Source organism: Lipophrys pholis, assembly GCF_963383615.2.
Source record: "Lipophrys pholis genome assembly, chromosome: 2".
Taxonomy (NCBI): domain Eukaryota; kingdom Metazoa; phylum Chordata; class Actinopteri; order Blenniiformes; family Blenniidae; genus Lipophrys; species Lipophrys pholis.
In genome coordinates, this window is record NC_137636.1 from 39099699 (window position 1) to 39362198 (window position 262500).

At 46.9% G+C, this 262500-nt stretch overlaps 5 protein-coding genes across 8 annotated transcripts; 2 read left to right on the forward strand and 3 right to left on the reverse strand.

Annotated features, from left to right (window-relative positions):
* Positions 1–10215: 10215 nt before the first annotated feature.
* Positions 10216–19725, reverse strand: LOC308106743 (dynein regulatory complex subunit 4-like; the record flags this gene model as incomplete). Its single annotated transcript, XM_080458653.1, has 9 exons — positions 10216–10296; positions 10397–10738; positions 16209–16490; positions 16570–16725; positions 17648–17841; positions 17926–17980; positions 18068–18268; positions 18949–19146; positions 19711–19725. 9 exons carry the CDS (start codon positions 19723–19725, stop codon positions 10216–10218), a joined length of 1524 nt encoding a protein of 507 aa, XP_080314779.1.
* A 21959-nt stretch (positions 19726–41684) lies between these two features.
* cops2 (COP9 signalosome subunit 2) lies at positions 41685–49017 on the forward strand. Of its 2 annotated transcripts, none has more exons than XM_080492064.1 (13): positions 41685–41866; positions 42317–42430; positions 42517–42594; positions 42698–42823; positions 43381–43470; positions 43566–43643; positions 43887–44061; positions 44141–44319; positions 44407–44459; positions 45268–45365; positions 45446–45528; positions 47231–47289; positions 48566–49017. In XM_080492064.1, exons 1-13 carry the CDS (start codon positions 41813–41815, stop codon positions 48708–48710), a joined length of 1332 nt encoding a protein of 443 aa, XP_080348190.1. In that variant the 5' UTR covers positions 41685–41812; the 3' UTR covers positions 48711–49017. The 2 variants fall into 2 exon arrangements, with proteins under 2 accessions (XP_080348190.1, XP_080348189.1); XM_080492063.1 differs by having other exon boundaries at positions 41709–41866; positions 42698–42838.
* A 3321-nt stretch (positions 49018–52338) lies between these two features.
* Positions 52339–71672, forward strand: secisbp2l (SECIS binding protein 2-like). Of its 3 annotated transcripts, XR_013935157.1 has the most exons (19): positions 52339–52600; positions 58115–58302; positions 59214–59535; positions 59642–59771; positions 60271–60491; positions 60731–60755; positions 60894–61009; positions 61738–61845; positions 61917–62027; positions 62405–62572; positions 62673–62814; positions 63165–63331; positions 63484–63616; positions 63728–63890; positions 64826–65046; positions 65287–65441; positions 67886–68105; positions 68949–69729; positions 70031–71672. XR_013935157.1 is itself a non-coding variant. In XM_080458404.1 (18 exons), exons 1-18 carry the CDS (start codon positions 52580–52582, stop codon positions 69587–69589), a joined length of 3252 nt encoding a protein of 1083 aa, XP_080314530.1. In that variant the 5' UTR covers positions 52339–52579; the 3' UTR covers positions 69590–71672. The 3 variants fall into 3 exon arrangements, 2 of the variants coding, with proteins under 2 accessions (XP_080314530.1, XP_080314531.1); XM_080458404.1 differs by having other exon boundaries at positions 68949–71672; XM_080458405.1 differs by lacking the exon at positions 52339–52600 and adding an exon at positions 53205–53329 and having other exon boundaries at positions 68949–71672.
* Positions 71673–80189: 8517 nt separating this feature from the next.
* On the reverse strand, positions 80190–196266 carry otog (otogelin; the record flags this gene model as incomplete). Its single annotated transcript, XM_080458654.1, has 58 exons — positions 80190–81695; positions 83802–83881; positions 85314–85385; positions 85736–85781; positions 86425–86544; positions 87175–87279; positions 87986–88164; positions 95363–95438; positions 97519–97559; positions 99672–99770; positions 100722–100823; positions 101011–101115; positions 101591–101695; positions 101783–101992; positions 103058–103252; positions 104654–104792; positions 106201–106421; positions 106608–106794; positions 106873–106962; positions 107447–107598; positions 111784–111961; positions 112671–113335; positions 113948–114049; positions 114141–114414; positions 114555–114898; positions 129190–129269; positions 129534–129651; positions 132535–132813; positions 138871–139047; positions 139307–139333; positions 139502–139658; positions 139808–139924; positions 140436–140555; positions 142855–143001; positions 143146–143280; positions 146290–146428; positions 147309–147416; positions 162121–162286; positions 162458–162501; positions 163527–163601; positions 165513–165678; positions 166220–166432; positions 167029–167153; positions 173261–173438; positions 174642–174774; positions 176665–176810; positions 177832–177878; positions 178101–178209; positions 178344–178469; positions 179771–179880; positions 181781–181887; positions 181987–182117; positions 182979–183187; positions 187654–187775; positions 188500–188657; positions 190295–190396; positions 191078–191211; positions 196229–196266. 58 exons carry the CDS (start codon positions 196264–196266, stop codon positions 81495–81497), a joined length of 8331 nt encoding a protein of 2776 aa, XP_080314780.1. The 3' UTR covers positions 80190–81494.
* A 32862-nt stretch (positions 196267–229128) lies between these two features.
* aph1b (APH1B gamma secretase subunit) lies at positions 229129–241465 on the reverse strand. The gene is made up of 6 exons (XM_080490479.1): positions 241166–241465; positions 239655–239825; positions 236783–236856; positions 235849–235971; positions 235563–235690; positions 229129–230923 (listed from the first exon to the last, which is right to left on the reverse strand). The coding sequence occupies exons 1-6, from the start codon at positions 241276–241278 to the stop codon at positions 230756–230758; spliced, it is 777 nt and encodes a 258-aa protein (XP_080346605.1). The 5' UTR covers positions 241279–241465; the 3' UTR covers positions 229129–230755.
* Positions 241466–262500: the final 21035 nt, after the last annotated feature.

Here is a 262500-nt window from a genome sequence, read left to right on the forward strand (position 1 = left end):
CTCCACCAGTCTGTCATGGTTCTTGTCATGCTCTCCACCAGGCTGTCATGGTTCTTGTCATGCTCTCCACCAGGCTGTCATGTTCTTGTCATGCTCTCCACCAGTCTGTCATGGTTCTTGTCATGCTCTCCACCAGGCTGTCGTGGTTCTTGTCATGCTCTCCACCAGTCTGTCATGGTTCTTGTCATGCTCTCCACCAGTCTGTCATGGTTCTTGTCATGCTCTCCACCAGTCTGTCATGTTCTTGTCATGCTCTCCACCAGTCTGTCATGGTTCTTGTCATGCTCTCCACCAGGCTGTCATGGTTCTTGTCATGCTCTCCACCAGTCTGTCATGGTTCTTGTCATGCTCTCCACCAGTCTGTCATGTTCTTGTCATGCTCTCCACCAGTCTGTCATGGTTCTTGTCATGCTCTCCACCAGTCTGTCATGGTTCTTGTCATGCTCTCCACCAGTCTGTCATGTTCTTGTCATGCTCTCCACCAGTCTGTCATGGTTCTTGTCATGCTCTCCACCAGTCTGTCATGTTCTTGTCATGCTCTCCACCAGTCTGTCATGGTTCTTGTCATGCTCTCCACCAGGCTGTCATGGTTCTTGTCATGCTCTCCACCAGTCTGTCATGTTCTTGTCATGCTCTCCACCAGTCTGTCATGGTTCTTGTCATGCTCTCCACCAGCTGTCATGTTCTTGTCATGCTCTCCACCAGTCTGTCATGGTTCTTGTCATGCTCTCCACCAGTCTGTCATGGTTCTTGTCATGCTCTCCACCAGCTGTCATGTTCTTGTCATGCTCTCCACCAGTCTGTCATGGTTCTTGTCATGCTCTCCACCAGTCTGTCATGGTTCTTGTCATGCTCTCCACCAGCTGTCATGTTCTTGTCATGCTCTCCACCAGTCTGTCATGGTTCTTGTCATGCTCTCCATCAGCTGTCATGTTCTTGTCATGCTCTCCACCAGTCTGTCATGTTCTTGTCATGCTCTCCACCAGGCTGTCATGGTTCTTGTCATGCTCTCCACCAGTCTGTCATGTTCTTGACATGCTCTCCACCAGTCTGTCATGTTCTTGTCATGCTCTCCACCAGTCTGTCATGTTCTTGACATGCTCTCCACCAGTCTGTCATGGTTCTTGTCATGCTCTCCACCAGGCTGTCATGGTTCTTGTCATGCTCTCCACCAGGCTGTCATGTTCTTGTCATGCTCTCCACCAGTCTGTCATGGTTCTTGTCATGCTCTCCACCAGGCTGTCATGGTTCTTGTCATGCTCTCCACCAGTCTGTCATGTTCTTGTCATGCTCTCCACCAGTCTGTCATGGTTCTTGTCATGCTCTCCACCAGTCTGTCATGGTTCTTGTCATGCTCTCCACCAGTCTGTCATGTTCTTGTCATGCTCTCCACCAGTCTGTCATGGTTCTTGTCATGCTCTCCACCAGGCTGTCATGGTTCTTGTCATGCTCTCCACCAGTCTGTCATGGTTCTTGTCATGCTCTCCACCAGTCTGTCATGTTCTTGTCATGCTCTCCACCAGTCTGTCATGGTTCTTGTCATGCTCTCCACCAGTCTGTCATGGTTCTTGTCATGCTCTCCACCAGTCTGTCATGTTCTTGTCATGCTCTCCACCAGTCTGTCATGGTTCTTGTCATGCTCTCCACCAGTCTGTCATGGTTCTTGTCATGCTCTCCACCAGGCTGTCATGGTTCTTGTCATGCTCTCCACCAGTCTGTCATGTTCTTGTCATGCTCTCCACCAGTCTGTCATGGTTCTTGTCATGCTCTCCACCAGTCTGTCATGGTTCTTGTCATGCTCTCCACCAGTCTGTCATGGTTCTTGTCATGCTCTCCACCAGCTGTCATGTTCTTGTCATGCTCTCCACCAGTCTGTCATGGTTCTTGTCATGCTCTCCATCAGCTGTCATGTTCTTGTCATGCTCTCCACCAGTCTGTCATGGTTCTTGTCATGCTCTCCACCAGTCTGTCATGGTTCTTGTCATGCTCTCCACCAGCTGTCATGTTCTTGTCATGCTCTCCACCAGTCTGTCATGGTTCTTGTCATGCTCTCCACCAGCTGTCATGTTCTTGTTATGCTCTCCACCAGTCTGTCATGGTTCTTGTCATGCTCTCCACCAGTCTGTCATGTTCTTGTCATGCTCTCCACCAGTCTGTCATGGTTCTTGTCATGCTCTCCACCAGTCTGTCATGGTTCTTGTCATGCTCTCCACCAGGCTGTCATGGTTCTTGTCATGCTCTCCACCAGTCTGTCATGTTCTTGTCATGCTCTCCACCAGTCTGTCATGGTTCTTGTCATGCTCTCCACCAGTCTGTCATGGTTCTTGTCATGCTCTCCACCAGTCTGTCATGTTCTTGTCATGCTCTCCACCAGTCTGTCATGGTTCTTGTCATGCTCTCCATCAGCTGTCATGTTCTTGTCATGCTCTCCACCAGGCTGTCATGGTTCTTGTCATGCTCTCCACCAGTCTGTCATGTTCTTGTCATGCTCTCCACCAGTCTGTCATGGTTCTTGTCATGCTCTCCACCAGTCTGTCATGTTCTTGTCATGCTCTCCACCAGGCTGTCATGGTTCTTGTCATGCTCTCCACCAGGCTGTCATGTTCTTGTCATGCTCTCCACCAGTCTGTCATGTTCTTGTCATGCTCTCCACCAGGCTGTCATGGTTCTTGTCATGCTCTCCACCAGTCTGTCATGTTCTTGTCATGCTCTCCACCAGGCTGTCATGTTCTTGTCATGCTCTCCACCAGTCTGTCATGGTTCTTGTCATGCTCTCCACCAGCTGTCATGGTTCTTGTCATGCTCTCCACCAGTCTGTCATGGTTCTTGTCATGCTCTCCACCAGGCTGTCATGGTTCTTGTCATGCTCTCCACCAGCTGTCATGTTCTTGTCATGCTCTCCACCAGTCTGTCATGTTCTTGTCATGCTCTCCACCAGTCTGTCATGTTCTTGACATGCTCTCCACCAGTCTGTCATGGTTCTTGTCATGCTCTCCACCAGTCTGTCATGGTTCTTGAGGGACTTTATTCCACTGCTGGTACAAGAATCCCAGTAGCTCAGCTTGTCTGATGGCTTGTGACCCTCCATCTTCCTCTTCATCACATTGTTTCTCACGTGGCCTTTCTCTCTTTCCCTGCTTGGTTTGTTGTTGTTGTTGTTGTTGTTGTTGTTGTTGTTGTTCCCACATGTCAGAAATGTCTCTGTCTGTCTGTCTCTCTGTCTCTCTCTCTCTCTCTCTCTCTCTCTCTCTCTCTCTCTCTCTCTCTCTCTCTCTCTCTCTCTCTCTCTCCCTCACTTTCTCTCTCTCGCTCCTTCTCTCTCTCTCTCCCTCCATAACATTTTAGAGCATCTTCCTCAAACAGCAGCAGCACAACAATCAGTTCTTTCCTCCACGACTGGTGAAGCAGCGACGGGGCTGTGATCAGACTGACTCTTCCAGATCAGCCCCACTGTGTGATGATGACTCGTCAAAACAAAGAGGTCAGGGGTCCCTGCAGGACGAAGGTGAGGAAGAGCAGGATTATGGGTAATAATCTCCTGCTGTGAAGCCGTGGGATCATGGGAGATTTAGTGAGGGGGGAACATGGTCTAAGTGGTGTCATTATGCAATGTTTAATGCTTCACCGTGACGACGACCACGTGAAGACAGAGCCGCTCTATTGATTTAAGAAACAACAAACAGTTCAAGTACAAAGTCTTGTGGAGGAAAACAATGTGAGAAATAAAGAAGGAACCTTTCTAAAGAACATGCTGGGAGCATCAACAAAGTAAAACATCCCAATCAAAGTGCAAGAGGAAGAATACAAAACAACACAGCAACAAAACCAGGAGCAGACGTGAAGCTGCTCAATGTACACAGAAGAAAACAGCAAATATAAATCCCTTCATAATATCATATAATAGCATTTAGCTGTATTTTTCCTCCTAGGAAGTAGCAGCTACTGCTTCTTCCCACACCGATTAAAGATTCTACTACAGCTACTAGAAAATAAGAAGGACACTTTAGTATTTATGCTGATCAACGATTCTTCTTACCAATTTAGTTTCACATTTTTAAATTCTTTTGAATTTTAAAATTATTTTCTCACATTAAATAATTCATGTTCCTGAAAATAAAAATCCCAGTGTCTTGTATTATGAACAAATGTTTTGCATTTCAACACCACATAAATGTGTGTAAAGATACTAACTTGAATTTCCGCGGTTGATTTCACAGATGTTTTGTTGTATGAACCTTTGAGTTACTTTGAACTGACTGAGTGACAGAACGTGTTTTAGTCATGAGGATAAGCTCCCATCTGAGAACAATGGAGCATTTTATGAAGAAAGCATGAAAATGACTGTACGCCCACACCATGAGGTTTATTTTGAGATGTGGAGGGAAGCTGGATTTGCCCTCTGATGACTGTGAGAGGTCATTGACCTCAAAATGCCAAAATACTGAAGTTCTGAGATTTGGGGTGCAAAACCATATTCACTGTGTACAGCCATCATTTATTTCTATGTATGTTTTAATTCAAACAAACCTGGCAACATTATCTTGCATTGTACAGTGTCTAAAATATGCAGCGCCACCTGGTGAGTGTTGTTAGAACTTCTATTGTCCATACAGACATGAATAAGGCAAGGCAAGGCAAAGCAAGGCAAGGCAAGGCAAGGCAAGGCAAGGCAAGGCAAGGCAAGGCAAGGCAAGGCAAGGCAAGGTAAATGTATTTATAGAGCACCATCCTAACACAAGGAAATTCACAGAGCTTTACAAAGAAATTAAAGAAATAGAGAATAAAGAAATACATTCAAGCTTTAGAAGAAATGAAAGAAATAGATTAAAACAAATAATGAAGAAAAGTAGAATAAATTAGATAAGAGATTTATTAAGATTAGTTTACTAAGTAAGTGAAATCTATTGTTTATTCTACATCCTGTGTATCTAGGAATGTTTTAAGTCCTGATTTAAAAGAAGTGAGTGTGTCAGCAGTCTTCAGGTGTTCAGGAACTTTGTTCCACAGGTGAGGAGGTAGGAACTAAAAGCTGCTTCACCTTGTTTCTTCTGACTGTAGGAACAGTGAGTCAACCTCTTCCTGATGACCTCAGAGGTCTGGAGCTTTGATCTTCTACAAGAGCCAAGTGAGAGCCACGTCATGTCGTCACTCCAAAAGGTGATACGTCACTGATTTCACCAATATGAATCAAAAGCTTCAACATGGAGGAATGGAGGTGTAGAATGATAGAACGCTGCTCTACAGCCGTTTCCATGGTAACCTAGGTAACCACTCTGATTAAAGTTCTCTTTCACATGAAGCAGTTAAAAGGCTCATTTTAGCTCTAAAAACTCCAACTTTCATTTCCAGTAGTTTGTAGTTTGTTTAGTAGTTCCTGAGGAACCAGAAGTCTGGCTTCATTAGAAAGAAGTTCTGTAGAGCGTCTCATAGCAGAGCGCCCCCTGCTGCCTCATGCAGACCTCAGCCTGCGGTCAGAACGCCAGACAAGACCTGGAGGTGGACTTAGTTACAATGATGTCACCATGAAAAGCCTGAAAAGAACTGGTTCTAGGTTCTAGAGCCACCAGCTGACTGACAGGAGGAGCTCTGTAGCTCTAGAACCACGGCTCCGCGATCACGGATTAAATAATCTCGTTCCCTCGTATTATTAACTTCAGGGAACGACTTATTATATCGTTCCCAAGCGTTATCTTTATTTTTTCTCTATAACCGCTCTGGGGCTCCGTGTTTCCTGTAGATTTCAGAAAGCTGGTTCAGCCTCGCTTCCACCTTGTAGGGAGCGATAACTCCGCCCCCACCTGATGACCTGTCAGACCCCACTCTGGCTCCGCTCTGGCCCCACTCTGTCCCCGCCCTGGTCCTCTCTGGCTCTGCTCTGGCTCCATGAAGCACCGAGAAGGCACACTCAATGTGGCTTCGTCTCCAAAACTAGAAAAATACTTTCACTTCTTCCCTCTGGCTGTCATTTGCCACAGTTTTCACTCTGCCCCCTGCTGGCAAATATAACTAACTGCACAAACAGAAAATGAACACCTGATGTCGAATGAAATATCAACTAAAAAGAAAAGCATTATAAACCAACGTGGTCTTTCAGGTGCCAACATGATGTTAAAAGAAAGAAGGGAGCTGTTGTCTTGCTGATTCTGTCCCTTTGCACTCCCATCCTACCTACTGAGGCATGATGGGATATGCTGTAGTCTTGTGAGGATTGCATTTGTAAACAGTGACGGCAGGAGCAGCAATTAATGGTGACAGAGATTCCATTAAGAATGGCTTTTATTTAAAGCAACACAGAACATAATAGCGGAGAGGCTGTTCTTAGATTCACAGGTCAGCAGAGAATCCTGTCGAGTCTGCAAGAGAAACATTTACATCAGTTGAATATTAACATGAAGACAAAATGAAACCTCCGAGGACCTGGCGTCCACATATGTGGACTTCACATTTTCAGGTGTCTAGACCACAATACTACATTTTGATGTACAAGGGCCTGGTGTCCACTTACGAGGACATCATACTACCACTCAGTGGTGGAAGAAGAGTATAACACATTACAGGTTGGATTCAAGATGGCTGACGATACACCCAGAAGTTTCTTCGGCCACTTCCGATCCAAACGTCGACCAGGTAAAGAATTCAATCAGATTCCATGGCTGATTTTTGTTCAGAGATATATATACAGTATATATAGATATATATTTAGATATATAGATATAGATATATATAGATAGATAAGTGTTATTGAAGTCAAATGTCACAAAAGTTAGTAACTGTAAGGACTTACTGTAAGGACTTACCATGCTGTTATACATGATGTACACGTATGTGTACAGAAGGACTTAGTCCTAATAGTTTTGTTGAACATGTCCACAAATGTGGACAGAGGGAATTCATTTTGAAATTGTATTTTGGGATGATTTTGGTAGAAAGAAATAGTTTAATACAGTACAAGTAGATATGGCATGTTTTATAAATAAATCTACATAGGTTTTTATTAGATTTTTGCAATGATGTTTTTTTCCAGAGTATTATCCTGCCTCACAGGTACTGGAGTTGCTTGGGTGGAGACAAGTCAGAGAATATCAAGGATATCGTTCAGATCGGGACAATGACAGATCACGCCCTCCCAGGCGTCGCTCTCGGGCACAGCAAGATGAGGATGACGTCTCAAGCAATGTCCCAGAAGAGACAACACCAGGACCAAGCCCTCAAGAACGTTTCCATTGATGAGCAGATGACTCCATTCACAGGAGCTTGTCCGTGGTGACGATATCTGCCAATGAAGCCAAACCCAGTTGGCATTAAAAACTTTGTGCAACAGCAGATGGTATTGTGCTGGACTTTGACATTTACCAAGGTGCACATGCACTCCAACCTCTGGTTCTTCTGGTTGAAGAACCAGAGGATCTGGGTTTGGGGGGCTTGGTGATAGATTGTCAGTCTCAAACCGTGCGTCCGAATACAAAAGTGTCTTGTGATCGGTGTTTCACATCCATTCGAGGTGTGGAACACATGATGAAGAAACAGGTCCATCTAACTGGTCCAGTTATGAAGAATCGGGTCGCTGCAGCAGTGCAGAAGCTACCCACTGAAAAAGAAATGAAAGCAGACGGAAGAGGTACCTCAGCCCAAGTTACCACTGAGGATGAGTCGTATGACAATAAACTGGTATTGACGATGTCAAGAATGAGATGGGACAAGAGACTGAAAAGATATGTGACCATCTCACGACCAAGTATTATCTGTGAAAACAACTCCAAGATGTGTGGGGTTGACCTTGATAGAATGATGAGTTCCTATCGCATGAATGGCCGTACAAAGAAATGGACACTGCTGATGCTGAGGCACTTTACCGACCTGGCTTTAGCCAACAGCTGGTTACTGTACCCTAAAGACCTCAGTGGGTTTGGCACTTCAAAGAAGAACGTCATGCAGTTCCTTGAATTTCGTATGGAAGCGGCCATGACCTTCTTGGGTCACATGACAATGACAACTCTGACTTGTCAGAGCAGGAAGATGGCCCAGATGTTTCGGTCCAAGGGAAACGGTGTCCAGTGGAGGCAGTGCCCCATGTCTCAGTCCGCAGGACGGCTAATGCACATCGTCCAGAGGTGGTAAACATGAAAAAATGCAGCCCGGTACAGAGCAAAAGGCTGCTCAGGGAAAACTCCAGTGCATTGTGTTCCATGCAAGGTGTTCCTCTGCTTACAGGCACATCGTAAATGTTCCACAGCCTTTCACACAGACAGTAGGTGTGAAGCTGTTCAAATGGGAAAGTTTGAAGGAGCAGTTTTGGAAAGCAAGTTAAGTGTTTCATGTTTCATGCCATGTTCAAAAATTGGCGTTAATAGTTTAGAATAGTAACAAAACATTTAGAATGTGTTTTTACTTTATTACAGTCATATGTTTTCCTGCAGCTGTTAGCAGCACTACAAGTTAACTTTACTGATCAAAAAGGAAAACTTGTTTCTCATTTTGGTTTTGCACTGAGGAGAAATCATGTTTCTCAGAAACTACATCATGTTGTAAGGGTCTGTGTCTTTGTGTGTGTTCGTCAAGTCCGCGTCTCACACTCTATGTTCACTTCCTGCTTTATTGTGTAATCCTCAGTCTGTCACTTGCTCTTCCTGTAATAATATAATTCTCTGTTTTTACAGTCATCAGGTCCCAATTTGTCAGGTCTCTAACCCCCTGTGTGTCACCTCATGTTTCTAACTAACCAATGGCCTTCTCCCTCTTTGTGCTCCCATTGTTGTGTACCACCTGTGTCCACCCCTTCCCAGTGTATTTAAACCTAAAGTTACGTACGTAACTACGGTTCTATGAATCCCGGATGACCGCCAGGGGTAGTGCTTTAGCACTGGATGAGCAATGTCAACAGTGTCATGAGGAATCCCGATACCCACCTCACACACTGGATGCTGATAGAGTGACGCCCAAGACCGCTCCCAGAGGAGGAGGCGTAGCCACGTTTACTCTGTAGAATCTGGTAAATGTGCTGGGTGAGGTCCACGAGGCGGCAGCACAGACCGCCTCAATGGGTACCCCCTTCAGGGCAGCTCATGAAGTAGACACACTCCTCGTTGAGTGACATCTCACCCTGGATGGTGGTGGGGGGAGCACTGGCCATGTAGGCATGCGTAATGACGTCCACCACCCAGTGGGATAGCCTCTGTTTCGACAAGGCCCTGCCCTGCCTAGGGCCACCGTAGCAAACAAACAGCTGCTCGCATCGGCGTATGCGTGATGTAGCGTTAATGTGAGTCTCCAGGGCCCGAACTGGCCATAGCAGTTCCGAACTTGTTCTCATATTGAGTTTGGGTGGAAGGTGCCAACGCGTTCAGGATGGTGGCTCTTACCGCATCGTTACAGTCCTTCAACAGCAGGTCGGCCCCTGCAATGGCCAGGCCCACAGCTGGAGATGCCCAGGATCCGGGTGCCAGATCTGATCCACCACTTGAGAGAGGAGATCTCTCTCCTCCTCTCCATGGCTGACGGTGACAGAGCCTGCACAGCAGGGCAAACCAGTTCCTCCCCGGCCACCGAGGAGCCACCAGCAGCAGGCTGTGGCCCTGCTCGAAGACCCTGTGTAGTGTTGGCATGATCAAGGGCAGAGGGGGAACGCGTAGAGCAGCCCTCGTGGCCAGTTGTGTGCGATGGCGTCTTGCCCGAGGGGGCTGGAGGTTTCCGTCCAGGAGAACCAGAGGGGGCAGTGGGCTGACTCCTCCAAGGCGAAGAGGCCTACCTCTGCCTTTCCGAAAAGTTCCCGGAGGTTTTCCACCACCTCGGGGTGAAGCCTCCATTCGCTGGGCAGGGGTCCCAGTCGAGAGAGGAAATCCAACACTTGGTTCTGTTCCCCCGGTACATACATTGCTCTCAGGCTGGCCAGCCGGGGAACCGCCCAGCCTAGGAGACCCTCTGTCACCCGCAGTAGCTTCAGTGACCTGGTGCCCCCCTGGTGGTTTATTTGTGCCACCGCCGCCATGTTGTCCGACCGGACAAGGACGTGCCTTTCTTTTATGAAGGGCATAAAGTGTTCCAGCACGTTTATGTGCCTGGTGCTGTCCCTGGCCGACCACAGGGCCCGCACAGTCCGCTTCTGCCATACGGCGTCCCAACTTGCCGGGCAAGCGTCCACCGTCATCGTCTCTCTGCAAGATGGAATGGCGCCCAGGGCGACCCCCCTCGCCAGAAATGACCTCTCTCCCCACGGGGTTAGAGATCAGGCACACCTCCAGGTAACCTTGACCCTCCGAGGCCTCCACCTGCATGCAGGTGGAGGCTGTTGATCCATATCTGGAAAGGCCGAAGAGCCAACAGGCCCAGTAACCCGTGATGCCGCTGTCAGTTTGCCTGCAAGGCTCAGGAACTGAATGTGAGGCAATGTCCTGCCTACCCTGAAATGGGACCGGGAGGAAAGGATGTCGTCCACCCGTCCGGCTACTAAGCTTGCCGTCATGCTGACGGCATTCAGGTTGATCCCCGGATATGTAACCCACTGGGAGGGATCCAGACAGCTCTTCTTCATGTTCACCCGTAGCCCCAGGCGGGCCACATGGGTCAAAAGCCGGGCTGTTTCTTTGGCTGCCACAGACCAGTGAAGACCCGGGGAGAAAGGGACAGTCCGAAGGGCAGTACCCTCAACTGATAGTGACAGCTCGGTGTTTGACAGCTTGGGAACTTTTTTGATATTGCTACCAAGACGAGTTCTGACAACCCGGAGTGGCTCGCTTTTAGCCTGGATCCGGGTGTCAGCGGTGAAGACAGCAATAGGCTCCCAAGGAAAGCACCGTCGATGGAGGGAGTTGAGGAGATAAAACAGGCTCTCAACTTCATCACAGAGGAACTTTCTGCTGTTAGGAAACAGCAGAAGAGCATCATGGATCTGCCAAGAACTGGAGCTGAAAACTTTTGAGTACACCGATTACAACATTCTGGACTTGGAACAGGATCTAGACCCGAACAATAACTCTTTCTCCACCATCAACAATACCTGCTGCAGAAGATCAATACAACCAGGAGGTCAAATCTATGGGTAAATTATCAATTATTCATTTTAACAGTAGAAGCTTATATGCAAATTTCTAAAAAATTAAGGATTATCGGAATACTTTTTCACAACCTGTCAATATCATTGCAATATCAGAAACATGGATGAATATTGAAAGAGGAATAAACTTTGAAATGGAGGATTATGAACTCACATATAAAAACAGAGGAAACAAAGGTGGTGGAGGAGTGGCTTTATATATAGATAAAACATTAGATTTTAAGGTTCTAGAGGGAATGACCACTGTGGTGGATAATGTTCTGGAATGCTTGTCAATTGAAATTTTTATATATTTATGATATGTATAAGGTTTCTAAGCTACTACATTTTGTACTGTTTGCTGATGACACTAATATTTTTCACTCAGGGGATAATATAGTACAATTACAGGAGGAAATAACTACAGAAATGAACAAATTAAAAAAATGGTTTGACAGCAACAGATTCTCATTAAATTTAGGAAAGACAAAAATATTGCTATTTGGCAATTATAAAATGAGCAGAGGCAAAAATAAAAGTAGAGGGGGTAGAAATTGAGAGAGTTCACGAAATTAAATTTCTGGGGGTAATTATAGACGACAAAATGAGCTGGAAACCACATATCAAACATATACAGAGTAAAGTCTCAAGAAACATCGCAGTACTGAATAAAGCAAAGAACTCCATACTCTATACTACTCACTCGTTCCCCTTATTTGCAGTACTGTGCTGAAGTTTGGAGCAACAACTACAAAACCACATTATCTTCAATAAATACCCTTCAGAAAAGAGCAATAGGATCCTTCACAAAGCCGGTTATCAGGAACACACAAACACAGTATTACTCAAGCTTACTGACAGTGTGCAGTACCAAACAGCACAAACACAGTATTACTCAAGCTTACTGACAGTGTGCAGTACCAAACAGCACAAACACAGTATTACTCAAGCTTACTGACATTGTGCAGTACCAAACAGCACAAACACAGTATTACTCAAGCTTACTGACATTGTGCAGTACCAAACAGCACAAACACAGTATTACTCAAGCTTACTGACATTGTGCAGTACCAAACAGCACAAACAATGTTCAAAGCAAAACATCATCTACTACCAGAGAATACTCAACAATTGTTCAAAAATGATGAAGAGTCACAATCTAAGGAGGAAATGTAACTTTAAAGATTTCGTAGGACCAGAAAAGGGTTTTGTCTCTCAGTCTGCGGGGTGAGAGTACTGAACAGGTTTACTGTGGAACTGAAGTAATGTCCAAATATGAGACAGTTTAAAATGCTGTATAAAAATATGATTTTCAAAAGGTATGAGGATGAAGAAGGTGTGGCCAGTCACTGGGTATTTTAGGGGCAAATGTCTCGTTTATTTTGGATATTTCTATTGTTCGTTTCTTTCCTTGCATTCATTAGTTTTGCTCGTCTCGCTTGTAGTGTTTGTGTGTATTGTTTGTGTGTATTGTTTGTGTGTATTGTGCTTGTATGGTACATTGAGATTTATATGTGGGACTGTACTTGTGCAAAGGGATGAAGGTATTAGACGATGTGTATATGTTTATATATAGTTCTTCTGGACCTTAGTACTGCATTTGATACTGTCCATCATAATATACTCTTAAGGAGATTAGAAGATGCCGTCGGCATTAAAAACTTAGCCTTAAACTGGTTTAAATCATATTTATCTGACCGCTTTCAATTTGTTCATGTAAATAACAAATCTTCAATACATGAAGGGGTCCTGTGTGGAGTACCACAAGGCTCCGTCCTCGGACCCATATTGTTTAATCTCTAGATGTTACCACTCGGAAATATTATTAGGAAACACAGCATTAACTTTCATTGTTATGCAGATGATACTCAGCTCTATTTATCAGTTAAAGCCAATCAGGCCGACCAACTTGTTAAACTAGAGTCCTGCCTCAGGGACGTTAAGTCCTGGATGTCTATCAACTTCTTAATGCTCAACACATCCAAGACTGAGGTTCTAATCCTAGGTCCTAAAAAGCTCAGGGATTACTTTTCAGATAGTCTGATTACCTTAGATAATATTACCTTAACCTCTAACAGTGATATTAGGAACCTGGGTGTTATTTCTGATCAGGATCTGTCCTTTATGTCCCATGTTAAACATGTCTCCAGGACAGCCTTCTTCCATCTAAGGAATATTGCAAAAATGAGAAACTTCTTGTCCTTCAAAGATGCAGAACAAATGCTTCCTGCCTTTGTGACTTGAAGATGAGATGATTGTAACTCCCTAATGTCAGGATGTCCAAACTCCTCTGTTAGGATCTTCCAGCTAGAGCAGAACGCTGCTGCAGGTTTACTAACCAGAACTGGAAGAAGAGAGCACATCTCCCCAGTCTTAGCATCCTTACACTGGCTTCACATCAAATCTAGAATAGAATTCAACATCCTTCTGATCACATCTAAAACTCTTCATCACCAGGCTCCGTCCTATATGGAGAAACTTCTAGAAGGGTCTCACCCTCCACGAGCCCTTGGCTCTGAGGATGCAGGACTGTTGGTAATCCCTAAAGTCCTTCAAAGTAAAAGAGGAGGCAGGAGTTTCAGCCATATGGCTCCTTTACTCTGGAATCAACTAGCAGCCTCGGTCCGAAGGGCCCACACCATTAGTTTATTTAAGAGGAGACTAAAAAGCTTCCTCTTTGATAGAGCTTCTCATTAGGAATAAAATAGGAGCACTAAGTTGAGCTGCTCTAGGCCTAGACTGCTGAGGGGATTTCCTCTCTCCCGTTAAAGGGAGGAACTCTACATTTGGAGCTTCTGTTTCTTGTCTTTCTTTCTTTCTCTCTGTGTAACAACATTACTGGAGCCACCAGATCCTGACAGGAGGGGAGCAGGATCCAGGGGATCAGACCCAAGACTCCCAGAGTGGAGTTACCACGGTCCTACTACCCGACCCCCCCACAGCACCGGGACCCCCCCACAGCACCGGGACCCCCCCACAGCACCGGGACCCACAGCACCGGGACCCCCCCACAGCACCGGGACCCCCCCACAGCACCGGGACCCCCCCACAGCACCGGGACCCCACCACAACGGAACGGCCCTTAAACTCCAGACTGAGATTGGTTCATCATCAGACCAACGCTCATCATAGACTTTTCTTAGTATTTGTACTTCTCTGGCCTGTCTGCCTCTCTCTCTCTCTCTCTCTCTCTCTCTCTCTCTCTCTCTCCCTCTTCTATTCCTCTCTCTCTCTCTTCTATTCCTCTCTCTCTCCCTCTTCTATTCCTCTCTCTCTCTCTCTCTCTCTCTCTCTCTCTCTCTCTCTCTCCCTCTTCTATTCCTCTCTCTCTCTCTTCTATTCCTCTCTCTCTCCCTCTTCTATTCTTCTCTCTCTCTCTCTCCCTCTCTCTCTCCTTCTTCTATTCCTCTCTCTCTCCCTCTTCTATTCTTCTCTCTCTCTCTCTCCCTCTCTCTCTCCCTCTTCTATTCCTCTCTCTCTCCTTCTTCTATTCCTCTCTCTCTCCCTCTTCTATTCCTCTCTCTCTCCCTCTTCTATTCCTCTCTCTCTCCCTCTTCTATTCCTCTCTCTCTCTCTCTTCTATTCCTCTCTCTCTCTCTCTTCTATTCCTCTCTCTCTCTCTCTTCTATTCCTCTCTCTCTCTCTCTCTTCTATTCCTCTCTCTCCCTCTTCTATTCCTCTCTCTCTCCCTCTACTATTCCTCTCTCTCTCCCATTCCTCTCTCTCTCTCTCTTCTATTCCTCTCTCTCTCCCTCTTCTATTCCTCTCTCTCTCTCTCTCTCTCTTCTATTCCTCTCTCTCTCCCTCTTCTATTCCTCCCTCTCTCTCTCTTATATTCCTCTCTCTCTCCCTCTTCTATTCCTCTCTCTCTCCCTCTTCTATTCCTCTCTCTCTCCCTCTTCTATTCCTCTCTCTCTCCCTCTTCTATTCCTCCTCCCTGTCCTATCCCATGTACTTCTCCCCCCAACCGGTCAAGGCGGATGCCCCCCCCCCCCCCCCTTCCAGAGTCTAGGCTCCGCCCCCTTTCTTCCTGAAGAGGGACTTCTTATGAACTGTTCTTCCTGAGAGGGAGTTCTTCCTGGTTTCCTCTGTTGCTTGTTCCATCTGCTGCTCTGGAAGGTTTAGTTGGGTTCTGTTGTTCTCTATCATTGTAAGAGGTTCTGGAAGGTTTAGTTGGGTTCTGTTGTTCTCTATCATTGTAAGAGGCTCTGGAAGGTTTAGTTGGGTTCTGTTGTTCTCTATCATTGTAAGAGGTTCTGGAAGGTTTAGTTGGGTTCTGTTGTTCTCTATCATTGTAAGAGGTTCTGGAAGGTTTAGTTGGGTTCTGTTGTTCTCTATCATTGTAAGAGGTTCTGGAAGGTTTAGTTGGGTTCTGTTGTTCTCTATCATTGTAAGAGGTTCTGGAAGGTTTAGTTGGGTTCTGTTGTTCTCTATCATTGTAAGAGGTTCTGGAAGGTTTAGTTGGGTTCTGTTGTTCTTTTCTTTGGAGGCAACTGTGGCCTTCTATTTGTAGTCCCCGTGGTCTTCTGTCGGGAGGCCCCCATGCCCCCCCTTGTCTTTGGGCCGTCAGGTGCCGGCCCTTGAAGGGGGGGGGTGTGTCTTGCCTCATGTTTCCAATTAACCAATGGCCTTCTCCCGCTGTGTGCTCCCATCATGGTGTTCCACCTGTGTCCCCCCCTCCCAGTGTATTTAAACCTCTCTCCCTCTATTGTCCTGGTCGGCTCGTCTTGTCTCCATGTCGCTCTTGTGTCCCCTGCGGTTCCTCCTGTTCCCTGGACGTCTGTGCAATAAACCTGATTTTATGGAACTCTGAGTCTGTGCTGGGGTCCCTCCTGCAATTCCCTGAGACTATTAGCCCAAATAGAAAAGAGAAATTAACATCGCATGCCTTTTAAGAGTTCGGGTGTTAGGAGGTTAAAGTAACTGCATGTTTTCATCTGGGGAATAAACCGTCACGTTCATACAGAAATATATGTTCAGGAAATACCAAACCACAAACCTTTTCTGTTTTTGACGGCAGTATTTGAAGAGTCAAAACTCTCCTACAAAAGAAAAACACACATTTCTTGGTTATGAATGAAACGTGGGCCTCAGGAAGTCTTAGAACGATGTGAATTCCATGGAGAGTCCGTGGTTAGAGGACAGTATATATGAGTGAGGAGAAAGTGTGAAGCAGTACCGGAGCTTGGCCAGTGATCCGTCTGAGAGCAGGGGGGTCCAGGTTGGAAGCTGAAAGCGTTGAGCTGAGCTGAGCCTGCGTCTCCTCCACACTGAGGGCCGGCGCCTGCACCTCCTCCTCCAGCCTCAAGCTCTCCACATCGGCCTTCTGCTGCATCCTCTCAAGAAGTGTCCTCTGGATTTCTTCCTTCTCCAGCTGAAGCTTGTTGAACTTCTCTAGAAGTGCCTCCTCCTCTCGTCTCATAGCCGTCAGCTTCTTGATCTTGGCCTTGTCGAAGGTGTCCTATCAAAAGTACATAAACTGTATGGAACAAGGCTCATGCTGCACAGCAGAAATTACAAAGGCACATAATGACACTGACCGTTTTCTCAGAGTAGTATTTCATTTTCTTCTGAACACCAGATTGTTTGTTTTCCTCTTCTGTGACCAACTCTTCAAGATGTTTGTTTTCCTGCAGGAGAGTGCTCAGCTCCTTTTCCTTACGTTCCTGCACCTTCTTCTTTTCGCTGATGCTTTTCTAGAAAATGTCAAAAAAAGACAGAAAAACATGCACGGCATGTAAGAAAAGACAAAAGCGAGACCTGATCCACATCAATGTCAAACATGATCACAGTCGATGATGTCTTATCATCACATGAGTAAGAAATATTTATCTTTTCTTTTATTATCCAGTCTCAGATTTGGCTTTTTCTTTGCCACTCTGCCCTGAAGGCCGGCATCCCGGAGTGGCCTCTTCACTGGAGAGGTTGACTCTGGCGTTTAGCCGGTACTATTTAATGAAGCTGCCAGTTGAGGACCTGTGAGGCGTCTATTTCTCAAACTAGAGACTCTAATGTACTTCTCTTCTTGCTCCCACTTCTCTTCCTGCTCTGGTTAGAGCCTGTTTGTGCTGTTCTCTGGAGGGAGGAGGACACACCGCTGGAGGATATCTTCACTTTCCTGGTGATGGAATAGCCTTCAGTTCTAAGAACCAGAACAGACTGTCGAGTTTCACATGAGAGTTCTTTTTCTGGTCATTTGGAGCCTGACTCCACCCACACATGTGATGCTCCAGATCCTCCAGCTGCTCAGAGGAAGCTCAGTTTTATAGCTTCTCTCAGCAGCTAAACTGTTTTCAGCTGTGCTAACATGATTGCTCAAGGGTTTTCTAATCGTCCATCAGCCTTCTGACACAACGAGCAACACATTGGAGCATTAGAACACTGGAGGGACAGGCCTCTATACACCTCTGTAGGTATTGAACCAACAACCAGACATTTGCTGCTAGAATAGTTATTTACTACATTAACAATGTATAGAGTGTATTTCTGATTACTTTAAAGTATCTTCATTGAAAGAAACTGCTTCTCTTTCAAAAATAAGGACATTTCTAAGTGAGCCCAAACTGCTGAACGGTAGTGTACGTTTTGGGCATCAGGAAGTTAATTCTGTGTTCGTACCATCAACTTCATGACCTGCATCTCCTTGTCCCTGATGTCCTCGGGCCCAATCTGGAAGGTTTGGTCCGTTTCTTCTTGCAGAGCAGCGATGTGGCTGTTCCACGCGTGCTCCCTTTCGCTGATCGCCGTCTCCCTCAGGTGTTCCTGCTCTTGTTGCATCAGCAGGAACTCTTTCGTAGACTTCTCTGCAAGTTCTGCTCAAAACGTGGGACAAGCATCAGTTTTGTGATTTACTCTCACAGCACGAGATGCTGAGTCTGAACTCTAAAACCATTTACCTGCCAAAGCGTCTTCCCACTTCTTCTTTGTGGCAGCCATCTTTTCATGGTGTTTCTGTTCAAATCAAGCGGTGGTTGGCGTTCAGATGATCATTTAGTTCATACGTCTTGGGGAACATTAAGAGAAACAAAGCATACAAACCATTTTCAGTTCCTCAACAAGGGTTTCATACTGGAGGCTCTGAGTATCCACCATGAACTCCCAGGTTTCCTGGTGAAGCTCCTTCTCCACTCTGTCTTGCTCTGTGCGCTCCACCTCGCCAGAGACGACAGCATCTGCTTCCAGCTCACAGATTGTGTTCTGGTGCTCGAACAGCAGGTGTTTCATCTTCTGTTTGTTCACCTGGGAGGAGACACAAACCCCGACCAGCCATACAATGAATTCAACATGGAACACTGCCCTCTCCTGGCAAACTCGTCCTTTCACTCAAGTATTGAGGATTGAGAAAGGAATTGTCAGCAAAGCCAAGAGCACAACCTCAAACTACACCAATGATGTTTAAAGCAATAAACAACCAACTTCCTACAAATATCCAGAGCTTGTTTTGGAACAGAGGTGGAGGTTAGAGGTGGAGGGGATTTAAAGTTAAAACACGGCAGATTTGCCACAACGAGAAAGTCCTTCAGTCTTGGGATTGGTGGAGTGTGGCTGTGAAACAGATTGGAGGCGGAGCTCAGGCAGCGTCCAATCACGAGCCAGTTCAACAAACAGCACAACAGCTGGTTTTCCCAAAGTACTGGGAGGACGAGCTGGAGACACTGGTGTAAAGATGATTGATGACTGATTGGCTAGTTTTCTGGTTAATTTGGATGGATCCATATGTTTAGTAACCAGTGGGGTGTAGAATGACTGATGGAGAAGGGTGGAGAAGGGGGAGGAGGAGATAAACCGAAGCTTCGTCCTGCTCCTTTTGGGATCTGCTATTATTGATCTATTTACTTATTTTGTTGGTTTTGCTTTGCTCTGTTTATTGGTTTTGTTCATGTATTTTGGTTGTTAAGTTATTTTCTGTTGGTCTTTACCTTGACCTCTGCCTGCTGATGAGCCTCATCCTCTTCCATTTCCTTCTCCAGGTTTTGCAGCTCTGCCTTGACCTCTGCCAGCTTTCTCTCTTGGACTTGGCTGAAGCTCTGGTTCATGTCTCGCTCCAGCTGGAAGTAGTTCCTCTCTTCTCGCTCTCGGTCCAGATCTTCTCGGAGGCGCACAATGAACTCCTCCAGCTGAAATACAGAGAGCGGCGGTACTGCAGGCTTAGCACAGCGACAACATGCTGACGTGCTTATTTAGATTCCTTATTGAACAACTAAGTGCTTTTATTGTTCATCAGAAGCAAAAAGCTTCATCCGGTGGAGTTTACCGTAGTTTACCTGCCTCGTTTTGCTTCATGAAAATGACCAAGTCTTTAGGACATTTTAGACAGAGATTAACAGAAGAACAAATTATGATGGAAGATTTGCATTCTATCGTTTTCATTATGAAGGAAGGCAGACAGTTTTTTGATTACATTTTTTCTAGATTAATTATAAAACCATCAAGTTAAAACAAATTACTTGATGATACTTAAAACTATAGCTCATCAACTTAAACTTTGACCCCAAGCCACACAGAAATATAGCTATTAATCCTTTGGCTTATAACTTTCTCTTTAAGGCAGTTCATATCAGCTGATTTCTTTAAACCATTTAAATTACATCATCACAAAGTATCAAATACACACTACTTAAAATGACCTGTTTTGATAGTACACAGTACAAGTCCAGAAAACACATGTCCAAGGCTCTGACCTGCTCCATGGACATTTCGTCCTTGGTCAGTCCATTTAACAGTGTCGGTGTCTTTTCCTGGGCGGGCTTTTTGCTGGAGCCTCTCTTTTTGGGTGGCTGCAGAGAGAGGGACAACATCTCATATTACACTCATTTAATACACATTTCAATGAAATACCATTTGGCTATGAGCAATAGGGTTTCAAGAAAATGGCCAGTGTCTTGCCTGTTGGGCAGGCACAAGAACAAAACACACAAAAACCTGAATGTTGAATCAAAATGAAGCTTGGCATTGACCGGAAGTGAACCTGTCATAACAGCTATGACGCTTTACTTTAAAGAAATTCTTTTAAACTACACTTGGTTTACCATCTTATATTCTACAAAACGAGCCTCAGAGACAGTCAATGTCCGTCCCGCCAGGAAAAGACCAGAGACTAGATGATCTGTGATTAAAACCCGGGGCTCCTCCGGCTGCTGCAGTCAAACACATGTTACCATGGCGACAGGCGAGTACACACCACCAGGGGGCGCGCGCACTAAAAACACATGACGGCCATGAACTACATGACAGGGACACTTGTGGTTCTCATCAGGACATAAGAAACTAGTCAAAAGAATCCCATGAAGACGTTACTGTCATGGCTTCACAATCTGCTCACATCACGTGACTGCAGCCCAATTGTTTTATGTAAGCAGGGCTTGACATGAAGGATTTTGACATTACACATTAACAGAATCATTTCAGTTACCTTAGAATAGTTGAAAACAACTGTCTGTATTATATACAAGTACTGCATTAATAATTTAGAGGGAAGAATTAAATTCTTGACTAGTTTTAGACAAATCAATTGTATTATAGTACATTAAATGATATTATTCAGTGACTAGAGTACACCAATAAAGACACAAACCTGATGCAGTAATGTAGAACACAATCTCACAAAATCTGTATCCAGTTTGTCGCTAAAATATTTTGATGATCCATGTTTTTTTACTTTTGATCTGATCCTGATACCCAAATTTGTTTCTGCTGATATTATCCTGATAGCAGAGCTGTTTGCTTTTATATTATTATTATTATTATTATTGATTTTATATGAGGCTGTAATAAACGCCTCTCTACAGTAAAGTATGAAATGTACTAATGTATACATGTACTCTCTCTAAAGACAACTTGAGGTTAGTATCAGGTCAGAAAAGAAGCAGTACAAAGTATTTTAGTTCCATGTGGACAATGTGGGGGTCTGCGTGACGTCATCATCTCATAATAAACTAGTTCTATCTTTAGAACCTCAGAATGACTTTATTAATCCCTGGGGAAACTCTTGAGCAAGGCAGCAGCAACACAATGTTTCCAGCTCTAACGCAGCTCCAACCATTGGGACTATTTTCAGGGAGTTTAGCGTGGAGTAGGACGCAGCTTCACGGAGGTGTGAATCTCCTGCTGACAGCCTGGAGGAGCTGCTGCTCATTGTTCTGATGTCAGAGCTGTTCTCCTCCCAGAGCTGGAGGCTGAAAACACTGAGGTCTGGCTGCAGAGCGCCGCCCTGCTGGACTACAGCTTTGCTAACACCCACGTTGCTGCGTTGCTTTGCTAACATCCACATTGCTGCATTGCTGTGTTGCTTTGCTAACATCCACATTGCTGTGTTGCTTTGCTAACATCCACGTTGCTGCGTTGCTTTGCTAACTTCCACGTTGCTGCGTTGCTTTGCTAACATCCACATTGCTGCGTTGCTTTGCTAACATCCACGTTGCTGCGTTGCTTTGCTAACATCCATGTTGCTACGTTGCTTTGCTAACATCCATGTTGCTACATTGCTTTGCTAACATCCACGTTGCTGTGTTGCTTTGCTAACATCCACATTGCTGCATTGCTGTGTTGCTTTGCTAACATCCACGTTGCTGTGTTGCTTTGCTAACATCCACATTGCTGCGTTGCTTTGCTAACATCCACGTTGCTGCGTTGCTTTGCTAACATCCATGTTGCTACGTTGCTTTGCTAACATCCATGTTGCTACATTGCTTTGCTAACATCCACGTTGCTGTGTTGCTTTGCTAACATCCACGTTGCTGCGTTGCTGTGTTGCTGTGTTGCTTTGCTAAAATCCACATTGCTGCATTGCTTTGCTAACATCCACGTTGCTGTGTTGCTTTGCTAACATCCATGTTGCTACGTTGCTTTGCTAACATCCACATTGCTACGTTGCTTTGCTAACATCCACGTTGCTGTGTTGCTTTGCTAACATCCACGTTGCTACGTTGCTTTGCTAACATCCATGTTGCTACGTTGCTGCGTTGCTTTGCTAACATCCACGTTGCTGTGTTGCTTTGCTAACATCCACGTTGCTGCGTTGCTTTGCTAACATCCATGTTGCTACGTTGCTTTGCTAACATCCACGTTGCTAACATTCATGTTGCTACGTTGCTTTGCTAACATCCACGTTGCTAACATCCACGTTGCTGCGTTGCTGTGTTGCTGTGTTGCTTTGCTAACATCCACGTTGCTACGTTGCTTAGCTAACATCCACATTGCTGTGTTGCTTTGCTAACATCCACGTTGCTGCGTTGCTTTGCTAACATCCACGTTGCTACGTTGCTTTGCTAACATCCACATTGCTGTGTTGCTTTGCTAACATCCACGTTGCTGCGTTGCTTTGCTAACATCCACGTTGCTACGTTGCTTTGCTAACATCCAGGTTGCTGCGTTGCTTTGCTAACATCCACGTTGCTGTGTTGCTTTGTGGTGTTTTGAGTGTAAAATCCCTCCAAACAGCAACATGTTGCCATGAAAAGTTGGATAGCACAGTGCTACTTCCCTAGCCTGCTCGCTGGCTGCAAACTGTGGACTGGATTTCCTGCCTCATTCCTCCTGGTCTCATTGAGACCCGCCTCCCTTCAGGAAATCCAGTCCACAGTTTGCAGCCAGCGAGCAGAGCAGCAGCAGGGAAACACTGGGGATCATTTCAGCACCATGAAGCAGACCAGGATCATGGAGCAGACCAGGATCATGGAGCAGACCAGGATCATGGAGCAGACCAGCATCATGAAGCAGACCAGAATCATGAAGCAGACCAGGATCATGGAGCAGACCAGGATCATGGATCAGAAACCTCTACAGGTTGGAGCGGAAATTACTGATCCATGAATTACGTTGATATCAGAACCCGATCCCGGATCGGATCGGCTCCGTCCCTAAAAACCACTCGCCCGTTCGGGCAGATGAGTCACTTGCCCGAGCAAAGCTTTTACCAGCCCCGGACGGTGGGACAGTCCTTAATGTGGAGCCCTGCTGAGACCCAAGGTACAAAAACACACGTAAAACTAGAACCCACTGCTGTGTGAGTGTGATTTATGTCCCACTGAATAAGGAAGATGTCTCCTCACTGTCTCCTCTCCTGTCCTGCCTTGAGGACATTAAAACCTGGATGGTTTTCAACTTTTTAAGTTTTAATGACAACAAAACTGAGGTGATGGTGTTCGGGCCCAGTGGCTCCTGTGAACCCCCTCTTTTTGACCTGGGTCCCCTGGGTCCACATGTGAAGCCAGTGGTTCTGAACCTGGGTTTTAGAATGGACAGTGATTTTAAACTGGACTCTCAGATCAGGGCAGTGGTTCAGTCCAGCTTCTTCCACCTCAGAAGGTAAAGGTAAAGACCATTCTGGCTCAGCAGCACTTTGAAACAGTAATCCAGCTTTTATTCCGTCCCGGCTGGATTACTGTAACGCAGTACTTTATGTTGGAGTCGGCCAGTCGTCCCTCGCTCGTCTCCAGTTAGTCCAGAACGCTGCAGGACACCTTCTACCTGGAGCAGGTAAGACGGAGCACAGAACCCCGTTCTGGTGTCTCTCCACTGGCTGCCTGTGCAGTTTAGAATTCGTTTTAAGATTCTTTTATTTGTTTTTAAATCTCTGAATGGTCTTGCCCCGCCCTCCCTCTCTGAGCTGCTCCACCCCTACACCCCTGCTCGGTGCCTCCGGTCAGCTGATCAACTTCTTCTGGAGGTACCGAGGTCCAAACCAAAGCTCAGAGGGGACAGGGCCTTTTCTGTTGCAGCCCCTCTGTTGTGGAATGAGCTCCACTGCCCGTCAGACAGTCCCCCCCCCCCCCCCCCCCCCCCCCACCACCACACCCCCTCACTGTCCACTTTTAAAACTAATCTTAAAACCCACTTCTATTCCTTGGCTTTTAACCATGTTTGAGACTCTGTCCCAGGTTTTGTTGTTTGTTTATTGTATTCATTGATATCCATAGTGATATCAGTGACACAGGAGAGGTGACTGAAAGCATACAGCCGCTGGCTCCTCTTTGTGGCGGATTGATACGATTATGTCAGGTGTGTGATCGTGTGGTGGGTTCAAGGACCACTGAAAACTCGGAATTTAAAAACCTAACACTGTTCACTATGGTTTTAACAAGTCAGCGGAGTTTCTTCCGAGTTTTGGGTTGTTTTGAACACATCCTAGACTGAAAACAACATATATAAAAAATAAAATACTACATTTGGGGGCGGAAGTTAACCTCTCATTAGAGCGCTGGCCAGTGTGTGTGTGTGTGTGTGTGTGTGTGTGTGTGTGTGTGTGTGTGTGTGTGTGTGTCCTGCAGGGCTGAAGTGTCACTCCAGTGACGTGCGGTGAGGTTCATGGCTGGTGAGGCACTGACTTCATCACAGTCAGATTTACAAACATATGAACCCTAAAGAGGATCTTATTCACCATTTGATTGGCAGCAGTTAACGGGTTCTGTTTAAAAGCTCATACCAGCATTCTTTACACATACAAACTGGAGCACACAAAAAAGCACATTTAATAAAAAAAAACGTTATTATGGTCTTACCTTTACTTACAAATGAAGTCCATGCGCCGCTCCTTCTGAACAAAAGCATTGATAACTTGTTTATAGAAGTCTTCCTTATCTTTCTTCAGTTTTAAAAGTCTCTCTGTCTCGATGGAGATCACTGCCAGGGAAGAAAGTCGTCCTTGATCGGTCCTGTTCCGACTGTATGTTTTGATTGTTTTCAGTGCTGAGAATGAGCGCTCCACCGATGCTGTAGTAGCTGGAACAGTGTGCACTAGCTGGAGTAACTTTGTCGCCTCAGGAACAGTTTGGATGAGGTCCTTCTGGGCCAAAAAGCTGAGAAGCTGTCCAGGAGATTTACATTCATCCCTCACCGTTTGTGAGCTATACAGTCCAACAAGGTCCGCCTTTAGTTGCACAAAGTCAAAGAATCTGGCATATTTTGACAGATTTTCAAAACACATTTTTTTAAACTTCTCATGGACATCTAAGTCAGTGAGCTTGGCTTGGATTTGATCCTGGTTACTCAGAGTGTGAGACAATAGCTCTTTCGCTGTGGCGGTCCGCTCTTCCATCTCCACGACGCACTGTGCTGCCTCCTCGGCTCCGTCTTTAGTTTCTTTCCTGTCGGCCATGATTGTGTTCAGCTTTCCACTGACGTCCTCTCTGAGGCTCACAATCTAACCTGTGCATTAACAACATTTTGGCACTTTTCAAAACACAGCTTCCGCGTGACTCCTACCATGAGTAGTCAGAGACACTGCGTCCTCGGAGCAGAGACTCCTACCATGAGTAGTCAGAGACACTGCGTCCTCGGAGCAGAGACTCCTACCATGAGTAGTCAGAGACACTGCGTCCTCGGAGCAGAGACTCCTACCATGAGTAGTCAGAGACACTGCGTCCTCGGAGCAGAGACTCCTACCATGAGTAGTCAGAGACACTGCGTCCTCGGAGCAGAGACTCCTACCATGAGTAGTCAGAGACACTGCGTCCTCGGAGCAGAGACTCCTTGGGAACCACATGACCCAGCCCTGCAGACTGTGGTCGCTGGTCTCCTATGCCTCTCCACAGAGGAGAGAAGAAACCTCCACAGCTACAGCTCAGAGACCTGTGAAGCAAAGATCAGGCAGCTGTTAAGCTCTGTGAGGAACCCGGTTGGTCAGGTAGAGCTCACCACTCCGGATGTGTTAGGCCACATTGCACTGCTCTACCAGCGCCAGGCCGAGCTGCAAGCTCTTGAAACCCAGGAGCAGCTCTCCCAGCTGCAACTTTACAGTTCGCAGCTGAGGATTAACAATGCCCAGCTGAAGCTGGAGAACTCCCGCCTGAGACAGGAGGTCCAGGCCAGGGACGATCAGGCTCCGTACACGGAACCTACTGGGTCACAAACCCAAACTTCTGAGAAAGATGTTCAAACAGACACATCATCTGATGGTTCATCAGAAGATGAGTGAGGTTATGGCTCTCAGCACATTGAGCCAAACCACACTGGGGTAAAACCTGGTGCAGCTCTCAGCAGAGACGCTGTACATCTCAGCAGTCTGGAAAATGTCCAGTCAGATGGACAAATTACCCCAGATATGCGCTTTCTTGGAGCTGTCCAGTCAGGTGGACAGCCTCCTCCAGGTCTATACAGTCCTGAGGTGGTCCAGTCAGGTGGACTGCCCACCACAGGTGAGTACACACTTGAAGCTGTCCCGTCAGGGGGACAGACAGCATCAAGCTTCCCCGCAGCCATGGCGAGGGGGGGGCTTGACACACAGCCAGGGGGGCGGGGCACGAGACACCTGCCCAGTGTTGTGGGAATTGACTGCATCCCACTGAACCGACACCCAGTCCCTCCAGCTTTTCACTTTGAGGACCACAGGGTCCCGGGGTGCTATGACACACATCCATCGGTGCTCAGCCTCACCACAATGCACTCTCACAGCTCTTTCACTCCTTTTCAGGAGAAAGTAAAGAGTTATTTTCCAGCACCTCCCAGTGCTATCTGCTTTGGTCCTCCACTCACTGGAGACCCTCATGGTCATCGCGACCCCCACTCTCTCCGCCGGAGAGAACCAGGGGTTCTCTGAGTCATCAGCTCAGATGACTCGGACCAGTCCGGTCCCCCAAGGGAACCCAGTCTTTGGACCCGCTAACTTGAGTCCCTTGCAGAGGACATAGAGCGGTTTAACCCAAACAACCCAGAGGTCAGTATAGAGGACTACCTCCGGGAGGTTGAACGCTGCCTCCTCGACCTGCCTCATCCTTCGTCACGGGAGAAGCTGAAGCTTCTCTGGAAGACGACATCCAGGAGCGTCCATGTTTACATGGAGTCCCTCCCACCTGCCATCAGAGACCATTACTCGGCCCTCTGTCATGCACTGAGGGAAGAGTATTCTCTGTACACTGATCCTGCCTCTGCAACTTTTGGTGCATTTGCAATCACTCAGAAGGGGGCGGAGCCTCCCAGAGAGTATTACAGGCGCCTAAGGGCCGCCTACTTCCAAGGCCGCAATGCACCGGGGTTGGACGAAGACCAGACTTTCAAGTCCCTCTTCATTAAAAACCTCCATGACAGTGTGCGGTTCGATGTCGCCCTGTTCTGCAGGACCACAAACCCCACCGTGAAAGACCTCCGCAAACACGCGCAGATGGTGTGGGAGCTTCGCCACCGTTCAGGTGAAAACCATGATGGTGACGCCGGGATCCTGAGAACGCAGGCGACTAGAAACACGAACCCGGCACCTGTAGGTCACGAGGTTTCCTCCCCCGCACCTGCTGCAGATTGGGGCCCCGTTAGACGTCCACAACCTCGACCACGAGGTGGACAACCGCACAGAGGTAAGAGATCAGGTAGGCCAAGACCTCACCACTCCCAACGGAGAGGTAAGTCTAACAACCGAGACCGAGGTCAGACCAAAATCCACCGGGACGCAGACGTCCCACAGTGGATTAAAACCTGCATCAAAGTGGTGGTGCAGGACCTGAACCCGCCTGGTCAGAAGGGACCCGGCTCCCCCGAGGAACCGGACTCCCAGCCCCTGACCGCATGACGAGGCCGGATGCCCCTCCCCTCCGCACACAAAGTCCACTTTGTAAGGAGGAGGGGGAGGAGATCCAGGAAGACAAAGAGGCCCCCTTTGACATTCTTGGGTAATCTTGTGCGCGATGGCTATGCCAACCGCTTATACACCTCAGTAGTGGTAGGGGGTGTCGACACCCTCGCCCTGCTTGATTCTGGGTCAGGAATCACCCTCATGTGTTCAGCCACCTTCACACAAGTTGCTAGAACCATGCGGGACCTAGGAAAGCCACTTCAGGTGGAAGAGTGTAGCATGAACATCAGAAGCTTCACTCAGGACGAGTCACCCATCACTAAACATGTCTGGGTCGACGTCGCTTTCCAGGACATGTCAGTGACGCATCCCATCTACGTCACTTCTCTGAACACAGAGGAACTGCTTATTGGTCAGGACCTCCTGAACCGACTGGCTGTGCTGATTGACTGCCACCAACGGCGCCTTTGGTCCCAAGTCACCAGTCCGACTCCCTTTGGCCCAGAACCGGGCCACTCAGCTTCCAACAGCAGAGCCGCTGCCATCCAGTCCAGAGGTTCCCTACCAATACTTGGGTCTCTTCCAAAGTCCGACCCGCGCCAATCCAGTTCCAAGCTCCCTGACAGCCAGCAACCGCTGCAGGTGACGAGCCAAGACCCGTTTCAAGCACACCACTCTCTACTCGTTTCACTGAAGGACGTGAGTTCTTCTTTGTACATGAGTACTTCTCTGCACGCTCACCACATCGTGGGGGGTGCACACATGAATGGAACCACGGTTCCTGAGGCACCTTTGGCGCCCTGGTCAGAGAAATCTGTCACCAACGCCGACCTGCTCAAAGTTATGAGCCACCGCTCACTTTCAGCAGAGTCACTTCAGACCTTAACCAAGGTCCCTGGTTCACGCGCCTCCTCGCCTCATAGTCCAGATCTCGACCAGATGATCCGTGACACATCTCTTCTTGAGCTGAACAATCGTTCAGCCAACCCGCGGGTCCAAAATCTGACACACGGTCAGATTAAAGTGATCGCATTTCCACCTTTAGAGATGTTAACCGACAGTTCATTTCACAACCTTGAACTGATGGTGCCTGTCATTGACAACCTGCCGTCGTCCCTCACCAGTGATGACATGCATGACACCGCTCTCCTCATTTTCACAACCAAAACCCTCACCAGCGCTCGCCATGTTAACCTCGAACAGGTTCTCAATGGTACAAACCCGAGCACCGAAGGTGACGTGGTTGTGTACGCTCCGATGACTCAACCAGAGAATACAGACACTTCAGGTAAACAAACCACGTCTGGACCAGAAGCACCTTATGTAGGTTTCGAGTACAAGACCGAGCCACATTCTGCTAAAGCTAACGCGTTAACACCGCAGAAACGAGGATATGCATTCATTGAGGTCTTCCGCGATTATCAAACGATCTTCTCGTGGGACTCGCATGAAAGGGGGGTCACAGACTTCCCCCCGGTGCGCGTCCCCATCGACCCAAAGGCAGCGCCATCCTTTGTACACCAGTACCGATCTTTTCTAGCTGCATACGTGGTGACGCGGTTCTGGACCACGAAGGTGGACCCCGCTAACCAGTACCAGCTAGCTTCTTCCTTTGGCAACCGCCAGTCCGCCTGGAACCGGTGCCAGTTCGGCTACTTAGACCCACCATCAGTGTCCACCATCCTTCTCCACACAACGATGAGCAACACTGCCGCTCACGGCAATCTCATCTATGTGGACGACTTCCTCATGCGTCACTGCACCTTTGAGGAACGTTTAGCCGAAACACGACACGTCCTTTATCAACTCCTGGTAGCTGGAACCAAACTTGCCTTCAGCAAAGGGCAGGGGTGCCGCACCAGAGTTGAACACATCGGGCTCATAGGTGGCGCTGATGGGATTGAACCCTGAGCAGGGAGAGTTCACGCCATTCAAAACCTCAGAACCCCGACTAACGTGTCAGGACTTAGGAGCCTCCATGTGGTCTGCAGCCACTCCTCACAGTCCACCAGGGACTGTGCAGTGAGTGCTGGACCCCCCAGAGAACTCCTTAGTGAAGACAAGCCCTTCGCCACGACTCAGACCGTTCCATCCAGTCATCATGATCATGATGAAAATGTCTGTCAGGGCCCGCTTAACATTTATGTCGACGACTTCCAGCTCCACCCTGACACAGCCACCACGGCTGCTGTCCTCCTTCTGAACCAAGCATTCAGCTGCTGGAGCCTCCCACCTTCCGTCGACTCAGACAGAGACACACATGTCACCCCCAGTGTCATGGCTGCTCTGTACGACATTTTGGTAATGGAGACCAACCTCCATTCACCAAACAACTCCCAGTCATCTTCTCAGGTTGACCAAGTCAACCACAGCACCACCCACATACTCAGGTATGGCAACAGCAGTGGTACAGATGAAGAGGTGAACCTCCAACAGGTGCTGGTGACCATTCGGTCCACCGTGCACCACTCCACAGGGTTCACTCCCATCAAAAGAATGACTGGTAGAGAAACGACCTTTCACTGCACCTTCTGGACCAACCAGAAGAGGGCAGTGTTGTCACGGCCTGCACAGTAGAGCCACTCAATCCATTTACTCCCTCGGAGTAAGGTTATCTCCTCCCGTAGTGAGGGGGGAGAACCTCCACCCCAGGAGCAGAGGAGATTCTTTATCAGTAGGGTTTAGTGACAGCATGCTCAGATCCCATCAGGTGCATGTACTAACCCTGCCACCATCAGAAATCTAACTCCGCCTCCTCAGACAACCTGAGCAGTTACAAAGCTTGAGTTGAACCGTTCAGGGAATAGAGTTACTGTAAAGTCATCTCCAGCTCTATTAACACCACTTAGCATGCCTTAGACTCTGTCGAGTATTGTTTAGGAGAAATAACCCCTGTGTGCAGTCAGAGATCTCACAGGAGATTGTAGGGAGATGAGCTCCTCCGTTAGCAGCTTCAGTACAGGTAGAACCACCTTACTTAGCGCCACTAACCCGGGTTGAGCAATTTCTCAGGACTAACACCACCACGGTTATAAACCTTCACAGATACATCTGACATAGTCTGTGCAGTGCTATTTTAACCTCTGTGGACCCACAGAGCCAAGAGCCAAGAGCCAAGCCAACCCCCCAGATGGCTGGTGGCTCTTGGACGCCTACTCACTGGTGAACCACCGCCGATGGCGTTGCACATGCCAGGTGCAACCACCTCCAAATGTTACAGATCAGACTCGATTTCCTGCATCCGGTACCTCCGCTTTTGTAAACTGGTCCACAAACATGTCGCGAGCTAATCCCTATCCTCCGGGAGGTGTGGGAGGAGCCTACTAACTATTTTCGAACCACCTGTCCCAGTTTCCTTTCTTCAACTCTGGTACTTCATTTTCATTCATGTTTGGCAAACTGTACGAAATGAGTCTTGTGGTTGTAGGTAGTTAGAAAACAAGTTAAAAGTCTGCCCAGACGGGTCTCTCTGTCTGCCCAGACATTAGTCTTGCACATGAACTGTATGAACTGTATGAACTGTTGGACTGTTGGACTGTTGTGGACATGATGTTTTCCAGGACATTCGGACGTTCACATGGACTCCACGATCATATGGACGATATGGCCCAGGTTTGTTCCAAAGACTGTGATTAGCATCCCACTCTTCAGAACAAAGGGGGGATGTTGGGGCCGCAGACTCAGTGATATGTTTCTCCTAGTTTCTCCCCCGAAAGGAAAACACCAGCCCCAATGGATAGGCCATAAAACAGCAGGGGAGTGAGCCAGACCCCGGAAGTGGCCAATGAGGATGCTTGAATCCGACCCGAACACACCACAGGGGTCCAAACCCAAGTTGGTGAGACTCACAATCTACCAACACTCTCGGCTGTTCAATCCGACCATCGAGGGAGAAACATCTTTCCCTCATCAGGATGGTATTAGAGAGCACCAAGCAGAAACAAAGAGACAGAACCAACACCAGCCCGCTGGACGAGCAGGACCCAGTTTGGACTACATCTTCTGTTTTCCGCTATTTTTCCTGTTTTGGGGGGATTCTGGAGACCAGAGCCAGCGTCTCCTATTCTCCAAAATCATCCTCTCAGCTGTCTACTGCTGCAGCTGGAGCCAGGCCTCTGAATTCAGGACGCTGGATTAAGACCCGGTAACAACCAGTTACCACCGCCTCCCAGAACCAACAGCACCACGGACGGTGCTGTCCAGAACCAGAGGGTGAGAGCTTTTGTCTGGGCAGAGAATAGTTAGAATGATGTTCTGTTGAAAATGCAATGTGTTTCCATGTGCCGCTCAGAAGGCCGCACCAACCAAGTCCAGGACTCTGGTTTCCCACCTCAGAACCAGAGGTCCGAGTGAGCTCCAGGCCCACTGGGAGCTCTGTGTGGAGGAACCACGGTTCAGAACCGAGCCTCACAGAATTCTCTGTCTTTCTCTTGTCTTCATCCTCTCTCATCTCTCCCCCTCCTTCACTAACCCACATATATGCGCCCCCCTTTCTCCATTCACTGCATGTAACACCTACATGATAGCTGCTGCAGGGCAGATCTGCCGTGATCACAAGAGCCCTAACTGCAGGACCCGACCTCCACTTAGGACTCAGAACCGGGCCAACGGAACCGCCCGTTCGTTACGCCCTCGGTAGACTAACTCGCTCCGAGACCGCCCTCGCGCACGTGCGCGCTCGACAGACGTCTTGTTTATCTGGCCGCTAAGCAACCGCCGCGTCCCCAGAAAGAGCGAGTCAAACACCTCTAGTGGTCGCGTGGGTCATCGCAATCCCTCTTGACATCCACCTGGTGGACACATCAAGTCATTGCGCTCTCCGTCTGCGCGCCGCCGCACGCCCCTAGTGGTCGTCACAGTCACCGCAGTGACCCGCCGACGTCTGCCTCCACCTGGTGGACGTCCGAGGTCATTACACCCCCTCACATTGACCCGAGGACGTCTGCCTCCACCTGGTGGACAATCGAGGTCATCACACCCCCTCGTCACGCACGCACGCACGCACGCACGCACACATGCACGCACACACACACACACACACACACACACACACACACACACACACACACACACACACACACACACACACACACACACACACACACACACACACACACTTTTTGTACATAGTGTTGCTGTTTAATAGATTAGATCTCCGTGTTAGATGTCGTTTGCTATTTGAATGTGTTGATTTATGAGATGATTCCAGAATTATTTATGAATTAATACATTTTTATTAATAAATACCTGTTAGCTGAATTGAACGCTTCTTGGTGATTATTGTGTATTTATTGTTGACAATTCACTGGTTTGTAACAGTCTGTGCTCGGATCTCACACCTTCCATTCTATTTAACATTGTTATATTTTTACACAGAAATATTAACTAACTTAAATAAACTTTTTACAAACGAGACTGATATTTTGGTATTAGCTATTTCCAGTTTATCTGGTGGTGCCCCGATTTATTATTAATACATAAATAAGAAATTTATGCAAATTAATAATATTTTTATTAAAAAAAAATTGATAATTTTTTATTTTTTTTGTTTTTAAAGTAATTATTCAATTACTTGAGGAGTTGTTAATGAGTAAATGACCGTTTACTTCCATTAATAATTTCAATTTTTCATAAATTACTTCCAGTGATTTATTACTTTTAGTAATCTATTACTTACAGTAATTATATGCTAATAACCAACCATAAACCCCAACACAGACTATAAAATATTCACCTTAATAATTGTTGAGAGGATAGAGAATATGATCCCAGATGTGAAGGACACTGACCAAACAGGCTTTGTTAAAATCCAGACCATGTGAGGCGAGCAGCACATCTTCTGGACGTGATGAGCAGGAGGAAGACCAGATCTTTAGCCACGAGCTTTGAAGCAGTGACGGCGCTTTTCTCAGTGCGGTGGGACTTTTTATACTACAACGTTTCTGCTTTTATGATGCAATTATATGATGTCTTAAATCCATATACCGTTCACCAGTGGACCTCATTAAAATACCGTTAGGCAGGGCTGCCCACTGTGTCCATCTTATTTACATTATTATAGAACCACTTGCTCAAAAAATTGGAGAAGACCTAAAAATGAGAGGAATCTTATTTAAGGGAAGAGAATATAAAACATGTCTGTACGCAGACGACACCCTGGTGTCCTTGTCTGTCCCTGATCTCAGTCTGCCTGCGCTCATGTCCTGTCTCAATGAATTTTATTTTTTACTCGGGATACAAATTGAATATAGAAAAAACTCAGACACTCTCTTTTAACTATTTACCACGAGAAGACATTGTTGACGAGAAGACGCAAATTGTTTAGATATAATTGGAAAACTAAAATTATGAAATACTTGGGTATTAATATTCCAAAGACTCTAAAAGAAATATACGATGCAAACCATCACAAAGAAGATTAAAAATGAGCTGGACAGATGGGCTCCCTGACACTGGACCTGATCAACAGGATAGAAAGTATAGAGATGATTGTTCTACCTCCACTCTCGGTATCTATGGCAGAACAAGACACCAAGGGTACGTTCTAGAACCTTCCACTTACCAGGAGATCAAGGAGGGATGCCACTGCCCTGCCTGGAGAGCTGCGACAGAGCAGCACAATCTCAGTCTACTGGTGTGATGACAGGAACCAAGAACTAGAACTCAGCCAACTTCAAACCTGCACAGCTTGAGTTTCCGTTTAAAGGTAATACTTCATATTGTGTGAGTTCATCTGATTCTGGGTTGGACAGTTTCCAACACCTGCAGGAAAAACACAATTAAAACAACCTTTCTCCAGAAACCTACAGCTCAGACACCATTGTCACAAGAACATTAAAACACCTGAGAATTGCACCAGAGACCTCATCAGCATTATCACCAGTGCTTATAAAGGTAGAAGCTACAGGAGGGAGGTCTCTGGACTTTACTCAGGCCTGTGATCCTTCAAACACATTTCAACAGTTTGTACTAAACGTAGTTGGGAGAAGGAAACAACTAAAACACTGGAACATCACGAGTGGTTAAATATATATCAGATTAATTCCTCCTCCACCGGTTCAGGGCAGCAGAGGAATATTATCAGGTATTTACAACCTCGAAAAGAAAGTACCAACAGAGTGGCAGAACAGAATTGCTGGAGACAATGTCCTCCTGGGATGGCTGACCATTATCACATCTTCTGGGGTTACCCTGGAATCCAACTGTACTGGTCCAAAGTAATCAAAGAAATAAAAGCATTTCTTGGTTGTGACATTGAGTACAACTTATAAAACGTATATTTATGTAACCTACCATCCCACTTAAATTCCCAGGATAAGTACCTTCTGAAAATATTGCTGACAGCCAGCAATAAATCTATAACAAGGAAATGGCTAAACAGGAAGCCACCTACGATGGGAGAATGGACCGCCACAGTAAAAGAACTATACAAAATGGAAAGATTGACATTCTCCCTAAGACAATAAAGCTGAGAAATACTGGTTGAAAAGGCTATTATATTTAACCATAATCTGCTGACTATAGTGGGACTGATGGACGGACTCATATTAGAGGAATTCCCAGCCAGGGGGGGTGAACCTCTGCCGACACACCGGCCTCCCGCTCCTCTCATCCCTCCTATGGATTACCGTAATCCCAGGCAACACAGAAATATTGCTGTTTGTTTGTATTTCTCTGATAAACCACAATGTATCTCACCTGATTGTTCTGCTCGACACTGTTCTGTTTTATTAATGTTTGATATGATTTGTTCTCGATATAAAATCCAACAATTGGATCTAAAATTGCGCCGGTACGGTGCAGTGGCTTTAGAAGTGTGATCACACACTTTTCCCTCCAGATGTTGACTTCTTCTCACTCCTCCTGCATTCCTGCAGCCTTTATGTTTTTCCGGAGGAGCATTGCTGGTCGAAGGTGTAATATCTAAATTTGTCAAATTTGTCTGCTCGTCCGGTATCTTGTTATTGAGCGACTGTACCTCAACCAATGAGATGAGCGGGATTCTGTATTGTCATACTCGTGTGTGAGTATGCTGTCAGCTCATTGGTCACAGAGCAGGAGAGGCGGTGGAATAACTTTACAGTAAGTTCTGATATAAGGCGCCCGGCTGGTCATAAATTCCATTGACATTTTACAGACTATTTTTGATTCTCAGGGTCATAAAAGACAAAGTGGCTCTCAAAACACCTTTAGGCTCAATACGGGACGATTCCGTTTTTCAAGGGGCGGTTGGCAACCTTACCCACACCTAACCAACACACCCCCCGACCTAACCAACACACCCCCCGACCTAACCAACACATCCCCACACCTCACCAACACACCCCCACACCTAACCAACACACCCCCACACCTAACCAACACATCCCCACACCTCACCAACACACCCCCACACCTAACCAACACATCCCCACACCTAACCAACACACCCCCCGACCTAACCAACACACCCCCCGACCTAACTAACACATCCCCACACCTCACCAACACACCCCCACACCTAACCAACACACCCCCCGACCTAACCAACACATCCCCACACCTAACCAACACACCCCCACACCTCACCAACACACCCCCACACCTAACCAACACATCCCCACACCTAACCAACACATCCCCACACCTAACCAACACACCCCCCGACCTAACCAACACATCCCCACACCTAACCAACACACCCCCACACCTAACCAACACATCCCCACACCTAACCAACACATCCCCACACCTCACCAACACACCCCCACACCTAACCAACACATCCCCACACCTCACCAACACACCCCCACACCTAACCAACACATCCCCACACCTAACCAACACACCCCCACACCTAACCAACACATCCCCACACCTCACCAACACACCCCCACACCTAACCAACACATCCCCACACCTAACCAACACACCCCCCGACCTAACCAACACATCCCCACACCTCACCAACACACCCCCACACCTAACTAACACATCCCCACACCTCACCAACACACCCCCACACCTAACCAACACATCCCCACACCTAACCAACACACCCCCCGACCTAACCAACACATCCCCACACCTCACCAACACACCCCCACACCTAACCAACACATCCCCACACCTCACCAACACACCCCCACACCTCACCAACACACCCCCACACGCCACCAACACACCCTCATACGCCACCAACCCCCCACACGTCACCGACACCCACCACCCCCACATGTCACCAACACACCACCACACCTCACCATCACACCCCCACACCTAACCAACACACCCCCACACCTCACCAACACACCCCCACACCTCACCATCACACCCCCACACCTAACCAACACACCCCCTACACCTAACCAACACCCCCCCACACCTCACCATCACACCCCTACACCTCACCATCACACCCCCACACCTAACCAACACATCCCCACACGTCACCAACACACCCCCACACCTCACCATCACACCCCCACACCTAACCAACACCCCCCACACCTCACCATCACACCCCTACACCTAACAACACACCCCCACACCTAACCAACACATCCCCACACCTCACCAACACACCCCCACACCTAACCAACACATCCCCACACCTAACCAACACACCCCCCGACCTAACCAACACATCCCCACACCTCACCAACACACCCCCACACCTAACCAACACATCCCCACACCTCACCGACACCCACCACCCCCACATGTCACCAACACACTCCCACACGCCACCAACACACCCCCACATGTCACCAACACACCACCACACCTCACCATCACACCCCCACACCTAACCAACACACCCCCACACCTCACCAACACACCCCCACACCTCACCATCACACCCACACACCTCACCAACACACCCCCACACCTCACCCTCACACCCCCTACACCTAACCAACACCCCCCCACACCTCACCATCACACCCCTACACCTCACCAACACACCCCCACACACCACCAACCCACCCTCACACGTCACCAACACACCGCCACACATCACCAACACACCACCAATCGCCACCAACACACCCTCATACGCCACCACCCCCCCACACGTCACCGACACCCACCACCCCCACATGTCACCAACACACTCCCACACGCCACCACACACCCCCACACCTCACCATCACACCCCTACACCTAACCAACACACCCCCACACGTCACTAACACACCCCCACACCTCACCAACACACCCCCACACCTAACCAACACACCCCCACACCTCACCATCACACCCCCACACCTAACCAACACATCCCCACACGTCACCAACACACCCCCACACCCCACCATCACACCCCCACACCTAACCAACACCCCCACACCTCACCATCACACCCCTACACCTAACAACACACCCACACACCTCACCAACACACCCCCACACACCACCAACACACCCTCACACCTCACCAACACACCCCCACACCTCACCATCACACCCCCACACCTCACCAACACACCCCCACACCTCACCCTCACACCCCCTACACTTAACCAACACCCCCCCACACCTCACCATCACACCCCTACACCTAACAACACCCCCACACACCTCACCAACACACCCCCACACCTCACCAACACACCCCCACACACCACCAACACACCCTCACACGTCACCAACACACCCTCACACGTCACCAACACACCCCCACACCTCACCAACACACCCCCACACACCACCAACACACCCTCACACGTCACCAACACACCCCCACACCTCACCAACACACCACCAATCGCCAGCACCCCCCCCCACACGTCATCGACACCCACCACCCCCACATGTCACCAACACACACCCACACCTCACCAACACACCCACACACCTCACCAACACACCCCCACACCTCACCAACACACCACCAATCGCCACCAACACACCCCCACACGTCACTAACACACCCCCACACCTCACCATCACACCCCCACACCTCACCAACACACCCCCACACCTCACCCTCACACCCCCTACACTTAACCAACACCCCCCCACACCTCACCATCTCACCCCTACACCTAACAACACACCCACACACCTCACCAACACACCCCCACACCTCACCAACACACCCCCACACACCACCAACACACCCTCACACCTCACCAACACACCACCAATCGCCAGCACCCCCCCCCCCCCAACACGTCATCGACACCCACCACCCCCACATGTCACCAACACACACCCACACCTCACCAACACACCCACACACCTCACCAACACACCCCCACACCTCACTAACACACCCCCACACCTCACCAACACACCCCCACACCTCACCAACACACCCCCACACCTAACCAACACACCCCCACACCTCACCATCACACCCCAACACCAAACCAACACATCCCCACACGTCACCAACACACCCCCACACCTCACCATCACATCCCCACACGTCACCAACACACCCCCACACGTCACCAACACCCCCTCACACCTCACCAACACACCCCAACAGGTCACCAACACACCTACTCCATTCTGCTTGAGAGAACCTCCCTCCAGGTGCACACCACAAATGGCATATATATATATATATATATATATATATATATATATATAACACAGACATACACATACACATACACATACACACATACACATACACATACACATACACATACATATACATTTATATGACTTTTATTATTATAATTCTAATTTATAATAAATCATATAATTTAGAATAACTTTATAAAAAATGAAAACTAGAATTCCATCAAATGAATCCTCCACCATTATCTGGAAGGACAATTGCTGTTTTAAGGTGTTTATTAGGCTTAATACGTCACTTTTGGATTTCTGAAAAAAGGAAATAGGATTACATGGCAAAGTTAAATGTGATGAACATGTGTTTATCACACCATACCCCTGACTCAGTCGTATAAATACAAGTGTTTGTTTGGTGCCCGATGTGCAGAATCGACTGAGCTGTGGTTCCTTTGCACTCCAGAATCTATGCTATAAGAGCTCCAGCGCTGTGTTTCAGCATGTTGAGAGATCAGTCAGTCTGCTTCAATAACTGTGTATTTCATGCATGTGAAGCAGCCTAATTCCACAATATTTAAAAAGGTTGTGATGACAACTCAGGATGAGTCAGTATTCATGTGTCCTGCAGCCTTTCTGGGTTGTAGTTTCCATGTTTCCATGTGTTGATGCATCATCGCTGCTCAAATCATGCATGCAAACAAATGGGTGTGTACAGACTCAGTCACATCAACACACACACACACACACACACACACACACACACACACACACACACACACACACACACACACACACACACACACACACACACACACACACACACACACACACACACACACACACACACACACACACACACACACACACACACACACACACACACACAGGTCAGCTGCTCACAGGACTTTGGTTTCGTCGACAGGCCCAGCATGCCACCATATGAACAATGCACTAACTCTGTCAGTGTGAACATGAAGGACTATATGGCTGAAGAAAGTTCTCCGCTTGTGACACATTTGCTCACACACACACTCTCAAAAGTGATTTGACGCTGGCTGTTCTTACTTCTCTCCAAGTTATTAATCAGCCTGTGAGTCCACTCTTCTCTGCTGTATTAGTGTTTGTGACTCACGTCTGGATTTTGTAAATATTATGGCCGAACTGACTGCGTTTGGATGAATCAATTTTTAAAAAATAAATGTATGACACATACCTGGATGACTCACAGGTGGATGGGGTGAGTTTTGGGAGCAGGACCTGAATCTGTGCAGTAATAGAAGCTCTCACGTGGCTGACGGTGGACTGACCTCTGGAGAGAGGAGGGAGGCTGGAGAGCCATGCCATGCTGCCAATGTTCTCTCTGTGTGAGTCACCAAATCCCCCCGACATACACCTGACTCACAGGCCTGACTGGAATCTCCCTTCAACAACCGCAGCTTTGCTCATAGTTACATACATTTACACTGGTGGAGAGGAAGAAAGTACAATGTAAAGAAAAGGATTCAAACTTTTACATCCATCTCCTGAGCCCCTTTATCCAGCTGAGGGTGGAACGGATGGCAGCCGAGGTTCATCCTGCTCAGCTCCAGTCCATCACAGACTCACATTAATTACAAAAAGAGAGGCGTTTCCAGTCACTCGTTTACCACAAGCCTGTTTTTGGACTGTAAAGGGAAATCAGAGTAGCTGGAGGAAGCTCATGCTCTCAACCATACTGGGAATATTCTCACCATGTGCCACCAAACCTTAACTACTGTAGAAATGTTTTTCTCCACCAGATATAATCATAAATAAACATATAATTGTCATAAGATAGCTTCAGTTATATAGCGACATCCAGCTACTTTCATGTGTTACCCATCAATTATAATACTTCAGTCCAATGTTGTTCAGTACTTGTGGTGGTTTGTCTCTATGTGACGGACTGATGACTTGTCCAGGGTGCATCCTGCCCTCGCTCATGGTAAACTGAGATCCAGCACAGGATAAAGCAGTTTAGAAGATCAATGGATGACATCAATTCAATTTTGTAACCCAAGTCACTTTCAGTAAGAGAAAAATATCTAGTGTTGAAATTAATCACTTCAGACACTTTGGTTTGGTGTTTCTTTATTTCAAAGTTTCTTTGTTTTTCACAAAAAATACAATAATAAAATTAATGCATGTACTAATGATAATGAGAAGGAATGATATATATATATATATATATATATATATATATATATATACAACATTTTATTTTCATGATTATTTATTAAAAAAATTTTTTTTATAAATAATACCTGTGTTTTCCTGTCTTGTATTGGTTTTTACATTGTTTTTAACTTTTTTGTGGTGACCTTGAGTGTTGTGAAAGAAAATTAAAATGTATTACGTGTGTGTGTGTGTGTGTGTGTGTGTGTGTGTGTGTGTGTGTGTGTGTGTGTGTGTGTGTGTGTGTGTGTGTGCGTGTGTTAATCATAACAATAATAATATCAGTCCTTAATCATCAATAATAATATTTGCTTCATCGTCCACATATTTACCATGAAATGAGAAAAGTAAAAGAAGTGTTGGTGGTGCTGGTGGATGAGAAGCCTGCAGTCTGAGGAGGTTCCATCATGTAGATTACTGCAGTGAAACGTTATGAGAGGCACCAGACGCGATCCAACAGCGCCATCTATGGGCGGAGGCGCGTCGCTGCTTCTGACCGCCCGGAGTCACCGCCTCACCGCAGCACAACACGGCACAGGCCGGGCTGCGCTCTCTCTCCTCCGAACTGCTCCACCAAGATGTCTGACATGGAGGACGACTTCATGTGCGACGACGAGGAAGATTACGACCTGGTATTTGCTCTCGAAGCGGCGCCGTTTGTGTGTGAAAACCGGCCTTCGGTCTGCGGCGCGGCGCGGCCGCGGTCCGGGTAGCCGCCGCGAGCCGCCGGAGCTAACCCGCTGGCTAACGGCGGCTGAATCACGTTGGCCTGCTCACGCGCTTTAGCTCCAGCGGCTCCGCAGCAGACTGGCGCTAATTATCCGTTAAACTGCGTCGCGGAGCGGCGGTCTTGCTTTGTTTGGGCTCGTGAGAGCAGGTAGCGGCTCCGAGCTAACTGCTGCTAACGTGTTAGGAGTACTCACACTACACTGGAGTACTCACACTACACTGGAGTACTAATGAGCGGGAGGCGGCTGCTCGCTTCCTGGAGCGCTCAGCTCCTCGCTGCCTCACTTCACTCAAACCACCTCTGTGTTCGTATTGTGGAACTTTCTGCACATTTGTTTATTTTTTCGACTCAGGAATATTCCGAGGACAGCAATTCAGAGCCGAACGTGGACCTGGAGAACCAGTACTACAACTCCAAAGCGTTGAAGGAGGATGATCCCAAAGCAGCACTCAGCAGCTTCCAGAAGGTGGCGCCCTCCTCCTCCTGCTCCTGCTCCTCCTCCTGCTGCTCCTCACAACATTCACCAGCATGTCTTGGTATTGTTTTGCACAGGTGCTGGAACTGGAAGGAGAGAAAGGCGAATGGGGATTCAAAGCACTTAAACAGATGATTAAAATCAACTTTAAGCTGGTAAGTAGTGACACAGGCGTGTGCACCATTCAGATGAGAGGTGATTAGTGCTCACTGTTTTGTTTTGTGGGGGGGGGGGGGTGCCAACGTCTGGACCTTGCAGACCAACTTCCCAGAGATGATGAACCGGTACAAGCAGCTCCTCACGTACATCAGAAGTGCAGTCACCAGGAACTACTCTGAGAAGTCCATCAACTCCATCTTGGACTATATCTCTACGTCCAAACAGGTGTGGATGGAAATTGTGAGAAACTTTTCTTAAAATGGTTGATGTCTTTGTCATTATGATGTCATATGTGTTGATGTTTCAGCCAGTTGGTGACCTGTGGAGGATATGAGATTATTCTTATTAGAGTGAGAATGTGTTGAGCCTGCAGTGCTTCATATCAATGCCTAACAGAATAAACAAAAACAAACAGTGATGCTCATTGTTCAGAGAACAGTCTCATCATGTCTTAAAGAATGATGTCAAAACATTGGCGCTGCAGCCTGGTCAACATTTATTATGATTTTTTAATGAACGTCTGAATTTACTGAAAATGTTTTGTATTTATGTGTGAAAATGTGTTTTTTAATGTGAAATCTATTTCAGAGTAAACTGAGATGTTTTTTTCCACCGTGAGACAAAGAAAAAACTGTAATTTTAACTTTCATTAAATTAAGATTGAAATAATTATTCATATTTAAAACAATGTTGAAATCATTCACATCCTGAGATTAACTTTAACCCTGCGTTTGCGACACAACACTTCTAAATGTTGTTGTTGTTGTTGTTGTTGTTCCCAGATGGACTTGTTACAGGAGTTCTATGAAACCACTCTGGAGGCTTTGAAGGATGCAAAGAATGACCGACTTTGGTTTAAAACGAACACAAAGGTTTGTTAAATGTACATTTCCAATGTCTGAATATGATGAATAGAAGAAGAAGAACGTGGCAGGAGGTCATGTGGTTTCTGTAAATTGTTCTGCAGTTGGGGAAACTCTACTTGGAGAGAGAGGAGTATGGAAAACTCCAGAAGATCCTCAGGCAGCTTCACCAGTCATGTCAGGTATTTAACATCCATTTATCAGAATCTGGATTCATTTGTGAAGCTGGTTTGATAAAACCTGAAGTTTCTACATGGCAGAGTTTATGTTTTATGGCTTCTTCTTCTTCTTTTTAAACAACTGCCCGTCTCATTGTGCCGACTCTCTCTCTCTCTATGGACATACTGCTTTAATTAAACGACAGAGATATATGTGATGCGTGTCATTTATGAAGCCGTTATTCTGCCTCTTGTGATTGACTGCAGACAGATGATGGAGAAGATGACCTGAAGAAAGGCACACAGCTGTTGGAGATCTACGCTCTGGAAATCCAGATGTACACAGCACAAAAAAACAACAAGAAATTAAAAGCCTTGTACGAGCAGTCGCTTCATATTAAGTCAGCCATTCCTCACCCGCTCATAATGGGAGTCATCAGAGGTATGGGGGTCCGGCTCCTCCGTCTGAGTGTTTCAATCGTTTGAAATGAGTCATGAGAACTGTGTGTCTGCTCTAACAGAGTGTGGCGGGAAGATGCATCTGAGAGAGGGGGAGTTTGAAAAGGCTCACACAGATTTCTTTGAGGCCTTCAAGAACTACGACGAGTCTGGAAGCCCGAGAAGGACGACATGCCTGAAGTATCTGGTCCTCGCAAACATGCTGATGAAGTCAGGAATAAACCCGTTTGACTCTCAAGAGGTACGGAACAAACCAAACATTCTGCCTTTCCTGGGCAAGTTGGCCGTTTCAAAGGTTAAAGCTTCTCTCTCTTTATTCTTTTCAAAGGCCAAACCGTACAAGAACGACCCAGAGATCCTGGCAATGACCAACCTAGTAAGGTATGTGAGTGTTCATGTTAACATGTTGGCGTGGTTCTGGTCCGGTTACACACTGCCATGTGTCACAGCGAGCCGCACTACGGCTTGAATCTGATGAACTTTGACATTTGCAGTGAGTTTGTTGCTCAGTGATGACAAACTGAATGGCAGTACCATTTACATGACTCCAAGAATAAAACGCCGTAAGCGTCTATTCTGTGAAAAGAAACAAGCCAAACATGAACGGCGCCCTCGCCTGGTGGCATTTCTGTGTTGGGAAGGAAATCCCAAAGAAGTTTCTATTTCCGTCTCACATCCTTCTTTCTGAGGCGTCTGTTTGGGTTCAGTGCCGCTACGTCAGCTCTTGTTGGCTGGTTGGTTTGCTTCAGGTCGCAGCAGCTTCACAATCACAAGCTTCTGACACTCAGAATTTTATCACAGCTTGTCTTTGACCATTTCTATCAGTTTTCATCATCGTGAGTTGAACAAACACTTCCTGGTTCTAGGATCCACGTCCATAAATCCTCAGGAGGGACTGTTGTTTTCTCCAAAGTTTTCCTTGTTTGCTCTTTTTGTTCCCATATTTACAAAAAATAACTCAAATTACTCCTGTTGATTGCATACATTTAGATTTTGATCCTAGAAACAAGCCACGAGGAATACACACCGTGTCTGTGGTGAGAATGGTGTTTGCCTGGATGTGGAGTGTGTTGTGGAAAGTTTGACAGCAATCAGGAAGAATGAGGAAGAATGAGGAAGAGAGTTTTCTGCTGCGCTGGGAGACACAATGGACACGTTTATAACTGCACTGACTGTTTTCTCCTCCCAGCGCCTACCAGAACAATGACATCACTGAATTTGAGAAGATCTTGAAAACAAATCACAGTAACATAATGGACGACCCCTTCATCAGAGAGCACATAGAGGGTGAGTGCTGAGCGTGGCTTCGCTTCCCGTGTTGCATTAATACAATGCTTCTCCGCTCATTGTGTCTCACTGCGTTTCAGAGCTCCTGCGCAACATTAGAACTCAAGTACTTATCAAACTCATCAAACCATACACAAGAATACACATCCCGTTCATTTCTAAGGTAAGTGCTTGTGATTTAAAAATGTTTATTTTATTTTTTTTATCTTATTGCCTGATATGATCATTTTCCCCGAAGAATCCACGAAGAAGAACTCTAAATACATCCATGAAGAAGAACTCTAAATACATCCATGAAGAAGAACTCTAAATAGATCCATGAAGAACTCTAAATAGATCCATGAAGAAGAACTCTAAATAGATCCATGAAGAAGAACTCTAAATAGATCCATGAAGAACTCTAAATAGATCCATGAAGAACTCTAAATAGATCCATGAAGAACTCTAAATAGATCCATGAAGAAGAACTCTAAATAGATCCATGAAGAAGAACTCTAAATAGATCCATGAAGAACTCTAAATAGATCCATGAAGAAGAACTCTAAATAGATCCATGAAGAAGAACTCTTAATAGATCCATGAAGAAGAACTCTAAATAGATCCATGAAGAAGAACTCTAAATAGATCCATGAAGAACTCTAGATCCATGAAGAAGAACTCTAAATACATCCATGAAGAAGAACTCTAAATAGATCCATGAAGAAGAACTCTTAATAGATCCATGAAGAAGAACTCTAAATACATCCATGAAGAAGAACTCTAAATAGATCCATGAAGAAGAACTCTAAATAGATCCACAAAGAAGAACTCTAAATAGATCCACGAAGAAGAACTCTAAATACATCCACGAAGAACTCTAAATACATCCATGAAGAACTCTAAATAGATCCACGAAGAAGAACTAAATAGATCCACGAAGAACTCTAAATACATCCATGAAGAACTCCTCTAAATAGATCCATGAAGAAGAACTCTAAATACATCCATGAAGAACTCTAAATAGATCCATGAAGAAGAACTCTAAATACATCCATGAAGAACTCTAAATAGATCCATGAAGAAGAACTCTAAATACATCCATGAAGAACTCTGAATAGATCCATGAAGAAGAACTCTAAATACATCCATGAAGAACTCTAAATACATCCATGAAGAAGAACTCTGAATAGACTGCCAGCACAAGAATCAATGTACACAAGAAGAAACTTCCACCGGTACTGAAAGAGTCTTCATCTGTTGTAATCAGGACACGAGAACCCGTTTCAGTATTGTATTCCCAGAAGGTACTGTGCTGCACAGGTCCAAGATTAGATAAAAACTCTTGTGCAAATATTTAGAAATATAAAATATAAAATCTGCAGTGTATTAATAAATCCTTTGTTTGTTTCTAACTTATGTATATTGTTTCCCTGTTTGTATATCGATGGCTTTCATATTCTACGTGATTGATTTGTTAGGTTAAACATGGCGATTCAGTTAAACTGATTGATGTGGTTTACTTGGTTATATAAAGGAAATGTGCCTGAGCAATGCAACCTCCTGCAAGTTTTCAAATATATGTCCAATGCTGGTAACAAATTGTAATTTTGTAAATAATTTGTTATATATTAGAGCATTGGGGATCAATAACATGAAGCAAAGGATTTCTAGAGGTCCAGTGAGGATTACACTAGAAATAGCTTTTTGGTCACTGCTTGTCAACATATTTGATCATTTCCCTTTTAAGGGATGCATGTTTTTATTTCCACCTTAAAGAATTGGAATGTGTTCTGATGAGACTCGATTCCATGAATGTCCTGAAAACTGTTGATGCTCAATCACAGTACCTGACAAAAGTTTCACTCTCGTGTTTTTATGTATTTCAGGAGCTCAACATTGACGTGTGTGACGTGGAGAGTTTGTTGGTGCAGTGCATATTGGATAAGTAAGTTTGTCTCTCACACACACACACACACACACACACACACACACACACACACACACACACACACACACACACACACACACACACACACACACACACACACACACACACACACACACACACACACACCTCCTCCTTCCTGTAAAACGTTAGTTTCCTCATAGTTTCAGTCAGTGTTGAGAATGATTACTGACCAGATGAAAGTCATCTGCTCCCGTCTGCACGTGGTTCCCCAGTTCTACTGGTTCAGTCACATAAATAAGGTGGTGGGAGCTGAAGAAAGCACAAGACTGCACCTTGTTCTTCACTTGTTATTGTCCTTGTCCTGGGCTGAAAGGTTCATTATTCTAAAGAAGGTTTTCTATTGACAAAAGAAAAAGAAGTCAAATAATGACGGGTTCTTCTCTGAGATCTTGGGTTATGTAACTGTGATTAAGGTTCAGCTGCTGCAGTACCAGTACTTGTGAGTATTGCTGTGTGAGAGAGTCTAATGTGAAATTGAAAAGACTTGTTTTGAACCAAATGTGTCATTACCCTATTGGTTCTCACATGATACAACCCTGTCAGAACATAACCACGATTTCACAATTTGCATTTCTGGAAATAAGTTTTGGAGACCAAATAATGTTTTTTTCTTTATGAAGATGTATATATTATAATAATGTATGGAATTAACCTGCTGTTACTGTTGTTTTTAAATACATCACAGATGGTCCCTCATTACATATAGAATCATATACAGTCTGGTTGTTAAGGTCATCGTACAAACATAAAACCGACGCGGTACGAAGATATAAACTACAATAGGAATGTGCCATCTTGACCGTCGTTGGAGCGTCCAACACTTCAGGCGCTGTTCAAGCCACAATGGAAACCAGTAGAAATGCTAAACTTCCGTTGAGTTTTGTGGTCGTTGCCACTGAAAATGCACCTTTTTGAAAAGGGATCCCAAGGTGGAACTTTGAGAAAAGACCCAGGCTAGGCCTCGGTGTGATGGTGCGATTAATTGATTTATTATCACCTTTTAGTGGCCAAGCACTTCTAATAAAAGAATGTATATTAACTAATTTCACCATTACTGCAATCAGAGTATTTTTTATGTATCTATATCTATATATCTATATATATCTCCAGGTCTTTAACTTTCAGGCTAAAATAAATCTCACTTTTCATAACCATTTCCAGGGAAGAAATATCTAATCGTCTAAGGTGGTATTCTTAACGTTCTGTCTCTGTCCCTGTCTCTCTGTCCTTGTCTCTCTGTCTCTCATAACAGCACGATTCATGGACGAATCGACCAGGTCAACCAGCTACTAGAACTTGACTACCAGAAGCGAGGCGGAGCCCGCTACACAGCTTTAGACAAATGGACAAATCAGCTGAACTCCTTGAACCAAGCCATTGTGAGCAAGCTGACATGATGACATGTAACGTCGAGAGACGAGGGAAGTGGCATGTTTGAATACATTCATAAAGTATGCTACTGTGCTTCTTCAAGTATATCCTCTGAGACAAGATGCACAGCACAGCTTTTGAGAATGCATCAATTTCAAGGAGACTCCGAGAACCCGAGGTGTTCAGGGTGTGTTGTTTTGTCCCGGTGAGAGGAAATCACTTAACACTTATTTTTGTTATTCATGTTCCTGATTGGCGGACTCTTCCATGTGCTACACACAAATGCTTCAGTTGTTTAAAAAAAAAAAAAAAAAGTCAATGTGTATAAAAGCGTGTACACAGTATTTTAATGTATACTGTTGCCTGTTGGTAATAAACTGATTTCTCTCAGCACTGAAAGGGTTGAACTGCCTTTTGACTAGACTCAGTTTAAACTGTATGAGGGGCCTCGTGTAATGGAGAGAACCTGTACCCAATGTGTTTTGGCCTTTCTTTTTTCTTTTGTTTGTCAAAAACTGATCAAACCAACAAATAAAGGATCTTTTAAGTCATCAGACGACTTCAGATCTCAAAATGGGATTTGTCTTTGTTCCTGATTTATGATAGAAACGGAGGTATCTAATGAGGAACTTTATCAAAATGTTTATGCATATTTAAATATTGAGAAATTTATCACGACTTTATCAAACCAGTGTGAACTGAATAGATCTTCCTAGTTAATAAGTGCTTTTCAGAAATTATACAACTTAACTCAGTATCTTAAAACATCTTGAAAGTATTGAATAAATAGAATAATGAAGTTGTATCTGATGACAAAACTAACTCACCCTCTGTGGTGCTCTCTTTGTCATATTCTTTAAATTAGGTAAATCGAATGGATTCTTTTCACTTTCTTTTTTTTTTTTAGAAGTCATACAATACACAAACTTTTTGTCATCCTATAGAATACTGACTACTACTGTCCACAACAGGGGTCTTCAACCTTTATGACCAAAAGAGCCATTTTCGCAATTTTCCACCAAATGAAATTTGTCCGGAGCTGCAAAACATGTAAATGTTCTGAAATGAAGAAAAAGCATCTTTGAAAAAAAACCTGCTAAACAAACACAAAGGTTTCGTTCATAAAGTGTTTCAGGTAAAGTTTTTACGTTTTATTCCATTTTTAGCTCTTGTAGCCATTTTTAGAGGTTATTCCTTTTTGAATGGATTTTCCTGTTTTAGCTCTTTAACTGATTAACTCCGCCTCTTTAACTGATTAACTCCGCCTCTTTAACTGATTAACTCCGCCTCTTTAACGGATTAACTCCGCCTCTAACTGATTAACTCCGCCTCTAACTGATTAACTCCGCCTCTAACTGATTAAGTCCGCCCATCTGGCTTTTCTGGTTTCAGAAGTTTTCATTTTTCTTTTTCCACTTTTTTCCTTCTATTTTTTCCCACTTTCCATTTCCTGTTTTCCTTTCTTTTCTTGATTTAAAATAAAACAAAAACCAAACTACTCATTTTAATCATATTGTTTTTACCTTTTCTACAAATTTTTGAATTAATGCAGTTTTAAATATTTTTTCTAAAAACAATTGGCAATTCCGTTTGTTTTCGCAGTTTCACTTTATTCAGGCGTCTTTAGCCTGGAGGTTAGACCAGGAGCATTGGGGAAGAACATCAGTGTGGTATTCAAATAAAATAAGAATGTAAGCTAAATGTTTATAAATAATTTTCTCAAAATGTCCTGAGTTAGGGTTACAATATGAGAACTTTCTGAGTACCTTACCCAGTAGAGAGATGACTTGATAATGCAGATGTATTTATCTGATATATAATGGACATCTTGTCTTGTGCACCTAAATGTATTGTTATGAATCTGGTCACATCTTTAAATTAGAAGCATAAATCAAGGCCATTTGATGGCCTAATGAGAGTTATCAAATATCCTCAAGAACAACCACCTAAATCAATACCAATACTGTCGGTGCTAAAATGAGGAGCAAATCTTAGTACTGAGTACTCTGTCAACAGTTCTATTATCCTTTAATACTCTGCAAAGATTGAACTCTGCACTAAATACCCAGTGTCATTTCCGGGGGTATCGCCTGGCAAAACAGCATTCCTACAGTGAGGCATGGTGGTGGCAGCATCATGCTTTGAGGAAGTTTTGCAACTGCTGCAAAGTACAGAGACATCTTTGACAACTTCTCCGGGACACTCAGAAACTCAGACTCGGATGAAGGCTGATCTCCAAACAGAAAGAGTCAGAGAGAACTGAGGAGTTGCTTTACGACGACAGAATGTCCTCGTGTGTCGTGGCTGCAGCCCAGCCGAGAACCTGCTGGACGATCTGTGGAACCTGCTGGACCCGGCTGCAGCCCAGCCGAGAACCTGCTGGACGATCTGTGGAACCTGCTGGACCTGGAGATCTTCTGCCAAGAAGAATCAGGAAATGTTTGTACAGCGCTTGGTTTAGCATTTAGCTGCACTGGTTTCAATGAGTGCTAAATAAATGTTTCATTTCATTGTTTACGTCTTGCAGTGCTGTCCACAGGTCAGTGGGGGTCAAAAGACCAATAATGCCTTTTAAAGATTATTTAAAATAGACCCCCCCTCCACCCAAACTACACTGGAACTTGTAGACTAAAGAGTGTGAGGTGGTTGTGTGTCCTGTGATGGACTGGCAGCCTGGCTGGTGTACCTGTCGTCACCTGTCCAGGTGTATTCTGCCCTCACCCATAGTTACCTGGAATTGGCTCGAGTTCCCCACAAACAAGCAGTCTGGATAGAAGATAGATGAGGAATGGCAAAAACAATTAAATCTAGAGCTACACTCGGTAGAGCGCAGACCTTCACCAACACCACATTTGTTAGCTGAACCAAGTTAGCATCGATAGCATGATAGCCGTTAGCTCATATCAATGCTAACTAGCCTGTCAGGTAGCTCCGTCACTGTGAAACACTGAGCAGGGAGCGTCTCCATGGCAACAGACGCTGCTCTCCTTTGATCTCCATGAGGAGCCTCTCATCCTCTTTGTATGGGACAGTTTTCACTGTTTTCTGGGATTTATTCTGAAAGGGTTAAACGTTAACGTCCCAACATCTAATGGATGCTTGATGATTTCATGTCATTCAGCCGAGTAGCTTTTGTGAAAAGTTGCTAAAATACATGCATACATACATACAAACCATAAATAAATACACGCAGACAAAACAAAACCTTCTCGGCCAACTTCTTTTTTTGCCCAACTTGGCGAAGTTAATAAAAATGCTTTCAAAACATAACCTACCAATTTATGTTGGCGAAAGTAATAACCAATCAAATTTTTTGGGCAATGGAAAACTACTTAAATGTCAAACATTCTAACAAAATGTTGTTTTTGTATGCATAGTAAAACTGGCTGCCTTGTTTCATTTAAAAAATATATGTTTTGAGGGTCATGACAAATTTAATTTGTTAGAAAATGTTTCTTTTAATTTTTTTAAAAAAGCTCTTTTCGTCATGAAGGCAGCAGAATCCTGGGTCAGGTCGTTTATTCTTGAATTAACGTTTCAAATTAACAGATATGGATTATTTACTGTAGTTTTGCGTCTTGCTCTTTTTCTAGCCTCGTGGTCCTTCGCGGCTTCCGTTCCAAGTGACTCCCATTAGCAGTGATCTGACGCAGCGCAGTGATCTGACGCAGCGCAGTGAGGGAGCGGGTCCGGGCAGCGTGAGGGGCGCAGCCGCGAGCTGACGCAGCAGCGTCCATCCTGAGTTGACGGGAGCCGCGGAGCTGGAGCTCCAGCGGGGTGTGAGAGTCACTGCGAGTCGTTTCTGCTCTTTATCCACGATGAACAAGTTAAAACGGCCTCCGTCCTGACGTCCACCCGGGGCCAATGACGGTGTGTAGCGGCGGCGCTGACTGACATGGACGCCAGTGACATGAAGGTACCGCTACTCCGCCTTGTTGTTGTTTTGTTGTTGGGGCTTGCTAACGCTTTAGCCGGCTGCAGACGGGGTTTCACGGCGCCTCGCGGCTTCAGGCCCCCGGAGGCTTTAGGTTCGTCGCCGCGGGAAGCAGAAGCAGCGATACTTGTTGAAATAAACGAGCTGTTTGTGTCTTTAATCGTTTCCTGACGCCTTTTGTTGTTTTTCTCCGTCCAGCCGAGCAGCTAGCAGGTTAGCCCGGCCAGCTAACGGTCACAATCTGATTATAGCGCCTTGCTGCTCTGCTCGTCTCAATCCCGTCATTACCGTCATTTAACCACGTGTTTCCCGTTAATTCCGGTGTTTCTGGTCATTTAACGACGTGTTTCCCGTTACTTCCGGTGTTTCTGGTCATTTAACGACATTACTTGGTGTACCGGAGCCCCGGAGGAACCAGCCAGCTGCCCCCAGCTGTCATCCCACTTCTCGGTTCTCATCTCCGGCTCGGTGTTGGATGTGTTTTTCCTCCTAATCGGACGAGATAGAAGACAGGCTCCAGGCAGGAACGTGTGTCTGGGTGTTGTTGTCTGTCGTCAGGTTCTTCTGGTTCTGCTGCATTTATTTCATTCCTGTGACACTGAGACATGCAGAAAGTCCACTTTGCTTTGGTATCCGGAGGCGCTCTCTTCACTTCACCTCTCCTCCTTCGCACCGATTGTTGTTTTTCCGTGATGTTCTCACTCATCATATGTAAGTTTCAGCCGTAATCCTCCTCATTTATGTCTTTATTTTCCTGAAACTTCTTAACGGTCGTTGTGTCTGTCGCTACACAAGTGCTGTATGAAGATTTTCTATATTGTGCTTCTTTTCCTGGTGTGGATTTGATTTATTTTAGCCTCCAATTTGCTTTATGAAGGTTGAAATAGGTTAATATGTTGTTGTTGTTTTTCCCTCTATTTCCAAGTTCTTGTGAAGCACTATGAATTGTTTCCTGGATGAATAATGCTGTTTAAATAGCCTTGCCATGCCTTCTTTTGTGAATGGCGCAGGGAAGGTCTGGGTATGCAAACGTAACAGTGCTTATTTTGCCCCAGTAGTAGGAAGCATGACACCCTTGTTTTCAGTTTCTTTTCTTTTTTTTTTTAAATGCAAATCAAATAAACACCCACTTTTCATTTAGACTTAAACCAGTGACGAGCACTTCCTCATCAAATATCTGTAATACAAACATCTGTAAGACTGTGAGAAAACCTTGAACCACTTCATGCTGAATATGTTCTTCCTCAACCAATCAGATGGGAATTCTTTAATGGTTTAATTCGACAACTCGTCTTGTAATCATCATTACAGAGAACGTGTGTGAAGGCAACTGGTGTGGGAATGAATTCCTGGACAAACGGAGGCTTGTGACATCAGTATCTGGTCTAATCTCACCCCCAGTGGATCCACATCTGTGTCTGACCTCATTGTCTTTTTCCACAATCACAGCTATTCTCACTCAGTCTCACACAAATGCTCAGAAAGACAAAGCCACACGTTTTTGTTTTTTTTTAATCTATATATGAATCCTGACCAGCTCTTTTCAAGCACATCTTTTAGCAACTGGATTTCATGCTTTGTGATTATATACGGTGAATTTCATCAACTGAAGGTCTTTTCATATTGTGAGAAGATTGCAGGATCACTAAAGATGCTTTTCCAAAAGATTTCCGGCTTTTGTAAAAGAAGCCGTCATGTATGTGACAAAAGAATGCAGCAGTTGGCCAAGTTTTGAAAATGACATTGTTTTTTGTGATACAGTGCTAAAAACAAGGGAATTGTCAGAAGTGAAGAAAAGGCCTCCATGTTGCAGCTTATCCTGTAGTACTGTCCCTACTTCATCCTCTCAAACGTAATCCGAGAACAACCCCTATCACTGCACTGTACCTTTGTACAGGTTCTGGCTGCTGTTGCTCTGGCAGCTTTCAATCTGCATTGCTGGGATTTGGTGCTGCTCATTGAACCAGCAGAGCGGAAACTGTTTGGATAGGATGTGAGCTATAGATCACCTCAGGAGAAGTGAGAACCTCCCAGTGGCAGTGGGAGACAATAGCTGACTGTTTGATATCCAGCGGCTGCACTGATGCTCTATTCATGCATCCTGCACCACAGTTCAGAGAAGTGAGGGACATCTTTGTACTCTGAACCCTGTGACCTCTGCTCATCCTCAGCAGGGGAGACGATGGAGCGAGACGATGTCAAATAAGGATACCTGCTGAAAGATTAAACCCATTTAAGACCAATATTGTTAAAAGAAGAGTTGAAGAAGGAGCTTTGAATTACTAACCTTATGTCACCATAGCATGAGTAGCATCATTTTGACTCAGGTATAGTATTGCTGCACTGTTTGAGTGTTGTTTTTTTTAATATTTATTAATGTTAATGCTTTTTAAATTAAAAGCATGTGGGAAGTGTGGTGAAAGTTAATTGGTTTGGCACTAACCACCAAATATAATGACATCGTGACTCCATAAAAGACTAAAAAGCAAATAAGGATTATAGTCAAATGAAAATATCTATTATACTGCATATAGTAAGCATGTTAATCACTAAGGAGATCTTCTACTTATATAGCTCTATGCCAGGGGTGTCCAGACTCGGTCCTGGAGGACCCCTGTCCTGCATGTTTTAGTTCTCCCTGCTTCAGCGTACCTGAATCGAATGATGATGTCATCACCAAGGCTGTGAAAAAGCCCAATAACGAGCCCCTCATTACAACCAGGTCTTCTGCAACTGGGAGGAGCTAAACCCTGCAGGACGCCGGCCCTCCAGGTCCGAGCTTAGACACCCCTGCTCTATGTCTTTAGAGAACATTTGTTCTTGAATGGCTTAATAACTTTATTCTTGTAGTCCAAAGCCTGTGAATGCACACAAATCTTATCTCCAGCCTTTCTTTGCTCTCTTCTTTCATCCCTGCACCGCAGTAAACCGTCTATTGACTAGTTGTGTTTGTGCCACAAATGCTTTGACCCGTGAAACCACTTTAATCAGTGTGGTTTCAGGTAGAGCATAAAGGGCGAGGAGAGGCTATTGTTGTGTCACGCTTTTCATTTTGACTGGATTCATTTAAAAAAGAATCAAAATCTTTGGATTGTCCAAAAATATGTTTATACTTGTTGTTTGTACAAATGTTTTTGTTGATATTTGGTTGCAGTAAAGAAAGAGATTTCACATCGCAGCGACTTAAATCAGTGATATCTTTCCCCCCCCCCCCTATTGGCAAACGCTCAGCTGAATGGCTGCCGGTCTAAACTAACCACCTAACTAACGTTCTCCCACCATCATCCAGCTTTTTTGTTGTCTCACTTCTTCTGTGGGAGTAGAAATCTGCTCCCAAAACAAATCTTTAAATGATCAAACCAGAATAAACCATGTATCTTAAAATAAATGCTGCTGCTAATGTTTGCACCGAAGTGCTTTGTGCATCTTCGAGGGAATTAAACCAGAGTATCTTGTAAGCTTTGAACCGGAGCCTTGTTTCACCTTATCAAGTTACTGCATGAACGCCTCCAAGAGACTCATCGTAGCTCGAGGTACAGATGTTCCTCGGTGTACAAGGTATCACCAGGAAGCTGCTAGTTTTCGGTCTTTGTCTGTTTATTAATGATATACCCATACCAGGATCACTGCAAGGCGCCGGAGGCCAGTGAGGAGCACAGCCTGCTCAAGGCTGTTCTACCGAACGCACCCTCTCCCCGGCGGCCCACCACTCCTAAATGAATGTAGAGGAAACTCTGTGGTTTCTGACAAAGTTTTATTGAAAGCACTTTGGTTAAATGTTACTTCTTAGTTTATGAAAAAGTGTTAACCCTTCCTGCTCCGGTCTCCAGACCGTGGTCAGAGGACTCAAGGGAGACCAACTTGAACTGTCCTCAGCTTCAGGGTGAACTCCCTCACCTCACAGCTGGAGGACAGCAGGACATGGAACTCAGTTTCTGGAGGACAGCAGGACATGGAACTCAGTTTCTGGAGGACAGCAGGACATGGAACTCAGTTTCTGGAGGACAGCAGGACATGGAACTCAGTTTCTGGTGGACAGCAGGACATAGAACTCAGTTTCTGGAGGACAGCAGGACATAGAACTCAGTTTCTGGAGGACAGCAGGACATAGAACTCAGTTTCTGGAGGACAGCAGGACATAGAACTCAGTTTCTGGAGGACAGCAGGACATAGAACTCAGTTTCTGAGATCAACACTTGTATTTATTGGCCTCTTACTTTTATGTACTGCTTCTTGATAGATCTGCTCAGTATAGCGCCCTCTCTCTCACTCAGGCACACTGGTCAAGCAAGCAGTACGCCTGTTAAAGGGGCCACACACACACACACACACACACACACACACACACACACACACACACTCGGATAACAAAGTGTTATTGAAAGGTTTTCTTACAGTAAATGTGGCAGGACCATAAAAGAACTAATTTTGAATGTCAGTCCATCATAATGTAGGAATGTTGTTCAAATAACATCTATGGAAAAAAATAAAAAAAATGTGTATTGGCCTAAGTACTCGGTATCAGTGAGTACTCAAATTCAAGTACTCATACACTGCTCATTTTGGAAAAAAAGTGGTATTGGTGCATCCCTGTTATTTATTTAATGTACTTTGTTTTTTCATCATATTTGAACTCGAAAATGTTTTGTTTTTAAGGGCTGATGTCTCTTTAGTTGATCGTTCTTCAGAGTAAAGTCTATAAATCTTCCACAATAAGGTTACACAATACTCAGGTATTTAAAATCTGTTCTCGGGTTCAAAACTTAATGTGTGATTTTGGCCATCTGAGACAGAAGACAAGCTCCAGATACTAACAACGAATAGAAATGGAGCACAACATGACCACATGATCAAACAATAGTTAGAAAATTCCCACGGAGGTAAAAGGCTGGACCTCATCCAGTGTTTCCTCTGAACATTAATGCTGGTAGAACAACAGCATGATTCTTTGTTAGCTCTGTCTCATATATTTCCTGAGGCCCTGGCAGCTTAATTTGATGACCTGCAGAAGGACTTTATTACTGCACATTAGAGTATGTTGTAGCAGCTTCCACCTCCACTTCAGTGACGAGGGACATTGTACCTTCAGACTTGCTGTTAAGTTTAAATAATCTGTGTTGCAAAGTAAAGCAGTAATAATCTTATACAGCTTTAACAGACCTGGGAGCCATTAATCTGTTACAGTTACTAACTAGTGAGATGGTGCATCACAAAGTCTAAGAGTGGAACTGTTGTTTTTATTTCCACTTTATCACTCTCTGGTTTGATTGGATTGGGGGGCAATAACAATAAAACCTGATCTGGTGTGTCAAAGGTATGTAAAAGGTGAACAGTGAGCTCAGTTGGAGCTGAGACGTTGATTCTGACGGCAGTGTGTTGAACATATCTGCGTTGTTGGGGGCCGACCCCCCGTCCCTCCAGTGGGTCATCTACCCACAATCTGACAGCCGTTACTCACAGCGTGACGGGAATGTTTGTTTTCTCGTCTCTGCCCAGGATGTGAAGCTTTCACCTGAAGTGGAGCCGTTCATCCCACAGAAGAGAGGTCTTGAAGGATCCCTTGTCAGCATGAGTCTTTCTGGCGACGCCGCTGGAGGCGGCGGCGGTGGAGGGGTGGAGACCACCCCTATACCCAGCTACCTCATCACCTGCTACCCTTTCGTTCAAGAGAACCAACCTAACAGGTACTGTCACTGTGTCGCAGTGACTATTGAGAAAAGGTGGAAACTCTTCAAACCAGCAGCTGCAAACCGATTTAACCTCAAGCACTGAGAAAGAAATCCACTCTCCTCTGAACTATTGACTGCTGCTTCTATTCTCAGATCACTTATATCTACTGATCTCTTCATCTAACAATCATTGTGATTATAATGAGGGAACATTTTACCCCACGTTTGATTTCACTGAATAACATTAGCTCTTCTAAACGGAGCAATGTCCGGACCTTTGTGTTTCCTCTGTGCCGTGAGGCCGCTCAATTATGAATGGAAACCTCCCCGCTTGTTGAGAGTTTACATGAAACCACCGTCTGTGTTTCCAGTGGCTCTTTCATTGTCCAGAGTGATCTTCTGTATCCTGCACACATCCGTTCCTCTGTTTCCTTCCCCACTATTTGAATGCAAGGAAATGCCCGCTGTAGTAGAGAAGCTGTGGAAATGTCATCTGGATCCTTATCAGCGTTTGTCCATACTACAGCCACAGCCCGTGACAAACCGGCCATCACTGCACCATCACAGATGTTGTCCTCCCTGGAGGTCATCTCCTGCTAAGAGAATCAAAGTCTTTATTATTATATTTTTGGACAGTAGTAAACAGTCTGGCAAACACTGCTGTTTTAACTTGGGAGCCCAGAGTTAACAGTTTTGCTTGATTAATTTCTGTGTTTAACACGCTGTGATAACCATCTTTTTCTGCTCTCATTAAAAAAATAAAAAAAAAACTTGTGTGATTTCCTCCAAGAAATTTTGCGTTGATCTGTTGTGGCAGGAAGTTTTGGACTGAACTTTGAGAGCCAACCCTCCACAAATACTATTGGCTTTTCTTTGTGCAAAAAGCAGAACTGTAGGGATGACTCCACCTCTGTGCTGCTTCACAGGCAACATCCCATGTACAATGGAGGGGAACTGCGCTGGCAGCAGCCAAACCCCAGCCCCGGGGGTCCGTACCTGGCCTACCCCATCCTGTCCTCCCCTCAACCTCCTGTCTCCAACGACTACGCCTACTACCAGATCATGCCTGCCCCGTGCCCGCCCGTAATGGGCTTCTATCAGCCTTTCCCTGGCACATATGCAGGCCCAGTACAAGCTGGAATGGTCAACCCTGTTTCAGCAGATGTGGGCGAAAGGCCTGTGGGGCCGGCCTATGGCCTGGCCAGTCAGAGGGGGAGAGGCATGGTCCGGTCTAACGTTCTCCCAAAGGTATGGAGGATTCATGGCTTCATCGTGGATTGGTTACACTCCTGTTGTCTTCTTCACATCTTCCTGGCTCAGTCTGTTTTTTGACCCTTTTTTCTTTCACCTGTAGCAACATTTAGGTGTGTGCCAGCCTCCCCGGGGTCGCAGGCCTCCGACCAGGAATGTAGCTGTGCAGAAGGAGGTGTGTGCGCTGGGGCCTGCCAAGACGGTCATGTTAGTGGATGCAGCACAGCAGACCGGTAAGAAAACGACAGCATATCTTCCTGTCATGTAAGCTGTGCACAAACACACATGCTAAAAAAAATCCAGGTAATCATTGAGTCATGTGTTTGAAATGAGAATGAAGATCAACACATTCCAGACTTTATTGTAATTGGCTGCTTCACTGAGAATGAGGCTGTCATGTCTGTGAGGAAGTGGGACACGCTGCTGGTAAAAGCCGTGCTTGATCTTTCGGGTTGATGGTGAGGATTCCTGCTCTCAGCCTTAGAGAGCAGTGGAATGCTGAGTTTCCAGTTAGAAGGCCTGACATGTGCAGTCATGACGTCAGTTATAATATCTTTGTGTCTCAATTGCCAAGTTTTTTATTCCAGCATGCATTCGAGCGTCAGACACGCTGAGCGAGTGTGGAATCATTTATCTGAAGAGTTTATTACTTCTTTCTGGTAACGGCAGCAGTTTATTAGGATTTTCTTAATGACTTGCTATTTCAGGTCTAACTCAGTTGTTCCTCGTCAGATTTCCCGGGAGAGATGTCGGGGCGGTGTGCTGCTGAGCGGGTTAGTCCCCTGCTGTGGAAGAACCGAACAAAGAGACGGCGGGCCTCCCACCCGGCGGAGAACTACGAGCAAGGCGCCAGTGAGGCAGATATCGATAGTGACAGCGGCTACTGCAGCCCGAAACACAACCAGGCAACTGGGGTCACACAACGGACAACGGAGAATTCAGCAACACCTGTGGTAGGCCGGAGTCCTGCACTTACTGATCAAACACTCGTGCCATAAGATGCGTTTGAAGTTCATAATAAGAGCAAACATTAGAAATAAGCTGTACGGATTAATGTGATGTATGTGTGAGTGACTCGGGTTCAGTGAGGGGAGGGACTGAAATGAGTGGGAGCAGCAGAGTTCTGGTGTTTTTTCCTCTCAGGGCCTGTCGCACACACATTTCAACTCTTGTCTGTCTGTTTGCTTTATAGGGAGTAGAAGCTGGAGTCATGAAAGGTACCTTCAATTCAACGTCAATAAATGAAGCTTTTCCTGTTGCTTATCTTCATAATAAGTTTCTGTAGCTGCTATTAAACCTTTATTCAATCTCTTCACCAATCCTCAAGCGTTTTCCTCTTTTTCTTCATTCCTCAGGAGGTTCCTGGGTAAATGTAGCCTCTCAGGTAACCCCGAAGTCCTGGGGGGACAGAAATGGCCAATATCACAGGGCAGACCAGAGGAAGAATCCTGAACAGAGAAACTTCTCGCAGGTGAAGTGGAGCTCTCTGCAGGTGGCATGTAGTAAGAAACTGCTTTAAGCCTGGAGGTAAAAATGTCATTATTAAAGATATATGTAGGTTACGCATTTGCAACAAACCAAAGACCAGGATCAACAAGTAAGCATGAAAACAAACTTTAAGAAAGATAAGAATCTTTCCTGTTCCTGTCATTAATCTGATAGCCTTACAGTTTTAGAAAATAACGTCTAACTTATTTTGTGTATCAAGATACCAACAGTAGTTGGTTTGGCCTCCATTCCAACTATTATCCCCCCGTTTGACAGTTTGTGGACTGATAAAGATAAAAAATATGAATTTGCATTGAAGAAAATCTCAGACCAAGAATATATTTTGATTTTTAATATTTAGTATTTCATTTTGTGTCAGCCAAAATATACTATTACACATAATATAAAACTCAACATCCTGAATATCAAGACAATCTGTTTCCTCTCATTTCTCAACTCATAACAGTAATCAACATCCACTGATAGTGATGGCCTCCAAGTTGAAGCAACAAGCTTGGAGGAGACTTGGAAGTTGTTCAATGTCTTTAACGCCCAACTCAGGTTGTCAGGAAGGGCCGGCGGCCTAAAGTCTGTGCCAAACCAAACTGAACCATAAATAATCTGTTGTGTTGAACCCAGGAGCCAAAACGCATGGTTGTCGAGAAGTAAAGCAGTATCCAGTCTGACTGCTGTGTTCACTTTGCTTTTCAGGATTTCCACAGCAGTTATCCAGGACGTGTGCCTCCAAGCCAGCCGGAGCGCCTGCAGCCTGCAGCCGTCACCGTCACCAATCTCACTCCAGAGCCCCTCTACTTTGAGGTTAGACACCATGGCCACTCTTGATTCATTCTCAATGTGATACTGTTGTGCTGAGATGCTTTCTATCTTAGGATGAGGATGAGTTTCCAGAGCTCCCCACAGGAGGAGCAGCTCAACGCAACAATAAGCCTGACTCTGCCCAGACTCCAGCTCAGACGCAGCCCAAGCTTCCCACAAACCTGGTAAAGGAATACTCTGTCTTTACATAATGAGTTCAGAGGCTCCCTTTACCGTTAAGTAATACACAAGGGATGTAGGGCTTTTTACACAGAAAAATCAAGACACACCTTGTTGTCGTTCAATCACATCATTCCCCTGTCGGTATGACAAAGTGCCCTTGAGCAAGAGAGCAAACTGCAGATCTCTTCCAATGAAATGGCAGCCATTGTCAATGATGTCAATTTGGTGGGAAATTCAAACTGTGATTGGGAAACGATGATAACAAAAGATCAGATGCACCCGCACCAAAACAAGTGAATTGCCAGATGAAAGAAGCTTCATGTGTCGTTTGTATGTTGTTTTTCCAAATTTCATCTTCATGTCTTGACTTGCAACACAGCTGGACAACCTCCCAGAAAACTCCCCCATCAACATCGTGAAGACTCCGATCCCCATCACCACCTCTGTCCCCAAGAGAGCCAAAAGCCAGAGGAAGAAGGCCCTGGCTGCTGCGCTGGCCACTGCTCAGGAGTACTCTGAAATCAGCATGGAGCAGAAGAAATTGCAGGTCTTAAACACTTCAGCCCGACTCATTATTACCTCTGTGATTGTTTTACTTGCCTGTTTTACTGGTGTGACCTTTTTTGCCTCTCCCCTCGGCCTGACAGGAAGCATTCACCAAAGCTGCAGGCAAAAAGAGTAAGACGTCAGTGGAGCTGGACCTGGGAGACATGCTGGCAGCTCTGGAGAAGCAGCAACAGGCCATGAAGGCCAGGCAGCTCACCAACACCAAGCCTTTGTCTTTCACAGGTATTCCTCAGCTTCAATTGGACGTTTGTTGAAAACACATTTAGCTTTTGTGCTGTCAACTTAAAGAGTGTGAGAGGCCAGCAGGAAGGGCTGAAATATATAAACGGAACATTTTAAAAATGAATCTTATTAGTTCAGTTTCAATAGCAATCCCTCTCTCCTGTTTTTGTGTTCTGGGTTTTTTTTAGTTCAGATCGGTTTAATAATCTTAATTGTATTTGATCTTAAATCCATTTCAATATTTTTTTAGGGAACAATTTCAATAGTTCTTAAACTGTTGTCAGTTTGATGTGGAGTTTTTCTTCCTTGAATTCAAATATCACAAACTTTTGTGTTGTTTTCCTCTCCAGTGGGAACAACCACTCCGTTCCACAGCTCGGCCTCCACCAGCATCATGAAGGGTCATCAGCAGCAATACTCGGCCCCACATAACACCCTGGACTCCACGGCGCCTCGGATGAAGAGGGGGAAGGAGAGAGAGATCCCCAAAGTCAAACGACCAACAGCCCTCAAGAAGGTTTGGGAATTAAAGTTGATAGTTTTGCTGAACTTTGCAGGGAGAAATGATTGTGTCTCTAAGAGAACGTCCCATAATGACTTGGTGTATTCCAGCTTCTTTGAAAATGTAATTGTCTGTTTTGTTTTGTTTTTTAAATTCTGTTTGAAAAGATTATTTTAAAGGAACGCGAAGGAAAAAAAGGGAAACCAAGCGTAGAACAAGAAACATCAGGCCATGAAGAGCACGGGGACGAGTGCCTGCACTTTACTGACGAGCTTTCCCGAGAGCCCGTCTCCCAAGAAGGTGAGGGGAGCTCATCTTTACAAGAGAAAACATTGCACTTGTTTCACTTGTGTCTTTCCGTCCACAGTGCAGTTTGTAATTCTCATTGGTGGCGTGTTGTTTGTGTGACAGAGAACGGACTGAGCATGCCCAGTGATGCCTCTCTGTCCCCGGCCAGTCAGGCGTCTCCGTACAGCATCACCCCGGTGTCCCAGGGTTCACCGGCCAGCTCTGGCATCGGGAGCCCCATGGCTTCCAACGCCATCACCAAGATCCACAGCCGGCGTTTCAGAGAGTGAGTGCACCCGCTAACTCCTCAGTGACAAACAGAATGCTGAGCGGAGCAGGAATGTCTGAAAAATGTACAACGTGGCGACCGAGACAATGGTTAGTATAGCAGATGCTCGTCCCACTCCTCCATCACAGTGCCTCTGCTGTGACAAGCCCCTCTGGAAGTAAGGCTGGAACTGTACAATAAAGAATTGTAAAGTATGGCACAGATGTCAAGCGCTTTGTCCATTCTCAGCAGAAATGGTTGCCAGTTGTGACAAGCGCAGCTTTGTTCTCTGCTGTGGGCCGATTGTCCAGCCCACCCTCCTCTAACACGTTTAGCATTTGAAGCTTCCAGAAGGCCTCTGGGGCCAAGCTCCTCTCAACTCGCACACTTCTTCTTCACACCATCTGATATTCCCCAATTATTGCAAGAACGCGCTGTGCCAGCAGAGTTTCAGGTGTGTGATGACACCAGAGTGTAAAAGCACAAGGACAGGTTGGCATGAACTGTTGTAGAACTTGTGAATGACAAACACTAAAGTCTGTGCAGCACCACGCAATCATTTTCAGACTACTGTAAATCTTTTTTTTATTATTAAAAGCTCTATAAATTACCCTCACCTTTCCCAAGATTATGCACACGTGGTAAACTGCTGGTTAACCTCAGCAGCAGCCCTGTGAATCGAGGCCTCTGCTGAAGGTCAATCTGAGGACTACATTTTTATTTTCTGGCTGTACAATTGGAAATGTGTAATGTGTGAGTACTTTCAATACATGCCATATATTATTATCACTGTGTTTTTTGAGATTGACACATTTCCTCTTATCAATGGAAAAAATGTCACATTCTACAGAGAAAAAAGTTTTAAAATATATTTTCGTTGAAAAAGAAATATTTACATGACATAAAAACAAAAGTGAACGTCTGGTCCGTGTTGTGACGGTCTCTGTTTGTAGGTACTGTAACCAGGTGCTGAGTAAGGAGATCGACGAGAGCGTGACTCTGCTGCTGCAGGAGCTGGTTCGCTTCCAGGAGCGGGTCTACCAGAAGGATCCCTCCAAGGCCAAGTCCAAACGGCGGCTGGTCATGGGCCTGAGGGAGGTCACCAAACACATGAAGCTGCAAAAGATCAAGTGTGTCATCATTTCTCCCAACTGTGAGAAGATCCAGGCCAAAGGTAAACCTGTTATCAGAGCCAGGAGATCAGAGCAGCTCAGTGATGAGACTGATAAGAGGTTTAAACCAGAATTGATTTAACTTGAACTGTGGCTCTAATTAACTGATTACATTTCAAAACTCAATGTACACATTGTTGGAATAGGGACTTTTCCACTTTGGTGTGATTTTCAGATCTTGTTTGGTGAATTGTTTTCTTAAAGCTGAAAGGACACGTGAGTCTATTGTTTCTTGGTTGCAGGCGGATTGGATGAAGCTTTATACAACGTCATCGCCATGGCTCGGGAGCAGGAGATCCCCTTCGTCTTCTCCTTGGGCAGAAAAGCTCTGGGACGCTGTGTCAACAAGCTGGTGCCCGTTAGTGTCGTGGGGATTTTCAACTACTCAGGCGCTGAGGTGGGCCCTCATCTGACTGGTTTTATTACACCGCTGTTTTCACCCCATCATATCAAGATCTGAAACGTGTCGTTAACTCAGAGACTGAAAAGCAGTAAAGCTCTGCTCGGCGTGCCCTCCTCTGGAATGGGTCACCATTTGTAGTTTGAGCCTCTCAGTGCTTCACCGTCTGTCACAACAGCAAAAACTGGCAAAAGTAATCTGAGAAACATTTAGACAGAATTAGGTCTCCTTTGCTGTTGAGGGCTGTGACTGCAGATAGAATCAATGATTTTTTGTATATTGTTTTTCTTGCACATTTTACTGCCATGAAATCCAAATAAATCCTAGTCCCCAACGGCTACTTCAACTTCAGTCCATATTCCTGCTTTTTATGTGTCTGAATTGTTTAAAACTAATCTTTTTTTTAACTCAAGTTTTTATTGGATTTTTTTCCGTTTTTACAGTGAGTGTCAGGGAAAACAGAAATACAGAATCTATCCATCTTTCATCAACCGATGTCTCTATTGTCCTGTGGTGGTGGTGTCTTCTTCTGTCCTCCTGAAATCAGTCCATTTGTCCTTTTGTAAGGAATCCTAGGTTTCTTCTCTCCCCATATGAACCTTGATGTCCACTGATCCCAATCCATCAACGGTTTTTGTGGGATTATCACTGGCAAAGATTGAAATAGATACAGAAGTCTTGGTGAAATGTTAATCTTGATTATCTCTATTCCTGATCTGAAATCCAAACAAAGAGCCGAGCGTCCATCCAGAGCAGGTCCCTCCTGATATCATGGTTCACTTTTATGGAATCAGCTTCATATAGTTTGTCTGTTCTGTTGGTCATGTTGACACCCAGGTATGTTATTATTTTAGCATCCCATTCCAGCTTGTATACGTCCTTTAGTATACAAGGGTGGGTGAGTAACTTACCGTCAAAACCTGAGTTTTTTTACATTAATTCTGAATCCTGAATATCCACCATAACATTCCAATAGTCTCATTGCTTCTGGAAAACTTTTGACAGGATGCTTTAAAAAAAACAATCTATCGTCAGAAAACAATCCTATTTTCTGCTCTTGCCCTCTCATTTTCCCCTTCGACCCCCCCGCCCCCCCCTGCCGGACCGTCTGGGCCAAGAGAGTCAGAGAGAGACTCCCTCCTGTCTGTCCCCGTCTCTAATCTTAATGGTTTTGTCAGGCTGTCTTTTATTTCGTTCCTTGCTTTGGCCTCCTGATATAGTGATTTAATACAATTGACTGATTGCTCATTGAATCCAGATTTTCCCAGTCCCGTATATAACAAATCCCAATCTACACTATGGAAAGCCTTTTCGGCATCAATGCTGAGCAGAATTGTGCTTTCCCCCTTTCTTTGGACATCTTCCACAAAGAGCAGCCGTCTGCTGATATTATCTTGTTTGCCTTTCTTTGATAAACCACATTGTTGTAATCGCAGCATATGATTTGGGTTTCATCACCTCAGTAGGATAATCGCGGTCAAAAATACGCGCCTCTCGTCGATTCCAATTTTCATTTTCCATGCTTTGGCCAGAATATCATATTTCAGGAAGTTGACCACTGTAGACCTGGGAGACGCTCCCGACGGCGTCTTCCTGCCCGTTGAATCTGCAGCTGGGAACCCTCCGGTCACTGGAGCTCCCGGTGGAGAAGCTGGGGCACGGAGTCGCCGTCCTGTTCGGTCACATTATAGATCCTCAAGTTGCAGCGTCTTCCGTGTCCCTCCACCTCCGCCAACTTCTCCCGTGCTTTCGTTTGTTGTACTAAAGTGAGAATAGCGTATTTCACCTCCACATTCCACTCCTCCAACTCAGTCACCCGCTCCTGTGTCTCGGCAATGTCCTTCCGCTGCGGTTTGATTTCTTCAGCGTTTCCTTCGTTTTTTCTATTAATTTCCTCTTTGAATTCTCATCTGACCTCTACTTTGATGTCATCTCTGAATTTCATAAGATCCTCCATCTCTTCCTTGGGGTCTCGCATTTCCGCCATAATGTCTGTTAGCTCAACCCCCGACTCGTGTTCTTCTGGGTCAACGGACATCGTTTTCCTTCTTGAACCTTTCTTTCCTCGCCCCCCGCTCATTTCGTGTCCATCAAATATTCCTGTTTTTCAGGGTTTTTTTCAAACTTTAGACGGATGATTTGACTAATTGACTGAGGTGCTATGCTCTATGCTGCCATCTTGGTATACAAATACAAATAAATACTTTAAAATCATACAATGTGATCTCCTGAATATCTTTTTTAATTCTGTCTCACAGTGGAAATGCAGCTACGATGTAAATTTCAGAGCCCTCCATAGTTTCTGATTGGGAGAACTCGCACAATCACAGGGTGTTTAAATACTTATGTTCCTCACTGTGTATATAAATATTACAGTGTACATATAGTACTCTATGTTCTGTTTCAGTTTATGAAGTGATGAATCCATCTTTCTACTGCAGGGACTCTTCAATCGGTTGGTGTCGCTGACGGAGGAGGCGAGGAAGGCCTACAAGGACATGGTGTCTGCTCTGGAGCAGGAGCAGGCTGAGGAGGCCGTGAAGAACGACAAGAAGGTCCCACATCACATGGGACACTCCCGGAACCCGTCCGCTGCCTCCGCCATCTCCTTCTGCTCCATCTTCTCTGAGCCCATCTCCGAGGTCAACGAGAAGGAGTATGGTGAGCGCTCTGCTCTTTATTTACAGGCTGGATTCTTTTATTTAAAGACATTTGATTCCCCATAAATCTCATGACTTGATCTTTTCATTTTGACAGGTTTGAATAAACCTACAACAAAGAATAGATATATAAAATACATGTCTGTATAAAACTTCAATGCTGGTTTGGTCGATAGGAAGAAAATGTGTTTTTGTCTTTTTTTAATTTCTCTCCATCGTAAGGGATTTGTTTATATATTTATATTGTTTAATGTACATATTGTGCCAACCAGTGTTACACAAACTGATCCAATTATGCATATAAACACATACAGTCACAATCGTAAGGGGTTTTTAGTCGGGCTGTACGGTATTTGATATGTGGCTATTTTTAAATCACAATCCACCTTCTGATGCAGTATTTAAAAACAACAACATTAAATCACCAATAAATTCTGCTTTTGTGAACCTGGCGATGGGACTGCTGCTCCCAGACCAAAATAAAAGAAGACTAATGCAACTTACATATAAAGCACATTGAAGTTTTGAAGACTGTAAACTCTTTTTCTAATATTCTCCTCACATAAAGACTTTCTGGTCTGGTGCTCACAGCATGCTCGCTCTGGTTTCCAAATAGCTGACCAAATAGGTATCAAATATTTTCATTTCAATAACTTTCTGATGTCTTTTGTTGCGCAAATCGTTTGAAACGTATTTTGAAGAAGACATTTCAAACACGTTTGTTCTGTTGCAGCTTCACAATATTTCAGATAGAAAAACCAAACAACAGCAAACCGTTGGTGACAAATGATTCAATAAAATGCGTTGGAAGAATAATAATGTTGTAATGTTGTTTTTCCTTCAGAGACTAATTGGAGAAGCATGATGGATAATTCTGACGCCCTGGAGCCAGTAGAGGCTGAACCCAGCCGCCCTGCTCCTCCTGCAGCCGCTCACAGAGACTCGGAGCCGCCGCCCTCCACCACGGCCCCGCCCTCCACCACGGCCCCGCCCACCTCCGGCGCCCCCCAGCCCAGAGCCGGACCCCCGGGACCAGGCGAGAGGGAGGAGGTGCGAGTGGACGACAAGCTGGAGCTGGCCTCCCAGCAGAGCACCGAGACGGCCTCGCTGGACGGCAGCTGCCGGGGGCCGCTCAACTCCTCCATCACCTCCACCACCTCCACCCTGGTGCCCGGGATGCTGGAGGAGGCAGAGGAGGAAGACGAGGAGGACGAGGACTACACTCCCGAGCCCATTTCTGTGGAGGTGCGCACCCTCAACAGCCGCATTGAATCATGGGTGACCAAGACCTTGGAAAACCTGCAGCTGGGAAAGAGCCAAGAAAGTACAGAGGAGGAGGAGGAGGAGGAGGAAGAGGAAGAGGAGGATGACGAGGAAGAGGAGAGAGGACAGAGTGAGGAGGAAGATGACCTGGACTCAGCAGATGCTACAGAGACGGGGTCAGAAGTTCCAGAACAAGCGGCGGCGAAGAAGATGGCTGGGTGAAGCCTCTTCTGCTCTTCTTCTCTTCTCTTCTTCTGTTCGTCTGTTCTTTCATTTTGTCTCTCCCTCACTTTGTCTTCGCCGCCACCGGCAGCCTCTCGTCTCTAATGGCCGCCACCCGCCACCGGCACCCACCACCGGCAGCCTCTCTTCTCTAATGGCCGCCACCCGCCACCGGCACCCACCACCGGCAGCCTCTCGTCTCTAATGGCCGCCACCCGCCACCGGCACCCACCACCGGCAGCCTCTCGTCTCTAATGGCCGCCACCCGCCACCGGCACCCACCACCGGCAGCCTCTCGTCTCTAATGGCCGCCACCCACCACCGGCACCCACCACCGGCAGCCTCTCTTCTCTAATGGCCGCCACCCGCCACCGGCACCCACCACCGGCAGCCTCTCTTCTCTAATGGCCGCCACCCGCCACCGGCACCCACCACCGGCAGCCTCTCGTCTCTAATGGCCGCCACCCGCCACCGGCACCCACCACCGGCAGCCTCTCTTCTCTAATGGCCGCCACCCGCCACCGGCACCCACCACCGGCAGCCTCTCGTCTCTAATGGCCGCCACCGGCACCCACCACCGGCAGCCTCTCTTCTCTAATGGCCGCCACCCGCCACCGGCACCCACCACCGGCAGCCTCTCGTCTCTAATGGCCGCCACCCGCCACCATCAGCCCCTCAACTCTAATGGCCGCCGGCCGCCACCGGCAGCCGCTACCGGCAGCCGTGTCGTCTCTAATGGCCGCCACCGGCAGCCGCAGCCTCTGGTCTCATCACAGCAGCACACATAAAGACATGATCTCAGGTATCCACCAACTGACCAACCACAGGCCAGAGGAAGGAGCAGCTACTAACAGGAAGTAACAGCAGCAGTCCAGAACCTTCCCTGCTTCAGAAAGACGCCTGACACACACTTGAATCCAGAGAGAAACAACATTTCTTTCTTCCTCCCGACCCAAACTCTTTGAGGTTTTGTGGGAGTGAGGGATGAGCACTGCGAAGAAGAGTAAAGAAGGAGGAGTGGCTGTGAATGGAGGACGGTCCCATCTTCTCCTCCTTCATTCACAGCTCTGCAGTTTTTACAGGAACATGGTTTGCATTTATTTAGCTGTTTGTTGGCTTTATCGCTGTAAATAACGTGTCTTCAGATCATGCATAATTCATCCAGTATTCAGTGACGTGAGTCACGAGGGGTTTTGTGGGCGTGGCCTTGTCTCGATGGTTCTACTTCACGTTGTAAAGCTTCGCCGTATTGATCTCTCCTGCTGTCAGACTCAGTTGTTCAGTTTTCCTCTGAACCGACTCGTCCTGAGCGTCAGAAACCTGTTCTGTCTGGACTCCACAGCGCCCCCTGCTGCCTCCCGCCTCCACTGCACCATCCAGCTCTGTGTCGTTGGTAAACCAGCAGAACTTAGCAGTGAAGCAGGCAGACTTGTGTTTCCTCACTATGAAACAAGACGTGTTCTGGTGTTGGAGTTGAGCGACGCCTGGAGAACTCAGTCTTGTTTAAAATGGCTGCGGGTCCGAGGCAGACGAAGCAGCTCTGCAGCTGACATGCTGCCGCCGTGGGGCCGAGCCATCACAGTCATGCACATACCCGTGTGAATACAAGTGTACAAAAGAGATTTTTCATTGTAATAAAATAATCCTATTGTCCCTTCCTGGAAGCCTGGTGATCCCTGGTGATCCCTGGTGAGAGTTCAGCCCAGCACCTGCCGGGGTCAGAAGGGTTCCTGCTTTGGTAGAAGGTACGCCGTGTTGATACAACTTCCATCAGTGTTTGCAGTTTGTTCATTGACAGCAAGTGTGTTTAGGTTTTGTTTGCACTATGTAAATACAGTACTGGTAAAGGTCTTGTAACTAATGTGAACTAAAGAAAAGACAAACAAAAAAACCAACGGTTCAATGAAGTACTTTTTATCAACGTGTTCTTTGTCTTTATATGGATATTTAAGAGCGTCTCCTTTAGATCGTACGTCACCAGAACATTAGAGGCTGTTTCTCATAATCCTGTTCTCACTCTTAACCTGTATGAACTGATGATTAACGTCATTAAAATGTTGTTTAATTAAACTGATGACTCGTCCTCTACGTGTGAACGGAGCTTCATGTAGTATCAGGCTTTCAGCTCATGTTTGGACCCAGTGAATTATTGATGGTCTGCCTAAATTTAAACTCCTCCTCCTCGTTCTCCTCCTGTTCTCCTCCTCCTCTTGTTCTCCTCCTGTTCCTCCTGTTCTCCTCCTCCTCTTGTTCTCCTCCTGTTCCTCCTGTTCTCCTCCTCCTCCTGTTCTCTTCCTCCTCCTGTTCTTCCTGTTCTCCTCCTCCTCCTGTTCACCTCCTCCTGTTCTCCTCCTCCTGTTCTCCTCCTCCTCCTCCTCCTGTTCTCCTCCTGTTCTCCTCCTCCTCCTCCTCCTGTTCTCCTCCTGTTCTCCTCCTCCTCCTCCTCCTGTTCTCCTCCTCCTGTTCTCCTCCTGTTCTCCTCCTCCTCCTCCTCCTGTTCTCCTCCTCCTCCTCCTCCTGTTCTCCTCCTCCTGTTCTCCTCCTGTTCTCCTCCTCCTCCTCCTCCTGTTCTCCTCCTGTTCTCCTCCTGTTCTCCTCCTCCTCCTCCTCCTGTTCACCTCCTCCTGTTCTCCTCCTCCTGTTCTCCTCCTGTTCTCCTCCTCCTCCTCCTCCTGTTCACCTCCTCCTGTTCTCCTGTTTGCGCGTGCACACACACACACACACACACACACACACAGGTCCTGAGTGACTCACCTGTTGCAGGTCTCTCGGCTACAGAAGAGTTTTAGTGCCGCTGAAGAAAAAAAAACTTCACGCTCTTCAGAGAAAGTCGAAAGTCAAAGTCGAGATTTTTGTTTTTCAAGGTGGAAAAAAGAGTCGGTCGGTCCCCCTGCCAGCGGTGAGACTGCTCCTCCTGATGCATCAGGCCGTTTAATGGAGGGATGAAAAGATGCTTCAGGACAGAATGGAGCTCATAAACAGTCAGTTATCATCAGTATCAGGACCAGAGGAGACAGAGCAGCTGCTGCCTGGTTCTGTAGAGCAACACAGTTATCATCAGTATGAGGACCAGAGGAGACAGAGCAGCTGCTGCCTGGTTCTGTAGAGGAACACAGTTATCATCAGTATCAGGACCAGAAGAGACAGAGCAGCTGCTGCCTGGTTCTGTCCTGGAGGTTCGTCCAGTACGAAGGACAAAGACACGGATCCCGGCTGCTTATTTAAATCTTCTTATTAATCAAGGAAATCCTGTGTAAAATCACGTCCATCAGCAGGAAGCAACCTGATATAGTCACAATTAAGTGATTTAATGTGAATTCACATCTACGGTCAGACGATGAGGGACGGACAGACGATGAGGGACGGACAGACGATGAGGGACGGACAGACGATGAGGGATGGACAGACGATGAGGGACGGACAGACGATGAGGGACGGACAGACGATGAGGGACGGTCAGACGATGAGGGACGGACAGACGATGAGGGATGGACAGACGATGAGGGACGGACAGACGATGAGGGACGGTCAGACGATGAGGGATGGACAGACGATGAGGGACGGACAGACGATGAGGGACGGACAGACGATGAGGGATGGACAGAAAGTCTTTCCGTGACAAAAAAAATCTCGACTTTGATTTTCGACTTTTTCTGAAGGTTGTTTTTTTTTTGCCTCCGGATTTATTTATTTTCTTCAGTGGCCTTAATACTCTTCCATACTCTTCCATACCCTTCCATACTCTTCCATACTCTTCCATACTCTTCCATACCCTTCCATACTCTTCCGTACTCTTCCATACTCTTCCATACCCTTCCATACTCTTCCATACCCTTCCATACTCTTCCGTACTCTTCCATACTCTTCCATACCCTTCCATACTCTTCCGTACTCTTCCGTACTCTTCCATACTCTTCCAGGGTCTGAGATCAGGGCTGAACGGGGTCTGAGATCAGGGCTGAACGGGGTCTGAGATCAGCGCTGAACAGGGTCTGAGGTGAGGGCTGAACGAGGTCTGAGGTGAGGGCTGAACGGGGTCTGAGGTGAGGGCTGATTGGGGGCTGAGGTGAGGGCTAAACAGGGTCTGAGGTGAGGGTCAGGGCTGAACAGGGTCTGAGGTGAGGGCTGAACGGGGTCTGAGGTGAGGGTCAGGGCTGAACGGGGTCTGAGGTCAGGGCTGAACAGGGTCTGAGATCAGGGCCGAACAGGGTCTGAGGTGAGGGCTGAACAGGGTCTGAGGTGAGGGTCAGGGCTGAACGGGGTCTGAGGTGAGGGCTGAACAGGGTCTGAGGTGAGGGTCAGGGCTGAACGGGGTCTGAGGTGAGGGCTGAACGGGGTCTGAGGTGAGGGTCAGGGCTGAACAGGGTCTGAGGTGAGGGCTGAACGGGGTCTGAGGTGAGGGTCAGGGCTGAACGGGGGCTGAGGTGAGGGCTAAACAGGGTCTGAGGTGAGGGTCAGGGCTGAACAGGGTCTGAGGTGAGGGCTGAACGGGGTCTGAGGTGAGGGTCAGGGCTGAACGGGGTCTGAGGTCAGGGCTGAACAGGGTCTGAGATCAGGGCCGAACAGGGTCTGAGGTGAGGGCTGAACAGGGTCTGAGGTGAGGGTCAGGGCTGAACGGGGTCTGAGGTGAGGGCTGAACAGGGTCTGAGGTGAGGGTCAGGGCTGAACGGGGTCTGAGGTGAGGGCTGAACGGGGTCTGAGGTGAGGGTCAGGGCTGAACAGGGTCTGAGGTGAGGGTTGAACGGGGTCTGAGGTGAGGGTCAGGGCTGAACGGGGGCTGAGGTGAGGGCTAAACAGGGTCTGAGGTGAGGGTCAGGGCTGAACAGGGTCTGAGGTGAGGGCTGAACGGGGTCTGAGGTGAGGGTCAGGGCTGAACGGGGTCTGAGGTCAGGGCTGAACAGGGTCTGAGATCAGGGCCGAACAGGGTCTGAGGTGAGGGCTGAACAGGGTCTGAGGTGAGGGTCAGGGCTGAACGGGGTCTGAGGTGAGGGCTGAACCGGGTCTGAGGTGAGGGTCAGGGCTGAACAGGGTCTGAGGTGAGGGTCAGGGCTGAACGGGGTCTGAGGTGAGGGCTGAACGGGGTCTGAGGTGAGGGCTGAACCGGGTCTGAGGTGAGGGTCAGGGCTGAACAGGGTCTGAGGTGAGGGCTGAACCGGGTCTGAGGTGAGGGTCAGGGCTGAACAGGGTCTGAGGTGAGGGTCAGGGCTGAACGGGGTCTGAGGTGAGGGCTGAACGGGGTCTGAGGTGAGGGCTGAACCGGGTCTGAGGTGAGGGTCAGGGCTGAACAGGGTCTGAGGTGAGGGTCAGGGCTGAACGGGGTCTGAGGTGAGGGCTGAACGGGGTCTGAGGTGAGGGCTGAACCGGGTCTGAGGTGAGGGTCAGGGCTGAACAGGGTCTGAGGTGAGGGTCAGGGCTGAACGGGGTCTGAGGTGAGGGCTGAACAGGGTCTAAGGTGAGGGTCAGGGCTGAACGGGGTCTGAGGTGAGGGTCAGGGCTGAACAGGGTCTGAGGTGAGGGTCAGGGCTGAACGGGGTCCGAGGTGAGGGCTGAACGGGGTCTGAGGTGAGGGCTGAACCGGGTCTGAGGTGAGGGTCAGGGCTGAACAGGGTCTGAGGTGAGGGTCAGGGCTGAACGGGGTTTGAGGTGAGGGCTGAACCGGGTCTGAGGTGAGGGTCAGGGCTGAACGGGGTTTGAGGTGAGGGCTGAACCGGGTCTGAGGTGAGGGTCAGGGCTGAACAGGGTCTGAGGTGAGGGTCAGGGCTGAACGGGGTCTGAGGTGAGGGCTGAACGGGGTCTGAGGTGAGGGTCAGGGCTGAACGGGGTCTGAGGTGAGGGTCAGGGCTGAACAGGGTCTGTCTTTACTTGAGAGCCATGATGAAGATGTGATCCAGGCTGGAAGCTGGTTCCACGGCAGGTCAGGTCCTTTCCTCACTGTGGCCGAACGGGACTCTGGTCCTGGTCGCAGGTTAGAACGGCAGCGTCCCTCCTCACCTGCAGCGGGGATTACCTGGCCGGGATGTCCTCAGTGGGATGGAGCGAGGCGCAGTGCGCCCCCTGCTGCTGGTGGAGCCACATGGACAGGTAGAGCTGCAGTCCACAGGGAGAACCACCGCTGCCTTTCAAACTACCAATCTCACAGGAACGCAAAGTTCAGCATTTTATTATCAAGGAGCCGAGTCCTGTGGACCGTTGGGAGGTGATCTGGTCTGTGTTCATTCTTCTACATTACTTTGTGTTGAGATTACTTCCTCTTTGATGTTCGCAGCATGATGAATACTTTCTGATCCTCCAGCCCCCGTCTCTGTCACTCAGCCTGGATTTGTTGACGATGCCACCGACACAGGGACTTTTTCTCAACTATGACTGACGCCAGACAGAACTCACTCTGTCACTCCTGATCACTCCTCATGAGTTGTAATTGTGCATGCTGACTCTTGAAATACTCTTAATTTTTGCTTTCTATCAGATGCAATCCGACATTACACAGTTAAACACAGGTGCATGTCATACAAATCCTATGAAGAAGTAGGTTGTTTATTTCTTTGCCATCATTTCTGTTAAACAGTCCAGCTTCCGTTTCTATCGGGTTTATAATAAACCTATTTAAAAGGTTTCGGTTTGAACCCTAATGATTGATCATGAAGTTCACAGAATCTGGACCGTGAGAATATTCCATGTTTTTCCTTCTTTTTTAATGTAAAATTAAAATTCCAATATTTTAAAAATGCCTGAAACTTTCAGTAAATGTATGTTTTAGGTGTAGAAGTGGTGAATCTTCCCTGTGAGCTCAGAGTCACTCCAGTGTGACGGAGCACGTCGCCATGTTCGCTTGCCAAAGCCAGGATGAAACCGACGCCCCTGTAGGGGGCGGGGTTTGAGGACCGAACCCGTTGTCATGGTGATTCTGACCTCGTCCTGACGACTGATTAAAGAGGTGAAACGGTGAACGTTGCGACTCGTGTTTAAGATTTAATGTTAAATGTTTTTAATGGCTGCTAATGTTAGCAGCTAGCTGTTAGCAGCTAGCATTAGCATCTTGTTTACGCGTCAGGACACTTTTCACCTGCAGCTGATCATTTTGTCCTGCTGAGACCGTCTGAATGGACGGACAGTCCTGGTTACCACAGTGAACCCTGGATATGACTGCTTGTTTCCATGGTGACAGGCGGTCAGGGATGTTTGTATTTTTTGTTTTTGCCCGTTCAATTCATCTGCGGACTTAACTTACCTGGGGGACATGTCTTCCTTACAGGGGGCGGAGCCTGAGGCTGCTGGTGTGGGCTGGTCCATTTCCCTGGTGGAGGTCAGAGGTTCCCATGGTGGCCCCAGGAGTGGATGAGATCTGCCCGGAGCTGCTGAAGGTTCTGTCCTGGTTGACACGTCTCTACAGTATCGCATGGACCTCAGGGACAGTACCAACCAACTGGCAGACCAGGAGGTGGCCCACGGATCCACATCTTCAAAATGGGGGACCGGAGAGTTTGTGCCAACACTCGGGGCATCACACTTCTCAGCCTGCCTGGGAACGTCTATGCGGGGACACTGGAAAGGAGACTCCGACCAATCAGGTTCCTCCTGGAACCTCAGATCCAGGAGGAACAATGTGGATTCTGTCCCGGCCGTGGAACCACGGACCAGCTCTTCAGACTCTCACAGATTATCGAGGGGTCATGGGAGTTTGGCAATCCAGTCTACATGTCTTTTGTGGACTTGGAGCAGGCTTATGACCGTGTCCCTCTAGATGTCTTATGGGAGGAGCTTAGAGAGTGTGGGAGGAGCTAAGGGAGTAGGGAGCACTGGAACCGCTGCTGCAGGCGATCTGGTCTTTGTCCTCCCAGTGTGAGAGCTGCGTCCACATACTGGGCGCTGAGACAGACTTGGTCATTATGGGTGCAGGGCTCCACCAGGGCGGCGCCTCCTCACCCCGTTTGTCCTGATCTTCATGGACAGGGTGTTGAGGTGCAGCCGGGGGCAGGAGGGCATCATGTGGGGGGCAGGATGGCATCAGGGCATCATATGGGGGGTAGGAGGCCATCAGGGCATCATATGGGGGGTAGGAGGGCATCAGGGCATCATATGGGGGGGTAGAAGGGCATCAGGGCATCATGTGGGGGGTAGGAGGCCATCAGGGCATCATATGGGGGTAGGAGGGCCTCAGGGCATCATATGGGGGGTAGGAGGGCATCAGGGCATCATGTGGGGGGTAGGAGGCCATCAGGGCATCATATGGGGGTAGGAGGGCCTCAGGGCATCATGTGGGGGCAGGATGGCATCAGGGCATCATATGGGGGGTAGGAGGGCATCAGGGCATCATATGGGGGGTAGGAGGGCATCAGGGCATCATGTGGGGGGTAGGAGGCCATCAGGGCATCATATGGGGGTAGGAGGCCATCAGGGCATCATATGGGGGGTAGGAGGGCATCAGGGCATCATATGGGGGGGTAGAAGGGCATCAGGGCATCATGTGGGGGGTAGGAGGCCATCAGGGCATCATATGGGGGTAGGAGGGCCTCAGGGCATCATATGGGGGGTAGGAGGGCATCAGGGCATCATGTGGGGGGTAGGAGGCCATCAGGGCATCATATGGGGGTAGGAGGGCCTCAGGGCATCATGTGGGGGCAGGATGGCATCAGGGCATCATATGGGGGGTAGGAGGGCATCAGGGCATCATATGGGGGGTAGGAGGGCATCAGGGCATCATGTGGGGGGTAGGAGGCCATCAGGGCATCATATGGGGGTAGGAGGGCCTCAGGGCATCATATGGGGGGTAGGAGGCCATCAGGGCATCATATGGGGGGTAGGAGGCCATCAGGGCATCATGTGGGGGGTAGGAGGGTAACTTCTCTGCTCTTTGTGGATGATGTTGTCCTTCTGGCGGCATCACATGACCTCCATCACTGGAACGGTTCTGAGTGTGAAGTGTTGGGATGCGGATCAGCACCTCTAAATCTGCGTCATGGTCCTCTCCAGGTAGGGGGCGGAGCTTCCCCAGGTGGAGGAGTTAAAGTATCTCAGGGTCTTCTTATACAGGAGTGATGGTGACAGAGTGATGATGGAGTGACAGAGTGATGGATGGAGTGACAGAGTGATGGAGTGACGGAGTTAAGAATGGAGTGACAGTGATGAGGGAAAGAGTGATGATGGAGTGATGGAGTGACAGAGTGATGGATGGAGTGACAGTGACGGAATGAGAGTGATGGAGTGACAGTGACGGAATGACAGAGTGATGGAGTGACAATGATGGAGTGACAGAGTGATGGATGGAGTGACAGAGGGAAAGAGTGACAGAATGATGGAGTGACAGAGTGATGGAGTGACAATGATGGAGTGACAGAGTGATGGATGGAGTGACAGTGACGGAATGACAGAGTGATGGAGTGACAGTGATGGAGTGACAGAGTGACAATGATGGAGTGACAGAGGGAAAGAGTGACAGAATGATGGAGTGACATTGACAGAGTGATGGATGGAGTGACAGTGATGGAATGACAGAGTGACAGTGATGGACTGACAGAGTGACAGTGATGGAGTGACGGAGGGAAAGAGTGACAGAAAGATGGAGTGACAGTGACGGAGTGACAATGATGGAGTGACGGAGGGAATGAGTGACAGAGTGATGGAGTGACAGAGTGATGGATGGAGTGACAGAGTGACAATTATGGAGTGAAACAGGGAGAGTGACAGAAAGATGGAGTGACAAAGTGGGAAAGAGTGACAGAGTGATGGAATGACAATGATGGCTCGACAGAGTGACATAATGATGGAGTGACAGAGGGAGAGTGACAGAAAGATGGAGTGACAGTGACGGAGTGACAATGATGGAGTGACAAAGTGGGAAAGAGTGACAGAGTGATGGAATGACAATGATGGCTCGACAGAGTGACATAATGATGGAGTGACAGTGACGGGGTGACAGAGTGATGGATGGAGTGACAGTGATGGAATGACAGTGACGGAGTGACAGAGTGATGGAGGGAAAGAGTGATTGAGTGACAGTGACAGAGGGAGAGTTACAGAGGGAAAGAGTGACAGAGTGACGGAGCGACAGAGTGAGTTCAGCCATCAGGAGACTCAAAGTCGAGCAGCTCCTCCACATTGAGAGGAACCAGGTGAGGAGGTTCATCTGATTAGGACGCCCCCTGGTGGCCTCCTTTAGACGTTTACCAGGCAGTTCATCTGGGAGGAGGACCAGGTCCAGGACTCTGGAGAGATCAGATCTCTGGTTTGGTCTGGGAGGAGGACCAGGTCCAGGACTCTGGAGAGATCAGATCTCTGGTTTGGTCCAGGAGCGTCTCGGGGTTCTAACCCCAGAAGAGCTGGAGGAAGATGCTTGGACTTCTGTGCTCTCTTATGTATATTTATAAATACCTCCTCCTCCTATATATATATATATATATATATATATATATATATATATATATATGTATGTATGTATGTATGTATGTATGTATGTATGTATGTATGTATGTATGTATGTATGTATGTATGTATGTATGTATGTATGTATATATAAGCCTGAAATGTTGCAATTTTCTTGTGACATTAAAGAACCATCACTACTACTACTAACTACTAATAAAACTGTTGACCAGTATTTCATGGTAGTTCTATATGTGTACTTTAATAAGAAACTGCACCCATTAAGAACAAAAGTCTACAGCAAAACCCTCAACATGTCCTAACAAAGTGGTCTTTCTATAAGGGGACTCGGTGCTTTCCAATGGATCCGGTCCTGCAGGTTCTCATGTACGTTACAAAACCAGAGAAAAGAAAAGTGAAATGAAAAGAACCCAGAATCAAAGTGGTGCCGAGCCGTCCTGATGTGGGTCACTGGTGTCTGGGTCGTTAAGGAGGACCTGGTCCAGTGGGTGGGGGGGCTACCAGCCTGGCCTCCCACATCCCAGGGAGGGGTTCAGCAGCTGGGGGGGGGTCCTCCCTGGATCCCTCTGGATCAGATGCTCTGCTGGGCTCTGCCAGCAGCATTACAGAGCTCAGAGTCCTCCATAGTTTCTCTCTCCAGGAACGGACCTGATGCAGTCATAACGAACAATAAAGGACATTTATCCAATTCTGGCTCCTTCTAGGTCATTTGTTGATTTATTTCTCGGGATTCCCCCTGAACTCTCTAGATTCATCAGACTTTCCAACCATTTCAAAGGTTCTAGCTCCAGTATGTTCCTTTGTTTCTTTGTTCTCTCTAGCACCTCTCTGACCGGAGCTCACCAACTATTCAAGAACTAAAGCTCCTATTTGTCAACTTGAACTTAAAGATAATACGACTTTTGAAAGATGGTGTGGTTTGCAAATAAGACGGTGATAAGGAGAGGTTCTGGAAGCTGCAGGGTTCTGTCCTCTGGTTCTAGTGTAAAGCTGGTGAATGTGATTATTCTGTAGAACCAACCTTCACTTCAGAAGGAGATTAAAAACCTCCCAGATCAGGACAGATGATCACAGTAAGCTCTGACTGCTGTGAAGACAAAGAGAATCCTACATTTAATATGGTCAGAACTAAAAATAGATTATTTTAAATAATAATAGTACAGAGACAAAGACCACCCGGGTGTTTGTCTGACACACTCTTTGTCTTTCTCATGCTTTTGGGGAAAATTGACCTTTGGCCTCCTTCCGGTGTTTCTCACCTTCGCGCTGAGGAAAACCTCACCAGGGTCATCTGCAGTACCACCCGCCCGCCAGCAGGGACACCAAAACAACCTCTTTAATGATCATTTCCCGCCAGTTCTCTGACACTCCTGCCAATCACAGCTCAGGAATTCTCTGTCCCCATATCCTAAAACTCTAAAGCAACGTAGCTGAGGTCAATTCTTCTTCTTCCTTCACGACTTGCGATTTCAATCCTTGCAGATCCAAACGCTGGGTCTGTTCTAGCAAGCGGGCGTTCTGGAGTTTAGGACCACTGGCAGGAGCAGTCGGTGGGCTCCTGGATGCTGTAGCTGACCCAGGTGGCGTTGCTGCTGCAGTAGAGCTGCACGGCGCGCCGCTGCAGCCCCGTCTCCCTGCAGCACTTGCAGAAACGTGCGTACGTGTTGATGTTGTAGTTGTAGATGCTGGCAGAGGGACACTTCCCATCACAGGACACAATGTTCACCTGGAGACACCACAGAGGACAGAAGGTCAGAGGGACCTGGACAACACTGCAGATCAAACAGGACGGAACATCCACTACCTCGAGGTTCTCCAGCAGTACTACTCGTCCCCATACCTGGACTGACGTCCCAGAAGTGAAGACAGTCTGTCCTCTCTGTCCCTGGCTTGTTCCAGGTTATAAAAAGTGTGTTGCTCCAAGCAGCCAATCAGAGATCAAACCCTATATAGTGTCATCGGGGGTTTAGCCAATCCCAATCAAGGTAGGCCCTCCCTTTGACTCCTCCCACAATTAGGCAGCTCTGCTCTGGCACATGGCACCACCAGAGGAAGTACTTCATCCTCTTCCCAAGATGGGCATGTGTGGGCGGAGCCAGTCCAGCTCACACAGACACAGCAGATTCTGAATGTAGCTCCTATGATCCAATATTCAAATGAGGAAAATCAAGGCGGAGCTAGAAACTTAGAATACTGAAGGTTTCTGGACCGACCAGACCAGGAGGAGGAGGAGAACAGGAGGAGGAGGAGGAGGAGGAGGAGGAGGAGAACAGGAGGAGGAGGAGGAGGAGGAGGAGGAGGAGGAGAACAGGAGGAGGAGGTGAACAGGAGGAGGAGGTGAACAGGAGGAGGAGGTGAACAGGAGGAGGAGGTGAAGAGGAGGAGGAGGTGAACAGGAGGAGGAGGTGGAGAGGAGGAGGAGGAGGAGAACAGGAGGAGGAGGAAAACAGGAGGAGGAGGTGAACAGGAGGAGGAGGAAAACAGGAGGAACAGGAGGAGGTGAAGAGGAGGAGGAGGAAAACAGGAGGAACAGGAGGAGGTGAAGAGGAGGAGGAGGTGAACAGGAGCAGGAGGAGAACAGGAGGAGGAGGTAAACAGGAGGAGGAGGAGAACAGGAGGAAGAGGAGGACAGGAGGACGAGGAGGAGGAGGTGAACAGGAGGAGGAGACCAGGAGGAGGAGGTGGAGAGGAGGAGGAGGAGAACAGGAGGAGGACGTGAAGAGGAGGAGCAGGTGAACAGGAGGAGGAGGAGGAGAACAGGAGGAAGAGGAGGAGGAGGACAGGAGGAGGAGGAGGAGGAGGACAGGAGGAGGAGAAGAACAGGAGGAGGAAAAGTAAAAAAAAAAAATCAGATCTCAGCTTTAAAGATCAGAACTGAGCATCAGGATGTTCAGAATGTTTTATGATTATAGATTAAAGATTATAGATAGATTATTACCACACGACCTTCCAGAAGGTCGTGTGGTAATAATCACACGATTAACTTCAAACTCCAGGTTGATTTTAATTTAAGGACGTGGAACAGAACTAATCCGGACCTGCTGACAGCAGGAGGAACTAATCCGGACCTGCTGACAGCAGGAGGAACTAATCCACTAATCTGGACCTGCTGACAGCAGGAGGAACTAATCTGGACCTGCTGGCAGCAGGAGGAACTAATCCGGACCTGCTGACAGCAGGAAGAACTAATCTGGACCTGCTGACAGCAGGAAGAACTAATCTGGACCTGCTGACAGCAGGAAGAACTAATCTGGACCTGCTGACAGCAGGAGGAACTAATCTGGACCTGCTGACAGCAGGAAGAACTAATCTGGACCTGCTGACAGCAGGAGGAACTAATCCGGACCTGCTGACAGCAGGAAGAACTAATCTGGACCTGCTGACAGCAGGAGGAACTAATCTGGACCTGCTGACAGCAGGAAGAACTAATCTGGACCTGCTGACAGCAGGAGGAACTAATCCGGACCTGCTGACAGCAGGAAGAACTAATCTGGACCTGCTGACAGCAGGAAGAACTAATCTGGACCTGCTGACAGCAGGAGGAACTAATCCGGACCTGCTGACAGCAGGAGGAACTAATCTGGACCTGGACCTGCTGACAGCAGGAGGAACTAATCTGGACCTGGACCTGCTGACAGCAGGAGGAACTAATCTGGACCTGGACCTGCTGACAGCAGGAGGAACTAATCTGGACCTGGACCTGCTGACAGCAGGAGGAACTAATCTGGACCTGGACCTGCTGACAGCAGGAGGAACTAATCTGGACCTGGACCTGCTGACAGCAGGAGGAACTAATCTGGACCTGGACCTGCTGACAGCAGGAGGAACGTACCGGCCTGTTGCTGCGGCAGTCGTTCTTCCTGATGGTCATTCTGACCGTCACCTTCTGACAGGACTTCCCGTCTTCTTTACCTGTTCCAAACACAAATAACAGCAAAGCAATCATCACAATAAACAAGCACCTTCACATCCGACCACACAAAGTCCTCATAGAGGACGAGACCGCAGGGACAGGAAGGACTGAAACTGTCAGATGCTTTTGTTTGGGTTAATAAAGTTAAAGAGACTTTCAGTTGGAGTGTAGAAAGCAGAAAGAAACGACAAACAGGAAACACAGAAATCATGGAGTTGGATTATTCATGCCTTTATAGGTGATTACGGTTTGGATTTGAAAATAATCAAGAAAACAATAAAAAGCCAAAAATGTTCCTTTAACACACGTTGAGAAAACTGAGAGAGGCGACCGGAGACACTTGTTCTTTCATATCTAAAGAGAATCCTGTCACCATGCAGTGGATCCTATCTGAGAGGTAGAACGGTCAGTATCCAGATTAATAGTTGAGTGGACCTTAAATCAGCAGATTTATATCAACTTGATCCAGGAGACTAGCTGGCAGCCAGCCAGGAGACCTACAAACTATAGGAAGTTGCATTATGGGAAGTTTAGGATCCAGCCTTGATGAAAACTGATCCACAGTCTGGCCGTCCATTCCTGATCTGGTTTGTATCTCCAGCCACTGGAGAGCGGCGCCACCTGCAGGCCACTGCCTGCACTACATCATGGTTTTAGGAAAAGGATGTAATAATTCACAATTCTCATAAACCCACTGATTCCCAAACACTGACCATGTGGCAGAGGTTTAGAGTAAAATAAGATTTGACCATTTTATGAAAAATATCAAGACATCAGGTGGCAGAAACACATTGTTAACCCCTCGTGGGGCAGGATCTGCTCACTTCCATCTGTTGTTTCTTTAAAAGTGAATAGTTACAGGATTATTCACTCTTCTGCTGCAGGACACGAGTGAAATGTGGTGACAGCAGAATGAGGTGGTGAAAAAGATCCAATGCCTCAGGCCCCCTTCTCCGTTTCCTCCACAGGTCTTCTCCAGGTTGGAAGGCGACTCCCCACACCAGCTGCTACATCATGCAGACGTCTAAAGCCCGACGGGGCCACTACCAACAGTACATTGTTGGTAATCAACAATGCACTGCCCAGACAGCGCTGAATGTGGAGACAGGTTCTCTGCTGTGTGTGATCCGGGGGGGGACCAGGGAAATAGGACGTCTGTCCTCTCAAGTGTGCCGTCCTTCCATCGGCCTGAATACGTCTGGTGAGCAGTGGAGCGTTGCAGGAATATAGACCCTACCACCAGAGGTCTGGGTTGGTTTTCAGCAGGACCTGGAAGGAGACATCAGCCGAGAGGACCATTCTGCACAGCGGGCAGATTACAGTCACACTCTCAATGTGTTTTTAACCTTTTTTCTTTGGAGGGAGTACATTGTTGAATATCAACAATGGCACTGACAAGCCTTGTTGTTGTTGTTGTTGTTGTTGTGGTACCTCTTTCACAGTTTGTGTTAACTGTGGGAGTCAAGGGGCTAACGGGGAAAGGGAACAGAGGGAATCCAGTACCTGGTGGGATCGGTACATGAAGGTAAGCTGCAGTACACAAACCACAAACCCAATTAAATATCAGCAGATGCTTCTCAGTGAAGGTTTCATCAAAGTTCTGGATTGTTTGAAGATCATGACTGTGTTCACTGAAAAGCACCCTGAAGGATCTGTCTAATAAAAACAGCAGATGAACACGAGCAGAACAACATCTGGGATCCAGGCTGGAGGTGGACAAGGTGTCTGACACTGAAGGGCAAACATGTTGGAAACATGTTGAGCAGGAGGGGGCGCTCTTCAGTGTCAGCGGCAGCCTACAGCGCTACGCTAAGCTACAGGACTGCGGCCAGACGCTCAGATCAGATACTCACACGTCCTGCAGCATCCGTCCATGTAACTTACGACCGTTCCACCGACCTGAGAGCAGACCGGAGTCACAGCATTACAGCAAATATAAACAACAAATAAACATAAAGTCACAGCATTACAGCAAATATAAACAATACAAACAAGAAATAAACATAAAGTCACAGCATTACAGCAAATATAAACAATACAAACAACAAATAAACATAAAGTCACAGCATTACAGCAAATATAAACAATACAAACAACAAATAAAAACGTTGGTTTTTACAGGAAAATTGAGTTAAAAAAGGGAGATTTGTACATTAACACAAGCACTGTGTGGCCATATATGTTTTAATTGTTACGTGTCTGAAATAAATTTCTAATATCATTTATATTTTTCTTTTTGAGAATCTAACTTTAAAAACTCAGAGCAGGTGAACCTTAAGTCCCCCTTAACTATTGTTTTTCATTATTCTGTTATACATTTCTTATAATGAATTAGGAGTTTCTGTACTTCAGATCTCCGGCTCAGGATTTGGACTGGGGCCACATTCTGTGTCTCCAGTAGCTCTACGGCCACCGCTTGGCCAGGCGGTCAGCGTGTGCTTCGTCACAAAGCAGAATAAAGTAGAATTCTACTGCGTTTCTCACAGAGTCAATACTAATTAAAGTCCCGTGTGTCTTGGTGTGAACGCCGCTGCACTCTGACCTTCATGCACTCGGTCTCGTTGAAGGGGGGGCAGCTGAAGGAGTAGGAGACGAGTGTCGGTCCAGACGGCGTGTCGGTGCAGTCGAACTTCATGCAGCTCAACACCCACGACTTTCCAGGCTGCAGACACACGACAGGGATTAAATACCAAGACCAGAACTCATTCACCACACAGGGATTAAATACCAAGACCAGAACTCATTCACCACACAGGGATTAAATACCAAGACCAGAACTCATTCACCACACAGGGATTAAATACCAAGAATCAACAACACAAAGTCAACTTTAATTCATCATCCATAGGAGAGGAGAGGAGAGGAGAGGAGAGGAGAGGAGGAAAGGAAAGGGAGAGGAGAGAGAGGAGGAAAGGAAAGGGAGAGGAGAGGAGAGGAGAGGAGAGGAGAGGAGAGGAGAGGAGAGGAAAGGAGGAAAAGAGAGGAGAGGAGAGGAGAGGAGAGGAGAGGAGAGGAGAGGAGAGGAGAGGAGAGGAGAGGAGAGGAGAGGAAAGGAGGAAAAGAGAGGAGAGGAGAGGAGAGGAGAGGAGAGGAGAGGAGAGACTTCAAAATGGCACAAAAGTCACTTTTTCAAAATTGACTCAGAATCCCTCATCAAGTAACCACTGCAATTTAAAAAAAATGTAACTAGTAACTGTAACTAGTAACTTCTAAGTTACTGTGGCATCATTTTGATGTGAATGAATCAAAGTGGTATTCTTATGGTTGCTGGGAGGCTGGAGGAACGTCTCACCTTGTAGAGGCTGATCGTTCTGTTCTCGTGCTCATAGAGGCAGGAAATGTTCTTACAGACTCCGCAGCACGTCGACTGGTCTTTAGGAGGAACGTACATCTGGTTCTGAAACACATGAGAGCATTAAAGAATAGACCTGACAGCCCCGGCTGGCCCCGGCTGGCCCCGGCTGGCCCTACTGGCCCCGGCTGGCCCCGGCTGGCCCTACTAGCCCCAGCTGGCCCTACTGGCCCCGGCTGGCCCTACTAGCCCCGGCTGGCCCTACTAGCCCCGGTTGGCCCCGGCTGGCCCTACTAGCCCTGGCTGGCCCTACTGGCCCCGGCTGGCCCTACTAGCCCTGGCTGGCCCTACTAGCCCCGGCTGGCCCTACTAGCCCCGGCTGGCCCTACTGGCCCCGGTTGGCCCTACTGGCCCCAGCTGGCCCTACTAGCCCCGGTTGGCCCCGGCTGGCCCTACTAGCCCTGGCTGGTCCTACTGGCCCCGGCTGGCCCTACTGGCCCCGGCTGGTCCTACTAGCCCTGGCTGGCCCCGGCTGGCCCTACTAGCCCCGGCTGGCCCTACTGGCCCCAGCTGGCCCTACTAGCCCCGGTTGGCCCCGGCTGGCCCTACTAGCCCTGGCTGGTCCTACTGGCCCCGGCTGGCCCTACTGGCCCCGGCTGGTCCTACTAGCCCTGACTGGCCCTGGCTGGCCCCGGCTGGCCCTACTGGCCCCGGCTGGCCCTACTAGCCCCGGCTGGCCCTACTGGCCCCAGCTGGCCCTACTAGCCCTGGCTGGCCCTACTGGCCCCGGCGGGTAGGGCGGCGGTCGTACCGGCTGGCAGTGGGCGGAGCAGTTGGTGCTGCTGGTCCGCAGCAGGTGGAAGCCGCTGGCCGGGTCCAGGCTGCGGCTGCACTGCCTGCTGTGACAGAGCCCGTCGTCTCCCTGTTCCACCAGGGTCTGGCCTGGACGCAGCACGCCGCGCTCACCAAACACACACACGGCCTCGCGCACTGAACACACACACACACACACACACACACACACACACACACACACACACACACACACACACACACACACACACACACACACACACACACACACACACACACACACACACACACACACACACACAGAGGTCAAAGGTCACAAGACTGATGAAAAGAAATTAAGTTTTATTTTGGTTATTCACATTTAACAATTGTATATTCCCTTCAAGAACACAACCAAGAGAACAATTCAATTCAACTTTATTTATATAGCACCAAATACAACACAGTCATTTCGAGGTTTAACAGAGAAAAACCCAACTAATCCTCATGAGCAGCAGATTTATTTGTGACTGTGGAAAGAAAAACTCCTCTAACAGGAAGAACCCAGAGTCAGAGGGGGGGGGGGGGGGGGGGGGGGGTATGATAGACAGAGATATATGGGGGAGGTATAAACCTTGGTTTGGGTGTTTGAAAGTGTGTTGAAGCAGTCCTCACTGTAGCTTCAGTAAATAGAAAAGTCTTTAGTAGAACCTTAACAGTAGAACCTGTTTCAGCCTCCCTAACTGAAACTGGGATCTGGTTCCACATCAGAGGAACCTGAAAGCTGAAAGTTCTGCCTCCATTCTACTTTTAGAAAAGCTAGGAACCTCCAGTAAGCAGCACTCTGAGAACCAAATGTTCTTCTGGGGAGATCTGGGACCAGCAGTTCTTTAAGATCTGATGGAACCTGGTTGTTCAGAGCGTTCTAAGTTAGAAGGAGGATTATAAATTCTCTTCTAGATTGAACAGGGAGCCAATGAAGCAAGGTTAGTATTGGAGTGAGCTGATCTCTGGTGCTGGTTCTGGTCACGACTCTGGCTGCAGCAATTTGAACCAGCAGTTATTGGTTCACCCTGATAATAGGGAGTTACAATAGTTACTCTGGAAGTAACTAATGATGGATTACTTTTTCAGCATCACTCTGAGTCAGCATGTTTCTAATGTTGGAAATATTACGGAGGTGAAAAAAGGCAGTCCTGCAGATTGTTTAATGGTTCCCAGGTTCCTCACAGTGGTACTGGAGGACAAAGTAATACCATCTAGAGGTACTAGATCTTTAGATCATTTCTCTCTCATGTTTTGGACCAAATATAATAATTTCAGTTTTATCAGAGTTCAGGAGCAGGAAATTACAGCTCATCCAACCTTTATGTCTTCAAGACGGCTTCTAGTTTAGAACGTTGGTTATGATCCTCTGGTTCCATAGATCAATAGATTTGTGTGTCATCTGCATAACAATGGAAGTTAATGGAGTATTTTTTAATAATATTCCCTACAGGAAGCGTGTATAAAGTAAAAAGTAAAGGACCTAAGACAGAACCCTGTGGAACTCCATGTTTAACTTCAGTCTGGACTGAAGAGTTATCGTGAACATGAACGAAGTGGAACCTGACTGATTAATATGATCAGAACCAATTTAGTGCTGTACCTTTAAGCCCAATGATGTGTTCTAGTCTCTGTAGCAGGATGTTCTGATCAATAGTACCAATGTTCTGATCAATAGTATCAATGCAGCACTGAGATCTAACAGGACCAGAACAGAGACCAGTTCTTTATCTGAGGTCAAGAGAAGATGATCAATAACTCTGATCAGAGAGTCTCCGTGCAATAAAGGAAGGTAGAATATTGATACTCAGTGACTGAAACTACTTCCTGTAGGATTTTAGAAATAAAGGAAGGTTGGATATTGATACTCAGTGACTGAAACTACTTCCTGTAGGATTTTAGAAATAAAGGTAGGTTTGATATTTGTCTGTAACTTACTAACACACCTGGTCAAGGTTGGGTTTTTTAAGAAGAGGTTTAACAACAGGAACCTTAAAGGCTTGTGGTACATAACCTGTTATTACAGATATGTTGATCTGATCTAGTATTGATGTACTAGTCACGGTGAAAATATCTTTAAACAGTTTAGTGGGGATTGGGTCTCGCAGGCAAGTTGTTGGTTTAGATGAAGCCATGGTTGAGGAGAACTCAAGGACTTCTCTAGGGTGGAAGCTGGATAACTAGAAATCAGGCTCCACTAACTAGTCTGAAGATGTGGTTGATCGATCTGAGACTGCATTGGACAGTGAGTCTTTAATTTGATCCCTAATAGTTAGAATTTTGTCATTAAAGAAGTTTACAAAGTCATTACTGCTCAAAGTTAAAGGGACATGAGGTTCTACAGAGCTGTGACTTTTTGTCAGCCTGGCTATAGTACTGAAGAGAAATCTAGGATTGTTCTTCTTTTCTTCTATTAAGGAGGAATAGGAGGTATTTCGGGTTTGGCGAAGGGATTTTTTTTCATAGATTAACAAACTATCTCTCCAGGCTGTTGGAAATACTTCTGAGTTAAGTACCATTTCTTCTCTAATTTTCCTGCTGATTTCTTTAAAGTTCTCATGATCAGTATACCATGGAACTATCCTCCTCTGAGTTGTTGCTTTTGTCTTCAAGGGAGCAATGGAATCAAGTGTGGAGTGAAGTAAGGCTGCTGTTCCATCTACAACCAAGTCAGCCTGAGTAGGGCTAATGCTAATGCTAATGCTAATGGTGTGACAGCTGTTTACTGCTGGATCCAGTAAAGAGCTAAATGCAATGTTAAGGCTCATTGTCAACTTCTACATGAATGTTAAAGGCTCCCACTATAAGGACTTTATCTGAGCTCAGTACTAAAGTAGAGAGACAGTCTGAGGATTCAGACAGACATTCAGAGTATGGTCCAGGAGGACGGGAGACTGGGACAAGTAGAACTGCTGCTGGGTTTTCTGGTCAGAGTCATGAGATTCAGAATGAGACTTTCAAAGGATTTCTGGTTAGTTTTAGTTCTGGGATCAATAAGAAGACTAGAGTTCTAGATAGATGCTCCTCCTCCTCCTCGTCCAGTTCCTCCAGGGACATGATGGTTAACATGAGTGGTGGGAGCTGCTTCATTTAGGCTGAGACATTCATCTCTTTTTAACCAGGTCTCAGTGAGGGGACAGACATCACATTAGTCATCTATTATCAAATCACTTACAAGTAAAGATGTAGACCAGAGAGAAGGAATATTTAACAGTCCACTTCTGATCGTTGTGGGATTTTGTTTACCTCTGGAGGTAGTTTACATGTTTATCAGATTCCTATGATTAACTCCTCTCCTGTGGGATTCATCTGGTCTTAGATAAAATGGTGGTGGGACAGACAGTCTCCACAGGAAGGGTTTGGTTGTTAGAGGGTGAGGGGGCAGCAGGAAGGTTTTGGTTGTTAGAGGGTGAGGGGGCAGCAGGAAGGTTTTGGTTGTTAGAGGGTGAGGGGGCAGCAGGAAGGGTTTGGTTGTTAGAGGGTGAGGGGGCAGTAGGAAGAAGGTTTGGTTGTTAGAGGGTGAGGGGGCAGCAGGAAGGGTTTGGTTATTAGAGGGTGAGGGGGGGCAGCAGAAAGAAGGTTTGGTTGTTAGAGGTTGAGGGGGCAGCAGGAAGAAAGTTTTGTTTTGAGAACACAGAAGAGGATGTAGTTGACAGAAAAGGACAGTAGGGGGTGCTGGTGTTGCTAACAGCAGCCTGAGGAGTCCACAAGGAAGGACACTCGGGGGCGTGTCCACGGAATGTAAACAGTCAGTCTGAGGGGACGAATGTACCGTTTGTAGCATATTAGCAGCTAATCTGTGACTCCCCAGCATGCTGGGATGAAGTCCGTCAGGAGGAAGAAGGAGGGACGGTTCCAGAACAAGTTCAAGTTATCAACTAAACCTAGATTGTGGTTCTGCAGGCGGAAGTCAGGAACGTGTTCAGGATTAACATTCTGCTGAAGCCAGCTGAGCCTCGACCCAGTGTGGGAATGGGCCCGGAGATAAAAAAGACAGTTAGTTCAAAACTTAAAAAGCTCCTTAAAGTCCTTCTTAGTCACTTCGGATTGCCGGCGGGTCGTATCATTAGTACCTACATGGACTAGAACTCGGTGGATGGAGGGGGGAAGAGAGCGTCAGAGCTCCGGGGGTTTACCGAGGATCAGCGGGACCGTGGCTCCGGGGAGACGGTGTGTGATGGTGTTAAAGAAGAGGATGTTTCTGGTGATGGAGTCTCCTGTTATTAATGTTGTTGGACAGAAGAGAGGACGAGGAGACGGCCGGGCAGCTGGTTCTGTGGTGAGGCTGTGACGGTGACAGGAGCGGAGTGAGGCAGACTGCAGGAGTGTCTCATCACGGCTTCCTGCAGGAGTGTCTCATCACGTCTTCCTGCAGGAGTGTCTCATCACGTCTTCCTGCAGGAGTGTCTCATCACGTCTTCCTGCAGGAGTGTCTCATCACGGCTTCCTGCAGGAGTGTCTCATCACGTCTTCCTGCAGGAGTGTCTCATCACGGCTTCCTGCAGGAGTGTCTCATCACGTCTTCCTGCCGGAGTGTCTCATCACATCTTCCTGCAGGAGTGTCTCATCACATCTTCCTGCAGGAGTGTCTCATCACGTCTTCCTGCCGGAGTGTCTCATCACATCTTCCTGCAGGAGTGTCTCATCATGTCTTCCTGCCGGAGTGTCTCATCACATCTTCCTGCAGGAGTGTCTCATCATGTCTTCCTGCAGGAGTGTCTCATCACGGCTTCCTGCAGGAGTCTGCGGTGAGAAGCGGAGGTCTTCTGACGGGAAGGGGGTCGCTGGTCTGGCTGTCCAGAGGAGAGGGAGGTCGCTCCAGCGCTGTTACCCTCCGGCGATTCAGAAGATTCTTCTGTTGGGGGCGCAGGAGGAGGGAGACCCAGGTGAGGAGCTACAGGAGGAGATCCAGGTGAGGAGCTACAGGAGGAGGGAGACCCAGGTGAGGAGCTACAGGAGGAGATCCAGGTGAGGAGCTGCAGGAGGAGGGAGATCCAGGTGAGGAGCTACAGGAGGAGATCCAGGAGGAGATCCGGAAGGAGATCCAGGTGAGGAGCTACAAGAGGAGGGAGATCCAGGTGAGGAGCTACAGGAGGAGGGAGATCCAGGTGAGGAGCTACAGAAGGAAGGAGATCCAGGTGAGGAGCTACAGGAGGAGATCCAGGTGAGGAGCTACAGGAGGAGGGAGATCCAGGTGAGGAGCTACAGAAGGAAGGAGATCCAGGTGAGGAGCTCCGGGGCTGCAGGAGCAGGAGCAGGACCATCAGCTGGGTGGACGGGGACACCATCAGCCAGTGGAGCGTAATAGTAGGACAGGCTGAGTCCAGGAGGTGAGGCCTGAGCGTCCCCTATGACCACGGATTACCACCTCCCACCATGGCGGCTGAAGGCTGGGGGTGGAGCAGGGGGGGGAGCGAGGACAGGTGGCAGGATCCCACCAACTGTGTCCTGAAGGTCCTGAACGGTGGCGTTGAAGGAGGACAGCTGATTGGACTGGTCCACGGCTCCCTCCATGAAGCTGGACAACATGGCGTCCTCCTTCTCCAGCTCTCTGGAGAGACGTCGAAGATCATCTTTAAGGTCAGTGATCGTCTGATTGGCTGTTTGGAGTAACATATCATCCTCAGAGGACAGGCTTCATTAGGGTGGTGCTGATAGAAGGAAAAAGTAAAAAAGGTGGTGGTGGGGGGGTACAGAGCTGAAGGTGAGGGGGCCTGTTCGGGCTTGTAACCTCACCTTCTGCCGCATGGGGCACCGGCTCTGCCCCCCGAGTCTGGTCCCAGGAGTCCAGAACAATTGCTCTAGTCTGATTCTAAGATAAACTTTAAAACGGGAGTGAGAGAAACATAAAAGGTTCTTCTGTCAGCAAGATCAACGCAAACCAAACCGCATTTGTTTGCTTCTCCGCTGTTCTCAAGCAAGAGAACCCAACCAAGAGAACACAACTAAAAGAACCCAACCAAGAGAACCCAACTAAAAGAACACAACTAAAAGAACCCAACCAAGAGAACCCAACCAAGAGAACCCAACTAAAAGAACCCAACCAAGAGAACCCAACTAAGAGAACACAACTAAAAGAACACAACCAAGAGAACACAACCAGGAGAACACAACCAAGAGAACCCAACCAGGAGAACACAACCAAGAGAACACAATCAAGAGAACACAACTAAAAGAACACAACCAAGAGAACACAACCAAGAGAACACAACTAAAAGAACCCAACCAAGAGAACCCAACCAAGAGAACACAACTAAAAGAACCCAACCAAGAGAACACAACCAAGAGACCCCAACCAAGAGAACCCAACTAAAAGAACCCAGCCAAGAGAACCCAACCAAGAGAACACAACCAAGAGAACACAACTAAAAGAACACAACCAAGAGAACCCAACCAAGAGAACCCAACCAGCAACCAAGAGAACACAACTAAAAGAACCCAACCAAGAGAACCCAACCAAGAGAACACAACTAAAAGAACCCAACCAAGAGAACACAACCAAGAGAACCCAACCAAGAGAACCCAACCAGCAACCAAGAGAACCCAACCAGGAGAACCCAACCAGCAACCAGGAGAACCCAACCAGGAGAACCCAACCAGCAACCAGGAGAACCCAACCAAAACAGGGTTTGGGCAGAAGCAATACTGTTCTTTCAGCTCACCCTGTACGTCACATCAACTCACCAGTAAAACAAACAAAGTTTTGCCACTGAGCTCACCTTCATCTAGAACCTTCTGTAAAGGTTCTTTTTTCAATGAAGGAAATGTTCTGCACTGACTGCTCACATACTGATATGTATTAATCACATTTTAGAGATTTATTGAATTTTAAGAGATTCAAGTTTCCAGACAAAAACACAAAGTAATGCAGAAGTAATAATGAAACAAAAAGCTTTAATAATTCCATAGAGATTTAATAATAAATGGAGTTCAGCTTCTATCTTTATATGAGCTGCAGAACCTCACACGGAACACATTCAGCTGCAGAACCTCACACAGGAAGGAAACAAAGCTTGAACATCACAACATGAGGATATTAGGAGCCGATGCAAGATGGAGGAGATCAAAACAGAACGTGTGGCTTCATGTGGATGAATGAAAGAACTCACTATCAATTCAAGGTGTTCTTCGTGAACATGGAACGTCAGGACAGTTTTCCAGATCGTGCAAAATACTGGGAGGAGCGACAACTCACAATGTCGTTAATATATCTGCTGCTCAGGACGGCTCGGCTTCAATACATTTGAAGGTAAAAATAAAACAAGGTGAGTCACTGAAAGTGAGGAAATAAACTTTGTTCTGAAGAGTCCAGAGCAGCAGAACACAACGGTTCTACACCAGCAACACTCACCACACTTATATCTCCTACAGGAACACTGGTTCAGTGGGTCGGACAGAAAAGCTCGGTCCAGCTGGGCGGCTTCGCCCTGCACACGGGAAAACACAGGACAATGCTTATTTAGATAGCATTCTATTCTACTTTATTTAGATACAATTCTGTTCTACTTTATTTAGATAGCATTCTATTCTACTTTATTTAGATACAATTCTGTTCTACTTTATGTAGATAGCATTCTATTCTACTTTATTTAGATAAAAGTATATTCTACTTTATTTAGATAGCATTCTATTCTACTTTATTTAGATAGCATTCTATTCTACTTTATTTAGATACAATTCTGTTCTACTTTATGTAGATAGCATTCTATTCTACTTTATTTAGATAGCATTCTATTCTACTTTATGTAGATAAAAGTATATTCTACTTTATTTAGATAAAAGTATATTCTACTTTATTTAGATAGCATTCTATTCTACTTTATGTAGATAGCATTCTATTCTACTTTATTTAGATAAAAGTATATTCTACTTTATTTAGATAGCATTCTATTCTACTTTATTTAGATAAAAGTATATTCTACTTTATTTAGATAGCATTCTATTCTACTTTATTTAGATAAAAGTATATTCTACTTTATTTAGATAAAAGTATATTCTACTTTATGTAGATAGCATTCTATTCTACTTTATTTAGATAGCATTCTATTCTACTTTATTTAGATAGCATTCTGTTCTACTTTATTTAGATAAAAGTATATTCTACTTTATTTAGATAAAAGTATATTCTACTTTATGTAGATAGCATTCTATTCTACTTTATTTAGATAGCATTCTATTCTACTTTATTTAGATAGCATTCTATTCTACTTTATTTAGATAGCACCACATACAACACAAAGGAGGTTCTAAAGGAAGAACCAGGCTCAGAGGAGGAGAAACCTGCAGAACCAGACTCAGAGGAAGACAAACTTGAAGAACCAGGCTCAGAGGAGGAGAAACCTGCAGAACCAGACTCAGAGGAAGACAAACTTGAAGAACCAGACTCAGAGGAGGAGAAACATGAAGAACCACGCTTAAAGGAGGAGAAACCTGCAGAATCAGGCTCAGAGTAGGAGAGACCTGATGAACCAGGCTCAGAGGTGGAGAAACCTGAAGAACCAGGCTCAGATGAGGACAAACCTGAAGAACCAGACTCAGAGGAGGAGTAACCTGCAGAACCAGACTCAGGAGGATAAACTTGAAGAACCAGACTCAGAGGAGGAAAAACCTGCAGAACCAGGCTAAGAGAAGGAGAAGCCTAAAGAACCAGACTCAGAAGAAGACAACCCTGAAGAACCAGGTTCAGAGGAGGAGAAACTTGAAGAACCAGACTCAGAGGAGGGGAAACCTGAATAACCAGGCCAAGAGGAGGAGAAACCTGTAGAACCAGACTCAGAGGAGGAGAAGCCTGAGGAACCAGACTCGGAGGAAGACAAACCTGAAGAACCAGGCTCAGAGGAGGAGAAACCCAAAGAACCAGACTCAGAGCAGGAGAAACCTGCAGAACAAGACTCAGAGGAGGAGAAACCTGAAGAACCAGACTCAGAGGAGAAGGAACCTGCAGAACCAGACTCAGAGGAAGAGAAACATGAAGGACCAGAAACAGAGAAAGATACACCTGCAGAACCAGACTCAGAGGAAAAGGAACATGTAGAACCAGACTCAGAGGAGGAGAAACTTGAAGAACCAGGCTCAGAGGAGGAGAAACCTGCAGATCCAGACTCAGAGGAGTAGGAACATGCAGAACCAGACTCAGGAGAAGGAACCTGCAGAACCAGATACTGAGGAGGAGAAACTTGAAGAACCAGGCTCAGAGGAGGAGGAACATGAAGAACCAGACTCAGGAGAAGGAACCTGCAGAACCAGACCCTGAGGAGGTGAAACCTGCAGGACCAGACTCTTTCTGGCTGGTTAAGGTGAGAGGATGGCTCGAAGAAAAGACAGTCAAAACACAGGTTCAGGGGTTCAGATAATTAACCACGTTACAATCAGAACCATAAGAGCTGAAATAGTTTGGTTGGGTTCTGATCCAGTTCTGTTCTGGGTCGTGTTTTGGTAGATTAACAACATGAGTCTCATAAAGGATTTGCTTCAAACAGGAAAAGGAAAATCAATGTAAGTACATACCAGAGCACATTTTGGAGAGGAGATCTTTTCACAGGAACACTCTGAAAACAGAAACCATGTGATCGTCATCTTTTTCCACCTGCTGCAATAAACAGAAGCGTGTTCATGTCAAACACAACTTTCTTTCTTTCACCTTATTTATGAAATATTATTTCCCTGAAATACGACTGATATCTTGCAAGAAAAGGTTGAACTAAGATGTTTTCAACAAATTGAGCCTTTATCTTTTATTGTTTTGGGACAATAAAACATTTTTATACGGTGTTATTTTTAAGAGAAACTAAATGAAGACATGAAACAGTTTTCATTAAATCTTACTCTTGTCACTCTTGTAGAAAAGGAAAAAAGGAAGATTAATTTGATTGACCAGTTGAAACCAACATCATTTAATGATTTTAGGACACTGTATACATACCACTGTATGTACCACTGTATGTACCACTGTATACATACCACTGTATGTACCACTGTATGTACCACTGTATACATACCACTGTATGTACCACTGTATGTACCACTGTATACATACCACTGTATGTACCACTGTATGTACCACTGTATACATACCACTGTATGTACCACTGTATGTACCACTGTATACATACCACTGTATGTACCACTGTATGTACCACTGTATACATACCACTGTATGTACCACTGTATGTACCACTGTATACATACCACTGTATACATACCACTGTATACATACCACTGTATGTACCACTGTATACATACCACTGTATGTACCACTGTATACATACCACTGTATACATACCACTGTATGTACCACTGTATACATACCACTGTATGTACCACTGTATGTACCACTGTATACATACCACTGTATACATACCACTGTATACATACCACTGTATGTACCACTGTATACATACCACTGTATGTACCACTGTATACATACCACTGTATACATACCACTGTATGTACCACTGTATGTACCACTGTATACATACCACTGTATGTACCACTGTATACATACCACTGTATGTACCACTGTATACATACCACTGTATACATACCACTGTATGTACCACTGTATACATACCACTGTATGTACCACTGTATACATACCACTGTATGTACCACTGTATACATACCACTGTATACATACCACTGTATGTACCACTGTATACATACCACTGTATGTACCACTGTATACATACCACTGTATACATACCACTGTATGTACCACTGTATGTACCACTGTATGTACTTTAGGCTTAATTTGCATGTTTTGAGGGAAATCTGACTCTTGTCTTGCGAGCAACCACTGTTTGAGTCCAAAGGGGTGAAGAATTGAACGGTATTTTCTGTTTTTGTGTCTATAACCAAAGTTGACATTGAGCTCAACATACAATCTGGAGTATAACATTTTGCTGTCTAAATGAATCAAGAATATTCAAATATAAACACTTTTTTTATTGTAACCACATATAAAACTACATTTTGACCAGAGATAAAAACATGCTGAAAGGACACAATATGTGTTTATTGTAGATTAACATGTTGAAATTTGAATTACCTTCGCCAACAAAACTTGGGGCAGAAGGTTATTTTTTTGTCTGTGTTTGTTTATTCGTTTATTTTTATTTGTTTATTTATTTGGTTATGATATTTACTGGTTTATATGCATGTATTTTACCAACTATTTTACCAAAACAGTGAAAACTGTCCCATACAAAGAGGATGAGAGGCTCCTCATGGAGATCAAAGGAGAGCAGCGTCTGTTGCCATGGAGACGCTCCCTGCTCAGTGATTCACAGTGATGGAGCTACCTGACAGGCTAGTTAGCATTGATATGAGCTAACAGCTACCATGCTATCGATGCTAACTTGGTTCTGCTAACAAATGTGGCTTTGGTGAAGCTCTGTGCTCTACCGAGTGTAGCTCTAGTTTAATGGGCGCTCCACCGAGTCGAGCTCTAGTTTAACGGGCGCTCTACCGAGTGTAGCTCTAGTTTAATGGGCGCTCTACCGAGTCGAGCTCTAGTTTAATGGGCACTCTACCGAGTCGAGCTCTAGTTTAATGGGCGCTCTACCGAGTGCAGCTCTAGTTTAAGATGAGATGTCATTTTTCTATGTGGTGCTTTGATCTTAATATCACATTGTGGTAGAACAAGCAGAGACCAGTCGTACCACATGTTTGGTTCGGACAGCAGCTGCTGGGACTGGAAACGGACGCCACCGACATCCCCATGGGACAACTGAGCTGAGGACACCTGTAAGGCTCACACACTGTACAACACACACACACACACACACACACACACACACACACACACACACACACACACACACACACACACACACACACACACACACACACACACACACACACACACACACACACACACACACACACACACACACACACACACACACAGATAAGCCTGTTGTGATGTTGTTTTTTTTCTTAATTGTAGTGTTTGAAAATGTATTTTGTATTATATTTTACATGTATTGTGTGTTTTTTTCCTCTCTCTCTTTCTTTTCTTTTTGTTTTTACTCTTACTTCTTACTTTTAAATGTAATTGTATTGTCTTTTTTACCTCCTGGCCAGGGGACTACACATGAACACCAGCCTTCTGGCTCATTCTGGATTTCTAAACCATGTGTAATCATGTGTTTTATGAAATTGCACTGTCCCTTTAAATATACTAATACTAATACACACTGTAGCCCAACCCTAATCTAGCTTTAATATGTGTTTTGATAAAAAAAACAAAGGCTTTTTGTCATGGAAACCTGCTTGTTGTGTAAAAAGATTTAGTTTTCTTAGACAGTATTAAACACAAACATCCAATGAGCTGATTCCATCTGAGGCTTTGCTGTCCACTTATCAGCTGACGCCTCAACGGACACGTGTCCCTCACCCACATCCTAACTGAAGCCCTCCATATCACACCACACAGAAAACATTTGATAAGTGTGTTCCTTCATCCCTCTTCATTTAGTCAAATCTTCTTTTCATTTGATTCACTTGATTCTGAAATACAGAATGTGTAATCTAATGAGCTGCACAAGTAGAATATTGTCTGAGACCATCAACACGTTAATGCTGGGAGGTTTGTCGTGTGTGTGTGTGTGTGTGTGTGTGTGTGTGTGTGTGTGTGTGTGTGTGTGTGTGTGTGTGTGTGTGTGTGTGTGTGTGTGTGTGTGTGTGTGTGTGTGTGTGTGTGTGTTTACCACACTGGTAAGCTGGGCAGCAGCGGTCCGTCGTGTTTCCGTCGACAGTCAGAACTTCACCGTCCTGGCAGACGGGAGGCGTCTCCATACAGGAATTACACACTGCAGGGGAGACACACACACACACACACACACACACACACACACACACACACACACACACACACACACACACACACACACACACACACACACACACACACACACACACACACACGGGTTCAGATCAGCCAGTGGATGAGTGAGTGGCGTCCAGACGTGCCACACATGGATGTGGGTTCAGACTGACTGCAGATGTGGGCCAGGCAGCAGCTGCCCTCGGCTCTGGAGGCGATCAGAGTCTGGTCGTCTCTGCAGGAGGGAACGTCGGACTCACAGAGATCAGGGTCGCACTCTGCAGCATCCAGACAGAAAGAGGAAGGTCAGAGCTCGCACGCTGATTGATGCAGTATAACAGGTTACCCAGGTATAACAGGTTACCCAGGTATAACAGGTTACCCAGGTAAAACAGGTTACCCGGGTAAAACAGGTTACCCAGGTAAAACAGGTTACCCAGGTATAACAGGTTACCCAGGTAAAACAGGTTACCCAGGTATAACAGGTTACCCGGGTAAAACAGGTTACCCAGGTATAACAGGTTACCCAGGTATAACAGGTTACCCAGGTAAAACAGGTTACCCAGGTAAAACAGGTTACCCGGGTATAACAGGTTACCCAGGTAAAACAGGTTACCCAGGTATAACAGGTTACCCAGGTATAACAGGTTACCCAGGTATAACAGGTTACCCAGGTATAACACATTCCTGCACCGCACACTGGGCCCAGTAGTATTTACATTTCATCAGAGTACAGAAACCATGAAAGCACACCACAAACGTAGTCTGGACAGCAGGAGTCCTGTCTGTAGTACGACACCAGCTTTTCCCCGTATATGCAGTCTGGAGGCATGAGGTCACACAGGGTCTGGTTGCACACTGCAGGGTCAGAGGTCAACACGCCGTCACCTCTCAGGTCAGAATGGTTGACTCATGCATGGTGTGGAGGAATCCTCCGGGCCTCACCGCAGACTTTACGAGGACAGCAGCTGCTGTCGTCCGCCAGGCTGATGACCACCTCCCCTCCTCGGATGCACACCGGCGCCGCCCTGCTGGAGCAGTTGTACTCCACAGGAACGATGGTGTCGTTATCGCAGCGGTACATGCAGCAGGCGGCTTTAGAGGCCTTCCAGATCTCGCCGGTCGATCGGGGGACGCCTGAGCTGTCAGTGCAGGCTGCAAACATTTTTTATTTTATTTTATTTCATTTCATTTCATTTTTTTATTTCATTCAAAAGTAATATTGAAAGCACTGCCGGCAACCACACTTCCAATCTGACACAGCCTTGAACAGGAGCAGAAGAGAAGCTCAATCTTATGATATCTGCTCCACCTTACTATCACTTTACGTCTCAAACACAAGACTGACCGGTACCACTGAGGCCATGGTTACACGTTCCTGGGCTTTTACAAAAACTAATATTTCCTCCTCTAAGGTCACAAAAAATAAAAAAATTCATTTACACGAAACCCACAAATCCACCTGGTTCAGAGCTGCTATGAGCAGCCAGACCTGTAGGGGGCAGTGTAACAAGACGCATGAAGCCATGATAGCCAATCAGAATCCTGTAAAAAACACAAAATCAGTAATTGTGCCGTAAATATCCGCTTCCCCTTTTTAGATGCAAAACGACTTTTTCTAAATCTCCATTGTGGCCGGAGTTTTCAGGAATCCTCGTTAGTGGAGACTCGTAGCTGGTTTATGTGCAAAAGTAAAAAACACAGTGAAATATCACAGTTTTGTAAATACCCTGGTACACGTGAATGTAAACGTGGCCTTATTTATTTTTAATTACTATATACACACACACACACACACACACACACACACACACACATATATATATATATATATATATATATTTTACTGGTACCGTTACTGTTGTAATATAACTTTTCAAGCAACTTACTGAATATTGTTTACCTAAAAATTTTAAGTGTGTGAGTTTTAATATAACAAATCGTTACTATATTTTTATATATAAATTCAATAAAATGTTATTTCCATAGTGCTAACACGGCAGTCATTTCATGATTCAAGGCACCTTTAAAGATAAAAACCCAACAACTGCACGTACGTGTGTGTGTGTGTGTGTGTGTGTGTGTGTGTGTGTGTGTGTGTGTGTGTGTGTGTGTGTGTGTGTGTGTGTGTGTGTGTGTGTGTGTGAGGGTTGAGTAAACAGCCTCATGCCATCAGTCACAGCCAGAAAGCTCCAGAAAAATTGTAAGCTGGCGTCGTACCACATTTGTCAGGTGGGATGCAGAGGGCGGAGTAGGGCCGGTGGAGGAGGGTTCCCTCAGGACACACGCAGCCTTCGGTCAGGCCTGAACACTGGCCCGGGTCCGGGTCGGAGTGGAAGTCGTGGTTGGGACAGGACTGGGACGTGCAGGCCGGGAGGCAGGCCTGGTACCGCAGGGTGTCGGGACACACGAAGGCTGCGGAAAGAAACACAAACCATCAAATAATCCAACATGGCTGGATTATGGTTGTTACTGGACCGTCCAATAACAACCCAATTTTAATGAGGATATCCGGGCTCAGTCGAGGCTGCGATGACTGACCCAAAGAACACAACGGGCGGTGGATGGATGGAAAATACACAACATTGTGTCATGAATGGAACCACAGCGTCTCACAGCAAATTCCTACGTAACAGGTCACACAGTTTCTTGACCGGTAGCGCCATCTTGAGGTCCATCTTGCATCAACGGCTCAGAGTTTGTTCCAAAAGGACTGAGTGGAGAATTAGAGGGTTGTCTGTTGCAGTTTTTAAAAAAAATCCCATTTCTTCAGTAAATCTATTGACGTGGCCTCAAATATCTCTATCTTTTGGATGTTAAGCTATGAAGGGGGCATCATCAAACATCTGGATTAGCAGCAGACTAGTCCAGATTAAAGGTGGTGCGTTTCAGTCCTCCTCCATCATCATTCAGGGTTAAACTGTCCAATCTGAGCCATGGAGTCTCGTTGTTGACTCGACTTCTTTTTACACAATTAAACGATCTCAGTGAGGAACATATCTAACTTTTCTAACTGTAACTTGTGTCATTATTAAAATATAATCTTTTTATATCACCCGATTTAAAGCACCCTAAATACACCGAGATAGTGTGTTGAGTTCTATCAATCCATCCATCCATCCATCCATCCATCCATCCATCCACCCACCCACCCATCCATCCATCCATCCATCCATCCATCCATCCATCCATCCACCCACCCACCCACCCACCCATCCACCCACCCATCCATCCATCCATCCATCCATCCACCCACCCACCCACCCATCCATCCATCCATCCATCCATCCATCCATCCATCCATCCACCCACCCATCCATCCATCCATCCATCTCCCCCCTCTTATCTGTTTCCAGGTGATGGTGGTGTCAGTCTGAGCACCGTCACCCAGATCACATTGACCCATTAAGAACCTTCTTGCAGGTGGAGAGCCCACAGGAAGGTGGAGAGCTCACAGGAAGGTGGAGAGCCCACAGGAAGGTGGAGAGCTCACAGGAAGGTGGAGAGCCCACAGGAAGGTGGAGAGCTCACAGGAAGGTGGAGAGCCCACAGGAAGGTGGAGAGCCCACAGGAAGGTGGAGAGCCCACAGGAAGGTGGAGAGCCCACAGGAAGGTGGAGAGCTCACAGGAAGGTGAAGAGCCCACAGGAAGGTGGAGAGCCCACAGGAAGGTGGAGAGCCCACAGGAAGTATTGAGTTCTATGTATTTTCTAAACTAAGTCACTAAAACAGTGTAATCGAACATGACCTGAATACTAAACAATTCTAAAAACCAAACGGCTGTGAGGGCATGTTGTGTTGGTGAACGGAGACTTACGGCAGTAATCAGGACGCCTCCACTCAAGGCAGATATTGAATTTGTGGCATAAAGCAACATAAGCAGCCAGCGCCACACACTGGTTGTTGACATACTCTGCATCTCGGACCCAAACCTCACAGAAGGTGCTGGGTGGGACCTGCCAACAACCAAACAATCATTTCTATAAACCGGTAGATGATGGTTTAAAAGCAGAATACATAGACAAAGTAATACAATAATAATACAAGACAAGTAATATCTTATAGTTTCTCCAAGACATTTTCTTAGCTTGGCTGCTTTGGGTTTGAAACTGTAGACTGAACTTCTGTGTTTACGCTCCACACGTCTATCGTCACCATTAGAGGTCGTCCAGTCCATGTAAAGACATTCACTGGCTTTCGGACGGAATTGTGAAAGACAGCATTCACTATAATGCTTCATCTACTGTATGTGTTTATTAGAATGCTAAATGTTGTGGGAGGACCAGGTTCAAATTTACACTATGTTAAAAAAAACCTGCTGATTTAGAGCCACAGGGTGAAAATACCCTCTGGTGGGCTTTGGGCCTTTCTGTTGGGAAATGACATCTCTTCTCTCCTCATACGTGAGCATCTTCATCTTCATCTTCCTCCAATTCAACAATATGCTTGATTATAAGGACTGATGTGCCTCTGGTGTCTGGTGATGAATGGATGATGGATGGATGGATGAATGGATGGATGGATGGATGATGAATGGATGGATGGATGATGAATGGATGGATGGATGGATGGATGGATGGATGGATGGATGGATGGATGATGAATGGATGGGTGGATGATGGATAGCTGGATGGATGGATGGATGATGAATGGATGGATGGGTGGATGATGAATGGATGGATGGATGGATGATGAATGGATGGGTGGATGATGGATAGATGGATTGATGGATGGATGGATGAATGATGAATGGATGGATGGATGATAAATGGGTGGGTGGATGGCTGGATGGATGGATGGATGATGGATGGATGGATAGATGAATGGATGGATGGATGGAGGATGGATGGGTGGATGATGGATGGATGGATGGATGGATAGATGAATGGATAGATGAATGGATGGATGATGGATGGATGATGGATGGATGATGGATGGATGATGGATGGATGATGGATGTACACCAGCTGAATGTGTTCATTGCTTGGTCCATACTGTCGTTCCAAGCAGCTCCTGAGGTGTTGAACTTTTACCTAAAAGTAAATGTTGTGATAAACGTGCTCATAGAGAAGGAAGTGTGATTTTCTCTGTCCCCAGGACGACCAGCGGTACTACTGTTCCTGTCCTTCGGAGGATCTTTGAAAAGCTGCTCTCTAACTTGACTGTTAGACAAACTGCTAAACATCTGCTGGGGTTCTACTGTGACATTTGTCTCTTCTGGCAAGAATCAACTAGTGAAATTCTCTTAAACGTTTCAGAAGTTTTCAGAAGTTTTCAGCGGGATTCAGCCTCAGGAGGTTTTCCTCAGGAAGTCTCCAGACAGTCACCAACCAATCAAGTTGGTTGAGTGGGTGGAGGACGTACGAAGGCGTGGCAGGGCGTGAAGTTGTGATCCTGCAGCATGGCCAGGCAGCTGGAGCAGTCGCTGGTGGAGCAGTTGAGCTCCCGACGGCGGCTGTGGCTGACGTAGCTGGTGGTGTTGGGAAGCTGCCAGCTATCGATGAACAGAGCCGGGTCCTGGCCTCCTCCCAGCGCGGTGCCATTGGCCATCGTCAGGTCGTTGGTTGGGTCTCCATCACAGAAGCCTGTGGCAGGGATAGATTAACTACATGTATATTCAGGAAGTAGAAGTCATGAGTGCAGTAAAGGTTCTAGTCCTCTATTGTTCTGGGCCTTCCGGGTTGGGTGTGTTCCTCAGGGACAGAGGAAGTCTCTGCTCCGCCCCCTGCACTGCTTCAGGGGATTCAGAGACATGCTCCGTCTGCTCTCACCACAGAGGCCCATGGTGCGAAGCTTGTTGGTGGAGCTGTCGGTGTCGATCACCATCATGCCCGTGCTGTGGTACCACTGCAGCTTGAGGCCGGACGGGCTGCGGATCAGGTACATGTTGCCCGTGTCGTAGATTTCAAAGCCGTACTTTTTGAATCGAGGTTTGGCGTAGCGGGCGTTGATGTAGAGCTGAAAGAGAAAGGTGGAGTTCATCAGTTTGATCCACTGCATTCCAGCCTGAGTCAGCTGAGTGCGCTGGACTCTCACCCTCCTCTGCAGGCGCTCGATGACGATGTGGTTGGATTTGTGGGTGATGTTGAGCGCCACCAGACACAGGTTGGTGAAATTCCAGAGGAACTTTAAAGGAAAAAAAGAAAATGAAAGTAAAATCTCACACGTCTGTGACGTATTTTAACCCTTTATTTGTCCTACAGTCTGCACTTCTGGATCAACAAACTCTACCTTCATTGTCAAACCTGAACCCCGACCCACTGACTGTCGCAAACTGAATTTAATGAATTGATTTATTGATTTTTTTTTAGTTCAATTGATTGTCAAAAATATTCAGAAGGAGGAATACTGTGACAATGGGATCTGATTATCTGTTATAGAAATAAAGTAAGAAATATATTTCATTTACATAAATTTGTAATGGATCACCCACGTCATATGTAGGAGTTCAGACAATTTTACATGAAAAAACAAAAAAGAATCTCATGTGATTGACCGATATTCATAGATATTAGTCCTCCATAACACTGTAATGACATTGACTTTATTGAAAGGATTAAATGAACCATAAAAAGGGTTGAAAGGAATCTGATAGAGTATTTTTACTTACAGGCGACTGTGAGTCAGCAGGACACTCCTGAACCAGAACACTGACGGTCTCATTGGGCAGCTGGGTCACGATGTAAGAAGCTGCCTTGTAAACTGCGACGCTGTTTCCATCGAATGTGATAACGTTCAGGTCCGGGAACAGCGAACATCGACCTGCGACAAACCGTAGAGAGGATTCATTCCAGCAATCTGCTAATGATCGGGTAGAGACAAACCGAGGAAGTTATTTAAAGATTCATATTACGCTAAAATCACCTTCTTTCTTTCTTTTTATTAATTTCAATCATGTTATTTTCATTTTCTCAGATTTCCTCGAGGTTCTCCAGCAGTACTACTCGTCCCCATACCTGGACTGACGTCCCAGAAGTGAAGACAGTCTGTCCTCTCTGTCCCTGGCTTGTTCCAGGTTTTAAAAAGTGTGTTGCTCCAAGCAGCCAATCAGAGATCAAACCCTATATAGTGTCATCGGGGGTTTAGCCAATCACAATCAAGGTAGGCCCTCCCTTTGACTCCTCCCACAATTAGGCAGCTCTGCTCTGGCACATGGCACCACCAAAGGAAGTACTTCCTCCTCTTCCCAAGATGGGCATGTGTGGGTGGAGCCAGTCCAGCTCACACAGACACAGCAGATTCTGAATGTAGCTCCTATGATCCAATATTCAAATGAGGAAAATCAAGGAGGAGCTAGAAACTTTGAATACAAGAGGTACGTCCCAATTGTCCCTCCTGTCTCCTTATCGATCCACTCCTCCGTCACCCCAGAAGTGCTGTGTGTGGCGGCCATGATAAGGACCATCTGAATTCTCAATAAGCAAAGGAAAGGAGGCTCGTTTAGCCTAGGAACCACTGATGCTTCCTTTAGAACCTCCTTTAGCCGAGGAAACTACTAAAATGTGTTTTATTGTAGTGAGGGAGGGAGGGAGGGAGGGAGGGAGGGAGGGAGGGAATGTGTTTTATTGTAGTGAAGGAGGGAGGGAGGGAGGGAGGGAGGAAGGGAGGGAGGGAGGAAGGGAGGGAGGGAGGGAGGGAGGGCGGGAATGTGTTTTATTGTAGTGAAGGAGTGAATGAGGGAAGGAACGAAGGAGAGAGGGAGGGAATGTGTCCTAACCCAGGGAGGGAGGGAGGGAGGGAGGGAGGGAGTGAGTGAGGGAGTGAATGTGTTTTATTGTAGTGAAGGAGGGAGGGAGGGAGGGAGGGAGTGAGGGAGTGAGGGAGTGAATGTGTTTTATTGTAGTGAAGGAGTGAATGAGGGAAGGAACGAAGGAGAGAGGGAGGGAATGTGTCCTAACCCAGGGAGGGAGGGAGGGAGGGAGGGAGTGAATGTGTTTTATTGTAGTGAAGGAGGGAGGGAGGGAGGGAGGGAGGGAATGTGTTTTATTGTAGTGAAGGAGGGAGGGAGGGAGGGAGGGAGGGAATGTGTTTTATTGTAGTGAAGGAGGGAGGGAGGGAGGGAGGGAGGGAATGTGTTTTATTGTAGTGAAGGAGGGAGGGAGGGAGGGAGGGAGGGAATGTGTTTTATTGTAGTGAAGGAGTGAATGAGGGAAGGAACGAAGGAGAGAGGGAGGGAATGTGTCCTAACCCAGGGAGGGAGGGAGGGAGGGAGGGAGGGAGTGAGTGAGGGAGTGAATGTGTTTTATTGTAGTGAAGGAGGGAGGGAGGGAGGGAGGGAGTGAGGGAGTGAGGGAGTGAATGTGTTTTATTGTAGTGAAGGAGTGAATGAGGGAAGGAACGAAGGAGAGAGGGAGGGAATGTGTCCTAACCCAGGGAGGGAGGGAGGGAGGGAGGGAGTGAATGTGTTTTATTGTAGTGAAGGAGGGAGGGAGGGAGGGAGGGAGGGAATGTGTTTTATTGTAGTGAAGGAGGGAGGGAGGGAGGGAGGGAATGTGTTTTATTGTAGTGAAGGAGGGAGGGAGGGAGGGAGGGAGGGAATGTGTTTTATGATAACATGTAATTGTGAATCAGATATTTACTTTGTGTATTCTGTGTATTTCTGCTTGTCTAATGTATCTTGGTGTTGTATGTACTGTTGTTTCCTCTTTTACCCTCTGAAAAGTTCTTCCAGGGACCAGAGTTGCAAATTAGTGTTGAGCTACATACTCTATGTGCAACACATCATATTTTCTATGTATATTGTACTGTCCCTGATAGATAAATACATTGAAATTGAAATTGAAACACTGATGTTTCCTTTAGAACCTCCTTTAGCCTGGGAACCACTGATGTTTCCTTTAGAACCTCCTTTAGCCTGGGAACCACTGATACTTCCTTTAGAACCTCCTTTAGCCTAGGAACCACTGATACTTCCTTTAGAACCTCCTTTAGCTCAGGAACCACTGATACTTCCTTCAGAACCTCCTTTAGCCTGGGAACCACTGATGCTTCCTTTAGAACCTCCTTTAGCTTAGGAACCACTGATACTTCCTTTAGAACCTCCTTTAGCTCAGGAACCACTGATACTTCCTTTAGAACCTCCTTTAGCTTAGGAACCACTGATGCTTCCTTTAGAACCTCCTTTAGCTTAGGAACCACTGATACTTCCTTTAGAACCTCCTTTAGCTCAGGAACCACTGATACTTCCTTTAGAACCTCCTTTAGCTTAGGAACCACTGATGCTTCCTTTAGAACCTCCTTTAGCCTAGGAACCACTGATGCTTCCTTTAGAACCTCCTTTAGCCTAGGAACCACTGATGGTTCCTTTACCAAAGGAGACCAGCTCATGTTCCCCCACAATTCCTTGCGGCGACAACATTTAAAGGAACCCGCTCATCGGAGCGTTCAGGGAAACTCAGGATGACTGAAAAAGGAGCAGATCATGTAAGTTACCAAAGTAATAATCTGCCTAGAACCACTTGAAATCATCTAGAACCCAGAGGAACTTTTTGTAGTTCATTTTCAGAAACTTGTAGTTCTTTCCCCACCATGGCAGACGTCACTAACTAGAGCCGCCGTCGCTTTATTATGACGTCACTAAGTCAAAGTCTGACTGCCTCACCACCGTGATCTCCTTTACTAACTCCTTTAGGAAGCCTCCTAACACCTTTCACTAACTCCTTTAGGAAGCCTCCTAACAGCTTTCCTTAACACCTTTAGGAAGCCTCCTAACACCTTTCCTTAACTCCTTTAGGAAGCCTCCTAACACCTTTCCTTAACACCTTTAGGAAGTGTCCTAACACCTTTCCTTAACTCCTTTAGGAAGCCTCCTAACACCTTTCACTAACTCCTTTAGGAAGCCTCCTAACACCTTTCCTTAACTCCTTTAGGAAGCCTCCTAACACCTTTCCTTAACACCTTTAGGAAGTGTCCTAACACCTTTCCTTAACTCCTTTAGGAAGCCTCCTAACACCTTTCACTAACTCCTTTAGGAAGCCTCCAAACACCTTTCCTTCACTCCTTTAGGAAGCCTCCAAACACCTTTCCTTCACTCCTTTAGGAAGCCTCCTAACACCTTTCCTTAACTCCTTTAGGAAGCCTCCTAACACCTTTCCTTAACACCTTTAGGAAGCCTCCTAACACCTTTCCTTAACTCCTTTAGGAAGCCTCCTAACACCTTAACTAACTCCTTTAGGAAGCCTCCTAACACCTTTCACTCACTCCTTTAGGAAGCCTCCTAACACCTTTCACTAACTCCTTTAGGAAGCCTCCTAACACCTTTCACTAACTCCTTTAGGAAGCTTCCTAACACCTTTCCTGAACTCCTTTAGGAAGCCTCCTAACACCTTTCACTCACTCCTTTAGGAAGCCTCCTAACACCTTTCCTTAACTCCTTTAGGAAGCCTCCTAACACCTTTCACTAACTCCTTTAGGAAGCCTCCTAACACCTTTCACTAACTCCTTTAGGAAGCCTCCTAACACCTTTCACTAACTCCTTTAGGAAGCCTCCTAACACCTTTCACTAACTCCTTTAGGAAGCCTCCTAACTCCTTTCCTTGTTGACGTCATCCAGGGGTTGAGGTAAAGTCGATAGCTGAGGACAGTCAGACGTACTTAAGGTTTCTGGACCAACCAGACCAAGAGGAGGAGATGAACGGCTGGAGAAAATGAGAACTTTAAGGAATGAATTCAAGCTGAAGATCAGAATGTCGGTTGTAGTTGGGCGACTGTTTGGTGGAATGATTATTATATCAGCAATTGTTTGTTTGATTTAGTTGTTTCTGAAAAATAACATGATGATCAATATTCACAGCCACAAATCATTTTATAAGAAACATACAAATGATTTGTATGTTTGGATGTAACACTGTACTGATAACTCACACGCACGCATATAAATAACTTCTAATAATCCTTGGTAAAACAGCTTTCTAAATGAACATGAGTATAGAATGTGTGTTTCCTCACATGGACAGTCCCACTGAGGGCAGCACTTGTCTCCGTTGACCAGGACGGCGAAGCCGAGCAGGCCGCAGTTGGGAGGGTCGGCGGCAAAGGGGCAGCTCAGGGATTTGTTGAACAGGATCAGCTGGTTGTTGACGCATATGTACTTTGTGCATTCATCAACAATCTCTGCGTACGGAGGCTGGAGGCAGAAGCAGAAGAAAAACATAAAGATCCAGGATTCACACAGCAAAAACAAAATGAGCGCTGTGACTCCAATAAACCAGCAAGAAGACAATTCTCGCTGCGACCCAAAAGCATAATCTCAAAACGTATATAAATTCTATATTATCAAATTATTTGAGTGGGAAAACTTCGTTCAGCATTCAGCAGAAAAATACTTATAAAAACACAAAATCTGAAAATACAGCAGTAACAGCAACAGTAGTATGTAATTAATAAAGAACTGCAGGACTGAGGAGAATGTGAGTCGGGGCTGAACTCACAGTGCAGAGCCTGGAAGGTACCACAGTCAGCCTCGGTTCTTCAGCTGCTGCTCTGGTTGTTGCTGGAGGTGTTGTTGCACCCAGACTAATGCGATCCTCTGTCGTTGAGACCAAGGTGGACAATGGGAGTGACGTAGCCTGAGGGTATATTTCAGGCTCCTGGGTGGCGCTCAGCACTGTGGAGGGAAGGGATGCTGGTGGTGTCACAGATGGTGACACATCGGCTCCTTCAGTCATCTCAGATGAGCTGGAGTCCTGGGCGGTTGTGGTTGGGATGTGTGTAGATGCAGTGTGGGTTGTTGCCGTGGAAACAGGTGGTGCTGGAGTGGATGTAGTGGTCAGGTGGGGACCTGCAGTGGTTGTATCAGGGTGTTGGACTGTAGTGGCTGTAGTAATTGGCTCTACAGGTGTAGCAGACGTCGGTCCTGACATGGTGGTCGTGCTGTGTCTGAGTGTAACTGTTGAGGGACCAGCAGGGGTGGATCTCGTGGCCACTGCTGCTGAGGGCCTGGTTGTCACGGTAACCCTCGCAGTACCTGGCCTCACGGACGACCTCTCAGTTGACGTGGCTCTGGGTGTCACCCTTGTTGTGACGGGAACTCTGGGTGTCGTCCGGGGCGGAGATGAGCGTGTGACAGTCACGGTTGATACGTCGTGTGTAGGTCTTGAGGTGGACGCCAGCCGCGTGGTGACTCTGTCAGAGACCGGCGGCGGCCGGGGAGCGGCTGCAGAGGTTGTCCTGCGGGGAAGCGACCACGATGAAGGTGACGTGGTCGTGGCCCTGGTGGAGGCCTGCACTCTGCCCGTCACCGGACGCGTCGTCTCTGTAACGGGCTGCATAACCACAGGCCTGAGTGTGGTGCCGACGACAGCAGGGGGCGCTCTTGCATGAGTGGTAGTGAGGCGGGTCTCAGGAGTCCCGGACTGAGGTTGAAGTGGGGCTGTAGCTGGTTGTACTGTGGTGGTGGTGGTGGTGGGGACAAGTCCCACAGTGGAGACTTCAGGAGGAGTCGTAGTTTGCGTGGTGGAGGATGAGGAGGCTGATGATGATGCAGAAGAGGTGGAAGTGACTGAAACATGAGGGAGGAGTGTAGTTTCAGAAGTGACCACATGCATGACAGCCTCAGACGTGACCTTAGGGGTGGTCTTCACTGTGTGTCTGTACACGGCAGTGGACGAGGTCTCCCGGTGGGGGGGACGCCACGGCTCAGAGGTACGCTCAGTAGAAACCAGATGGACTGAACTCCATGATGTTGGTCTGACTGGAGTTTGTGTTTGAGGAACTGGGGGGGTTTCTTCCTTCGTCACTGGAGGAGCTGTGGGTAAGGTGGAGGTGTCTCCAGCGTCTGGAGGTGCTGTGGTGGTGGTTCTCTCTGACACTGCTGCAGACCAGGAGGTTCTCTCGCTATAGGCGGAGGAGGTGGACACCACAGAGGTTGTATCTGTAATCTTTGGTTTAGGAGGTGCAGCTGTTGTTGTGGCAGCCACAGGTATTCTAGATGCTGTGAATTCAGTGGTGGTCACTTTCTTGGTCGTGGTTCTTGGTTGTTGGTCTGTGGCAGCCGAGGTCAGGAGAGATGGTGCAGCAGACGTTGGGGCAACATGGGAAAGAGTTGTTGGAGACTCAGGGACTCTCGCTGAGGAAGTGGTCATATCAGTAGAGAAGGGATGCAAAGGCCCACCTGTGGCACCGGGCGCTGATGTTTCTGGACTCATGTGAGGTTTGGTCTTACTGGTGGTCAAAGCTGCAGTGAGGGACTGGGTCAGTCTCTGGGGAGTCACTGCTGGCAGGGAAACAGTCCCAGGTTCATCTGAAGGCGGGGTTTGGGGAGGAGGAGCTGTGCTGGAGGCTGCGCTCAGTGAACCAGGAGGTACCGGTGCTGCTGTCGCTGGTGCTCCCTCCAGCGTGGCTGCCTTTGTTGTGGTGCCTGGAGATGAAGCCGGAGCAGGAGAAGTCTCTGGGGCTGGAGCAGTTACAAGTGGAGGAACCACTGAGGTTGGGCTCGTGGTCTCCTCTGACGGGTGCACCAGAGAAGGAGTCCTGAGAGTGGTCGGCCCCCGAGGAGCAGCAGTTGTCCTGACGGGGGCGCTGGTGGGCTGGAGGGTTGCAGCAGAGGTGGTGGGGAGCGTCTGGACAGACTCTGTGACTCTGGTGGAGGTGAGCCAGAACAGAGCCGTGATGGCGAAAGGAGCAGTGCCCCTTCCCGAGGTGGTGACATCAAATGGACTGATAGAGCTGAGCATTGTTGAATCAGTCATGATTGTGGGCAGAGCTTCTGTCACTCTGACAGTAGGCGGAGGCTCCACCACCTCTGGTCTCAAAGGAGGGGGCGCTACCGGAGGCGACGGTGGCCTGGCTGTGCTGGAAAGTGTGAAAGCGGTAGAGTCGGTTGCGGCTGGCCAGCTTGGCTCGGCGGGCGCTGGCGGCACCGCGGAGGAGCCGGTTGGAACACTCAGACCTGGAGCAGGGGGGGTTTTAGCAGTGGGGGACATGGGTGGAGGCGTAGAGGTTGCGGTGAGGGAACTGCTGGTGTTGGAAGGCACAGAGAAGGCAGTGGTGCTGGAGGTGGTGGCTGAAGTAGAAGCTGCAAGCATCGGCGTCACAGGAAGTACAACAACTGGAGCCTTAATACCTGAAAGCAGCGCAGAAAGAGTCCGTTAGAGGAGGAAGACACTTCAAAGGACAAAGAAAGGATGCAGGTGGTGTTCTTTGGATCTTGGTGGCAATAAATCTCTCTTTTGTGGACAAACAATTCAGTTGATCGTCCTACATTGCTCATTTTAAAAGTACAATATTGTTTAAAGTTTAAAGTTAGTGGTTTTAATGAATTAGTTTTGTGTGCGAGTTTGAAGTACATCTCCAGGCTGGTCTGGTTATTTCTACCGTGGTCAAAGTTTATCAACAGACCTTACAAAATACTGACTTTATTTAAGATGTGAATTAATGTCAAACAAAGCTCCAGTTTGGGAACAGAACCGGTAACGGTACGTTTACACTATGTTCCCTGCAGCCCCCTTTCAGACCACCGTGAACAAAACGGGACGGACGTGAGACAACGCAGGGGGACGGGATGGACGTGAGACAACGCAGGGGGACGGGATGGATGTGAGACAACGCAGGGGGACGGGATGGATGTGAGACAATGCAGGGGGACGGGATGGACGTGAGACAACGCAGGGGGACGGGATGGATGTGAGACAATGCAGGGGGACGGGATGGACGTGAGACAATGCAGGGGGACGGGATGGATGTGAGACAACGCAGGGGGACGGGATGGATGTGAGACAATGCAGGGGGACGGGATGGATGTGAGACAATGCAGGGGGACGGGATGGACGTGAGACAACACAGGGGGACGGGATGGACGTGAGACAACGCAGGGGGACAGGATGGACAAACGCAACAGGTCGTGTTTGCCGTGGGCGCCGTGCCACATTTTTAAACTGTCAAATAATTTGCCACGGCGACCGCGGCGTGGATGAGGAACTTAGTAGCCCGTGGCAAAATGGGATGAATGTCATTGGCAGCACGTAACGGGTCGTAACAGAACTTGGAGGGTGGGGGGGGCAAGATGGTGGCGCTGTGAACGGTATACCGCAGAACTTGCTCTGTCTTAAAACTCTTTAAAAAGCAGCAAAACAAACTCCAGTGAGTATAATTCAGGCTGTATGTGATGGCAAATAACCTGGGCTCAATTAACCATAACTCTTCTGACTCCTACTTCCTCCCCATCAAAACCTTCTGGGAAGAAAAGAGTAATGGAACCTCACACCGCGGAAAACATCATTACTACGCTCAAGATGGCTCCCGAAGAGCAAGGAGCCAACATTGGGAAGAGCATTAGTGACCTGCAGGTTACTATTAACTTTATCTCTGAAGATCTCAAGCAGCTCAAAGGAAAGGTGACTCATACCGTAGTGAGCGTGGCTAAAGCAGAAGAGAAACTCCTAACATTAGAAAACAAGGTGTTGGAGTTCTGTCGATATAAACGAAGATGGAATGTGCGACTTCACAGACTCCCGGAAGAAGACAGAGAAAACTTATGCAGAAAGGTCATTGCAATATCATTGAAAAGGTCATTCAAATATCATTGAAAAAGTCATTGAAATATGCCAAAACATGGATCCTGACCACCAAGAAAGGTTCCTGGAGACACTCCATTCTGTCCACAGGGTTGGACAACGACGTGAGTCTTCTTCAGCACCACTGCTCAGCAATTTACTATGAGACACTTTCATCTGGAAAGCGGCGAAGCGATCCAACTACCTGAAGAAAAGGAAACTGCACTTCAAGGAAGATGTCTCTCCTGAGGACCGAGAGAGACGCAACCAGCCGTGGTCACGGGTGGAGGAAGCATGAAGGGAGGAGAAGATTGCTTACTTCGTCAGAGCCCGTGTGTTCGTGAACAGAAAAGAGATTCTCTGAAGGGCCTGTCAGTCCAGGACGCTGATATGTCTCAAGGTCTCTTCTCCTTCATGTTTTAGAAATATACAGTCGTTTATGACGCAGTATTTTAGACTGAGTACTTCTGTTCTCTCTGAAGTTTCCACAACCTTTCTCAGGGTGAAAAGTTCATTACATTTCAAAATGTCATCTTTATCTTTAATTCTTTTAATGCTCGAGGATCAAGGGACAATACCAAAAGGAAAGCACTATTATTATATGCTAAAAGCCTGAATACTGACTTTAGTCTTATAGAAGAATCCCACTCTGAACCGAAGGATGCTGGCTTCAGGAAATCCCAATGGGGGGGTGAAGGTTCCTAGATGTCTCATGGCACAAACCGTTCAGCAGGAACTCTCATTTTCAAACGTAAGTTTAATGTATGTCTGCTAGTAATCAGTCTAAAAGAGTCAACTCATATTGGAAATGAAATAATTCTCTTCTAATGAATGATTCTTTGGTAAAGGAGATTACAATAAAAATAGATGAGTATTGGAATAAGGCATGTGTTGAAAATGCATTTAGTAAAAATTGGGAGTTCATGAAATTTGAATTAAGGTTTCTTATAATGAAAAGAGGAGCTGAAATAGAAAAAAAGAAGAGTCAGACATAATCTCTGATATTATTGTTTATCACGCTCTCCTGATAGTTTATCAGAAGATAACAGGAACAGACTTCAAATTCTGCAATTAAAATGAGATCATTTCTATATTTACAAGGCTAAAGGTGCTTTTGTGCTCCAAGGAGACGGCTTGAAGAGGGAGAACAAAACTCCAGTTATTTCTTCAAATTGCAGAAACGTCACAATAAATGTGGCAGCATGACTAAAGTTAGTTCAGATGGGGTCTTCACACAAGACCCCAAAGTGATTTCCAAGACTTGTGAATTAGTTTATAAAAACCTATACAAGTCTAATTTGTCTAGAGAGGCCATGGAAACATTCTATAATTCCTTAGGTAATATTAAAACCATTAGCAGTACTAATAAAACTACGTGTGATGCCCCATCACAATACTGGATATTGAAGACGCTATTAAAAAAATGAAACTTAATAAAAGTCCAGGGAATGATGGCTTGACTTCTGAATTTTACAAATTATTTTCCAAGGACTTCTAAAGCTTTTCTTAGCATTACTAATGAAAAGCTCCGTCCTTCTTTGACTCGGGGACTAATCCCTTTGATTCCTAAACCTCAGAAAGACGTCCTTTTGATAGACATTTGGAGACCTAGTTCACTGCTGAATAATGATTCTAATGTTTGGCTAAACAAATCAAATATACACTTAATGATATCAGTGATGAAACGCAGTTTGGTTTTACGACTGGCAGACATACAACAAAGAACATAAGACTGGTCATTGATATTTTGGATCATTCAGAATTAATTACGGAGAACAGTTTCATTCTATTTTGGGATTTTTATAGAGCTTTCGATTCCATTGATCATGAATTCATGTTTAGAGCACTTGATAGTTTTGGTTTTGGAAATATGTTTAAAAAAATCCAATAAAACTTTATATGCAGAAGCAAATAGTTCAATCAAACTCCCATACGGCCCAACTAACAGATTTGATATGAACCGTCAAGGGTCTTTTCCTTCTTCCTACGCAGTTACTTTCTATTCATTTTAAAAACAGTAATGTCGTCGGTCTTTCTATTGTTGGCAGAACATTGTCTATTACTCAACTAGCGAATGGCGCAAAACTTTTTTTAAAGGATAAATCTCAAGTTGGTGAATCAGTCAAAGTCATTAATACTTTCTCAATGTCCTCTGGACTCAAACTCAACATTCCAAAATGTGAACGTCTCCCTGATAAATTCTGCACAGATACTATTAGTTCAGGATTCCCTGTTAAGCATCAGGTTAAATATCTTGGGCTTATCATTCAAAAAGAGCAAGGCACTAGATTATCTGAAACTTTCGACCCTCTCATAACTTCAGTACAACAGAGATTTGAACCTTTGACTTCAAAGAGATTTGTCCATTACTGCAGATCCTTGGTCGCCACAGCTGAAGGCCTTTCCAGACGTATTGATGCTGCCATGGCACTGGATGTTTCAAAAGAATTATGCACAAAAATGTATAAAACATTATTTAATTTCATTTGGATAAAGAGAATATATTAAAAAAAAAAAAAAGTCATGATAAATAAGTTATGTTCTGGTGGCTTAAATTCTTTAGATTTTACCTCCCTAAACTCTTCTTTTGAAATCAAATGGATCAAACTTTTCTTAAAAAATCCCAATTCAATCTGGAACTTTATGTCTTTAACTCACTTGGAGGAATGTATTTTCTACCAAGATGCAATCACAAGATCTCTAAACGACTCTTATCATCTTGGTTAATGCTTCACTCACACAACATGAAGATTTCATCTGGAACTATCAGGATATTCCATTTATGAACAAATCTTTATTTATTCAGAAATGGGCTGATAAAAACATTTAGCTTGTTAGTCAATGTCTGAATGACAAAGGTCAATTATTGTCTTATGAAGTGTTTCTGTGTATTTATGATTTCCCTGTCACTCCAAAAGAGTATACTGTGGTATTTGATGCAGTACCAGATGGGGTGAGAAGGTTACTGGTGTCTGCTCCTAAAGGTAGAAGTGGGATTATTCCAGAATTAAATCCTGCCAGCATATACACAGGTAACATCTCTCCTCTCCTTTATTGAGTTATAAAGCCACTAATCAATGTATTAGACAAATTATTCAAAGAGATATTGTTTGCAAACCTGCAGCTGTATGTTATTGGAATATTATTTACAATGACATCGACTGGAAAAACACTTGGATTCTGACCAAGACATTTAGTATTACTAATAAGGTAAGAGAGGTTACTTTTAAATTGATCCATAGATGTTATCCAGTAAGAACATATCTGGTTAAATATAAGAAACATATTGATCCCCTTTGTTCTTTTTGCAGCAACGCAGAGGAAACTATTTATTTTGGGATTGCACTCACACACATATGTTTTGATTTGATCTAAATAATTTTCTAATCACCAAAATTGATCCTTCGTATAAATTGAATTTTCAACATATTCTATTTGGCCTTTCACAAACAGATAAAATAAATCCAGAAAAAGATATATTATCAATCTTTAAATTATTTTTGCCAAGTTTCACATACATTGTACCAAATTTAAACACCAGCGTCTAAACTTAAGTGCTTTTAAAGCCGTGTTCTCCAATTATCTAGACAATCTAAAGAACAGCATCAATTCCAAAGCAAGTAAAATCCAAGAGCTGTGTCGGATGTACAGTCTTGCTAGATTTATAGGATCTTTATTTATACCTCGAGCAGCCTTTTCTTTCTTCGTTTTCTTTTTCTAATGTATCTCTGTTTTGTTTACTTGCTTGTGTTTGAGATGTAAACATTATTGTGAGTTGTGTGGAAGCTGTGAAAGAGGAGACGGACAGAGTTGTCGAGTCCTTTTTCTATATTGTTTCACACGGCAGGACAGTTGACCTGTCAAACATTTCACCCGTTACATCACTGCACTTCCTCCTTTAACAACTCCCGCTCATAACCCCCCCCCCCCCCCCCCCCCCCCCCCCCCCATGCGTGCCCCCTCAGCTGACGTGGTTGACGAGAGAGGGATGACCTCTGGCCACTAGTTGTCCTGTCCACCATGGTGAGGACGTGAGTAAAGTCTTGGGAGGAGGGGAGCAGACCCACCAAGTCCAGATGCACAAAGTCGAACCTTTTCTCAGGAATCAAAAATGGCTCCAATGGTGGGTTAGGGTTAGGGTTAGGGTTAGGGTGGCGATGTACTTTGGCCCGCTGACATGCCACACAGGAGGCTGCCCAACTCCTGATGTCCTTTCTAAGCCCTGGCCAGATGAACTTTGTCCCCACTAGTTTGACTGATGCCCTCACCCCTGGATGTGAAAGAGTGTGTACTGCATCAAAAACCTGGCATCGCCGGCCGGCAGGTACCATGGGGCGGGGCTGGCCAGGCGAGACGTCACAGAGGAGCGTGGCCCCGCTGTCATGGAAGACCACATCCTCTGGCCGTAACACCGTAGCAGCTGTCTGTGTCTGTGGTAAACTCTGAAATGGCAGAGAGGTGGCGCTGCTGCCTTGCAGACCACGGCTCTGAGGTCCTGGCCATAGCCAAGGTGAGGGGTTTGTGGTCCACAAAAACGGTGAACTCCCGGCCCTCCAGCAAAAACCTAAAGTGACGTATGTTGAGGAAAAGAGCCAAGAGTTCTCTGTGAAACGTGCTGTACTTCCCTCATTGTCACGCAGCTGCCTGCTGAAAGACGCCAGAGGCTGCCAGGCTCCACCCACTGTTCACATACTGCCCCACTGCGTAGTCCGAGGCATCAGTGGTGAGTCCCACCGGTGCCGTTGGAGATGGGTGCGCCATCATGGCAATGTTGGAGAGCACAACCTTGGCCTTCTCGAATGCCAGGCTTCTCTCTGCAGACCAGTCCACATCCTGTTTGGCCTTTCTGCCCCTCAGTGCTTCATACAGGGGGCGCATCAGATGAGCTGCAGGTTGTAAAAGTTCACCATTCTGAGAAATTCCTGCAGTGCCTTGATGGTTTGAGGACGTGGAAAGGCAGCAATCGCTTCCACCTTAACTGGTGAGGGGACCACTCCACCCAAAGAGACATTGTGGCCCAGAAAGTCAATCTCTGACAGCCCAAACCGACATTTACCCAGGTTCACGATCAGCCCATGCTCATGAAGTCTCTTGAAGAGCTGTCGCAGGTGTAGCAGGTGCTCCTCAGGTGAGGCGCTGGTCACCAGGATGTCATCCAGATAGACAAACAGGAAAGGCACCTTTAAGCCCGAATGGCATCCTGAGAAACTCAAAAAGTCCAAATGGTGTGAAGACAGCAGTCTTGGGCACATGCTGAGCATGAACAGGTACCTTGTGGTCGCCTCTCACCAAATCCCTCAATCCATCCATCCATCCATCCATCCATCCATCTCCTCCCTCTTATCTGTTTCCGGGTGGTGGGGGTGTCAGTCTGAGCACCGTCACCCAGATCACATTGCACCATTAAGAACCTTCCTGCAGGTGGTGAGCCCACAGGAAGGTGGAGAGCCCACAGGAGGGTGGCGCCCGGCGTGGGGCATGAACCCTCTACCTTGAGATTGAGAGTCTCATGCTCTACCTACTGAGCTGGACGGGGGTCCTCACCAAGTCCACCTTGGAAAAAATAACTTTCCCTGCAAGGTGGACAGAGAAGTCCTGGATGTGTGGGATTGGATACTGGTCATGCGTTGTGGTATTGTTGATGCACCAAAAATCCCCACAAGGCCTCCAACTACCATCCGCTTTAGGGACCGTATGCAAAGGTGAAGCCCACTGGCTGTCAGAGCGCCGCACAATCCCAAGCCGTTCCATAGTGGCAAACTCCCCCTTAGCAATCGCCAGCTTAGCAGCATCCAGCCGGCGAGGACGTGCAAAAACTGTCGAGCCAGTCGTGGAGATATAATGTTCCACACCGTGTTTAACTATGGAGGTTGAGAAGGTAGGGACTGTCAGTTCAGGACACTCAGCCAGAAGCTGCTGGTACACATCTCCAGTAGCTAAGATATTGACGAGGGACACCGCCCCCCCTCCCCAACGTGCAGGACTAAGAGGTGAATGAGACTGCGTCCACAAGTCGGTGGTTTGCAATGTCCACTAATAGTCCATGAGCACATAGGAAATCATCTCCCAGGATGGACACGGACACAGCAGCCATGACAAAATCCCATCTGAACTGACGGCCATCAAAACACACAGACAGGAACCTGGTGCCAAAGGTGCGGATGGGAGTCCCGTTAGCGCCATCCAGAGGCGGCCCCTTTCCGCCGCTCGCGACGTCAGTAGAGGAGACGGAGATGATGCTCCGCTGTGCGCCGGTATCCACGAGGAAACGCCTCCTGGATAAAGTGTCTTTAATGAACAGCAGCTTCCCCGTGTTCCCAGCAGCCACAGCTGCTATGGAGCGCCGGGTCTGGCGTTTCCCTGCTGAGAAGGAGCAGGGCGGCGTGCAGCGCTTGGCTCTGCTCCCGAAACGCCGGTGGAAGAAACATCTCTGGCTGTCCTCTTTGCACCGCTCTCTCGCAGTAGGGATGGCCACTAGTGTGTCCTCCTGTGGCTGGGGTTGAGGCTCCGCTGGCCACCCGGCATGTACTCCGTACGGGCGTGCTGCGAGCAGAATCCGATCAGCTTCCTACGCCAACCCCCGATAGTCCTTAGCCTGCACCAGAGGCAAAGTGGCCAGAGCCGTGCGCACCTCGGCGGGGGCTGACGTAGAATCAGCTGGGTGGAGAGGAACGAGGAGTCACCTGATCCCAGCAGCGCCAGCATATTGTCCTTCAGCTCCATGGGTTTACTGTCCCCCAAACCGCTGAGTGACAGCAGGCGCTCCACTCGTTCTGCACCGGACAGCTGGAACAGATGGAGGAGCTGATTCTTGAGAGCGGTGAATCTGCTTTGCTCCAGCGGGTCTCGCAGCAACCCCATCACTCGGCGGGTGGTGGATTAATCCAATGCCGCGACGACGTGGTAGTATTTTGTGTCGTCCGCCGTGATGCCTCGGAGCTGGAACTGGGCTTGGACATGCTGAAACCACGGTTCCGGGTCATGTTGCCAAAACTCAGGTAATTTGACGGTAGCGGCAAACATCGCGGGCCCCCCGGCTTGTGTGTCCTCAATAGACATGTCCAAATGTCAGGGTCACCAATGTGGAAGCCGCGGAAGAGGAGACGGACAGAGGTGTCCAGTCGGTTTTCTTTCTCTTTCTTCCTTCCACACAGAATGACAGTCGTCAAACATTTCACCCGTGACATCACCGCACTTCCTCCTTTAACACTTCCCGCAAGACCGACCCCCCCCCCGTCACCAACACACCCACTCCACTCTGAATGAGAGAACCTCCCTCAAGGTGCACCAGAGTTGTAAGTTTTATTCATCCTTTTTGTTGTAACTACATTATTTTGTATATATATTGTTCAAATAAAAAACAATTTAAAAAGCGGTCCGTAGTGGGACGGGAGGCTTACATGAAGTGACGTAGTGTGCGTTCTATCGCGGTTGTTTCATGGTTGCTTCACGTTTTATCATGTCGCGCCGTGCTTCGTCACGGTTCTCATGGGGCCGATTCATCACGTTCAATCACGGCGCAACACGGTCTGGGAGGAAGCCGACTCCGAGCCCGGAGGAGAGTTTCATTGGAGTCTGAGCGATGAACGACAGAGCAGCTTCTACAAGCTCTGCCACTGAACAAGAAATCCAGAGGAATGTCTGCACCCAGCTAAAGTGTCAGGAGACAACGATTGCTTCACTTTTGGTCTTTTGGTGACTCTTTGGGGCATAAAGTGGTTCACAATGGTCCAACGTCCACATTTCATCCATAGAAAGTCTTGACAGAACGTGAAAAACGTGACACGCCTTCCTCAGAATTCCCCAAAATCCCACGGCGCACTACGTTTCAGCCAAACGGGGCTGCCGGGAACATAGTGTAAACGTACCTTAAAGTCAGGAACTAATACATGATCTGCACTGGAGATCCACAACACAGAGACTTTGTTCCATCATTCTGGATCAATACAGTTTGTCACAAAATGTCTAATCCAATATCAGCATTGCTGCTACGGATCCAATAAACTGTTCATGTCACAGTGCTGAACTATCCATGGAATTTCATGTACCACTAGTAGTGTCTGGATGAGCTGATGTTCACAAACAAGAATCATGTGTTGAAGGTGTTCAGTTATAAAAAAGCAGCAGGATTTACTGGAAATCCACAGAAACCAAACGTGTCAACCTCTCACAGAAATCCCTAAAGTATGAAACCTTTCCAAAAAAGACAGATATAAAAGTGAAATTTCTTTACTGTTTTTTACTTTATATATTGCACAAGGTGATAATCATCCATTGCTTTACTTACTAACATTTAAAAAAAAAAAAAAAAAGAGTGATTCACTCTGGTTTTGTTGTGTGATGATCTCTGTTCAGTGGTAGATTAACACCATTCCTTTAGAGCTGCAGTGATGTTCTTGATAATTGTTCTGTTGTTAAACACGTTGATGAGCCACTACAGCTGTAATCATGTTGCTTTGGAGGAGAACGTCTCAGGAGGTTTGGGATTGTACATGTGTACTCATGACGGGTGTTTTCCAATAACTGCCTACTTTTACCAACAAATACATGTCAAAGCTCACTGACGTACAACAGCAGAAACTCACAGTCTTCCTTTTTTTTTTTTTTTTTCTTTCCCCCTTGTCCTGTTCGGCAGCTTGGGCCAACAATATGATGTGATCTAGAACCTTCGGAGTCAGAACAGTTTTTGGTCTTGCAACAGGGAGAGACCTGGAGTCTCCTCCTGTTGCCTTCTCCGTCAGAAGTTGGCATGGCTGCCGTACACGACCGGGGGGGAACGCACAAAGAGAGAGAGAAGAGAAAAGAGAGAAGAAAGTCGAGGGGGGAGGGGGGAGGGGGGAGGGGGGAAGGGGATAACATACAATGTCCTTGTTGTGCTACATATATTATTTGCAATAATCACACTCATCCAAATACTTTCCAACTGTTATTAGATTAACCAGCCTGAGCAGCTCTATCTAGACAGTAAGATGATTTTCTAGATTAACCAGCCTGAGCAGCTCTATCTAGACAGTAAGATGATTTCCTAGATTTAACCAGCCTGAGCAGCTCTATCTAGACAGTAAGATGATTTCCTAGATTTAACCAGCCTGAGCAGCTCTATCTAGACAGTAAGATGATTTTCTAGATTAACCAGCCTGAGCAGCTCTATCGAGACAGTAAGATGATTTCCTAGATTTAACCAGCCTGAGCAGCTCCCCCTTGAACTGCCACCTTATCGCGGTGGGGGAGTTTGAGTACCCGAATGATCCTAGGAGCTATGTTGTCGGGGGGCTTGCCCCCCAGTAGGGTCTCCCAAGGCAAACTGGTCCTAGGTGACGAGTCAGACCAAAAGCAGTTCAACAAGCCCCCTATGAAAATACAACGAAAGAGGAAAGTGACGTCGCCCGGCGAGGCGCAGCCGGGGCCTCACCCTGGAGCCAGGCCCGGGGTTGGGGCTCGCATGCGAGCGCCTGGTGGCCGGGCCTTTGCCCGCGGGGCCCGGCCGGGCCCAGCCCGAAGGGATGACGCGGGTCCCTCCTCTTCCTCCTGTGAGCTCACCACCCACAGAGGCAACCGTAGGGGTTGGGTGCAATGTGGATTGGGTGGCAGTCGACGGCAGGGGCCTCGACGACCTGATCCCCGGACACGGAACCTAGCTTTTGGGACATGGAACGTCACCTCGCTGGGGGGGAAGGAGCCTGAGCTTGTGCGGGAGGTAGAGAGATACCGGCTAGATATAGTCGGGCTCACCTCCACCCACAGCTTGGACTCTGGAACCCAGCTCCTTGACAGGGGCTGGACACTCCACTTCTCTGGAGTTGCCCGCGGTGAGAGGCGGCGGGCTGGCGTGGGCTTGCTTATTGCCCCACAGCTCAGCCGCCATGTGTTGGAGTTCACCCCGGTGAGCGAGAGGGTTGCGTCCCTACGCCTTCGGGTAGGGGACAGGTCTCTGACTGTTGTCTCGGCCTACGGACCGAACAGCAGTACAGAGTACCCGACCTTCTTGGAGTCCCTGGGAGGGGTGCTGGATAGTGCTCCAACTGGGGACTCCATTGTTCTATTGGGGGACTTCAATGCCCACGTGGGCAACGACAGTGTGACCTGGAAAGGGGTGATTGGGAGGAACGGCCTCCCTCATCTGAACCCGAGCGGTGTTCTGTTATTGGACTTCTGTGCTAGTCACAGTTTGGCCATAACGAACACCATGTTTGAGCACAGGGGTGTCCATAAGTGCACTTGGCACCAGGACACCCTAGGCTGGAGGTCAATGATAGACTTTGTGGTCGTGTCATCTGACCTCCGGCCACGTGTCTTGGACACTCGGGTAAAGAGAGGGGCAGAGCTGTCAACTGATCACCACCTGGTGGTGAGTTGGATGCGCTGGACGGGGAGAAGGCCGGACAGACTCGGCAGGCCCAAACGTGTCACGAGGGTCTGTTGGGAACGCCTGGCCGAGCCCTCTGTCCGCGCAGTCTTCAACTCCCGCCTCCGGGAGAGCTTCTCACGGATTCCGGGGGAGGTTGGAGACATTGAGTCCGAGTGGACTATGTTCTCCACCTCCATTGTTGAAGCTGCTACTTGGAGCTGTGGTCGCAGGGTCTCTGGTGCCTGTCGTGGCGGCAACCCCCGAACCCGGTGGTGGACACCGGAAGTAAGGGATGTCGTCAAGCTGAAGAAGGAGTCCTATCGGGCGCTGTTAGCTCATAGGACTCCTGAGGCAGCTGACGGGTACCGGCAGGCCAGGCGGGCCGCAGCCCGGGCCGTGGTGGAGGCAAAAACTCGGGCCTGGGAGGAGTTCGGGGAGGCCATGGAGGAGGACTATCGGTCGGCCCCGAGGAAATTCTGGCAAACCGTCCGGCGCCTCAGGAGGGGGAAGCAGTTTTTCACCAACACCGTTTACAGTGGAGGTGGGGAGCTGTTGACCTCAACTGGAGATGTCGTCGGGCGGTGGAAGGAATACTTCGAGGACCTCCTCAATCCCACCATCACGTCTTCCGCTGAGGAAGCAGAGGCTGGGTTCTCAGAGGTAGACTCGTCCATTACCCGGGCTGAAGTCACCGAGGTAGTTGCTAAGCTCCTCGGTGGCAAGGCACCGGGAGTGGATGAGATTCGCCCTGAGTTCCTTAAGTCTCTGGATGTGCAGGGACTGTCGTGGCTGACACGTCTCTGCAACATTGCGTGGCGGTCGGGGACAGTGCCTCTGGAGTGGCAGACCGGGGTGGTGGTCCCTCTTTTTAAGAAGGGGGATCGGAGGGTGTGTTCCAACTACAGGGGGATCACACTCCTCAGCCTCCCTGGGAAAGTTTATTCCAGGGTACTGGAGAGGAGGATCCGGCCGTTAGTCGAACCTCGGATCCAAGAGGAACAATGCGGTTTTCGTCCAGGTCGTGGAACACTGGACCAGCTCTATACCCTCCACCGGCTACTCGAGGGTTCATGGGAGTTCGCCCAATCAGTCCACATGTGTTTTGTGGACCTGGAGAAGGCGTTCGACTGTGTCCCTCGGGACGTCCTGTGGGGGGTGCTCCGGGAGTATGGAGTCCGGGACCCTTTGCTAAGGGCTGCCCGGTCCCTGTACGCCCGGAGCAGGAGTTTGGTTCGCATTGCCGGCAGTAAGTCGGACCTGTTCCCAGTGCACGTTGGCCTCCGGCAGGGCTGTCCTTTGTCACCGGTTCTGTTCATAACTTTTATGGACAGAATTTCTAGGCACAGCCAGGGACCGGAGGGGGTCTGGTTTGGGGACCACAGGATCTCGTCTCTGCTTTTTGCAGACGATGTGGTCCTGGTGGCTTCATCAAACCTGGACCTTCAGCGTGCACTGGCGCGGTTCGCAGCCGAGTGTGACGCAACTGGGATGAGGATCAGCACCTCTAAATCCGAGGCCATGGTTCTCGACCGGAAAAAGGTGGCTTGCCCCCTTCAGGTCGGTGGAGAGCCCTTGTCCCAAGTGGAGGAGTTCAAGTATCTCGGGGTCTTGTTCACGAGTGGGGGGAAGATGGAGCGTGAGATCGACAGGCGGATCGGTGCAGCGTCTGCAGTTATGCGGTCGCTGTATCGGTCCGTCGTGGTGAAGAAGGAGCTAAGCCAAAAGGCGAGGCTCTCGATTTACCAGTCGATCTTCGTTCCTACCCTCACCTATGGTCATGAGCTTTGGGTCATGACCGAAAGAACGAGATCCCGGATACAAGCGGCTGAAATGAGTTTCCTCCGTAGGGTGGCTGGGCGCACCCTTAGAAATAGGGTGAGGAGCTCAGTCACCAGGGAGGAGCTCGGAGTAGAGCCGCTGCTCCTCCGCATCGAGAGGAGCCAGCTGAGGTGGCTCGGGCATCTGTTTCGGATGCCCCATGGACGCCTCCCTCGGGAGGTGTTCCGGGCATGTCCCTCCGGTAGGAGGCCTCGGGGCAGACCTAGGACACGCTGGAGAGACTATGTCTTTCGGCTGGCCTGGGAACGCCTCGGGGTCCCACCGGAAGAGCTGGAGGACGTGTCTGGGGCGAGGGAAGTCTGGGCTTCCTTGCTTAGACTGCTGCCCCCGCGACCCGGCCCCGGATAAGCGGAAGAAAATGGATGGATGGATGGATGGAGCAGCTCTATCTAGACAGTAACATGAAGCAGGAACATGAAATAACAAAGAGGCAACAACAAAAGAGGAACATGATTTTTAAAGTTTGAACAAATGATGACAGAGAACAAGCAACTTCAGAAGCACCTTTCGTGAGGAGTGAAAGTGTGTGTGTGTGTGTGTGTGTGTGTGTGTGTGTGCGAGTGTGTGTGGCTTGTCCACTGGGTGTGGCCGGAACTGTTGTGGGGGGACCCGTGGTGACACCAACACCAACAAATACATGTCAAAGCTCACTGACGTACAACAGCAGAAACTCACAGTCTTCCAGGTAAACACATCGGCGTGTGACTTGGTCCAGGACGGTGTGGGGGGGGCAGACGGGGAGGCAGCCCTCCACCCTGAACAGACCACAACACACAGCAGCTCTGAGACGGAATCTCTTCCCTCCATGGCTCCACATCACAACAAGCTCATCAACAAATGATTCAGAAGAAAGAAAAAGACTTTTCCAGATGAAATACATTTTAGAGGAGTTAAGCAATATTGTAAAATGCATGAATCTAAACGACCTGTAAACCAATCCAGTACTTCAAACAGCTGATTCATGCAACGTCTGATTTCTGGCAAACCAACCTTAGATTGTAAAAGCTTAAAGTTCTTACTGCGGGATGGTTCCGCAGGCCTCAGCAGAGGGGTCGCTGCAGGTCCTGAAGCAGGGGTGAATGCAGGAGTCGTACCTCCACTGACAGCGAGGAGCCGGGGGAGTGTCGGGCCCTGGGCCTGATGGGAGACACAACAGCCACGGGGAGTGTGAACGCTCTTCTGAAGAGACGGCGCCGTGGACAACTCATTAAACTCACCAGATAAGATTCAAACATGAAGAACCAACAGTTCTGGACTGCTTGTAGTTTTGTTGTAGTTGGTATTGAAAATGTAGAGTCAGATCAGATTGTGTTGCTCAGTGGTCGTCCTTCAATCAGAAGGTTTCTATATGCAGACCCCCTCTGATAGTCTGCAGTCTGTCATGGTGCTCTGAGGTTCATCACCAATTTTAAATGTCTGACACATTATTGTCTGCTGTAGACTCCTGCAGAATAGTCTTTATAGACTCCTGTTGGATAGTTTTTATAGACTCCTGTTGGATAGTTTTTATAGACTCCTGTTGGATGGTTTTTATAGACTCCTGTTGGATGGTCTTTATAGACTCCTGTTGGATGGTCTTTATAGACTCCTGTTGGATGGTTTTTATAGACTCCTGTTGGATGGTCTTTATAGACTCCTGTTGGATGGTTTTTATAGACTCCTGTTGGATGGTCTTTATAGACTCCTGTTGGATGGTTTTTATAGACTCCTGTTGGATGGTTTTTATAGACTCCTGTTGGATGGTCTTTATAGACTCCTGTTGGATGGTTTTTATAGACTCCTGTTGGATGGTCTTTATAGACTCCTGTTGGATGGTCTTTATAGACTCCTGTTGGATAGTTTTTATAGACTCCTGTTGGATGGTCTTTATAGACTCCTGTTGGATGGTCTTTATAGACTCCTGTTGGATAGTTTTTATAGACTCCTGTTGGGTGGTCTTTATAGACTCCTGTTGGATAGTTTTTATAGACTCCTGTTGGATGGTCTTTATAGACTCCTGTTGGATGGTCTTTATAGACTCCTGTTGAATGGTCTTTATAGACTCCTGTTGGATAGTTTTTATAGACTCCTGTTGGATGGTTTTTATAGACTCCTGTTGGATGGTCTTTATAGACTCCTGTTGAATGGTCTTTATAGACTCCTGTTGGATAGTTTTTATAGACTCCTGTTGGATGGTTTTTATAGACTCCTGTTGGATGGTCTGTATAGGATCATGGACTTCATACACTTATGTTGGATAGTCTTTATAGACTCATGTTTGATGGTCTTTATAGACTCCTGTTGGATAGTTTTTATAGACTCCTGTTGGATGGTCTTTATAGACTCCTGTTGGATGGTCTTTATAGACTCCTGTTGGATAGTTTTTATAGACTCCTGTTGGATGGTTTTTATAGACTCCTGTTGGATGGTTTTTATAGACTCCTGTTGGATGGTCTTTATAGACTCCTGTTGGATAGTTTTTATAGACTCCTGTTGGATGGTCTTTATAGACTCCTGTTGGATGGTCTTTATAGACTCCTGTTGAATGGTCTTTATAGACTCCTGTTGGATAGTTTTTATAGACTCCTGTTGGATGGTTTTTATAGACTCCTGTTGGATGGTCTTTATAGACTCCTGTTGGATAGTTTTTATAGACTCCTGTTGGATGGTTTTTATAGACTCCTGTTGGATAGTTTTTATAGACTCCTGTTGGATGGTCTGTATAGGATCATGGACTTCATACACTTATGTTGGATAGTCTTTATAGACTCATGTTTGATGGTCTTTATAGACTCATGGTCTTTATAGACTTATGTGGGATGGTCTATATAGACTTATGTTTGATGGTCTTTATAGACTCGTGTGGGATGGTCTGCGGCCACCCTACCTTTAGACCTACGTCAGTCCCACACAGGACTGAAACTACAAAAAAACCTGAAACTCAAAAAACTGGTTTGCATGGACTCTTTTAAAAAGTTGCTTCGTGACTTGGAGACCATCTGTCTGCAGATGTTTTGAATAATAGACTTTATTTTAATTTGTGGGCAATTCTTTTTAGAAAATGTGCATGTTTTCTAATGTCTTGATTTTTTTCTTAGACGTTTTATGAGCCTGTCTGGAACATTCATGTACTGCTGCCTGTCTTGGCCAGGACACTCTTGAAAACAAGATTTTTAATCTCAACCAGGTTTTTCTGGTATAATAAGGGTAAAATAAAAAATAAAATAAAATAAAGAAAAGGTTGCAGGTTTGATTCCCCATCCCCCTGTCCAAACCAGACTAAAACCATCGTTTTTTTCTTCCCGTCTCTCTTAAAACGTTTCCCGTCCACATGGGAAACGTCTGTGGCCACGACACCATGAAAACTACTCCAAATAATGTAGTTCATATGTCAGGCCTATAGGTGGCGCTGTAACACTGCCACAGAAATACACCAAAATCAGAATAAAATGCAAAAATGGAGAAATCGACAAATGCAACACCTGGCCTTATTAAACTACCGAGCATCAGCAGCTTCAGCGGCTCCACCTGCAGCAGCTCGTCCGCCATGTTGTTGTGAAGGGACGTCGTGGATCGACAGGTGGGGCGACGACATCATCGTTGTCAGTCTTGTCCGTCCACGACTCAAAGCTGATTCGGCGTTTTAAAATTTCTCCACTCTGGAACTCGGTTAAAAAAAACCCAAACAGCTCCTAAAACGCTGCGTGGTGATCGGACAGAAATGATGCAGTTTCAGGAAACAGCGTTGAGGTGTGGGCGGAGCCTGAGTGTCCTGAACCCCACGCTGCTTCCTTTGGATGGATAGTGCACCTTACATTACCTTCCTCATGATATCGAGAGACCTGAAGTATTTACATGAAGGATTCCTCTACAGTACTGTTCAATTACTTCGAAACTCCAGTTAGTAATTTTTACTTTTTGAACCTTTTCCTTGTTTAGATTCCATGTTTAGGGTGACAGGCACCTCCGTGTGTGTGTGTGTGTGTGTGTGTGTGTGTGTGTGTGTGTGTGTGTGTGTGTGTGTGTGTGAGAGCTGCTGACCTGTCAGTCTGAACAGTGTGGCCTTGCGGAAGCTGACGGTGTGTCTGTACTTGAGCAGGTGGAGGCGAGGCGGAGCGGCGTGCAGGAAGAAGCCGGGCTTAGCGAGGGACTCCAGCGAGTCGTAGCCGGGGATCCAGGTGTTCCTGTGGAGGACGAACGTGGCTCCGTCCCAGAATGCATCACTGTCCTCCCACTTGGCCAACCTCACCTGGCCGCCGCCGCTCGCAAACAAGAAGTAGTTGGGCCTGTCGGCGGCCTCCAGGGAAACCCGCCACGCGTCTGTGGAGAGGAAACAGGAACAAACACAACGACTGACATGTTTTAGGAAAAAGAAAAGTAAAGGCTGCGTAGTATTAGTTTTATAACGCTGTGTGTGATACTGTTGAATATTGCAGTAATATGATTTGAAGACTGTTTGTTCCAGTATATTTACTGTGAGCTTCTTTCTCCTCGAGGCCACAAGACAAACTAATCACAGCTGATTTAATCAAAGTAACAGACTTTTTAAAAGAACGACTGTTCTAGTCTGATGACTGATTGTTATGTTCAGCTTCATTCACATCGTTCAGTGGGAGGAAGATGCTCTAAAGCAGGACAGGGTCACTTTCTTCTTGAGTGGGCAAAATAGTTAAAGTAAAATAGTACCATAATAAGCTTTAAAATTTAAACTCTATGGAAACTTCTACATTTTCACAAAACCAAAGACTCATGATAGAAAATGTGTCCAGAGCTTCTCCTCCTGATCATTTTAAAGGAACCCGCTGGTCCAGGGACACGTCCAACAGCCTTCTCTGGAGCAGCTGGAATATGTGGTTGTTTAACTGCCCCTGGCCACAGGGCCTGGAGGCAGATTTAACTGCCCCTGGCCACACGGCCTGGAGGCAGATTTAACTGCCCCTGGCCACACGGCCTGGAGGCTGATTTAACTGCCCCTGGCCACACGGCCTGGAGGCAGATTTAACTGCCCCTGGCCACACGGCCTGGAGGCAGATTTAACTGCCCCTGGCCACACGGCCTGGAGGCTGATTTAACTGCCCCTGGCCACACGGCCTGGAGGCTGATTTAACTGCCCCTGGCCACAGGGTCTGGAGGCTGATTTAACTGCCCCTGGCCACACGGCCTGGAGGCAGATTTAACTGCCCCTGGCCACACGGCCTGGAGGCTGATTTAACTGCCCCTGGCCACACGGCCTGGAGGCAGATTTAACTGCCCCTGGCCACAGGGCCTGGAGGCTGATTTAACTGCCCCTGGCCACACGGCCTGGAGGCAGATTTAACTGCCCCTGGCCACACGGCCTGGAGGCAGATTTAACTGCCCCTGGCCACAGGGCCTGGAGGCAGATTTAACTGCCCCTGGCCACACGGCCTGGAGGCTGATTTAACTGCCCCTGGCCACAGGGTCTGGAGGCTGATTTAACTGCCCCTGGCCACACGGCCTGGAGGCAGATTTAACTGCCCCTGGCCACACGGCCTGGAGGCTGATTTAACTGCCCCTGGCCACACGGCCTGGAGGCAGATTTAACTGCCCCTGGCCACAGGGCCTGGAGGCTGATTTAACTGCCCCTGGCCACACGGCCTGGAGGCTGATTTAACTGCCCCTGGCCACAGGGTCTGGAGGCTGATTTAACTGCCCCTGGCCACACGGCCTGGAGGCAGATTTAACTGCCCCTGGCCACACGGCCTGGAGGCAGATTTAACTGCCCCTGGCCACACGGCCTGGAGGCAGATTTAACTGCCCCTGGCCACAGGGCCTGGAGGCTGATTTAACTGCCCCTGGCCACACGGCCTGGAGGCAGATTTAACTGCCCCTGGCCACAGGGTCTGGAGGCTGATTTAACTGCCCCTGGCCACAGGGCCTGGAGGCAGATTTAACTGCCCCTGGCCACAGGGCCTGGAGGCTGATTTAACTGCCCCTGGCCACACGGCCTGGAGGCAGATTTAACTGCCCCTGGCCACAGGGCCTGGAGGCAGATTTAACTGCCCCTGGCCACAGGGCCTGGAGGCAGATTTAACTGCCCCTGGCCACACGGCCTGGAGGCTGATTTAACTGCCCCTGGCCACAGGGTCTGGAGGCTGATTTAACTGCCCCTGGCCACACGGCCTGGAGGCAGATTTAACTGCCCCTGGCCACACGGCCTGGAGGCTGATTTAACTGCCCCTGGCCACACGGCCTGGAGGCAGATTTAACTGCCCCTGGCCACAGGGCCTGGAGGCTGATTTAACTGCCCCTGGCCACAGGGCCTGGAGGCTGATTTAACTGCCCCTCTGCTCTAAAGTCTGGACGTTAGTGTCTCTTTGTACAATAGCAACCAAAGTACCAAGATAAAGGAGTAACATGTAGAAGACACACGTTCTGCAGCTGAGCATTATTACTGTGAATAAAGGCTGAAGTTAATGCTACTTCGTCACACATCCTGTACTGCAGTACTTTACTGCAGTACTTTACTGCAGTAGTAACACAGCTGCTTTGAAATGTGGATTCTGAATATCTCTGGTGACCAGACACCCTATGTAATACTACTAACTGCAGGTCAGTTACACGTGATGGTCGTCAGTTGAAAAGTAATTCTTGATAAACGCAGTAGTAAAGTGACATGTTAAAGTATAAAGCAATACAGGAATTCATATTTTCATTCGAGTGTCTTCCTATAAATCTCTGACATCCATCATAGGTTGGATTTCTCATTGCCAGCCTGCAGCACATTATACAAACAGAAGAGATGCAGTAGTTTGTACTTCTATCAGGAGTACGTCTGCGAGTCCTGAAGAGTTTAACCTCTCAGAAAGAGAGAGAATACGTTCCTGAAGAGTCGCTTATCGGTTGTGTCTCCTTTCATCAGGATTTTCCTCTGGAGCGTCCTGCCGTCCCTTCATGCTCTGATGACACTTTGTCCTGCTTCAGGAATGACGACGCAGCATTTTTACCTCAGCGACATGAAATAAACTATAAAGCCTCTAAGCTGACCACTCACTCTCTTTTTTCTTTTAATTTATTTCAGGCAAGTGGCACAAATGAATTCTTCAAACATAACAACAAAATTATATAAAAACACAAACAAATAAACACAACAAGCCAAAATTAAGTAGTTCAATAAATAATACCAACCAGAACTGGAAAGGAGTAAAACCAAGCCTGAGCTTGTTTACTACTACCCCTAATCCACCTCAACAATGAAACATTTTATACACACATACACATACATATATATATATATATATATATATACATACCTACACTCATACCTATGTATACAAAATAAAGAAAAATAGTAAATACATAATGTATGAATAATATGAGTAAATATATCTGATCTCCAGCAGTGCCACCGGCCTCCTGAGTGAAAACCATTGTTTGGTATTGTTGTTTACTGGGTTGTGATTGGACGCTGCCTGAGCTGCTCCTCCAATCACCCCACAGCCTCACTCCTCATACTGAAAGACAGAATGAAGTGAGAGTTGTGTGAAGTCTCCTGTGTTTGAGCTTTAAACGCCCTCTTCAGTTATAACCCCCGTCGCTGCTAAAAAACAAGTGCAGAGTATTTGTGGGAAGTTGATTGTTTTTTAGTACTTTTTACATCATTTGTGCAGTTTTATATTATACCAGGTCAGTGAATTTTAGTACTTTTGATTTGAAGAAGAGTGAATTTGTGTGATCTCTATCGCCAGTTTCATGAATGATTCTCATCGCTCTTTTTGTAAGATTGATAGTGGCTGTAGTTTCCCCCGACCTCAGCACAGTAAGTTAGATATGGTAACACCAGTGAGTAACACCAGTGAGTAACACCAGTGAGTAACACCAGTGAGTAACACCAGTAAGTAACACCAGTAAGTAACACCAGTGAGTAGCACCAGTGAGTAACACCAGTGAGTAACACCAGTGAGTAACACCAGTAAGTAACACCAGTAAGTAACACCAGTGAGTAGCACCAGTGAGTAACACCAGTGAGTAACACCAGTGAGTAACACCAGTGAGTAGCACCAGTGAGTAACACCAGTGAGTAACACCAGTAAGTAACACCAGTGAGTAACACCAGTGAGTAACACCAGTAAGTAACACCAGTGAGTAGCACCAGTAAGTAACACCAGTAAGTAACACCAGTAAGTAGCACCAGTGAGTAACACCAGTGAGTAACACCAGTGAGTAACACCAGTGAGAAGCACCAGTGAGTAACACCAGTAAGTAGCACCAGTGAGTAACACCAGTGAGTAACACCAGTGAGTAACACCAGTGAGTAGCACCAGTGAGTAACACCAGTAAGTAACACCAGTGAGTAACACCAGTGAGTAACACCAGTAAGTAACACCAGTGAGTAACACCAGTAAGTAACACCAGTGAGTAGCACCAGTGAGGAGCACCAGTGAGTAGCACCAGTGAGTAACACCAGTGAGTAGCACCAGTGAGTAACACCAGTGAGTAGCACCAGTGAGTAACACCAGTGAGTAACACCAGTGAGTAACACCAGTGAGTAGCACCAGTGAGTAACACCAGTAAGTAACACCAGTGAGTAACACCAGTGATTAACACCAATAAGTAACACCAGTGAGTAACACCAGTAAGTAACACCAGTAAGTAACACCAGTGAGTAACACCAGTGAGTAGCACCAGTGAGTAACACCAGTGAGTAACACCAGTAAGTAACACCAGTAAGTAACACCAGTGAGTAACACCAGTGATTAACACCAATAAGTAACACCAGTGAGTAACACCAGTAAGTAACACCAGTAAGTAACACCAGTAAGTAACACCAGTGAGTAACACCAGTGAGTAGCACCAGTGAGTAACACCAGTGAGTAACACCAGTAAGTAACACCAGTAAGTAACACCAGTGAGTAACACCAGTGAGTAACACCAGTAAGGAACACCAGTAAGTAACACCAGTAAGTAGCACCAGTGAGGAGCACCAGTGAGTAACACCAGTAAGTAGCACCAGTGAGTAACACCAGTGAGTAGCACCAGTGAGTAACACCAGTGAGTAACACCAGTGAGTAGCACCAGTGAGTAACACCAGTAAGTAACACCAGTGAGTAACACCAGTGAGTAACACCAGTGAGTAGCACCAGTGAGTAACACCAGTGAGTAACACCAGTGAGTAACACCAGTGAGTAGCACCAGTGAGTAACACCAGTGAGTAACACCAGTGAGTAACACCAGTAAGTAACACCAGTGAGTAACACCAGTGAGTAACACCAGTGAGTAACACCAGTGAGCAGGTTAATATGTGGAGGGATTTGTGGTCCAGGATGTGTCTTACTTTATTGATTCTTCTTGATATTTAGTTTTGAATATGTTTTATGTGAGATTTCCAACTTTCACAATCTGGGACCATTTTCATCATCCATTAGGGATCTGGTCTGATCCATTAGGGATCTGGTCTGATCCTCAGTGGTAAAGAGTGAAATCTGTTATTGGACAAGATGGAAAACTGAGGATGTTATTAGTGGCTTCTGGAGAAGTACAAAGTTATTGACAGAGTATTATGATTGTGACACGACTGCAACAAGCAAAGACTTTAAACTCATGACGTCAGGGACTTTGTGCTTCTCAATAAGAGAGCTTGTGCTCTTCCTGGATCCAATTTTGATCACAAGCTCTTTGTTTTTCTTTGTCTGTTGATGGCGTCCACGTCTGCAGCATTTCACAACTAATCAGTTCCAGTCTTTGTAAAAAAGAATCACTTTTCCTTGCTTCCGACTTCCTGCCTGTTGTCATCATATAAAGTTAAGATGAGGAAGTGCAGTGTCACCCCAGTGGAGTGAAGCAGCTTTCCTTCTGCTTTTCCTAATATGTTGTCATGCACAGCTTGAAAACACCATATTTTGCGTGCCTCAGTCTCTGTGATACATAATCATAATGCGATAATGATGAATGTGCTATCGTGCAGCCTTAATCTTTTCTAGGGCAGTCATCAATATGGTTTTTTTTTACAATAGAATGAACATGACTTCAAGGGGATAAAGAACGTTTTTTGACTTGATTTGCTAGAATTTTTTATATCGAAAAACCATAGAAATACAGCCATTTCGTTGAATTTATTTATTATGAAATCTGTACAAGTGTAAACCTGATCAAAATAGCACATATTTACACATATATAAAAACGTGTATTGCCATTTCTTCATTGGATTAGAAAGCACATGACAATAAACTTGAAACTAAATATTCTCCATTGTCTGTTATCATATATTGTGTTCATGTGTCCACATTTGCTAAATGTGGGACTTTGGCTGCCAAAAACATCAAATAAATGAATTAAGAAATAAAAATAATCCAGCTGGGATTAGCAGAGTATTTGGGTTGTGAAGTATCTTTCAGAGAACAGAGGAGATATGGGCTCACCGTGCGGTCGAGCTCTGCTGAGGCCAGGCGTCATCATGAAGTGCGACAGGAAGTGTGAGGTTGTGTTGGAGCTGAAGTTCCCTGGCTGCAGGAAGACGGAGCCGCTGGGCCTTTCCGCCCCCAGCAGGGTGGTCCGCTCTCTGAAGGTGAAGAGCCTGAAGGGGCCCTTACCCAGAACTGCAGAGGAGTTCCCACGTTAGTGCAGCACAGCTTCACTCATTACCAATCATCACTTCGTTTCTACTGCTGGTAGAAATATTCAGAAATATTTTGTACAAAAGGAAGTGTGGCCTGTAGAAACCAGCTTGAACATTAAACGTATAACACCTGCACAGGACAGAAGTGTAAGTCCATGTATAACCACAGAAAGACATGAAAACAAAGTGTCCGTCTCTGTGAGTGACTTTGTGTCGCAGAAATCAACCAGTTGTTTTACCTTTGTTGTAGAATTCACAATCATAAGCTGCAGAGGGAAGAACAAAAACACATCAATGGTCTTATCATGAACAATAAAACCTTTTTAACCACATAGATAATATGAGCTGTTCTTCAGTAGTACTTTATACTTTTAAACAAATCGGTCCTCAATACTAAAGTTGCTGGTGGAAGTAGAGGCGGAGCTGTGACTCACGACACAGGGAGGGCGAGCGCCAGTCCACCGGGACTCCCTGGTGGCAGCAGCGCTGAGCGTACGCCGCCACGCTGCTGCAGAAACACTCACAGTCGCCTCCACGACTGCAGCCACACGTGTCGGCCAGGCAGTTCATGTAGAACCAGGTGACGTCCACCTGTTTAGAACAAACTAGAGTTTATATATGAAGGATCAGACTGAGTGAAGGACAGACCGATCAGCTGAAACATCAGGAAAACTACCACAGTATTTCATGTAAGAATTGTTTTCTTCTAGAATCCCTCCCAGTGTAGTACTGTCGCTCACCACAGGGTGGCAGGCCTGAAAGACCTCGCTGAGCAGGACTGAACACTGGCGCTTTGCAAAAGGTTCCCTGAGCGGAGCGAGGCTGCAGGGGTGTCTGATGTCTGGACTGTTCACACACTGCGGAGGAAAAACAACCAAACAGTCTTAGTCAGCACACCTCACACATGTAACACACACACTGGGACATTGGAGTGTCAGTCAGTCAGTCAGTCAGTCAGTCAGTCTGTCAGTCTGTCAGTCTGTCAGTCAGTCAGCCTGTCAGTCAGTCAGTCAGTCAGCCTGTCAGTCTGTCAGTCTGTCAGTCAGTCAGCCTGTCAGTCAGTCAGTCAGTCAGTCAGTAAGTCAGCCTGTCAGTCAGTCAGTCAGTCAGTCAGCCTGTCAGTCAGTCAGTCAGTCAGTCATTCAGTCAGTCAGTCAGTAAGTCAGCCTGTCAGTCAGTCAGTCAGTCAGTCAGTCAGTCAGTCAGTAAGTCAGCCTGTCAGTCAGTCAGTCAGTCAGTCAGTCAGTCAGTCAGTCAGTCATTCAGTCAGTCAGTAAGTCAGCCTGTCAGTCAGTCATTCAGTCAGTCAGTAAGTCAGCCTGTCAGTCAGTCAGTAAGTCAGCCTGTCAGCCCCCCCTCGACCCCCACCTCTGTTGCAGTCCAGCTGTTTCCAAACTCTTGTGGTGTTGGCGAGTCGATGTTGTCAGGGGTCCGCATCTCGTTCACCGTCTTCAGGTCAAAGTTTCCACACAGACCGCTTAACTTCCCCTAAACACATCAGGAACATCTCCGTTTAGCCACATGGTTCTCAATATCCTCATCACCTTCGACTAGGTTGAGGTGAAGGTGATGTTTTTGTCTGCGTGTATTTATTTCTTGGTTTGTATGTATAGGTACATCCCAAAAAATTTGAATATCATGAAAATGTTCAATATTTGTTGTCACTCATTTCAGAAAGTCAAACCCAGATATGATGGAGGCTCATGACAGTGAAATATTGATGATTCTGGCTCACAGAGAGAGAAAACCCAAAATGAGAATCTTACATAAGATGAAGAAAAAAAGAATATTTGAACCAAACTGTAGGTCTTGTGAAAAGTCTGTTCATCTCTCTGCACTCAATACTTGGCTGCTCCTTTACCATGAAGTACTGCGTCTTAGGGGCGTGGCCTGGAGGCCATCAACCTGTGGTACTGCTCAGGTGGAATGAAGCCCAGGAAGCTTTGATAGCAGCCTTCAGGTCATCTGGTGTCTCTCACCGTCCTCTGGACAATAGCCAGAGATTGTCTCTGGGGTTCTGCTGGCCAGTCCAGCACAGTACCACCAGGGTCATTGAAGCAGCTTCTGGTACCTTTGGTACCTTTGGTACCTTTGGTAGTGTGGGCAGGTACCAAGTCCTGCTGGAACATGAACCCAGCATCTCCATAAAGCTCGTCAGCAGAAGGAAGCATGAAGAGCTCTAAAGGTTCCTGCTGGACGCTGCCTGGACTGTGGACTTCAGAAGACCCAGTGGAGGGACAGCAGCAGAGGACATGGCAGCACAAATCATCACAGACTGAGGACACTTCACTCTGGACCTCAAGCAAGGTGGATTCTGAGCCTCTCCACTCTTCCTCCACCCTCTGGGACCTGGAGTCCACTCTTCCTCCACCCTCTGGGACCTGGAGTCCACTCTTCCTCCACCCTCTGGGACCTGGAGTTCACTCTTCCTCCACCCTCTGGGACCTGGAGTTCACTCTTCCTCCACCCTCTGGGACCTGGAGTTCCAAATGAGATCAAAATGTTCTTTCCTGTGACAAAAGGACTTTGGACCACCGAGCAACAGTCCAGTTCTTGTCCTCCACAGTCCAGGTGAGACTCTTCGGACCTGGTCTCTTGTTCAGGAGTGTCTTGACCCCAGGAAGACACATGAGGATCCCATGTCTAGGATTGGTCAGTGCCTCGTGGATCTTGATGCGCTGACTCCAGCCTCAGTCCGTCCTTGTCCAGCATTTTGCTGGACAGTCCTGTCCAGGCTGCACTGACTCCAGCCTCAGTCCGTCCTTGTCCAGTATTTTGCTGGACAGTCCTGTCCAGGCTGCACTCCTCCCTTTTGCTGCTGCACCTTTTCCTCCCACTCCACCTTCTCTGGACATGATGGACCCAGCACTCTGTGAACAAGCAGCTTCTTCAGCAAAGACCTTCAGTGGACGGTGTCAATGACTGTCCTCTGGACATCTGTCCAGTCAGCAGTCTCCCCCATGATTGTGTCCCCTCCTGACCCAGACTGAGACATTTAAAGGCTCAGGGAACCTTTGCAGGGGTTTGGACTTCATTAGCTGATGAGGGTGAGACACCAGGACTTTTACACAAGTTCTCATTTTCTGAGACTCTGAATTTTGGGTTTTCACTCTGTAAGTCATCATCATCAACATTTCAAGAAATAAAGGCTTGAACTAGTTCACTGTGTCCTGAGCCTAGATCATATCTGGGTTTGACTTTCTGAAAAGAGTGACAACAAATAGTGAACATTTTCATGATATTCTCATTTTTTGAGATGGAGCTACATTTTACTGATGGTTCGCAAAAAATGATTCACCAAAATTGAATGAAATCTTTAGAGATGATTTATCTTCATCAATCTGATGGATTTTGGGACGTTAACAACTGTTTCTGATTAAATCCCAACAAACCACAAAAACTGTTGCATACAAAGAGGATGAGAGGCTCCTCATGGAGGAGATCAAAGGAGATCAGTGTCTGTTGCCATGGAGACGCTCCCTGCTCAGTGTTTCACAGTGATGTAGCTACCTGACAGGCTAGTTAGCATCGATAAAAGCTAATGGATAACGTGCTAGCGATCATGGTTCTGTAAACAGATGTGGCGTTGGTAAAAGACTGCGCTCTACCGAGTGTAGCTCTAGTTTAAGATGTGATGTAATTTTTCTTTATGGTGCTGTTGATCTTAAAATCACATTGTCTCATGTTTTTTCTTAATGCCATGATCTGCCAGAGGTTTTGACCCAGATAATCAGTGACAGCAGCTGAGGACGTCAGCAGCTCATCATGGAGCACCAGAAGGTCGTACCTGCCAGCGTGGGCCGACCTGGATGTGGACCGTAGTTTTACGATCCCAGAGCACAGTCACTTCCTCCTTTGGGAAATGAATAACTGTGAAGTATCCCACCGACCAGATGAGCATCCTCTGCTTCCTGTCGATCACACTGGACGGATTCTACACCGGGAGAGAGAGAAGTTTGTATGGACGAGACCAGATAAGGTCACCTGATCACTGTCAATACTGAAGATAAGAGCTGTGAGCAGAGCAGAGGGAGGCAGCAGCTCTGCAGGCCTTCAGCACTTTGCAGGAGACTCTTACCGGCTTCCCGCTGTCGTCATCCAAAGCTATGAAGGATCTTCCCATGTTGATCAGCAATGATTTCCTGCAGATGACTCCGCTGTCGAAACAGTCGACATTCTCGGCTGAAACACTGAGCATCACATCGGCGCTGCTCTGCGGAGACGAAGCCCAGACACTGAGGTGAAGAGCTGCTGCCACATTCTCAACCACTGCTTTAATAGAGGTTATTACATACTATCTCCTAGTGATCCATACTTTCATGGTTGAAATCTACAAATTAAAACTTATATTTAAATGTACATGCTTTCCTTACAGTCAACCAGTTTCTCATTTTACAGACAACCCGAGCATCACCACAGTAACAACCAGGTCACTTCAAGAAATAGTTTGAAGAATCTTTATGTAGTTCAATCATCTGAGGAGAATACAGAAAACAAAACAAACATAAAAATCTAAATAAAAAAAAAAAGTTTAAAATGAAGGAACTTTTTAAAAAAAATATTAGTTTTTTAGTGGTCAGAGGGTGAATATAGTGAGAGAGGGAGTGGTTGGTGGTGGTCAGAGGGTGAATATAGTGAGAGAGGGAGTGGTTGGTGGTGGTCGGAGGGTGAATATAGTGAGAGAGGGAGTGGTTGGTGGTGGTCAGAGGGTGAATATAGTGAGAGAGGGAGTGGTTGGTGGTGGTCAGAGGGTGAATATAGTGAGAGAGTGGGTGGTTGGTGGTGGTCAGAGGGTGAATATAGTGAGAGAGGGAGTGGTTGGTGGTGGTCAGAGGGTGAATATAGTGAGAGAGGGAGTGGTTGGTGGTGGTCAGAGGGTGAATATAGTGAGAGAGTGGGTGGTTGGTGGTGGTCGGAGAGTGAATATAGTGAGAGAGGGAGTGGTTGGTGGTGGTCGGAGGGTGAATATAGTGAGAGAGGGAGTGGTTGGTGGTGGTCGGAGGGTGAATATAGTGAGAGAGGGAGTGGTTGGTGGTGGTCGGAGGGTGAATATAGTGAGAGAGGGAGTGGTTGGTGGTGGTCAGAGGGTGAATATAGTGAGAGAGGGAGTGGTTGGTGGTGGTCGGAGGGTGAATATAGTGAGAGAGGGAGTGGTTGGTGGTGGTCAGAGGGTGAATATAGTGAGAGAGGGAGTGGTTGGTGGTGGTCAGAGGGTGAATATAGTGAGAGAGTGGGTGGTTGGTGGTGGTCAGAGGGTGAATATAGTGAGAGAGGGAGTGGTTGGTGGTGGTCGGAGGGTGAATATAGTGAGAGAGGGAGTGGTTGGTGGTGGTCAGAGGGTGAATATAGTGAGAGAGTGGGTGGTTGGTGGTGGTCGGAGAGTGAATATAGTGAGAGAGGGAGTGGTTGGTGGTGGTCGGAGGGTGAATATAGTGAGAGAGGGAGTGGTTGGTGGTGGTCGGAGGGTGAATATAGTGAGAGAGGGAGTGGTTGGTGGTGGTCGGAGGGTGAATATAGTGAGAGAGGGAGTGGTTGGTGGTGGTCGGAGGGTGAATATAGTGAGAGAGGGAGTGGTTGGTGGTGGTCGGAGGGTGAATATAGTGAGAGAGGGAGTGGTTGGTGGTGGTCGGAGGGTGAATATAGTGAGAGAGGGAGTGGTTGGTGGTGGTCGGAGGGTGAATATAGTGAGAGAGGGAGTGGTTGGTGGTGGTCGGAGGGTGAATATAGTGAGAGAGGGAGTGGTTGGTGGTGGTCGGAGGGTGAATATAGTGAGAGAGTGAGTGGTTGGTGGTGGTCGGCGGGTGAATATAGTGAGAGAGGGAGTGGTTGGTGGTGGTCAGAGGGTGAATATAGTGAGAGAGGGAGTGGTTGGTGGTGGTCGGAGGGTGAATATAGTGAGAGAGGGAGTGGTTGGTGGTGGTCGGAGGGTGAATATAGTGAGAGAGGGAGTGGTTGGTGGTGGTCGGAGGGTGAATATAGTGAGAGAGGGAGTGGTTGGTGGTGGTCAGAGGGTGAATATAGTGAGAGAGGGAGTGGTTGGTGGTGGTCAGAGGGTGAATATAGTGAGAGAGGGGGTGGTTGGTGGTGGTCAGAGGGTGAATATAGTGAGAGAGGGAGTGGTTGGTGGTGGTCAGAGGGTGAATATAGTGAGAGAGGGAGTGGTTGGTGGTGGTCGGAGGGTGAATATAGTGAGAGAGTGGGTGGTTGGTGGTGGTCGGAGGGTGAATATAGTGAGAGAGGGAGTGGTTGGTGGTGGTCGGAGGGTGAATATAGTGAGAGAGGGAGTGGTTGGTGGTGGTCGGAGGGTGAATATAGTGAGAGAGGGAGTGGTTGGTGGTGGTCGGAGGGTGAATATAGTGAGAGAGGGAGTGGTTGGTGGTGGTCGGAGGGTGAATATAGTGAGAGAGGGAGTGGTTGGTGGTGGTCGGAGGGTGAATATAGTGAGAGAGGGAGTGGTTGGTGGTGGTCGGAGGGTGAATATAGTGAGAGAGTGAGTGGTTGGTGGTGGTCGGAGGGTGAATATAGTGAGAGAGGGAGTGGTTGGTGGTGGTCGGAGGGTGAATATAGTGAGAGAGGGAGTGGTTGGTGGTGGTCGGAGGGTGAATATAGTGAGAGAGGGAGTGGTTGGTGGTGGTCGGAGGGTGAATATAGTGAGAGAGGGAGTGGTTGGTGGTGGTCGGAGGGTGAATATAGTGAGAGAGTGAGTGGTTGGTGGTGGTCGGAGGGTGAATATAGTGAGAGAGGGAGTGGTTGGTGGTGGTCGGAGGGTGAATATAGTGAGAGAGGGAGTGGTTGGTGGTGGTCGGAGGTTGAATGAAATTAACCCTTTAATTTTCTAATTCTTTTTTTTCTTCCCCTTGTCCTGTTGGGCAGCTTGGACAAACAACATGATGTGATCTAGAACCTTCTGGAGTCAGAACAGTTTTTGTTCTTGAACAGGAAGAGACCTGGAGTCTCCCCCAACCCACCCCCTCTCCAGGGGATAACATACAATACCCTTGTTTGAATTTATAATTGAACAACATGAATTGTTAGTTATTAAAAAGAGTCATTGAGTTATTTTAACTGTCTTGTTATTAATGTTTTGCCTTTATGACCAGGTGGTCTTTCTGCGGTGACCCTGCATACAGCATTCAAAACCAGACAACTGTGAGGTGTTCAGTTGATTGGGTAAAATACTCAGAAACACTTTATTTTCACTTCATACAAACATGTTTGGTACCTTTACAAGATAGACTTTGCATGCGCCGACGTAGTCGAACAGCAGTCCGTCAAACGTCCTGTAGTGGCGGTCGCCATACGCCGTGCACATGGACGGACACGGGCGAAAGACGCACTGAAACGTCCCGTGTTGGCAAACGCTGCAACGACAGCAGAGCTTGAGTGTGGCAGAGAGGTGATTAAACCCTGATAGGAATCAGGTGGGCTGCCTCACCTCTCTGCCCCGAAAGGAGAGCTGCCAGAGACTCAGGCTGGCAGGAGGGAGAGGACACACACATTCACAGGAGAGAGCCTGAAAGGGGCAGTGGTGTCTGGTGTGGGGGTTTTGAGTTTGGTTTGTGGTTTTTCATTTAAAAAGAGAATAGACTTTGGACCATCAGACTCTCTGTGGGGGAACCCGGCGGTGGCATGCTCTACGGCCACATTCAGTAATTCAGCTCCAACTTGTTCCCACTTAGTGTGAGGAGGGTTTTATTCCAGGTGGAGTGGCCTCCTTTTGTGTGCAGAGCCTGAGATTTACAGCAGGAAAGTGGCCAGAGAATTGTTGAAGGCTGAATCTCCGCTCATGGAGCGATTAGGCTGTCATCTACATCTTCTCCAAGAAGAAATGGAAGGATGGGAGAAGGACTGACATCACTGGGAGAGTGTGTTCTTTCACACAGTCTCAAGCAGAGGGAATCAGAGTCATACAAGGCCTGCTCTGTTTCTGTCTGTGATAACAGGGAATTATAGATATCAGGTGGCCACTTTGGATGGTCTGACAACCACGGGACTCTTCTAGGCTCAAGTTCACTTTGAAAAAGTGGCGATGCTGTTGGAGATTTGTCTCAATTCAATTAGAGATTGGTGGCACATCTTTGGAGGGGGCAATGCAAATGTGTATGTGATGGTAAAGTGGGTGAAGCCCCCGTAGAGAAACTTAGGAAAATAAGATGTCACTTCAACGTCAATGTCGCAGGTGTACAGTAAACAAAGCTGAAGAGCAGTTTGATTTAGTGACCAGGAGCAGGGTGGACGTACCACTGGTGACATGGGGAGGAGACGCGGTCACCAGGAAAATACTCCTTTCCTTTCCAGAGGCAGGGGCAGGCTGCATGTTCAAAGCACTCGTTCCCATGTTTCAGGAGGCTGCAGGAAAACAAAAGACTCATGAAGGAACAAGCTTTTCCAAGCACTAAACTCACTGCAAATAAAGTGTGAATGCTGAGAATTTGGATTATGAAGATCCTTAAACTTAAGATACTATTTGACTTTAAAGTACGTTTACACGATGTTCCCCCCGAAATCTAGTGCGCCGTGGGATTTTGGGGAATTCTGAGGAAGGTCTGGAACGTTTTTCACGTTCTGTCAAGACTTTCTATGGATGAAATGTGGACGTTGGACCATTGTGAACCACTTTATGCCCCAAAGAGTCACCAAAAGTGAAGCAATCGTTGTCTCCTGACACTTTAGCCGGGTGCAGACATTCCTCTGGATTCCTTGTTCAGTAGCAGAGCTTGTAGAAGCTGCTCTGTCATTGATTGCTCAGACTCCAATGAAACTCTCCTCCGGCCCGGCTTCCTCCCAGACCGTGGGACGCCGTGGCAGACCGGAGGACAACGCGTCGGGTCCACAAACAATCACACGCCGGGACAAGCCGCGAATGAACGTGATGAAACGGCTAGCATACACCGTAACTACACCGTGAGTACCGTGACGAAGCGCGGCGCGACGTGATAAAATGCGAAGCAAGAGTGAAACAACGGTGATAGAACGTGCACTACATCACTTCCTGTAAGCCTCCCGTCCCACTACGGACCGCCTCCAAGTTCTGTTACGACCCGTTACGTGCTGCCAATGACGTTCATCCCGTTTCTCTTCATGCTACCAAGTTTCTCATCCACGCCGCGGTCGCTGTGGCAAATCTTTTGACAGTTTAAAAATGTGGCACGGCGCCCACGGCAAACACGACCTGTTACGTTTGTCCATCCCGTCCCCCTGCGTTGTCTCACGTCCATCCTGTTTTGTTCACGGTGGCCTGAAACGGGGCTGCAGGGAACATAGTGTAAACGTAGCTTAAACAGCAGGGAACGAGATCCACAGTAAACCTGTCTTATATTTGACATTGAAAATACATATGTGCCAAGTAACATAACAGGAGAGCTCAAAAGTTCATATTTACTGTCTTAGAAAATGAAAAAAATTCCTAAACTACCCACAGTAAATGTTTGTTAAATTATAACAGGCCTACATTGAGCTGTTGGAAAGGCTTCAAAACTGCTGCTAAATATAGCATGAAATTCATTCTGGAAATAGTCTGTGTCCAACAGTCTAATTAATGACTGACGTAAAATGTCTTAGTCAGCAAAATCTGTTGGGGGAGTGATGCAGTTGTCAGGCTGCGATCCTGCAGAGGCAGCATCTTCAAATTGTTCCTTTTGACTGAAATAGTCAAAAATCCAAAAAGACAAAGGCAAAAATTTTAACGCAACAAGCTGAGATGAGAAATGTCTACTTGATATTTACCTTCAACAGCTATATACATTTTCCAAAGCCTTTTTGTTCTCTGAAATCGTGATGAATCACGTTGGACCCAGTCAGACCAGCACCAGCAACAGTTTCTCTCTAAAGCCAATCATCCACTCACTTTCTCCAAACTACTAAAACTAATGTAGTTTTCAGGATCTCAGTCAGCCGACTGACCAAACTGCTCCTAAATCGAATGAAATCATGTCCTTAATAATAATCGGCCCAGACGGCGGCTTCACTGATCAATAAACTTGCTGCTTTCGTGGGCTGGAGGAGAATATGGGCTGCACATTGGAGTCCCCATCTGTTTGGAGTCTGCACCTTCTCCCTGAGCCTTCCACTCCTGCCAACATCCCAAAAACTGTTTGGGTGAAATCAGCTGGAGGTCCGCCTGCCGGGGCTCAGACGGTTGAGACGGCTGCACTCTAATGCTGTGATGTGTGGTTTGACCTCACCCAGTGACGGTGCTCAGTCCACTGGACTCCCGATAGAGTGCAGGGAGCAGCCACCGTCAGTGTGGATTGTACCCTGGTGAAGTGGTGACCCTCCAAGATGTGTGAGCCGACGGTAAATTGATTTCTTCTAAAGCTCTTATAGAGTGGTGAAGTAATGAAAAAAACACTATATTATATATACTATACATTCATTCACACTTTGGGAGAAGACCTGTGTTCATCAACTGACTCCCAGTGGACTTTACGTTGGCGCCTCCATTGGCGTGGGATTGTTGTTGTTAGGGTGTGTGTGAATGTGTGAAAAGGAACAACAGCGTAAAGCTTCTCAATGCAGTGAAAACAATGTAAAGTGGAATTCAAGGTGCACCTTTTTCACAATGTCGTCAAAAGAAATGGCAGTCAGGCTGAAAAGAGGTGAACCGGTCAAAAAAAAACAAAAAAACGTGGAGTACGGAGAGAGTTCCCTCCATGGAAAATGGCTTCATGGAAGAAATGGAGCAAATTAAAGCTGAATGGTGAAAAAGTGGCACGACAGTTAAACTTCAAGCAGTTGACTGAAGCCCTGAGACGGAGTGTGAACCCTGAGATACTCTAAAGAACCTGCATTTCACACTCAGCGTGTCCTGAGGTTCCTTCTAATGGTGGGTAGGGTTGGGAAGCTCCATACAAACCCTGAAGGCTTTGACAGACGGACAAACTGAAGGGTTTGAGCTGTGAAGCCAACCAGAGTCCCAAAGCGCCTCCATGACTTGTTTATCGCTGCTGATTCAAAGCGCCGCTGCTTATTATTCCACCACTGCAGGCTCACAGACGCTATCCTGTTATACAGAACCATCATTCAGAGCTCCGGTGTTCTCCTCCAACACACACACCAGCGCCGTCCTTCGCCGAGGGAACCACACAGGTGGAGCTGAAGCAGGGTTCAGGGGTGGGCGGCTGAGGATGGAAAGTTGTAAGACTCATTGCTACATGAGAAAAGCAGACAATGAGGATTCTCAGAGATAGAGAGAGAAACAGCCTTTGTCCTCTGCAGGACGAAGCTGATAAGTATCTTGTAATATGCGGGGTTGAGCTACATCGCCCGGCTCGGCCGCGGACAATGAAGCGACGCACTGAAAGGTTCCTCCACAAACCTCCAGCTCCATCTGAGTAGAGTTACACGCAGATTAAACAGCGTTAACAGCTTCTTTTATCCAGCCGCCAAGCTGCCGTATCAATTACTCCCATCAAAGATTGAAAATCATTTCTTCGCCAGACACATTCTGGACACACTGTTTCACCACAATCTGGCTGGTTGGGCCTTTTATCCCTGCATCTCCCTTTTTATTTCACCAATCTCATCTAATTTTCCTCTACAATGAGAAGGAAAAGTTTTTGGTGACGACTCATTGGTTCCAGTTAGGAGCTACTCTTTTCAGAAGATGCAAAGTTACTTTACATAAAGTAACTCCTTCAGTGTGAGGGTAACTGTTCCCTGAGCTTTAATGCTCTTCCTCAGTGAGGCTCATCTTCATTACTGGACATCTTCTCCAGGAGGAGCACCAGTCTAAACCTCTCTGGTCTTCCAGAACCTCCCCCGGCAGCATGTTTGCACTGGAACCAGAACCAGTTCCAGTAAAGCAGCAAGCTTCAGTTTTGCACCTGAAAGTTCAGGTTCATGTGAGTTCAGCTCGTCTAATTGGTGAAGGAGGAACGAAGGAAGGAAGGAAGGAAGGAATGGATGAATGGATGAATGGATGAATGAATGAATGAATGGATGAATGAATGAAGGAATGGATGAATGGATGAATGGATGAATGGATGAATGAATGAATGAATGGATGAATGAATGAAGGAATGGATGAATGGATGAATGAATGAAGGAATGGATGAACGAATGAATGAACGAACGAACGGACGGATGGACGGACGGATGGATGGATGAATGAATGAATGAATGGATGAATGGATGACGGAATGGATGAATGAATGGATGAATGAATGAAGGAATGGATGAACGAATGGATGAATGAATGAATAAATGAATGAATGGATGGATGAAGGCATGAATGAATGAATGAATGAATGAATGAATGAATGATCCACGTTTTGATCATAAACAAAGTGTCCCCTTGTGAATAAAAACACAATGGCCTCTTGTGTTGCTAATTAGAGGTTGTTAGAAGAAGGAGTTCTCTCTGCTTTTCTAATTTGTTCTCTTAAAGACCTGGAGGAGCAAAGAGGAGGCAGCTTAGGCTGTTGATCACCTGCCGTCTGTTTGAGGAGAGAAAAGAGAAACGCAGAAGGAACCACGAGGCAGACTGATGGTTCATTAACAGGAAAATGTTCCTCCTGTTCTCCTCCTCCTGTTCTCCTCCTCCTGTTCTCCTCCTCCTGTTCTCATCATCCTCCTGTTCTCCTCCTCCTCCTGTTCTCCTCCTCCTCCTGTTCCTCCTCCTCCTGTTCCTCCTGTTCTCCTCCTCCTCCTCCTCTTCTCCTCCTCCTCATGTTCACCTCCTCCTCCTGTTTACCTCCTCCTCCTGTTCACCTCCTCCTCATGTTCCTCCTGTTCAACTCCTCCTCCTGTTCTCCTCCTCCTCATGTTCCTCCTGTTCACCTCCTCCTCCTGTTCTCCTCCTCCTCCTGTTCCTCCTGTTCTCCTCCTCCTCCTCCTCCTCCTGTTCACCTCCTCCTGTTCTCCTCCTCCTCCCGTTCCTCCTGTTCTCCTCCTCCTCCTGTTCCTCCTGTTCTCCTCCTCCTCATGTTCACCTCCTCCTCCTGTTATCCTCCTCCTCATGTTCCTCCTGTTCAACTCCTCCTCCTGTTCTCCTCCTCCTCATGTTCCTCCTGTTCAACTCCTCCTGTTCTCCTCCTCCTCATGCTCCTCCTGTTCACCTCCTCCCCCTGTTCTCCTCCTCCTCCTGTTCTCCTCCTATTCTCCTCCTCCTCCTCCTGTTCTCCTCCTGTTCTCCTCCTCCTCCTCCTGTTCTCCTCCTCTTCCTGTTCCTCTATCTTCCTCCTCCTCCTCCTCCTGTCCTCCTCCTCCTCCTGTCCTCCTCGTCCTCCTGTTCTCCTCCATCTCCTGTTCCTCCTGTTCACCTCCTGCTCCTGTTCACCTCCTGCTCCTGTTCACCCCCTTCTCCTGTTCCTCCTGTCCTCCTCCTCCTGGTCTCCTCCTCTTCCTGTTCCTCCTGTCCTCTCCTGTTCTCCTCCTCCTCTCCTCCTCCTTCTCTTCCTGTTCTCCTCCTCCTTCTCCTCCTCCTGTTCTCCTCCCCCTCCTGTTCACCTCCTCCCTCCTGTTCTCCTCCTCCTCCTGTTCTCCTCCTCCTCCTGTCACCTCCTCCTCCCTGTTCTCCTCCTCCTCCTCCTCCTCCTGTTCTCCTCCTCCTCCTGTTCTCCTCCTCCTCCTACTGTTCTCCTCCTCCTCCTCTTCCCCTTCTCCTCCTCCTCCTCCTGTTCCTCCTGTTCTCCTCCTCCTGTTCTCCTCCTCCTCCTCCTTTTCACCTCCTCCTCCTCCTGTTCTCCTCCTCCTCCTCCTGTTCTCCTCCTCCTGTTCACCTCCTCCTCCTCCTCCTGTTCTCCTCCTCCTCCTCCTTTTCACCTCCTCCTCCTCCTGTTCTCCTCCTCCTCCTCCTGTTCTCCTCCTCCTGTTCTCCTCCCTCCTCCTCTCCTGTTCTCCTCCTCCTCCTGTTCTCCTCCTGCTCCTGTTCTCCTCCTCCTCCTCCTTCTCCTCCTCCTGTTCTCCTCCTCCTCCTCCTGTTCTCCTCCTCCTCCTCCTCCTGTTGTCCTCCTGCTCCTGTTCTCCTCCTCCTCCTTCTCCTCCTCCTCCTCCTGTTCTCCTCCTCCTCCTGTTCTCCTCCTCCTCCTGCTCTCTCCTCCTCATGTTCACTCCTCCTCCTGTTTACCTCCTCCTCCTGTTCACCTCCTCCTCATGTTCCTCCTGTTCAACTCCTCCTCCTGTTCTCCTCCTCCTCATGTTCCTCCTGTTCACCTCCTCTCCTGTTCTCCTCCTCCTCCTGTTCCTCCTGTTCTCCTCCTCCTCCTGTTCACCTCCTCCTGTTCTCCTCCTCCTCCTGTTCCTCCTGTTCTCCTCCTCCTCATGTTCACCTCCTCCTCCTGTTTACCTCCTCCTCCTGTTATCCTCCTCCCTCCTCATGTTCCTCCTGTTCAACTCCTCCTGTTCTCCTCCTCCTCATGCTCCTCCTGTTCACCTCCTCCCCTGTTCTCCTCCTCCTCCTGTTCTCCTCCTATTCTCCTCCTCCTCCTCCTGTTCTCCTCCTGTTCTCCTCCCTCCTCCTCCTGTTCTCCTCCTCTTCTGTTCCTCCTATCTTCCTCCTCCTCCTCCTCCTGTCCTCCTCGTCCTCCTGTTCTCCTCCATCTCCTGTTCCTCCTGTTCACCTCCTGCTCCTGTTCACCCCCCTCCTCTGTTCCTCCTGTCCTCCTCCTCCTGGTCTCCTCCTCTTCTGTTCCTCCTGTCCTCCTCCTGTTCTCCTCCTTCTCTTCCTGTTCTCCTCCTCCTCCTCCTCCTCCTGTTCACCTCCTCCTCCTGTTCTCCTCCTCCTTCTGTTCTCCTCCTCCTCCTGTCCACCTCCTCCTCCTGTTCTCCTCCTCCTCCTCCTGTTCTCCTCCTCCTCCTCCTGTTCTCCTCCTCCTCCTCCTCCTCCTCCTGTTCTCCTCCTCCTCCTCCTCCTGTTCTCCTCCTCCTCCTCTTCCCCCTTCTCCTCCTCCTCCTGTTCCTCCTGTTCTCCTCCTCCTCCTTTGTTCTCCTTCTCCTCCTCCTTTTCACCTCCTCCTCCTCCTGTTCTCCTCCTCCTCCTCCTGTTTCTCCACCTCCTGTTCACCTCTCCTCCTCCTCCTCCTCCTCCTCCTCCTCCTCCTGTTCTCCTCCTCCTACTGTTCTCCTCCTCCTCCTCATGGTCACCTCCTCCTCCTGTTCTCCTCCTCCTGTTCTCCTCCTCCTCCTCCTGTTCTCCTCCTCTTCCTGTTCCTCCTATCTTCCTCCTCCTCCTCCTCCTGTCCTCCTCGTCCTCCTGTTCTCCTCCATCTCCTGTTCCTCCTGTTCACCTCCTGCTCCTGTTCACCTCCTGCTCCTGTTCACCCCCTCCTCCTGTTCCTCCTGTCCTCCTCCTCTTCCTGTTCCTCCTGTCCTCCTCCTGTTCTCCTCCTCCTCCTCCTTCTCTTCCTGTTCTCCTCCTCCTCCTCCTCCTGTTCACCTCCTCCTCCTGTTCTCCTCCTCCTCCTGTTCTCCTCCTCCTCCTGTCCACCTCCTCCTCCTGTTCTCCTCTCCTCCTCCTGTTCTCCTCCTCCTCCTCCTCCTCCTGTTCTCCTCCTCCTCCTCCTCCTGTTCTCGTCCTCCTCCTACTGTTCTCCTCCTCCTGTTCTCCTCCTCCTCCTCTTCCCCTTCTCCTCCTCCTCCTGTTCCTCCTGTTCTCCTCCTCCTGTTCTCCTCCTCCTCCTCCTTTTCACCTCCTCCTCCTCCTGTTCTCCTCCTCCTCCTCCTGTTCTCCTCCTCCTGTTCACCTCCTCCTGTTCTCCTCCTCCTACTGTTCTCCTCCTCCTCCTCATGGTCACCTCCTCCTCCTGTTCTCCTCCTCCTCCTCCTCCTGTTCTCCTCCTCCTGTTCTCCTCCTCCTCCTGTTCTCCTCCTCCTCCTGTTCTCCTCCTCCTCCTGTTCTCCTCCTCCTCCTCCTGTTCTCCTCTCCTCCTCCTCCTCTGTTCTCCTCCTGTTCTCCTCCTCCTCCTGTTCTCCTCCTCCTCCTCCTGTTCTCCTCCTCTGTCTCTCCTCCTCCTCCTGTTCTCCTCCTCCTCCTGGTCTCCTCCTCCTCCTGTTCTCCTCCTCCTCCTCCTCCTCCTCCTCCTGTTCTCCTCCTCCTCCTGTTCCTCCTGTTCTCCTCCTCCTCCTGTTCACCTCCTCCTGTTCTCCTCCTCCTCCTGTTCTCCTGTTCTCCTCCTCCTCATGTTCACCTCCTCCTCCTGTTTACCTCCTCCTCCTGTTATCCTCCTCCTCCTCATGTTCCTCCTGTTCACTCCTCCTGTTCTCCTCCTCCTCATGCTCCTCCCTGTTCACCTCCTCCCCTGTTCTCCCTCCTCCTCCTGTTCTCCTCCTATTCTCCTCCTCCTCCTCCTGTTCTCCTCCTGTTCTCCTCCTCCTCCTCCTGTTCTCCTCCTCTTCCTGTTCCTCCTATCTTCCTCCTCCTCCTCCTCCTGTCCTCCTCGTCCTCCTGTTCTCCTCCATCTCCTGTTCTCCTGTTCACCTCCTGCTCCTGTCACCCCCCCTCCTCCTGTTCCTCCTGTCCTCCTCCTCCTGGTCTCCTCCTCTTCCTGTTCCTCCTGTCCTCCTCCTGTTCTCCTCCTTCTCTTCCTGTTCTCCTCCTCCTCCTCCTCCTCCTGTTCACCTCCTCCTCCTGTTCTCCTCCTCCTTCTGTTCTCCTCCTCCTCCTGTCCACCTCCTCCTCCTGTTCTCCTCCTCCTCCTCCTGTGTTCTCCTCCTCCTCCTCCTGTTCTCCTCCTCCTCCTCCTCCTCCTCCTGTTCTCCTCCTCCTCCTCCTCCTGTTCTCCTCCTCCTCCTCTTCCCCTTCTCCTCCTCCTCCTGTTCCTCCTGTTCTCCTCCTCCTGTTCCTCCTTCTCCTCCTCCTTTTCACCTCCTCCTCCTCCTGTTCTCCTCCTCCTCCTCCTGTTCTCCTCCTCCTGTTCACCCTCCTCCTCCTCCTCCTCCTCCTCCTCCTCCTCCTGTTCTCCTCCTCCTACTGTTCTCCTCCTCCTCCTCATGGTCACCTCCTCCTCCTGTTCTCCCTCCTCCCTGTTCTCCTCTCCTCCTCTGTTCTCCTCCTCTTCCTGTTCCTCCTATCTTCCTCCTCCTCCTCCTCCTGTCCTCCTCGTCCCTCCTGTTCTCCTCCATCTCCTGTTCCTCCTGTTCACCTCCTGCTCCTGTTCACCTCCTGCTCCTGTTCACCCCCTCCTCCTGTTCCTCCTGTCCCTCCTCCTCTTCCTGTTCCTCCTGTCCTCCTCCTGTTCTCCTCCTCCTCCTCCTTCTCTTCCTGTTCTCCTCCTCCTCCTCCTCCTGTTCACCTCCTCCTCCTGTTCTCCTCCTCCTCCTGTTCTCCTCCTCCTCCTGTCCACCTCCTCCTCCTGTTCTCCTCCTCCTCCTCCTGTTCTCCTCCTCCTCCTCCTCCTCCTGTTCTCCTCCTCCTCCTCCTCCTGTTCTCGGTCCTCCTCCTACTGTTCTCCTCCTCCTGTTCTCCTCCTCCTCCTCTTCCCCTTCTCCTCCTCCTCCTGTTCCTCCTGTTCTCCTCCTCCTGTTCTCCTCCTCCTCCTCCTTTTCACCTCCCTCCTCCTCCTGTTCTCCTCCTCCTCTCTCCTGTTCTCCTCCTCCTGTTCACCTCCTCCTGTTCTCTCCTCCTACTGTTCTCCTCCTCCTCCTCATGGTCACCTCCTCCTCCTGTTCTCCTCCTCCTCCCTCCTCCTGTTCTCCTCCTCCTGTTCTCCTCCTCCTCCTGTTCTCCTCCTCCTCCTGTTCTCCTCCTCCTCCTGTTTCTCCTCCTCCTCCTCCTGTTCTCCTCCTCCTCCTCCTCCTGTTCTCCTCCTGTTCTCCTCCTCCTCCTGTTCTCCTCCTCCTCCTCCTGTTCTCCTCCTCCTGTTCTCCTCCTCCTCCTGTTCTCCTCCTCCTCCTGGTCTCCTCCTCCTCCTGTTCTCCTCCTCCTCCTCTCCTCCTCCTCCTCCTGTTCTCCTCCTCCTAGTCTGGTCGGTCCAGACACCTTCAGTATTCTAAGTTTCTAGCTCCTCCTTGATTTTCCTCATTTGAATATTGGATCATAGGAGCTACATTCAGAATCTGCTGTGTCTGGGTGAGCTGGACTGGCTCCGCCCCTCCGATTGGCTAAACCCCGATGACACTATATAGGGTTTGATCTCTGATTGGCTGCTTGGAGCAACACACTTTTTATAACCTGAAACAAGCAGGGACAGAGAGGACAGACTGTCTTCACTTCTGGGACCGTCAGTCCAGGTATGGGGACGAGTAGTACTGCTGGAGAACCTCTAGGGAGTGGAGTCTGTAGATTATGATCCTTTAAAACCAAAACCCAAAATATACACAAGGAAATCTCAAGATTAAAGATTTATAATAAGTCATTGTATAAATAGTTAATACATAGTATTTCTGATATAAGTGTTTTGTTGCCTCAATGCTTTTAAATACCTGTTTTTTTTAATCATAGACTCTTAATAAAGACTCTTTGTGAGGCACAAGCATTTGTGGGATGACCTGCAGAGAAGAACTTTGCCAACAGCTCATTCTGGTGTTTCTAACAGCTGATTGGACGATTGAAGCCTGCAGAAATCCGACATATTGGTAAGTTATTAATTGATTCAATAATCAAACCACAGAAAAGCACAGAGGTCTGGGATCTGCTGACCAACATGCTGAGACACAAACAGTCTGACAGCTTCACCACAGACTGGGTCACTAATCATGGAAACCAAGCAGGCCTTCTGGAAGTTACTCAGCTGTACTCAGCTGTTACTCAGCTGTTACTCAGCTGTTACTCATCTGTTACTCAGCTGTTACTCAGCTGTTACTCATCTGTTACTCAGCTGTTACTCATCTGCTACTCATCTGTTACTCAGCTGTTACTCAGCTGTTACTCAGCTGTTACTCAGCTGTTACTCATCTGTTACTCATCTGTTACTCATCTGTTACTCATCTGTTACTCAGCTGTTACTCATCTGTTACTCATCTGTTACTCATCTGCTACTCATCTGTTACTCAGCTGTTACTCATCTGTTACTCAGCTGTTACTCATCTGCTACTCATCTGTTTACTCATCTGGTTACTCAGCTGTTACTCATCTGCTACTCATCTGTTACTCATCTGTTACTCATCTGTTACTCATCTGCTACTCATCTGTTACTCATCTGTTACTCAGCTGTTACTCATCTGTTACTCATCTGTTACTCAGCTGTTACTCAGCTGTTACTCATCTGCTACTCATCTGTTACTCAGCTGTTACTCATCTGTTACTCAGCTGTTACTCAGCTGTTACTCATCTGTTACTCATCTGTTACTCAGCTGTTACTCATCTGCTACTCATCTGTTACTCATCTGTTACTCATCTGTTACTCAGCTGTTACTCAGCTGTTACTCATCTGCTACTCAGCTGTTACTCAGCTGTTACTCATCTGTTACTCATCTGTTACTCAGCTGTTACTCATCTGTTACTCAGCTGTTACTCAGCTGTTACTCATCTGTTACTCAGCTGTTACTCAGCTGTTACTCATCTGTTACTCAGCTGTTACTCAGCTGTTACTCATCTGTTACTCATCTGTTACTCAGCTGTTCCCAGCCATGACAGTCTGCTCCTTTAATAACACAAAGCTCTTAAAAGTCATCCTCAGAAATCTTGAAGGTGGCCTCCAATCACTATCATGGCGAGTCCCGGCTCAATGAGATCTCTTTCTTTACCACAAAATGAGTCATTAAGTCATTAAACACTGGCGGCACGGCGGCGCGGCGGCACGGCGGCACGGCGGCACGGCGGCGCGGCGGCGCGGCGGCGCGGCGGCACGGCGGCACGGCGGTCTCAGTCTGAGGAGTCAAACAGTGAAACAGGAATCCGAGCGGCCAGGTGAGCAGAGACCAACACAGGGAATCACTCAGCACATTGTACCAAATGGAGTCAGGCAGAAAGTCACAGATCTTTATGTAGAAGAAGAGACATCAGGACGGAGAAGGTTTAGTGAAGAGAGATTAAAGAGTTTTACTATCAACTGCTTCAAACGTGTCCCTGTCCTTCCTCAGGTCCTTGTGGGAGTGGAACCATGAAGCATCACTGAACACCTTTATGCTCTAAAGCCTGGGAACTACTCCGATACAAGTGTAAAAGTAGTGGTACTTCATTATACTGCATTATTCCTTCACTTTGTCCTCCACATCATCATCATCATCATCATCATCATCATCATCATCATTCAGCCGCCTGCTTTTGGTTTCTACAGTAGAAACGTGCAGCTTAATGTTAATTCATCATCGAAGCATTAATATCAGAAGTGATCAGCTCTGGCTTCTTCTGTGTGTGTGTGTGTGTGTGTGTGTGTGTGTGTGTGTGTGTGTGTGTGTGTGTGTGTGTGTGTGTGTGTGTGTGTGTGTGTGTGTGTGTGTGTGTGTGTGTGTGTGTGTGTGTGTGTGTGACCTGACAGACTCTGAGTCGACTTGTTGGTTTTCTGGCCCTGATGAAGGAAACGAGTACAAACTACAAAGTATAAACTAGGAATATGACATAATGAGCAAACGGAGGGTTTTTCTTCCTGTTTCATCAGAGCAGCGTCTCTGAGTCGTGAACATAGAGCAGCCCAGTCTGCTGTCCCGGTTCAGGGGATCACATCCAGATGACTAGGGATGACTGGTCACACTATCGGTCTGGACTAGTGATGAAGTGGTGTTTCAGGCGTCATCATGCTGAAACTGGCCTCTGTGTGCACATTGTCATCAGGATGACTCTTGGTTGATGATGTCACATAATGGACATCATTCATCCAGTGAGGACGAGAGGGATCAGAGGACTGTCCTCCTCATGTCCCTCAGATCATCTGGACTATCACCACATCACACTTTCAATGGGCTCTTCACTCTGAACTACTTTTTAAAGTTTAGGATCCTTAAACTTCAATCCCGGTGTACATTTATTCATTTAATTAGTGCAAACCTTTTATATTGAAGTGAAGATTGTTTTTACCACATTAGTCACTCATTCATATCATCATTAGTTAATTGCCATGTGCAGTGTGTGTCCTGCATTTTCATTTATTAGTTGAGTTAATTGGTTCCAACCTGCCGACAGGCGGGAGTGGTGAGGAAGAGCGCCCCCACCAGGTGAAGGAGGAGACGATGCCAAGGAATTGCAGCTTCTCGTATTAATTTGAACAGAAATAACCAACTAGTGCAGCCGGCATATTAATCCCAGCCTGACAGAACTGCAGAACACCAAGCGCCAAGAAAAGAGGCTTCTGGTTCAATTCCACTTTAGTCTCCCGGGTGAAAGAAGAACCGAGTTCTGCTCTTCATAGTCGCCGCTGCAGGAACCATTTAGTGAAAGAAGAACCGAGTTCTGCTCTTCATAGTCGCCGCTGCAGGAACCATTTAGTGAAAGAAGAACTGCTGGTTAGAATAACAGAGTGAGCCTTTGAAGAACCTGGATGACGGAGGAACCACTTGATGATCCGACTGGCTTTCAGACAAATAGATTTAAAAGAAACATAACTGCAACTCAAGGTACAGCCTCAATAAATCAAGGAAAATGATCACATCATCAGAATTTAGTCAAATCAATCAATCAATCAATCAATCAATACAAAAACCAAACCCCCTGGACCAACGTCTGGAGGTGAAGGTAATTATGTAGAGAACTAAATTAGAATTTGGACTGATCAGACCAAAGCACAGATTTCCACTGGTCTCACTCCGTGTCTTTCTGGTCTCTTCTGCTTGTTGCTTTTCCTGACTCGTGGTTTCCCAGCAGCTGTTTGAGCATAAAGTCTCTAGTTGAGAAGAGTTCTAGTTCTAGTTCTAGTTCTAGTTCTAGTGCTACTAGAACGCTGTGTGACAGCGGACTGGGCTCTAATCTGAGCTGCTTATTATGACTCATTATTATTTATTGCATTGTTTTGAGCCCCCCGGGGGAGAAATTCATTCCTGAAATGACCCATTAGTAGCAGCCACACAGCAGCATTCAGGGGAGCTGCTGGGGTCCAGGGTGTTGCTCAAGGACCCCCGGGGCAGGTTGTTGGACCTAAAGGATCATATTCTGTAAACATTACTTCCTAGAGGTTCTCCAGCAGTACTACTCGTCCCCATACCTGGACTGACGTCCCAGAAGTGAAGACAGTCTGTCCTCTCTGTCCCTGGCTTGTTCCAGGTTTTAAAAAGTGTGTTGCTCCAACCAGCCAATCAGAAATCAAACCCTATATAGTGTCATCGGGGGTTTAGCCAATCCCAATCAAGGTAGGCCCTCCCTTTGACTCCTCCCACAATTAGGCAGCTCTGCTCTGGCACATGGCACCACCAGAGGAAGTACTTCCTCCTCTTCCCAAGATGGGCATGTGTGGGCGGAGCCAGTCCAGCTCACACAGACACAGCAGATTCTGAATGCAGCTCCTATGATCCAATATTCAAATGAGGAAAATCAAGGAGGAGCTAGAAACTTAGAATACTGAAGGTTTCTGGACCGACCAGACCAGGAGGAGGAGGAGAACAGGAGGAGGAGGAGAACAGGAGGAGGAGGAGGAGAAGGAGGAGGAGGAGAACAGGAGGAGGAGGAGGAGGAGGAGGAGAACAGGAGGAGGAGAACAGGAGGAGGAGGAGGAGAACAGGAGGAGGAGGTGAACAGGAGGAGGAGGAGGAGAACAGGAGGAGGAGGTAAACAGGAGGAACAGGTGGAGGAGGAGAACAGGATGAACAGGAGGAGGAGGAGAACAGGAGGAGGAGATGAACAGGAGGAGGAGGAGAACAGGAGGAGGAGGAGGAGAACAGGAGGAGGAGGAGGACAGGAGGAGTTTGAAGGTTTCTGCGACTGCATTGTGTTTTCAGTCTCCAGACTGACTGTCCTCCAGGTCGAGGGTTTCCAGCGCAGCCAACAAAACAAACGGTGGCTAATTGGACGGATTTAAAATATAAAAGATGTTTTAAAGTCATTTTACCCTTTTGGCTTTACTACATAATTCCACATGCTTATTCATAGTTTTGATGCCTTCAGTCAGAATCTACAAAATAAACAGTCCAGGAAACATCGACTGTGTCCACATTCTGACAGGTAGTGAACAAACTGTCTCATGTCTCCAGAGGACAGAGGGACACTTCAGCACCAACCCCTCTGGACGATAGAAGACAAGCAACTCACCCTGGAGGACAGGTACATCCGGCCACGCAGGGCTCGTGTGCTGAGCAGGTGAGGTTGAGCAGGTAGGACTCACAGGTGCGCTCACAGGCCACGCCCCTTCCTGTCAGGAGGTCAACGCCCCCCTCCGAGCAGTTCTGGTAGAGCTGACCAGCTGGACACAACAGGTCTGCAAGGAGGCAGGGCGGAGGTATGAAGCTTTACAATGAAAAGCTTCACTCACTGATGTTAAATAAAAATAGATTTCTGTCTTTTCAGGTCAACAGATATTTTGAATTCTTAAATCATATTTCATTCTTCAAACAGACGAGGACAACAACTTCTAACTTGAGGGACTTACCAGGGTCGGCGCTTTGGGACACCAGTTTTCCATTCAGACAAATTCTGCAGGAAAACACAGAAACACTAAAGTCCAAAAGTTTCATTTGAATGAACTTAAATAAAACATGGAAGTATTTGATTTTCACTTTTACTTCTGTAATGAAAGTTTATTCTCACCATTTCACATTTCCTTCATTAATTTCAGAGGAATGTCTTTTTTCTGTTTTTTACATTCTATTAAGTCTTTTTTAAATGTTTATTCTGTTAATAACAGGAGGTGGAACTTTATACCAGCTGAAAGTTTTATATTATATATATTATATATAGTATCTATATTATCTATATTATATATATTATCTATATTATATATATTATCTATATTATATATATTATCTATGTTATATATATTATATATATTATATATATTATCTATGTTATATATATTATCTATATTATATATATTATCTATGTTATATATATTATCTATGTTATATATAATCTATATTATATATATTATCTATATTATATATATTATATATATTATATATATTATCTATGTTATATATATTATCTATGTTATATATATTATCTATGTTATATATATTATCTATGTTATATATATTATATATGTTATATATATTATCTATGTTATATATATTATCTATATTATATATATTATCTATATTATATATATTATCTATGTTATATATATTATCTATATTATATATATTATATATATTATCTATGTTATATATATTATCTATATTATATATATTATCTATATTATATATATTATCTATGTTATATATATTATCTATATTATATATATTATCTATATTATATATATTATCTATGTTATATATATTATCTATGTTATATATAGTATCTATGTTATATATGTCATCTGGACACAACGACCAGAGAGTTTCTTCTGCTTCCTCTTAACTGGGATCCAAACAATCTCAAATGACCTTCATCAGTACCAATCATTTCAAAATGACAAAAGTGTAATTAAAATGATTTAATGTAGAAAATGTGTGCTTTAAGAAAAGTGTAATGTTTTTGTAAAAGTAAAAGGAGGCCCTTACTGAACACCTGCTGACGTCATGATCACATCTTCTGGTTCATAATCGCTCCCGAGGAAACTGCAGGGACACTCGCTCCTGAAGACAGAAGACAAAAGGGTCGACAACTGAGAATTGATAAAGACTGCTGACATTCACACTGCAAACTTTGTCTTACATTTTCCTTTGAATACTTCTCATTCCTAACAATGCATCTATATTTATGGATTTCCCTCTTTTTGACTCACTTTTCTTGTCGTGTTTGTGGTTCTGCATTTCTCAGTTCATGTTAGTTCATGTGAAACACGATATGATATAAAAGCGAAGCGGCCTGGTCGTTTAGATGCATGAACTGAAGCATTAAAATCTCACGGTCATTCCAAATGTGTCTGAAATGAAAAAGGAGGGACTACAGAGCTGAAGTTAAACCTGAGGATTTGTTGTGCTGCAGGAGCCACACACTGGCCAGCTTGGTCCTTGTTGTGTGAAGAATTGTGTTAAAGAGGCTTTGTGTTACATGAAACAGTCTCACAGGTGAGTAGATGAGCGGGCAGGTGGGCTTTAAGTCGGGGCTGAAGGTGTTTAATCCATCAGCAAGCTTCAAGCGATGGGGTTAGATGAAGTCTTGTGATAGTAAATAAAAAATGACAGCGTGTCTGACGGCTTTCATTGAGGCCAGAAGCTTTTGTAACTTATAGGCCGGAGCCACACATCAGCCTCTGTACGACAAATTCTTTCTCACTGGTTATCAGATATCTGTGTCGTCGCGGCCCGAGTGGGAATGAAAGGGGGGTTTCACGGTGAATTCCTCGATGTAACTCTATCACATGGTAAGTAAGGCCCCGCGCTGCGCCAGCAGGTAAAGGACCTGGGACATTTAAGGGGAATTAAGCCGCATGTCTTCCAGGGCAGAGCGGGCTGAAAAGGAGGCCACGATTACCCAGAATCCTCTGGCTCGCGAGCATCTGCAGGCCAAGTACAAGCCTTTCCACTTAAAGGTTAACCTGGACTCTGCAGCAGACACAAAATCCCTCTGGGGGATGTGTGGTGGAGTGGCTCCAGCCAGCAGCCCGTCTGATTCCAACCCTCCACAACATCCAGCAGCCCAGCTGCACCTCACAACAAGAGGAAAGGTCTGGATTCACCTCGTCCACTGAGCCGTGCCACTCCCGTCTCACAGTGCGTCTCGCCCGGGCCTCACCTGTCCACACAGTGCGTCTCGCCCGGGCCTCACCTGTCCACACAGTGCGTCTCGCCCGGGCCTCACCTGTCCACACAGTGCGTCTCGCCCTGTCCTCACCTGTCCACACAGTGCGTCTCGCCCGGGCCTCACCTGTCCACACAGTGCGTCTCGCCCTGTCCTCACCTGTCCACACAGTGCGTCTCGCCCGGGCCTCACCTGTCCACACAGTGCATCTCGCCCGGGCCTCACCTGTCCCCACAGTGCGTCTCGCCCGGGCCTCACCTGTCCACACAGTGCGTCTCGCCCTGTCCTCACCTGTCCACACAGTGCGTCTCGCCCGGGCCTCACCTGTCCTCACCTGTCCACACAGTGCGTCTCGCCCGGGCCTCACCTGTCCACACAGTGCGTCTCGCCCGGGCCTCACCTGTCCACACAGTGCGTCTCGCCCGGGCCTCACCTGTCCTCACCTGTCCACACAGTGCGTCTCGCCCGGGCCTCACCTGTCCTCACCTGTCCACACAGTGCGTCTCGCCCGGGCCTCACCTGTCCACACAGTGCATCTCGCCCGGGCCTCACCTGTCCCCACAGTGCGTCTCGCCCGGGCCTCACCTGTCCACACAGTGCGTCTCGCCCTGTCCTCACCTGTCCACACAGTGCGTCTCGCCCGGGCCTCACCTGTCCTCACCTGTCCACACAGTGCGTCTCGCCCGGGCCTCACCTGTCCACACAGTGCGTCTCGCCCGGGCCTCACCTGTCCACACAGTGCGTCTCGCCCGGGCCTCACCTGTCCTCACCTGTCCACACAGTGCGTCTCGCCCGGGCCTCACCTGTCCACACAGACGTGCGTCCGGTGGTTGTAGAAGGAGCCGTGAGGACAGACGCAGCCCTCCTCGCACTCCTCGCCACAGCGCTGAGGCACGGAGAGGGCGGAGCATCGCCGGCGGCAGGACGACACGCAGACGCCGTACTGCATGGTGGCAGGACAGGCCACGGCTGCAGGACCAGACCCAACACAGGAACAGGCGTTCAGGCTTTTACTCAATGACACAGTCTGGCTGTTGTGTGTTGAAGAAAGCAAATCACAACTGGAAAGCTTTACGATACAGGAAACACCTTGGCCACACTCATTTCTTTACTAATTGCATGTTTGTGACAATGTCTTCACCAACCCATTACTTCCTGTGTCAGAGGGTAGAATCTAATATCACTTCCTTCAGTGAACTAAACAGTAGTAATACAGGATATACAGCTGGAATATAAATCTGATTTACTGGTATGTTATGAAGCAGCTCACATCATCTGGAACCAGTTTCAATAGTTTAACTATTTAAAGAAGCATTTCTCCACAGGATAGATAGATAGATAGATAGATAGATAGATAGATAGATAGATAGATAGATAGATAGATAGATAGATAGATAGATAGATAGATAGATAGATAGATAGATAGATAGATAGATAGATAGATAGATAGATAGATAGATAGATAGATAGATAGATAGATAGATAGATAGATAGATAGATAGAAACTCACCACAATCGGCGATGTGTGATCGGAAGTCAATGATGATGGAGAAGCGGCGGCAGTGGCGAGCGTAGTGGGCCAGCGAGGAGCAGAAGCAGGGCGTCCCACACTTACAGGTGTCGGAGCGACACTGCTGGTAGAACAGCGTCGGACTGAGGTACTGGTGACAGGCGGAGAACAGATCCTGATTCAACACGTCGCACATCTCAGAGGCGTAGGTCACTGAGGGGGAGGAGGAGGACAGAGGGATGAAGAAACAGGAACAAGGATCAGCAGTCAATCAAACATTTGGACTGTATTCAGAAATACAGCTGGTGAATTTGATTTCTTTTTAATTTTATTTGATCAGTTTGGTTTTTTTTGCCCTTTATGAAGAATTGAAAGTAATACAACATTCATATACAGATCCTACCTTCTGAATTAACACTTTAAAAGATGTGCATTTGCCCTTTATGGGAATTATTTTTGTGAATAAATGTTACTAAGTATGAGTGTTGTTCAACAAATGCAGATCCTCACACACAATAAAAGGATGGAGACCACTGAGTTAAACCTTTAAATTTGAGGTACAAAAGAAAGTATCTGTTCAGCGTAGTAGCCCTTCAGAAAAAAAGCACAAGATCAGGAAAAAGTCAGGCTTGTAGCAACAGAAACTCTGAATTTAGTTTATAAACAAATACCGAGATTAAAAAAGAAACATACAGTATATCAAACAGAACTGGTGAAATACTACATTTTAGTTAGGATGGAGTATTGTTGTATTGTTCTAAGTGTTTTGATATAAAATTAAACTAATGAAATGTGATGGACAGCCTCACCGGCCTGCTGGTGTGAGTCACAGGCGTCCAGCTGAGGAGAGCTCAGGCCGACCGAACAGGCTGACGAAACCTTCCAGGAGTTTCCAAACAGCTGAGGAGTGCTTTCGATCATTCCTGAGGGAGACCTGCGGGAAGCCAGGCGCAGTAGAGTCACTGCCATCAAACCTTTTATTGCTTTGTCATTCATGTCTTGTATGGACTGCTCTGGTTTAATTTCTCATCGCACTTAGAGCGGTACTGACCTCCATGACAGCTGACATTAGACTGGATAACCTCACTGTGCTTGTTTATGAAGCAGCTGATATCATGGCCCATCATCAGGCTGTAGGGTCGAAACAAACCTTGAAACACCAGACCGGATAAATTCCCATAATATGGGCGTGTATTATGCAACATGAGTACTGATGCAGCTGCTTCTTATTAAGATGTTCCTTTGATCTTAGTGAGTCGACTCTGAGTCAGAGTGATGAAGGAGTGATGGAGTGATGAAGGAGTGATGACTGACAGAGTAACAGAGTGATAATGAAGTCAGAGTGATGAAGGAGTGATGGAGTGATGAAGGAGTGATGACTGATAGAGAAACAGAGTGATAATGAAGTCAGAGTGATGAAGGAGTGATGGAGTGATGAAGGAGTGATGACTGATAGAGTAACAGAGTGATAATGAAGTCAGAGTGATGATGGAGTGATGGAGTGATGAAGGAGTGATGACTGATAGAGTAACAGAGTGATAATGAAGTCAGAGTGATGATGGAGTGATGGAGTGATGATAGAGTAACAGAGAGATAATGGAGTCAGAGTGATGATGGAGTGATGGAGTGAAGATAGAGTAACAGAGTGACGATGGAGTCAGAGTGATAATGGAGTGATGGAGTGATGATAGAGTGACAGAGAGATAATGGAGTCAGAGTGATAATGGAGTGATGGAGTGATGATAGAGTGACAGAGTGATGATGGAGTGATGACGGAGTGACAGAGTGATGATGGAGTCAGAGTGATGATGGAGTGATGGAGTGATGTTGGAGTGATGATGGAGTGACAGAGTGATGAAAGAGTGATGATGGAATGATGGGGTGATGATAGAGTAACAGAGTGATGATAGAGTAACAGAGTGATGATGGAGTCAGAGTGATGATGGAGTGACAGAGTGATGAAGGAGTGATGGAGTGATGATGGAGTGATGACTGATAGAGTAACAGAGTGATAATGGAGTCAGAGTGATGATGGAGTGATGGAGAGATGATAGAGTGATGATGGAGTGACAGAGCGATGATAGAGTGACGGAGTGATGATGGAGTGATGGAAATGATGATGGAGTAACAGGGTGATGATGGAGTCAGAGTGATGATGGAGTGATGATGGAGTGATGACTGATAGAGTAACAGAGTGATAATGGAGTCAGAGTGATGATAGAGTAACAGAGTGATAATGAAGTCAGAGTGATGATGGAGTGATGGAGTGATGGTAGAGTAACAGAGTGATGATGGAGTGATGACGGAGTGACAGAGTGATGATGGAGTGACAGAGTGATAATGAAATCAGAGTGATGATGGAGTGATGGAGTGATGATGGAGTGACAGAGCGATGATAGCGTGACGGAGTGATGATGGAGTGATGGAAATGATAATGAAGTCAGAGTGATGATGGAGTGATGAAGGAGTGATGACTGATAGAGTAACAGAGTGATAATGAAGTCAGAGTGATGATGGAGTGATGATAGAGTAACAGAGAGATAATGGAGTCAGAGTGATGATGGAGTGATGGAGTGAAGATAGAGTAACAGAGTGATGATGGAGTCAGAGTGATAATGGAGTGATGGAGTGATGATAGAGTGACAGAGAGATAATGGAGTCAGAGTGATGATGGACTGATGGAGTGATGATAGAGTAACAGAGTGATGATGGAGTCAGAGTGATAATGGAGTGATGGAGTGATGATAGAGTGACAGAGTGATGATGGAGTGATGACGGAGTGACAGAGTGATGATGGAGTCAGAGTGATGATGGAGTGATGGAGTGATGGAGTGATGTTGGAGTGATGATGGAGTGACAGAGTGATGAAAGAGTGATGATGGAATGATGGGGTGATGATAGAGTAACAGAGTGATGATAGAGTAACAGAGTGATGATGGAGTCAGAGTGATGATGGAGTGACAGAGTGATGAAGGAGTGATGGAGTGATGATGGAGTGATGACTGACAGAGTAACAGAGTGATAATGGAGTCAGAGTGATGATGGAGTGATGGAGAAATGATAGAGTGATGGAGTGAGAGAGCGATGATAGAGTGACGGAGTGATGATGGAGTGATGGAAATGATGATGGAGTAACAGGGTGATGATGGAGTCAGAGTGATGATGGAGTGATGATGGAGTGATGACTGATAGAGTAACAGAGTGATAATGGAGTCAGAGTGATGATAGAGTAACAGAGTGATAATGAAGTCAGAGTGATGATGGAGTGATGGAGTGATGGTAGAGTAACAGAGTGATGATCGAGTGATGACGGAGTGACAGAGTGATGATGGAGTGACAGAGTGATACTGAAATCAGAGTGATGATGGAGTGATGGAGTGATGATGGAGTGACAGAGCGATGATAGAGTGACGGAGTGATGATGGAGTGATGGAAATGATGATGGAGTAACAGGGTGATGATGGACTGACAGAGTGATGATGGGGTGATGGAGTGATGGGGTGATAGAGTGACAGAGTGATAATGTAATCAGAGTGATAATGGAGTGACAGAGTGATGATGGAGTGATGATGAAGTGACAGAGTGATGATAGCGTGATGGAGTGATGATGGAGTCAGAGTGATGATGGAGTGACGGAGTGATGATGGAGTGATCATGGAGTGAGAGTGATGATGGAGTGACAGAGTGAGGATGTAGTCAGAGTGATGATGGAGTGACAGAGTGATGATGGAGTGATGATGGAGTCAGAGTGATGATGGAGTGACGGAGTGATGATGGAGTGATCATGGAGTGAGAGTGATGATGGAGTGACTGAGTGATGATGGAGTCAGAATGATGATGGAGAGGCACTTTTTTTGAGATGAGATTGTGGATACAAATGTCCACAATGAGTTCTCCTGACAGAGTGACAGTGATGGAGTGACAGGGAAAGAGTGACAGAGTGATGAAGCGACAGAGGGAAAGAGTGACAGTGATGGAGTGACGGAGTGAAAGAATGACAGAGTGATGGAATGATGGAGTAACGGAGGGAAAGAGTGATGGAGTGATGGAGGGAAAGAATGACAGAGTGCCAGTGATGGAGTGACAGAGTGACAGGGAAAGAGTGACAGAGAGAAAGAGTAACAGTGATGGAGTGAAAGAGTGACGGGGGGAAAGAGTGATGAAGAGATGGAGGCAAAGAGTGAGAGAGTGATGGAGTGCCAGTGATGGAGTGACGGAGTGCCAGAGTGATGAAGGGAAAGAGTGACGGAGTGACAGAGGGAAACAGTGACAGTGATGGAGTGACGGAGGGAAAGAGGGATGGAGTGATGAGGGAAAGAGTGATGGAGGGAAAGAGTGATGCGTGACGGAGGAAAGAGTGACAGTGATGGAGTGATGGAGGGAAGGATTGACAGAGCGACAGAGTGACGGGGGAAAGAGTGACAGAGCGACAGCGTGACGGAGGGAAAGAGTGACAGAGTGACGGAGAGATCACATTTCTGGTTTGGTCTGGGAGGAGGACCAGGTCCAGGACTCTGGAGAGATCAGATCTCTGGTTTGGTCTGGGAGGAGGACCAGGTCCAGGACTCTGGAGAGATCAGATCTCTGGTTTGGTCTGGGAGGAGGACCAGGTCTGTGTTTTCCTGATCCTGACACACCTGATTGCTCCAGACGTGCAGATTCCAACTTCTTATAAACCAAACTGAGTTTATGTAAAATCCACTTCCTAAAGGTTCTCCAGCAGAGGAGGAGGTGACCAGGAGGAGGAGGAGGAGAACAGGAGGAACAGGAGGAGGAGGAGGTGAACAGGAGGAACAGGAGGAGGAGGAGAACAGGAGGAGGAGGAGAACAGGAGGAACAGGAGGAGGAGGAAGAGGAGGTGAACAGGAGGAAGAGGAGGAGGAGGTGAACAGGAGGAGGAGGAGAACAGGAGGAACAGGAGGAGGAGGAGGAGGAGGAGGTGAACAGGAGGAAGAGGAGGAGAACAGGAAGAGGAAGTGAACAGGAGGAAGAGGAGGAGAACAGGAAGAGGAGGTGAACAGGAAGAGGAGGTGAACAGGAGGAAGAGGAGGAGAACAAGAGGAGGAGGTGAACAGGAGGAGGAGGAGGAGGAGGTGAACAGGAGGAACAGGAGGAGGAGGTGAACAGGAAGAGGAGGAGGAGGTGAACAGGAGGAACAGGAGGAGGAGGTGAACAGGAAGAGGAGGAGGAGGTGAACAGGAGGAACAGGAGGAGGAGGTGAACAGGAAGAGGAGGAGGAGGTGAACAGGAGGAACAGGAGGAGGAGGTGAACAGGAAGAGGAGGAGGAGGTGAACAGGAGGAAGAGGAGGAGGTGAACAGGAAGAGGAGGAGGAGGTGAACAGGAGGAGGAGGAGGAGGAGGTGAACAGGAGGAGGAGGAGGAGAACAAGAGGAGGAGGTGAACAGGAGGACAGGAGAACTTTCAGGTAAGTAAAACCAAGACATTAGAGGTTTGAGCTTCTTGGGAAACATTAAAAAGGCGACCATCGTATGAGCTGTGAAGTCTTGAGAGCAAAGTAGTTCCAGTTTTCCTCCAAGCAGCAAGCGGCCACCGCAGCCACCACCGCAGCCACCACCGCAGCCACCACCGCAGCCACCACCACAGCCACCACCACAGCGACCACCGCAGCCACCACCACAGCCACCACCACAGCGACCACCACAGCGACCACCGCAGCCACCACCACAGCGACCACCACAGCGACCACCGCAGAGACCACCACAGCCACCACCGCAGCCACCACCACAGCGACCACCACAGCCACCACCACAGCCACCACCACAGCGACCACCACAGCGACCACCGCAGAGACCACCGCAGCCACCACCACAGCGACCACCACAGCGAGCACCGCAGCCACCACCGCAGCCACCACCACAGCCACCACCACAGCGAGCACCGCAGCGACCACCACAGCGGCCACCACTACAGCGACCACCGCAGCCACCACTGCAGCGACCACTGCAGTGACCAGCCCCACAACCACCACAGTGACCAGCCCCGCGACCACCACAGCGACCACCGCAGCGACCACCACAGCGACCACCGCAGAGACCACCGCAGAGACCACCGCAGCCACCACCGCAGCGACCACCACAGCGACCACCACAGCGACCAGCGCAGCGACCACTGCAGCGACCACCGCAGCGACCACCGCTGCCACCACCGCGACCAGCCCCGCGACCACCACAGCGACCACCGCAGCGACCACCACAGCGACCACCGCAGCGACCACCGCAGAGACCACCGCAGCCACCACCGCAGCGACCACCACAGCGACCAGCGCAGCGACCACTGCAGCCACCACCGCAGCCACCACAGCAGCCACCACAGCAGCCACCACAGCAGCCACCACCGCAGCGACCACCACAGCGACCACCGCAGCGACCACCGTAGCCACCACCGCAGCCACCACCACAGTGACCAGCCCCGCGACCACCACAGCGACCACCGCAGCCACCACCACAGCGACCACCACAGCCACCAGCCCCGCGACCACCACAGCGACCACCGCAGCGACCACCGCAGCCACCACCACAGCGACCACCACAGCCACCACCACAGCCACCACCACAGCGACCACCACAGCGACCACCACAGCCACCACCACAGCGACCACCACAGCAACCACCACAGCCACCACCACAGCGACCACCACAGCGACCACCGCAGCCACCACCGCTGATGTATATCCATTTACAGCTGTTAACAACATCCGGCCTTTATGGTCATCCATTACCATACGGCACAGTGGAGCCCCTATTCCAGCCACAGTAAATTCCTTGTTGAAGTGGCGTGTCCAGTCGGGCTCTCATCTGGCCGGCCTGAGAGAGGCGGTCAGAGGCGGTCAGAGGCGGTCAGAGCGCGAGGCCTTTGATGCTGAGCCGCCCGCTCAGTGTGCATTACAGGGAGGGAGCACTTCACCGTCACCCCCCTCCCCGCCTCTGAAACTGGAGCTCCCGCCAGCGCTTCATCATCCAGGACGGGCCAGGTAACTGCAGGGCGGGGGAGGGGTCAAAGGTCATCAGGCGCACACTTACAGGAAGTCGTCTTGAATGTTTCCGTTGAAAGTGCCGCACAGCCCCAGCGTGTCGTCCTTCCACGGCTCGTCGGCCTGCAGGTAGAGACGGAAGTCCTTCCAGCTGTACTGCAGGCGCAGGCCGAACGCCGTCCTCACCTGGACGAACATGGTCGACAGCTCCTGGATGTGAAAAACGTCTGCAAGGCGAGTGAGAGAAGAACGTTGAGACGCAGGAATCATGAGCTCCAGTCTTCTTCTCCACCAACATGACTGCAGCCACCATGTGTCCCCTCCAGAGACGTCCTCCGCTCTGCCACATGCAGACATGCACTGGGACCTTCAGACATTTACTCTGCTTTCTCCGTCCTCCAGTGGTCAAACGATTTGAACACATATTCTGCTCGCGGTCACGTCAGGCAGCAAACACGTCTTTGTACTGACCACAGTATTTTTAGCATTGGCACAATCTTGCAGGACATTTAGCAGCAGGTGAGACGTCTCCAATCCATTACTTTCTTCAAGAAGTCTTTAAATGTCTCTCCGAAGCTTGTTGACACTAACACTATTACACTGAAGTGCAGCTGTGACACATCAGCTGTGAGCAGCACTTTACTGGTTAACAGGAAGTCACCCGACTCTATTGTGGGAAATGATAGAAACAGAATTACTGTGTGATGGAATGAACGACGGAGCAACAAGACAGCTGGAGCAACATAGAGGCAGCTCGCATAAAGCTTTCAGAATGGATAGAATACAATACAATAGAATAGAATAGAATAGAATAGAATAGAATAGAATAGAATAGAATAGAATAGAATAGAATAGAATAGACATTCTTTATTAATCCCTGGGGGACGTTCTTGAAAGTAGAATTTATGATTTCCAGTTACTATTACAATTACTGTTTGGAACATCTGACCTCAGTCTAATTATTCTTGAATATAAGCTGTATGTCTCTGTTCCACATTTCCAGGTCAGTAAGCTGTAAGAAAACAACTGAGTGAACTGTTGAACACATTAAAATATATATGGTTATTCACAAAATACATCCGTTTCATTTACATCTATGAACTCATCACTGGTTTTCATATTCTAATAGAAATACTCTGTCTCAGAAATACTCTTTTATAAGCCTTTTGTATGGCAGAGAATCTGAGGTACCGAGTACCAAATCCTTCTCATCCAGCCTCTCATGACCCACAACAGACTTCTGGAACCTCTGGTGAGTGACAGGAGCAACCCCCAGAGGGAAGACATTTAGTGTGACACAATGCAAACCCAGCAACCCAGCACTTTAAGGACAAACTGTGTTCAATAGCAGAGTGGTGATTGGACGTGTCTCTGCCACGATCCCCCTGGCATGGGGGGGTAACAGAGGGGGGGTACCAGAGGGGGGTTACCGTCAGAATAAGGCAGGGAGATGCGGTACTGTCCGGCCATGAAGACCTCTCCCATGTGGCTCAGAGTAACCTCCGTTCTGGGATCCTCGTCGATGACCAGGTGAACTGACTGGATGCAAGCTCCGTCCAAGTTCTGCAATCGAGACCAGATGAGCAGATAAAGAGCTGAGGACAGCAGCAGTCCAGAGACTCGCTCAGTCACCTCATCTGGACACTCTCTGAAACATAATGAAGTGACTGGTTCTGGTTCTGTCAGATTAACGGTTCAGAAGGACTCAATGAAGACAGAGGATTTAAAACAAACAATGAACCATACCTTACAGAGTACTCATTAAATGATACCACCGAGGTTTTCCAGGAGCTTCACACATCAATCCCACCCCTGATCTCCTGCTGCTTTATGCTTCTATGTTTACACCAGAACTCTTTGGAAATGGAAAATGGTGGTGGTTCCTGCTGCGGCGCCGGCGAGACGCTCACTTCCTGTTTGTCTGGGTGGTTCAGCTGTGAATCCTGTCCGTCCTCCGGTTTCCCTCCCCCCATCCCTCAAACTCTAAATGTTCAAATAAATAAGAAGAACCTTCCTGAGTAAATAAATAAGAAGAACCTTCCTGAGTAAATAAATAAGAAGAACCTTCCTGAGTAAATAAATAAGAAGAACCTTCCTGAGTAAATAAATAAGAAGAACCCTCCTGAGTAAATAAATAAGAAGAACCTTCCTGAGTAAATAAATAAGAAGAACCTTCCTGAGTAAATAAATAAGAAGAACCTTCCTGAGTAAATAAATAAGAAGAACCTTCCTGAGTAAATAAATAAGAAGAACCTTCCTGAGTAAATAAATAAGAAGAACCTTCCTGAGTAAATAAATAAGAAGAACCTTCCTGAGTAAATAAATAAGAAGAACCTTCCTGAGTAAATAAATAAGAAGAACCTTCCTGAGTAAATAAATAAGAAGAACCTTCCTGAGTAAATAAATAAGAAGAACCTTCCTGAGTAAATAAATAAGAAGAACCTTCCTGAGTAAATAAATAAGCAGAACCTTCCTGAGTAACAGAACACTCAGTGCTGTCTCCTCCTGGAGCAGGGCTGCTGTAGACGCTCCACCCCATTCCACTCACATTCTTTATGGCTCAGTTGGTAGAGCGCTCGTCTCCCAATCGCAAAGTTGCAGGTGCGAATCCCATCTCTGCCTGCCTACATGCCGAAGTGTCCTTGGGCAAGACACTGAGCCTCAAACTGCTCCGAGTGGAGGGACAGCACCTTGCATGGCTGCAGCCTCCACCCTTCCCTCCTCCTCTCTTCCCTCCTCCACCCTTCCCTCCTCCACCCTTCCCTCCTCCTTTCTTCCATCCTCCTCTCTTCCCTCCTCCTTTCTTCCCTCCTCCACCCTTCCCTCCTCCTCTCTTCCCTCCTCCACCCTTCCCTCCTCCTCTCTTCCCTCCTCCTCTCTTCCCTCCTCCTCATCCTCCTCTCTTCCCTCCTCCTCTCTTCCCTCCTCCACCCTTCCCTCCTCCTCTCTTCCCTCCTCCTCTCTTCCATCCTCCTCTCTTCCATCCTCCTCTCTTCCCTCCTCCTTTCTTCCCTCCTCCTCTCTTCCCTCCTCCACCCTTCCCTCCTCCTCTCTTCCCTCCTCCTCTCTTCCCTCCTCCACCCTTCCCTCCTCCTCTCTTCCCTCCTCCTCTCTTTCCATCATTCACCTGCTGTTTTCAGGCTCCGCCCACCCTTCAGCTCATCTCTTCACTACAAAGCCACTGGCAGTTCTGTCAATCAGGCCTGATCAGATAATCCTGTTTTGTCGGCTGTTAGAAGCCCCCCCCCCCCCCCCCCCCCCCCCCAACCCCCCTCCTGGACTAGAATTACGATGCGATCTACACCACAGACAAAGTGCCTGAATCAGTAATGCGAGCCGGCGTGGAGGTTTGATCTCCACCTTGAGCTGAAGAGGAAGAATCAAGCAGCTTCCAGGGGGCAGAAACACAGAAGAGTGAGAGAGGAAGCAGAAGAGAGGACAGGATGGACTCACAGCTCCACAGGGGGCGTTCTGGATGGTGACCGTGAACTTCCCAGAGTTGCGGCTTTTGGCCAGGACGTACTGACAGGTTGCAGGGAAGGTGTAGATCCGCCCGTCAAAAGACTGGAAATACATGTCGCCTGTCACCGAGCACTCGCCTGTATGGAATACACAAATTATAAGTCCATTAAAGTAAATGCATGTATTTGGTGACTTCTTCCACTCAGTCTTCATGTGAGATCAAGTTCTTCTCTCCAGGCACCAACACAATGTTTCCTCATGGTTCAATCACACCGTCTTTATGTTGTTCCTACCAGGAACACTGGCAGCTGAGATGCTGGAGGAGGAATTTCATGGGTTTCTACAGACGGAGCTGTTTATCTTCCATTCAGGGATCATGTAGATTAAAGATAATCCCTCTTTTATGTTTCAAATTCAATGTTGTTTTTAACGGTACTTCAATGAAAATAACAACAGCAATATAACTAAATAAAACTTCAAAGTTTCTATGTCATTTTTAGAATTAATTTCAACCTCTTCATGTCGGCCGAGAGGCAGCGTGCAGGACGCTGCCTCTCTTCCTGTCGCTGTCTCTTCCTGTCTCTTCCTGTCGCTGTCTCTTCCTGTCTCTTCCTGTCGCTGCAGGAAGAGACAGGAAGAGAGGCAGCATGCAGGACGCTGCCTCTCTTCCTGTCGCTGCAGGAAGAGAGGCAGCGTCCTGCACGCTGCCTCTCTTCCTGTCGCTGTCTCTTCCTGTCTCTTCCTGTCGCTGTCTCTTCCTGTCTCTTCCTGTCTCTTCCTGTCGCTGCAGGAAGAGAGGCAGCGTGCAGGACGCTGCCTCTCTTCCTGTCGCTGTCTCTTCCTGTCTCTTTCTGTCTCTTCCTGTCGCTGCAGGAAGAGAGGCAGCGTGCAGGACGCTGCCTCTCTTCCTGTCGCTGTCTCTTCCTGTCTCTTCCTGTCGCTGTCTCTTCCTGTCTCTTCCTGTCTCTTCCTGTCGCTGCAGGAAGAGAGGCAGCATGCAGGACGCTGCCTCTCGGCCGATCGCTGCAGGAAGACCAATGGATTGAAGTGTTTCCTTCACACACTTGTTTAGCTGCATGTTCCAGCTTCCTGCCTCCAAGTGAACCTGTACAGTATATCTGCTCTATGTCACTGAACGCCTTGTGTTTGTGTGCTGACCTGGGCAGCTGTAGTCGGTGCAGTTCCACACTCCACCCTGGCATGTGCTGAAACAGAAAGCAGAGACGTTGCGTCCACAGGAGACTCTGGAAGCATGAGAGAACCTGGACACACTGAGCCCAGGTGGTGAGATCTGAGCAGATTAAAGGTCCTGCAGAGAACCGATGATGAAATACAAGGCCGCAGTGTCTGTGAGGCCACATGTTCTTTAGTTACTGCACAGCACACACAGCAGGAGGAGAAGCAGAGGGGATGAAATCACAGCTCACCAGTTGTTGCACTCCTCCTGCAGAGTCTGTCCGGAGGGGTAAATCATGCCGTGGTACTCACAGGGACAGTCGGAGGGCGCTACGCAGCTTCCATCTTCATAGATCAGACCTGTGTGTGGGTTTATGGAAAGTTTACTCAACAGCATCTTGTCAGATGGTGTATTCAAACCCCAGACAGACAACCACCCTCCTTTCCCCTGAAGGAATCCTAACGCTGATACTGGCGTGTGAGTGGAGAGTTACCATCAGGACAGTAACACCCGTCCAGGCAGGCCAGCTTGCTGTCGATGCAGCTTCGCTCCAGGTTGCAGGACTCGGGGCAGCAGCTGATGCATTCCCTGAACTGCAGCCCCAGAGGACACTGCTTCACTGCGTTCAAAATGAAACATCAAATACACGGTGACGGCCTTCTCTCCACACAGACTGATGTCAAGTTCAACAACAAACACAGGTTTAGTTGGTGGGTTCAGAGATAGTCAGAGTCAGACCCATAAACCTTTCATCTTGACTCCTGAAACGCTATAAATCCATTAAGATTCTCCTGTTTCAGGAGTTATTTACCACAAATGTTGTAAAACCCAGAAAGAGCTGCTCAGATTATGGTGATTGAAAGTCAAAACTCACTGTGAGCTCATGCTTGTACTTTCTGTGTGAATATAATGAAATACTTGTAATACCTGTGGAAACATTTCTGAACATGCTTCTGGACAGACTGATTAAAGTCACAGTGACTTGGATGGTTGTGCTTCAGTGGTTTCCTCATTTCATTCAGAGTTTTTAAATGTGACATCATTTTAGTATAAACTCCTCCTGTTCACCTCCTCCTCCTGTTTTCTTGTTCTCCTCCTCCTCCTGTTCTCTTGTTCTCCTCCTCCTCCTGTTCACCTCCTCCTCCTCCTGTTCTCCTCCTCCTGTTCTCCTCCTCCTCCTCCTGTTCTCCTCCTCCTCCTGTTCTCCTCCTCCTCCTCCTGTTCTCCTGTTCTCCTCCTCCTCCTGTTCACCTCCTCCTCCTCCTCCTGTTCTCCTCCTCCTCCTCCTCCTGTTCTCCTCCTCCTCCTGTTCTCCTCCTCCTCCTCCTGTTCTCCTCCTCCTCCTGGTCTGGTTGGTCCAGAAACCTTCAGTATTCTAAGTTTCTAGCTCCTCCTTGATTTTCCTCATTTGAATATTGGATCATAGGAGCTACATTCAGAATCTGCTGTGTCTGTGTGAGCTGGACTGGCTCCGCCCACACATGCCCATCTTGGGAAGAGGAGGAAGGACTTCCTCTGGTGGTGCCATGTGCCAGAGCAGAGCTGCCTAATTGTGGGAGGAGTCAAAGGGAGGGCCTACCTTGATTGGGATTGGCTAAACCCCCGATGACACTATATAGGGTTTGATTCTGATTGGCTGCTTGGAGCAACACACTTTTTATAACCTGGAGCAAGCCAGGGACAGAGAGGACAGACTGTCTTCACTTCTGGGACGTCAGTCCAGGTATGGGGACGAGTAGTACTGCTGGAGAACCTCTAGGAGGTGGAGTTTACAGAATATGAGCCTTGAAATAGCTCATCTAAATGATTATTATCTGTTACAGAAAAGACCAAATGTTTCTGGTCGACACAGGACTCAGTTTAGGGTTTGGTTTTGTGGTTGTTTGGCGAACAGCAGGTGAAGCAGCTGTAAGAACGTACCACATTGAGGAATGCGCCGCCTCCAGTCGTGTAGTGGGTGGTCAGCATGGGCGCAGGCCCGGGCGTACTCGCTCAACACCTGGCAGACCACTTCACCGCTGGGACCCGACCTTCAGGAGAGCAAGGAACCAGAGAAGGACTGTGAGTGGAGCCAGGAGAGGCGTGGCTTCAGAGCCCCCAAATACAAAACTCCACCAGGGTGACCATCTAAAAAATAATGAGACCCAGAGAGGAGGGAGGATCCTGGTGGTGTCTCTACACCACCCAGCGTCTGGGGCTGGTCTGAGCACATCCTTTAGGCTGGAGACCACAAGAAGTCTTTTCTGTAGATTCAAAAGACTCAAAATCCCAAAACCCCAAGAGGGTTTGCAAAGAGCTGTGTTACCAGAGGAAAGGTTTCTTAAGCCCCGTTTCCACAGTGCCCCTTGGTACCGGTGCCGCTCAGGTGGGGGTTGACTATCTGTAACCAGACCCGTATCAGTGCCGCGTTTCCATTACACGGGGAACGGTTTGAAATGTAGGCGGGGTTATGAACGGTTGTGTAATCATGCAGGATGTGACGCCATAACGGGACATTTTCAAAAAAGTTTCCTGATTGCTGCAGAAGAACTGATTGGAAATGGCTGCTTGCTGGGAGAACAGGTCGTCACGGACCAATGAGCAGACGGCAGTGTTGAAGCTCCTCCCCCTCATATCCGGCACATTGTGCCTGGTACCCCAAGTGGAGGGGTAGCGAGAAATGGTTACCAATGGTACCGGTTGGTACCGGTTCTGAGTCAGTGGAAACGCACAACAACCGGTTCCGACCTGACCCGTACCGGCACCAAGGGGCACTGTGGAAACAGGGCTTAAGAGGTTGGAGGAGATTCCCGTATCGGTTCCCAGTAGAGTTCCGATGCAGAGTGACGGTTGAGGCTCAGCAACGGGATTAGAAATGATCAGAAAAATGACATGGCAGCAATAAAACCTTCTGCAGAGCATCACAATCCACACAGTATTTTTAAATACTGCATCTGAGGGCCACAGAGACAGGATTGTTTGGATTTGATGCTTTAAACTGAAAAAAAAGAACTGATTAGTTTTTTCTGTAAAAGTGCCTTGAGATGACTGTAGTATTTTTATAAATAATTTATTTTGTACTTTTTTATATAAATACATTCGAAATGAAAGCTGAATGAAATAAGTAGACTGAAAATATGTCAAATGTTTTCTTTGTTGTATATTACCATTTTGAACTGTATAAAGCTATTTTGACTAGTAAATGATTTTATTGGAGTATTATATAGTTTTCTATGATTTGAGTTTTATAAATATATATAGTACATAAATGTTTTGACTGGTATATATTTTCTTGGATTTTTTTGTTAGTTTTTTGCTGTGATGCATAATAATATATCATCTATATATCCTCTACTGAATATGTGTTGCTCCTATATGTCAAACTTCCTCACAACTACTTGGTCTTGTGTCCCGCTGCCAGGCGGAGTCACTGGATCGCCGCCTGCACCACTTCTACATCCGTCAGTAAATGAAAACCCAGACAGGTGTGTCAGGTGCACTACATGAAATTGAAAACATGTCTAACATCAGCTGGAAAGAAGATGATGATGATGATGGTGATGATGATGATGATGATGATGATGATGATGATGATGATGATGATGATGATGGTGGTGATAAAGATGATGCAGCTGGATGGATTCTGGATCGTTACAGTCTGCAGCACTCGAGTATGTTTACCTTTCTGAGTCTTATTCTAATTCCACCTTCAGGCCAATGTGTGTGTGTGTGTGTGTGTGTGTGTGTGTGTGTGTGTGTGTGTGTGTGTGTGTGTGTGTGTGTGTGTGTGTGTGTGTGTGTGTGTGTGTGTGTGTGTGTGTTTACTGAGGACTCCCGAAGCAGACCAACACTTAGAGTTCTGCAGGGACACAGTGGGGGATCAGTCCTGGTGGTTCAGGACACCCGAGCCTTTCAGCAGGCGGGCTTCAGATCCTAATCGCTGGCTCTTACAGGCAGAGGTCGTTGGAGCAGCTGGCCATGTAGGACAGCGGGCTGACCAGGTCATGGCAGCTCTGAAACGGCGGCTCCAGCAGCATTGAACACACCTCCTCCACTTTCTGCAGACACACAAACACTTATTTGGGTTTTTTGCTCAGGATTAAAAAAAAGAATAATTTGCGTTGCATGTTGTGTTTTCCCGGTTTTCAGCTTCTCACCAGCAGGACGTGAGCCTCAACTACAGCGCAGGGGGAAGGGAACCCGGAGGCGACCGGAGGACACGGCTCCTGCTGGGGGTCGGCCTCCACCCAGCTGTTCCCAAACATTTCTATTTCATGAGTCAGCACACCTGAACGAGAGACAAATCACCTGATGATGCTGCCTGAACTTTCACCGTTCGGAGAAAGTCTCCATAATTAGTTCAGGAGGCTAAAAGTGTTAAGAAGAAGAAGATCTCTGCTGCTTCTTCAAAAGAGTTTGGTTTATTTCAGCCTGTGTAGTAATTTGCTCTCCTTTATTTAACAGAACCGAAGCGAGAATCAATCATTTTTCACCTGACTGCTTTTCAAGGCATGCACAATATATATTTATGTTGCCCTCCTTTAGCACAGCCACTGGCCTATAACCAACATGGGTTTTATAGGTTTACAAATAAAAGCATAAAGCTTCATGCTCCGGTTTCTCTTTGATAAATCCTCCATGTGACCAAAATCCCTAATGGTTTTGACTCTTTACTTTAAAAAGTACCATACTTTACAGCACAGATATCCTTCTATAATCCAGTAACCAGAAATATTGTGACAGAAAAGTAAAAGTTGCTCTATTAGCATAAACCTATAAAATGCATCTTTTCATTTTCCCAGCATTAGTAACGTTTCTTCTGCTATTAGATTCTTAAGACTCTTTATGACTGTGATGATATCAATACATTCTAATAGAGCATGAGGGAGAAACTCAAGAATCATCCACAGGAACTTTAGCTCATGCCTTGTTTTGCAAAGACACTAATTGTCCATCAGTGCTACGGGGGGCAGGAAGTGATGTCATATTGATAAGTTATGTGTAAAAGATGAAGTCAGGGCTGATGGATATGACACACACAGTTTTCTAAAAATCAACATTTGCTGTGTTCTTCAGGTGTGTTGGGTTTATTTACAATCCTGACGGGAGAACTTGGCTCTCATGTCTCAGGCAGGAATGACGATCTCACCGTAGCTGGTTTTCAGGTCATCCTGGACGTCGGCGTTGAAGTTCCCACACAAGCCGCAGGTCCTGCCCACGAACTCGGGGCTGATCTTGATATAGACGGAGCCGCTGCGGCCGTCCCAGGCCAGCGTGAAGCCGTGCTGCTGCGTTACCAGGACGTACTGCGAGATCTGCTCCACCTGCAGGTCGTGGATGTGATGAGGCAGCTGCAAGCTGAACACAGAGAATCCCGTCAAACACATAATATTCAACATAAACAATACACTGTCATGCCCCACTCCTCAGAGGCCTCATAGGGGCGCTGTTGGCCAGCGGTTGGGTTTTTCCCTCTCCTGTCTCTCCTCCCCTTTTGTTCCAGGCTGGGTTTGAGGAAGTGGAGATGCTGGGGATTAATGACCTGATGCAGTTCAGCTGCTACACCGCGTGGAGCTCGTTTTCTTCTGATCAGCTGCACTTCTTAAACGGGTGCTCGACTCCACTCGGCGCTGGATCGTAACACTCTCAGAGTTATTCTGGCTACGTAGGTGTATGCTCAGTTTCTGTTTGCTGCTGGGCTCTGCTCCTTTCTGCCTCCCTGTGAAGACTCGCCTGTCTCGACCGTCTACCACCGGAGCCCGGTGGAAACTCAGGCTCTGGAACCCGCTCTTACTATTCCGCTTGGAGGAACGTCAACCTTGTTCTCGGGCAACAAATTCTAAACAAGTTAAGACTTTCACTTTCAGTTGAACTTCTTTTCTGTTCCCATTTTTATATTAAACTCTTGGCCTGACTGTCTCCTGCTGGTTTATCCACCCTGAGCCTCCAAAGTCACACCGTAACAGTACGATCCAGCCATAGGGAGCTCAGCGGAGAACAAGCCAGGAGCAGACTTGACCGCTGCAGTCCAGCAGGCCCTAGTTGATCAAGAATCCTGGTTGCCTCAGCACGACACCCTGCTTCAAAGTCTGGTGGAGAATAACCGTGCCATATTAAACCAGGTTTCACAGCTGACCTCCCAGCTCTCTGCTCCCTCTGCTTCGTCCAGTGCCTCCGGTTCAAGTTCCAGCCTCTCCAACTGACCGTCCAGCTCCCATGAGCTACCTGCACCCACTCCTGAGAGGTATGTGGGAGACCTGGGTTCTTGTCAGGCCTTCCTAACCCAGGTGGGTCTGGTTTTTGAGCTGCAGCCCAAAACTTACTCATCTGACCGTGCTCGGGTGGCCTACCTGCTATGACTCCTGTCTGGGGCCTCTAGGAACTGGGGAACTGCCCTGTGGGAGAGCCAGGCCACAATTTGCCAGTCCTACCAGTCCTTCACAGAGGAGATGAAGAGGATCTTTGACCACCCCGTCCACGGCAGGGATGCTGGCGACCGACTGACACTCATTTGCCAGGGCGCCCGCAGCATGGCCGAATTCGCTGTAGCATTCCTGAGCCTGGCCACTGGAAGTGGTTGGAGCGGTCGAGCCCTCCAGGGTGTCTTCTTCCGGGGACTTCCAGAGCATCTGAAGGATGAGTTAGCTGCCTGTGAGCGCCCACCGGACCTGGAGGGACTAATCTCCCTCTGTATCAGTATTGATAACAGACTTCGGGAGCGTCGGCATGAGTGGACCCGGTCTACGTCCCTACCTCAGGCCCAGCCGGCCCGTATGGAGGCCTCGTCACCCGTCACAGATTCTGAACCCATGCAGTTAGGCCGGGCTGGGCTTACCCCGCAGGAGAAGAGCCATCACCGTTCAATCAACGCCTGCCTCTACTGCGGAAAGCCAGGTCACTACATTGCCAACTGCCCCCTGTGTCCGGGAAAAGGACAGGCTCTCCAGTAGGTGAGGAGTTACTGGTGAGCCGAACTGTCACAAATTCTCCTCAACGTCTCCAACTAATTTGTTTTTTGACTCAGACTTTGTCCGTATCTGCTCTGGTGGACTCTGGAGCAGAGGAAGATTTTATGGATCTCCAGCGAGCTTGTCAGCTCAACATCCCATCTGTTCTGCTAGAATCCAAGCTCGAAGCCCGCTCTCTCAATGGTCTCCACCTAGCCCAGGTCAGCCATAAGACTGTCCCTGTTACCTTGGTCCTCGCTGGGAACCACCGGGAGATTCTCACGTTTCACCAGATCAACCACTCTCGACCCCCTCTGGTCCTAGGTCACCCGTGGCTGAGGAGTCACAACCTCTGTATCGACTGGAAGAAGGAGGAGGTGAGCTCTTGGAGTCCATAGTGTATGAACAACTGCCTTCGTTCCGCCCTGACCCCCTCCGATACTCCAAGTCCCGCACCTCCTGTGGCTGTGGATCTCTCCTCTGTTCCGGCCGTCTATCAAGACCTGGCGCCAGTTTTCAGTAAAAATAAGGCTCTGTCCCTTCCCCCACACCGCCCTTACGACTGCCCAATCGGCCTACTCTCCGGGGCCACATTGCCTCACAGTCTTCTGTACACCCTGCCTGATCAGAGCATGCTGCTATGGAGACCTACATCCGGGAATCCCTGGCAGCTGGCATCATTCGTCCCTCCTCGTCCCCAGTGGGAGCTGGGTTTTTCTTCGTTAGTAAGAAAGATGGCTCACTTCGTCCTTGTATCGACTTCAGAGGTTTTAATGACATCACCATCAAGAACCGGTACCCGTTGCCTCTTCTCAACTCAGCTCTTTACCCACATTGCCTGGTATGAATGGGTATGAATACCCATTCATACCAGGCAAAGTGGGTAAAGTGCTTTGCCCAAGTGTATGAATGTTGGTGGTGGTCAGAGGGGCCGTTGGTGCAAAATGGCAGCCACGCCTCTTTCAGCAGCCTCAGGGCCGCTGTGGCTACAAGGTAGCTTAGCATCACTGGTGGGAATGATGTGAATCAATCATGGTCTCTGTACGTGCTTTGAGTCAGCTCGAAAAAAGCCATTATTATTATTATTATTATTATCATTATTAGTGGACTGTCTTTCCAATGCTGCACATTTCGTTGCCCTTCCAAAGCTCCCCACAGCTAAAGAAACCGCAGACCTGCTGGTAGCTGAGGTGTTCAGGGTGCATGGTATCCCCTCCGATATAGTGTCTGACCGTGGACCCCAGTTCACCTCCGAGGTTTGGTGGGCTTTTGTACGGCACTGGGAGCCAAGGTGAGCTTGTCATCTGGTTTTCACCCCCAGTCTAATGACCAAACAGAGGGCTCAACCAGGAGATGAGACCTACCTCTGAGAACCCCGCTGCCTGGAGCAACCATCTACCCTGGGTTGAGTATGCGCACAACTCCCACACTAACTGGTCCTCTGGCCTCTCCCCCTTTCAGTGCTCCCTGGGGTATCAACCTCCCTTGTTCCCGTCCCAGGAACTTTAACTTTAACGTCTCAGGAACTTCCCTCCATTCAGGCAGTCTATGAAGAGGTGTGAGAAGGTCTGGAAGCGGGCCCAGTCAGTGCTACTTCAGTCTTCCAAAAAGATGGAGCTCCGGGCCAACCGAAGATGGCCCCTGTGTTCACTCCTGGACAAAGGGTGTGGCTTGAAGCCAAAGACCTCCCTCTGAGAGTCAAGTCCAGCTAGCTGGCACCCAGCTTCGTGGGACTGTTTGAAATCGAGAGGATCGTCAACCCTAGTGCGGTACGCCTTAAGCTTCCCTCCTCTATGCACATTCATCCCACCTTTCCTGTATCCCAGGTAAAACCAGTGGAGGAGAGCAAAATGGCCCTCCCTGTCCGTCCCCCTCCGCCACCCAGGATGTTGGATGGCGGCCTGGTCTATTCGGTGGGTCGACTACTGGACATCTGTTGCCGGGGACGAGGACTCCAGTAGCTGGTTGGCTGGGGTGCTATGGTCCCAAGGAACGCTCCTGGGTTCCCCGGAGGCGCATTGAAGACCCAGACCTTATCCGCGACTTCCACCGACAAAATCTTGGCCGGCTGGGTCGTGCATCAGGTGGAGCACGAAGAAGGGAGGGTACTGTCATGCCCCACTCCTCAGAGGCCTCATAGGGGCGCTGTTGGCCAGCGGTTGGGTTTTTCCCTCTCCTGTCTCTCCTCCCCTTTTGTTCCAGGCTGGGTTTGAGGAAGTGGAGATGCTGGGGATTAATGACCTGATGCAGTTCAGCTGCTACACCGCGTGGAGCTCGTTTTCTTCTGATCAGCTGCACTTCTTAAACGGGTGCTCGACTCCACTCGGCGCTAGATCGTAACACTCTCAGAGTTATTCTGGCTACGTAGGTGTATGCTCAGTTTCTGTTTGCTGCTGGGCTCTGCTCCTTTCTGCCTCCCTGTGAAGACTCGCCTGTCTCGACCGTCTACCACCGGAGCCCGGTGGAAACTCAGGCTCTGGAACCCGCTCTTACTATTCCGCTTGGAGGAACGTCAACCTTGTTCTCGGGCAACAAATTCTAAACAAGTTAAGACTTTCACTTTCAGTTGAACTTCTTTTCTGTTCCCATTTTTATATTAAACTCTTGGCCTGACTGTCTCCTGCTGGTTTATCCACCCTGAGCCTCCAAAGTCACACCGTAACAGTACGATCCAGCCATAGGGAGCTCAGCGGAGAACAAGCCAGGAGCAGACTTGACCGCTGCAGTCCAGCAGGCCCTAGTTGATCAAGAATCCTGGTTGCCTCAGCACGACACCCTGCTTCAAAGTCTGGTGGAGAATAACCGTGCCATATTAAAGCCTCCAAAGTCACACCATAACATACACACCGGTGGAACGAGCAGCGATCCAATACCAACCTTCGACCCTTAAAGGTCACATTAGTAGGATGCAGACGGAGCTCGCCCTCCCACGGCAGGAAGACGCTGATGGATCGCTGGCAGGTGTAAGGGGCAGAGCCACAGCCGAGGTCATTGTGTACCTATAAACCAGGAAATACAAAGTTCAAACATGGTCATGTAAATTTGTACAATTACAAATAAAGCAACAGCTTTAAAGCACCGAGGGTAAAAACTAGTCTATCCATTTCATTTAGAGCTTTTTATAATGCAACGACTGACATTTACCTATACAGTATAAAAACCTGGCGCATCGCCACCCTCATCAATAATATCAATCCAACTTTAGCTCCTACTACACAGCTGTTTTTTAAAAAGCCCAAACTGGATCCTTCAGTAACATAAATACCTCTTTTTAACATTTCAAGCATTCTTTAGCAAAGTGCTGGTTTAACTCCAACAAAAGCGAACGTCATCTCACCGTCTCCCAGTATGTTGTGGCTGATACTGTCACACTATAGAGGTTTTCACTGTTCTTGTTCATAAAATCCTTGTTAATATAAAATAAGTGTTTAAGTGTGTGAAGCTGTTTTCATGCTCTCGGTTTGGTTTGGTTTTCTCATACGTAGATACAGTATCTCCTGCCTTGTCAAGGGAACAAAGTCTTGGTCTGTTGCAGATGCTTTCAAGGCATTCTGGGTAATTGCGGTATTTAATGGTAATTGACTCTAATAACCAGATAGCGTTCGCTAATCTTCAGAGCGAATCCTGTCCTCAGGCTGAGGAGGCTGAGGCTCAAAGTCAGAAAGTAGAGAGTATGTTACAGCTGGAAAACAAACTTTTCTCAACTGGAAAGCTTGAACGCACCTGGACGACGATGCTGGCCTGGGTGGTTTCCTCGCAGTCTCGCAGTAAAGTGTACGTGCATCGGCCAGGCAGGTAGTAGTAGAGGCCATCGAAGGTCTCAAAGTTGTACTGACCCCAAGATCTACACGTCATCTCCCTCTCAAAGCCAGGATTTGGAACTGGGAAGTTGAGCGACTCACATTAGTGTTACATTAAGTAGAGAAGTTGTAAAATACTTCCCATTTGCATATACATTATATTTAATTAGGTATACTTAGGCTTACATATGAGGCCCTGTTTCCACGACAACGTTTCACCTGACAACACCTGATCCGCAAAAAAAGTGGTGGCGTTTCCACTGCAGCAGCGGACACTGAGACAACGATGTATTTAGTCTGCCGGGCCACAGGAGGGCGCTGTTGCTTGATTTTGTAATGAAACTACACAGACGTGTGCAGAGAACAAAACACTATAGAGGTGAAGAAAATGTAGAGAACCTGACATCCTAGTGGACTGATGAGGAACCGGATGATATCAGGGAGAGTCTCAACTATTAAACTACTGATCTGGAGGAGAAAACTAGAATATGGACCGCGGGTCGTACCACTACGGGTCGTACCACTACGGGTCGTACCACTACGGGTCGTACCACCACGGGTCGTACCACCACGGGTCGTACCACCACGGGTCGAACCACCACGGGTCGAACCACTACGGGTCGTACCACTACGGGTCGAACCACTACGCGGCCGCCCTGTTTGTTTACAACTGGATGAGCAGGAGGGGGGGGGGGATGAGCAGTAACAGGCTCTGTAGCCTCCATCAGTCTCTGCAGGAGGGATTTGCACCATGAAAGAATCTTTCCACCTTGAGAGCCGGATTAAAAACTTCAGGATACAGTGGATCAGAACACTGGTGTCGTGGAAACGGACCCCCCAGAAGTGAAGAAGGTTTTGCGGATACACTGGAATTGGTTGTGGTGTAAACGGGGCCTGAGTTAATCCTACCTCACTTAGCATCTCATGTCATTTTAACATTAAGTACAAATACATCTCATATGTAGTTTTATATCCTCATATTCAATAGTGTTATATTTTCTATTTTCTACATGATGCTTATCATGTTTATTTCTCCCATTTTTACCTTCGCCAATGAAGGTTGGTGAGAAGGTTGTTTTCTTCTGCGTGTATTGATTTATTTATGGTTTGTATGTATGTATGCATGTATTTTAGCAACTTTTCACAAAAGCTACTCGGCTGAATGACATGAAATCATCAAGCATCCATTAGATGTTGGGACGTTAACGTTTAACCCTTTCAGAATAAATCCCAGAAAACAGTGAAAACTGTCCCATACAAAGAGGATGAGAGGCTCCTCATGGAGATCAAAGGAGAGCAGCGTCTGTTGCCATGGAGACGCTCCCTGCTCAGTGTTTCACAGTGACGGAGCTACCTGACAGGCTAGTTAGCATTGATATGAGCTAACGGCTATCATGCCAGCAATGCTAACTAGTTTCACAAACAAATGTGGCTTTGGTGAAAGTCTGCGCTCTACCGAGTGAGGCTCTAGATTAATGGGCACTCTACCGAGTGTAGCTCTAGTTCTTTTTCGTATTCAGCAACAAGACCATTCTCTAAAACATCATGCATAAAACGCTGGTGTGTCTGTTTGTGTGTTAAAATTCAATTTAAAATGTTAAATAATTTAATACACTTTAACAATGCAATTTTTCAAACTTAATCCCGTGTTGTAAGTATCTCAATATAAAACAGTGTTTCAGTGTATTTTAAAAGGCAGGTGTGATGTTGGGGTTTACCTGTCTGACATCTGTGTCCGGTGGCCTGATACAAGCTGCAGTCACATGACTGGGACTGAATGCACTGTCCTCCGTTCAGGCAGGGAAAGCCACACAGCTCCCCTGACAGGAAACAATCAAACAATCACACTGCTGCTCAGCACACTGCAAATCTCAACTATCTACTTTGTTGGGGAGTAATTAGTGTGTTTCTGGCCACATAATACAACCTGAACACTTTAACTCCTCACCTGATGTCAAATAATATTGATCCAAACAAGCTAAAGGTGTCGTTCTAATCTAACAGCAGTGGAGCAGATGGCCAGTATTGACCTGATGATGTCACTACCACCTCCCATCAGCCCCCAAACGGAGCTGCAGGGCTCCAACAATCAGTCGTTACTCATCGCATCACAGGGAGCCACCCCACACACAAGCACAGGTACGAAAAGATGAAGGGCCCATGAGGGGTGAAGGGGGGTGATGAATGAGATGAAGAGGCCCTCCCCCCCTTTTGGTTTGAGGACGGTGTATCAAACCGACCTCAGAACAATCCACCGGGATCATTTTTACAAAGCTCCAGCCTGTCATGGAGCCGCTTTCTCAACCAACATGTCACAACAAGCTCATCCAACAACTAACAGACTTTATCTTTTAACCTGCACCACTTTCACCAGAATTCTCCTTTTTCTGGCTGAAGTTGATTCAAACTGATGAACACATAGAAAACACAGAGAACATGGAATATTGGAAACACACGGTGTCTCATGCATTCATTCTCTCCTTCATTCCTGTGCTGCCTACCTGGAATCCTACGATGTGAAGACTTCAGGGCTTCCTTGGCCTGCCTGCTGAGCAGTGAAACATGGGCTGGACTGCCGGCTGGAAAGACTCCTGCTGAACCAGATGACGATTGGTTGGAAGGAGAAGGGAGGGAGCTGCTCAGTGATTGGTCAGATGACAGCGAATGAGAGTGAGATGTTGAGCTGTGTGATTTGTGCGGTGTTGTTTCCGAGCCGATCAAAGATTCATCAGCTGCTATTGAAGCGGATAGCGGCGGCTGATTGGACGAGGAGCTGAGTGAGGATTGATTTGTCTTTGGAACCGTGGTTGGTTGGTTACGTGGCGTTTGATTGGAGGAGGAATGATAAACATCTGCACTACCAACAGCTGAATGGTCAGGTGAGATCTTGGTTGGAGCTGATTGATTGGCTGACTCATGATTTATTGGTGATTCATGAGATTTTACTGAAGAACCCGCTGGATGGCTTCCCACTCGGTCTGCTGCTGATTGGCTGGCCGGCGCTCCACTGGTTGTCTGATTGGATGCTGTGCTGCCTGGCGCTTGATTGGCCGGTATTGTTCTGCTCTGTGATTCCTGGTGTAATATATTCCTGGCTCGTGATTGGCTCTCTGTCGTTGCTGCAGTCTGATTGGTTGGTGACTGTCCGACTGGTGTTGTGGAAGCTGGTGACACTTTTGGTGCTGTGGTCGGACTTTGTGATTGGTTAGGCAGCTTTGTGCTTTGTGGTGTGTGATGGGGAGGTAATGTGGGTGCTGGTGATTGGTGAGATAGTCTGGCGGTTGATGTTGATTGGCTGGTTGAAGTTGGGTTTCGTTGTGATTGGCTGGCTGGTGTGGTGCTGGTTGATTGACTGGTTGATCCTATGGCACTTAACAATTGGCCCGATGGCGCTGCTGTCGTTGGTTGGCTGATGTGTGCAGTGCTGCTCAGAGAGTGAGTCCTTGAATCTGTCATGGTTGCCAGTTGGTTGGATGCTGCAGTGCTCAGTAGCAATTGGCTTGTTGTCGTAAAGGTTGGTGATTGGCTGGTATATGTTGTGCCTGGTGACTCACTAGTAGATGGTAATGACTGGCTAGCTGGTACTGGACTTGTTTGTGATTGGCTAACAAGTTCTGTTGGGGGTGAAAATTGGCTGGTTTGTGTGGTGCTGCTCTGTGATTGGCTGGTTTGTGTGGCGCTGCTGTGTGATTGGCTGGTTTGTGTGGCGCTGCTGTGTGATTGGCTGGTTTGTGTGGTGCTGCTGTGTGATTGGCTGGTTTGTGTGGCGCTGCTGTGTGATTGGCTGGTTTGTGTGGTGCTGCTGTGTGATTGGCTGGTTTGTGTGGCGCTGCTGTGTGATTGGCTGGTTTGTGTGGCGCTGCTGTGTGATTGGCTGGTTTGTGTGGCGCTGCTGTGTGATTGGCTGGTTTGTGTGGTGCTGCTCTGTGATTGGCTGGTTTGTGTGGCGCTGCTGTGGATTAGGTGGCTGGATGACAGTGCTCTTGATGGTGTTCCACCAGATGGCGCTGTGTTGGCTGGCGGCTGATCAGAGCTCAGCGTCCATGAGGCGTTTGTGGTCCTCTCTGCGTGTGAGGATATCAGACTTGATGCAGCGGTCCGGCTGATCAGCCAATGACTGGAGGCAGATTTGTTGGTTTCTAGAGCAGCAGCTGCTGATTGGAGGTCCTTCAATGAAAGGAGAAATTATGTCAGCAGGTATTTTGTCCAGAACTTGAGATGACATCATGACTACAGCAAGAAAGAGCTTGTTCTAGTTGAATCAGTTTGTGTTTTTACCGCCACAGTAGAGTCAGTTATGGTGCTTTTCCACTAGTGGAAGTGGCACCAGAGGATTCAGGAGCCTGAGGGAGCGACCCGCTACCAGGACCAGGAAGTCTCCGAGCCACGGTGTTTAGGATTAACTGGTTCCCCAGTTAACTGGTGACCTTCTTCCTCCAGCATCTCCTTTTCACAGCAGATGTTACAAACCCGAGCAGAACCCGTAGCGGTCCTGGAGAACGCCGTTTAACCACATTTCCATTAAAGTTTAAAGTATCGTAGGGTTTGTTTGTCTTATTCTAACATCAGCTGCTGCAAACGGCTGCTGGCAGCAGTCACCAGTCAACAGAGGCACCAGTGAAACCGGAAGACTATACACATTCTTATTATTATATTAATATTAATATTATTAATAAACATATAAAAATATATACTATTTATTTAATCAATTATTTGAGCTGATAGCCAATGGATGTTTGCTCCGCATCATATAGGGGAGATTACTTGTACACAACGAGGAAAAGCTCAGATGACTCCGCCCACGCTGCGGTCGTATTATAATGTAATGGAAAACAAACATGGCTGAGTAGAGTAGAGTAGAGTAGAGTAGGGTAGAGTAGAGTAGGGTAGAGTAGAGTAGAGTAGAGTAGAGTAGAGTAGAGTAGAGTAGGGTAGAGTAGAGTAGAGTAGAGTAGAGTAGAGTAGAGTAGGGTAGAGTAGAGTAGAGTAGGGTAGGGTAGAGTAGAGTAGAGTAGAGTAGGGTAGGGTAGAGTAGAGTAGAGTAGAGTAGAGTAGGGTAGGGTAGGGTAGAGTAGAGTAGAGTAGAGTAGAGTAGAGTAGAGTAGAGTAGAGTAGAGTAGAGTAAGAGGCTGAGTAGGAACCACAAGTGAGGAACCAGGAGGAACCAGGAGGAACCAGGAGGAACCAGGAGGAAACGCTCAGCGGCTATAAATAGGTAAATAACTATGGAGCCAAGGAGCATAAAAAAGGCTAAAGCAGGAAAATCCATAAGAATCTTTAAAAATGGCTACAGGAGCTATAAATGAATAAAATAGATCTCGTTTAAAACTTGCAATATATTTAAATTGTACACTTTATGAATCCACCGAATGGTTTGTTTAGATAAGAGTTTTCTAAAGATGTTTTTTCTTCATTTCAGAGATTTGACATGTTTTGTTTCCAGACAAAGTTTATTTGGTGTAAAATTGTGAAAACGTCTTTTTTCTGTCCTAAAGTTTGCAGAGCGCTGCAGCAGACCAACCAACAGCTGCTGCATGCTCACAGGGTTCTGACGATAAGTATTCAGCACACAGTGAAATAGTTTGACTAAATGTGACAGAATGTGAAACGTTAACACACTAATAGTGTGTTTCAGCTTTAACATTCCCCATGAGCTCCAGTAGAAACCCTCTCCAGGTGCTTCTACACTCTGAGCCTCCAGGACGGCCCAGCCGCCCATCCAGGCTTTCACCTCACAGTCCAACAATAAGCCAGATGGTGAAGGTGAAGAAAAGCTCTCCAAGGGCTGTGGGTGTGGCTATGAATTATTGATCAGCGATCACTGAGAAGATGAAACAGAGCAGTGAGTCACCGGGACGTCGCAACGCTTCAATGGAACCACGGGTCAACCAGCCAACACATCTGAAGGGAGATAGATCAGCTCTCCTCGCCTGTGACCTGCGACCTATAACCTGCAACCTGCAACTGCAACCTGCAACTGCAACTGCAACCTGCAACCTGGGCCACACATTGCTTTGTTTGATCGTTCCACCACATTCTCACGCCTCCCTGCGCCAAAGGGAAGTCCACGGAAACAAAGGGGGCGACCACATTGAGGCTGATGGTGGCTGGGATAGAAGAGGAGCAGTGTGTGTGTGTGTGTGTGTGTGTGTGTGTGTGTGTGTGTGTGTGTGTGTGTGTGTGTGTGTGTGTGTGTGTGTGTGTGTGTGTGTGTGTGTGTGTGTGTGTGTGTGTGTGTGGACAGTTGGACTTATTCTGAAAGATGTTTTAATAATGGCAAAACTCAAATTACACAAACATCCTAATTGTGATTTCTTTCCTCTCCTTCCTGAACGTCTTGAGACACAATGATTCCTTCATGTTGTATTTACCTGTACACACATGCTACTGTAGTGTTAATGCTTCATGTTGTATTTACCTGTACACACATGCTACTGTAGTGTTAATGCTTCATGTTGTATTTACCTGTACACACATGCTACTGTAGTGTTAATGCTTCATGTTGTATTTACCTGTACACACATGCTACTGTAGTGTTAATGATGAAATTGTGTTGTTATTTTTTAGAAAGTTTATGTAGAAAATGTGTGTGAATGATGAGAAAATGAGCCGATGTGAACATGGCGGATCTGTCAGTGATCTCCGTCAGTGTTTTCTGCTTGAAGCAGCTCCATCAGCATCAGTGATCTCCGTCAGTGTTTTCTGCTTGAAGCAGCTCCATCAGCATCAGTGATCAATGCGGCGGCCTACCTGCCCTCCCTGGGAAGCGGTGTCCCATTTCTGCTGCTTTATCCTGCTGCTCCCGCTGCTGGGACAGAGAGAACAAGGGGGGTTTGTTCCTGCTGCAGCCCCCCCACCCAAACCCCCCACCCAACCCATAAACCCACCACCAACCTATAACCTACACCCAAACAAACACAATTTAAAAATAAATAAAATATATATATATATATATATATATATATGTTTCGTCTATGAGGTGACTGAGGAATCCAATATTTTCCCCACAATTAAAAATGATTTTCCACGAACATGATCAATCTTTATATCGGTTGTTTTTTGCACAACCAGCAGTTAAAAAGCCAAAACAAAAACATATCATGTAATCACATTTGAAAATCAATATTAAGACAAAGTTCTGCTTTGTTCCAGAATCCCTGCAGAATAATGTTGCAGCAATGAGGTTGAGACTAATTAGTATTATTATCCTGCAAAGTGAACTTCTTAATGACAGACAATACCAGAGATAAAGAAAAAGGCCCAAATGCCAAAGCTCGTAAAGAGATGATTGGAATAATCAAACCACGAATGGAGCTGAGAAGAAAGCCACTCACCTTTTAAAGTCATCCCAGTGAGAAGCGTTCACCTTCTCAGCCCCGCAGGACAGACGAGCTGCAAACCATCCAGAGACCCAAAGGAAATCACCACCATATGATTGGAAATGAGACTTTGGATGTATTGGTGACAAATCAACATTCCTGGTGTAATCCTGCCTGAGGTCAGAGGGACACCTTGTGAGGAGCAGACTCACCTTGATAAATTAGGATCAAACAGAAAGGTAATAAGTGAAAAAGCCTTTTGCAGCCGCGTCTTAAATGAGGATCCATTCGTGATTCGCGGACCCGCAGTCAGTCGGGTCTGGACAGCATCACCTCCGGCTGGACTCCCGCTGCTCCCCGCGCTGCTCCATGCGTCTCCTCCGCGAGCGGCCCGCGGCGCGCCTCAAGAAGTGCGCGCCTGCTCATTAACATAATGTATGCACAGGTGGGCCCGGAGGGGGCGGGGCCAGGAGAAGAGCGTGAGCTGCAGCCACTGTTCCTCAATGAAACCAAAGAAATGTGAATTATGATGGCTAAATTCAACACATTGTCAAATAATTAAAAAAAACCTACCTGCCTTTGAGAATAAGAAATACCATAGTTTTTATTTATTGTACTTCTTAGCTGTATTTGTTTTTGTGACTCTGGTTCTTATCCTGGGTTTTATGTCCAAGACTGCTTTTATCTCTGGAAGGTTTTTATTGACTGTTTTTTTTATCGTGCTTTGTTTTTAATCTATTTTGATCTTATGTGTTGGTGAACGATAGAACACTGAGCACTTGTCTTCTTTGTCTTGTTTTTCTTTGGCACTCGAACCAGAGTCTGTCTGTCTGTTCATTGTGTGTTTTCTGGTTGTAATTAACATTGTAATTAACATCGTAATTAACAATGGAATTAACACTGGAATTAACAATCGAATCGAATTAACATCGTAATTAACACTGGAATTAACACTGGAATTAACAATCGAATCGAATTAACATTGTAATTAACACTGTAATTAACCTTGTAATTAACACTGGAATTACACTGTAATTAACACTGGAATTACACTGTAATTAACCTTGTAATTAACACTGTAATTAACACTGTAATTAACACCGTAATTAACCTTGTAATTAACACTGTAATTACACTGTAATTAACACTGTAATTAACACTGTAATTAACACCGTAATTAACCTTGTAATTAACACTGGAATTACACTGTAATTAACACTGTAATTAACACTGGAATTACACTGTAATTAACCTTGTAATTAACACTGGAATTACACTGTAATTAACACTGGAATTACACTGTAATTAACCTTGTAATTAACACTGGAATTAACCTTGTAATTAACACTGTAATTAACACTGTAATTAACACCGTAATTAACCTTGTAATTAACACTGTAATTACACTGGAATTAACACTGTAATTAACACTGTAATTAACACCGTAATTAACCTTGTAATTAACACTGGAATTACACTGTAATTAACACTGGAATTAACACTGGAATTACACTGTAATTAACACTGTAATTAACCTTGTAATTAACACTGGAATTACACTGTAATTAACCTTGTAATTAACACTGGAATTACACTGTAATTAACACTGTAATTAACACTGTAATTAACATGCCAAAAAGCTCAAGTCTGCAAAACAAAACTACCCTCAGGTCTGAATAAAGTAACATTGAACCTTGAAGCTTTGAAGACAAAACCATGAGATCCTGGTGAAGAAGTAGAAGGTTAGAAGCAGATCAGAATAAAGAGTTAAATATGGTCCTGCTTGTTCTCAGTTGCATGAAGTGGAGCCAACAACTGGGAGGGATTCAGAAAAATGCTTCTCATGAAAAGATTTAGATGAAGAGACTGTTTGTCTTTTGTCAGGTTGTTGCAGTGCAGAGAAAGACTGAACGTCCTGCTGCACGTACCAACTTCTCCTTCTCCTGACCTCCTGTCCTCCTGTCCTCCTTCTCCTCCTCTCCTTCTCCTCCTGTTCTCCTGTTCTCCTGTCCTCCTTCTCCTGTTCTCCTCCTCCTCCTGTTCTCCTCCTGTTCTCCTCCTCCTCCTGTTCTCCTCCTCCTCCTCCTCCTGTTCTCCTCCTCCTCCTCCTCCTCCTCCTCCTGTTCTCCTCCTCCTCCTGTTCTCCTCCTCCTCCTCCTCCTGTGCTCCTCCTCCTCCTCCTCCTCCTCCTCCTGTTCTCCTCCTCCTCCTGGTCTGGTCGCTCCAGAAACCTTCAGTATTCTAAGGTTCTAGCTCCTCCTTGATTTTCCTCATTTGAATATTGGATCATAGGAGCTACATTCAGAATCTGCTGTGTCTGTGTGAGCTGGACTGGCTCCGCCCACACATGCCCATCTTGGGAAGAGGAGGAAGTACTTCCTCTGGTGGTGCCATGTGCCAGAGCAGAGCTGCCTAATTGTGGGAGGAGTCAAAGGGAGGGCCTACCTTGATTGGGATTGGCTAAACCCCCGATGACACTATATAGGGTTTGATCTCTGATTGGCTGCTTGGAGCAACACACTTTTTATAACCTGGAACAAGCCAGGGACAGAGAGGACAGACTGTCTTCACTTCTTTCTTCTCTTCTTGTGTAATATGTACCCTTTAAAGCCCTTTTAAACTATTTACAAAAAAACAAACTAAACAAACAAAAAGAAAGAAAATCTTTTCCTCGCTGATTAAACATTTAGCTTTTTGGCTGCTTTGCATGTTTGTGAGCTGTTACTACTTAGTGTTACTCGTTAGTGTTACTAGTTAGTGTTACTAGTTAGTGTGTCTCGTCAGTTGAAATGTCCCTTTAGATATTATATTCCTATATTACAGATGTTTATTGCTCCTCCTGTCTAAGTTTATATGAAATACCGTAACTGGCTGCCATAGTATGTAATAACATGTCTCAGTTTTTACATCTGATGTTCTTGAGGTGGAGCAGTGGTTTGCACCGTCACCTCACAACGAGAAGTGATGGGTTCAAATGCCAGCCAGGCCTTTCTGTGTGCATGTTCTCCCTGTGTTCTCTAATCCTCCCCAGGTGTGAATGTGAGTGTCTGCTCTGTAACAACTGGAGGACATCATGGAGGACATCCTGGAGGACATCCTGGAGGACAACCTGGAGGACATCCTGGAGGACATCCTGGAGGACGACCTGGAGGACAACCTGGATCATTTGGATAAAGTGGATCTGGGTGGATTTAGTCTCAGAATTCTTTAATGGAAAATGCAGCATTTAAACCATTTGCACATTATTGGATCCATTTCAATGAAATGCAGAGTAGAGACAATTGGTGTTAAGGTGTGAAATGTAAAGTTCCCCTCAGGCTTACTGCCCCCTCAGGCTTACTGCCCCCTCAGCATGAATACCCCCTCAGGCTTACTGCCCCATCAGGCTTACTGCCCCCTCAGGCTCACTGCCCCCTCAGCATTACTGCCCCCTCAGCAAGAATACCCCCTCAGGCTTACTGCCCCCTCAGCATGAATACCCCCTCAGGCTTACTGCCCCCTCAGGCTTACTGCCCCCTCAGGCTCACTGCCCCCTCAGCATGAATACCCCCTCAGGCTTACTGCCCCCTCAGGCTTACTGCCCCCTCAGGCTCACTGCCCCCTCAGCATTACTACCCCCTCAGGCTCACTGCCCCCTCAGGCTTACTGCCCCCTCAGCATTACTACCCCCTCAGGCTTACTGCCCCCTCCGAAGGCTCCAGCCGAGCAAAGCAGAACAACCTAAGGCCACTTTCTTCTTTTGATGCATTGACACTGTGAAGAATGAAACCATGTTGGACGGCCAGTCGCCTTCCCTGGCCGCCTCCTCTGCTGCTGTCGCTGGTCAGACGGGCTGACTGAACCTCAACACGACCCTCTGACCGCTGGTCAGACCGCTGGTCAGACTGCTGGTCAGACGGGCTGACTGAACCTCAACACGACCCTCAGACCGCTGGTCAGACCGCTGGTCAGACCGCTGGTCAGACCGCTGGTCAGACCGCTGGTCAGACCGCTGGTCAGACCGCTGGTCAGACCGCTGGTCAGACCGCTGGTCAGACGGGCTGACTGAACCTCAACACGACCCTCTGACCGCTGGTCAGACCGCTGGTCAGACCGCTGGTCAGACCGCTGGTCAGACCGCTGGTCAGACCGCTGGTCAGACCGCTGGTCAGACCGCTGGTCAGACCGCTGGTCAGACGGGCTGACTGAACCTCAACACGACCCTCAGACCGCTGGTCAGACCGCTGGTCAGACGGGCTGACTGAACCTCAACACGACCCTCAGACCGCTGGTCAGACCGCTGGTCAGACGGGCTGACTGAACCTCAACACGACCCTCAGACCGCTGGTCAGACCGCTGGTCAGACGGGGTGACTGAACCTCAACACGACCCTCTGACCGCTGGTCAGACGGGCTGACTGAACCTCAACACGACCCTCAGACCGCTGGTCAGACCGCTGGTCAGACGGGCTGACTGAACCTCAACACGACCCTCTGACCGCTGGTCAGACGGGCTGACTGAACCTCAACACGACCCTCTGACCCTGACAGGAAACACAAACCTCGGGAGCGAAGCTTCAGAGTGGCGGTGTCACAGGCTGCACACAGACGCATTTGCATTTGAAAGTCTTTTGCTTTTCGGAAACGCTCCCTGCATCGGTCCTTCCGTCCGTCTGTCCACCTGTCCACCTGTCCACCTGTCCACCTGTCCGCCTGTCCGCCTGTCCGCCTGTCCGCCAGCCGCTAAAAAGGCCTTTGACTGTCCCGAGTCCTCAGAGACCCCGGCAGGCTTTATGTGTCCGCTGGGCGGAGTCTGCTTTCATACTGGGAAACACTGAGCAGCTTCAAGATGGAACGTCACCGTCATTACTGCATGATGACACACACACACACACACACACACACACACACACACACACACACACACACACACACACACACACACACACACACACACACACACACACACACACACACACACACACACACTGCTGTGGCGCCTGCTTTGTTCTCTGCTGACGCTCATCAGAATGATCCCGGGTCATTTCTACTGTTTATATTTCTGTCCTCATGCAGTCATGTCAGTAATGTGGACAATGTGCTGTGGGACAGCGGGACGATATTTATTGATCTCATTTCACAGGTTTTAACTCCCCTCACAGCCATACGTACACAACAACGTGCTTCTTTAATTTGAAAGGATCAGGCTCATGTCAGTTTGGCTGTAAAGCGGCAGGATGCTGACGACTGAACGACTAAAACTCTCGCTCTACAAATGCTGTTAGAAATCTTGGACAAAAGTAAAATGGGACCTTGCCAAGGGAAATACTCATAAAAATCTCTATCGAATACTAACCATGAGCAGGCAGTGAAGCTCCCCGACCGGCCCACAGCTGGAGAATGGTGGACACCATTAACCACATCAACCTTCTCACTCCAGTTAAAAATGGACACGCTCATTAGGACATGGTTCCTGTATGAAGTCCTTTTAGAGATATAGCAGATTAGAGATACCCACAAAGTGCTGCAATGTTCCTTTTGTTTGAATACATCCTTGTTCTAATTTTCAAAATAAAAAAGAAGAGTATTGATGTAAACGTTTAATGTCTTTTTTTACTGCGACTCCTTGAAGCAAATACTCACAATGTCATGACTGTTTGCAAAGCTCTGAAAATTAAAAAAAGAAAAAAAGAAAGGCAAATCGCAGATAATAAAAGTGATTCGGTAAAGGTCCTGAAATGTACTCGACTTCAAACGTTGTGGAATAAATACTCAGGCTTTACCTGTACTTTACCTGTACTTTACCTGTACTTTACCTGTACTTTACCTGTACTTTACCTCAGTAATAACACCTATGGTTTGTAGTGACAGTGATTTGTGGCAGCCGGCCTCGGGGTTGCTGGTTCCTCCCACTGCTTTCATCCTGAACTTGGTCGTCATAAAAAGTCTGAAGAAAGTAAGAAAAGTATATGTGGAGGAGACCACTAGGGTAGACGTGCGAAACACGTGCGAAACACGAGGTCCCGGCATCCTTATAAATATACCTTTTAATTTGCACAACTTTCCCGTGTGGTACACTCTTATAAGTTGGAGTCGGATCCTCGTCATTTTTCCAAGTGCTTTTGAATATTTTTCACATGAAAAGGCCTCCGAAGGAAGTTCAGACATCTCAGGCTCCGCCTCCTGGCTCAGAGGCGCCCAGCCAGCCGGGTGGCTGTCCATACAAACACACTGCAAGCCTTCCGGGACTTTGTCAAAGAAGAAAACAACCAACTACGTACGAGAAGAAATCAATGGAGTTGTGGCGCCAATCAAGATGCTACGAGAAGAATACAAGGACAAGCTGCGCCGCCACGACCACGGATTGACTGGGCTGGACACACGTGTGCTCGCCATGGAGCCTCACGACAAGGAGATGAGCAGCAAGTTTGGGAAACTCCAGCTTAAAACAGACCCTAACCCTAACCTGGAGAACAGAGGAAGGAGAAATAACCTCTGTATTTTGGGGTTACCTGAGGGACTGGAGCAGGGCAATCCCACCAGATTCATTGCTGAGCCGCTGCACGAGGTTCTGGGCGGCGCCAGTGGCTTGGAGAAGCCCCCGGCCCCGGACAGGGCTCATCGGACGGCCACGCGTGCTTCACCTGAGGGAGGGAGGCCGCGGCCATTCATCGTCTGCGCCCACTATCATCAGGAGCAGGAGCGTATTCAGCGCATCGCAAGAGAGAAGAGTCGGCTTGAGTTCCACGGAAAGCAAATTCTTATATTCCCGGACTATAGTGCCGACCTGACCAGACGCCCTGCCGCCTTCAAGGTAAAAGCTTCACTTCGGCAGCGGGAGGGGGTTCACTACGGGTTCCTCTACCCAGCCCGACTGCATGTTACCTAGAACGGTGAGACGACGGTGTGTGACACTCCCAGGGGTGTGAAAGACTTCATTGTCTCTATGGGAGAGACGAATAAAACCCTCAGTGGAGCAGAATGAATAATGGGCGCTGATGCTGCGACAGACACTTTGTTCACATATGGCCCGTATATATATATACACATATATATATATATATATATATATATATATACAGACAGACAGACAGACAGACAGACAGACAGACAGACAGACAGATAGACAGATAGATAGATAGATAGATAGATAGATAGATAGATAGATAGATAGATAGATAGATAGATATGCAATAAGGTACTTTCTCACCTTCTACATCTTAAAGTTAATATAGCATTTTTACAAGAAACTCACCTCAAACACTTATCACAGCGGAAACTGAAGAGTGGCTGGGTGGGACAAGTCTTCCATTCAACAGCAAGAGGCACAGCTATTCTTATTAATAAAAATACACCATTTATCGTTTCTAAGACAACAGCTGACCCCGATGGTCGTTACATAATTGTTACCGGCTTATTATGGCCAATGTACATGCCCCGAACTGGGATGATCATCATTTTTTTTAAAAAGGTCCTTCACTTACTGCCTCAAATGAAGACCCACCATTTATTACTGGGAGGTGATATGAACACAGTAACGGACCCAGCTCCCCATCGGTCCTCCACTAAACCTTTTTCAGTTTCTAAATCAACGCAAATACTGCAATCTTATCAACATACGTATAGATTAGTGGATGTTTGGCGATATTTTAACCCTGCTACCAAACAATGTTCCTTTTTCTCGCCGGTGCACCAAACGTATAGACTTTTTTATGGACAAGAAGATCATTTCTAATGTTATAACCTGCAAATATGAAAGCATAGTGATTTCTGATCATAGTCCTTTGATCTTAGAACTCTGTTTTCCTAATGAACCTTCTATATACTCATGGAGACTTAACCCTTTATTACTTGCTGACAAAGCATTTGTGCAACATATTGCTAAAAAAATTTACTTTTTCCTAGAAATAAATACGACCCCCAATGTGACCTATGGTACAATTTGGGAAAGTTTGAAAGCTTTCTTGCGAGGTCATATGATTTCATATTGCTCACATAATAAAACAAAGAAAGAAAAAGGCACAACTGAATTAACACATCTTATAGCACAATTGGATAGTCAGCGTTCCAGCAAAGATTTTAAAATTTTGTCAAAATGACTCGCTCTTGGCCTTGAAAAATATCTCCCCTCCTTGATGGCACCTGAACCAAACAGCTTTTATTAAGGGGATGCATGGCTTTTTTAATCTATGCAAACTTTTCAACATATTACACACACCGTTAAACACCGTTCCAGAAATATCGTTATCACTTCATGCTGAAAAGGCGTTTGACCGGGTGGAGTGGGATTTTCTGTTCTACATTTTAAATAAATTTGGCTTTGGACCTAAATTCATTTTCTGGGTTAAATTACTTAATTCCTCAGCAATGGCTCGTGTTCGAACAAACTCTCTGTATTCCCCATACGTCTCACTCTACCATGGTACAAGGCAGGCTGTCCACTGTCACCACTCCTTTTTGTACTTTCTATTGAGCCCCTGGTCATTAAATTGGAAGCAGAAGAGAAGGTGAAAGGGGTCCGTCGAGCAGGCCAGGAACATAAATTATCCTTATATGCAGATGATCTTTTGCTATTTAGATCTGACCCTCTGAACTCTCTTTCTCATGTCTTTACCATTTTTGACCAGTTTAGTCGTGTTTCGGGTTACAAATTAAATATCCAAAAAAGTGAAATGCTGCAACTAAATTCAAAAGCAGACAAAATTTCCTATACAAATGTTCAATTCAAAGTTAAATCCGACTATTCAGTTTATTTGCGTATCAAGGTTACCCAAGTCTTTAAATGACTTCATAAAGAAATGAGACAAAAAATGATCTGCATAGATGGAATCATTTACCACTGTCACTAATTGGGCATATAAACTCTATTAAAATGAATATACTGCCAAAGTATCTTTACCTTTTTCAATGTATTCCACTTTATATCCCTAAAAAGTTTTTCTTGGTTCTTGACAAATTTATTTTAGAATTTATTTGGAACGGTAAATCTCCACGAATCCGCAAGGAATTTATGTAAAGACTGAGGCCATCAGGTGGTCCTTCCTTACCTAACTTTATCCAATTTTATTACTCTGCAGCAAATATACGGAATATCCTCTATTGGGTTGGCGACTCAACTTCCAAGCCCCCCTCCTGGGTCCATATTGAGTCAGCGGGCTGAGGGAAAACCTCCTGACCAGCATTGTTAAGCTCAGCACTTCCATTAGAATTCTATCAGTTTAAACCCAACCCCTTGCTCTATGATTCTCTTCACATCTGCGTTCAATGTAGAAAGAAATTTGGCCGACATACCATGTCAATTAAAGCCCCCATGTACTCAAACCACATGTTCCCACCATCTCTAGTTGATTCTGCTTTTAAGATCTGGAGCAACAAAGGATTACATACATTTAAGGATCTTTTTGTCGATGGAATTTTTGCATCATTCGAATAGTTAAAAGAATTATCTAGTACTCCTGGAACGCATTTCTTTCGTTATCTACAAACTCATAATTTTATAAGTAGTAGATATCCCTCTTTTCCGAATTTTCCAGAGGATGACGTCTTGGACGTTAATATTCATAAAAAAGGTGCAATTAAAAAAATGTTCACAAATCTGTTCCAGTTCAATCCTCATCTCTCAATAATAAGATCAGAGTGGGAAAAAGATCTGTCATTGACCAGAACAGATGAGCTTTGGGAGGCGATGCAACAGAAAGTACATTCCTCTTCTATTTGTGCTCCACATGGCCTCCGTCAGCTCCTTCATCATAAAGGAAGAAATAGATGTTATGAGTTATCAACGCACTAGCCTGCTACCAGTATAATCAGCTTGTCTCACTTCTGCTCAGAACTGTTAATAACACGACCATATATGGGAGGATGCAACTACATACACACCAGTTTGGAGCATATGTCAAGGTGACATCCTGCTTGTGAGAAGATAGTACGATGGTGATGTCTAAAACTTCTCGGGACAGAACACGAGATGTAGTCAGTTTAGATAAAGACATGTGATCTCCACACCATATGTGCAGGGAGGGGTGAAAGAAATGCTTATAAACCAACGTGTTCCTGTACTCTGGGCTCTGGACCAAAGAAGCCTGGTCCTCCAGGACAGACTGGTGCTTGAGCCCGAGATCTCGTTTTATTCCATGTATTCTGCTGAAGGTAATTATCTGTGAAACTGTGTGATCAATCAATAAAAGAACACAATAAGGACTGTTTTTCCTTCAATCGTCACCTTGAACTTGGTGACCCCGACGTGATTGGTGTCGGAGACAACGTGCGGACCCTCAGACCAGACTGGTTTCACGGCGTGCCTCAAAATAACTGGTAAGATTGAAAATTTTAAATTGTGATCCAGTCTGGTCTGTCATCCCACGACTTAAAGAATAATGGTAATGATAAAATTCCTGTGACAGAATACAAGTAATAAAAAAAAAACTTTGCATATGTTTTAAGGTGATCGAGACTGAGGGCTGATCGACGTAGAAGTGTAGGACAAAGGTAATCGAGTTTGACCCCCGTGGGGGCCGATTAACCTATAGTGTAGGTAACAGTGATTAAGATTTTTCCCTGTGTGGCCGATCGACGGGTAGTTTTGAAATAGTGTAGGAAAGTGTAGGATAAGGGTAGGTTAAGTGTAGGAAAAGGGTAGGATTGCTGTGTAATTCTTTGTGTTTTTGGTTACGTGGTGGCTGGACCACGCGATCTTGAGAACAATAAAAGAGACTCGCCGAGGTCCACCGTGTAGATGGTAGTCATATACGAAGTATTCCTGTCCGGCACTCATTAATACGAGTGTGTCAAGAAAGGAAGAAAAGTATTGTAAAGAACTACAGAATCATACGGCGAACATTGTTCACGTTTTGTTATACTGGGAAGTGAAAGGTCTAAAAGAATTTGTGGTTTTGCGAAAAGACGTCTCGTGAGGGACCGCGTGTGACGTTAGGTCATACGTAGAAGCTTGTCCTTCTGAAACCACGTATTCGTCCTTGAGACATTCCTTCATGGAACAGTACGTCTGGAGAATCTGTCCAGGAGGGCGGACAGTAACGGAGTCGGATTGAACAAAATATTCAATGAATAGAATCTGGTAGTACAAAATTAAGACAAAATGGATGGGGAATATGACAGAGAGACAGAATGGTTTGATTTACAATTAAAAAAAACGCAGGATCAGACTGTTGGTCAACAATTCTTAAAAGCAGTAAATGTAATCATAGCTGGTCAACCAACTAAAGACAAGCAGGACAGCCATGAGAAAAAACTCCAAAACACCGGGGAGGAAATGTGGAAAAACGATCTCCTTCCGCGAGATAAAGAAAAACACGACCTATTTGAAACAATGTGCCCGGCTGAATCCTGCCTGTTAAAAATGATACGTAGATTAGAAGAGCAAAAAACCTCAGCATTGACTCGACGCAGACGTGACCGCGACAAATATATTGAACAATATAAAAATTAATAATGTATTGTTCAGTACTATTGGATCAAACAGACAAACGAGCGGCACCTTGTGCAAATCATGCATCAGGACTGGCCAAACTCATTCAAAAAACTGCACACATAGTACTGAAACATCCACTCACCATTCTAACACAGCACGACCTGGTAAACGACATATCAGGCACAGCCTTCACCATGACCGCGCAAAGACAAACACGAATAGAAAAATTTCTACTCCAACCACACATAACATACACACATGATGGGATAAACATGGCAGAAGATATGAGAACAGCGGAACCCCATCGATGTGAGGACCGAGCAGAGATCGAAACCAAGTTCAGACAGGAACTCTCAGACTCACCACTGACTGACCCAGACCTAACTTTATTTACTGACGGCTGCTGCTACAGACACCCCGCTAAAGGACTGATAGCATCATATGCAGTGGTAAGGCTGGATGAATGGGAGGCAACTCGAGACACGTTCATTGTGGAAGAAGCAGCCACAATACCAGATGAAGACAAACCCTCAGCTCAAGTAGCTGAGCTACAGGCGGTAGTAAGAGCTCTGTGGAGAGCACAGGACAAGACAGCCAACATATACACTGATTCAGCGTATGTGCACAACACCATTCATGTACACCTAACAGAATGGTGGAGGAACAAGTGAGTCAGTGTGAAACATGTCAACAATTTAATACCAGACCCACCATCAAGGTGGGACAGGGAAAACAGAGGTTTCCTAATGGATTATGGGTTTTACTGACATGGGAGTCAGATCTGGGGGATACAGGTACCTGCTCGTCCTGGTGGATGCATACACCGGATGGCCGGAGGCTTATCCCTGCAGAAAGGCAGACTCCCGGTCAGTAATCAAGGCATTGGTAAACCATGATATCCCACATCATGGTTTTCCAAAGGCCATCAGGTCTGACAATGGTACACATTTCAAAAACAAAGACCTGCAGGAGGTTGAAAAGCTACTAGGGCCAAAACATAGATTTGATACATCATCCACAATCCCAAGGGAAGGTGGAAAGAATGAACCGCACATTAAAAGAAAAGATTGCCAAAATGTGCAAAGACTCTAGTTTAGTGTGGACAGAGGTGCGACAGGGATGCACTCCCTGTCGCACTAATGACTGTTCGAATGGCAATCAACTCACTAACAGGGTTCACTCCTTTTGAGTTACAAACAGGAAGGCCGTTTCCTGGACCTGCAAGCACCCCTCCGCATCTACAACCTACAGGTAAGATCGCCCATCGACAATACTATAAACCTGTACAGTGTTTGCACTCCAGGTTCGCCAGACAGATCGGAGACCAGCAGAACCAGCCAGGAGACCAGCCAGACGTCCAACACATCACGCAGGTCTGGTTGAAGGCCATCAAAAGAAAGTGGACAGAACCAAGGTGGACGGGACCGTTCCGAGTCGTTGAAAGAACGTCTCACGCCGTGCGTCTGGCCGGAGAAGGGAACACGTGGTTCCACCTGTCTTCCTGTGCACCTGTGTGTGACACCTAAAAGGGGGACTCTCAACCACAGGGTCAGAATAATCCCTGAGTCACCCCTGGCCGTCAGGTAGTCTACCCTGACCCGCCCGACTCCGAAGAAAGAGGGAAAAGGTGAAAGACCTCCCCTCCAACCACGGAACGTGTTCACCAGTGCTTCTACAATACACCACGGAACGTGTTCACCAGTGCTTCTACAATACACCACGGAACGTGTTCACTAGCACTTCTACAATACACCACGGAACGTGTTCACTAGCACTTCTACAATACACCACGGAACGTGTTCACTAGCACTTCTACAATACACCACGGAACGTGTTCACCAGTGCTTCTACAATACACCACGGAACGTGTTCACCAGTGCTTCTACAATACACCACTGAACGTGTTTCCAGTGTCTGTCCTTATCCATGTACATTACGGGCCAAACTTCCCGGATCAACAATTTTCTTCTGGGCGTCGGCCTCGCCCCGACATTGGGTTGGTCAATTTGGTAAAGATGTCCAATGTTTGATGAAACTGTGTGTGTGTGTGTGTGTGTGTGTGTGTGTGTGTGTGTGTGTGTGTGTGTGTGTGTGTGTGTGTGTGTGTGTGTGTGTGTGTGTGTGTGTGTGTGTGTGTGTGTGTGTGTGTGAGCAAATTATAAGTCCAGGAAGTTTCAGTCGTTCTTATCTCAAAGTCACAGTGACTCCCTGGTGTTTCATGTAACTGGTGCTGATGACTCCCTGGTGTTTCATGTAACTGGTGCTGATGACTCCCTGGTGTTTCATGTAACTGGTGCTGATGACTCCCTGGTGTTTCATGTAACTGGTGCTGATGACTCCCTGGTGTTTCATGTAACTGGTGCTGATGACTCCCTGGTGTTTCATGTAACTGGTGCTGATGACTCCCTGGTGCAGGAATTTTCTGTTGGTCAATCTTAGAGCAGCTCAGTTAAGCACATTATTTGCCATCCCTTCAATTTCATCATCATTTTTCATGTCGAGGACATCTAGTGGTCAATGGAATTAAGTGCAATGGAGACATGTGGTTGACGGGTTGATAGATTGTTTTGGATTTTATTTAACATGCGTGTTCTTGTTCAACTGCACTAAATGATTGTATGGTTTGTTGTGGACACAATAATAATGAGTCATTGGCAGCGCGTCCAATCAGTGACGACCCTGCTGTCAACAGGTAAAACACATTTCTGTTGAGTTGTGGTGAATTGGGAAGTGTTTCCTCTATAGGGAAGTGTTTTCTCTATAGGGAAGTGTTTTCTCTATAGGGAAGTGTTTTCTCTATTGGGAAGTGTTTCCTTGATAGGGAAGTGTTTCCTCTATAGGGAGTGTTTTCTCTATAGGGAAGTGTTTTCTCTATAGGGAAGTGTTTCCTCTATTGGGAAGTGTTTCCTCTATTGGGAAGTGTTTCCTTGATAGGGAAGTGTTTTCTCTATTGGGAAGTGTTTCCTTGATAGGGAAGTGTTTCCTCTCCTGGGAAGTGTTTCCTCGATAGGGAAGTGTTTTCTCTATTGGGAAGTGTTTCCTTGATAGGGAAGTGTTTCCTCTCCTGGGAAGTGTTTTCTCTATTGGGAAGTGTTTCCTTGATAGGGAAGTGTTTCCTCTATAGGGAAGTGTTTCCTCTCCTGGGAAGTGTTTTCTCTATTGGGAAGTGTTTCCTTGATAGGGAAGTGTTTCCTCTATAGGGAAGTGTTTCCTCTATTGGGAAGTGTTTCCTTGATAGGGAAGTGTTTCCTCTCCTGGGAAGTGTTTTCTCTATTGGGAAGTGTTTTCTCTATTGGGAAGTGTTTCCTTGATAGGGAAGTGTTTCCTCTATAGGGAAGTGTTTCCTCTATAGGGAAGTGTTTCCTCTATAGGGAAGTGTTTTCTCTATTGGGAAGTGTTTCCTTGATAGGGAAGTGTTTCCTCTCCTGGGAAGTGTTTTCTCTATTGGGAAGTGTTTCCTTGATAGGGAAGTGTTTCCTCTATAGGGAAGTGTTTCCTCTCCTGGGAAGTGTTTTCTCTATTGGGAAGTGTTTCCTTGATAGGGAAGTGTTTCCTCTATAGGGAAGTGTTTCCTCTATTGGGAAGTGTTTCCTTGATAGGGAAGTGTTTCCTCTCCTGGGAAGTGTTTTCTCTATTGGGAAGTGTTTCCTTGATAGGGAAGTGTTTCCTCTATAGGGAAGTGTTTCTTCTATTGGGAAGTGTTTCCTTGATAGGGAAGTGTTTCCTCTCCTGGGAAGTGTTTCCTCTATTGGGAAGTGTTTCCTCTATAGGGAAGTGTTTCCTTGATAGGGAAGTGTTTCCTCTATAGGGAAGTGTTTCCTTGATAGGGAAGTGTTTCCTCTATTGGGAAGTGTTTCCTCGATAGGGAAGTGTTTCCTCGATAGGGAAGTGTTTCCTCTATTGGGAAGTGTTTCCTTGATAGGGAAGTGTTTCCTCTATTGGGAAGTGTTTCCTCTATAGGGAAGTGTTTCCTCTATTGGGAAGTGTTTCCTCTATAGGGAAGTGTTTCCTTGATAGGGAAGTGTTTCCTCTATTGGGAAGTGTTTCCTCGATAGGGAAGTGTTTCCTCGATAGGGAAGTGTTTCCTCGATAGGATAGTGTTTCCTCTATAGGGAAGTGTTTCCTCTATTGGGAAGTGTTTCCTCGATAGGGAAGTGTTTCCTCTATTGGGAAGTGTTTCCTTGATAGGGAAGTGTTTCCTCTATTGGGAAGTGTTTCCTCTATAGGGAAGTGTTTCCTCTATTGGGAAGTGTTTCCTCTATAGGGAAGTGTTTCCTTGATAGGGAAGTGTTTCCTCTATTGGGAAGTGTTTCCTCGATAGGGAAGTGTTTCCTCGATAGGGAAGTGTTTCCTCTATTGGGAAGTGTTTCCTCGATAGGGAAGTGTTTCCTCTATAGGGAAGTGTTTCCTCGATAGAGAAGTGTTTCCTCTATAGGGAAGTGTTTCCTCTATTGGGAAGTGTTTCCTCTATTGGGAAGTGTTTCCTCGATAGGGAAGTGTTTCCTCGATAGGGAAGTGTTTTCTCTATTGGGAAGCGTTTCCTCTATTGGGAAGTGTTTCCTCGATAGGGAAGTGTTTCCTCTATTGGGAAGTGTTTCCTCTATTGGGAAGTGTTTCCTCTCCTGGGAAGTGTTTCCTCTCCTGGGAAGTGTTTCCTCTATTGGGAAGTGTTTCCTCTCCTGGGAAGTGTTTCCTCTATTGGGAAGTGTTTTCTCTATTGGGAAGTGTTTCCTCTATTGGGAAGTGTTTTCTCTATTGGGAAGTGTTTCCTCTCCTGGGAAGTGTTTTCTCTATTGGGAAGTGTTTCCTTGATAGGGAAGTGTTTCCTCTATAGGGAAGTGTTTCCTCTATTGGGAAGTGTTTCCTTGATAGGGAAGTGTTTCCTCTCCTGGGAAGTGTTTTCTCTATTGGGAAGTGTTTCCTTGATAGGGAAGTGTTTCCTCTATTGGGAAGTGTTCTCTCTATTGGGAAGTGTTTCCTTGATAGGGAAGTGTTTCCTCTATTGGGAAGTGTTTTCTCTATTGGGAAGTGTTTCCTTGATAGGGAAGTGTTTCCTCTATTGGGAAGTGTTTCCTTGATAGGGAAGTGTTTCCTCTATAGGGAAGTGTTTTCTCTATTGGGAAGTGTTTCCTTGATAGGGAAGTGTTTCCTCTCCTGGGAAGTGTTTTCTCTATTGGGAAGTGTTTCCTTGATAGGGAAGTGTTTCCTCTATTGGGAAGTGTTTTCTCTATTGGGAAGTGTTTCCTTGATAGGGAAGTGTTTCCTCTATTGGGAAGTGTTTTCTCTATTGGGAAGTGTTTCCTTGATAGGGAAGTGTTTCCTCTATTGGGAAGTGTTTCCTCTATAGGGAAGTGTTTCCTTGATAGGGAAGTGTTTCCTCTATTGGGAAGTGTTTCCTCGATAGGGAAGTGTTTCCTCGATAGGGAAGTGTTTCCTCTATTGGGAAGTGTTTCCTCGATAGGGAAGTGTTTCCTCAATAGGGAAGTGTTTTCTCTATTGGGAAGTGTTTCCTCGATAGGGAAGTGTTTCCTCTATAGGGAAGTCTTTTCTCTATTGGGAAGTGTTTCCTCTATTGGGAAGTGTTTCCTCTATTGGGAAGTGTTTCCTCGATAGGGAAGTGTTTCCTCTATTGGGAAGTGTTTTCTCTATTGGGAAGCGTTTCCTCTATTGGGAAGTGTTTCCTCGATAGGGAAGTGTTTTCTCTATAGGGAAGTGTTTCCTCTATTGGGAAGTGTTTCCTCTCCTGGGAAGTGTTTCCTCTCCTGGGAAGTGTTTCCTCTATTGGGAAGTGTTTCCTCTCCTGGGAAGTGTTTCCTCTATTGGGAAGTGTTTTCTCTATTGGGAAGTGTTTCCTCTATTGGGAAGTGTTTTCTCTATTGGGAAGTGTTTCCTCTATAGGGAAGTGTTTTCTCTCCTGGGAAGTGTTTCCTCTATTGGGAAGTGTTTTCTCTATTGGGAAGTGTTTTCTCTATTGGGAAGTGTTTCCTTGATAGGGAAGTGTTTCCTCTATTGGGAAGTGTTTCCTCGATAGGGAAGTGTTTCCTCGATAGGGAAGTGTTTCCTCTATTGGGAAGTGTTTCCTTGATAGGGAAGTGTTTCCTCTATTGGGAAGTGTTTTCTCTATTGGGAAGTGTTTCCTCTATTGGGAAGTGTTTCCTCGATAGGGAAGTGTTTCCTCTATTGGGAAGTGTTTTCTCTATTGGGAAGCGTTTCCTCTATTGGGAAGTGTTTCCTCGATAGGGAAGTGTTTTCTCTATAGGGAAGTGTTTCCTCTATTGGGAAGTGTTTTCTCTATTGGGAAGTGTATCCTCTATTGGGAAGTGTTTCCTCTATAGGGAAGTGTTTCCTCTCCTGGGAAGTGTTTCCTCTATTGGGAAGTGTTTCCTCTCCTGGGAAGTGTTTCCTCTATTGGGAAGTGTTTTCTCTATTGGGAAGTGTTTCCTCTATTGGGAAGTGTTTTCTCTATTGGGAAGTGTTTCCTCTATTGGGAAGTGTTTTCTCTATTGGGAAGTGTTTCCTCTCCTGGGAAGTGTTTCCTCTATTGGGAAGTGTTTCCTCTCCTGGGAAGTGTTTCCTCTATAGGGAAGTGTTTTCTCTGTTGGGAAGTGTTTCCTCTGCTGGGAAGTGTTTCCTCTATAGGGAAGTGTTTTCTCTGTTGGGAAGTGTTTCCTCTCCTGGGAAGTGTTTCCTCTATTGGGAAGTGTTTCCTCTCCTGGGAAGTGTTTCCTCTATAGGGAAGTGTTTTCTCTGTTGGGAAGTGTTTCCTCTGCTGGGAAGTGTTTCCTCTATAGGGAAGTGTTTTCTCTGTTGGGAAGTGTTTCCTTGATAGGGAAGTGTTTCCTCTATAGGGAAGTGTTTCCTCTATTGGGAAGTGTTTCCTTGATAGGGAAGTGTTTCCTCTCCTGGGAAGTGTTTTCTCTATTGGGAAGTGTTTCCTTGATAGGGAAGTGTTTCCTCTATTGGGAAGTGTTCTCTCTATTGGGAAGTGTTTCCTTGATAGGGAAGTGTTTCCTCTATTGGGAAGTGTTTTCTCTATTGGGAAGTGTTTCCTTGATAGGGAAGTGTTTCCTCTATTGGGAAGTGTTTCCTTGATAGGGAAGTGTTTCCTCTATAGGGAAGTGTTTTCTCTATTGGGAAGTGTTTCCTTGATAGGGAAGTGTTTCCTCTCCTGGGAAGTGTTTTCTCTATTGGGAAGTGTTTCCTTGATAGGGAAGTGTTTCCTCTATTGGGAAGTGTTTTCTCTATTGGGAAGTGTTTCCTTGATAGGGAAGTGTTTCCTCTATTGGGAAGTGTTTTCTCTATTGGGAAGTGTTTCCTTGATAGGGAAGTGTTTCCTCTATTGGGAAGTGTTTCCTCTATAGGGAAGTGTTTCCTTGATAGGGAAGTGTTTCCTCTATTGGGAAGTGTTTCCTCGATAGGGAAGTGTTTCCTCGATAGGGAAGTGTTTCCTCTATTGGGAAGTGTTTCCTCGATAGGGAAGTGTTTCCTCAATAGGGAAGTGTTTTCTCTATTGGGAAGTGTTTCCTCGATAGGGAAGTGTTTCCTCTATAGGGAAGTCTTTTCTCTATTGGGAAGTGTTTCCTCTATTGGGAAGTGTTTCCTCTATTGGGAAGTGTTTCCTCGATAGGGAAGTGTTTCCTCTATTGGGAAGTGTTTTCTCTATTGGGAAGCGTTTCCTCTATTGGGAAGTGTTTCCTCGATAGGGAAGTGTTTTCTCTATAGGGAAGTGTTTCCTCTATTGGGAAGTGTTTCCTCTCCTGGGAAGTGTTTCCTCTCCTGGGAAGTGTTTCCTCTATTGGGAAGTGTTTCCTCTCCTGGGAAGTGTTTCCTCTATTGGGAAGTGTTTTCTCTATTGGGAAGTGTTTCCTCTATTGGGAAGTGTTTTCTCTATTGGGAAGTGTTTCCTCTATAGGGAAGTGTTTTCTCTCCTGGGAAGTGTTTCCTCTATTGGGAAGTGTTTTCTCTATTGGGAAGTGTTTTCTCTATTGGGAAGTGTTTCCTTGATAGGGAAGTGTTTCCTCTATTGGGAAGTGTTTCCTCGATAGGGAAGTGTTTCCTCGATAGGGAAGTGTTTCCTCTATTGGGAAGTGTTTCCTTGATAGGGAAGTGTTTCCTCTATTGGGAAGTGTTTTCTCTATTGGGAAGTGTTTCCTCTATTGGGAAGTGTTTCCTCGATAGGGAAGTGTTTCCTCTATTGGGAAGTGTTTTCTCTATTGGGAAGCGTTTCCTCTATTGGGAAGTGTTTCCTCGATAGGGAAGTGTTTTCTCTATAGGGAAGTGTTTCCTCTATTGGGAAGTGTTTTCTCTATTGGGAAGTGTATCCTCTATTGGGAAGTGTTTCCTCTATAGGGAAGTGTTTCCTCTCCTGGGAAGTGTTTCCTCTATTGGGAAGTGTTTCCTCTCCTGGGAAGTGTTTCCTCTATTGGGAAGTGTTTTCTCTATTGGGAAGTGTTTCCTCTATTGGGAAGTGTTTTCTCTATTGGGAAGTGTTTCCTCTATTGGGAAGTGTTTTCTCTATTGGGAAGTGTTTCCTCTCCTGGGAAGTGTTTCCTCTATTGGGAAGTGTTTCCTCTCCTGGGAAGTGTTTCCTCTATAGGGAAGTGTTTTCTCTGTTGGGAAGTGTTTCCTCTGCTGGGAAGTGTTTCCTCTATAGGGAAGTGTTTTCTCTGTTGGGAAGTGTTTCCTCTATTGGGAAGTGTTTTCTCTATTGGGAAGTGTTTCCTCTCCTGGGAAGTGTTTCCTCTATAGGGAAGTGTTTTCTCTGTTGGGAAGTGTTTTCTCTGTTGGGAAGTGTTTCCTCTATAGGGAGTGTTTTCTCTATAGGGAAGTGTTTCCTCTATTGGGAAGTGTTTCCTCTATTGGGAAGTGTTTTCTCTGTTGGGAAGTGTTTTCTCTGTTGGGAAGTGTTTCCTCTATTGGGAAGTGTTTCCTCTATAGGGAAGTGTTTTCACTATTGGGAAGTTTTTCCTCTATAGGGAAGTGTTTCCTCTATAGGGAAGTGTTTTCTCTATTGGGAAGTTTTTCCTCTATAGGGAAGTTTTTCCTCTATTGGGAAGTGTTTTTTGGATTGGGAAGTGTTTCCTCTATAGGGAAGTGTTTCCTCTATAGGGAAGTGTTTCCTCTATAGGGAAGTGTTTTCTCTATTGGGAAGTTTTTCCTCTATAGGGAAGTTTTTCCTCTATTGGGAAGTGTTTTTTGGATTGGGAAGTGTTTCCTCTATAGGGAAGTGTTTCCTCTATAGGGAAGTGTTTCCTCTATTGGGAAGTTTTTCCTCTATAGGGAAGTGTTTTCTCTATTGGGAAGTGTTTCCTCTATAGGGAAGTGCTTCCTCTATAGGGAAGTGTTTCCTCTATTGGGAAGTTTTTCCTCTATAGGGAAGTGTTTCCTCTATAGGGAGTGTTTTCTCTATAGGGAAGTGTTTTCTCTGTTGGGAAGTGTTTCCTCTATAGGGAAGTGTTTTCTCTGTTGGGAAGTGTTTTCTCTGTTGGGAAGTGTTTCCTCTATAGGGAGTGTTTCCTCTATTGGGAAGTGTTTCCTCTATTGGGAAGTGTTTCCTCTATAGGGAAGTGTTTTCTCTGTTGGGAAGTGTTTCCTCTATTGGGAAGTGTTTCCTCTATAGGGAAGTGTTTTCTCTATTGGGAAGTTTTTCCTCTATAGGGAAGTGTTTCCTCTATAGGGAAGTGTTTTCTCTATTGGGAAGTTGTTCCTCTATAGGGAAGTTTTTCCTCTATTGGGAAGTGTTTTTTGGATTGGGAAGTGTTTCCTCTATAGGGAAGTGTTTCCTCTATAGGGAAGTGTTTCCTCTATAGGGAAGTGTTTTCTCTATTGGGAAGTTTTTCCTCTATAGGGAAGTTTTTCCTCTATTGGGAAGTGTTTCCTCTATAGGGAAGTGTTTCCTCTATAGGGAAGTGTTTCCTCTATTGGGAAGTTTTTCCTCTATAGGGAAGTGTTTCCTCTATAGGGAGTGTTTTCTCTATAGGGAAGTGTTTCCTCTATTGGGAAGTGTTTTCTCTGTTGGGAAGTGTTTCCTCTATTGGGAAGTGTTTCCTCTATTGGGAAGTGTTTTCTCTGTTGGGAAGTGTTTCCTCTATAGGGAGTGTTTTCTCTATAGGGAAGTGTTTCCTCTATTGGGAAGTGTTTCCTCTATTGGGAAGTGTTTTCTCTGTTGGGAAGTGTTTCCTCTATTGGGAAGTGTTTCCTCTATAGGGAAGTGTTTTCTCTATTGGGAAGTTTTTCCTCTATAGGGAAGTGTTTCCTCTATAGGGAAGTGTTTTCTCTATTGGGAAGTTTTTCCTCTATAGGGAAGTTTTTCCTCTATTGGGAAGTGTTTTTTGGATTGGGAAGTGTTTCCTCTATAGGGAAGTGTTTCCTCTATTGGGAAGTTTTTTTCTCTATAGGGAAGTGTTTCCTCTATAGGGAAGTGTTTTCTCTATTGGGAAGTTTTTCCTCTATAGGGAAGTGTTTTCTCTATAGGGAAGTGTTTCCTCTATTGGGAAGTGTTTCCTCTATAGGGAAGTGTTTTCTCTATTGGGAAGTGTTTCCTCTATAGGGAAGTGTTTCCTCTATAGGGAAGTGTTTTCTCTATTGGGAAGTTTTTCCTCTATAGGGAAGTTTTTCCTCTATTGGGAAGTGTTTCCTCTATAGGGAAGTGTTTCCTCTATAGGGAAGTGTTTCCTCTATTGGGAAGTTTTTCTTCTATTGGGAAGTGTTTCCTCTATAGGGAAGTGTTTCCTCTATAGGGAAGTGTTTCCTCTATTGGGAAGTTTTTCCTCTATAGGGAAGTTTTTCCTCTATAGGGAAGTGTTTCCTCTATAGGGAGTGTTTTCTCTATAGGGAAGTGTTTCCTCTGTTGGGAAGTGTTTCCTCTATAGGGAGTGTTTTCTCTATAGGGAAGTGTTTCCTCTATAGGGAAGTGTTTTCTCTATTGGGAAGTTTTTCCTCTATAGGGAAGTGTTTCCTCTATAGGGAAGTGTTTTCTCTATTGGGAAGTTTTTCCTCTATAGGGAAGTTTTTCCTCTATTGGGAAGTGTTTTTTGGATTGGGAAGTGTTTCCTCTATAGGGAAGTGTTTTTTGGATTGGGAAGTTTTTTTCTCTATAGGGAAGTGTTTCCTCTATAGGGAAGTGTTTTCTCTATTGGGAAGTTTTTCCTCTATAGGGAAGTGTTTTCTCTATAGGGAAGTGTTTCCTCTATTGGGAAGTGTTTCCTCTATAGGGAAGTGTTTTCTCTATTGGGAAGTGTTTCCTCTATAGGGAAGTGTTTCCTCTATTGGGAAGTGTTTCCTCTATAGGGAAGTGTTTTCTCTATTGGGAAGTTTTTCCTCTATAGGGAAGTTTTTCCTCTATTGGGAAGTGTTTCCTCTATTGGGAAGTGTTTCCTCTATAGGGAAGTGTTTCCTCTATAGGGAAGTGTTTCCTCTATTGGGAAGTTTTTCCTCTATAGGGAAGTGTTTCCTCTATAGGGAGTGTTTTCTCTATAGGGAAGTGTTTCCTCTATAGGGAAGTGTTTCCTCTATTGGGAAGTGTTTCCTCTATTGGGAAGTGTTTCCTCTATTGGGAAGTGTTTTCTCTGTTGGGAAGTGTTTCCTCTATTGGGAAGTGTTTCCTCTATAGGGAAGTGTTTCCTCTATAGGGAAGTGTTTCCTCTATTGGGAAGTTTTTCCTCTATAGGGAAGTGTTTCCTCTATAGGGAGTGTTTTCTCTATAGGGAAGTGTTTCCTCTATTGGGAAGTGTTTTCTCTGTTGGGAAGTGTTTCCTCTATTGGGAAGTGTTTCCTCTATTGGGAAGTGTTTTCTCTGTTGGGAAGTGTTTCCTCTATAGGGAGTGTTTTCTCTATAGGGAAGTGTTTCCTCTATTGGGAGGTGTTTCCTCTATTGGGAAGTGTTTTCTCTGTTGGGAAGTGTTTCCTCTATTGGGAAGTGTTTCCTCTATAGGGAAGTGTTTTCTCTATTGGGAAGTTTTTCCTCTATAGGGAAGTGTTTCCTCTATAGGGAAGTGTTTTCTCTATTGGGAAGTTTTTCCTCTATAGGGAAGTTTTTCCTCTATTGGGAAGTGTTTTTTGGATTGGGAAGTGTTTCCTCTATAGGGAAGTGTTTCCTCTATTGGGAAGTTTTTTTCTCTATAGGGAAGTGTTTCCTCTATAGGGAAGTGTTTTCTCTATTGGGAAGTTTTTCCTCTATAGGGAAGTGTTTTCTCTATAGGGAAGTGTTTCCTCTATTGGGAAGTGTTTCCTCTATAGGGAAGTGTTTTCTCTATTGGGAAGTGTTTCCTCTATAGGGAAGTGTTTCCTCTATAGGGAAGTGTTTTCTCTATTGGGAAGTTTTTCCTCTATAGGGAAGTTTTTCCTCTATTGGGAAGTGTTTCCTCTATAGGGAAGTGTTTCCTCTATAGGGAAGTGTTTCCTCTATTGGGAAGTTTTTCTTCTATTGGGAAGTGTTTCCTCTATAGGGAAGTGTTTCCTCTATAGGGAAGTGTTTCCTCTATTGGGAAGTTTTTCCTCTATAGGGAAGTGTTTCCTCTATAGGGAGTGTTTTCTCTATAGGGAAGTGTTTCCTCTGTTGGGAAGTGTTTCCTCTATAGGGAGTGTTTTCTCTATAGGGAAGTGTTTCCTCTATAGGGAAGTGTTTTCTCTATTGGGAAGTTTTTCCTCTATAGGGAAGTGTTTCCTCTATAGGGAAGTGTTTTCTCTATTGGGAAGTTTTTCCTCTATAGGGAAGTTTTTCCTCTATTGGGAAGTGTTTTCTCTATTGGGAAGTTTTTCCTCTATAGGGAAGTTTTTCCTCTATAGGGAAGTGTTTCCTCTATAGGGAAGTGTTTCCTCTATTGGGAAGTTTTTCCTCTATAGGGAAGTGTTTCCTCTATAGGGAGTGTTTTCTCTATAGGGAAGTGTTTCCTCTATAGGGAAGTGTTTCCTCTATTGGGAAGTGTTTCCTCTATTGGGAAGTGTTTCCTCTATTGGGAAGTGTTTTCTCTGTTGGGAAGTGTTTCCTCTATTGGGAAGTGTTTCCTCTATAGGGAAGTGTTTCCTCTATAGGGAAGTGTTTCCTCTATTGGGAAGTGTTTCCTCTATAGGGAAGTGTTTCCTCTATAGGGAAGTGTTTCCTCTATTGGGAAGTTTTTTCTCTATAGGGAAGTGTTTCCTCTATAGGGAAGTGTTTCCTCTATTGGGAAGTTTTTTCTCTATAGGGAAGTGTTTCCTCTATAGGGAAGTGTTTCCTCTATTGGGAAGTGTTTCCTTGATAGGGAAGTGTTTCCTCTATTGGGAAGTGTTTCCTTGATAGGGAAGTGTTTCCTCTATAGGGAAGTGTTTTCTCTATTGGGAAGTTTTTCCTCTATAGGGAAGTTTTTCCTCTATTGGGAAGTGTTTTTTGGATTGGGAAGTGTTTCCTCTATAGGGAAGTGTTTCCTCTATAGGGAAGTGTTTCCTCTATTGGGAAGTGTTTCCTTGATAGGGAAGTGTTTCCTCTATAGGGAAGTGTTTTCTCTATTGGGAAGTTTTTCCTCTATAGGGAAGTGTTTTCTCTATTGGGAAGTGTTTTTTGGATTGGGAAGTGTTTCCTCTATAGGGAAGTGTTTCCTCTATAGGGAAGTGTTTCCTCTATTGGGAAGTTTTTCCTCTATAGGGAAGTGTTTTCTCTATTGGGAAGTGTTTCCTCTATAGGGAAGTGTTTCCTCTATAGGGAAGTGTTTCCTCTATAGGGAGTGTTTTCTCTATAGGGAAGTGTTTTCTCTGTTGGGAAGTGTTTCCTCTATAGGGAAGTGTTTTCTCTGTTGGGAAGTGTTTTCTCTGTTGGGAAGTGTTTCCTCTATAGGGAGTGTTTCCTCTATTGGGAAGTGTTTCCTCTATTGGGAAGTGTTTCCTCTATAGGGAAGTGTTTTCTCTGTTGGGAAGTGTTTCCTCTATTGGGAAGTGTTTCCTCTATAGGGAAGTGTTTTCTCTATTGGGAAGTTTTTCCTCTATAGGGAAGTGTTTCCTCTATAGGGAAGTGTTTTCTCTATTGGGAAGTTTTTCCTCTATAGGGAAGTTTTTCCTCTATTGGGAAGTGTTTTTTGGATTGGGAAGTGTTTCCTCTATAGGGAAGTGTTTCCTCTATAGGGAAGTGTTTCCTCTATAGGGAAGTGTTTTCTCTATTGGGAAGTTTTTCCTCTATAGGGAAGTTTTTCCTCTATTGGGAAGTGTTTCCTCTATAGGGAAGTGTTTCCTCTATAGGGAAGTGTTTCCTCTATTGGGAAGTTTTTCCTCTATAGGGAAGTGTTTCCTCTATAGGGAGTGTTTTCTCTATAGGGAAGTGTTTCCTCTATTGGGAAGTGTTTTCTCTGTTGGGAAGTGTTTCCTCTATTGGGAAGTGTTTCCTCTATTGGGAAGTGTTTTCTCTGTTGGGAAGTGTTTCCTCTATAGGGAGTGTTTTCTCTATAGGGAAGTGTTTCCTCTATTGGGAAGTGTTTCCTCTATTGGGAAGTGTTTTCTCTGTTGGGAAGTGTTTCCTCTATTGGGAAGTGTTTCCTCTATAGGGAAGTGTTTTCTCTATTGGGAAGTTTTTCCTCTATAGGGAAGTGTTTCCTCTATAGGGAAGTGTTTTCTCTATTGGGAAGTTTTTCCTCTATAGGGAAGTTTTTCCTCTATTGGGAAGTGTTTTTTGGATTGGGAAGTGTTTCCTCTATAGGGAAGTGTTTCCTCTATTGGGAAGTTTTTTTCTCTATAGGGAAGTGTTTCCTCTATAGGGAAGTGTTTTCTCTATTGGGAAGTTTTTCCTCTATAGGGAAGTGTTTTCTCTATAGGGAAGTGTTTCCTCTATTGGGAAGTGTTTCCTCTATAGGGAAGTGTTTTCTCTATTGGGAAGTGTTTCCTCTATAGGGAAGTGTTTCCTCTATAGGGAAGTGTTTTCTCTATTGGGAAGTTTTTCCTCTATAGGGAAGTTTTTCCTCTATTGGGAAGTGTTTCCTCTATAGGGAAGTGTTTCCTCTATAGGGAAGTGTTTCCTCTATTGGGAAGTTTTTCTTCTATTGGGAAGTGTTTCCTCTATAGGGAAGTGTTTCCTCTATTGGGAAGTTTTTCCTCTATAGGGAAGTGTTTCCTCTATAGGGAGTGTTTTCTCTATAGGGAAGTGTTTCCTCTGTTGGGAAGTGTTTCCTCTATAGGGAGTGTTTTCTCTATAGGGAAGTGTTTCCTCTATAGGGAAGTGTTTTCTCTATTGGGAAGTTTTTCCTCTATAGGGAAGTGTTTCCTCTATAGGGAAGTGTTTTCTCTATTGGGAAGTTTTTCCTCTATAGGGAAGTTTTTCCTCTATTGGGAAGTGTTTTTTGGATTGGGAAGTGTTTCCTCTATAGGGAAGTGTTTTTTGGATTGGGAAGTTTTTTTCTCTATAGGGAAGTGTTTCCTCTATAGGGAAGTGTTTTCTCTATTGGGAAGTTTTTCCTCTATAGGGAAGTGTTTTCTCTATAGGGAAGTGTTTCCTCTATTGGGAAGTGTTTCCTCTATAGGGAAGTGTTTTCTCTATTGGGAAGTGTTTCCTCTATAGGGAAGTGTTTCCTCTATAGGGAAGTGTTTCCTCTATAGGGAAGTGTTTCCTCTATAGGGAAGTTTTTCCTCTATAGGGAAGTGTTTCCTCTATAGGGAGTGTTTTCTCTATAGGGAAGTGTTTCCTCTATAGGGAAGTGTTTCCTCTATTGGGAAGTGTTTCCTCTATTGGGAAGTGTTTCCTCTATTGGGAAGTGTTTTCTCTGTTGGGAAGTGTTTCCTCTATTGGGAAGTGTTTCCTCTATAGGGAAGTGTTTTCTCTATTGGGAAGTTTTTCCTCTATAGGGAAGTTTTTCCTCTATAGGGAAGTGTTTTCTCTATTGGGAAGTTTTTCCTCTATAGGGAAGTTTTTCCTCTATTGGGAAGTGTTTTCTCTATTGGGAAGTTTTTCCTCTATAGGGAAGTTTTTCCTCTATTGGGAAGTGTTTTTTGGATTGGGAAGTGTTTCCTCTATAGGGAAGTGTTTCCTCTATTGGGAAGTTTTTTTCTCTATAGGGAAGTGTTTCCTCTATTGGGAAGTGTTTTCTCTGTTGGGAAGTGTTTCCTCTATTGGGAAGTGTTTCCTCTATAGGGAAGTGTTTTCTCTATTGGGAAGTTTTTCCTCTATAGGGAAGTTTTTCCTCTATAGGGAAGTTTTTCCTCTATAGGGAGTGTTTTCTCTATAGGGAAGTGTTTCCTCTATTGGGAAGTGTTTCCTCTATTGGGAAGTGTTTTCTCTGTTGGGAAGTGTTTCCTCTATTGGGAAGTGTTTCCTCTATAGGGAAGTGTTTTCTCTATTGGGAAGTTTTTCCTCTATAGGGAAGTTTTTCCTCTATAGGGAAGTGTTTCCTCTATAGGGAAGTGTTTTCTCTATTGGGAAGTTTTTCCTCTATAGGGAAGTTTTTCCTCTATTGGGAAGTGTTTTTTGGATTGGGAAGTGTTTCCTCTATAGGGAAGTGTTTCCTCTATTGGGAAGTTTTTTTCTCTATAGGGAAGTGTTTCCTCTATAGGGAAGTGTTTTCTCTATTGGGAAGTTTTTCCTCTATAGGGAAGTGTTTTCTCTATAGGGAAGTGTTTCCTCTATTGGGAAGTGTTTCCTCTATAGGGAAGTGTTTTCTCTATTGGGAAGTGTTTCCTCTATAGGGAAGTGTTTCCTCTATAGGGAAGTGTTTCCTCTATTGGGAAGTGTTTCCTCTATAGGGAAGTGTTTCCTCTATTGGGAAGTTTTTTCTCTATAGGGAAGTGTTTCCTCTATAGGGAAGTGTTTCCTCTATTGGGAAGTTTTTTCTCTATAGGGAAGTGTTTCCTCTATAGGGAAGTGTTTCCTTGATAGGGAAGTGTTTCCTCTATTGGGAAGTGTTTCCTTGATAGGGAAGTGTTTCCTCTATTGGGAAGTGTTTTCTCTATAGGGAAGTGTTTCCTCTATTGGGAAGTGTTTCCTCTCCTGGGAAGTGTTTCCTCTATAGGGAAGTGTTTCCTCTATTGGGAAGTGTTTCTTCTATTGGGAAGTTTTTTTCTCTATAGGGAAGTGTTTCCTCTATTGGGAAGTGTTTCTTCTATTGGGAAGTTTTTTTCTCTATAGGGAAGTGTTTCCTCTATAGGGAAGTGTTTCCTCTATTGGGAAGTGTTTCTTCTATTGGGAAGTTTTTTTCTCTATAGGGAAGTGTTTCCTCTATAGGGAAGTGTTTCCTCTCCTGGGAAGTGTTTTCTCTATAGGGAAGTGTTTCCTTTCCTGGGAAGTGTTTTCTCTATAGGGAAGTGTTTCCTCTATTGGGAAGTGTTTCTTCTATTGGGAAGTTTTTTTCTCTATAGGGAAGTGTTTCCTCTCCTGGGAAGTGTTTTCTCTATTGGGAAGTGTTTCCTCTATAGGGAAGTGTTTCCTCTATTGGGAAGTGTTTCCTCTATTGGGAAGTTTTTTTCTCTATAGGGAAGTGTTTCCTCTCCTGGGAAGTGTTTTCTCTATTGGGAAGTGTTTCCTCTACAGGGAAGTGTTTCCTCTATTGGGAAGTGTTTCCTCTATTGGGAAGTTTTTTTCTCTATAGGGGAAGTGTTTCCTCTATTGGGAAGTGTTTCCTCTCCTGGGAAGTGTTTTCTCTATTGGGAAGTGTTTCCTCTATAGGGAAGTGTTTCCTCTATTGGGAAGTGTTTCTTCTATTGGGAAGTTTTTTTCTCTATAGGGAAGTGTTTCCTCTCCTGGGAAGTGTTTTCTCTATTGGGAAGTGTTTCCTCTATAGGGAAGTGTTTCCTCTATAGGGAAGTGTTTCCTCTATTGGGAAGTTTTTCCTCTATAGGGAAGTGTTTTCTCTATTGGGAAGTGTTTCCTCTATAGGGAAGTGTTTCCTCTATAGGGAAGTGTTTCCTCTATTGGGAAGTTTTTCCTCTATAGGGAAGTGTTTCCTCTATAGGGAGTGTTTTCTCTATAGGGAAGTGTTTTCTCTGTTGGGAAGTGTTTCCTCTATAGGGAAGTGTTTTCTCTGTTGGGAAGTGTTTTCTCTGTTGGGAAGTGTTTCCTCTATAGGGAGTGTTTCCTCTATTGGGAAGTGTTTCCTCTATAGGGAAGTGTTTTCTCTGTTGGGAAGTGTTTCCTCTATTGGGAAGTGTTTCCTCTATAGGGAAGTGTTTTCTCTATTGGGAAGTTTTTCCTCTATAGGGAAGTTTTTCCTCTATAGGGAAGTTTTTCCTCTATTGGGAAGTGTTTTTTGGATTGGGAAGTGTTTCCTCTATAGGGAAGTGTTTCCTCTATAGGGAAGTGTTTCCTCTATAGGGAAGTGTTTTCTCTATTGGGAAGTTTTTCCTCTATAGGGAAGTTTTTCCTCTATTGGGAAGTGTTTCCTCTATAGGGAAGTGTTTCCTCTATAGGGAAGTGTTTCCTCTATTGGGAAGTTTTTCCTCTATTGGGAAGTGTTTCCTCTATAGGGAAGTGTTTCCTCTATAGGGAAGTGTTTCCTCTATTGGGAAGTTTTTCCTCTATAGGGAAGTGTTTCCTCTATAGGGAGTGTTTTCTCTATAGGGAAGTGTTTCCTCTATTGGGAAGTGTTTTCTCTGTTGGGAAGTGTTTCCTCTATTGGGAAGTGTTTCCTCTATTGGGAAGTGTTTTCTCTGTTGGGAAGTGTTTCCTCTATAGGGAGTGTTTTCTCTATAGGGAAGTGTTTCCTCTATTGGGAAGTGTTTCCTCTATTGGGAAGTGTTTTCTCTGTTGGGAAGTGTTTCCTCTATTGGGAAGTGTTTCCTCTATAGGGAAGTTTTTCCTCTCCTGGGAAGTGTTTCCTCTATAGGGAAGTGTTTCCTCTATAGGGAGTGTTTTCTCTATAGGGAAGTGTTTCCTCTATTGGGAAGTGTTTTCTCTGTTGGGAAGTGTTTCCTTGATAGGGAAGTGTTTCCTCTATTGGGAAGTGTTTCCTTGATAGGGAAGTGTTTCCTCTATAGGGAAGTGTTTTCTCTATTGGGAAGTTTTTCCTCTATAGGGAAGTTTTTCCTCTATTGGGAAGTGTTTTTTGGATTGGGAAGTGTTTCCTCTATAGGGAAGTGTTTCCTCTATAGGGAAGTGTTTCCTCTATTGGGAAGTGTTTCCTTGATAGGGAAGTGTTTCCTCTATAGGGAAGTGTTTTCTCTATTGGGAAGTTTTTCCTCTATAGGGAAGTTTTTCCTCTATTGGGAAGTGTTTTTTGGATTGGGAAGTGTTTCCTCTATAGGGAAGTGTTTCCTCTATAGGGAAGTGTTTCCTCTATTGGGAAGTTTTTCCTCTATAGGGAAGTGTTTTCTCTATTGGGAAGTGTTTCCTCTATAGGGAAGTGTTTCCTCTATAGGGAAGTGTTTCCTCTATTGGGAAGTTTTTCCTCTATAGGGAAGTGTTTCCTCTATAGGGAGTGTTTTCTCTATAGGGAAGTGTTTTCTCTGTTGGGAAGTGTTTCCTCTATAGGGAAGTGTTTTCTCTGTTGGGAAGTGTTTTCTCTGTTGGGAAGTGTTTCCTCTATAGGGAGTGTTTCCTCTATTGGGAAGTGTTTCCTCTATTGGGAAGTGTTTCCTCTATAGGGAAGTGTTTTCTCTGTTGGGAAGTGTTTCCTCTATTGGGAAGTGTTTCCTCTATAGGGAAGTGTTTTCTCTATAGGGAAGTTTTTCCTCTATAGGGAAGTTTTTCCTCTATAGGGAAGTGTTTCCTCTATTGGGAAGTGTTTCCTCTATTGGGAAGTGTTTTCTCTGTTGGGAAGTGTTTCCTCTATAGGGAGTGTTTTCTCTATAGGGAAGTGTTTCCTCTATTGGGAAGTGTTTCCTCTATTGGGAAGTGTTTTCTCTGTTGGGAAGTTTTTCCTCTATAGGGAAGTGTTTCCTCTATAGGGAAGTGTTTTCTCTATTGGGAAGTTTTTCCTCTATAGGGAAGTTTTTCCTCTATTGGGAAGTGTTTTTTGGATTGGGAAGTGTTTCCTCTATAGGGAAGTGTTTCCTCTATTGGGAAGTTTTTTTCTCTATAGGGAAGTGTTTCCTCTATAGGGAAGTGTTTTCTCTATTGGGAAGTTTTTCCTCTATAGGGAAGTGTTTTCTCTATAGGGAAGTGTTTCCTCTATTGGGAAGTGTTTCCTCTATAGGGAAGTGTTTTCTCTATTGGGAAGTGTTTCCTCTATAGGGAAGTGTTTCCTCTATAGGGAAGTGTTTCCTCTATTGGGAAGTGTTTCCTCTATAGGGAAGTGTTTCCTCTATAGGGAAGTGTTTCCTCTATTGGGAAGTTTTTTCTCTATAGGGAAGTGTTTCCTCTATAGGGAAGTGTTTCCTCTATTGGGAAGTTTTTTCTCTATAGGGAAGTGTTTCCTCTATAGGGAAGTGTTTCCTCTATTGGGAAGTGTTTCCTTGATAGGGAAGTTTTTCCTCTATTGGGAAGTGTTTTCTCTATAGGGAAGTGTTTCCTCTATAGGGAAGTGTTTTCTCTATTGGGAAGTGTTTCCTCTATAGGGAAGTGTTTCCTCTATAGGGAAGTGTTTCCTCTATTGGGAAGTTTTTTCTCTATAGGGAAGTGTTTCCTCTATAGGGAAGTGTTTCCTCTATTGGGAAGTTTTTTCTCTATAGGGAAGTGTTTCCTCTATAGGGAAGTGTTTCCTCTATTGGGAAGTGTTTCCTTGATAGGGAAGTGTTTCCTCTATTGGGAAGTGTTTTCTCTATAGGGAAGTGTTTCCTCTATTGGGAAGTGTTTCCTCTCCTGGGAAGTGTTTTCTCTATAGGGAAGTGTTTCCTCTATTGGGAAGTGTTTCTTCTATTGGGAAGTTTTTTTCTCTATAGGGAAGTGTTTCCTCTATAGGGAAGTGTTTCCTCTCCTGGGAAGTGTTTTCTCTATAGGGAAGTGTTTCCTCTCCTGGGAAGTGTTTTCTCTATAGGGAAGTGTTTCCTCTATTGGGAAGTGTTTCTTCTATTGGGAAGTGTTTTTCTCTATAGGGAAGTGTTTCCTCTATTGGGAAGTTTTTTTCTCTATAGGGAAGTGTTTCCTCTATTGGGAAGTGTTTCCTCTCCTGGGAAGTGTTTTCTCTATAGGGAAGTGTTTCCTCTCCTGGGAAGTGTTTTCTCTATTGGGAAGTGTTTCCTCTATAGGGAAGTGTTTCCTCTATTGGGAAGTGTTTCCTCTATTGGGAAGTTTTTTTCTCTATAGGGAAGTGTTTCCTCTCCTGGGAAGTGTTTTCTCTATTGGGAAGTGTTTCCTCTATAGGGAAGTGTTTCCTCTATTGGGAAGTGTTTCCTCTATTGGGAAGTGTTTCCTCTCCTGGGAAGTGTTTTCTCTATTGGGAAGTGTTTCCTCTATAGGGAAGTGTTTCCTCTATTGGGAAGTGTTTCCTCTATTGGGAAGTTTTTTTCTCTATTGGGAAGTGTTTCCTCTATAGGGAAGTGTTTTGTACTTCCAGGCCACCATAGCCTTGTGCTAAATCTGGTTTCTATACATTAACCTTGTGAAAACTCGTCTTGTACATTAATATGCACCGTCCCGTCCAAATAAATTAAATAGTGCAATTTCTCACCAGAAGCCGACTGTCAAGCAGACCTTTGAAAAGATGTTTAAGTTTACGAGATTTAATTCTCCCAGTCGATGATCCAGCCACTCGTGTCCCATTCTGTTCTTCCTTTACCCGTCCTGAAGTCCCCCCCCCCCCCCCCCCCCCGGGAGCTGCACACATGCAATAGATTCTCCCCCAGATTTGATCATGACAAATTCCATACGATCAATATTTGATAGCTGTGAACAGCTTCATTAATGAGTTCTCCTCTTTCATCCCACGGTTTAATAATCAATGACCCATAAATACATGTTTTGATAGACTAATGTTGGTCAGAAATTGGAGCATTACACAGAAGAGAGTTGAAAAGTTATTTATTTCAAAATTTACACTGAACAAAAGGAAAATCTCTGATTTGCATCACCGACTGGTTTTCCTCCAATAGTGACCAGATATGGTTCGTTCTAACTAATTATAGTCTTCTGCAGTTTCAACAATTAGAAAAACAAACTATGATGTATTGTGGGTTTGTAGTTTTAACCAAGTACCTAATGAATCTTTTTCTTTTGGCCTCTAACGGATTCAGTCACGGAGTAAAGTTCCAGGACGTCATCAAAACCTACAAGTTGAACCCACAGTCCTGCCAAACACACAAACAACACGGTGAAAAGTAATCCAACACTGTACGAGTGAGAAGAACACTCCTGCTCATTATTTCTAACACGTTTGACACGTCGGCTCGTTTCACGCATCAACAAGAACAAAACTACAAGAAAGAAATAAAGGCAACGAAGAAACATTCAATGATTACCGAGCAAATCAAAGCCGCCAACAGCTGCTGCTAACAGCTGCTGCTAACAGCTGCTGCTAACAGCTGCTGCTAACAGCTGCTGCTAACAGCTGCTGCTAACAGCTGCTGCTAACAGCTGCTGCTAACAGCTGCTGCTAACAGCTGCTGCTAACAGCTGCTGCTAACAGCTGCTGCTAACAGCTGCTGCAGCAGAGACGTTTTTTAAAGAAGTACATGAAGTATCTCAAACTATTTACATTTTCAGTTGCATCGAGACGACAACTTTAATAGTTTAATCGTATCACTTCATAAAACTGGAGTTTGACACTCAGTTATTGGTTTGATTGGGACTAAATTATTTACATTCAGCTCAAGTTATTTTTCATCAGTTATAGAAACTTAAGCTGGACAATGGCCAAGATGTAGTTTCCTTAAAATGTGACTCTGGATTTCTCCAGGCCGCCGGCGCTCCCCGCTCAGTCTGCTTCAACCTTTCTGTGGTGGTTTTCTCCACAAACTCCAGTTTCGTCCCACGGGACAGGGACAGGGACAGGGACAGGGACAGGGACAGGAATGGATGGTTAGTTGTACCTCTGAAATTGGTCCCAGGTAATAAAGGTGAGTGTGTGGAACCTGCTGCTGGGATCCAGCACCGCCACTCCCAGCTGGAGGGAAGACGGAAGACGTCACCGTTCCCTTCAAGGGGAGGTTCTGAGGTAACAATCAGTCTGGAAGCAGCTGCACACACTTCCACTGATGGACCGCCACACCAACACAGCTGGTTCAGGACCAGGCTCTAGTCTGAGCTCAACAACTTTATATCCTTGGAAAAATGTTTCACTTTCAGATTCAATCAAAAATGATTAAGTATTTACACTATTCTGTGGCAAAAACAACAACAAAATAAACAAAAGCTGTCAGAGAAGTATAAAACATGTGTGTGTGGAGGAGGTGGAGGAGGTGGAGGAGCGCTGCCACTTTAAGACACAATTCAAAGGAACCTTCAGTTTGTTCTGAGATATCGAGACACGAACCAGAACAATGTTCTGTTTCTACTCATCTCTAAGGTGATTTATCCATTAATACACATTTTAGACAGTACACTCCGTGTGTGTGTGTGTGTGTGTGTGTGTGTGTGTGTGTGTGTGTGTGTGTTCTTTGGATAGAGTCCTGCACGCCTCCTGGACCTGCTGGTTATCTGGCCCGGTGGTTTGCCAGCAGGAAGTCCTTATCTTTGCAGGTGAGGCAGAGTTTGAGGTTCCTCAGGGAGCCGCCGGCTGAGTAGAACGCCCACACGCCCATCAGGAACATGATGACGTAGGTGGGAACCAGGCTGGCCACGTACTCAGGGTTCTGGAAGGTCTGGAAACACAAATCAATGATAGGTAATACCGTAGTCGTCGACATTGATTCTTTATCAGCAGCTGATCAGATGCCCTGACTTCAAAATAAAAGTGTTTCTTGGTAATAAACAGAGTACAGTTTGAAAGGTTTTTTAAATGATGCTGCATTACGAGGCACGAAGAGTTAAATCCAGGTTTTATTCTATCTTTGTAATGTTCATCTAACAGAAAGATCAGCCTCCTCTAAGCACATCATTTAATATGTTATCATATTCTGTAATCACAATAATGTTTTCATAGTTCCTAAATACATATGAAGTGATTAATACAACATTAAAGACTCACGACTAAAGAGTAAGTAAGTAAAACCCTGTTGTTGTTGTTGTTGTTGTTGTTCAGACGGCTGGTGGAAGCCATGTCTGATTCCTTCACCTGGACCACAGCCAAGCGTGCAGCTCTTCAAGCAGCTCTTCATCCCTTCAAGCAGCTCTTCAAGCAGCCCTTCAAGCAGCCCTTCAAGCAGCCCTTCAAGCAGCCCTTCAAGCAGCCCTTCAAGCAGCCCTTCAAGCAGCCCTTCAAGCAGCCCTTCAAGCAGCTCTTCAAGCAGCTCTTCAAGCAGCTCTTCATCCCTTCAAGCAGCTCTTCAAGCAGCACTTCATCCCTTCAAGCAGCTCTTCATCCCTTCAAGCAGCTCTTCAAGCAGCACTTCATCCCTTCAGGCAGCTCTTCATCCCTTCAAGCAGCTCTTCAAGCAGCACTTCATCCCTTCAGGCAGCTCTTCATCCCTTCAAGCAGCTCTTCATCCCTTCAAGCAGCTCTTCAAGCAGCTCTTCATCCCTTCAAGCAGCCCTTCAAGCAGCCCTTCAAGCAGCCCTTCAAGCAGCCCTTCAAGCAGCCCTTCATCCCTTCAAGCAGCTCTTCAAGCAGCTCTTCATCCCTTCAAGCAGCCCTTCAAGCAGCCCTTCAAGCAGCACTTCAAGCAGCACTTCAAGCAGCACTTCATCCCTTCAAGCAGCTCTTCAAGCAGCTCTTCATCCCTTCAAGCAGCTCTTCATCCCTTCAAGCAGCTCTTCAAGCAGCACTTCATCCCTTCAAGCAGCCCTTCAAGCAGCCCTTCAAGCAGCCCTTCAAGCAGCCCTTCAAGCAGCCCTTCAAGCAGCCCTTCAAGCAGCACTTCAAGCAGCACTTCAAGCAGCACTTCAAGCAGCACTTCAAGCAGCACTTCATCCCTTCAAGCAGCTCTTCAAGCAGCTCTTCATCCCTTCAAGCAGTTCTTCATCCCTTCAAGCAGCTCTTCAAGCAGCACTTCATCCCTTCAAGCAGCTCTTCAAGCAGCTCTTCATCCCTTCAAGAAGCCCTTCAAGAAGCCCTTCAAGCAGCCCTTCAAGCAGCTCTTCGGCTCTTCAAGCGGCTCTTCAAGCGGCTCTTCAAGCGGCTCTTCAAGCGGCTCTTCAAGCAGCTCTTCATCCCTTCAAGCAGCTCTTCAAGCAGCTCGTCATCCCTTCAAGCAGCTCTTCAAGCAGCTCTTCATCCCTTCAAGCAGCTCTTCATCCCTTCAAGCAGCTCTTCAAGCAGCTCGTCATCCCTTCAAGCAGCTCTTCATCCCTTCAAGCAGCTCTTCAAGCAGCTCTTCATCCCTTCAAGCAGCTCTTCAAGCAGCCCTTCAAGCTGCTCTTCATCCCTTCAAGCAGCTCTTCAAGCAGCTCTTCAAGCAGCTCTTCATCCCTTCAAGCAGCTCTTCAAGCAGCTCTTCAAGCAGCTCTTCATCCCTTCAAGCAGCCCTTCAAGCAGCTCGTCATCCCTTCAAGCAGCTCTTCAAGCAGCTCTTCATCCCTTCAAGCAGCTCTTCATCCCTTCAAGCAGCCCTTCAAGCAGCTCTTCATCTCTTCAAGCAGCTCTTCATCCCTTCAAGCAGCTCTTCAAGCTGCTCTTCATCCCTTCAAGCAGCTCTTCAAGCAGCTCTTCAAGCAGCTCTTCATCCCTTCAAGCAGCTCTTCAAGCAGCTCTTCAAGCAGCTCTTCAAGCAGCTCTTCAAGCAGCTCTTCATCCCTTCAAGCAGCTCTTCAAGCAGCTCGTCATCCCTTCAAGCAGCTCTTCAAGCAGCTCTTCATCCCTTCAAGCAGCTCTTCATCCCTTCAAGAAGCCCTTCAAGCAGCTCTTCATCCCTTCAAGCAGCTCTTCAAGCAGCTCTTCATCCCTTCAAGAAGCCCTTCAAGCAGCTCTTCAAGCAGCCCTTCAAGCAGCCCTTCAAGCAGCTCTTCAAGCAGCTCTTCATCCCTTCAAGCAGCTCTTCAAGCAGCTCCTCTTCATCCCTTCAAGCAGCTCTTCAAGCAGCTCTTCATCCCTTCAAGCAGCTCTTCAAGCAGCCCTTCAAGCAGCCCTTCAAGCAGCCCTTCAAGCAGCCCTTCAAGCAGCTCTTCAGCCCTTCAAGCAGCTCTTCAAGCAGCTCTTCATCCCTTCAAGCAGCCCTTCAAGCAGCCCTTCAAGCAGCTCTTCAAGCAGCCCTTCAAGCAGCTCTTCATCCCTTCAAGCAGCCCTTCAAGCAGCCCTTCAAGCAGCCCTTCAAGCAGCCCTTCAAGCAGCCCTTCAAGCAGCCCTTCAAGCAGCCCTTCAAGCAGCCCTTCAAGCAGCCCTTCAAGCAGCCCTTCGTCCCTTCAAGAAGCCCTTCAAGCAGCTCTTCAAGCAGCTCTTCATCCCTTCAAGCAGCTCTTCAAGCAGCTCTTCAAGCAGCTCTTCAAGCAGCTCTTCAAGCAGCCCTTCAAGCAGCCCTTCAAGCAGCCCTTCAAGCAGCCCTTCAAGCAGCCCTTCAAGCAGCCCTTCAAGCAGCCCTTCAAGCAGCCCTTCAAGCAGCTCTTCAAGCAGCTCTTCATCCCTTCAAGCAGCTCTTCAAGCAGCCCTTCAAGCAGCCCTTCAAGCAGCTCTTCAAGCAGCCCTTCAAGCAGCCCTTCAAGCAGCACTTCAAGCAGCCCTTCAAGCAGCCCTTCAAGCAGCCCTTCGTCCCTTCAAGAAGCCCTTCAAGCAGCCCTTCAAGCAGCTCTTCAAGCAGCTCTTCATCCCTTCAAGCAGCTCTTCAAGCAGCCCTTCAAGCTGCTCTTCATCCCTTCAAGCAGCTCTTCAAGCAGCTCTTCAAGCAGCTCTTCAAGCAGCTCTTCATCCCTTCAAGCAGCTCTTCAAGCAGCTCTTCAAGCAGCTCTTCATCCCTTCAAGCAGCCCTTCAAGCAGCCCTTCAAGCAGCCCTTCAAGCAGCCCTTCAAGCAGCCCTTCAAGCAGCCCTTCAAGCAGCTCTTCATCCCTTCAAGCAGCTCTTCAAGCAGCTCTTCAAGCAGCTCTTCAAGCAGCTCTTCAAGCAGCTCTTCAAGCAGCTCTTCAAGCAGCTCTTCAAGCAGCTCTTCAAGCAGCTCTTCAAGCAGCTCTTCAAGCAGCCCTTCATCCCTTCAAGCAGCCCTTCAAGCAGCCCTTCAAGCAGCTCTTCAAGCAGCTCTTCAAGCAGCTCTTCATCCCTTCAAGCAGCCCTTCAAGCAGCCCTTCAAGCAGCCCTTCAAGCAGCTCTTCAAGCAGCTCTTCAAGCAGCCCTTCAAGCAGCCCTTCAAGCAGCTCTTCAAGCAGCTCTTCAAGCAGCCCTTCAAGCAGCTCTTCAAGCAGCTCTTCGTCCCTTCAAGAAGCCCTTCAAGCAGCCCTTCAAGCAGCTCTTCAAGCAGCTCTTCATCCCTTCAAGCAGCTCTTCAAGCAGCCCTTCAAGCTGCTCTTCAAGCAGCCCTTCAAGCAGCCCTTCAAGCAGCCCTTCAAGCAGCCCTTCAAGCAGCTCTCCAAGCAGCTCTCCAAGCAGCTCTCCAAGCAGCTCTTCAAGCAGCCCTTCAAGCAGCCCTTCAAGCAGCCCTTCGTCCCTTCAAGAAGCCCTTCAAGCAGCCCTTCAAGCAGCTCTTCAAGCAGCTCTTCATCCCTTCAAGCAGCTCTTCAAGCAGCCCTTCATCCCTTCAAGCAGCCCTTCAAGCTGCTCTTCATCCCTTCAAGCAGCTCTTCAAGCAGCTCTTCATCCCTTCAAGCAGCTCTTCAAGCAGCTCTTCAAGCAGCTCTTCAAGCAGCTCTTCATCCCTTCAAGCAGCTCTTCAAGCAGCTCTTCAAGCAGCTCTTCAAGCAGCTCTTCAAGCAGCTCTTCATCCCTTCAAGCAGCCCTTCAAGCAGCCCTTCAAGCAGCCCTTCAAGCAGCCCTTCAAGCAGCTCTTCAAGCAGCTCTTCAAGCAGCTCTTCAAGCAGCTCTTCAAGCAGCCCTTCAAGCAGCTCTTCAAGCAGCCCTTCAAGCAGCTCTTCGTCCCTTCAAGAAGCCCTTCAAGCAGCCCTTCAAGCAGCTCTTCAAGCAGCTCTTCATCCCTTCAAGCAGCTCTTCAAGCAGCCCTTCAAGCTGCTCTTCATCCCTTCAAGCAGCCCTTCAAGCAGCCCTTCAAGCAGCCCTTCAAGCAGCCCTTCAAGCAGCCCTTCAAGCAGCCCTTCAAGCAGCCCTTCAAGCAGCCCTTCAAGCAGCCCTTCAAGCAGCCCTTCAAGCAGCCCTTCAAGCAGCTCTTCAAGCAGCTCTTCAAGCAGCTCTTCAAGCAGCTCTTCAAGCAGCTCTTCAAGCAGCTCTTCAAGCAGCTCTTCAAGCAGCTCTTCAAGCAGCCACTCACCAGGCAAGACACGACGAGATGGCTGATGACGACCGCCGCCACGGCCCACCAGCGCTGCTTCTCACAGGCATCGAAGAAGACCACGCCCCAGAACATGTGGAGCAGGATGATGGCCATGGTCATGAAGGCTGAAGCAGAAGAGCACTTTTATAAAACACACTTTACCACACCAAGTGAAAACAGAGCTTCATTTCTACTAATCAGTAAAACCTCTCGTCTGAGGACTCTGCTGTTATGCTACAATATGAATGAGAGCGGAGACACTTTAGTGCATGTGAGGCGGCACCTGAGGACAGGAAGTAGTGTTGAGAGTCTCCGTGGATCCCCACGGTCCCCGGACCCACCGAGTCCGCCAGGATGTTGACCACAGAGAACGCTCCGCTCATGAAGCCGAAGCCCAGGCCAGACACTGAGGCCAAACAACAAGAGAAGCATTAAGGGCTCATATTACACTCTTTTTCAACTATTTCACAGTGATGTCAGAGGAACCACGACACTATTTATAGTGTGTTTCTCCAAATCCAGCCTTGGTCCTGAATTTCAGTCTAAAAGTCCCTCTAGAGCAGGGGTGTCAAACTGAGGTCCTGGAGGCCACAGCCCTGCATGTTCTCCACGTCTCCCTGCTTCAGCAGGCTGATTGCAGTGAGCTTAGTGTTGGACTCAGTGAGGAAGCATCAGGACATTCAGCAGGGTTGAAGCAGAGACACATGGAGAACAAAGGCAATTGCAACACAGGAAAAAAACAAACAGTTTTCCCTAACAATATTCTGGGTTTTCTGTAGAATTTTTTGTTCTTCCACTCTCACAAAGGTATAGAAGCATAAGTGTTTAAAATAAAATGAAGCTCTGCTTCAGATTCTGGGGCAATTCATGTTCTGAAAGGGGCCACATGAGAAGCTACATCTACTGAAGAGGGTGGAACCATAAGTTCTACTCGTATCTGCTCACTATGAGGACACATCTTCTAAAAAACAACAAAACAATCTGGTGTTGCATGATTTAGAAAAGCGATTGTTTCTGCTCTAAATCGGTCAGGGTTTGGTATTCTTGTGTCTTTGGTCTGGAATAAAGTCACTGAATTGGTTTACTTTGTTTACACAAGTAAAATAAAGCTGGCATATGCATAACTTCTCGTTGACACCTGAGGGTTCAGTAGCTGCTGTAACTCTCTAAAGTCCCGTTGTTGTTTGCTTTGTTTGGTCAGCTGAAGAGAAGTGTACCATAAGCCAGCTGACGGATGGAGATGGGCATGGTTTCCTCCTGACTCAGAGTGAGGAGGCCTTCATTCGCTTTCCTGCAGGGAAAACAAAACAAAACCAATCACGCCGAGTGTTCAGTCCTCGTTCTATCATTCACTGTGAACAAGAACAGGAAATATGATTGTCAATGAGTGAAAGATGAGCTGAGCTGCAACAAAGAGCCTTTAACAGTTCCGGAGGAGGACGGTGGTAAAGTGGGCCAGACTGAAAGTACAGCGCAGGGTGTGTTCGCAAAGAAAAGGAGAGCATTCTGAAATAATCACCAGGGGGCTCATTTATAAAGCTGCTGAAGCACAAAAGGTCCTGGAAGATACATACGCCACTTCCCACGCAAAGTTTGAGATCTAAAGAAATAAACATTGCAGGAGAATGTTGGTACTGGTAAAACAACTTAGAACCTGGAGCAGCACATTCTGGAGACGAGGAACCTGGTGGTGCTGATGGTGAGGTGGAGAATTGAACCAGGTTCATCTCATACATTTATTATCTTCAAATATCAGACTTATTGATCCACGTGATCATAAACAGCCGAGCTGCAGAGTTCTAGATGTTTCTTTAGTGGAACGTTACTGATGAATCAGCAGAACCATGTTCATATGTTAAACTTTCATCTTCAAATGATCCAGAGGACAGAACTGATTGATTATCAATGATCCAGAGGAGAGAACTGATTGATTACCACAGGGGTCCAAAATTCAACATGGTGAGACTCCTTTCCTACCAACTGTCCCCTGCTTCTCATCCCAGCCACCAGGAGGGACACACGTCTCTGCTGCCTCGGGACGGTAAAGAGAGCACCAAGTAGGTCCAAGGGACAGAACCAACGCCAGCCCGCTGGACGAGCAGGACACAGTTTGGACTGCTTCTTCTCTTTCCTTTTTCCTTTTTTGGGGGATTCTGGAGACCAGAGCCAGCGTCTCCTCTCCCCCACCTTCAGCCTCGCTGTCCACTCCTGCAGCTGAAGCCAGGACGCTGAATTCAGACCCGGTAGCAACCAGTTACCACTGCCTCACAGAACCAACAGCACCACGGACGGTGCTGTCCAGAACCAAACCACGGACAGTAAGAACTTTGTCTGGGCAGAGACTGTTAGATTAGCATGAAGCTAACATGCAATGTGTTTCAATGTGCTGCTGAGGAAGCCAGAAGTTTTCATTAATAAATTGTTTTTGATAATTTATTAACTTTTAAGTAAGTACTCAATTACTTTGGGTGAATATAGTGAGAGAGTAAGTGGTTGGTGGTGGTCAGAGGGTGAATGCAGTGGTTGGTGGTGGTCAGAGGGTGAGAGAGTGAGTTGGTGGTGGTCAGAGGGCTGATGGTGCAGATTAGCAGCCTCTCCTCCGTCAGTCTGCTCCAGAGCAGCTGTGGCTACAGACAGTCTACCACCATCCAGTGGAGGGAATGAATAATGCAACGTAAAGCATCTTTTGAGGGTCCAGAAAAGCTCCATATGGAACCTCAGCTTTATTCATTATTATTATTTGAGTTTTCTAATCATGTGAATTTATTTTTTGTTTTTGAGGTAAGAGATTGACCTCTCACTTTCAGGGAAGCAATATTTATTATTCAGTAACTTCATTTTGATTGCACATTGAGCATACTGCGAAGAACCAAATACATTTGAATCTTGAAGAAAGCCGTGGTCACTGCCTCAGATACTCCTCAGTGTAACCGGCTCTGATCTTCAACTGTATCCAGAAACAGAAATACACTCGAACCCTAATTATGGGCCTTTATGAAACTTTAGTGCCCTCTAGTGGCTGCAGGAAGCTCACAAACATGAGTTGTGTTAAAGATCTCATTATATTGGAACTGTTTGAATACATTAAAAAGGCAGTAAGTCCACTTTCTGTTCTCATGCAACTTTCAAAGTGGAAAATCCCCAAGAACCACGTGTTTGTTTTTTGTTTTTTAATAAACGTGTATAAAACCTCTTTATTTTGAGTTCTTAGATATCCATGTTTCGCTTGGCTTCTTACTGTTTTATCACTTGGTTTTCATGTATCTGCCATTGTGGATTTTTTTTTCCTCACTTACATTGCAAGCAGCATTTGCTTCAAGAAAAGTGTTTTATGATCATCTATTCAGCTTTTCCTTTTTTTATAGGGTCCTCATAATGGGGCTAGTTTGTGTTTTAATGATAGAAACCCTCTGCTGCACAGCCTGGATTCAGACCTGGGTCCTTTAGGCTCAAGGTCAACATTTAACCTGACGTGCTTCAAAGGGAAAATATAATGCAGCACATGAGGAGTTCTAGGTCAATAAAGTTGTTATTCTGTGTGACAACAACAATCGGGATTTTCTCAAAGTTCGCAGTGAGCTATGAATATTTCTGTTTTGCGCGAAATTAATAGAAACTGCTGAAAAGTCTCGTAAAGAAATGTAAAAACCAAAGATCTTATATTTTCCTCCTGTGACGTTCAGCAAGTCTTCATATTGTGGGACCGAAGCTTAAAATACCAAACATCTCTGGAATCCTTTTAAAGGTTCACAGTCATGTTGTCAAAAGCTTTTCCTGCACCAACAAAAGATTGAAGATGTAGAGAATTAAAAACATCCCATTCAGTCCATCTAAACACCACTACAGACCAAAACCTTGACAATGAGTCTACGGTCAAATTAAAGCCTCCCTGATGATCCCAAGAAGAAATTGTCCGTTTATCTGTGCGTAAAGGCAGAATTTCCAGGCAGTGTTTGCATCAGCTCACATTAGATTAAACCAGAACAGCTAATGGTTTGGCTGGTGAGTGCAGGCTGCTTTTACCCTGCTGAACAGCCACTCGCTGCCCCCCCTGGCTTTACACTGTTAAACTGTGTGCCAGCGACTTACTTTAGCAGTTTGTAGTAGGCGAAGCGGAAAGTTTCCTGCAGCAGGACGGACAGCACCACGCCAAAGATGAGCAGTCCTTTCTGCTGCGCCGCGCTGTCCTTGTTACTGATCTGAACCGAGATGAACCACACCAGAGACGCCAGCAGCAGAGACACCAGCCAGAAAAACGCCCTGAAACCATTTGTACAACATAAACGAAAGGTCAGGGACTTCAATCACCATAGCACCTCACCAGCTTTTGTGTTTTAAAAACACAAAATGAATTGTTTCTTCTGGAAGGATGCATGTAGTGGTCGTCCTCTTGCCTCACAGCAACAAGCTTCAGTTCCAAGACTCTCTCTCTGGAATTTATACGTTCTTCACATTGTGAGTGGATTTTCTCCAAGATTTTCCAGTTTACCAAAAGCATGAACGCAAGTTCTGAAAGTCACTCTGTGTTGTCTAAAGGTGTGAATGTCTAAAGGTGTGAATGTGCATCTGGTTGTGTTTATCTGTATGGAATCGGTTCTGACTTTACCATTGGTCAGCTGGGATGAGATCCAGTCCCCCACAATCCTGAATTGTATGAATCGTTATAGAAGACGGGAGGATGGATGCTTTGGCCTCCGTAAATGACAAGAGAAACTTCTGATATTATCTGATTTAGCTCTTCTTGCATCTTCCATTCTGCTGGTTGATTCCTGGGAAAGGGGTAAGCAACCTGGCTCTGTCAGCATCAACTGTTTTAGCAGTGCCAATCTATGTTTCCATGTCCCCAGCCATCAGACAGATTACACACAGATTCCTGTGGAAATTCGTTTTTGCAGGGGCTTTTTTTCTTCTTACTTCTTAGTCTGAGAAATAAACAGGTTTCCTTCAGACAACTCTCTTTAACCAACACTGAGAAAACAGATTGCATGCCATCTATGTGTGTGGTGTACTGGACTTGGAAGGAGTTCTGCTCCTTATAAAATCCCCCATCAGTTTCTGCTGGACTAGAGTCAGGCTGGTTTAACTACATGGCTCAGCTATTTAAACTCTCATGGTTTGATTTATTACTAGAGGGAGGGTTTCCTATGTGACTAGTTCATTTACAAGAGTAGAAACACCAAACAGGCTCTTGTTGGTATGATCCATACATCACTGTATTATTCATATAATGAAGACTAGAACAGAAACCAAACGAGTAAACTCTCGGTCTGTGTCTCAAATGCTAATGTAGCATGTTATGGCTGGAAGACCACTTATTGTAAAACCAGCTGCGTGAATTATTGTCTGTGTGCGCGTGGTTAGTATATAAAAACCTATAGAAACGTTTTGTTTACACCGGCAGGGTGAATATAACGGGATATAAGCAGAGGAAGTGTGAAAATGGAAGCTAATTGTAGCATCAGAATGCTACGGAAGTGGTCGGTTAGCTGGCTGCTACCAAACATTGAGCTCATGTCCTCTCAGAGGTCCGCTGTATTTCCTCCTGGGTAGATATAAAAACACCCTCGACCTGGTAAGAAGGGTAACACAGAACTTCTCACCCTGCGATTAGGAAAATGACCCTGAGCGGCTCCCGGGCGATGGTGAACAGGAAGAGAGCGACGGCCGGGCCGAACGCGATGAAGGTGCAGCCGAAAAACACCGCGGCCGTCATCGTGGTGTGTTTTCCCGGGAGGAGTCCGGAGTGTGCAGCTCGGTGTGTTCAAAGACTTATTCCACAAGTTTGCTCTGAACTTTATAAAGTCGTTGCTTCTTCCTATAGCTTCTCGTGATGAAGCTCCATCAGCCGGCTATCACAGGGTCTGAGTGACGTCACAATGCACGTGACCTTCTTAGTCTTTAAAAAAAGAAAAAGAAAAAAGAAAAAAATTCTTCTTCTTCTTCTTCTTCTTCTTCTTCGTATTATTTTAACTGGAGTTGGAAACTATTAAATGGAGCATTAGCGCTCCCTATTGTTCAGGAGTGTGAGCAGAGAGTAATACCTATATCCTATTTATTAATCCTGTTTGTATGAGGAATGTGATCAGAGGTTTTGGACAATGGACCACACTATTAATTATAAACTGGTGAACTCCTTCCTTTCTTTATTCAGCTTCCAGAACTGTCCTTTCTTCATTATACCTTGGTGTGGTGTGCACCTGGAGGGAGGTTCTCGCACCCAGAATGGAGGGGGTGTGTTGGTGACGGGGAGGTGTTAAGAGAGGAAGGTCTGACAGGTGAACTGTCATGTTGATAGAGGCCATGAAGAAAAGCCGACTCGACTCCTTTGTCCGTCTCATCCTTCTCTGCCTCCACATTGGTGACCCTGACATCTCAACATGTGTGTGGTGTCATGGTTCCGGGAGGGCAGACCCAAGATGCAGAACATACGAGACAACGTTGGACAGATCTGAAAGGGAAAAATCAAAGGTTTATTGAACAGGGGGGGATCCTTCAGCTCCCAGTCAACCACAGCTGGGAAGCTTCTTCACGGTGCAGGATGGGAGAGGATGGGAGAGGATGGGAGAGGATGGGAGAGGATGGGGGAGGATGGGAGAGGATGGGAGAGGATGGGGGAGGATGGGAGAGGATGGGAGAGGATGGGAGAGGATGGGAGAGGATGGGAGAGGATGGGAGAGGATGGCGAGGATGGGAGAGGATGGGAGAGGATGGGAGAGGATGGGAGAGGATGGGAGAGGATGGCGAGGATGGGAGAGGATGGGAGAGGATGGGAGAGGATGGGAGAGGATGGGGGAGGATGGGGGAGGATGGGAGAGGATGGGGGAGGATGGGAGAGGATGGGAGAGGATGGGAGAGGATGGCGAGGATGGCGAGGACCGGGAGTCCACAGGAAAACAGGAAATGCTGCGAAAGCGAGGATGGGGAACAGCCGAAGAGTAACAAAAATCCAAAGGTACAAAACCCAGTATCGATTAGTCTGGGCTCAATGCTACAACTTGCGAGCTCTGGGATCATCACTAGGAAAAACCTCTGAAGAGCGCTGGAACAAACCACTACCCTCACTGGAGTACGGACTGGCGACGCCCACTGGCAGCTCCAGGCTTTTAAGGGCGGAGCCTCTGATGAGCCACAGGTGGAAGGAGTTCTCCTCCCCACGGCTGCGCCTGCTCTGCTGTCCAAATGCGAGGGGGAGGAAGGAACACCACACTCAGAACAGCAAGACCACACCCCCCAAAACAAACAGAACACAAAACATAAAACTGCCAGGGCCGGACCCACCGGATCCTGACATGTGGAAGCCAGCAGCGGGGCAATCGCCGGCGTATGTCAAACTACCACAGTTTTGGCAGCACGATCTGGAGCCGAGGTTCCAACACATCGAGGCTCAGTTCCATCTCTGAGGGGTTAAGGCAGACGACACAAAGTAGTTCCACTTGGTCACTACGCTGGATTCTTCCACCACCTGCTGAATGATGAAGCTGCTGCAGGACCCACCGGGGCAGGGAAAATACACCGCCCTCCAAACTCAACTCCCCCGACTGTTCAATGATAAATGGACAAACTTATATAGTGCCTTTTAGCTGACGACAGCCCCAAAGCCCTTCACATAGCCCATCACATTCACACACCATTGGAGGCTGCAGCCCTGCAAGGCGCTGTCACTCCAATAGACCTTTTCACGACAACAGGAAGTAGCGCCTCGTGGAGCTCGATCACTTCCTGTTTGTGTCTCATTAGAAATGGACCTTATCTTTTCACCCACGCTCCTGAACCTGCCAGCTTTTTCATTTGCTGATGCTGAGGCCATCGCAGCGGGTAATACGAGAACAAATACACTTGAAGAAGGGTATAAGTTCTTCCATGAAGAATACCTCCACCGCTATCAAGGTAAGAAAAGACGTAGTTCAGTGAGCTAACCGCGAGCTACAACATATGATGAAGATAAACATGGTGAGAAGCCTCTTCTAGTCTGATAAAGTATTAGAGGTATTTATTGGAGGCATGATCTAGACTTTTAAATGATATTTTACATTCTGATATGTGTTTGCTATGATGATAGGGGAAAGTTATGATGATGATGCCAGATGTTCACCTTCACCCTGCTTTGCTTCTGCAGGCTTCTAGTATCAGATAATGTGGAGGGACAGGTAGTGGTCAGAGCTCCATGCTTCAGGTCCACGAGAAACCATGGAGGGACAGGTAGTGGTCAGAGCTCCATGCTTCAGGTCCACGAGGAACCATGGAGGGACAGGTAGTGGTCAGAGCTCCGTGCTTCAGGTCCACGAGGAACCATGGAGGGACAGGTAGTGGTCAGAGCTCTGTGCTTCAGGTCCACGAGGAACCATGGAGGGACAGGTAGTGGTCAGAGCTCCGTGCTTCAGGTCCACGAGGAACCATGGAGGGACAGGTAGTGGTCAGAGCTCCATGCTTCAGGTCCACGAGGAACCATGGAGGGACAGGTAGTGGTCAGAGCTCCATGCTTCAGGTCCACGAGGAACCATGGAGGGACAGGTAGTGGTCAGAGCTCCGTGCTTCAGGTCCACGAGGAACCATGGAGGGACAGGTAGTGGTCAGAGCTCCATGCTTCAGGTCCACGAGGAACCATGGAGGGACAGGTAGTGGTCAGAGCTCCATGCTTCAGGTCCATGAGGAACCATGGAGGGACAGGTAGTGGTCAGAGCTCCGTGCTTCAGGTCCACGAGGAACCATGGAGGGACAGGTAGTGGTCAGAGCTCCGTGCTTCAGGTCCACGAGGAACCATGGAGGGACAGGTAGTGGTCAGAGCTCCGTGCTTCAGGTCCACGAGGAACCATGGAGGGACAGGTAGTGGTCAGAGCTCCGTGCTTCAGGTCCACGAGGAACCATGGAGGGACAGGTAGTGGTCAGAGCTCCATGCTTCAGGTCCACGAGGAACCATGGAGGGACAGGTAGTGGTCAGAGCTCCATGCTTCAGGTCCACGAGGAATCATGGAGGGACAGGTAGTGGTCAGAGCTCCATGCTTCAGGTCCATGAGGAACCATGAGGAACCATGAGGAACCTCACAGACTGCAGGTAGAAACAGGCTCATGTTCAGTAGTTTGACTTCCTGTTCTTCAGCCGTCATAGATGAGAGCTGAAGAACTTTCATGTACGATGAACAACTCCTGTATGACGGAGCGGTACTATTCCTCTTCTGCTGCTCTGGATTCTGTTACTTGATTAAAGTTAATTATGTTTTAACAAGTATTAATTTCTATATATGTGCTAAAACACTTCTCTGTTTTAGACCTCACTGGGTGTTGACCAGCTGAGTTGTTGGTTCATTCCTGTAGTTGTGCAGCTGGTAAAGCCTTTAACCACCATGTAGTTGAACTCCTGGATCAGACTGCTCACTCCTCCCAGCTCCAGCTGCCAACGCTTCCTCCTGCACTGACCTGCACAGGTGATCTACAGAGGGAACAGACCTAGAACACAGGTGATCTACAGAGGGAACAGACCCAGAACACAGGTGATCTACACAGAGGGAACAGACCTAGAACACAGGTGATCTACAGAGGGAACAGACCTAGAACACAGGTGATCTACACAGAGGGAACAGACCTAGAACACAGGTGATCTACAGAGGGAACAGACCCAGAACACAGGTGATCTACACAGAGGGAACAGACCCAGAACACAGGTGATCTACACAGAGGGAACAGACCTAGAACACAGATGATCTACAGAGGGAACAGACCAAGAACACAGGTGATCTACAGAGGGAACAGACCCAGAACACAGGTGATCTACACAGAGGGAACAGACCTAGAACACAGGTGATCTACACAGAGGGAACAGACCTAGAACACAGGTGATCTACAGAGGGAACAGACCTAGAACACAGGTGATCTACACAGAGGGAACAGACCAAGAACACAGATGATCTACAGAGGGAACAGACCTAGAACACAGGTGATCTACACAGAGGGAACAGACCAAGAACACAGGTGATCTACACAGAGGGAACAGACCAAGAACACAGAGGGAACAGACCAAGAACACAGATGATCTACAGAGGGAACAGACCTAGAACACAGGTGATCTACACAGAGGGAACAGACCAAGAACACAGATGATCTACAGAGGGAACAGACCTAGAACACAGGTGATCTACAGAGGGAACAGACCAAGAACACAGGTGATCTACAGAGGGAACAGACCTAGAACACAGGTGATCTACAGAAGGAACAGACCAAGAACACAGATGATCTACAGAGGGAACAGACCTAGAACACAGGTGATCTACACAGAGGGAACAGACCTAGAACACAGGTGATCTACACAGAGGGAACAGACCAAGAACACAGAGGGAACAGACCAAGAACACAGGTAAAAAAAAGTGGAACCATTGTTTTCCTTTGTAATATCATTCAGTATGTGACAATCTCCTTAGTAGTTTTAGCAATTTAAGTAAAAATCTTAGCCCTCACAAATCTATCCCTCCATGTCCGACTAAATTGCTCAGCTGTCCTTTATTTATTTGTTTGTTGTAAGGGGCTCCACCCTGAACCTGCCAGTGAGGTGAAGGGGGGGGGGGGGGGGGGGGGGGGGCAGATGTGTGCAGTCCAGCTGTGCAGAGCTTAAACAGGTATCATTTATTGGTTATTAATGTTTTTATGCTTGTAATGTTTCCTTTGTTTTAACTTACTGTGATGATGTCACTCATGTGTTTGTAGGACCACTTCCTGATCCCCACATCCTGACATCAGGAGGAAAACTACGTCCACTTCCTGATCCCCACATCCTGACATCAGGAGGAAAACTACGTCCACTTCCTGATCCCCACATCCTGACATCAGGAGGAAAACTACGTCCACTTCCTGATCCCCACATCCTGACATCAGGAGGAAAACTACGTCCACTTCCTGATCCCCACATCCTGACATCAGGAGGAAAACTACGTCCACTTCCTGATCCCCACATCCTGACATCAGGAGGAAAACTACGTCCACTTCCTGATCCCGACATCCTGACATCAGGAGGAAAACTACGTCCACTTCCTGATCCTGACATCCTGACATCAGGAGGAAAACTACGTCCACTTCCTGATCCTGACATCAGGAGGAAAACTACGTCCACTTCCTGAACCCCACATCCTGACATCAGGAGAAAAACGACGTCCACTTCCTGATCCTGACATCAGGAGAAAAACGACGTCCACTTCCTGATCCTGACATCAGGAGAAAAACGACGTCCACTTCCTGATCCCGACATCCTGACATCAGGAGAAAAACTACGTCCACTTCCTGATCCTGACATCAGGAGGAAAACTACGTCCACTTCCTGATCCCCACATCCTGACATCAGGAGGAAAACTACGTCCACTTCCTGATCCCCACATCCTGACATCAGGAGAAAAACTACGTCCACTTCCTGATCCCCACATCCTGACATCAGGAGAAAAACTACGTCCACTTCCTGATCCCGACATCCTGACATCAGGAGAAAAACTACGTCCACTTCCTGATCCTGACATCAGGAGAAAAACTACGTCCACTTCCTGATCCCCACATCCTGACATCAGGAGGAAAACTACGTCCACTTCCTGATCCTGACATCCTGACATCAGGAGGAAAAACTACGTCCACTTCCTGATCCTGACATCCTGACATCAGGAGAAAAACTACGTCCACTTCCTGATCCCCACATCCTGACATCAGGAGGAAAACTACGTCCACTTCCTCATCCCCACATCCTGTCATCAGGAGGAAAACTACGTCCACTTCCTGATCCTGACATCCTGACATCAGGAGGAAAACTACGTCCACTTCCTCATCCCGACATCCTGACATCAGGAGGAAAACTACGTCCACTTCCTGATCCCGACATCCTGACATCAGGAGAAAAACTACGTCCACTTCCTGATCCTGACATCAGGAGGAAAACTACGTCCACTTCCTGATCCCCACATCCTGACATCAGGAGGAAAACTACGTCCACTTCCTGATCCCCACATCCTGACATCAGGAGGAAAACTACGTCCACTGGAGTCCCAACCACTCAGAGCTCTCTTTTTAGATTCCCTCTGAACTCTGGAGTTCGTCCAAAACAAATGATGTGACCCAGGTTGCTGACCTCAAGGTTCAGGATGGCCACACAGGTCTGAGGCGTTCACACCATACTACTGGCAGGTACAGGGACAGGGACAGGGACAGGTACAGGTACAGGGACAGGGACAGGGACAGGGTCAGCTGGTAATCACTGGATTGGAATGGTGGGACTTTGTCTCTGACACATTTAGAACAATAACTGTTGAGTGAGAGGCCTGATGAATCGTTCATTTACCAGATGGAATCTAAACTGGACATGTTTTACTTCAACACCATCAATGTGTTTATTTCAATGCAGTAATGATCATATTAAAATGTATAAATAACCTTTTGTCACTTTGTGTTTTGAACATTAAATCTCAAGGTGTGTGAATCACTGTAAATAGTGTAAATAGTGTGTAACATGTCAATGAGCTGCTCCTTCCTGCCCACAGCCACCCTGAAGCAGAACATTAGAGCTCATCAATCAGAGGCATTCTGGGGCTTCATCTCCTCTTGTCTGAGCTCTGGTCCAGATATGAGGCGGGATGCAGGTGGAGCAATGGACTCCCAGAAGATCCAGAGCCCTCAGAGGGGAATTTCATCCAGTGCATCTGTGAAACCAAAAAAGAAAATGATGATCATACAATAAAATACATTACTATATAAATAAGGTCTAACTATAAAATAACTCACAATGTTATAAACATTTTAGTATTCATCTTTTTCTAATAATTTCATTACTTTATTATTTTTCAAATGTATAATTAAATTAAAACCGTCTTGTTTTCATTTCCACTGGTGAGCACGATTGGTTTAATTATTGAGCTCCTGTGACATTATTTCCTTGTGGATCAACACATCGTGTGAGACCAGGTACAAGAATACAGTATATGTATCCGTCATTGATTTGATCTCTAGATGGTCTAGATCTACACACTGGTGCTGCAACGCGTCCTGCAACTGTATTATTAGTTATATTTGATCTTATATGACAAACTTATGCAATTTACCATCTTAGATATTTACCAGTGGGTGGATGAGCCACATGATGGTGGTCTGCAGTAGCAGCTTCAGCCTGGAGAGCTGGGAGAGGACAAGCTGCTGTTTCTGAACCAGAGACAGAATCCCTCTAGGTGGTGCAATAAAGTCATTCCAGGGAAAGAGACATGGAACAATAGAGTCCTTCCAGGGAAGGAGACATGGAACAATAGAGTCCTTCCAGGGAAGGAGACATGGAACAATAGAGTCATTCCAGGGAAGGAGACATGGAACAATAGAGTCCTTCCAGGGAAAGAGACATGGAACAATAGAGTCCTTCCAGGGAAGGAGACATGGAACAATAGAGTCATTCCAGGGAAAGAGACATGGAACAATAGAGTCCTTCCAGGGAAGGAGACATGGAACAGTTCCACTCTTAAGGCGACTGGTGGTGGATCCGCTGACAACATCCTCCTGGTGAAGTACTGGCTGCATACTAAAGTACTCCCTGGCTTTATGCAGAATTTCAGACCCTCATCCCTCCTAATAGCTTGGATCCACTGCCTCCTTTAGCCCAGACCGTGGGAAAAGCGTGGTAAGAGAGGTATGGTTGTTTTCTTGCCCCACAAGAGCAACTAGGAACACAACAAAAACAACCGCGTGGAGACTGAGCCGTTATCGTCACTGTCCAATGCTAAAGCCAGAGCCACCGGAAGTAGATGAGCTCCACATCCGGGTTAAAACGCGGAAGTGTGAAAAAGGTCCATGGGAGCAGTTTGGGGTTCAGTGTCTTGCCCAAGGACACTTTGACATGTAGGCAGGTACGGATGGCAGAGATGGGAATCAAACCTGCAACTTTCCAATTGTGAGATGACCGCTCTACCAACAAAGCTATGCCGCCCCTCTTCCATCTGTCCGATGCTGAGCCTTCTGTCTCTCAATGGCTTGGGAGACAGTAAACCCAGGAGCTGATGGAGAACATGTTAGGAGACAGTAAACCCAGGAGCTGATGGAGAACATGTTGGGAGACAGTAAACTAAGGAGCTGATGGAGAACATGTTAGGAGACAGTAAACCCAGGAGCTGATGGAGAACATGTTGGGAGACAGTAAACTAAGGAGCTGATGGAGAACATGTTGGGAGACAGTAAACCCAGGAGCTGATGGAGAACATGTAGGGAGACAGTAAACCCAGGAACTGATGGAGAACATGTTGGGAGACAGTAAACCCAGGAACTGATGGAGAACATGTTGGGAGACAGTAAACCCAGGAACTGATGGAGAACATGTTGGGAGACAGTAAACCCAGGAGTTGATGGAGAACATGTTGGGAGACAGTAGACCCAGGAGCTGACGGAGAACATGTTGGGAGACAGTAAACCCAGGAGCTGACGGAGAACATGTTGGGAGACAGTAGACCCAGGAGCTGACGGAGAACATGTTGGGAGACAGTAAACCCAGGAGCTGACGGAGAACATGTTGGGAGACAGTAAACCCAGGAGCTGACGGAGAACATGTTGGGAGACAGTAGACCCAGGAGCTGACGGAGAACATGTTGGGAGACAGTAAACCCAGGAGCTGATGGAGAACATGTTGGGAGACAGTAAACCCAGGAACTGATGGAGAACATGTTGGGAGACAGTAAACCCAGGAACTGATGGAGAACATGTTGGGAGACAGTAAACCCAGGAGTTGATGGAGAACATGTTGGGAGACAGTAAACCCAGGAGCTGACGGAGAACATGTTGGGAGACAGTAAACTAAGGAGCTGATGGAGAACATGTTGGGAGACAGTAAACCCAGGAGCTGATGGAGAACATGTTGGGAGACAGTAAACTAAGGAGCTGATGGAGAACATGTTGGGAGACAGTAAACCCAGGAGCTGATGGAGAACATGTTGGGAGACAGTAGACCCAGGAGCTGATGGAGAACATGTTGGGAGACAGTAAACCCAGGAGCTGACGGAGAACATGTTGGGAGACAGTAAACTAAGGAGCTGATGGAGAACATGTTGGGAGACAGTAAACTAAGGAGCTGATGGAGAACATGTTGGGAGACAGTAAACCCAGGAGCTGATGGAGAACATGTTGGGAGACAGTAGACCCAGGAACTGATGGAGAACATGTTGGGAGACAGTAGACCCAGGAGCTGACGGAGAACATGTTGGGAGACAGTAAACCCAGGAGCTGACGGAGAACATGTTGGGAGACAGTAGACCCAGGAGCTGACGGAGAACATGTTGGGAGACAGTAAACCCAGGAGCTGATGGAGAACATGTTGGGAGACAGTAAACCCAGGAACTGATGGAGAACATGTTGGGAGACAGTAAACCCAGGAACTGATGGAGAACATGTTGGGAGACAGTAAACCCATGAACTGATGGAGAACATGTTGGGAGACAGTAAACCCAGGAGCTGATGGAGAACATGTTGGGAGACAGTAAACCCAGGAGCTGATGGAGAACATGTTGGGAGACAGTAAACCCAGGAACTGATGGAGAACATGTTGGGAGACAGTAAACCCAGGAACTGATGGAGAACATGTTGGGAGACAGTAAACCCAGGAACTGATGGAGAACATGTTGGGAGACAGTAGACCCAGGAACTGATGGAGAACATGTTGGCGCTGTGGGGATCTGGTAAAGCTGAGTTCCTCTTCATCCAGCTGTTCCTCCATCAACTACCTGCTCAGGTGCGCTCGGCTCTGGCCAGCTCTCTGCTCCTGCTCACTAGACATTATCGTGGGTTGGTGGAGGAGGCAGACAGGATCCTGCTGGCGTCACGCCGTACGGAGTCCAGGCTGTCCTGCTCGCATCACGCCGTACGGAGTGCAGTGAGTTCTGCCGCTGTGATTTGGACAGTGGTCAGAGGAGGAAGCGCAGGCTACGGTCAGGGCGGTTACGAATCGATGCAAGAATGACGTCCAGCTGTGTTTCTTCCACCGGCGTTTTGGGAGCAGAGCCCAGCGCTGCACGCCGCCCTGCTCCTCCTCATTACAGTGAAACAAAGACACTGAGTTCCTCTCGGACACCGGAGCACAGCGGAGCATTATCCCCGCCTCCTTCACCTTTGGCACCAGGTTCCTTACTGTGTGTTTCATTTAGTCATGGCTGCTGTGTCCGTGCCCATCCTGGGAGCAGATTTCCTTTGCGCTCACGGTGGACGCCATCTCGTTCTCCTCTTACTCCTGTACGTTGGGGAGGGGGGGCGGTGTCCCTCGTCAATATCTTAGCTACTGGAGATGTGTACCAGTGGCTTCTGGCTGAGTTCCCTGAACTGACGGTCCCTACCTTCTCAGCCTCCATCGTCAAACATGGTGTGGAACATTATATCCCCACTACTGGGCCGCTGGTTTTTCTCGCCCTCGCCGGCTGGATGCTGCTAAGCTGGCAATTGCTAAGGAGGAGTTTGTCACTATGGAGAGACTGGGTATCATGAGGCGCTCTGACAGCCAGTGGGCCTCACCTTTCCACATGGTTCCGAAATCGGATGGAAGATGGAGGCCTTGTGGGGACTTTCGGCACCTCAATAATGTTGGGCTTCAGATTCCATTGAACTCCTCCAGAAGTTTCTCCCCCAGAGGAGAAACACCAGGAACAATGAACAGGCCATAGAGCAGCAGGGAGCAAGGCAAAGACCCCAGGAAGTCTCCACCCCCCAGGTTGGCAACCAATGGTAATGGTCGAACCCGACCCGACACCACAGGGGTCCAAAATTCAACATGGTGAGACTCCTTTCCTACCAACTGTCCCCTGCTTCTCATCCCAGCCACCAAGAGGGACTTCACCCCTCCCCCGAACCGTGCTGTCCAGCACAGCAACCGGACAGTAAGAGAACTTTGTCTGGGCAGCAACTGTTTGATTAGCGTGAAGCTAACATGCAATGTGTTTCAATGTGCCGCTGATAAAGCCGTCGCGGCCCAGATGTTTGTGTATGCACGTTCACGCGCACCAACCAAGTCCGGGACTCGGGTTTTCCACCTCAGAACCAGAGGTCCAAGTGAGCTCCAGGCCCACTGGGAGCTCTGAGTGGAGGAACCAGGGTTCAGAACCGAGCCTTGCCAGAATCCTCTGTCTTTCTCTCTCTCCCTCCTCTTTCATCTCCCCCTCTTTTACTAACCCGAGTCTGTGGTTCTCCTGTGCTCCTGTTATCTGATCAAGATAAGCTCACACACACACACACACACACACACACACACACACACACACACACACACACACACACACACACACACACACACACACGGTTAGCAACCAACTGCTATCTGATGCTGCTACACCACATCCGCCTCGATCACCAGAGTTCTAACTGCATGTCCCGACATCCACTTACATCTCCGGCGCTCAGAACCGGGCCAACGGAACCGCCCGTTGGTTTTACAGTAGGTGAGACCGCCCATTCCACTCATCACTCCAGACTATATTGGCTCTGCACAGATGGTCTCCTTCAGATCTTTGAATGCCAGCTCGCACTCCTCTGTCCAACAAACTTTGTTTGGGGCTGCCTTCTTAGTCAGATCAGTTAATACGGAAGTTCTCTCAGAGAAGTTTGGTACAAATTTCCTGTACCAGCCAGCTAATCCAATAAATCCTCTCACCTTCCTTTTCGTGGTGGGGACTGGGAAGAAACGAATGGCCTCCATCTTCTCAACCTGTGGCTTGATCTTCCCAAAGCCGATGGTAAAACCCAGGTACTGCACTTCTCGATGGGCCACTGAACACTTCTGGGGGTTGATGGTCAGACCAGCTGCTCTGGTCCTCTGCAACACCTCCTGGAGATGGTGTAGGTGCTGTTCCCATGAGCTGCTGTACACGACCACATCATCCAAGTAGGCAGCTGAGAACTCAGACACATCCCGCAGTATGTGGTCCATCAGGCGCTGGAAGGTCGCTGGTGCCCCCTGCTGGCCAAATGGCATTACAGTGAACTGGTACATACCAAATGGTGTCTTGAAAGCAGTCAGCTCCTTTGCTTCTGGGGCCAGCGCCAACTGCCAGTCCCCCTTACTAAGGTCCAAAGTGGTTATATAAGTCGCTCCTCCCACTCTCTCCAACAAGTCATCGATCCGGGGCATTGGATACGGGTCGACATTTGAAATGGCATTCGGGTTCCTAAAATCAATGCAAAAACGCAAAGAACCATCCTTTTTTGGTACCAGTACGATGGGGCTGCACCACTCGCTACTGGAACCAACTGCTCAGGGATCCTGCAGCTCCTCTGGCGGACCGGGGCGTCCTTCTTTAGCCAGATTTTTTTTCACAAACTTGCGAAGCACGTGTTTGAGAGTCTTGTTATAGCGCTCTACCAGCCCGTCCGTTTGTGGGTGATCAGGTGTAGTCCTGATCCCCTTAACCCCCAACAGCTGGTAGACTTGCTTCTATAGTTTTGACATAAAGTTGGTACCACAATCAGTTGGCACCTCCTTCGCGACCCCCACTCTAGAAAAGAGCTGCAACAGACAATATGTGATCTGTTTTGCTTTAATTGAGCGCAGTGGAAAAGCTTCGGGGTATCTGGTGGCATAATCACAAATTACTAAAATAAACCGATTTCCCGCTGAAGTTTTCTCAAGTGGACCAACAATGTCCATGCCAATCCTTTCAAATGGGGTACCGATTATGGGCAGAGGTTGTAACTGAGCCTGAGCAACTCCTTTTCCTGCAGTTAACTGACATTTTTCTTAAGATTTGCAAAATTTCAAAATCTGTGTGTACATGCCTGGCCATACAAAACGGCTGCCAATTCGGCGCAGTGTTTTTAGAAAAGCCATGTGACCGGCCCAGGGAATGGAGCGCCCCAATTCCACAACCTGATGTCAAAACTTGTGTGGTAAAGCAAGAGCTTCCGTTTTGCCAGTCACCTGATACAAAATACCATTTTTGATCTTGTACATGGCCTCATCCAAGCATCTGGTTCCCCCTGATTGGTCACTTTTTCAAACCAACATTTCAAAGATGGATCTTGTTTTTGTAGTGCACCAATGTCTAAAGGGATGTCAAAGTCACCTGGACTGGGTGGTTTTACCCAATCCTTTTGCTCTTTCGGAGAGCCAGCAAACTTCTCAAGCCTTCTCTGGTTTTTTGTTTTTTTCTGCTTCCCTGGCTGAGCCTCAAACTCTTCCTCCCAAACAGGAAGCTCTTCAAACATAGCCTTAGCATTCTGATCTCTGGTGAGGACACTCAGAGTTAGCTTGTTCCATTGTGGGCTTTGCAGGAACTACATTGATCTTTCATTTTTCTGACGAGTTCCTCTGACACATTAGATCCATTAAAGTTGGCACATCATTGCCCAGAATTACCTCAAATGGCAAGTTTTCAGCTAATACTACATTTAACAAGTAAGTTTTCCCTCCTACTGTCATGTACACATCAGCTGCTGGGTAAGAATGCTCATCTCCATGTATGCAAATAAGTGGTGTTTTGTCTCTGGACCACCTCTCCTCTGGAACTAAACTAGGCAGGACTACAGACTGAAAACAACCCGAGTCCAGCATTGCTTCTGCTTTCTGACCATTCACTAATACCGGTGTTGTGCGCCCCCTCCCTTCTTTGGTTGGTACTGCCGATCGTCTTGGTACAGAACACAGTAAAGAGGGTTTCGATTTTAAAGCTGGGCAAAACTGCTGTGTATGGCCTGAGTTGTTACAGTTGTAGAATCTGACGTCCTGACTCTGTGTCCTATTTGAGTGTTTTTTAGCTGGTCCTGGGCGAGACTGATAAGCTGGAGATGGCTTGCTGACGTTACCCCCAAGGACAGAACCACACCTATCACCCCCAAAGGACTTACTTGGCTGGTTGAAGCGGGGCTCCCGTCCGAAGTAGCCAGCTCTGGACCCTTTACGTGCTGATAAGAAGGCCTCTGCCAGACGAGCTGCGCCTTCTGCACTGCCAGGGTCACGCTCCCGGATCCATACCTCCAGCTCTGTGCTGACCATGCGGAAGAACTGCTCCAGGATAATCTTCTCCAGAATCTTTCTTGTCTTTTCAGTTTAGAGCCACCGGTTTACTAAGTCCTTCAACCGAACATATAGCTCACGTGGTGTCTCCTCTGGCTCAATTTTGAGTGACCTGAAGCGATGACGATAGGTTTCTTCTGTTATTTCATATTTTGCCAGAATTGCTTCCTTCACCTTATCATAGTCATCTGAGTCACGAATGTCCGTCAGAACGAATGCGCTGTGTGCCTTCCCGGTCAATAATGGTACCAGGCGGACCGCCCACTCTTCTTCTGGCCAGCGACAAACTTGGGCCATCCTCTCAAATGTTATCAAAACATGTTCAATGTCATCTTCTGGTGAGAAAACAGACAGATTGGGCTCTCTCCGTGGTCTGTAGGTGTAGCTGTTGCTGCCATCCGGGTCTGGCCCGTCGTCATAATCATCATCACATGATGGCTGCATGCTCACACCGAGTCTGTGCACATGTGACTTGGAGTGCTCAGACTGCTGAACCTGCTGCTGGATCGGCTGGAACTGCTGCTGCATCGACTTCCAGCGCTGCTCCTGTAGAGACATGTCTTTGTCCAGCTGTTTGAGAACCAGAATGTCAGAGACAATCAGGGATTTAACCAGAGCCGTCAGTTCCTCCACTTTGTCTTTTGGACCCCCAGTAATGTTCTTAGAGCCAGGTGCTGCAGCAAGCCCCTCATCTGGCTCCACAGGTTTCTTGCTTCCTCTTGTCATGTGGCTCCAAATGTTATTTTCCGAAAGTGCACAACAAAAAGTGCAAAAAAGTGCATTGGAGGATTCAGGAGTGGCTTCTCCAGCAGCAGAACCCTGAATGATGATAAAAGGCGCCTTAAATACAATTTCCTCAACTGGGTGAAACCATTAAAATGCCATAGGTGATAAAAGTTAACCTTAGTGTCTTAAAACTAAGCATGTATTAATATGAAAGGCAGTTTATTTATCTTCTACTTCAATTACAGTTGTAAACTTGCTAAATACTGTGCGTTATTATCATTATTATTGATTTTATATGAGGCTGTAATAAACTCCTCTCTACAGTAAAGTATGAAATGTACTAATGTATACATGTACTCTCTCTAAAGACAACTTGAGGTTAGTATCAGGTCAGAAAAGAAGCAGTACAAAGTATTTTAGTTCCATGTGGACAATGTGGGGGTCTGCGTGACGTCATCATCTCATAATAAACTAGTTCTATCTTTAGAACCTCAGAATGACTTTATTAATCCCTGGGGAAACTCTTGAGCAAGGCAGCAGCAACACAATGTTTCCAGCTCTAACGCAGCTCCAACCATTGGGACTATTTTCAGGGAGTTTAGCGTGGAGGAGGACGCAGCTTCACGGAGGTGTGAATCTCCTGCTGACAGCCTGGAGGAGCTGCTGCTCATTGTTCTGATGTCAGAGCTGTTCTCCTCCCAGAGCTGGAGGCTGAAAACGCTGAGGTCTGGCTGCAGAGCGCCGCCTCGCTGTTGTTGGCCTTGAGATTCCACTGAACTCCTCCAGCAGTCCTCCACCCAGAGGAGAAACACCAGGAACAATGAACAGAGCAGCAGGGAGCAGGCCAAAGACCCCAGGAAGTCTCCACCCCCCAGGTTGGCAACCAATGGTAATGGTCGAACCCGACCCGACACCACAGGGGTCCAAAATTCAACATGGTGAGACTCCTTTCCTACCAACTGTCCCCTGCTTCTCATCCCAGCCACCAGGAGGGACACACGTCTCTGCTGCCTCGGGACGGTAAAGAGAGCACCAAGTAGGTCCAAGGGACAGAACCAACGCCAGCCCGCTGGACGAGCAGGACACAGTTTGGACTGCTTCTTCTCTTTCCTTTTTCCTTTTTTGGGGGATTCTGGAGACCAGAGCCAGCGTCTCCTCTCCCCCACCTTCAGCCTCGCTGTCCACTCCTGCAGCTGAAGCCAGGACGCTGAAGCCAAGAAGCTGAAGCCAGGACGCTGAATTCAGACCCGGTCGCAACCAGTTACCACTGCCTCACAGAACTGCACTGCACCACGGACGGTGCTGTCCAGCACAGCACCACGGACGGTGCTGTCCAGCACAGAACCACGGACGGTGCTGTCCAGCACAGCACCACGGACGGTGCTGTCCAGCACAGCAACCGGACAGTAAGAACTTTGTCTGGGCAGAGACTGTTAGATTAGCGTGAAGCTAACATGCAATGTGTTTCAATGTGCTGCTGAGAAGGCCGCAGCATCTCATATGCACCTCACGCGCACCAACCAAGTCCAGGACTTGGGCTTTTCACCTCAGAACCAGAGGTCCAAGTGAGCTCCAGGCCCACTGGGAGCTCTGAGTGGAGGAACCAGGGTTCAGAACCGAGCCTTCTCTGTCTTCCTCTTCTCTCCCCCTCTTCCACTAACCCGGGTCTGTGCAGCCCTGCGCTCCTGTTACCTGATCAGATCAGCTCACAGACACACAGCTACATGTAGCAACCAACTGCTATCTGATGCTGCTACACCACCTCTGCCTCCATCACCAGAGTTCTAACTGCATTACCCGACATCCACTTAGAACTCCGACGCTCAGAACCGGGCCAACAGAACCGCCCGTTCGTTACGCCCTCGGTAGACTGCCTCACTCCGAGACCGCCCTCGTGCAACGGACGTCTTATTTTTCTAGTCGCGAAGCAACCGCCGCGTCCCCAGAAAGAGCGAGTCAAACGCCTCTAGTGGTCGCGTGGGTCATCGCAATCCCTCTTGATGTCCACCTGGTGGACGCATCAAGTCATTGCGCTCTCCCTCTGTACGACGCCGCATGCCCCTAGTGGTCGTCACGGTTACCACACTGACCCGCCAACGTCTGCCTCCACCTGGTGGATGTTTGGGGTCATTACACACACACACACACACACACACACACACACACACACACACACACACACACACACACACACACACACACACACACACACACACACACACACACACACACACACACACACACACACAGTGTTGCTGTTTAATAGATTAGATCTCTGTGTTAGATGTCGTTTGCTACTTGAATGTGTTGATTTATGAGATGATTCCAGAATTATTGATGAATTAATACATTTTATTAATAAACGCCTGTTAGCTGAATTGAACGCTTCTTGGTGATTATTGTGTATTTATTGTTGACAATTCACTGGTTTGTAACAGTCTGTGCTCGGATCTCACACCTTCCCTTTTATTTAACATTGTTATATTTTTACACAGAAATATTAACTAACTTAAATAAACTTTTACAAACGAGACTGATATTGTGGTATTAGCTATTTCCAGTTTATCTGGTGGTGCCCCGATTTATTATTAATACATAAATAAGAAATTTATGCAAATTAATATTTTTTCATTCATAAATTATTTTTGATAATTTATTAACTTTAAAATAATTACTTGATTACTTTAGGAGTTGTTAATGAGTAAATGACCATTTACTTCCATTAATAATTAAAATTGTTCAAGAATTACTTCCAGTGATTTATTACTTTTAGTAATCTATTACTTACAGTAATTTAATGCTAATAACCAACCATAAATCCCAACACTGTACTACGGCTTTGCTAACATCCACGTTGCTGTGTTGCTTTGCTAACACCCATGTTGCTGTGTTGCTTTGCTAACATCCACGTTGCTGTGTTGCTTTGTGGTGTTTTGAGTGTAAAATCCCTCCAATCAGCAACATGTTGCCATGAAAAGTTGGATAGCACAGTGCTACTTCCCTAGCCTGCTCGCTGGCTGCAAACTGTGGACTGGATTTCCTGCCTCATTCCTCCTGGTCTCATTGAGACCCGCCTCCCTTCAGGAAATCCAGTCCACAGTTTGCAGCCAGCGAGCAGAGCAGCAGCAGGGAAACACTGGGGATCATTTCAGCACCATGAAGCAGACCAGGATCATGGAGCAGACCAGGATCATGGAGCAGACCAGGATCATGGAGCAGACCAGGATCATGGAGCAGACCAGGATCATGGATCAGGAACCTCTACAGGTTGGATCGGAAATTTCTGATCCGTAAATTACGTTGATATCAGAACCCGATCCCGGATCGGATCGGCTCCGTCCCTAAAAACAAGGCCATTGTGCAGCAGGTTCACTTGACTTTTCACCCTGCTGCTCTGCTCCGCTCGCTCACGATGTATACGTGGGCGCAGGACAGGCAAGTGGTCACGTGACCACATCACGTGACCAGATCACGTGAGCAGTCAAATCGCAGCCCTTGTGATTAGAAAATCCCATTTTAACATATCGTGATATTATCGCAAATGCAATTAATCGTTCAGCCCTATGATCCCTTCATATTTCCTTTACTTTTAGGAATGGCACCTGAAGCAGCCTGACAAATTTTGTCACACAGTTTGTGATATATCTCAGCCACATCCATGCCCAGGTCTTCCTCACCAAGAAGCTGCTCACTTATTTCACTAAATTTACTCCAGTCAGCTTTCTCAAGACCCCATCTTCCTCCTCCACCCCCAGGTACTTGCTCCTTCTCAATCTGGATTGATGTTACAGTTGAATCATGGTCACTGCCCATGGCAGCTTCTTCCAGAACATCCCAGTGGTTATATTTGCCAACGTACTGGACACTAAGGTGAGGTCCAACCTGGATAACTGCCCCGTGCGTACATCAACTCTAGAGCCACGACCATCATTCAGACACACCAACTCGTTCTCATCTACAAGAGCCTCCACCACCTCCCCATTCCCATCTACACGTACCCTACCCCACAAAGTGCTATATGCGTTAAAATCTCCACACCATATGACTTCACGCCTTTCTAATCCTAACATCTTATCTAACTCCAAATGTTGACAGGGATTATAGAAATGAATCACAGCCAGTTCCTTATTTCTACATCCAACCCCTCCAACCAGAAACTCCTGCTCCCCACCCTTGCCTAACACTCTATATGGTGTCCCACTTTTCATGTGTGTTGCACACCCTCCACCATTTCCACCCTCCCTATCTCGTCTTCTAATGGTAAACCCCTGCACAACTCAATCCACAGGAGGCTCCAGCCATGTTTCTGGTTTACATACAACATCTGGTTTCTCTGTTAAACCATTTATAAAGTGTTTGAACTCCTGCCCATTAGGAATAAGTGACCGTGCATTCCATTGTCAGATTTAAAACATTAACACTACCATGTGTGTTGTTGGGGCTGAAGATTCCATGAACTCCTCCAGAGGTTTCTCCCCCGAAGGAAAAACACCAGCAACAATGGATAGGCCATAAAACCGCAGGGGAGCGAGCCAGACCCCGGAAGTGGCCAATGAGGACGCTCGAATCCGACCCGAACACCACAGGGGTCCGAAATTCTAGCCTGGGTGAAACTTCTACCAAATCTCTCTGCTTCTCATCTGACCATCGAGGGAGACACATGTCTCTGCCTCAAGATGGTATAGAGAGCACCCAAGAGGAACAAAAGAAACAAGACACCAGCCCGCTGGACGAGCAGGACCCAGTTTGGACTACATCTTCTGTTTCCTATATTTTGCCTTTTGGGGGGATTCTGGAGACCAGAGCCAGCGTCTCCTCTTCTCCAAGATCATCCTCTCAGCTGTCTACTCCTGCAGCTGGAGCCAGGCCTCTGAATTCAGGATGCTGAATTCAGACCCGGTAACAACCAGTTACCAGAACCAACAGAACCACGGACGGTGCTTTTCAGCCAGAACCGGAGGGTGAGAGCTTTTGTCTGGGCAGAGATATATAGTTAGAATGATGTTCTGTTGAAAATGCAATGTGTTTCAATGTGCCGCTCAGAAGGCAGCAGCATCTCATATGTTTGTTTACGCGCGTTCACGCGAACCAACCAAGTCCAGGACTCTGGTTTTCCACCTCAGAACCAGAGGTCCAAAAGAGCTCCAGGCCCACTGGGAGCTCTGTGTGGAGGAACCAGGGTTCAGAACCGAGCATCGTCAGAATTCTCTGTCTTTCTCTTGTCTTCATCCTCTCTCATTCTCTCTCCCCCCTTCTTCACTAACCCGGATCTCCTCTTATCTGATGTGTGACCTTATCTTGATAAGGTCACACACAACTGCATGTAACACCTCTGTGTTATCTGCTGCAGAGCAGATCTGCCTTGATCACAAGAGTTCTAACTGCAGGTCCCGACCTCCACTTAGGACTCCGGTGCTCAGAACCGGGCCAACGGAACCGCCCGTTCGTTACGCCCTCGGTAGACTAACTCGCTCCGAGACCGCCCTCGCGCATGCGCGCTCGACGGACGTCTTGTTAATCTGGCCGTTAAGCAACCGCCGCGTCCCCAGAAAGAGCGAGTCAAATGCCTCTAGTGGTCGCGTGGGTCATCGCAATCCCACTTGACATCCACCTGGTGGACACGTCAAGTCATTGCGCTCTCCCTCTGCGCGCCGCCGCACGCCCCTAGTGGTCGTCACAGTCACCGCATTGACCCGCCGACGTCTGCCTCCACCTGGTGGACGTTCGAGGTCATTACACCCCCTCACCTTGACCCGCGGACGTCTGCCTCCACCTGGTGGACGGTTGAGGTCATCACACCCACTCACAGTCGTCACTCCAGACCCCACACACACACACACACACACACACACACACACACACACACACACACACACACACACACACACACACACACACACACACACACACACACTCTTTGTACATAGTGTTGCTGTTTAATAGATTAGATCTCTGTGTTCGATGTCGTTTGCTATTTGAATGTGTTGATTTATGAGATGATTCCAGAATTATTGATGAATTAATACATTTTTATTAATAAACGCCTGTTAGCTGAATTGAACGCTTCTTGGTGATTATTGTGTATTTATTGTTGACAATTCACTGGTTTGTTTACAGTCTGTGCTCGGATCTCACACCTTCCATTCTATTTAAGATTGTTATATTTTACGCAGAAATATTAACTAACTTAAATAAACTTTTACAAACGAGACTGATATTTTGGTATTA

Bases quoted from the DNA above. Each gene is read 5' to 3' on its own strand.
- cops2 (XM_080492063.1), top strand. From the start codon at position 41,813: ATGTCTGACATGGAGGACGACTTCATGTGCGACGACGAGGAAGATTAC. The intron at 42,839-43,380 runs GTGAGAAACTTT...TGTTGTTCCCAG, and splicing joins AACAGGTGTGGATGGAAATT to ATGGACTTGTTACAGGAGTT. The intron at 45,366-45,445 runs GTGAGTGCTGAG...ACTGCGTTTCAG, and splicing joins CATCAGAGAGCACATAGAGG to AGCTCCTGCGCAACATTAGA.
- aph1b (XM_080490479.1), bottom strand. From the start codon at position 241,278: ATGACGGCCGCGGTGTTTTTCGGCTGCACCTTCATCGCGTTCGGCCCG. The intron at 235,691-235,848 runs GTGCCGCCTCAC...CTTCTGCTTCAG, and splicing joins ACACTACTTCCTGTCCTCAG to CCTTCATGACCATGGCCATC. The intron at 230,924-235,562 runs GTGAGTGGCTGC...TTGTGTTTCCAG, and splicing joins ATCTCGTCGTGTCTTGCCTG to ACCTTCCAGAACCCTGAGTA.
- secisbp2l (XM_080458404.1), top strand. From the start codon at position 52,580: ATGGACGCCAGTGACATGAAG. The intron at 59,536-59,641 runs GTATGGAGGATT...TTTCACCTGTAG, and splicing joins GGTCTAACGTTCTCCCAAAG to CAACATTTAGGTGTGTGCCA. The intron at 62,815-63,164 runs GTATTCCTCAGC...TTTCCTCTCCAG, and splicing joins CAAGCCTTTGTCTTTCACAG to TGGGAACAACCACTCCGTTC.